Here is a 261,071-nt window from a genome sequence, read left to right as displayed (position 1 = left end):
GGGGGCAAGCTGGGCTTTCCATGCGATGGGAAAAGGTATGACTCTAAGCTACCAGAAGCTGAAAAAGATGGATACTTTCTTGGAGGAGAGTCCTGCTGGGAGCGGGGCTGCTTCTGAGGGTCTTTGGGGGAAAGAGGTAGAGTTTTAGCTTCACCAAGAAAGGCCACAGGCCTTTCTAGGGAAAGTATCTCACTGGGGGTGGGCTTTGAGAGCTTAAACTGGGCTTGTGGTTCAAGATGTGAGCCCTCGGCTCCTGGCTCCTGCCACGGTGCCTTCACTCCATGGTGTTTTGTCACAGCAATAGTGACTAGTACAACTGTCTATACGCTGAGACGTGTTGACTGTGGTCTCAATATTCAGTCCAATTTCAAACATCTCCATAGTCATGGTAACCCCAACACTTCTCAAAAATTAAGCTGTCTTCTGAGACTTGAGGCAGACTCTTTTAACTGTGACCCTCTACAAACATGATTAGACCAAAGGAGCGATTAGACCAATAGCCAAACAGGGAAAGCACTAAATTATATAGTTCTGTGTCTGGCATTCAGGGCATATGATGACATCATTTGCGCTTCAAGAGGCTGGGGTAGCCCCTCCCCAGCAGCCTGCCAGTAACACATGGGCTCCTTTTGCAGAGCCTCCAATTACTGCCTATAGGTTTTATCAGTATATGTCAACTGCTCTTGGTGTTTCCAGTGTCCTGGTGTCTCCACTGAAACTTGGGTGTCATGTTTGAAGCCTACTCAGGGGGTCCATGTTGGGAACTCATGCTCTGCTATATATTTCCTGGCCTTCGACTTTTCTCCAGATTCTCACGGCCAAGCTCTACAGCATCTGCATTCTCTGTGCTTGGAAAACTCAGAACGACAACACTAATCTTTGTCACCCACACAGGATATAGCCAGGATTCCCAAGGAGTGATGGGCAGGGGCAGTGGGTTCTGTAAACCCCAAAGCTGAGGAAACAGTTCCTGAGTGGCCCTCAGGCATTCTTTATAGATGCTCTCATTTCAAATGTGTTTCTATACCCTGTTGCCTTCAATGCTTGGCATCTTCACCTTGAGGTTTGCTCTTGCGTCAGGGCAAAGAGCTCAGTTTGCCTTTACCAGCAGTCATGCCTTTGCTTGCAGCATTCACGTGGTTCACTGTTTTACCTATATTTGACAAATCCTTCTGCTCTACTGTGGTGATCTGAAAGAAAATGGCCCCCAAAGGGAGTGGCGCTATTAAGAGGTGTGTCTCTGTGGGTTTTGAGGTCTCTTCTCAGGCTTCACATGGTGTGACAGTCAAATTCCTGTTGCCTCTGAGTCAAGATGGTAGAATGGATTAAATTAACCTATAAGAGTTATCCAATAAGAAGCTAGTGCTACTGGGCCAAGCAGTGATTTAAATAATATGGTTTCTGTGTGATTATTTCAGTGCTAAGCGGCCGGGAACAAACTAGGAGCCTGTTACTACACTAGGGAGGAGAGAACCTCAGCTGAGGAGTTCACTCCCTCAGACTGGCTTGTGGGCATGTCTATAGGCATTTCTTCATTACTGTTGCACATGAGAGGGTTCAGTCCATTGTGGACAGTGCTACCCTGGTCAGGTGATTCCAAGCTCACCATGAAATCAGCTGAATGAGTCTCAGAGAGCAGGCCAGTCAGAGTGGCTCCCCCAAAGCCTCTCCTCAGTGTCTGCTGTGAGTTCCCGTTCTGACTTCCTTTCATGATAGACTGTGTGCTGTAAAGTGAGGTAAATTTCCCTTCCCAAGTTGCCTTTGGTCCTGGTGTTTACCACAGTCATAGAAAGCTAATCAAGACAACAACGTTGACTACCATTTTGTTTTTACTGAATGCCTGTGTCCAGAAGCCCTGGCAGCAGTACATTGCCGTGTCTTCTTATGTCCTTGTATTCAGGTCTCCAGTCCAGAGCTGTGGCTTGCTGTCATTGCCCAGCACTGGAGAGAATGCCACACCACATATCTCTCACTTAGAAATAGATCAAAATTCTGAGTTCAATGTATAGAACCTACTGAGTGTGTGGAGTGTTTAGAAAATGTGGTGCAGTTTTACGTGGCTGCATCATAATCAACTTGCAACTATTTTGTTTTAAGCCTTCAGGCTTCACTTACTTTAGGGAATGGTTTGGTAATAAAACCGCCTCATTACAAAAGTGGCATTTGCTTTGATGTCTTACATTCCCCCACAAAGCGGGCTGAGGATCCCAGGGCTATAACTCTCGAGAGTTTGCTTCAGGCTTCCTTTCTTTGCGCTTCTCCTGCATGAAGGCATTGGAAGTGTTGCTTTCAGGCATGGCCTCTCCCTTGCTCCTGGCTTGAGTTCTCTTTCTGTCACTATGATGAAATACTGAGACAATATATTCATACATAAAGAGGAAAAGTTTATTTTCTTTGTTGTTCTGAAGGTTCTTTTCCAAGATTAGGCAGTCTCATACCTTCAGGTCCCTGGGGACAGCAACATGTTGTGGCAGGAGCAAGCAGTGGGTTGAACAAGTTATACCATATGCCAGGAAAGCCAAGAATGAGAGCACCGCCAGGGTTCCCAAATCCCCTTGGAAGACACAAGCTTAAGGGTCTCTCCTAAGACTCTACCTCCTGCAGATCCTGCCAGCTCTCAGGAAACAGGTCTCAAAATGTGGGCCTTTGAGGAGTATCTCCAAATCCACATAGAAGCCTCCCTTAGATGTGGCTGCATCTCAGGAGACATAGTGCCTCCACAGCATCCCACAGTCCCCCATCGGAACCCATGCCACACTTTACCGAATTAGTCTGTTGACCTGCTGGCCTTCCCGGTTCCCTCTGGATTGGTGTTTTCCTGGTCCACTCCCCAAGCCTGCCGCAGTGCCTGGCATAATCAGAGAGATGGCATCTTTACCAGAGAAGAGGCTCTGACCATCAGGCACTTCATTTAGTTTCTGGATAGAGAGGATGGGTTTTCCCTGGTCCCACAGAGACAACACAGGAGTTTCCAGCATCAGAAGCCCAGCCTGGATACAGCTGACAAATGGATGCTCTAAAGCCAGGACCCTGTGCAGTGTGGAAACATGTGACACCTGAAAGGTCCCCGCTGAGTGTGTCCCTCGACACCCCCACCCTCAATGCCAGCAACAGAGGAAGTTGTAGTTCTATGGGTTGATCCTCAAACCAACAGGTCTTTGATTTATGCACGGATTTCCTGAGAGCTCCTGGATTCTTCCATCTCCCATGAGGAGAATAAAGCAGTTTAGTAGGGTGCTTAGCTCAGTTTGGAGGGGTATGAGGGGGGGTGGAGAGATGGGATTGCTCAACACTTATTGTACCTAAGCCTCCTTTGCCACACAGCCATTCACGTCACTTCTTAAAGGGACCGTTTATTATTCATTAGTCAACAGGGAGAAACAAAAGCCTCACACAAGCCCCAGACTCGCTGGAGCCCCCAGAACTGGGAGCTAGCATTTAGGTGGAAGGCATTCCGAGGGTACCCCGAATTCTGTGCAACTCCATAGCAGCAAGAACATCACACTGAGAGAGTTGTGAATTAGCTTTCTCCTCACATCCTCCTGCCCAGGCAGGGCTTATTGTAATTATACATAATCGCAGAAGCAGATTGGAGCTGGCTGGAGAGACTCAGACACCGTCCATCTACAGACCGTGTGAGGCTCTTCTGGGCTGGCATTACAGAGTCGCTCCTACATTCAACACATCTGACTGAGAGCAACTCCACCTCACTTGGGGTGGACTCTTTCTGGATCCCCTCCAATGCCGGTTGCTCTTCAGTGTGTCCCTGGGACAAAACCTTCTTCCTTTAGTCAGCTGTGCATTCTCTGCTTGGCCAGGCTTAATTGTTAGACTTTCTTCTGTCCAGTTCAACCTGCCTGGGTCCTCAGATGTCCCCCATCTTTTCAGTTTTACACATTGCAATTCTGTGAGTCCCATCCACTTGCAGGCCTGCCCCCAGGACATGGTTGTACTATTCTACTGCCTCTAATTCTTCTTCCACAAGAGCCCCAAGTCATAGGTTAGGGTCTGTCTCCCTCCTGTACCATAATCCTGTGACTCTGAGTCAGCGGTGAGGGGGACCTATGACCTGTGAAACAGAAAGGGAGTGACCAAGTCTTCTGCTTATCCATGACCTCTTTGATTTCAGGAATGATAACGTCAGCAGGACTCATTTGAGGGGACTTACTTGTCATTGTTTGTCCATTCTTTAGTCCCATGTCACTATAAACCCGTCATTAGCATAGCAGGTGCTGTAGACGGGAGTTTGTGTCCCGTCCCCCAAATTCATTTGCTAGATGTAGTGTTATGAGGACTAATTTTAACACGGCCATAGAACCCACACAAGTGGGGTGAGTGTTTTTAGAAAGGGGCCCCAGAGAGCTCCTCGATTCCACCCACCATGTGAGGAGAGCAGAAATCCAGACCTCTAGGAGTCCAGGACCATGTTCTTAGCAGACACCGAATTTGCCAGCACCATCACCATGGACGTCCCAGACTCCAAAACCGTGAGGGACAAATGTCTGCTGGTGCCGAGCTGTGCACTCTACAGCATTGTGCGTGGGCAGACTAACAGAGCAAGGGTATGGGGAAGTGTCTGTCTGGTGGGCCAGCCTGAGCTTCCTCCCGGCGCCTTTGATCTTAGGAAAGAACACATTAGCCATGACTGGTGGCACCGCCTGGAGAGGGAGGGTCCCTCAGTGGGGGACGAAGTGAAAATGAAGACTTTGCATCCTGGGGGAGGAGCTCATTGGGGAGTGGAAAAAGGCAGAGGTGCTGTCCCCTCCACAGAGCTACTGAAAGTTGATAATGTGTCTCCTTTTTCTGCTACCCCTGATGCAGAGCTGGGGACCACAAGCACACAGGAAGAAACTGTAATTAACTGTCATCGACTGATACTTACAAAAATTATATTCTGCCAAGACTGCTGGTGCAGGCCTGTAATTCTAGCTACTCGGAAGAATGAGGCAGGAGGATCACAAGTTCAAGGTCTGCCTGGGCAATTAAAATAAAAAGTAAAGGAAGTGTTGGGACCCAGTTCAGCTGTGGTGTACTAGGATGCACAAGGCTTTTGCGTTACTGAATGCTGTGTATTCTGCTTATATATGTTCCTTTACCTGTAAGTTTACTCTTTGCAAATTCAATGTTTTCATGATGCCAGGACTCAGACTCAGAGCCGCAGTCTTGATAAGTACGCACTCTGCTGTGCCACCAATCTGTCTTCCTTCCTTCCCTCCCTCTCCTCTCTCCTCTTTCTCTCCTTCCTCTTCCTCCTTCACTGTTTCCTTTTCCTTCCTTCTCCCCTCTCTTTCTCTTTCTTTATGGTCTTTTGGGGTGGCCCCTCATGCTAGGCAAGGGCTCTACTTGCTTGCATCCATAGCCATTTCTTTTGCAACAAGCATGCGCGTATGCATGCATGCACGCACGCTGAAAACATTTTTGCTAAAGCAAAATGTCAGCTATCATACCATGGAATCTGACATTTTACTTTATCGTATGCTTCCCTGTGAACTGACATTATACAGCCACAGCTCCCGACCCAATGCAACAAAATTAAAAATTCTTTAATCACGTTTGCGAACCAATCTCCGTTCAGATTTCACTGATTGGCGCAAACATCTATTTCTTTTCTATAGCTGGGTTATTTGGATGGAGATTAGAGCGCTCCCTTGTTGCACACTGTGTAACCTGCAGCAGCGTCATGCGCCATATAATCTGCATCAGTGTCATGTACCATGTAACCTGCAGCAACGCCATGCACTGTATGACCTGCAGCAGCGTCATGCACCATGTAACCTGCAGCAGTGTCATGCGCTGTGTAACCTGCAGCACCGTCATGTGCCATGTAATCTGCAGCAGTGTCGTGCTCCGTGTGACCTGCAGCAGTGTCGTGCACCATGTGACCTGCAGCAGTGTCGTGCACTGTGTGATCTGCAGCAGTGTCGTGCACTGTGTGATCTGCAGCAGTGTCGTGCACCGTGTAACATGCAGCAGTGTGCACTGTGTGACCTGCAGCAGTGTCGTGCACCGTGTGACCTGCAGCAGTGTCGTGCACCATGTGACCTGCAGCAGTGTGCACTGTGTGACCTGCAGCAGTGTCGTGCACCATGTAACCTGCAGCACCGTCATGTGCCATGTAATCTGCAGCAGTGTAGTGCACCGTGTGACCTGCAGCAGTGTCGTGCACTGTGTGACCTGCAACAGTGTCGTGCACCATGTAACATGCAGCAGTGTGCACTGTGTGACCTGCAACAGTGTTTCTCTTTGCAGGCCACTGAGTGAGTGAGAAATAATTGAAGTTGGAAAAGAGAACGCTGGCGATGGGAATTGCTTCTCCACGTTTGTCTCGCAGTCTAATTAAATCTCATGCAGGGTTCCCATTCTATCTGCCCCCAGAAGGCCACACAGTGTGCTTCACAGGGCACAGCATTGTGGGAAAGGATGTCTCATTTCCACTCTGACAAGGATGCTGTCTAAGCCTGCCTGTCCTTAGAGGGGCTTCTGTCTCCTGGACCTGATGATGACTGGGGACTATCTGAGCTAAAAGCCCCTGCCCAGTGCCTACATCCAGTCTTTCTCAGTCTTTTACTTTCCCTGAGCCCCTCCCAGGATGAGAAGCCGGTCCCGCTGGGAGTACGTCCTTCCTACTTTCCAGGAAGTTCTATTTCCTTGCCACTTCACTCCCACCCCCTCCCCTCTAGACTATAAGGTAGAGTTCAGGGCCGAGGGGTCGTCTGGTCTGCTTGGGGTCAGGGTGGCTTCTCCAGCAGCACACACATGACGGAACGTCCCGGAGCCATGCTTCTGGCACTGCCTGTATGCCACAGTCATCCCCCGAGGCCAGAGGGCACATGGGAAGGGACATCACAGAAAGCAACTTGCTAGACGTGAGGTCTTGTGGATTATTCTGCATATGAAAGCAAAGGAGTCCAGAAGGGTCTCCCTGGCTGGACTTTCCTATGACCAATTTCTTCATGTACTCAAACATAGCCAAACAGATGTCTCCATCTTGCCACCAGTTTTGTGCCTCTTTGTCTGTCAGACGGGAGCACTCCAGGATCTTCACACGGAGCTGCAGGCCAGAGGCCTTCATCCAGGGTCTTTCCAATGCATACCAGGCTTGTTGAATGGAGTGAGATGAGTCTTGAAACTGCTGTTGAAGTTCCAGCCCAAACTATTCTGTAGTCTAAAGAAGTCTTAAGACTCTGGAGAGGAATGCTGGGGAATCCAAGACATCATGGATGCTACCATGCAGACCTGCTCCTGGGACCCACCTCCCATTCCCAGTTCCTATCTTCTCCTGACCACCTGGAGTGAAAGTGAATCACCATCTCAATCATTCAATCAACAAATGTTTCCTTTTTTTTTTTTTTTTTTTTTTTTTTTTTTTTTTGGCTTTTCGAGACAGGGTTTCTCTGTGGCTTTGGAGCCTGTGGTGGAACTAGCTCTTGTAGACCAGGCTGGCCTCAAACTCACAGGGATCCGTCTGTCTCTGCCTCCCGAGTGCTGGGATTAAAGGCGTGCGCCACCACCGCCTGGCAACAAATGTTTCTTAAGCAGAGACCACAAGTCAGGCTCCACCTTTGCCGAGGGAGCTGCAGGTGGAATGCACAGGACAAGCATCCTGGCGTCCGATGGGAGACACCGACTCAGAGTAGCAGTCATTAAAGCCAGCAATGACCTAAGCATGGTGAGGAAGTATAGAAAAGGCCAACCAAAAATGGATGGATCTAGAAAACATCATATTGAGTGAGGTAACCCAGACCCAGAAAGACTCACTCAGAAGTGGCTTTCAGACATAAAAAAAAGCAGTCTATAATTCACAATCCCAGAGGACCCTAAGAGAGACATACATGGATATAATCTACATGGGAAGAAGAAAAAGACAAGATCTCCTGAGTAAATTGGGAGCATGGGGACCATGAGAGAGGGTAGGAAGCGAGGGAGAGGAAAAGAGGGGGAGGGGGAGAAAAACATATAGCTCAGTAAAAACAATTGAAAAGAAAATGCCAGCCAAGCAGACAGGGAGGGTGATGGTGCCTCAGAAACAGGGCTTCGTGTGGGACAGGTACGGATGTGAATGATGGAGCTTCATTTGTTCAGTAACTTCATGTACCACGCATCTGTAGGTATGTTTGAGACACTGGGGAAAAAAGACGATATTCCATAAGGAGAGAACCCCACAGGGAAGGTAAGGGGCTGGGAAGACATGTCTGCTCGGGGATCTCTGTGCTTCTGGAGGGTTCACAATGTCTAGGAGTCTCCAAGTTGCCACTATAGTCCTGCCTGGGACAGAAATCAACTTCCCCCAAGCTTAGTCTTGTCTTTGTTCATGAACTAACCTATGCTAAGTCAAACGGTGTTTTCTCCGCTCCATCTGTGGAAAGCTACTGCAGGTTACTTTAGGTCTCTCTAAGCTCAGGCTGCTTGGTGATGTCTGTTTCCCCCATAGTCTGGGCTGGAACCCCAAGAGCTGTCGGAGTAGCCGAGAACACCTTCTATAGTTGCTGTCCAGCAATGGTGAAGGCCCCTTTTGTGTGCCCAGCTTGTGGTGTTTATAGTTATGTTCTTCCCACCCTCTGAGGGTGAGAAAGAGAGAGCCCCCAGCATCTCAGTGGCGTGGGTAGTGTTCTTCTAGAGAGAATGTACTAGAAAGGGTCCCCAGGAGCTAGAAAGCAACCCAGCTGCAAGGCTGCCGGAACACAGTGGGTTCCCACTTCCACCTGCATCCCTGAAACATTTACTGCTAATTAATTTCTGAAGTACACAACAATGCACTTCCTAATTACACAGGGGAGGAATGAGCAGCTATAACCGGGTCCTTATCTATTGCCCAAGTGATTCTAATAGATGCAACCAGGATGAGAGAGGGGAGGGTAGAAGAAAGGCAAGGAGAGGAGGGGAGAGGAGACAAACAGATGGAGTTGGGGAAGAAGATCCCTGACCCAGGCAACCCTTCTAAACCTAGAGTAAGGCATTTCTCTGAAGACCACAGCAGTCCTTCTGGGAGCTGCGCATCAACCTCTGGGCTCAGAAAGGAAGGGCTTCCTTGGGAACTGTGCCAGCTGTGCAAACACCAGCACAGAAATGTAAATAATAACATGCAGGCTCAATGCAAACATAATTATAGCCCGGCGTTAGGAGGAGGGAGACTCACTGGGGACCTGCATGTCTTCGCATCTGAAAGTCCCAATTTGGATGGTGGTGATTAAAGCAGGGGCTCCTAGTCTTTCTGTTTTCTCTGTTCATTGCCACCTAGAATTTTTTTCTTTTTCCTTTTAAAAAAAAATTTACACCAGTTTGGACAGCATATAACAATGAGGGGTTTTGTATCACATATGGGAATATCTGGGCTATCAAATGTTTATTAGACCCAGTGAACATGACTGTGAGCCCATGATGTACTAGGAAGTATTCCAAGCAGCAGGGTTATGATCAGAATTAAGATGGGAGCTTGATTTGGTATGTGTCACAAAGGGTGGCAGATATCAAAACGAATAGAGATGAGAGGAATGAAGAAGGAGGTAGGTAGTTGTAGGCAAGAAGCCATGAGGGCGCAGGGGCCCGCACTCTGTCTTAGGGTTGAGCCATGAGGGTGTAGTGGGCCTGAGCTCTGTCTCAGGGTTGAGCCACGAGGGCATAGGGGGCCCGAGCTCTGTCTCAGGGTTGATGCAGGGCTCCGTGGAACAGTGGAGAATATGAAGCAAGGGTTACCTCCTTAGGCTGTGAGGCCAGGGGAGCCATGGCTGTTCTACTGAACTCGGGTTTGTGGCAGAAGCTTAGGCAGGGAGGCTGTGGGTGTCATCCTGAGTGTGTGGGCTGTCTTCACCCTGACCTTTGGGAAGCAGAAACCACACTAGTTATTTGAACAGAAGAAAAGTGATGGAATACATTGAAATAGGCTAGAAAGTTCTAAGTAGAAACTGAATGGGTAAAACGAGAGCTTTAAGGTTCCACAGAGGTAGCCGCTGCCGGAAGTTCAATGAACAAGCATGAGGTTGGGAATATTATTGACTGAGTCTTCTCCTTGGTCTAGACTGGAGTGCTGCTCCTGAGTAGCCGGAAGCACAGGCACACACCACTACCCAGCCATCACGGGGGGTTATTAAAACTTAGGACCTCCCTGGAAAGGTCCCTGGAGTGAGATTTTATTTGTATTTTAACAAATAAAGCTTGCCTGAAGATCAGAGGGCAGAGTGAAGCCACTAGAGGCCAGGCAGTGGTGGCACACACCTTTAATTCCAGTATTTGGGAGTCACAGGCCTTTAATCCCAGCACTAGGGAGGTGGAGACAGGAGAGATATGACCGGGTGGAGAGAGGAATATAAAGCAGGAGGAGACAGAAGCTCAAAGCAGTCTGAGGTTTGGTGGTGAGAGATGCAGTTTGAGGACAAGATCGCCCCTTCAGTCTGAGCCTTGGTAGAGGTAAGAACTCTCTAGTGGTTGGCTGCTTTGCTTCCCTGATCTTCAGCATTTAATCTCTATATCTAATGCTGGGCCTTTATTATTAATACCAATTAGAATTCTTGCTAAAGAGCCCAGTAAGTTGAATCTCAGACTACTACGGAGCGGGGTCCTGAGGCAGGCACAGCTGTGCAGACAAAGGAGGCTGAAGCTGCAGCAAAGGATTGGGGAAGTTGCAGTGGACTGGCTGCTACTTGCCTCCCATGCAGACAGTCTCATGAGCAGCCAGGTGTTGTGTGGAGCTCCGCCGTAAGTGTAAATTCCATCTCCTTCCCCCACCCCCATTTGGGAATATGAGTTTAAGGTGTGTTACATTTATTTATATTGTTTGTTTAACTCTGTGAAGCTGTGTTACTGTGCCTATTTAAAACACCTGATGGTAATCCAGAGCTGAATGGCCAGTAGCGAGGCAGGAGAGAGAAATAGGTGGGGCTGGCAGGCAGGGAATAAATATGATGAGAAATCTGAGAGATGAGGAGATTTGGGAACAATAAAGGGAGGAGGAGGACTTCAGGGGCCAGCCCGCTAGCCACCCAGCTACACAGTCAGATGTGGAGTAAGAAGGAAAGAAGAGGTATACAGGAATCCAGAAAGATAAAAGCCCCCAGGGCAAAGACAGATGGGATGATTTAAGAAAAGCTGGCAAGAAACAAGCCCAGCTAAGACTGGGCATTAATAAATAAGAATAAGCGTCTATGTGATTTATTTGGGAGCTGGGTGGTGGGCCCCACAACGAGCCTCAAAAGCTAAAAGAGTAATACACTCCCCACATGTACACATATTACATATTATAAGAAGAGAAATAAAACACGAGTGGGGGAGGAGATAGGAGTGTATTTGTGGATGTGTAAGCGTGCACTTCACATAGAATGTCCTGGGAAGGCCACTCTGAGGCTATGGCATTTGAATAAAGACTTGGAAAACACAATGAACCTACTGTGTGGTTGTTCAGATGAATGCTTCAGGCTGAGTCAACACAAGAAACACGGATGCAGCAAATCTGAAGAACAGCAAAGAGTGGGGTGGGGGTGGGGCAAGATCATACCAGAACTTTGGATGGAAATAGGAAGTTGCTCTGGTTTGAATGACAGTGTCCTGCCAGAATTTACGTGGAAACCTAATCCCCATGGTGGCACTGATGGAGATGAGGACCTTCGGGAGAGTGATGAGGTCATCAGGCTGTGCCCTCGTGAATGAATGTGTGCGTTATAAAAAGATTGGGGGAAATCCACTTGGGGTCTTTTTTTTTAATTTTGCCTTCCTGCCTCCCATCACGAGAGGTCGCTGCAAGAGAGCCCCCACCAGACACCGAGCTTGCCTGATGCTAGGATCTTGGATTTCTTGGCCTCCACGTTAGGTTCCTATGATAAACTACTTGTTTTACTTGCTTTGCTACCGCATAAATGGACAAGGGCAGATGTCTTTGCAAGGTTCAAGCCAGAGTGACAAGGGGGTTCCACTTGCACCCTATCAGTGTTGGCTGGCTGGTGACTTTAGAAGTTAGTTGAGGAGCAGGGGCACTGCCAAGAGGCTGTGGTCACAACCCAGTTGACAGAGGGCAGAGGTGTGGATCAGATTACCCCTGTGGAGGCAGGGTCAAGCTCTGGACATGCTTACAGAAGAGAACTGGTCAAGCCTCCTGCCATAAGGATATAAAGTGATAATAGGACAGCAATGCCTTCAACTGGTGCAGCTGAAGGGATGACCTATTAGTAACTGAGAATTTTGTCTGGGAATGCAGAGGCAGGAGGATCTCTGTGAGTTTGAGGCCAGCCTTGTCTACAAGAGCTAGGTTCCAGGACAGGCTCCAAAGCTACAGAGAAACCCTGTCTCAAAAAACCAAAAAAAAAAAAAAAAAAAAATTCCGAGTTATTAAAACATAATGTATATACCTCAGATTATCACATCTGCATTCTTCAGATTAGCTCTTCTCTAATGAACTAAAATGAAGGTTTCTGGAAGTCAACCCTCTGCAGACTGAAGGAGTAGCTCCTTGGCTGTCTTATCTCAGCCACTGAATTCTTTCCACTGAACTCTGTGTGCCCTGGCATCTCCGGGCCACCCTCTCTTGAACTGCATCTGACTAATAACATTTGCCAGTCTTTTCACCAGTGGGGTCAAGTCCAGCTTCCTTGATCATTCTTCTCTTGTCCCTGATCCTGTTTGAGCTTTGAGGGACAGAATGAAGTCTCTCTGGTCCCCAGCCCTGGGATCACTCCTTTTGACGGACAGAATGGGGTCTTTCTGGGTCCCCAGCCCTGGGATTATTCCTTTTGAGGGACAGAATGGAGTCTTTCTGGTCCCCAGCCCTGGGATTACTCCTTTTGAGGGACAGAATGGAGTCTTTCTGGTCCCCAGCCCTGGGATTACTCCTTTGGCAAGCTCAGGATATTCATTCACTTTCTGCTTCCCATGCTTCATCTCCAACTGTGTCACCAGCCCAATCAGAGTAGGATTACCTGCCCCAGGGATGCACCCCGCGGACTCCCCAAAATTTGTTTACAGAGATCCAATAATCTCAACCCTTGAGACCTGTGACCCATGGTCTCTGGTTCTTTGTAGGAGAACATCACCTCATCCTGAACTCATGTCTTTCTTCCACATGCTCCTGGCACCTTCCACGCAGCCTGGGACTTGCTTATGCACTTCAAGGGTGTTGGTTATTCAGTTTGAATTTGGAATCCACAAATTCTTTTGTTTTGCCTGCAGAATCATTAGAGACCAACATGCAAATGTCTGGAATGCTACGTGCAGAGAGAGTATGGGGCTGGATCCTTGTCCAGCACACTCAGGTCTTGGGTTTGATTCCCAGCATTACAATCAAGAATATGGGACATTGAATTTGCTCAGAAGGGAAATTCATGAGGTATCAGGGGAGTCATCCTTTCTGCCAGGCTCTGTTCTCATTGAATCATGACTTTTGCAGGCCTTAGTTTCCTCATTTGTAATGTGAAGGACTTAGACTTCAATAAGGACCGGGCTTCTCTTCCAGCACTCCAAAACACTCTGTGCTTGAGGAAATCATTACTGACTATAGAAGGTGCAACTTCTGAAGTGGTACCCATGATGATGACCACTTTTGGCAGGGAGGTAGTGAGCAGTGTTGTAGAATATTATTTTAAGATGCGTTACATTTGTTTATACCATGGAACATTTGTTTTAATGATGCAAAGATGTGTTGTTTTTCTTTTATGTTGCATTTGTTTAACTCTGTGAAGCTGTGCTACTTTGCCTGTCTAAAACACTTGGTTGGTCTAATAAAAAGTTGAACAGCCAATAGCAAAGCAGGAGTTAAGATAGGTGGGGCTGGCAGGCAGAGAAGATAAATAGATGGGGAAAAAGAGAGAAAGGAGGAGGAGCAAGATAGATCAGGAGAGGAGGACACTAGGGGCCAGCCACCCAGTCACACAGCCAGCCATGGAGAAAGAGTGAAAGCAGGATTACAGAAGTAAGAAGAGGAGAAAGCCCAGAGACAAAACGTAGATGGGATAATTTAAGAAAAGCTGGCAAGAAACAAGTCACGCTAAGGCTGGACATTTATAAAAAATAATAAGCTTCTCTGTCACAATTTAGAAGCAGGATAGCGGGCTCCCCAAAGAGTAAACAGTAATAAAACAAGCAGCTACAGGGCAGGAAGCATAGAAAGTGGGGAGCATGGGAATGAGAGGATTCTGTGCTTTCCTGGGTTCCTCACTGATCCCCTTTGCCTACCTCTCTGTACTGGGTCTGTCCAAGTCTCCTCCAGCAGCTGCATTGTTCCCGGCCACCCAGACCTGAAAACACAGAAACTGTATTAAATAAAACACTGCCTGGCCTATTTATACATATTTCTAGCTAGCTCTTATATCTTAAATTAACCCATTTCTAGTAATCTGTGTATCACCATGTGGTTGTGGCCTTCCAATAAGGTTCCATCCAGTATCTGGCATCTGTCTCCTATGGAAGCTACATGGCTTCTCTCTGACTCCACCTACTTTCTCCCAGCATTTAGCTTAGTTTTTCTGCCTAGCTGTATTATTCTCTATCACAAGCCAAAGCAGCTTCTTTATTCATTAACCAATAAAAGCAACACATATACAAAAGGACTTCCTACATCAGTCAGCCTTGTTCCCCCAGCTGTGTTGCTCACTACAGGCTGGAGCTTCCCCCCAGATGTGCTTGTGCTGGTGTACTTATGTTTTCAGTAGCACCCACCAGGAGAGGGAGACTGAGCTCATCTCTACTCAGTGTTTAGAAACCCACTGGTTTGTCTACAGGACTAATGAACTTGATAATCAGCAGGAACGAAGAGTCAACCATAGCTAATTCTTTCTGGAGTGCATGGTAATTAATTTTAAATGACTTATTTAGTAAGATGTAATGATGAGGCTAATGTTATCTCCCCAGATGATGAGCCTATTAGCTGCATACACTGCCTTTGAGGTGAAACAGGGAACAGGGCAGTTATACAGGAGTCAGGGGCACCTTGGAGGGCTTTCTCTGCCCCCATCAACCCTTTGGTTCTGTCTTGAGTGGGACACTGGTGGATTGGCTTCTGCCTCTTTACTAGGATAGAATGACAGCCAGAGCCTGCTTCCCTCATCTCAGGGGACACAGGGGTATACCAGCCAGCTGTTCTCTTCTTGCTTTTTTGGGGTATGGTAGCTCCTCATCAAGGCACCAACATACTCCCCAAAAAGCCAACATTGTCCCCAGATCCTCAGCCCAAGATCTGTTGCCACTGTATCCATTTACCCACAAGCACCCACTTTGACCCTAAACACCAAATCTATATTTTATTTCCATTTGATTATAGTGACCATGACAACTGAGGGATGCTGATGGACCAGGAATTCAGGAAGAGGCTGTGGCCCTGAGAGTCTAAATATTAGGCATCAAATTTCAAATCTTTCCTGCCACTTCTTAGCAGTGCTTTGGATGAACTGGTCAACTTCTGGTCATTTACTTGCACTGACTGAAAATGGCAAGGCTAACCTCCTGTAAGCTCAAAGCTCTCTTTCCCTACTATGTGCCAAGGATGTTAGAGATATCATCATGGTTTATATCTAATGAAGAATTTTTATAGCACACGTTGTACTTGAATTTTCATTTCTGTATCTTATTACTTCTTTTTCTTTTCTAGCTCCTACTCCTCACCCACGATAAGTTGTTTTCTTTATGCACTCTCATGGGGTTCTTTAATCTATTTCTGGGATAAAATGTGGGATTAATAAGTCATACACTGTAAAGATTGACAGTTGCCAAATGTCCTGCCCCTTATGGAGGCTCCTTCCCTTTCTTGATTATAGAAACCCATGTCATCTTCCCATTGTCAGTCTGGGAGGTCCACATGGAGGGCTGAGATTCATTAGGGGAAGACTGTGAGGAGTAGGGGAATGTTAGCCAATGGCTAAAAAGGAAACAGAGGCAAAGACTGAACTGGATGGTCCAAGAAGTAGGTCACCATGGAGACAGATAGAAAGAGTAGAGCCCTGGGGTCAAAGTGGGTGGTGCTGGGTAAATGGTACAGCCTTCAGCAGATCTTGAGCCATAGAACTAAAGATGGAGGTGGCTTTTTAGGGAGCATGTGGGTACCCAAAAGAGGTCAGTGAGTCAGTTGTGACTGCATTTGTCGCTATGGCACACAGACATCTAAGAGGTTGCTCTGTACCCCAGAAGGACCAGAAAAGGCTGTCTTGCTTGGTTGAGCTAGTATTTAACACTGAAGAGCAATCTGTATCCAGTAGGTCAGCAATGGTCTCTCTCTCGACAGAGTCCTGGGACCAGCCCAATCAAGGTCAGAAAGCTCTTTTCAGTGTTGTTATCTAAACCAAAAATATTAGTATAAGCTTGACAGGAAGGTGTGGGTGACATGGCCAGGGTGACTCTTGGTCTTTTGTCCTGATACCCTTGGCCAATGAGCCTCGAGTCTTTGGGATTCAGGTTACCCTGGCAGAGGATCTACCTTCTGGAAGTCTGCACTCTGACCCAAGGGATGAAGAGCAGAGGTGTAGGAAAAGGTATAGAAAACTCCTTTTCAGCCTGAACAGAAGTCTGGCTCTGTCAAGCTTGATGAAAACGAAATACTAGTGGCAGCAGAAAGAGAACTTTCATCATCTGCAGAACGGGTGCCAGGGTGTCTGGCCTGGGCTGCTGTGAACTGGGTGGAAGAGTATATGTAAACATTCAGTCCAGGACTCAGGACTCAGAGAACACGCTCTGTAAGCTTTCGCTCATCTCAGTATTACAAGTTAGCACACACACAGAAAGCCAGGCAATGTGTTCATTCTGTAAACCCCGTGCTCTCCCTCTGCCTTCTTGACATCAGAAGGCACTTATTTCAGAACACTCTACGACAGTTTTCTCTGCCGTGGTAAACGGAGATGACTTCTGCCTGGACTTCCGCTCAGTTCTCACAACCCAGTGGGAAAAGGGTGCTAAGTTACTGAAGGATTCAACGGCTGATCGCTCTGATTGAAATGAGAATTTGAAATGTTTTGGAGTAGGTTCGATTATACTTTTCGATGTTGTGTGAGGAGGGAGGCAGTTACGTCAAAGCTATCAAGTGTGATCACCATTAAGTGCAAACAAAATTAGACGCCATCTATTTTCCACAGGAGATTTAAAAGTCAGGACTTGCCGGAGTAGCAGTCTATGAAATGGAGGTGTGCGTGCGTGTGTGTGTGTGTGTGTGTGTGTGTGTGTGTGTGTGTGTGTGTGAGCACGCACGCACGCGCGCGCACGTGTTGGGAGTAGGGGGCTGGCTTCAGACTGTCTTTACAAATGACCTCTTTTTGCTTTGTATGGTTATTTTTGTTTATTTGAAGATTCTGACTATATGACCCAGGCTGGTCATATAGAGATCCTCCTGCCTTGGTCTCTCAAGGGCTGGGAGCATAAATGTGTACTGTCTGCCTGGATGCAAATAACATCTAGCTAACCTAAACACTGCAATCTAAGGTGAAGGCAGACTCCTTCTTCGTAAATCTCTCCAGGCAATCAATGCGTGAGGGCTTAATAACCAAAGATAAGACTGAACTAATGTTCATGTCTTACCCTCTTCACTTTTTAGGATATTGAAGGCAGATGTCAATAGAATCAAAATTCCCATAAACCCCACGCAAGGGCTGTTTTAATATTTTTAAGTGGATTTTACTGCTGGTGGCTTTCAGAACTCATCGATGCATCTCTTGCTGTCTGTATGTTATGATGATGGGAAAGGCGGAGCAGGAGAAAGTCTTGGCTGACATTTAATTCTCAGCGTACTGCAGGTATCTCACTCCTAGGGCCCTTCCTTCCTGGCATGAAGATGTGTGTCTCTGCTTGTTGCAGTGGACTTTGGAGACATGCCTCTGTGCTTGTCGTGATGGACTTTGTTCTCTGCCATCCACAGTGTTTTATAGCTATGGCAGTCACTTATGTGTGGCACTTTGCAAAGCGCCCTAAGAGTACAATTGCTCTCTAGTTATTCCTCACCAGCCCACCGTAAGGTGGGTGCGTCTTCATGTTAAGCTCTCGAGGATACGGAAGCAAAATGCTGCTTGCTGAGATCCCACGGGACAAGCAGGACTCCAAGCTGCCACCTCGGGGCTTCCCACAGGCTCTGGATATCTCTACTCCTGCTTGAAGCTTCCTCTGCAGGACACACTTCCAATCCAAAGAGAAAATTTGCCAAATGGTCAAAATGTCCAGGACATTTGCCGAAGGAGAGGTAGCAGTAAGGTGGAAGGGAGCCCAGGAGGTGTGGGAAAAAGATTTCTTTCTATGGATGATGACTTCTTCCAGAAGGGTCTGTGTGAGCTATTGCTTTACTTATTTATTCATTTACTTTTGGAAGTGCTTTGGATTAAGCCTAGGGTCTCATGCATGCTGGGAATGTGCTCTACCACAGAGACCCATTGTTCTATTTAGAAACAAAGAGAAATTGAGCCGTGTCTTTGGAACCACAGTGTAGCATATTCAGGTACTTCTCAGGATAGGCGGGAGGGGGTAGGGACGATGGCCATTGTCCTCCAGGGCCAGAATGGATCAGATAGTGACCGCATCTGTAAGCGGTCACACCACGTCTTGAGCGCAGGCCCAGCGTGTGGTTGGAAAGAAGATGGAAAAATGAATGTCAGACTTGGCAGCTGGTACTGCCATCTTCCCCAAGGCTTGACCTCTCCGTGGGGACAAGGAATGGACAGCTCCAAGAAAGCAGGTTGGAGGTACAGTTGTGGGTCCTCAGAGGGCTCTACACAAACCTATACCCCACACCGTACAGACCCTAACCGATATCACTTTCTGAAGGTCGGAAAGTGGGACCCCCTGCCTATCTCTTTTCCCTGAGTTGCATTAGAGAAAGAAAACAGAGCTCACAGAATGAATGTGTCCAGCTCCCTGCTGCCTCAGGGACCCTTAAGGCAGAGTAGGGGCGGGGGGACGTGAGTGGAGCAGCTTTAGAGATTTCCTGTTGCAGAAAGTAACAACTCCCCCTCCCCCCACACACACCTCTTCTTGTCTAATGCTCGTGGTAGCTCTGTACAGTCAACACTTTGAATTCCGTTTTTACATGCAAAGAGGCTGGTGTTCTAAGTGCTTATCAACCTGCTCGAGATTATGTAGCTAATTAGGAGTGGAAAGCGGACTCATTCGCCTATCCAATGAGCCGCAGAACCTGTGTGCGTCTCTCTGAGGCTTTGGTTTCCTAGGCTTAAAGCAACTATCATTTTAATCAGCTCAGTCTGCTGCCCAATAGGGGCATTTATTTACCCCAGGGTAAGAGGGCAAAAATTCTTTCCTGATCTGCTTGTTTGATGAGGTCCCTTGATGAAGTTCCGGCTTCTTCCTGGCATCTTGGAAGAGGTTGGAAGTCCTCAGGAAGAATGCTTGTCAAAGGTCACAGGGCCCCTCAGTTAAATGAGATTCTTGACCACTGCAGGTTGGAGAGGCTGAGCTGTTTTAGTGAGCTCCTGCTGACATCTCCAGGTCCCAGGGAGTGCCCCCCTCTTTGTGTCTCTGCAGGGGAATGGGGCTCTCTGATAGCTTGCCTTCCTTTGCCTCTGAACTACTGTTCTCTCCTCTTGAAAGCCATTTCGATTTAGCTCCTCCAAAGGGGCCTGTGTGAAGCACCTGTTTTAACTTCAGAGCATTCCCCATGTCCCGGCAATGCCAACAAAGCCCTTCTATTTCCAGATCTGAGGTCAAAGCTCCTAACTCTGAGGGGTCAGCTTTGGTTGTGTCGGTAGCTCGTCTGCAGGGATCTCTGGGCTTCTCCAGTCTGAGCTAGTCAGTCTCTCCAATGGCTTGAGAACAAGAATATGTCAGGAAGGGTTCTCTAACTGGCCCGAGCATGGCTAACGTGGCTCCAACAGGTTTTGCCCTTTCCTTCCTTTCTCTCTGCCTTGCTAAAACCCATTAGACTGCATTACTAAAGCTAGACAGACCCACAAGGTCTATTTCCTCATTTGGCCACTGACTCATTCCTGAGACAAAACAGCAAGGTCCAACAACCAAAATTTATTATTTGGCTAATATATCCAATTGGTACTTGCTTCCAACTCACAGACTGCCCCTTATCTCCTTAAAACCCACTTCTGCAAAACAAACCAACCAAAACAACAACAACAAAACCACATTTGCTGCTGTTTGCTTGATTTCTTGCTTGCTGCTCTTACTGCTTGCTGCCCCTCTGGGGTAATAAACCCCTTTTGTAGTGAGAATTTGGTGTCTGGTGTGTCCTGTGCCAGCTCCGAGGGGGCTGCCTTCCTTTATATGGCAGACGCAGAAATACTTCTGGTTCAGCATCGCCAGTTACTTTCTGGATGTGAGGTAGGGAAATAAGGCCTGGTTCTCGGTCTGAGGAAGCTTCTACGACAAAGTCAGACCCTTTCCCCAGGAAACCGAGATGCCTGGGGCTGAGTCAGCACTGGCCTCTGCTGGTGCTCAGGTGCCTTATTTCTTAGCTTGTCATTTGCTGCGTCCCCACTGTGTGCAGACCACAGACCATGCTGTGTGAAGACAGACAACTGTGGTAGGAGACATACAACTGAGCCTGGAGTCTGTCCCAGGCTCCTTCAGCTCTGGTTTAATGTGTGCACGTGATAGCCTGACATGCCAGAGAACTTCCCGGCAGCTGAGTGAGCATGTGATCCAGTCTAGATTAAAGAACGGTCATGGAGAACCTTCTGTGAACCTTCAGGGAAAGATTTCCTGATGAAAAGAGGGGTGCAAAGATGTTGTATATCTTTCTGGCGCGATCAGGACAGGCCTGGGGGTTCACCATCATCTTCTGCTTCGCAGGATCCACACTCACACTGCAGAGAGCAGAGAAGAGCAGGAAGTAACCAACCCTTGGTGACTTCATCACGTGGAGTCAAGTTAAGCAAGCTGAGCACTGAGCATTTCCTGTCTGCAGACTTCTTGATGGAACAGGTGATCAAGATCTCGATTGTTCAAGGCTATTCAGTTGGAATAGTCCATACTCAGAGAAAAGCAATACACGTAGGAAACAGGATCTTCCATGGAAATCAGGATCCAATGAAGACAGGAGATGCTCCTGTCAGGCCCCTGGAGAGAATTCAACAAGCCATGCCTTACCCATAATTTACAACTCAGTCTTATTGTACAAAAGGAAGACGGTCATAGAAACAGTGTGTGGAGCAAATCTCCCGAGATTTCCCCAAAAGCTTCTGAGGTAGTCTCCTGGCATTCATAATTGGCATTCAACTAACAATTGCCTCTAACAACTTTGGAATTTCTTTCTTCTGTTTTGACAAGTGGTGAATATCAAGAAATCTCCACCATTATCTGACTGTGTAAACCAAGTATCTTTCACCAGATGAATAGTTATATCTTCATTGATTACTCTAGTAATTTCAGATTTTGGAAGTAGTAGTATTAAAAGGAGGTCTCACCTGTGGTCCTGCCTGAATATTGGGGCCTGTGATCACTTTATTATTCTCAAAGACAAAATTGGGGGTAAAACTCAGATTCTACCATCTCTTCATTATTCCAGGTGTTTGTTGTTGCCTTGGCTATTATAGATCTAATGCAATATAAACAGATACTTGGGGGTCACATCGGTTTCTTTTCTGTTGCTGTAGTGAAATACCGGGACTAAGGGTACTAATAAAAGGTGTTCTGACTTCTGGTTCTGGAGGGATGAGCGTCCATCACGGCAGGGAGACGTGGCAGTAAGCAGTAAGATTTACCAATGTCTGGAGGAATAGTTCTGGAGGAACTATTGCTCACAGACTCTTCACCCATTCAGTAATAATAATGACAATTGTAGCTGTCATTCATCCAGTGTCTATCAGAGGTTGGACACTACACAGATGAGACCTTTATAAGCAAATTCCTTATCCCTAATAAGATATTCCAAATCTTACATCAAAGTTTCAGATAATGATACCGACCTTCATTGTTAGTTTATTGTTAACTCATCCATAGTCACACAGATGGGATTTGAGTCCAGCATTGTATGGCTCCTAAACCTTTCTATGAGATGATTCTGCTGTGATGTCCCAGGCACTAATGTGGCAATCTGAGGATATGGAGCGTTGTCCTTGTCTTCAGGGGTCACATGGCTCCAATGATCACAAATGTGTGCACAGCACCTGCAGTGTGCCACTTGCTGTTCTAAGCAACATACATATGCATGCAACACATGTATGCATGCAAATATATGTGCTCATTTATATATACATATGTCCATTCATATATGTGTGTGTGTGAGTGAGTATATGTGTATGTGTTCATGTAGTAGGAACTATTACCAGTCCCATTTAAGAGTGGGAACACTGAGAGGCAAAGTGGGGTAACTTGCCCACAGTTGTGAGCCTACAAGGTGATAGGGCTGGCCCTTGAGCCCAGACAATCTGTTTCTAGAACCTATACACTCAAATATGTGCTCTTTCCACCTGTCACCTGAGTTGCCAAGGCAGAGGAGAAGAGCTTTAGAGCTACAAAGTGGTCCAGGCAGGGCTTTGGGCCCAGGCAAGACTACTGGGGAGACCAAAATAGGGGAAGGAAAAGGCCAGAAAGACCCATGGAAACAGCCAGAGAAGGCAAGCAGAGAAGGAGGGAGGGCTAGAGAATGTTTAGGTGACACTTAGCTCCCCGGGGTCCCTGACAAGAGCTATGTGAAGAGGGAAGCAGGAAAGTCCCTCTCACACCTGCCTGGTCACAGCATTGGCTTTGTACCCACTGGAACTAGAGCTATACCCATGGCACAGTTGGTTCTGCAGAAACAGAAGGCCGGTGAGCTTGTGGCAGTAGCAAGTCTGGATGTGCCATGAGGGGCCTGAGAGGCAGAGGTCAGGGTCAATGCAAGATGCCAGCAGGCAGATGTGCAGTCAGAAGGACGCTGTTGTGCAAAGCTTGGCTCTGCCCTTTCTGAATCCAAGACCACAGGGATTTTTCTCAGCTCTGTTCTCAGTAGGTGGTCTGAGAATCCTGCTCCCGTGCTGAGGCAAATCTCCCTAGTCACCCAGACTCTGACTCTTTTGGTGTGCTGTTTGTTTATGCCCAGCAAACCCAGAGTTGAGGAAAAGTCCAGCCAGAAAGAGAAGATTCTGGGACCACCTATGCCACCTCTGCTGGTCAGGTAACAGAGGGTCTCAGGTGTGTATCTCCAAACTGTTTCACGCCGGTGGACTGTGCTCACAGAATGGCATTCATTTTGGTAGTGAGCCAGCAGAGGCGTCCTTTAAGGGTAGAGATTATAAAGTCACCCAGTACACTCCAATGGCATCTGAGCCATTGGCATCTCTATGCAGGTAGAGGAGTGCTACAGCCAAATCCTTACTGCCAGTTATGCAACCATGGAAATGTGAAGTTAGCCTGACTGAGGAGAGCCGGCAGGTCAGTGAGAGCTAAGGGAGGAAATGGGACCCACATCCAGCCTCCAAGAAGGTAAAGGCAGGCTGTTGTGGAGAAAGAAAGGCTGAAGCAAGGAGATGAGGTCTAGACTAAGGTTTCTTATGGAAGGTTTTGTTTGTTTGTTTGTTTGTTTGCTTGTTTGTTTAAGCATATGGGTGTTTTTCCTGCTCCTAGGTCTATGCACCACATTCAAGCCTGGTGCCCTCCGGGGCTAAAAGAGGTCACCAAATCCCTTGAGACTGGAGTTATAGACAGTAGTGAGCTGCCATGTGGGTTATGTGAATCGAACCCAGGTCCTCTGGAGAAGAAGCTAGAGCTCTCAACTTCTGACATGGTTTTGAAGCAGAACAGTTGTGTTGGTTGGCTTTCTCTATTATGACAAATGCCTTAGATAAGCAACTTGGAGAGAGAATGGTTTATTTTGGCCCTTGAGTTTTGGAGACTTTGGTGCGACATTAACTGCTTTGGACCTGTGGAGTAGCAGTATGTTACCATGGGAACCAAGCTGGCGACCTCACTGTTGAGAACAGAGGAAGAACGAGAGACCAGAGTCCTCCACTCCCCTTCAAGTACACACTAATGACTGAAAGACCTCCCACCGAGACCTGCCTCAATACCAAGTGGGGGACCAAGCTTTAATACATGGACTTTTGGGGGAAAACTAAGATTAAAACCTATAGCAACAGGCACAGCTAGAGGAGAGTTGGGTCTTCTCTGAAGGTCTTAGCAGTTGAGGTCTTTGAGAAAATTTATGTGCCATAATAAAATGTCCCGTGTGGATCTGGGTGACTGCCAGGTCTCAAGACTGAGCTAGTCTTCAGTTGGCTGCTAGGCTGGAGGCTACAGATGCTAGTTTCCTGGAAACAGCAGAAGCCCACCCCTGCGTCAAGTCTCCAGCCTCTCCTGGCACCCAGGCATCATCGCCACACAACAGTGACTTCTCCCTGTCACCTGTGCAGGTGTCCAGGCCTCGACTGGCTAATGCTGGCTCCTCTTTCCCGTGGCTGCCTTTAGCTCCTGGAAGATGAGAGAGACCAGAGAAAGGGGGAAGCGACAGAATAGAAGCTGCTTCCTTCTCCATCTTCTCTCCTTTGGATGATAAAGATTAAGCCTATGTTAATGAATGTGAATGGCCAGGTTGAGAAGTTGAACAGAAAAATCAGACGAAACACGCATAGCATCCCTTATGGGAGTCTCATCGGTGACGTTTGGGCTGGGTAGGGTCTGGGTGCTTGGGGGCCTGTGAGTCTGCCAGCTTCAGACTGCCGTCTTTGCTGTTTCGTATCTAAAACATTTGTAATACAGTTTAAGAGACTCCTCACTGGGTCACTATCATAAATGAGAAGTTATTCCCAAAGGATCTTATCTAGAACAACAAATGGATCAAATTATTGAATTTATTAACATCTAAATTAAAAAGTCAGAAAAAGTGAGTTTTAATTAATTGACTTGCAAACAGCTCCCCCAGGGAGAAGATAACAGCCCCTTCCACAGTAGCCTGGGATCGGAGACATATTATTTTTTAAAACAATAATAATATTTTCACCACAGTTCATATCTGAGAAATTCAAAGCTGTCCTATAAATGTTAATTATTTAAAGACTTTCTGAGTCTGAAGCAGATAATTACTATTTTTCTCAGGCTTTCTAATGAGGAGGTGGCAGAGGGAGAGACGGGTGAAGGCCTTTGCCCAAGGTCATAGTGCAGGCTGTGTGAGAGGCCCCATGAGAGCTGCATTGGCAGCCGTCTGCTCTGGCTTCTCCTGCGCTTGGTGACCAGCCTCCTTCCTGCCCCTAACTTGTCAATAACTCCAAGCATGGTCCTGTCTTCATACCTGGGGGTCTGTTGTAGCATTGTGGGATCCCAGCTTGTGAACCACCATGGCATCTGGAAGCTGCCTTGGGTTCGATTCTGGGACCACAGGATAGAGAGAAGCAACTCTCATAAGTTGTCCTATGACAACCACACACATGCCATGGCACATAGCTCCCTTCCCACATATATACAGATACATGCATATATGAAAATAAATAAATATAATGTAAAGAAAACAGGTGCTAAGAGAGGTTAGGAAATGCAGCCAAGGTCACACACAGCTAGTGAATAAAAAGAGAGAGACTGAATCTGAGCTGGTGTCCACTGGACTTGGCACTTCTTCCCGGCCTCTAAGGGTGGCAGGCCCCGAGACCCAAGAAATGTCAGCTGAGTCCTCTGGGTATGGTCAGTGGCACAGGTCTCAGAAGCTCCGTGCCTTGACTGGTAGCCCAGCCTCTGTCCTCTCCACGCTAGCGACAGTGAAGCCCGGATCTTCATGAGCGCCTATGGGTCACCTTGTAATTGAGCTACTAGGAGGATAGGATTGGCTAGGAGCACCTTGGGGACCCCTTCCAATACCTGTCTTTAGAGGTACGGAGGATGTAACTTTCTGGGGCCAGCTTAGACTCTACCACAAGCCACCAGCTCCCTGCAGTGGGAGGAACTAGGCCCCTGTTCTATTTACTGGGAACTAATTAATTCTCCTCCCCTTCCAGGAGCCCTTTATCAGGGAGAGAGCTGCATTTCTCTGTGGGAAGGTGGGTGTGCCCACAGCAGGGGATGTGGCACGGGACACAATCAAGATTCCTTCTGCAAGGTGGGGCAGAAATCCACCCTATCCCTTGTCTTCAGCCCACGCACGTGGCTCTGCAGCCACCCCTGTGCCCAGCGACTTCCATGTCCTTTAGTTATGCCCATTTATCCTCTTCTACTGGGTGGAGTTGGTGCATGGCTTACCTGTTTCTCAGTCTGCTCATCTTTAAATGGGAATCCTACCAGCTCTACCTCCCAGTTAACCAGGGGTTAAGAGAGAAGGTGTGTTTATACCATTTAGGTAGCACCTGGTCCAGCCACAGCTGACATCAGTGCTGCCGTTAATCCCACTGAACCTGCTCTTCCTCAGCTATGAGCTGTGGACGAGCACACAGGTGCTCGAGGACAATCTAAATGAGGCACCTAAGGTGAATGGAGCACTTGCCTAGCAGTGAGGACTGTTTAATGCTTGTGCAAAACCCAGGGGACCAAGATGAAAGGCTCGGAGTCTGCCCTTTGCGATCTGGGCTGACTGGAGCTAGGCTGAGGCATGCATTGCATCCTAAAGGAATGGACAGATGATGATGCATCTGTAGAATTCTCTTTTCAATCCTAAAAGAGCCAACAGGGTCCTGCACCAGTCAAGATCATGATTAATTGTCCTCCCAATGTGGGGTGTGCCCTTCAGTTTCCAGCTCTTTCTCTCATCCATTGTCAACTTGACTTTTACCAGAAGGCATCAGCACTACCACACTGTCAACAAGGGAAGCCACAGCCCAGGGCAGAGTCGTTTCATTTCCTTTAGTCTCCAGTCAAGGGTAACTATGACCATGGTCATTTTGCTCACTATAAAAATGTCAGGCACCTGTCTTCCCCAGCCCCGATGCTGTGAGGCCAGACATGACGGCCACCTCTTCTGGGAAAAGGGGAGGAGAGGAGTCTAAGTCTTGTTCAGTTATTTATCCAGTAGTTCCTTGTCAGGTTTGATGTTTTCAAGCACTCTGAGGTCCCGAGGAGAAGGGAACTTGCTCTCCACCAAAAAAGAAACCATAGTAGATTTTCTTTGCAAAAGAGAGGGGACATGACCGGGCGGTGACAGTGCACGGTTTTAATACCAACACTCAGGAGGCAGAGACAGGTGGATTTCTGTGAGTTCGAGGACAGCTTGGTCTACAGAGTAAGTTCCAGGACAGGCTCCAAAGCTACACAGAGAAACCATGTCTCGAAAACCAAAAAAAAAAAAAAAAAAAAAAAAAAATGGCATGGGGACATATGAATTTCCCTATTAATTGCTGCCAAGAGGAGGTCTATCTGGGCTCACCTATTCTTTGCTCAGTTTGCCCTCTCCCTGCCGCCGAGCGTCTGTCTGTTTGCCCTCCCTGCATCCCTCAGTTTGATTTTGGATTCTCTTGTTTGGGTTTTGGACCTGTGTCCTCTAAGTGGTTGCTTTTGAACTGGTTAGTTTCTGACTATAAAACTCACTCCTGGAGAAACTAAATCAATGCCAATGAATGGGGGCAGGGAATGGGAGGAGACCCGCTGGGCTTCCATGCCCAGGTTCACCCGCCAAGAAGCCAGCTTCTCACCTGGGACATGGCCCTCCCTCTGGCCACACACCCTGGATGACTTGGCAACAGTACTACCTGCGTCCCTTGAGGGAGTAACAGTGGTGACAGCATGGGGTTGAGGGTTACTGTTCACTGAAGGCAGCATGCCCTGGTCTCTCTGGAACCTACTTGTCTGAGGAACAAAGGTGCCCATGGTTGGCCATGGCCACTATGTGTTCTTGTGCGTTTCTGCATCAGTGGTTCTGTTCACAGAGGAGGTGAAGGGCGTAGTCTTCACTGCATAGATGGCTTGGCTTTTCCCCAAGGAGGCAGCTCATTTTCTCTCAATTGGTCTTTGGTGCAGGACAATTGTCTATATTCTGTCAATTATGTTTTAAATAAACGCTGATTGGCCAGTAGTCAGGCAGGAAGTATAGGCAGGACAACCAGACAGGAAGTAGAGGCGGGGTAATGAGAACAGGAGTATTCTTGGAAGAAGGAAGCTCTTCCCGCAGTCCTGTCCAGACACGGAAGAAGCAGGATGTGGCCTGCTCCGCTGAAAGAGGTACTGAGCCATGTGGCTAACATATATAAGAATAATGGGCTAATATAAATTATAAGAGCTAATACGAAGCCTGAGCTAATGGGCCAATCAGTTTATAACTTATGGAGACTTATGTGTGATTTTCTTTGGGGCTAACTGGCTGTGGAAACTAGGCAGGACAGAAACCCCAACAAGTAGACCCTCATGTTACAGGTCTTATGACCATATCTTTGGTGATTTCTTAAGTGGATAGGTTTTGTGGGAGGAGTCTTTTCTTGCCATCTGTCTAGCTGTCAGCAGGACTCCCGAAAAGAGAGGGAAAGGGCCTTTATTTACAGCCTGGGAAAGGTCTTTGTAGCCTTCTGCTGACCCAAGTACCCACTGCTTTTCAACCTGCTCACCAAGAATTTCACCTCCCGCCTGGACACTCAGAGGAGGTTGTCCCCTCCACATGGCTTTCCCTGGAAACTCTGTCAACCTGCCCATAATACCTCCCTACTGTGTCGTCTTTGTACCCCCAGGATCTGTTGGGAATGTGTGATCCTGCTTGCAGACTACAGAAGCCAGGCAGATCCAGGCCAAGCCCGCAGGCATGTGTATAAATGGCTCTTGAGAAAAGCAGGAAACAGAGCCCTAGATTTTCCCCTTTCCATTTCCCCCCATCCCCACAGAGCCTCCTATGGGAAGTTTCATTTCCTCTGGAATGTGGGGTGTGGGGAGGGGGTGGTAGAATCCCCAGATATTATAGGCTGGTCCTTCCCATTCACTGTGTCTCCCCTCCCTGCTATTGAAGTGAGCAGACCAGAAATTGGTACCCGTTTCTGATGCTGTCTTTAGGACACTGGGGTAGGATGCTGAGAATCTTTTGACCAGGCCTATGATATCAAAGTAACCCTGTCATTGGCTTATTACTGTTTTCCTTTCTCTTCTTATTGTCTATTAACCATTTGAGAGTGTCAAGTTCTGTGACATTAATGTGCTCTCCTCACTGCCCACCCCATATCACCATATTTGTCTAGCACCTTCTCATGTCTTATCCCATGATGCACTAATTCTCCACCCCAACCACCAGCATCCTGCGTTCTGGCTTTATGAATCTATACCCAGTTATTTCTTTTTTTGGTTGTTCATTTTGTTTCATTTTTTATTTAAAAATTTACTTTTCATTTTACATATCAACCCCAGTTCCCATTCCCTCCCCTTCTCCCACCCCTATCTCCTTCCTTCCCCTCCCCATCTACTCCTTAGAGCAGGTAAGGCCTTCCTTGGGGAGTCAACAAGGTCTGGTATACCTTGAGGCAGGACCAAGGCCCTCCTGCCATCAAGTCTGGGCAAGGTATCCTACCATAGGGAATGGGCTCCAAAAAGCCATTTCATGCACCTGGGATAGGTCCTGGTGCCACTTGCAGGGAACCCCCATCCCCAACAGATCAAGCCACATAACTGTCACCCACATTTAGAGGGTCCAGTTCAGTTCCATGCAGGTTCCACAGCGGTCGGTCCATAGTCTGTGAGCTCCCACTAGCTTGGGTCAGCCGTCTCTGTGGTTTTCCCATCATGCTTTTGATCCCCCTTGTCCATATGATCTCTCCTCTCTCTCTTCAGCTAAGGGGAGCTCAGCCCAGTGTATAGCCAACTATTTCCATGGCACAAAAGTACATAGATGCAGAATGAGCCAAGCTCAGGGTACATAGTGAACCCTTGTACACCCCTTGCTGGCTACTTTTTTTGTCAACTTGATCCAAACTGGTGTCAGCTGGTAAAACAAAACCTCACTTGAGAAAATGCCTCCATCAGATTGGCCTGTGGGTAGGCCTGGGAGTGAATTTTCTCAAATAATGAAGGATGCCCACTGTGGGCGGTACCAGCCCTGCGTTGGTGGTCCTGGGTTGTATAAGGGAAGCGGGTTGAGTAAGCCCTGGTGAGCAACCCAGGAAACAGAGCTGCTCTGCAGCCTCTGCTTCAGTTCCTGCTTCAGGTTTCCGCCCTCCCTTCCCCTGATTAGGGACTATAACCTGTAAACAAAACAAACGCTCTCCTCCTCTCCGAGTTGCTAGGAGTGTTTTGCTGCAGCGACAGAGAGTAGGACAAACCCAGGCTCCCACTACCGACCTGTGCTCTGCTCACGTGCAACAGATCTGCCATGGATGTTTCTGCTGTCGGGGATGGTAGAACCAAAAGCCGAATTGAAGCCCACTGGACTCTCTGCCTGCGCTCCGGGGGGCTGAGGAATGAAACTTAAATGGGGCCATCTCAGGAGCTTTGTGAGGGAAGGGACAGGGACAGTGAGAGGTTGGGATAGTTGGCAGTTTGGGAATCCCTCCAGTCATGTTTGGTTGCTTACTCGTGTGATCAGTTTTGTTTGCAGACACATGATTTCAGGCCCAGCATTGACCATAAAGACAGGTTCCTCAGAGCCATCAGGGCAGCGGCCTCACAGCGGAGCTACCGTGGATGGGGCTTGAGTGAATTACTCAGCGCCAGGCATGGAGGGCAAATGTGTGAGCATTTTACAAGTCCATCCACAGCAGACCCAGCAAGGCACTGGCTCTTGAAGGAACGGTGATCACACGGGCTTGCTCGAACCACACACCTAACATACTCCAGGCACTGTTCTGCATGCTGAATCCTGAGTCGCAACAGTGTCTCAGGTTTGCTGGAAGCAGACACGGAGCAATCCTTCTACAAAGGGCTGACTGAGTGAACTCAACAGGAGCCTTAGCATCACTGAGAGAAGTGGGGGAGGGCAGGGCAGGAGGCTGAGCAGAGAGAGAAGTAGCATCTGGATTTTCTTTCCTCTTTACCCTTCCCACCCCGGAAGCAGGGTGGTTGACATAAGAGCTGTCTTGCTTAGATGTGAGGCTTCTGCTCCCTTCATTCCCCATCGAGGAATACTCACTTCCACAAAGCTCTGGCGGAGGGAGCTGAAGGCCACAAGTTCTTATTTTTGGCCATGTGTGCGTTCTTCTGTCTGCCTGCCTCCACCTTTCTATACTGCATATTCAAATCTCCAAATCTACGAGAATTGACTCACTAGGTACCTCTTTTGGGTCATGTGAGATTTAATTAGTGGTAGCAGTGACAGGATGACCAGGTAGGGTCAGTATCCTTCAGGCCTCCGGGCTCATGGAAACTGGAGAATGGGGCCCTTTATAGAGAGAAGCTTGGTTCTGGATTCTGGGGCTGTGCAGCGCTTTGGAAGACCATGTGTGTGCACAGACAGGTTTGGGGCTGTGCAGTGCTTTGGAAGACCATGTGTGTGCACAGACAGGTTTGGGGCTGTGCAGTGCTTTGGAAGACCATGTGTGCATGGACAGGTCTGGCTTCCACTCTCAACAGCTCTCCGTACTTAAGTAACTGTTTTTAGGTGAGCCACCAATTTTCCAGCCTTCAAGATGCCACCACCTGCCTTCTGCCAGAGGAGTGTACCCCTCAAAGGAAACCCGTGTGAGTATCTGAAAAGCACAGACTACAGAGGGAGTTAATTCCCAGATGAGGAGTCATAGGAGGGGCCCCCAGCTAACCAGCCCCAGAGCAACTTCTAAGCCAACAGATCTGTCCTCTCCATCATCTCTGTCCTCCGTTCTCTCCAAGAACCTTCTGGGCTGCTAAAGCCTCCCCTGAACCTTGCACAATTTTTCATGAAGCCACTTAACACAGCTGGTGCCAAGGCTCAAAGAAAGGCCCATTCTAGCATCTGTCTGCTAGGCCATTCAGCTGTCCCCGGCCCTGTGGAGGTGCTCTCTCCAAACCATTTTAATTTCTGTTTACAAGCCCTTAAGCCTAAGGCGAAGTAGTGCCTTAGAATCTTGTGTTAAGGTAAAACGAGCAAACAGTGGAAGGCACAGATGTGTACTGCGTAACCGACCAGGGCTCTGGTTATCTGTTGCTGCCAACAAAGCCACTCTAAGGCTCAGTGACTCAGCAGCAATGTCACTCCTGGGCAAGCACTTGCTTTGTGCCAACTTCTGTCTCCAGCATCACCAGTTTCTGACAGAGTTTGCTAAGTTCTCCTGGCTCTGGAACTGACTGCTCTTGGCTGTTTTCTGTAGCGGACCCTCCTTAGAGTATGCTGGATGTCAGCTGCATATTGAGCGCCTCGAGTTTTTCCTAGGTGGGACCTCCCAGGGGCTTACTCACATGGCTTCCTGGTATCTGGGAGACTGGCACCATCAACTCAGCTCTCTCCAGGTGACACTACTTCCTCACAGTTTGGTGGCTGGACTCTGATTGTTCCATATGGAAGCATAATTGATATGAAAACGACTGCATACAACATGTGTGTGCAATTTAATGATTTGTGTCATTACCACAATTGAGAAATATATATGTAATATATATAATGCAATACATAATATATATACATACATATATATGTATATATATGTATACCCTACAAACATTTCTGTAGCCTCCTTTCCATGTGTATTAAGAACATGAGATCATGAGATTGGTATAATGGTCTGTCCTGTCACCTGGGTATCCTGTCCCTTTAAAAGACAAGCCCCACCTACTGCCCCCCCTTCTCCAGGGGCAAGTAAATCTTCCTTGAGCCTGTGGGCTCTCTCTCTCTCTCTCTCTCTCTCTCTCTCTCTCTCTCTCTCTCTTTCTCTCTCTCCCTTCAGAAGAGGTAGCTGCTGCCTTTCTTCTCCCTCCTCCCTCTCTCCCTTCCCTTCCATAATCCACTAAATAAACTCTATACTCAAACTCTCTCTGCATCGTGTATCTGTCTCCCAACTGCCAAGGGCCTTTGCTGAGGCCACAGGGGCTCAGCCATGGCATTGGTCACCTGCTGCTACCCTGCCCCCAGCTTGGGACACCTGCAGTGGCCCACCATGGTCTCTTGCCCACCACTGCCCTGCTCAGGACACCTGCCGTTTTTTAAAACCATAACAGTTGGGGTTGTGGAATAACCTTTTTAAAAAAAAAAAGATGTGTCATTCTGATTGGTTTAATAAGAAGCTGAATGGCCAATAGTTAGGCAGGAATTTCAGGCACACAGGATGCTGGGAAGAAGTGAGGAGTGGCCAGCTAGACAGAGAGGAAGCAGCATGGGCAGTACAGGGTAAAGGTAATAAAGCCATGAGACAAAAGGTAGATTGATAAAATGGGTTAATTTAAGTTGTAAGAGCTAGCTGGTGACAAGCCTAAGCTATTGGCCAAGTTTTAGAATAAATAATAAGTCTCTGTGTCATTATTGAAGAGCACATGGTCATGATGAAAAAACTCCATCTACAGATTGGCTTTCTCAATACATTAAGCACACACAGCTTGCTCTCAAGGTGGGCTACTACCTGGCACAGAAGATCTCTGTGACTTACTCAACTTGTGTGACTATAGTCTTATTCCTAGAATCACATCTACCACACCTCCACATTACCCTGTCAGTATTTTCTCTGAGTGTATAACACAAGCTTGACAGCCAGGGACAAGTCCTGACACTTGCTGGACGTCAGCTTTAACAACCCAACGGCTCTAATCTTCATCTTTCTCCGCTGTACAAAGGGAGACTGCTTCCTAACGTGGTGCTGAGGTTAGATGAGACACACCTGTCAGCCACTCTCCTTTCTCTTCCTCCCTTCTGTGCTCCAGGCTTTCAGCCCCATAGTGGGTACCAGAGACGGTGTCTGTGGTAGCAAAGGTTGACGTCAGTGTGATAGAAACAACAGTCTGGGCATATTGATAAAGGAGTTTTTAGGTTAGGACACGATCGAGGTGGAAAGTCTAGTAGGAACATGGAAGACAGTGGTGCTCAGAGTGATTTGAACTGTGGGGGCCTGGCTCAGGGGCGGTCAGGGGGAAAGAATGTTATTATGTGACCTAGAGACTGTTCTTGTGATATTTTGGCGAAGAATGTGGCTGCATTTTGCCCTTGTTTGAAAGTTTGCCTGAGGCTAAAATAAAGAGACTTGGATTAATTCTATTGGCAGAGGAGATCTCAAAACAGCCTAGTATATAGCCTCTGTCGTGTGGTTGCTAGTGTTAACTCTAATAAAGATTTATAAAGAAAAGGAGCAAGCTGAGCAAGGAAAAATGTTTGAGGAGAAAGGGGGCACCAGGAAGTGGAATGGAGCTAAGTCCTGTGTTCAAAGAGATAAATGGATTAAGAGATGGAATAAAGGGAGCGGTGAGCTCAGTGCAAGATCCCATTCAGCAAAGCTTCCAACTTGTGAAACGAGATTAAAGAAAAGCTCAGAACCTGGTGTGTTGGCGCACATCTTTAATCCTAGCACTTCAGAGGCAGAGGCAGGTGGATCTCTGAGTTTGAAGCCAGCCCAGGCTACAGAGTAAGTTCCAGGACAGCCAAGCTTAGGCAGGGAAGGAGACCGTGGAAACCAGGGAGCTGGTGAAGATGTAATTGAAGGAGCCCCAGCAAGCAGCAGAATTTGGCAGCTTTGGTCATGCGGTTCTGGCTTTAGAGTCGAGGACAGAAGGAAGGCATTATGGAATCTTCCTCTATGACTAAACTAGTAAGGTCACACATGTGTCAGGGGTTGTCCTTGCATGGAGGCCTAGAGGGGACACTTGGTTAAGCTGTGAAGGTGAAGCCTGGATTGCTTTGGAGAACTCAAGATGTTGAAGATGCCAGAGCTATGGTACCTGCCAAGGAGAGCTGATAACAGGGGTGGAACCAGCCCAAGAGAAAGAAACGTGTTGCAGTCAACATGGCTGAACAGAGTTGGAGATCTGAGGGGCATTTTGACATCAGACACGGAGATGCAGAGTTTGGCGTTTGCCCAGCTGGTTGGTTTTCTGTCTTGTTTTGGTCCAGTATTTCTCCCTTTCCTCCATTTTGGAATGGCAGTGTATATCCTGTGCCACTGATATGCTGGAAGTATGTGATCTATTATTTTATTTTATTTCACAGGGGATTACAGTTGAGAGATTGCTTGAATCTCAGAAGAGACATTGAACTTCAGACTTTTAAATAAGTTTAAGACTGTTATAGACTACGGGGACTTTTGAAGTTGGACTGAATGCATTTTGCATTATGGTACGACAAGTCTATGGGGCCAGGGAGTGGAATGTGGTAATTTGAAAGAGAAAAATCCCCCATAGGAAGTGGCACAGTTTGGAAGTGTGGCTTTGTTGGAGTAGATGTGGCCTGGATGGAGAAAGTGTGTACTGTGAGGGGGGCAGGCTTTGAGGTGTCCTATGTTCAAGCTGTGCCCAGTGCAGGACAAAGACTCCTTCTGCTGTCTGTGGGTTGAGATGAAGAACTCTCAACTCCTTCTCCAGCACTGTGTTGACCTACATGCCACCCGCCATGATGATAATAGACTAATCCTCTGACCTGTAAGCCAGCCCCAGCTAAATGTTTTCCTTTACAAGAGTTGTTGTGGTACATGTACCACATTTTCCTAATCCATTCTTTGGTTGAGGGGCATTTAGGTTGTTTCCAGGTTCTGGCTATGGCAAAAAAAAAAAAATGCGGCTATGAACATAGTTGAGCACATGTCCTTGTGATACAATTGAGCATCCTTCGGATTTATACCCAAAAGTGGTATTACTGGGTCTTGGGGAAGGTTGTTTCCCAGTTTTCTGAGAAATTACCACTCTGACATCCAAAGGAGCTGTACCAGCTTGAACTACCACCATCAATGCAGGAGTGTTCCCCTTTACCCCACAACCTCTCCAGCATAAGTTGTCATCAGTGTTTTTGATCTTGGCCATTCTTACAGGTGTAAGATGGAATCTCAGAGTTGTTTGGATTTGCATTTCTCTGATAGCTAGAAATGGGTTAATTTAAGTTGTAAGAGCTAGCTAGGAATACACCTAAGCTACTGACCAAACAGTGTTGCAATTCATATAGTTTCTGTGTGATTATTCCAGTCTGGGCAGCCAGAAAACGAATGAGCAGTCTCGGCTTACACTCTTCCTTAACTGACTTTTGCTAGGTATTTTGTTACAAGGAGAAAAGTGATGCATACAGCCCAGCTAAGGTGTCTGTCTTGGAGTGTGAGCTCCCAGCTTACTCCAAAGCTCACTGGGCTCCCAATTTGACTTTGGCCTCTTTCCAAGCTGCTTCCTCCGCACCCCACACAATCTAGAAAGGTTAATGTCTTCCAGGGAGTCTTTTTACCTCCTACTGGAAGTTGCTCTCACTTTGCAGAACAGCTTCGGGAAAGATGCACTTCATTAACTCGTGGGTCTGGCAGGGACCTTTAGAAGCCATTTGCTGCACCACGGGACTCTCCAGCAGTGGCCAGCTCCAGATGGGCCATCAGCCTTTTATCGGGAGTCTGTGTGTGAGGAATGGACATGATGTCACTTGGGGAGGAAAGCGTGTGCCTGGCATGCATGACATTTACTGCTCAGGACAGCTTAATGCACGCTCTCTGGGTGCAATCAAAGCTCTGTAAAAGTGATAGAAACTTCTAGGCCTTTGGGTCTCTTTGCCTTCCTTGGGGGAAGCGAGGACTGAGCCTTGAGGGAAATGTCCATGACAAGACTGTATAGGAAACTCTTTTTAAAACCCAAATTTTCCCTCCACCCCTGCTGTGGTATTTCAGAGTCTCATCTGGGGGTGCATGCACAGACAGATGCCCTGGAGATTCCCAAGTATGACCTTGCCTCTGTTGGGGAGGCACAGGGCAAGGCTGAGGGACACAGGATGACAGTGTGCTACATAGCTGCAGCTGTTGGATCAGGGCCCAGAAAACAGACCCTTGGCTGCTATCATTTCTGGTGCACAACCGCTTCTCAGCATTGCTACAGTCCGAGTCCAAGTTCATACTGGTCAGTGTGTCTCCATTTCACAGGCAAGCAAGTCAAGGCAGCTAGGGTAAGCGCATAGGCATGAAGAGAAGGGTTGGGTTCTAGCCCACTCCACCAGGGTCTCAGACCATACTGATGGTATGGCCAGGGCCATGGTCACCGTCATTTCTCCACCCTGCTCTACTCGCTTCCCTGACCTACCCAGGGGTAGGTTCAAGAACACTGTGCAGCGACCCTCCTGTCACTGAGTAACTTTTATTTCTCCTCTTCACTACATCAGCTGCCCAGGGACTCAAACTAGATAGGATATTGGCAGGATAAGGCCTCTGCCTCCAGGGATTTCCTCCTATATCCCCACCCCATGTAGGAAGCACTATAGTGACCAAAACTGGAGACCCTGCTCATCTGGGCCTCAGGTAGGACATTACCCAAGCAGTCCATGAGGGCTTTGGAAAAGTGGAGATTTGAGTCAGTGGAGAGGAAGCACTGTGGGCCTGGGAGCTGCTCTCCTGTATGATGCTCCACACCTAGGGGAGCCTGGGGACAAGCAGACAAAACAGAGTCGCGGGGACAAATCCCTCTTGGTCTTCTAGCCAGACAGAGAGTGGGAAAAGATCTGCACTCAGGCAGAGGTGGCACACGCCTTTAATGCCAGCACCCAGGAGGCGGAGGCAGACAGATCTCTGGGTTTGAGGTCAGCCTGGTCTACAGCCTGGTCCAAGGCAGCCAGGGCTACACAGAGAAACCCTGTCTCTAAAAACAACAAAGAAAAAGAAAAAATAACAAAAGATCTGCATATAATCCCACCCCTTGGTGATAGTCATGGCTCCCCAGAGAAACAGAGTTAATAGAAAGACCACCGGAAAGACCAGGAATTTATATAAAGGAATTGGTTTGTAAGATCATAGCAGTTGCTAGAAAGTCTAAAGTCTGTCGAGTAGGCTGATAAGATGGGCCCCAGGAAGAAGCTGGACTGCAGAGTTTTAAGGCCGCCAATTGGCAAGGTCCCCTCTTTCTCAGGGGAGGTTAGTCTTTGCTCTAGTGAGGTCTTTCACGCATTGTATGAGATTCACTCATATTACGGGAGCATATTAGCCCATCTTACATGGCTATAATGAGATACCCAAAGTAGACTAATCTTATAAAGAAAATGTTTAATTCATAGTTCTAAAGGTGCAAAGAAAGAGGCCCTGTCTGGTGATGGTCTCTTTGCAGGCAGGGTCCTAAAAATAAGGCTTTGTCTATTAAGAGACAAGGAGAACACAGGTGTGTGTTTCTGTCTGTCGTCTGTCTGTCTGGTTGCTCTCCCTACTCTTACAAAGCCACCAATCCCAGAGACTGTACCATCAGAGCCTCCTCTAACCCTACTTCCTGCAAAGCCCTCATGTCTGTGCACCACACCCAGAGAAATGTCCCATCCCATTATGACTTACAGTGAGATAAAATGCTGATACAGTGGCCTAGGGGTACACTCAGACCTTAGCAAGAGGACAACGTGACAACAGCCAAGTGTATTTGACAGGGGACCTGGGTACAAGCCCCAGCCAAGTGTATGTGACAGTGACTGTCTGACTCTCCACACTGTGTACAACCTTCAGGTTACCTCCATCAGTGGAAACTTCCATCCCCAAGACCTTAACATATCCTCTGGTAAGCAGGCAGGGTTGGGCTGCAGGCCAAGCCCTGAGCCTGTGGGGGGGGGGGGGGTCACCCTCAACAGGGACAGACCTTTGTTCTCGTCAGAGATTCTGGGTTTTTAATCCTTTATTTTTTTCGATAGCCGAACTTGGTACAATCTCTGATCCACAGAGACTCTCTACCAAAGACAGGGAGACGTACTGTGGAAAGGGCTGGAGGCTAAATATTTTAGGCTGCGTGCTCGTGGATCTCTCCCTAGCACAGCTTTTGTCTGCCTCACAATCCCTTAAAAGTACAAAGGCGAATGGCAGTTTACTGCACACAGAGAGACAGGTGGAGGGCTGCATCGGCCTGCAGGCTGTAATTTGCCAACTGCTCATTTCAGCTAATCTTCTAGGCGCACCTGGATGCTGACATTCCGGAGCCCCTGCAAATCTGTGAGAGCGGTCCTCCTTCCATTGCCTCGGAGCCCCAGTCATGCAACAGAAACCTAAATAACAGGGATGCCAGCTGGTCAACAGGAAGAGAAGGGCCTCTTTCCTTCACACTCCAATCACCCGATGGCCCCAAAGACATTCCAGAGGCTTCTTTTTAAGGAGGCAAAATTCAGCTCTGATGCTAGCGTCCCAGTGTGAAGGCTTTATGGCACATGGCCCAGGGTGAAGAAAGATCATTGTGATAATAAGGCTTCCCACCATACCTCTGGCTGCTGGTGGCCCGTCATCACTACCTCTGATTTTGCTTCCTGCTCAGAGTTTCAGTAGAAAGCAACATCCAGAGCTGTCTCTGAGGCAGCTTGTGGCAAGGAGGAGTCACAGTGGAGCCACACCTAGCCAGAGCACTGTCCCCCTGCTTGGGTGTATATTTGGAGGAAGGGGTTGGGAGGAGATGCACAGATGTGTCACTTGGCTTGGTTTAACTAAAAGCTGAATGGCTAATAGCTAGGCAGGATTTGGGGAGCAGAGAGGACACTAGGAAGAAGAGAGATGCCAAGAGATGAAGAACAAGCACGATATGTAGGAGGTAACAAACCACGAGTCACGTGGCAGCTCACAGATGAAAAGAAATTGGTTCATTTAAGTTATAAGAGCTAGTTAGGAACAAGCCTGAGCTATAGGACAACCATTCATAATTAATAAGAAGTCTCCGAATCATTACTGGGGAGCTGAAGCTGAAGAACAATCCACTTATACCCGTGAATCAACTGAAGCATGTGATCTTGTCAGGTGAAGACCTTAAACCTGATCTCTTTTGCTGGTGCATGATGTTTTTAGCATGAGTGGGTTTTCTTTCTCCCTTGAGTCTTAAATGGTAAGTGGAAATAGGTGAGTTGCCGTAGAAGCTGGGTAACCTGAGTTTGATTCCCAGGACCCACAAGAAAAGGAGAGAACCAGCTCCCAGAAGCTGTTCTTCCGCTTGATGGTCACAGGCACACCTTGTATGCTTATCTTGGCACCTACACACACACACACACACACACACACACACACACACACGCCAATAAAAAAGAAAAGAAAAAGAATTCTCTTCTCACAACTTGGATTTTTTATTTTCGAGGTTCCTTTTCTTCTCTCAGCCTGCTCTCCCTCCCTCCCTGTTGTCTCCCTGCTCCTTGCCTTCCCACTCTCAGTCACCAGGCATCTGTCATTACAGGTTCTGTGTGCATGGTGAGACCAGATCTGGTATCTTCAGCCACATAGAAGGATCTTGATGTCGTTTGTTCATCAGCTTCTCTCTAGTGGAAGTATTATTTATGTAGCTTTAACCACCCAGAAGGGCTAAGTGATGAGGACTCAGCTGTCTCAGGGTCCTTGCATCTCAAGCATACCTCAAAAGTCCATTCATGGTGGGGGGGGGGCTACCACAGGGAACTGCCTAGAGTCAGAGGTCAGAATCCCAAGCCTGGAGCATGGTGTAGTGTGGAGGGCAAAATTAGGAATATTCCTTCTAGTCTTCTGCTATAAGGGAACATAGTAGCCAGACTCCCTGTGGTATTGTAGAATATTGTCCTCCAAGTTAACAGCCATTGCCACCTTCATCAGAGCAGCTGTGGCCACTTGCAAGAGACACTCAAGATCAAGCTGAGGGTTGATGTTCCCTCAGAAGAAGTGGGGAGCAGCATTTGATCCTCATCTGAGTGTCTAGCTACCCCCTCTACTGTCTTCCTTTCAGCTCTATGTGATTCTGCACAGGCCACCCATGATCTTGTGATCTTGGGACATAGTCTACAAAGTGCACAACTGAAGGGGGCACTCCATCTCTGTAGCTATGAGGAAGTCATCATCCATGCCACTGGGAACCATTTTGGTGATTGTTATGGAATAATCTTTTAGTACACTGTGAAGATGTGCCTTTGCCAACATACTCTCTGATTGCTTTAATAAAACAGCTGTCTAGCTGGTAGCTAGGCAGGAGTTGTAGGTGGGAGAGCAGACACAGAGTGGTGCAGGAGAATTGTCTGTATTCTATCAATCATGTTTTAAATAAATGCTGATTGGCCAGGCAGGAAGTATAGGTGGGGGGTCAACCAGACAGGAAGTAGAGGTGGGGAGATTAGAACAGGAGTATTCTGGGAAGAAGGAAGCTCTCTCCATACTCCTGCCCAGATCACTGAAGAAGCCAGATGTGATCTACCCAGCTGAGAAAGGTACCAAGCCATGTTGCTAACATAGATAAGAATAATGGGTTAATATAAGCTACAAGAGCTAATAAAAAGACTGAGCTAATGGGCCAATCAGTTTATAATTAATGCAGACTCTCTGTGATTTTCTTTGGGGCTAAATGGCTGTGGGACCTGGTGGGAGGACAGAAACCCCAACATGCTGGCCTTCATGTTACAACAGAGGATGCTGGGAACAGGGTGGAGTCAGAAGGGTCACAGGCAGATGCGTGCTAAGAAAAGGTACCAAGTCACATGGCAAAGCATAGATAAGAAACATAGGTTAATTTAAAATGTAAGAGTTAACTACTAACAAGGCTGAGTTATTGACCAAGTATTCATAATTCTTATTAAGTCTCTGTGTGGGTTATTTGGGAACTGGTGGGCAGAAAAGAAACACCTGCCTACAGGTGTTGCCACTGCTCTAGAGTTATTCATGCTCCTGTAAGTAACACCTCACCCATGTAAGCCCAACAAACTCATTGGTTCACCAAGTTACACTCTTGGTGGAATCATTACTTTGGCCTGTCACTGATGCCCTATCTGGGGTGAGTACACTTTGTTCATGTCTCCCCCAGAAAAGCTCACTCAACAACTAAGTAAATTTGGATCAGTTTTCAGAAAATAGAACCATGTATTTCTCAAGATCACAGTGGGTGTTTTATTTAAAGAAAGTTTATTGTTGCCTTTAGACTTGATTTTGAAATGTAGCTGCTGCTGCTTGGATGAACTAGAAAGAAGCCCATAAACAGCTGTGTCCTGAGGAGAGGAAGTCTGCTGAGGGGCCTCAAACTGGGGACTGCAAATCCTCCTAGGGAGTGTTGTAGATGTGCCTACAAATGCTGACAGTGCTGAAGACTTGGGAGCCTCATTAACATAAAAAGAAGTTTCTCAATCATTCGTTCCCTTTTATGACTTTTTCTCTGTGAAGCAGGACAGTTAGATCAGATCTTCCCACTGTAAAACACCCAGAGCCAACTGAAGTTTAGAATAACAGGTGCTATGAAAACCAGTGACTGAGCCTCTAGAAATTGCTGTGCATGGGGTGTTATTTTAATTTCTGAGCAAATGCAGGTTTTAACTCATCATAACAATGACTATGGAGACAGCCTCCAGATAACAACGTTATTTTCATTTTTTACTGAATGGTTCAATAATCATACTGCTTCAGTCTGCTTTTACTAATATATATATATTTTGTCCTGTGACTTTCTGAAAGAGGTTTGCTAATTCTGGGAAGTAAGCCATCTGTGCGTGATGGAGAGGAGGAGGAAAATGGCATGGTCCTTTATTCATGTATTCATCATCACGTTTACTTTTCCATTTTTCAGATCAGTAAAACCCCAAGACTAATGATAAATAACCCAACTTACCAGGATGTGGGAGCGCTTACATGAAATAAAGTTTGCGAAGTGTTCAGCAGGGAGCCTGAGAGCTACCTTGCTTTCTGGTATGAATATGGAGAGGACTGTTTCCAAAGCTCTACTGATGACCCTGGAGGTGCGACCCCTCTGAGGCTTGGCATCTCAAGATGTCACCGAGACTTGTGAGGTCTTGAGCATCTTTAGGCCTTTTTCTAACTCTTAACCCTGTCAGTTCTGATCTCCATCCCACACCACTTGGTTCCTATTTCTCTCATGGCACTCACAGCTGTAAAGTCATAGGGTTGTCAAGTCCTGAAAGCAGGAGCCAGCTGACAAAATCTTTGTTTCCTCTGCCACGGCTGAAGAAGTAGAGCAGGGATTATTCACCCCAGCTGATTCGAAAGCTTATAACATTAACTAATATTTAGTGAAGGCTTTTCCTCACGGAAAGCCTTCTGCACAGGCTTTTCTCATGCCGTTCTCACCGCACCTTCTCGTGGGACAGGTGCGTTGATTGCCCCGTGACAGCCCAGGGAAGTGAAACAATGTGCCTGAAGGTCCCCAAGCCAGAGGTGCGGGCAGGACAGCACAGCCTGGCCCTGGTCCAAGCTCTCTAGACGCCATGCTGCCAGCCAGCTGGCTCACACACCGTGGACGATGTGTCTGTCTTCACAGCTCACAGACAAGCAAGGTTCCTCCAGGAGAAGATATAAAGAGAATCTCCTAAATGTCAACGCGTCTGCGTCTTGGCTGACCTTGGGGCTATTTGCAAACATCTTGTGTGTGTTTTCACATATATGTACATCAGCATGTGGAGGCCAGAGGTTGATTTTGGGTTATCTTCTACAGTTGCCCTCCACCTTAATTTTGAGATAGAATTGGAGGTCACCAATCCAGCTAGACTGTACGGTCAGCGAGCTCCAGGAATCATTTTGTCTCTGATGCTTTTCTCCATTATAGAGTCCAGGATCTCTCGCAGGGAATGGTACCACCCACAATGGGCACAAGGAGGTCTCCTTGCCTCAGTGAACACAGTCAAGAGGCAACACTCACCATCCAGAGCTGTGCTGGGACACATGCAGCTCACAGGCCACAGGTTGTTCAACCCTCCAACCGTCCTAGTTCTGACCTCGTCACATCTGGCTATGTGACTCTGCTGTCCCTTTACAGCAGCGGGGGTTGCTCTCTGGGAAGCCTGTGATCTGCTTAAAGGTCAATACTGTGCTCCATAACAATCCCTACCTGTACCAATCAGGATGGAGTCTCCAGAAAATCATCTCCGGTCCTCTTCACCTGACGACTGTGCTGGTTATCTCCAGATCCCAGAAGGCTGCATAGGTCCAGGAGAGTTTCTCCCACCATTTATCATGTCCCCGAACGGCCCAGGACCCTCTCCCTCCTCTGCCATCTGAAAGCCTCTACACTCAGAATCCTTCAGCCTTCTAGCAACATATTCCTTCCCTAACATGCATGCTCAACACTGCCCCCTGGTCTTTGTGCTCCTTCTAGTTTCCAGTTTCTATTTCCGCCAAGTATCCGTTTAGACCTAGACCTTCCCAGAATGGATCCCTTCCCCACAAGCTACCTGGGCCATGGTTCCAGAACCCATGCAGGCTTCAGTGTGGCCTTAGGCTTTCCCTGGGCCATGGTGGTCATTGTGAGTGAGTTGGTCTCAGAGCTCAGTTTTCTCATCTGAAAAATGAATGTGAAGCTTATCTGAGCAGTTTCCTGTGAGGGTGACAAGAGGCAATGCCCAGAGGAGACTAGCAGTGGGGGCTGGCACTCTATGAACATTCAGCAAATGTCACTCCCCCTCCTGACTGTCACCTCTACTTGAAAGAGTACCCCACACGTGCCTACAGAAAGAAGGAGGAAAGGAACAGTCTGGAAACATGGATTTGGGCCAGATTAGTGAAAGCCTTGCGTGTCATAGGAATTTGGACTTTGCGCCATTACTGCGTCAGCTACAGTTAAGGTCTGAATAGTTTCCCCTTAGCAGCTGCATGTTGAACTCCTAATCCCATGGGCTCTGGATGTGGCTGGATTTGGACTTGGTGGTTATAGATGCAGTTAGATACAGATAGGATGGACCTAATCCAATATGGCTGGTGTCATGGTCTGTGTATAAAGTGTCCCACAAGGCTCATGCATTGAAGACTTGCTCTCTATGATCAGAGGTGGGTCTTTAGGGAAAGAGATTAGATCATGAGGATTCTGCCTCAATCAACTGATTGATCCATTGATAATTTCATAGTTTGAATAAATTGTCAGGAGGTGGAGGAACTAGAATTACAGAAGACGTTGTATTGCTGGAAGTCAGGTAGTCCCCAGGAGCGTGTCAGTCAAGGGCCTTTCCCCTTCTTTGTCTACATGAGATGAGAAGCCTCCTCATCCACACGGTCCCGCTGCCATGATGTTCTTCCTCATCTTAGGTCCGGTGTCATAGAGCCATCTGGCCATAGACTAAAACCACAGATACCGTGAGCCAAAGTTCACCTTCCCTCTGTAGGAATAGTTTTCTTTGGGCATTTGTTACAGTGGGAAAGTCCAACACCACCACTGACTAGACAGATAAAATCTGGAGACAGACGTGCACACACAGGGGACAACTTTGGCTTCCAGAGCAGAGACAGTCAATGCCTGCAGCTCAGGCCCCGTGATAGTTACTGTGGTCAACGTGACAGGATCTAGAATTGCCTAGGAAACAAAACTCTGGACAGGTCTGTGAGGAAGCTTCTAGATTGGGCTAATTACGATGAAAAGAGCCACCCTAAACATGAGTGGCACCGTTCTATGACTGTGTCCTGAAGAAAATGTGAGCTGAGTGAGCATCAGCATTCGTTTCTCTCTGCTTCCTCACTGTGGATGCAGTGCTACCACGTCTCACATCCGTCTCACCCACTATGATGGGCTCCTGACTCTGGATGCAATGCTATCATGTCTCACCACTACGAGGGGCTGAAAGACACAACGACACCCTGCTCCCCATTAAGCCTCTTCTTATCAGGCATTTGTCGTAACAATAAGAAAAGTAACTGATGCAGGTTCGTGGACTGTTACAGCATCACAGAACCCTGATAAGTACCACTGTGCAACCCGGTTAAAGAGATGTGTAGGACCGGGTAAGACATGCAGGCACCCACAGCCTGCAGGTTCCAGGAGGAGCTGGAGGGACACAAGGGAAGCCAGAGGCCACCAGAAGTGCTGCTGACAGATGTAGAAGTAGGTGAGTGGGTGGGATGGGAGGGTGGTCTGAGGAGAAAGCCCTATGGCTGGGCCCAGCAGGCACACAGAGCTGGGGTAGGGGCTGCCACCGAGGGAAAGTGGGTGAGAATCTCAAGCACGGACCCAGGCAGCTGTAGGCTTTACTTCTTACTGATCTGGCAAGACCCTCCCCTGAGAGGCTTTGGGGATTTGTCTTTGATGTGGGCTGAACCATGGGAGTGGAGGGGGGGGGATGACACCTGGCAGGGTGGGAGACCCTGCTGAGCAGCTGCCTGCAAAAGCAGAACAAAGATCTCTGCAGGGGCACCAAACAGGTGTGATGGGTTCCAGGGATAAGGGTTCCAGGGGGGCACAGTCATAATGAATAACTACACTTTCCTGGAGCATCTAACATCCTGGGGGCTGACAACCCTTTCCCAAAGACAGTGATGGAGAACAGCAGCTGTGTAATTAATAATCTTCATCATATTTGAAATGCAAACAAAAAGTCTCAGCTTGCTCAGGCATATCAGCTGGTGGGCTGGATCAATTAGCACCTGGTAGAGAGAAAGAGGAGGGGCTCCTGTGGCCTGGGGTCCTGTGATGAACTCCAGTCCCTGCAGTTCCAACAGGGCCTCACTGCCTTTCAGGGAAAGAGAGTCCTGCTCTTAGGAGAGAGGCTTTACATGTTGTTGAAGGTGTAGGTTCTTTCGGCATGTACTCCTTTATTTCCTCCTGGCGTGTGGTTTTTGAACCTTCGCTGCATGTCAAGGGCTATTCGAGCCTGTTTAAAGGTGAATAAGAAAGAAAGCACCTGACACCAGGAGCCTAACCCCAGAGACCCCTCGGTTCTGGGAGTGAAGACTCACCTGCTGAGGGGTGAGGATATGCAGGGCAAACTGAGGAGGAATGAGGGGTCCAGAGACAGTCAGCCGAGGACTACATTTTGTCCAGGGTATGTATGTCAGGTACCCCTGGGTATTAGTGTAGTGGGATTCAAGCCCTCCCCCACGATCCCCTGAACAGATAAACGTTTTATCTATTTGAGACAGAGTCTCATTATTTAAGTCTTGGCTCTTCGGGAACTCATTATGCAGTCCAAGTTGGTCTCTAACCTGTGGCAAAGCTCCTGCCTCTGGCCTGAGGGCTGCAACCGCAGGGTGCATCACCACAAGGCCCTGTCAATTCTCAGGTGTAAGCCCGAGGTCCACCTGAGAGGAGGCGGTGCTCCTGAGACCTGGTGAAGGTATAAGGGTCAACATGACAGCACATGACAGTCTTCATCCTGATCTCTTCTAGTCAGAAACACTCAGTGAGGGCCTGCTAGGAGCTAGCACCTCAACAGCTGTGAAAGGCAGTGTCCAGGGAGTAAAAGACCCAGGGGGCCTGCCTGCTGGGTGCCTCTTGTGTGGAGGCTGAGGCTGCTGGGAAGGGAACTGAATAGCCTAGGGCGTTCCAGGCATGGGGAGGTGTAAGGGAGCCAGCTCCAGAATCTCTGCCATTTGTCATCATCAGAGCACACTTACTGAGCAACTAATTGGGCCTGGTTCTGCACTTGGGCTTTATTTTTCTGCGCTCTTAAGAACCAAACAATGTACAAATGAGCAAAACAAACAACCACATAAGGCAACTTATTTGCGTCATTAATTTTCCTTCGTTTCTCCTAGCAGTTGCCTCCTCGTCACACCCGACCAATTGCAAATGATTCGCTCCCTCAAAAGGTCACAGAGCTGGTGTGAGCACCTGAACAACCACCTCACACCTGCCGTTCTGCCCCAACACACATTTGAACACACAGGGCACACACATAGGCTCCCACTTACACCCTGCATCTCAACACGTGCAGCGACCATAACTATACCACATTGGTACGGAAACAGACACGCAGACCACATAGTCATAGCATTTCACGCATGTGGCACATGGGCTGTTATGCATCTTGACGCCCCAACACACCACACACACACATCCTGAAAGACACATGAGGTGGTTGCTCCTGTAACAGTGAGTTGTCAGGAAAATACAGCGCCTTAGCCATGGCAGATCAGAAACAGTGTTGTGTGCCTAAGTCCTGAGGCCCCGGAGAAGACCACCACAGAGCCACACGCTTCCGAATGCAAAAGCAAGGTTTTGTTTATTAAGTACGGGCTAGCACGGGTCCTCTGACTCACAGTCGGCCACAACAGATGGAGGGAGATGGACCCGCCTGCTATAGTGAGGAGTTTATAAGGACAAAAACCACAAAGGTTATAGACTCAAAACACAGAATTACTTATCCTATATCATAATTGGCTAAAGGTTAGGTAAAGTTTAGCTGTTATTCTCTGACAGGCTGTCATTGCCTGGGGGTGGGGGGAATGTTCACCCATAGCAGCTATCCCTGGTCACACCCTCGGGACATCTGCTGACCCTTTGCTAACCACAGGGCCTGCTTGGAAATTTATCTGATTGGTCCCTTGTTACTCAACCAATAGGAGAAGTTAGGTGGTCAGCATCTTCTCAGTAGTTTTGTATGACTTGGGTTTTTCCCATTAGCTAATACTTACCCTAGAAGGGGACTAGCGATCCCCGGCTTCTCTCAGGGGTGGGAGTGAAGTTCGGAGTCCCACAGGGTTCCAGCACCAAAATGGAATCTTTTCCAGTCTCACATCCCTCCCCTCCAGGAGTTCTAGATGAAGTTTAATTCTGAACTCTAGGTTCCTCAATATGAGGGGAGTAACTTGCAAGTTCTATTTCATCCTCATCCATGAGGGGATAATAAGTAGAATACTATGCATTAGCATTAGTATGTTGAACCACAAGCTAAATAGTGGCCAGCCTTTGTCTTGCAAACTGTACCAGCCTTTGCACAGAGGATGGGGAGCTGAGGGCAACAGGCCAGCTGAGAGCCAATTACCAGGAAAGTAATCCTGTAGGGTGGCCTTGGGAGTGGGGCCCTCTCTTGTCCAGAGTCAAGCAGGCCTAGGGTTCCATGCTCACCCCTCTTCATGATAGTCTACTCCAGCAGAAGGGCTAACCTGCTTGCACTGATTCCTACTGGGCCAACGCTCTAAAGGTCTATGGGAGAATGTAGCGTGTGGCTGCTGACCCTTTGCTCCTATCTGGAACACAGCCCTGCTCTTCTGCCTCCCTCCCCTTACCCTCCTACCCCTGACAGGGGCAAGTAGAGACACTGGGAAGATACTTGGCTATGCTGATGTGGGGTTCAGGTGTGACATCGGGCTGTGCTGATGTGGGGTTCAGGTGTGACATAGGGCTATGCTGATGTGGGGTTCAGGTGTGACATCGGGCTATGCCAATGTGGGGTTCAGGTGTGACATCGGGCTGTACCGATGTGGGGTTCAGGTGTGACATCGGGCTATGCTGATGTGGGGTTCAGGTGTGACATCGGGCTGATGTGGGGTTCAGGAGTGACATCGGGCTATGCCGATGTGGGGCTCAGGTGTGACATCGGGCTATGCTGATGTGGGGTTCAGGTGTGACATCAGGGTGTAACTTTAGGAGTCACCGGCGAAGAGTTTAAAGTCATGGCTTTAGTTGAACTCACTGAATAAAGATGACCAGAAGGTGAGGGCCCCGAGATTGTTCGTGATTTAGAGGCCTGGTGGGACACGATGGTAGTGGGAAAGGATGCTCAGGCAAGCAGCCTGTGAAAGGGGATCTAAATGTGAGTGCTGGTTCGTTTCTGTCAACTTGGCACAATCCTAAGCAGATCTCAGGAGATGGAGTCACCACCGAGGAACTGTCTCCATCAGACTGGCCTGTGGGCATGTCTGTGGGGGCATTTTCTTGATTAATGGTTGATTCGGAAGGGTCCCGACCATAGTTGGCAGTCTCATCCCTCGGCAGGTGGGCCTGGGCTGCATAAGAAAGGTAGCTGGAGAGGCCATGAAAGAGTGAGCCAGCAGAATTTCTTCATGGCTTCTGCTTCAGATCTTGACTCCGGGTTTCTTCCCTGAGTTCCCTCAGGACTGTGACGCTGAAGTGTAAGCCAAATAAACTCTCTCTTCACCAAACTGCATTTGGTAATGATGTTTATCATAGCAACAGAAAACAAACCAGGGTAGCATGATTCCTGGAAGGTAGTCAGCTGTACATACGTAACAAACAGCCCACAAACTTTGGAGGGATATAACAACAAGCATTTATTTACTTAGCATTGCATGTCAGTTAAGAATCAGCTCATCTGTGATCATTGCATCAACTCATGCAGTCCTGACCCACTGCATACATCTAGCAAACCAGTTGGAGTTCCTCTTGGTGATCGGGTATATTAAGCACAATGATGTAGCACTTCTAAGCCATTGGTTACATCACAGTAGGGAACCTGTAGGCCAAAGCAAGTCACAGTGTAATCACTAAAGTCAAAAGCAAGAAAATAGACTCCTCTTTATGGTGAGAGGAGCTGAAAAGTCATGTGCCCAAGGGGGGAACACACAGGGAAATGTACAGACTCACAGCTGCAAGCATAGCATACCACAGAGGCCAGAGAAGATACTGCTTCCAGAAGGAAGGCGGGGCTGGCCATGAGAAGTACCCCAGAGGTCTCAAGGAAGAGGAACACAGGAACTTGACTGTTGGGCTGGGCTGGTGGCCAGTAGAGACATTAAAGGCAGGTTGTGTGATAAAACTTTTCCTGGGGAGACAGCACACATATCTACTCACCCCAGATAGAAAGGCCACAGCAGAAAAAGTACGGATAGCACCCAAATCCAGTTTGGTGAACCAATGAGTTTTATTGGAGTTTTTTTAAAACAAGATTATGGGTGAGGGGTTACTTACAGAAGCAGAAAAGACTCAAAGACAGCTGCACCACCAAAGCCCACACCAGCATGGCTGATAACTCACAAAGCTGGGAATCTGGAGCACACTGCACAGCCGGCATAGGCTCAGCAGCTGGAGAGTGTCCCTTCCAAGTGACTCAGTTGGTCTAAACATCTCCCTGGCGGGTCAGTCCGTTTCTGCTTCTCCCCGGCCTCTGGTCTGGTCTCAGTGTCCTTGGCCGGTTGGCTCCTTTCAGAGATTTCTTTGTAGCCCAACTTCCTTCCATCTTTGGGGGATCTCAGTTTTTACTGTTGACTCTTGCAGAGAGGGGCCTAGCAAATCTGGTCAGTTTCAGGGACTTCCTGGAGCTGTTTAAAATTGTTTAACCTTCTTGCTTATGAAGCTTCCCATAGGTTAGGAGGTTTCAATCTCAAAACTGTTACCCAGTTGGAGCAGGGAGGCCCTGGGACCTTGGAGTGGAGACTCAGGAACTAGGCTGAACAGAGGTGGGGATTTAGAAGTACAGTGAGCACAAACCAGGCTCAAGTTCACCGTGAGAGCCTGAGAGACAAGAGGCAATGCTGTTGGGGATGTAGTTCCAGGACCGAACTCCCGTCCTGCCCCCCTTTCTCCTTCTCTTTTCCTTTTCTTTTGTTATTTCACTCATCCCAGGAGTCAATACTAATAATACTAAGTCAATATTAAACTATATTTCAGTATTATGGATTAAATGGGTCTCTGAAAGCCTGGCTAGTAATTATAGCTTTGTCCTTAAGGGAAACCGTATCCCAGGTAACCAACAGCCAGCTTCAAAAAACACTTTTAATTGGAACTGTAGTGTGGTGTATTAATGTCCATTTTGTAATGTACATTGCCTGCCCCCAGAAGTCCTAGGTTAGGCTTAAGTGGTGCCCACTGCAGGGAGCCACTCTCAGTGGCTCTATTAAGAAAGAGACTATGTGATTGCCAGTTGGTTTATGGGTAAGGGGCCCATAGGAGGGAAAGAGGAAAATCCTGCTGGGCCTAGGAATGTGGGAATGTGCCTTACTCGTGGGTAGTGATGTTCGCCTTTCACTTCCTTTCTGCTCTTAGTTGTTTGGTGTTCTTTGATGTCATGCGTGCATGTATGCATGCATGTGTGCACACATGTGCGGTACATTCTGTTTACTCTCACCGTCACCCTCTTTTGTTTCTCTCTCTCTCTCTTACTCCTGTCTTCCTTTTCATGGGTGCTTTTCTCATATTCATACCGTTTTGTTTTGTCGTCCAGCGGTTTTTAACCAGAGCCATCCATGTGTCCCCGGATTTGAAGCTAAGCTTTGGGGCCCGATGGGCTCATCATGTAGTATACGACAGATAACAGTGAATGATCCTCAACTTCAAACTTTCTGCCCCATTTGTTTCCATGTACAGGTGATCCTGTGCATCCTCTGGCCCTAAGTTACTTGTCTTCAGTCTCTATATCAGTTATACTTAGATTCATTCCTCATTCTTAGAGTGTTCCCCAGCCACACAACCACCAAATGACATCCCATCTGCCCTCCAGGACCCGACTTAAATGATAGCCCCTTCTTAAAGGGCCCATAAATCCCTTGTGTGATCTGATCTTTTCCTCATCTTCCGAATGTGTGCGACTCTTTGAACCTTCCTGTGGGAAATCACATTCAGCTTTGGGTTCAAGCCATTGTGTAATTGAGTTGAGCCTATTATTTACTGAGTGAATGGATTTAATTAGGATGCCTTACTTATTCAGCAAAGGCCAAGGGAGCAAAGATTGTGCCTCATCATAGTGTCAATGGTCAGGAGGATACAAAGCTGGGAGAAACTGGGCTTTGCCTCCAAGACACTTATGATTTAGTGAAGGGGCCATTGAGTTGGTGACCAGGATACTCTCCAGGGCAATGACAGAGGCAGACCCTAGACAGCTGGGACAGCCATTGTTTGGACTCTGGGCAGTGTAACCCAAAGAACAGCTACCCCATCTAAGCCAGCAGCAGGCTCCCCTTAGCCCCTGTCTCCCTTCCCAGTGATGCTCACGTTCAGACCAATTCTTGCCGCTTCCTTCCCAGTCACAGTTTTACCTCCAGAGCATCTTCTGGCAGTGACATCACACTGCATTAGGACTTTGCCTTCAGTGCATTATTAGCATCCTAATTTAATCACAGTGCTCTAAATGACAGATGCACCGAGCCCCACAAATCACCCAGCACTCATCCATGGCCTGATGAAGATGGAGCTTGAGGAGCAGGGGAACCCACTCCCAGGCTCCCTTAGCTTGGTGGGCTGTTGGGAAGAAGGTCGGTTTCCCCAAACTTGGGGAAGGGTGGCGTGAGCTGAAGGTCAGACAAAACTAGGAAGCCATCGAAACAGATCCGGATTTCCAGATCTTCCATCCTCCTCCCACTGGCTGCCTGCCTTATTTCTCCATTCCTTTCTTCTTATTTTAGCAATTACTTCCTGAGAAAATATACCACAACACTTTAAGTATACCTGACATTTTAGAAACCCAAATCGAAGTTTGTTCATGCTGTCCTTTTATGAATGCACCATCCAGGAAGCTCTAGCCAGAGCTGTCCCTGATAGAGGCAGCCTGTGTGAGCCCCAAAACCCTCAGCACTGTTGGAATAAATAGATCTGATGAACCCAAGATGCTGTGGAGTTTCAGAGGGACTCATTGTGGGACTCATGAAAGACTGGAGCCAGGGCTTAGGAGGAAAAGGCGGCAAGAGGGCATGGCTCTGGCCAGTAAGATATGAAGGATTTTAGCTCCTCATAAAATACTTTGTAATCTTTCCCACACCACTTAGGCTACCTTGTCAATGACCAAATTTTGCCTGTAGACATTTGGCCAAGTTACTTACTTTCTTTGGGCCACAATCTCAGTGTTTGTAAAACGAGGAAATGGAGGAAGTCCTCCATTATCCCGCCTAGCAAAGTTACCTACGAGACAACTGAAGAAGATCCTTGGAAACTCAGCAGCCAGTGTGCTTCAGCACAAAGTACTGGAAACAACCTGAATGTCCAGAGACACTGGGAAACCATCGCGGTGTGTCCCAGCCACAGGGTTTATTGAAATAAAGTCTTAAAACCATGTTGGCAGCATCTGTAACTAGATGTCTGTCTGCCTGTGTATGTGTCTATCTGAGAGAAAGACAGGAGGTCACATGTGATAAAGTAAGTTACAAAGTGGTATATAAGCTAACACAGTGTGTAGCTCTGGCTTCTTTAAAGAACAGCTACATCTGTGTAGATCCAAGAGGAAAACACAGCCTGGAAAGAGAATGTTTGGGAGGTTAATTACTAAATATTCATAGTGACCATCTTTCAAAGAAGAGTTAAAGATTATTTTGATTTGATTTTAAATATGTATCAATTTTTAAAATTTCCAACAATGATCATAGTTATCTGCACAATAAAATATTATAGCTAAAAATGATAAACTTGCAAACCACTGTCCTAGTGCCATTTTAACTTGACCTTTTAAGATTAAATATATATATTTAATTTTAAATAACATTTATATTTCATATAAATATACTTCTTTATATTTTATATAGCTATATATAAATAAATAATTTACATTTATTTATTATACATTGGTCTGTGTCTGTGTGGCGGTATGTTCAGATAAGAACAGGTGCCTGCAGAGGTTGGAGGTGTTGGGTTCTCCTGGTCTTGGAGTTACAGGTGTTTGTGAGCTGTTTGACATACATACTGGGAACCAAACCTAGGTCGTTTGTGCTGGGTACTGAACTCGGGTCTTCTGAAAGAGGAGCCAGTGCTCTTAAACACTGAGCCATCTTTCTGTCCCTACTTACAGCATCATTTACAATGACCGAAGACAGAGCAATCAGAATGCCCGTCTGCAGGTGACCGGAAAAACCACGTGCCTAAGGAGGGAAGAGAATGCTAATAAGACACACTATCACCCAGGATGTGGGAGGCTTTATTCTAAAACAGATATGCCAGTCACAAAAGAGCAAATATGCTGTGAATTTACCCATGTGGGGCCAGGACACGTTATAGTCAGAACGTAGAATGGTGACCAGAGGGCTGGGGCGACAAAGGGACTGGAGTGTGGGAGTGGAGAGTGGGGGATTTACTCAGAGGGCACTGAGTCTCCATTTGGGGTGGTGGGAGGGCTCTGCAGATGCTGTTGGTGGCAGCTGGAGAGCAATGTGAATGTCTTTAATGCTGTTGACTCAAAGGGTAACCCTGGGCTGGGAGAGAAGCTCTGTGGTAGAGGTCTGCTTAGCTGGCGCAGGCCCATGTTAGATCCTCAGCACCTTCCCATGCTTCCAAAGTGGTGAAGTGGTGAATTTTACTTGGGATGTGTGTGTGTGTGTGTGTGTGTGTGTGTTTGTGTGTGTGCAAATATATACTACCATAATAAAGATAGATGATAGCAAGATAGGTGATAGATAAATAAAAGATAGATTCAGATAGATCACAAAGATGATGATGATTGGCAGATAGATGATACATAGACGATAATTAGATAGATGATAGATAGATAGATAGATGATAGATAGAGTGATAGATAGATAGATGATAGATAGATAGATGATAGATAGATAGATTATAGATAGATAGATAGATAGATAGATGATAGATAGATAGATAGATAGATAGATAGATAGATGATAGATAGATAGATAGATAGATAGATAGATGATAGATAGATAGATACATAGATAGATTAGGTAGATAGATATGATAGCTGGATGATAGCTAGATAAAATCATATCAACATATTAGATGCCTCCCAGTGACCCATCCACCCCTGTGATAGTGCCACACCCTCTCGTGTCCTAGAGTAAAGGGCATGGCTGCAGGGATCTCACTCTCCCTCCTTATTAGAGCATAGGGCCTTGTCCAGGAAGCTGAGTCTCTGGCTACCTAGTGAAGGGGTCCAGAAGCTGGGGCAGAGTGGAGAATGTTGTTTTCACCAGCTAATTAACTAAATGTGTTTCCTTTTACTGTGTCTGTGTTTTCATATTAGTTTTTGTTGCAGAGAGGATATTAACGCTAATTAGATTCACAGTTTTGGATAGATAATGGTATTACCAGTAAGTTGCTGCTTGGAAACATACTAGTTGGTGTAGGTGGAGACTGCTTGTTCGTTTCCTGGCCATCTAGACCCGAATAATCACACAGAAACTATACTAATTACAACACTGTTTGGCCAATAGCTTAGGCATATTTCTAGCTAACTCTCCCATCTTAAATCAACCCATTTATATTATTCTGCGTATCTCCATGAGGCTGTGGCCTACAGTTAAGGCTCTGGCTGGTGGCTGGCATATTTTTCCTTTGGCAGCTACATGGCATCTCCTTGACTCTGCCTACTTTCTCTCTGTATCTCTGTTTGGATTTCCCACCTGACTTTACTCTACTAAGCCATTGTCTGAGATAGCGTCTTTAATACCCAATGGTAATAAAACATATTCGTAGCGGACAGAGGGGAATCCCACATCAAGATAGCACTACTATCCTTTACCTCGAACCACATACAGTCACTGAGGCCCACAGTGTGCCGAGGATCTGAGTGTGAGCAGACTGAACTGTTGTGACCTTTGCTCTGGCCTCGGGGACACTGTTGAAGGCCTACTCAAGCCTGACTTTTGTCCTTCTCCTTCCACAGGCCATTCACCCAGCAGTCGGGATTCCTCACTTCTCTGATCCATGGGGGCTGCCCTGCAAAGCTTTCAGTGGGAGACCCTGTCTTCCAAGGCACCTGGAAAGGTGTCTTTCCTTCTCAGTACTGAGTTTTATGCTCCTACAGGTGAGCAGTTACAGCTCAGGTTCAAAGCAACCTTGAGCCTGGCCCTTTTTGTGTATTCTGACCTAGGAAAATGCAGCCCAGAGGCTAGTAAAACCCAATGAGATTCTCTAGGTAGCCTGGAGTGGAGATGTGGAGAAAATGCTGAGTGTGTTTCTGCAGCCAGTAGAGTCAAACTCTGGCCACTCGATCAGGGAATGATCATATGACTCCGGGTACCAGGAGTGAATGGAACAGCATCAGACATTAAATGATGGGGCCTCCTGGGCTACTACACATGTGATTTTACCCCAATTTCTGTAACCCTCCATTTTATAAGTTATGTTGGAGAAACTGGCTCACTGGCTTAGCTTAAGCAGGGCAACTATCCTCAGGACAATCAGCTTGGTCAGTGGGAAAATCTCAAGGGTGGACTTTGCTCCTGGGGGCTCGTTCCTGAGAGGGGGATTCTTTTGGTTAGATAGTCCCTGTGAGATGTCTGTGAGCCATCACGGAGACCGAACAGAGGAAAGCTGTGTTCCCGGGCAGTGGCAGGGGAAATGGCAATGCATGGGGACAAAGAGATGCAGGAGGAGAAGAAGGGTCGGGACTAACAAAATGACACTGTCAGGTATAAAGTTCATGAGTGGGTCTCCAACCAGGCCTTTGAGTTCCAATTCCAGCAGTCCTCTTGATGAGATCTTACTGCACACATTCATCTTTCTTCTCCTGAGAAAGTAAGGTAACTTATGACTCTGACTCACCCCTGGGGCACTGGTGACAGGTTTGCTGTTATCTATTCATGCCATTTGATAGGCCAGAGCTATCAATCACTGTGACTCCATTCTGAAGTTATTGCCTTCATGACTCCATCGAGCCCCTCCCCTCAACCTTACTAGCTCCTGGGAATAGATTGTAAAGTATCTAATCCCTCTCCAAAGACAAGAAGACCCCAAGCCCCAGCTGGGAGATGTCTGGTCTTTTCACCTCAAGACTGACCGGATACTGGGGGGATCCAAGTTTTTGACAATATGACGTGATATTGTCATCTACAAATATTTTGGGCCACTTTCATGACTTCCCTGGAAAAGGCTGGACATGACTGGGCTGCTAGACCAATATTTGCCTGAGTATCAATGTCCCCAAAGCTCAAAATACCACATTGATATCTGGTTCCCTGAACTGAAGGTTGAAGATTCATGCGGGCCAGGTTCTTCCAGGTATCTCTCACTATCTTGTTGCATTTAGACCTAGAGGACAATTTGCTCGCATTCTGTGCAAACCTAAAGGATCTGTGGTCTCTTTGAAAGAATGTTGCCCAGGAGGAATAAGAACAAATAAGAACACCATAGGATACCGTGTATATGGAGACCTGTGACAAGAGTGAGGGACGGGTCACATCTTGGAGGGACAGTCGCATGGAGGAAGGAGCAAGTGCAAGTCTTAACTTTAGAGCTTCTGACACTGCATGTCAGACAGGCTGTGGATGACTGGGGGATGGAACGGGTGGGTCTAGGGTATTTATGGGAGGGTCGTTTCCAGAGTCTATACTGAAATCAAGAATAAGAGTGAGCAGGAAGAGAATAATGGGGACATCACAGTAACCAGATGTCAACCTCTACAGAAAGACAGCGCTGCAGAGACCTTGTGCAGAATGATCCAGGATGGGTCTGGGCTGTTCTCTAGGAATCTCAGAAGAAGACATTGGCGCTAGACATGGAGACAATGTGAACGTTATACAACACATTCATCATTAGCAGGAAGACTAGGCAGCTGGCCCAATTTAGCCATGGGCCAGGGCCCTGCTGTGTCAGGGCCATTGGCTCTCCAGGACCTTGCTGAGTGTGAATTGAATACAGGATAAGAGTGAGATCCCCAGGCCTGAGAAGGAGGAAAGACTGCCAGAGGCTCAGCAGTGTCTGAGTGACTCAGTACAGTGAGGGAAACATTACCAAGAATCAGTCAGTGGTCCAGTCACTGCCATATTCCTCCTTCAAGACACCTTCCCGTCCACCTGGTAATGATGACAGATTCCTAGCAGTGGTGTTGGACAGGATGACCCACTGGCCCCCTGGATGTTCCAGAAGCAGATACCATGTCCTGCCTGGGCCAAACAAATCCTTTGTGGAGTATTTGGGATCTGAAGATTCCCACGTCTGCCTTGTATAAATTAAATACCAAAGATTCGGGACCCATGATTCCTACAAGTGTCCCCATGGTGAAGAAAAGAGAGGGGTGGGGCTGAGAAACCCGTGACCCAAGCTCCAGTGTTTCCTCTGTCTCATTCTACATTCCCAACAGCCCCAACGTTACCCCTCAGAAGACTAAATGTGTTCTTTCAGGGCAGATAAGCCTTCAATATTACCATGTTTTTTGGCCTTTAAATGATATTTTTTTGCCACACTTGCTCTTTCTCGTTGTAGACCTTCATAACGGTGATTACTAATAACCACAGAATCGATAGATACGACGCCGTCTTCAAGTCTGCTCAGCCAGCCAGAGAAATTAGCCCATTACTTTTCAATTTAGCCCCAGGTGAATTCTTACAGTAAGGGCAGAGGGCAGCTAAACTCTTTCCCAAAATATCACAAAAATGGTTTCCAGCTAGCTACTAATATTGTTCTCCTTTTGAGCTGGGTCTCCACAGTCTGAAGAGCTCCCATTGCTACTGCATTCAGAGTCCTAGGATGGCCCATTAAGCCCTGCTTACTGCATTCAATGGCTTTCCCACTCCAATGCATCTTCCACATCCCCCCAAATACCACATGGTCAAGTCTATCAACAATAACACACTCCCTAGTACCAAATGCTGTATTAGCTTCTTTTCTGTTGCTGTGATAAAATACTATAACCAACGTGGCTTACAAAAGAAAGCATTTACTAGGCCTACTGTTTCAGAGGGTTAGGGTCCATGATGACAGAGCAAAGGCATGACAGCAGAAGCAGCTGAGAGCTCACATCTCTAACTGCAAGGAAGAGGCAGAGAGCACACTGGGAATAGCTTGAGGCTTTTGAAACCTCAAAGCCCACCCCAGGGACACACCTCCTCTAACAAGGCCATACTCCTTATCCTTCCCAAACAGTTCCACTAACTAGGGACCAAGTATTCAAACATTTGAGCCCATGAAGGCCGTTCTCATTCAAGCCACCAAGCTGAAGTGGCTCTGTCAAATGGATGGCAAACAGCATCCCATTGATAGTCTCATGGCAACCGTCACTAATTGATCATAGTTTCTCTGTTTATCCTGAAAACAGCTCCAATACTACAATTTAACTACTTCTAGCAGATAGCTGGAATAAAAAATGAAGGGACTAACCTCTCATTCCTAGAGTAAGAGTAGGGAGCAAGAAGCCATGCCTTGGAAAGCTCTTATGGCTCAGACCTGGGATCTGAGGAAGTGGGGTTAATGCTGTATTCCACTGGAGACAAGGCCAGTGTTGCTAATGAACCCTTTTTCCTGCTCATGGTAGATGCCAGACAAGGATAATCCAGATAACCAGTCAGTGTAGGGGAGCAGAAAAGCTAAAATGGATTGCTCTCTTAAATGCCTAAAGACAAAGACAGGAGGAGGCTGGGTGATAAACAGGACACAAAAGTCCTAATGAAAGGCCCACTGGACATGGGGGCCATCTGACCTAAAGAGAAAGCCCCTGGCGGGTATGGGAGCTCCTAGGTAGTAAAGGCCACTAGTAATGACAAAAGTACATTAAGTCTCTCAGCCAGAAGAGATGGCCAGGGCAGAACAAGGAGAGACACCAGGAAGTTGAATGACAGGTGTCAGCAGCAGTTCACACAGGTCAGGCATGGTGCTCAGACACCAAGGGAGCCATTTTGTAAATAGCGATTTCTAAAGTCAGCATAGCAGGGCCCAGGTGGCCAGAAGGAATCAGTGCAAGGCAAACAGGAGGATTGGAGTCAGGGCTCAGGAAGATACAGCAGCCCCAGGAGAAGAGAGAAGGAGAGTGTTGTACCAGAGCTCGCTTGTTTGTTCCTGGCTGCTCAGCCCCGAAATAATTACACAGAAACCATATTATTTGTAATACTGTTTGGCCAATAACTTAAGCATATTTCTGGCTAACTCATATCTTAAATTAACTCATCTCCATTTATATGTGTATTGCCATAAGACTGTGGCTTACCGGGTGAAGTTCCGGCATCTGTCTCCTGCAGGCTTCTCACTGACTTTGCCTTCGTTTTTCCCAGTATTCAGTTTAATTTTCCCCGCCTAGCCCTGTTCTACCCTATCACAGGCCCCAAATAGCTTCTTTATTAATCAGTGGTACTCACAGCATACAGAGGGGAATCCCACATCAGGAAGGATGTGGCTCTCTTCAGTCTTGGCTTTGGCACATCAGGAACCTGGCACAAGGACAGTGGGTGGTAAGGATTGTCAAGCTGGGTAGGACTTGCGTGTGAACAACTGCCCAAAGTCTGAGATGAGCTGAGTTAAAATTTAGAACAAAGGTAAGAACCAGCAACAAGAAGGAAACTTCCCAGACACAAATGTCAGTAGCTCTCAGAGCCGATCTGGGCATGGCCGTTTCACCTGTCCTTCTTTCATTATGCAAGCTACTGTCCAGGAAAGGCCAGAAACGAAGCCTGTGTGTGCTCTGAGCTGTGAGGATTCATGTCTTCAGGTCTTTGAACTGGAATGGCAGTGAGGGGAGGGTCACTGGGGCCTGATAAAGTATTTCTCATGTTGTTAGTGTTGTTAATCTTTTTTCGGGCTCTATCTTGTGCTGAACACAGAATGTACTTCACAGATGCTGTGCTAATCCTCTATTAGAGCCCTCTGGACCTAAAGGAAGCCAGGGTTTGACTCCCTGCCCTTTAGTCTTTCTTAGCAGAAACATGGTGTTTTCCAGAAGTAACAGTGAGGTCTAGAAGCCATGCCTGTGTAATCATGTTTCCAGGGAACATGTACTGAAGTACCAGCCCCCAGAAAACTGCAAAACAAAACAAAATAAGCAAAATAAAATTTCATTCAAGTTCTGAACTAACTACAAATTAAGGCAAGTGTACTGAAATATTAGCCCAAGGCTTGGTTGAAAGGCACAGCTTAGAGGCTTGGAGTAATAGCAAATGGGCTTTAAACACCCAGGCAGAGACAGTGTTGTTGGCTGTCCAGGCTGGCTCCTGACAAAAAAAGTACTGGTACAATATCATAGATGTCCTGGTTGTCTGATACCATAGCATGGCTCTCCTGGCTGTCTGTTAACATATCATGACTGTCCTGGCTGCCTGATACCATAGCATGGCTCTCCTGTCTGTCTGATACCATATCATGAATGTGTCCTCACTGTCAAAAGGCAAAAGGAAGCATACCCATTTCTCCAACTCATTGTCAAAAATCTCACTTTTTTTGCATATTAAACAAACTGAGACGAGAGGGGCCCAGCATGAGTGTCTTATATCTCTATGTGGCAGAAACCTTCAATAACAGATAAACACTCTTTTTCCTTAGGCTCTTCAGAGGGTAGAAGTAACTGACCTCTATTGTGAAGCTAACATATGCTAAGTGTGTTTGTCAGCTTCCTGCCACTGTAACAAGGTACCCAAGGCCAGCAACTTTTAAGGAAAAAAGGTTTATTTTGGCTCACCATTTTGGAAGTTTCAACCCATGCTTTTTTGGCTCATTGTTTAGAGGCCAGTGGCAATGCAGGGCATTATGGTGTGTGTGTGTGTGTGTGTGTGTGTGTGTGTGTGTGTGCTCATACGCGCATGCGTTGGGGGATGCTGTGAAGCAAAGCTGCTTTCCTCGAGGGTGAGAAGCAAAAGGAAAGATAGAAATAGCCTTGTCTTTGATGTGATGTAGACTTTGAAAGGACTCTTTCTGGGATATATCTCAGGGGTACAGCAGTTGCCTAGCATACAAGAGGCCCAGGCTCAACCCTTAGTGTTGGCAGAGAAACAGACGACTCCAATGGTATAGTTTTCCTAGTTCCACTTTCATTTCTCCCACTTCACTGGTGAGCACAGGAAGGGTAAGGAGCTATCCTAATTTCATTTCTGTGGCTGTGATAAAACATCCTGACCAAAGCGACCAAGGTGAGAAAAGGTTGTACTTCATCTCACACTTCCAGATGTCATCACGGGGAAGTCAAGGTAGGAATTTCAAACAGCCAGTTATATCACATCCACAGTCAAGAGCAGAGAAATGAATGCCTACATGTTCACTTGCACTCAGCTTGACTTCCCAGAGTTCAGAACCCTCTGCTAGGGAATGTGACATCCAGAGAGCACACAATCTCCCCACTTGAATGAATTAAATTAAGATAGCCCTCCACAGATAATGCCCTTGGGCCAACCCAGTGCAGACAACCCTTCACTGAAACTCTTTCTGGGTGAGTCTAGGTTGGGTCAAGTTGATGAAGCTCATGATCATAGAGTCCATCCAAGGTCACATGACTTAATGGAGATAGGACTAAGACTTTATTGTAGGCTGCCTGAACCCAAGACCCCTTCAACCTCCAATAACTGCAACAGGTTTTCCTCAGTACAGTGAGGAAACAATCCTAGCTCAGAAGTAGCCAGGACATAAGTTGGAAGGTAAGAAGTGCAGATAAAAAACCACAGTCATTTAGGGAGGAAAGAGATGACCCCAGAACAGTGACCCAGGAAGTCCTTGTTACACCGGATATTTGGGTCTAAGAAAAGCCCTTGAAATGGGAGCATTTACTACCCAATAGTGGTGGGGGTGTGGAGGAGATAGGATGATTGGGAATTGGTCTTGAAAAATCAAAGTAAAAATTGTGAATCAGATTAATTTAATTTTAATTTAACACAGTTTAAGATGTATTAAAACTTTTCTCTAGTTTTTTAAAATGAATGAAAACCAAGTTTTGGGTTGCTTAGAGAGGTGTCTGCTCATTCTTAACTGTCAGATCAAACCGTAGGTTTCAGGCTGGGGAGATGGCTCAGCAGTTAAGACTGCTTACTGTTCTTACAGAGGATTCAGGTTCTTGGGGATTTGACGTCTGCTGACCTCTGCAGAGATCTGTACACACACACACACACACACACACACACACACACAATTTTTTTAAATCTCTAGAAAATGGCAGGTTTCTCTTCTTCACTTCACCTTTGTCTTTCAAGGGCTTGGCATAAAAGCTATCTTTTCTTCACGTATTTTTGGGGGTCTGTCTTAGTCAGAGTTTCCATTGTTGTGAAGAGACACCATGACCATGGCAACTCGTACAAAGAAAAACATTCGATTGGGCTGGCTGATGGTTTCAGAGGTTTAGTCCATTATCACCATGGCAGGAAGCATGGCAGCATGCAGGCAGACATGGTGCTGGAGAAGGGGCTGAGAGTTCAACATCTTGATCTGCAGGCAAAAGGAAGTAAACTGTGTGTCACACTGGGTGTAGCTTGAGCATAGGAGACCTCAACCCTCCCCCCACCACACACAATGGCACACTTCTTCCAACAAAGCCATACCTGCTAATAGTGCCACTCTTTATGGAGACCATTTTCTTCCAAACCACCACAGGGATTTTCTTAATTTTCAGGGGCCTCTCCTAGTTAGTTGGCTGGATTAATGCCCCTTTGGAGTTATCCCCTTTTTTGATCTCCTATTTTTTGGTACTGGGAGGTCAATGGTTTGGCATGAAACTGGACATCATTTTTATCAAGTTTATAAATTTTTTTATCTCTCCCAAGAACCCTCATGTAACTTTGCAGTCAACTGCTACCATGTGTACCCGTACCATGGGCACTTGGTATCATGGTCATAGTGATGGGCAAAGATTGAGCAGAGCTAGACCCAGGCCAGATAGGATCAGGTTTATCATGATCTGATTCAATGCTCCCTTAAGACAACGTTCCTTGTCAAGTGCAACAAGTATCTTTGAAGCACAGATGTTAATATGTAGTCAACGAAGAAGCCTCTTATATGGACAAGATGTCAAGAGGAGATAGTGTCAGTGCTGAGCTCTAAAGGGGGAAGGTGTCAGACAAGCAGAGTCCAGGGGCAAGATCGGCTAGCAGAGGGTATGGTGTTGGTATGAGCTGAGATTGACACATGTATTAGCAAGTAGACCCAAAGACAATGTTGGAAAGTGGTATTGGGACAGAGTTTTGGAACTAGGTCTTGCAGAATGTAAATAAATGGACATTCTTTTGTCCAACGAGGAGCAATTAATGGCCCTGGACCCCAAGTTTATAGCATGGGGCTTGACACCTGTCAAGAGTTCAGAAGTAGTTGTTAAAGAAAACTGATATTAAATTTGTATTTAGTGATAATAAATTTATATTTAATTAAAGCTAATATTAAATTTGATAGGTACTGAGTTCTAGCAGACATAAGTAGAAGAAAATCTGCATGTCAAAAATACATAAACAGATCCTCACTAATCACTAGCTTGATGGAAGCACAGTCCCGCCCCTTTTGGAAGTCTTCAGATGGGTTTTTAGTTCTGTACTGGGAAGTTTCCCCTTTCAATTGGAGTGCTGGTGTGTGTGTTGCACATACAGAAACTATTTTTTCAGCTAAGATTAAATGGCATTCAGTCACTATATATCCCAGTGTGCTGTTTGAAGCTGTCACTTTAAAGTGGGAGCCTCTGACCTCTCTGGCTGTGTAGAAGATGAGCATGGTGCACCATGCTCGCTTTCAGATCTAATTGAAACCATTTGTATTCTAAATTTGAGTCCCCAGGTGGTTCAGCCTGCAGGAGTCTTTGGGTGGGGACACATGCACTTGACAGGTAGGTTAAAGAATCGAGTACAGTGTTCTTTAAGCAACAGCTAGGTTCTTCTGGGGAGTGAGGAAGAAGAGTTCTAGAACTTTCTGGAACTGCTAAACTGAGTAGGAGAACTGACCTGGGTCTTGAACAAACCCTTTGAACTATGGAGAGAAGGCTAATGTTTAGATCGCTATGTAATTATGATGATTAAAGAGCTACAGACACTCTCTCTCTCTCTCTCTCTCTCTCTCTCTCTCTCTCTCTCTCTCTCTCTCTCTCCTTCTCTCCTCTCTCCTCTCTCTCATAAGAAATCCGATAGGAACCCAGAAAATGATAGGATTTGAATATATACCAGGAAAGCTAGCTCTAATACTAATGAACTAGGCAAGGCTAATGCTCGCTGTGACTTTTCAGGTGGGGAAGAGGGAATAAGAAACAATGAATGCTAATTAGCTTGCATTAATCAGAATTGTATTAGGCTCCTTTTGTTGCTTTTTTCTCCCTCTTTTCTTTTCAGAGCTCATAAGTGTACAGAAGCAGGTTATTCAAATTTCACCCCTGTTTTTCAAAAATTAATAAGGGCCATACATTAGTGTAACATTCTGCCCGCTTAGTAGAATATATTAGTAAAGGTTTTAATTACTGAAATTATACAGTCATAAAAAGATGATTTAATGAAAGCAATCATATCATTTGCATTCTGGGCCTGCCTGCATACAGATGTCTGAGGAGAGGAAAATTACACTGACGTGTGGCCGAATAATTACCACCATTGTAACTCTGCCTGAGGACGCAGGGCTCAAATGTCTCTACACTCCAAGGAAATACCTGTCTGTGGACAGGAAAACCAGTTTCTTTGGAGAAGAAGGATTAGCCATGACATCAGAGTCCTAAATCCCCTTTCTTTCCCCTAACCCGGAGCCTCTCTTTGCTAGAGAATCCATCATGACCCCCTCTCCAATAAGGGAAAATTAATTGCTATGCTGTTTTGTTGAAGAGGGCTTGGTGGTGCTTAAAATAATTAGGGCACAGTCTGGAAATGACAGCCTCGGGGTGACAAAACGACAGTATTCACGTGCAGCGGGGCAGGATGGCAGGAGCTTGTGGAACAGCGTGCGGAAGACGGCTATGCTAGCGGTTTGCGTAAGTCCTGAGTGTGGCCAGGTCCAGCAAGATCTGCTCAGATCCTCCCAGGCTCTCCCTATCAAATAAGGGCAGTCGTGAGTGACCCGGGGACAGCATGGACCAGGGCTGCTGAAAACCAACTAAGGAGCCATCTAGAATGATTTGTGTTGTAGTGCTGACGGGCAGTGACTTGAGGAGTTTTATTCTCTTCATATTTATACTAACCCTGATGAGTAAGTTCTTCTTTCCCCAGCAAAATTCTGAAGACTCCCAGCGATTACACTTGTCTCACAAGATGCCCCAACTTTATGAACTCTAGGGTCCCTCAGATGATGGGCAATGATGTGAAGAAGGCAGAGACCTGGGATACACATGCACCTCTGTGTCTTCTTCACTAATCCAGCCAACTGATGCTCATTGCAAACACAGCATGTCTAAGACTGTATGCTGGGCGTGCACAACGTGGTACAGTGTGACATGTCTTATTTAAAATTTCTTACTTCATTGTCATGTAAGTACCAAGGGGCACACACAATAAATTATGGAAGTCAGATGGCAACCTGAAGGTGTTTCTCTCCTTCCACCTTCATGTGGGTTCTGAGGATCAAACTCAGGTTATCGGGCTTTGGGGCAATTGCTTTCACTAGCTGAACCATCATGCTTGCCCATATAATGTGGGGCAGACTCTTGTGTTCCCTTAGGAATACATGCACAAAGTTACAGTGGTTTCATGCTATGGGAAAAAAATTGCAATACATTTAGATGAACTGAGGGAAGAATTTCTAAAACTAAGTGGCCAAAAGAACGAGGAGACATGGAAGTTAGAGTCTAGGAGGGCACATCATAGATAAAAGGCAGAGTGAAAGAGGTGCAGTGTACTAAGAAAATGGGGACCGGTCCATCTGGGGTATGTGTGGTGGACAGAGAGCAGTGCGACCAGGCTCCTCTGGGCCTTGAACGTCCTCTGAAGAATCAGCTCTTGTCAGGTGACAACAGGGACGCAGGACCTTGAATTCCTTCACCGCAAGTGTGCACCTAAGGCTGAGATTTGTGGCTGCACACTCAGGGAAGGTGAGAAGCAGATTTCTGGGTCTTTGCTATGACAGTTGTATGGAAAGGTGCAACGTGGGAGAAAAGATACTCTAAACCCCAGGCAGCTGATGAGACAGAAGAGAGATGGGGTGAAACGGAGGTCACAGAGAAGCTCCCATCTTGGCCAGGCAGAGGGAAGAAGTCAGGGAGGTGTGGGGGTGGGGGTGGGTGTCCCTGTGCAGTGTTAGGAGCGGTTTCCAGAGCCTCGCAGGAAGCTAAGAGTTTACGGTCTACAGGAAAGAGAGAGTCGTTGAGCAAGCTTATGAAGGTACGTGTGACTAGTTTTTCAAGGGCCATTATATGAAGCAAGCAATAAAAGTACCGTGGACTCTTGCTGCTAATCATGACACAGTAGGTTATATCAGACTAACATCTATTGATCCAAACAACTAGACAGGATATGAATCAGATTTGAGTTACCATGATCCTTGAGGTCGGCCCAGCTTCACAGTTCAGCAATTTTATTTTTTTTTATTAAACTTTTTTTTTTCCCTTGAGACAGGTCCCACTGTGTTCCCCAAGCTGGTCCCGAACTTGCGACCTATCTGCTTCCACCTCTGTGTGCCCAAAATCCAGCCACTCCAATCTCTTTCTAAAGAACAGAGCTCTCACAGGGTATGCTGCCTGGCTTGGCCAGGGGGAGAGATCAGGGTGCTGAATGCCCTGGACATTTGAGAGTAAGAGACCCGGGAAGAGGAGACCTGTGAAGAGGAAGCCCCTAGGGCCTGCAGCCGAATTCTTCTCAAGCCCCTGGTGACTTCCGCACTGTGAGGAACACAGGCAGAAATAATAACAGGGAGGATTGAGAGCTAAGCAGAGATTTCAGTTCTTGTGGGTGCTGGGACAACAAAGGCTGGGGTTCACAGCTGTGAGACCTTGGTACACACTGCAAGCTTCCAGCCGATGCCCTGGAAGAGCCACCTTCAGAAGGAAGGACTAGACACTAAGAATAAGGAAAAGAATTGTCGGAGGCTTAATTATGGGAAATGGACATGCATTCTAGAAGTTACAGGATCAAATTAAATTAAAAGAAATCCAGCCTAGCCAAGGTACGTCTTAGAGGAATGTAACATGAGGGGGCCTGCTTGTTGGGGTTTCTGTCCTGCCCGGTACCCCACAGCCGGCAAGCCCCAAAGAAATAACACAGAGATCTCTATAAGTTATAAAGCTGATTGGCCCATTAGCTCTAGCCTCTTACTGGTTAACTCTCACATCTTGATTAACCCATTTTTCTGATCTATGTTAGCCACGTGGCTCAGTACCTTTTTCAGTGGGGCAGATCACATCCTGCTGCTTTGGTGGTCTGGGCAAGAGTGGGAGGAATCAGCTTTCTCCTTCCCAGAATTCTCCTGTTCTCATTGTATCATTTCTACTTCCTGTCTAGGTTTCCCACCAATACTTCCTGCCTGGCCAATCAGCATTTATTTAAAACATGATTGACAGATTACAGACAATTCTCCCGCACCAGAGGAAAAAGAACAGGCCTAGAGGATTTGCTATACTAGATGCTGAGATTTCTTCCACAGTGTCCGAGAGAGCGGATAAAAGTCAGACCAGCGGTAGAGAACTGAGAATTAGAAGGCAGGACTTGCATCTGTACCCATCTATAACTATATTTATATATTGCCTGATGAAAGTCAAAATGCTATGGAGATTCTGTTGGGAGAAATGATGGGCTTTTCCATAATGATACTAGGTCAAGGGGATGGTCACACGTGATAAGTACATATAAATAAATATTTTGACCCTCCACCTCACAAAATACACAAAAGTGATTTGAGAAAGGTCATAGACATAGATATGAATGATAAACTAATACAGTCTTCTTGAGAAGGACAACAGAATATTTTCACAGTCTTGGAGTAGGAAAACATTTTTCTTTTATGAACAGAGTTTCTCTGTGTAGCCCTGGCTGTTCTGGAACTCACTCTATAGGCCAGGCTGGCCTTGAACTCACTGAGATCTGCCTGCCTCTGCCTCCCAAGTACTGGGACTAAAGGTGTGCACCACCACTGCCTGGCATAAAACACAATTTTTAAAATTAATTAATTTTTAAAATGAATTAGTTATAATAATAAGATTAAATCAAGAACTTAAATTCTTCAAAATAGGCCCTTATTAGAGAAAAAACTTTAAATCTATCTATCTATCTATCTATCTATCTATCTATCTATCTATCTATCATCTATCAAAATAAAGCCTAGGTAACCCAAGTAAACTTTTTAGAGAAGTATGGTTCTAGGGAGGTGGCTGAGTTGCTGAATGCTCTTCTAGCCAACCCTGATGACCTGAGTTTAATCTCAAGCACTCATATAAAAACTCAGGCATGGGCTTTGTTGGCCAACCAATCTAGCTAAACCAGTGAGAGACTCTGCCTCAAAAAAAAAGGTGGATGGTGGCTAAAGAAGACACTAGTGTTGATCTCTTGTCTCTGAACACATGGATTAACTCATGCATATACACAGGCAAACAAGTACACACGTGTACACCCCCCCACACACATGAACACACAGAAAAACAGTTTAAGTAGGCAAGAGTCCTGAACAGTTACTTCACTAAGAGTCTAGAAAATGTGTTTAGTGGCATTTCTTGTAGAAATGCAAATTAAAACCATCATAGATTCACTATGCCCATTGGGATGCCTGCAATTAAAAGGTTTGGCAACACTACTCTGCTGTGTGTGATGGTTGCGAAGGCTGTACTTGTGGGACTCCTATGAGAAGCCAGATACTCTACCAGCCTGCCCTTTAGGGACTTGGTGCAGACAGTTCATCCTCCACTGTGGCCAGGTGTGGTGCATTTTCACTGATACTATGAGCTGCATATTTTCCCTATGTGACATGCATACCCTTCAAAAGGTCCCTCCCAACATTATGGCTCTCTCTCATTCTCTCACTCTCTCTGTCTGTCTGTTTCTCTGCATGTCTTCTGGTCTCTCTGTCTACACCTCTGTCTTTCTCTCTCATGGTCATCACTCTGAGATGACCTTACCACCCTCTCCCCGCAGTAAATCTCTGTAATAAGATCTGTGTTGTGTTGTGATCTTTGCAGCATACCTTGGCCTAGACCTGCCCCTAAATCCTAACACTCCCAACAATGGAACCACTCCCACAGTGTCTCTGACTCATGCCTGCACTTGGGACTCTTTTCCTCCTACAGGTTTGCCTCATCCGGGGGTGATATGAGGGTTTGTGTCCAGTCTTATTGTATCTTATTAGGCCATGTTTAGTGGATATCGCTGCGAGGCCAGCTCCCCTTTTTTTCTTTGAAGGGAAACAGAGAAGGAGTTGATCTGAGGGAGAGGGAAGGTTGGCGAAGGGACTGGGAGGACTGGGAGGAGGAGAACTGTTTGCTGGGGTGTAATGTATAAGAGAAGAATAAAAGTTAAAGAAAAAAAAGAATGCCCTCCATAGGCCCATATATTTGAATGCTTAGTCATCAGAGTGTGACACTATTTGAGAAGGATTACGAGGTGTGGCTTTGTTGGAGGAAACGTTTCACTCAGAATGGGCTTTGAGGTTTCAAAAGTCCACACTAAATTCAGTGTTGCTCTCTCTGCCTACTGACCAGGATGTAGATCTTATCTACTGCTCCAGTGCCTGCCTGTACACTGCCATGCTTCCTGCTGTGATGATAATGGGCTAAACCTCTAAAACTGTAAGCAAGCCCCCAATTAGATGCTTTCTCTTATAAGAGTTGCCTTGGTCATGGTGTCTCTTCACAGCAACAGAACAGTGACTAAAACAGAAGTTGGTACCAGGAGTTGGGTATTGTATGATAGGCCTGACAATGCTGTTTATTGGATGATTATCGAAACTGTTGGATGCTTTAAGGGGAGCTTAATGAACAATCCTAACAGGAACATGAAAGACAACGCTGAGGTTGATTTGAACTGTGGGGACCCAACACAAGAAGTTTCAGAGGGGAAGAATATTAGTAAGTGGCCTAACGACCATTCCTGTGATATTTTGGCAGATAATGTAACTGCTTTTTGCCCTTATACTAAAAATTTGCTGGAGGCTAAACTTAAGCATTTGAATGAATGGCACTGGCGGAGGAGATTTCAAGACAGCCTAGTCACTTGGTTATTAGTGGTCACTTTTGTGCAGATCTGCAACGAAAAGAGGCAAGTGGGGCAAGGAGAAATACAAACTGTACAGTATGAGGAGAAAAGGAGCACCAAGAAATGCAATGGAGCCTTGTCTGGTACTGAAGGAGATAAGGGCTGAGAGTCAGGTGGAAGGAAGCTGGGCTGCAAAGACGTCTCTGAGAGGAGCCAAGCTGCCAAGGAGACTGAGACCAGACCAGCTGCCTGGAAGAAGCAGAAACAGGCTGCGCTGCCTGGAAGAGGTTTAGACTACCTGAGGCACCTGGAAGGTACACTCTCCAACTGTTGAGCTGCACGCAGGCTGTGTGGAGCGCTCCAAGTTCCCAGCTTTGTGAGCCATCACCCGTACTGGAGTGGGATTTGGTGATAAGCTGTCTTTGAGTCATTTCTGCTTCTGTACGTAAGTCTTCATCCATAAGTAACCTCCCCCCAAAAACCCCACATGGTTCACCAAATTGGACGTTGGTGGTACCCGTGCTTTCTTTTGTTGTGGCCTCTCTATCTGGGCTGAGTGAACGTGTGTGTTGTGTCTCCCCAGTGTTTTGTCACACAACAGGTCATAAAGGTTAATGACTAGTTTTGACACTTGATGTTCATAGAGCCCTCACCACAGACCTTAGAGTGTGCAATACAAGGCCTCAGAAGAATGCAATGCCCAGCACTAGATGAACTTAAAAAGTGTACAATCTTTGAAAAACACTGTCTGTCTGATTTTCCAATTAGGTAAGAGTAGTACTAGTTAATTTTCTCATCTTTATAACCAAATACTTGACACAGGCAACTTAGGGGAAGGATTTACTTTGGCTCGCAGTGTGAGGGTACATCATGGCGGGGAAGCAGTGTGTGACTTTTCTTGTGGAGACATGAGCAAATGTCTTCTCATCCCCAAATAAGGAACAAGTAATAGACCAAAGTAATGATTCCACTTGGTGAACCAATGAATTTATTGGGGTTACTTGTAGGCATATGTCCGAGGAGTCGCTCACAGGTTCACAGATGACTCAAAGGCAACCACATTACAAACTAGCCTACCACAGCCTGGGTGCCAACTCACAGAAACTGTAGCCCTGAAGCTCTCTGCACAGCTTGCAGGCAGCTTGCCAGGTTGGAGAGCCTCTTCTCTACCCCCCCCCCCCAGCCTTACTGCTTTACCAGTGTGTGTGTGTGTTGGAGGGCAGGAAGCATGGCTGGTTCTTGTTAAGTTTCAGGGACTTCCTGAGACTTAAGAGTTTGCTACACAAGTCTTAATGAGCCTACCTCCAGGATGGTTCCAATTCAGAGGATATTGCTGTATAGCAAGCTGCACTGGCAGAAGCCGTCCTTGGCTGTGGCAGCAAAAAAAAACCCGTGATGCTGCTTGCTCACATCTTGAGATACTAAGAGGCAGAGCAAAGGGAATTCCAGTTCCATCCGGATTTCTCCTTTCACCCTTTTTATTCAGTGCAGGATCCCCACCCATGGAGCAGTGCTGTCCCCATTCAGTAGTAGCCTCAGAGACACACCCTAAGGTGCTTCAAGTCATCCACTGGGCACTTCTTCATCCATCAGGCTGATAACCAAGACCAACCATCCTCACAAGTGGAAGCTTCTACAATCTAAGCCAATGATGAGTTTAATAATAAAATGTGAATATAGACATCCCCAAAGAAATGACAGAAAGCTACAGTTGAAACGGTGAAAGCTCACGGTTTAGAAACAGAGTGAAGACTTGCTTATGGGTTTGTCTAAATTCTACCCTGACTTCCTCCTGGGAGAAGCTGTGTGAGAAGACACCAGACTAGGAAGCAGAGGCACAAGCTTCTCGTAGCCTTGAATAAATTCCCTTTCCTTCTCTAGAGCCAGGTTCCTCATCTGTGTGTAGAACTTAGCTTGCATAAATTTCTCCCAACTGTTAGCCATGAAACACCAGTGTTTCACAGGACATTAACCAATGTTATCACAAGAAATATTCTATGACTAAGTGGGTTTGGGGAAAGCAACATATTGTCTGCCCTTCTGGATGTGCGCTTGGCTTGTACTAGATTAAAGCGCCATTCCCCAGCATTTTCAACACTGTTGTGCATGTAGAAAACTGCGCTGCTGTGTTTCTACAGCTCACTGGAGTCCACGGGAAAGGGGTTGGCATGTGCATATATTACCCTTCTCTTTCCATTCTATACTTGGAATTAGAAAATAAAACACGGAAGTCTTGCTTTTCAAAAATAGTTAGTGTTGAGAAGCATACTTGCATTTGCAAACCTCTTTAGATACCAGAGTTTTGTACCAAGTGACTGCACAGGAATCTTAACCATGATCTTAGTGAACAGCTTCGAAAGTAATGTTTATCTGTGTACACATGTGTTATCTGTGTACGCATGTTTATCTGTGTACATATGTGTTAGCATAAGGCAGGGTTGTATCTCGTAGATCTCAGTTAGCCAAGACTTTCTCACAGTCAGTCAAAATTTAGATTGTCTGACTTGTTGAAATTGTATTTTAAGGGTGAGGGGATTCTTTGAATCCTGCAGCAATGCCTTTCCTATTTCCTTTGGTGACTATATCATCTTCTGGTAATGCATACGATTCTGGAATGCAATCAAACTGGCCCTTGCTGTGCTCCTTTAAACAACCACAGCGCGCGTCCTCAAGCCTATGCAGCTGTTCCCGTCAGCATTTAATCATTTGTAAGATGCATGTGTTATTCTAATTACTATTACTGGCAAATCGTATTAGCTCCACTTGTCCAAAGTTAAATTTTCATTTTGAGTACTTATACTCTTTCCATACAATGTATATGTTTCCTGCAGATCCAGTACGTTTTAATTAATTTCAGTCTTATGCTCTTAAACAATGCTAAATCATTTTAAAGTTACTAGCTGGTCATTAGACTGTCTGAAGAGTGTGAACAATTTACAAAACAATCTCTATCCCTTCCTTTTCTTCGTAAGCGACTAACACAATTCATCAGAGAGGAAGGAGCCTCCACTGAGACTGAGGAAATGTCTCCATGAGATCTTTCTGTAAGGCATTTTTTTTTCAATTAATTAGTGATCAAAAGGGGAGGGCCCAGCCCACGGAGGGTGATGACATCACTGAGCTGGTGGTCCTGGGGTCTATAAGAAAATAGGCCGAGCAAGCCATGGGAAGCAAGCCTGTAAGCAGCACCTATCCATAGCCTCTGCCTGAGCTCCTGCCTCCAGGATCCTGCCCTGTTTGAGTTCTTGTCCTGACTTTCTTTAGTGGTGAATGGCAATGTGGAAGTGTAAGCTGAATAAATCCTTTCCTCCTCAACCTGCTTTATGGTCACGATGTTTCATTGCAGCAACAGAAACCCTGACCAAGACAGATGGAGTTCCATCAAAATTAACCTCTCATCTCCTATGTGCTTAGCACCTCCCCAAACCACATGCATCTGGGGTAGGGTTATCTGTAGCTAGTCAGGGGAAGTGAGTGGCTTTAGTGGCAGGTGAAGTCTGGATGACTCTTGCCCAACTCTCTCTATGAGGGAATGCTAAGAGGGCCAACCCAATGAGAGTTTCATGTTGGTAATCACAGCTGTTCTTATTAAGATCTTATGATGGTGATGTTCTTGGGATGTGTGGGGGCCAGTGCTCAGAGCAGTGGCCCCTTCTGTTTGATTGGATAATGTTGCACTAAGATATACAGAACATTATTATTGTTGTTGTTGTTGTTGTTATTGTTATTTTGGTGACTAAGATGGAAGCTTTGAGATAATTCATTATCCTGGTTTGCTTGGCATAGCTGCTTTCTTTGCTTTGTAATTGTCTTAAAGTTGATGTAACATAAAATATCATTTTAACTTTTCTGATGGTACCCACCCTTCAGCAATGTTGCGCATGTTGTGTAACTGCTACTGGAACCTTTTCAACTTCCCAAATTGGAACTTGGTGCCCATGAAACAACTTCCAGTCTCCTCTGACCTCCTGTGCCCATCACTCTACTTTCTTAGTGGTTTTGACAACTCCAGGTATCTCCTATCAGTAAAATCACATTCTTGCCTGGCTTGTTTCACTTAGCACAATGCCCTCAAGTTGCATTTATATTGGATCATGTGTCTGATTCACGCCTTCTTATAAATATTTATTTATATGTGTGTGTGCGCGGGGAAGTTCTGCTGGTCTGAGATCTGTGCTCCTCCTCGTTTGAGCTGAGCTTACCTGTGTGAAGCAGGAATCATCCGGGCTCCACTCTACACTGCCTGGAATAGGGTGGTCCAGTTCTGTCTCATTTCCATGGCAGCGTTAAAGAGGGAGAGGAAAGTAGGGAGGGGGAAGCCTCTTGAGGCCTAAACTTGCTGTTTCTGTCACATCCTACCAATCACAGGAAGTCAAAAGGGCATCTCTAATCTGATCCAGGAGAAGTGGGAGGAGCCCACTCTTAGTGGGAGGAGCCACAAGTCATTGTGATAGGGAGGAGTTAAAATTGGAGCCATTTCAGCAATCGGCCTTGCCCAGCAGTGCTTAGCACAGCTTTTTACTGGGAAACCAAGCTGCCTGACTTCAAAGCATCCCACCCTCATTTCCATAATCTCAGAGAAACACCAACTCAGTCCTCCAGGGTCCTAACAGCCTGGCCTCCAGATGTACAGGCAGGAGTGGATCCTGTCATGTGCCTGTCCCCTCCTTCACCCACACCCCCAGCACCCACTTCTGTCTCTCAATATGCATGCTGTTGGAAAAAGATTAAAATTAACATCAAGGATGGCCCTGAAAGGGAAAAGGAAGCATCAAAGGCGAGCACGTACCACAAGAGCACAGGGAAGCAGCAGGAGGAGGATGGGTGGCCGGGCCAATCTCTGACGTCTGCAGGGCCCTGTAAGAGTAGAAATGTCTACAGACGCTAACGCTCTGAATCAAGCTGAAGCAACAAGTAAATTGTGTTCTAACCCCCTGCCTGATCAACAGACCTTTCTGAGAAGCTGGCTTGAGCTGATAGTTCTTGTTCTCGTTTGAGTTCCAGGCTGTGACCTAGACCCTCAATTTGCTTCCGCTTATTTCCCCTCCTGACTTTCACACATATGACAGTGTGCTGGGAGCACATGCCTGTTCTGGTCACACTCCACACACAGCTGTCTACTTCCCAGGATTCTCAGATAGAGAAACGGGCCATGGGTGGCTGACAAATGGGCTGGGGTAATCTGAGCAAAGGGCAAGAGACATACAAGGTATGGCTGGGGCAGGTGGCAGTGGCATTGGCTTTGTGTGGACGCCTCACACTGTGCAATGAGGTATGATTGGAAGAGGGCTAGTCATAGAGGCTCGGGTCCTTACTGCTTGACTTTGGGTGGGTTCGTGAAGGCCAGTTGTCTTGACTGATAGAGTGGGAGAAGTTAGCCTTGAAGCTGCTTTTCCTCCTGCTGCCCATTTCCCCAAAGTCCTGCTCAAGACACTAATTATAGCATCAGTATAGGGTTAGAGAGGAAGAGTAAGCAGAAGCCAGGGATGATCTCTGATTAGGGGGTCTCTAGAGACACCAAGGGTCTTGATCTTCTCAGAACCACTCATGCCTTAGAATATTCTAAACTAGCCCCACCATGGTATAAGGAAGTAAATCCCTACCAGAAAACAAACAAACAAGAAACCCCAAAAGTACCATTGCTGAGTTTGCTTTCCATAATCATAACAAATACCTGAGACGGCAAAAGGGAAAGGTTGAGCTGGATTACCGTGGTGGAGGCTTCAGCGCACGTTGCTTGGCCATTTTGCTTGGCATCTGTGGTGGTCATGGTGGTCGTCATGGTCCCACGTTGCACTCACTTTCAAGGATACACATACCATGATTTGAAGACCTCCCACCCAACCCATTTCTTAAATATCCCACTACTTTTCAATAGTGCCACGCCGGGGAACAAGTCTTTGATATACAGGCGTCTTTGTGACAGCTACCCAGTCACAGCAGTCACGTTTAGCCTTGTGCCTCATGTTTGTAGCAGGGCTGTCTCACAAGCGTTTGTAGCAACTTGGTTCAGAATAACGAGGAACTGAAAATAATCTGTCTACACATAGGAAGTGTGTATATGGAACCTTTAGGAGGTGTATAGTTGCTGGAGGAAATGAGTCATGAGAAGCAGGTCTTGCTGTTTTATAGCCTGCATCTACTTCCCATCTACTCTCTGCGTCCTGACTGTGGACAGAATGTAACCAGCCGCTTCACATTCCCACAGTTGTGCCTTCTCCACCACGATGGACTGTGTGTCCTCAAACTGTGAGCTCAAGGAAAGCCTTCTTCCCCTAAATTGTTTCTTGTCAGGTGTTTGCCTCCAACAAGAAAAGTCACTAACCCAACAGACATGGCAGGCAATGGGGAGCCACGCGACAGTAAAAAGGAACGAATTGCTGATGTCCGCAACATTACAAGTAAATCTGTTATACTCAGTAAACAAAACCAGCTCTCTCCTCCCCCCCAAGAAAGGGTATTTACTGTCCGGATTCATTTATAAAAATGTTTAGAAATGCAAATCAGCCTGCAGTGGCATGAAGCCAACCAGCAGGTGCCCAGGACAAAGCGGGCATGATGGAAGGGAAAGGGGGAGACTCCTGAGGGGCGGCAAGCAGACTCATTAACTTTATCATGGTGGTAGTGTCCGCTATGTGCTTATGTAAAAGATGATCAAATAGTGCACTTCAAATAAGAACAATTTACTGCTTGCTAATCTCACACCTCAGGAGGCTGTTACAAAACACAGCAAAACAGAACCAACTATGAGTTCCATTTAACCTCCCTTTAGCAGAGATATTGACCTTTTCGGTCGAAAGAAGCAAGATGGCGCACCAGATGCTGCAGACAATTCAGGGCTTCAATTGGTAATGCTTGTTTTTTTTTTTTTTTTTTTTTTTTTTTTTTTTTGGTTTTCTCGAGACAGGGTTTCTCTGCAGCTTTTTTAGAGCCTGCCCTGGAACTATCTCTTGTAGACCAGGCTGGCCTCGAACTCACAGAGATCCGCCTGCCTCTGCCTCCCGAGTGCTGGGATTAAAGGCGTGTGCCACCACCGCCCGGCGGTAATGCTTGTTTCTTGTTAGGATGAAGGACTTCCTCTGCGTGCCTTAGGCACCACTAGTTGCCCCAAGTCCCCACGACCTTCACGTCATCTTTGCCATTGCCTCCTATAGAGTCTTCTCTGAGATGTGATGAATGTCTGTCCTCATGTGGAGGGGTGGTGTTGCATCTATATCCCAATGGATGCTTGCAGAGAAGGTGTTCCCCACTAGGGCATTCAGCCACCATGGAACTGGACCCATCGTCCTTGACATCCAATACTGAATATTCTGGAGAGCTGGGAAACTTCAGGAGCCTCACCTCTGGGCATGACTATCCTGAATCCCTTGAGATTTTTCTCCTCTATGTCAAGTCCTGTCTTTCAGCAGGTGCCATGAGGTTAACTAGACAAGGTCCAAAAGAGGGAAGAAGGATCTTAAGAGCCAATTAGCACATAATTTCCAAAGAGAGCCCATCCAGGGGAACCACAGACAGAGACGGCGGCAGCGTGAAGAGAAAATCTCTCTGGGGCTTATTGTGCTCCTGTCTGTCACTGCTGTAGCTGGAGGAAGCCTGATTTTTTTTTTCAGAAGCTGCTCCTAAAAGCCTCAACTGTGCTTTTTCTTCATAGGGAAAAAGACCTCCCATGCTGTGGGCTGAATTATAGCCCCCCTCTCAGTTCATGTGCTGACATCTTAAGCTCCATTACCCCAGAATGTGGCCTTATTTGGAAATAAGGTCATTGCAGATATAGTGAACTAAGTTACAGTGAGGATAGAGGAGTAAAGAGGGTCCTTAACCCAGTATGTCCTTACAAAAAGCGGGATGTAGACAAGGAATAGGTACAAAGAGGAGATGATGGGAAGATCTACAAGGGAAACACAGCTGCCTTCAGACCATAGGGGAAGCATGGAGGAGACCCTGCCTCAGAAGGATCTGAGGCTGTAGACTCTGGTTTTTTTATATCTAGGTTTTACAGCTGAGACATAGGATCTGTTGCCTAAGCTACCAGCTCTCCTTCTTTTGTTATAGTAACCCTAGAAAGGAACAGGGTGCCGTTTGTAGAGATACTGAGCCCTGATCCCATGAAGGGTCTTGTCAGGCTGTTGCTAAGCACCCTCCCTGTCCCCTGCCTGACCTCTTCCACTTCAAGTGGTGTGAGCATTGCAGGGTGGTGTGTAAGCCAAATAAATGCCTGAGTCTGCTGCAGTCCTTCAGCCAACCTGAGGAAGGCTGTCTTGGGGACACAGAAATGGAAGAAAGAAGGACACCAATGTTACAAAGAAGGACACTCTTGAATTACTAGGTCCTTTATGCAGTTGGGAAGCCTTCCCCAGCTCAAGCATTTCCCGTTCACCCTGTGTTTGCGGTTGAGATGGCATCAGGTGAAGCTGCTGCAGCTGTGCCTGAAAGCCTGCGTTTGCTTCCCTGGACTCACATGGTAGGAGAGAAACCAGCTCCCACAAGCTTTCCTTTGACTTCCATAGTTAAGCCTGGCAAGCAAATGCACACACACACACACACACACACACACACACACACACATGTAAGTCAGCTTCAAGTGTTTCTCATGAGTCTTCCATGGCTTTTGAGACAGGATCTTTCACTGGGACCTAAGACACACTGACGGGGCTTGGCCAACTGCCTAGTGAGCCATAAGGTCCTCCTGTCTCCATCTTCCCGGTGCTGGGGTCACAGATACATGCCACTACATCTGACTGTTTTTGTGAGGGCTGGAGATCAAACTCAAAGATTCATGCTTGTATAGCAAGTACTTTTACCAACTGAACCTTATTCCCAGCCCTGTTAATGATATTTTCACAAATGATTGGTATGAAGTAGAAAGGAATAAATAAGATAAATGTCATTAGGTATGTGTGTTGGAAACTGGGATCATGAAGGGTGGAAAGCTAATGAGCTAAGGAGAGTGGAGCTTTGTTACTGCTGGAAATAAGGTTTAAATAAAGTAGATTTCTCGAGTGTGTGACATAAATAGCCAACTGTCCTGTCAACTTTAGGATAATCACTTTCTGCTTCTTCCTCTCAATTACTTCTGATTTTGTGGGGGTTCTGTATGGGCTCAGATCAACTCATTTTCTCCCAACCCTAAATGAAACAAACTTGCTCTAGACAAAGCCAATCAGTGCAACTCACATTCCCACCCCCTCCAGCATGTGTGATGTGGCCATTCAAGGATGCTATGGGCACTTTCTCCTGGAATGTTCAGACAGCAGTGTCTCCTCTTGCTTTGAGTTATGTAGGTGTCAAAATGAAGCTTAGAACAGGCCCCGTCCTTTTCGGCTATTAATAAAGATAACCTTACACAAATACAACAGACAAAGGAGAGTAGAGGCAAGGAAAAGGACAGAGAATAGCAGGCTTTAATATCTTGTCTGTATTGAGCCATGTATGCAAGTGTTTATCTTTATTATTTAAACCAGTTTGAGTTGGCTGATTATGTCTATCTGAAAAATCTACTGAATGATGCAGAATTCAGAAAGACAATCCCTTACTTATGCAAAATCCCTGCAGTGAGGTATGGTTCTGATTCACAATCTTTCTGATTTGAGAAACTTAACTCAGTTCCCAACTGTATATTATGTAACATCCCAGGTAGAGTGCAGGGCAACAGTCTGCAATCAACTTGTTAATATTTCTACAGTGCAATATATAAATATTCATACTTGGAGGATAAACAAAAACTATAAATAGGTCAAGTTTTGCCTCTGAAGGAACTTGGCTTCAACCTTGGGGAAAATCTACTTCTCTTGTTAGAGATGCAGGGTTCCACATTGCAGTTAAATGATCATGGCCCATTCAGCATTTCTTCCTGCCTTTCTAGTTTCTTCTAGTTCAGCAGGATGATGCTGTTTAAATAAGGGAAACATTCTAGTGTGTGGTCATGTCTGGCTAGGGCTTGATTTTGGTACAGTCGCTCTTGAGATGGATTTAACTCTCCCGTGAGGGGTTCATTCATAAAAATCAATCCTGGCCAATACGAACATGTTGAACATCTAGGCCATGCATGGCAGGATCAGAAGCTGCTCAGAAATCTGAAGTAAGGGGGTTTGAAAGTTCAAGGGCTACCTGGTTTACAAAGTGAGTTCAAGGTCAGCCTGGGCAACTTAACAAGACCCTGTCTGAAAATTAAAATGAAAGGGCTGTGGATGGAGTTCAGTGGTGAAGTGTTTGCCTAAGTGCACGATGCGAAGGTTCAACACCAGTGCTATAAAGACAGAAATACATAAACAAACAAACAACAGATTGCAAGTCCTTGGTTGGATGGTTATTATAGAGATCCTATCAGCCCTGGGTCTTTCTCCCCTTGCCAGAATCTCATTCATAAAAACAAGCCAGAGTGGAGCTGGGCCTGGGACAAGAGACAATGGGAGGGGCCCTGGCTAAAAACATGGAGAAGGAGCCCCCAGGGAGAGCAAGTTGAAGGATGGGCAAGTCATGGCAGTCCTTGAATCTCAGGCTAGGGTATTACATTTTTCAGGGGATACGAACAAAATGTGGGATTTGGAGTGAGACAGGTCTCAAACTGATTTGGGTTCTGCCACTTGCAGGATGACATTAGGCATCTGTTTTCTCCATCTGAAATTATCTCTCCTCTGAGACGAAGGAGAGGATGGCTATGCAAGACTCTCAGGCTGGGCTATCAGTTTCCATGCAATTAGACTTACGATTTTTGCCTGCTTTTTCTCCAACAGCCCACTCTGTCCTGCCAACCATCCTGCCCTTAAGTGTGAGAACCCAGTTACACTCTTTGCAAAAGTTGCCATGATTATTATTAGTAAAGTCAATGGAGCAGAGGCAGTGTGGGCGAGAGCTTACTCACAGCTCAGTGAACCAGGAAACAGAGTTCAAACACAAATGGCTCTATAACCCTTAGGGTCTCTACTCCCACAACACACAGTACCCCCAGCTAGGCCCACCTGCTGAAGCTTCCACAGCTGCCCCAAAGAATATAATCAGGTCTCCATCATCAGTTGGAGACCAAGTGTTCAAACACACGAGCCCATGGGGCGCATTCCACATTCAAACCATGATCATAATAAAGGGGTAACTGAAAGGGTTTCCCCAAGTTCTTCCAGCTGTTGAAGCAAATTTTTTTTTTTTTTTTTTTTTTTTTTTTTTTTTTTTTTTGGTTTTTCGAGACAGGGTTTCTCTGCAGCTTTAGAGCCTGTCCTGGAGCTAGCTCTTGTAGACCAGGCTGGTCTTGAACTCACAAAGATCTGCCTGCCTCTGCCTCCCGAGTGCTGGGATTAAAGGAGTGCGCCACCACCGCCCGGCTGTTGAAGCAAATTTTTAAACTTGAGAACAGGATTGCAGGATTCGTACCCTGACTCTAAGTCAGATGTATGTGATGTCCGAGCCTCCATGGCTGGTGTGTAGAGTTGGGGCAGTGTTGTAAAATGAAACCTATCTGTTGGGTGTGCCCAGATTCTAGGTCATTAGTGTCAGAAAGAAATTAAAACATAAGACACCTTGTTAGTGTCTGGAGCAGAGAATTATCAGATGTGAAAATCCACCCCTGCCCCCACCCCCTGCACACACTTTTAATATCAGGAGTGATGGGATCAAAACCATTCACGGCTTCAGACCAACAGTGAGCCCAGGTTTGGCTCAATCCCATTGCATTTTTGTCCTTGACCTTCAGGACCATCCTGGAGTCACTGCTGATGGTTTGAGTAGAATGTATTGCACGAGGACCATTAACAGAATTGTCATCTGTGGCTTTCTAAGGACCGGGGCCACCAAGGCTATGTGCCCCTCTCAGATCTTCACTGCAGAGAACCAAACAGCAGTCCCTCTAGTGGCACCCCCCCCCCATTATCCATTGTCTCAGAGCCAAGCCTCCAGAGAGCATATCAGCCACCAGCAAGGTGGGGGCAGAAGCTCAGCCTCATTCCTGAAGGATGCACTGACTATTTGAAGAGCACCTTGGCTTCTTGGTCCCCTCTCACCCTCAGCGAACCCTTCTTAGGACAGTGCAGATGTCCAAGACTCTTCCTGCCCAAGCTTCACCCCCCTCCGCCCAAAAGCAACACCCCTCCAGGAGCCTGCCACTCACTCCTCTCTGCAAACAGCACCCCAGCAACCGCCTGCTGGTTCTCCCGCCCCCCCCCCCCCGTGTTCTGCTGACATTCCCCAACTGTAGATCTCGTGGGTCCTTTTAAAGGACCCAGATGAAAAGCCTGCATGACCTCCAGCCTTCCTCTTTGATCTCAAGAGCACATTTGGATAGATAAGGTTTTTCTCTCTTGGGCCGAAGTTGCTACTTGGTTTGTGCTTTTCTCTTTGTGTGCTTCTGGCTGGTTTTGTTTAGATACTATCCTGGATCACAGAGAAAAACGCAGAGTTGGCAGCCTACAGTAGCTCCCATATAAATCAGGATCTCAACCCCATTCATTGTTTCCCACAGGAAAATGAATCTTCTGCTCCTGCAGAGACACCTGGCCATGCAGAGATAATGGTGAATTACAGGCATTCAGAGGCTTTGGGTAAGGAAGACTGCGAGCTTTATGATACCTAAGACAATATGAGAATGTGAGGTGTGTATGTATGTGTGTGTGTGTGTGTGTGTATGTGGTGTGTATATATGTGTGTGGTGTGTGTATGTGTGAGTGTGTGTTGTGTGTCTGTATGTGTGTGCGTATGTGTGTGTGAGTGTGTGCATGTGTGTGTGTGGCATTTTACCACATGTGACATGACAGACTCCTACTCTTCGCCCCTAAGATAACAAAGGAGAAGAGACAATATGAGTCTTTGACCAGGCGACTTCACCCTACTTCTAAATCAACACTTGATGAGACAATTGTGGAGGGAATGGGGTGGGACTGCCATTGTAGACAGAGTCAGGGTGTGCTTAGGACTCACCAGAGTCACGCTGGGTATCCAGGGAGCCCCAGGAATCTGTCTCCACCTGCCCAGCACTGGGATTACAAGTGTGTGCCACTGTGCCTGGCTCTTTTTCTATTTATTATTATTATTATTATTATTATTATTATTATTATTATTATTATTATTATTATTATTATTATTATATGGGTTCCAGAGATTGAACTCCAGTCTCCATGCTTACAAAAATGTGCATTTTATTGACTGGTCAATCTCCCAGCCCCAGAGTCAGTCAGTATTGAATGCACATCCCTAAAATATACATAGAAAGAGGACATGGGCATCCTTATGTCTTCCGGAGACAAGCAGGCCACCCTCAGAGCTGTCTGGAGAGTTTGACTGCAGGGGTGGAGATGCAGAGAGCTAGAAGGTGCATTGGGGCCATGGATCAGCAATCTTCTGTCCTTTCCTGTCTAACCCCTCAGAGACAAGGTGGCCATGGCTGGAACCCGATGTCCTACCGTGACAGGTTCACTCACAGACCTGCAACCTCCCAGCCTGGCTTCCTCCGGCTCCTCCAACCATGCATTTCGGTTGTTCAGCAGGCTCTGTTCCTGCCCTTGCTGCTGGCTTTATACCACTACACTTTTGTGTTGTGGAGTTTCGGTCCATTTAGCCAGTGGTATTGGGTAACTGGAAGATGGGCATGATCTACTTTGGGTGTATGACCGGATAATAACTGAGGACAGGGATTGTGCCCTCTCTTGGATGTGGGAGGCTTCCTGACCTGGTCTGGAGCTTTCTCCATCTTTCCTGGTGGACGAAGAGGCAGCAGCGCCGCTTTATTCTGTATTCGCGTGTTATCTCCAGTTCATCCCTTAATTAAAAAACGTCCATGGAATCTCACGTTACTTCTGCCTCGGTTACCTCACCTGCATCCCTCAAGTCTCAGGTGCTCTCCTCTGAGCCTATGAACAGCTTTTTGAATCCTGTGGTTCTTCCTTGTCCTGGTTAAATTTGTGGACAGCTTGACAGACATAGGAAAAGGGAACCTCAGTGGAGGAATCGCCATGGGTTGACCCGTGGACATGTCTGTGGGACATTTTCTGGACTGATAATTAATGCAGGTCGGCCCAGCCCCCTGTGGATGGTACCATCCCTAGCCAGGCGGACCTGGGCTGTATGAGCTAATGGAACATAAGAAGGAAGAAAGACAAATAAACAGCAATCCTCCACGTTTCGGTTCCTGCCTCCTAGCTCCTGCCCAAGCTCCTGCCTCGGTTTCCCTCCGTGTTGGATTGTAATCTAAAAGACGCGATAAAACCTTTCTCCTCGAGTTGCTTTGGTTGTGGTTTTATCACAGCAACAGGAGAAGCACCCTACGACATCCTCTGAGGTCCCTGTCATTTGACACAGGTGGCCCCACTCTCTGCTTCTCCTCCTCCCAAGGCCCCTCAGCCCTACAATCTCCAGTCCTTCAGATTTTCTTCCTTCTCCCTTCATTTGGCCCCCAGGAGATGCTTCTGACCTCTCTTAAGTGTCGAGAATGTTCTGCCCGCTGCTTGTCTGTCAGGGACTTGAGAGTAATGAAACCGCAAACAACGTGTGTATTCTGTATTGTATGTCCTGGGACCCGCTGCATCCTGCACTCACGACACGACCAGCACACGTGCATCATCGTTTAGTAGATTTTGTTATTTACCTCACTCCATGGGCCAGCAAACTGAGGCATATGAAGATTATATACATACTTTAGCCTATTTACCCAAACTTTTCTATGTAAACGGAGGCAATGCTTTTGCTTCCCAGTCACCCAGTCCCAGATAATCACAAGGGATGCTTAATATTAATCACAAACTGCTTGGCCTTTAGTTCAGACTTTTACTCATTAGCTCTTACATTTTAATTAACTCATTTCTATTCATCTATGTATTGCCAGGTGGCCATGGCTGGCATCTTGTTTCTTCCATGGCTGGCTCGCGTCTCTCCCGACTCTGCCCTCCTTTCTCCCTGTCTTCAGTTTGGTTTTCCAGCCTACCCGTATTCTGTCTCGTCTAGGCCAAAGCAACTTTTATCATCAGCCCATGAGAGCAACATATATTCACAGCGTATTCCACAGGACTTCTGTGTTTTCGGAAGACTAGAACACATTTCCTCTTGATGCCGGTGCTTCTAAGGGACCGTGTCCAGTTACCACATAAGCACATCCTTCGTTCCGCCCCTCTCCCCACCACTACCTTATTTATATACAGTCTTCCTTCCTTCTTTCCTGCCTGCCTTCTCCTTCCTTCCCAGCCACCTTGCTCCCTATAGGCAACTCCCATTTTTCCAGCCTTCAGGAAAGGAGTTTAATTTCTCCCCATCAAGTCTTGTCATCCAAATATATTTCCTCCAGATCTCCTTCCTCCTGATGCTCTTGCTCCATGGGTCAGGGTAAAAAGAACTAATTTTAAGAGGCTGGTAGGGAGCCCTTTTGATGGAGCAAGCAGCTGTCCAAGGTGCTTAGCAGGTGTGGAGAGGGCCGAGGAGAAAGAAGTCTTGAAGATGAGACAGATCTGGCAAGAGGGGCCTCCAGTTTCTTCTTCCCTAATTCCTCTGAGAAAAAAAATAACCTAATATTTCACTGGGCCAAAACCTTGCCAGACTTTAAACACCACATGTCTTCATAACTACAAGTCCTTTTGCCCCCTGCTGACCGGCAGTTCAAGGCGTGGCTTGGGTATGAAATGTCCCCCAGTGGTTCTTGTGTAGACTACTCAGTCCCCAACTTGTGGCGTTATTTGGGGAGGTGGTGGGAGCTCTGGGAGGAGGCAGATCACTGGAGGTCCTCATTTGAAGGCTGCACATGGTATTTGTGTCTCTTCTCTTTGCTCTCTGTCCACTGTGACGTGACCAGCTTCACCCTCAGGCCAGTCCCAGGCTCAGGGCAGCCTTATTGCCTCATCATTTTTACAGAAGAGAGCAATTGTGTCATCTTGGACTCCAAGCAGCTGTTGAACTGGGTGTCACAGTGTGTGAGGTGACAGATGAGGGGGAATAATTTATTTTTTTAAGGAGTGAAGTCTAGACACTGTTTGCCAATAGCAGGACAATATCCTCCCCTCCTGCCAGGCTAATGAAGATCCCTAGCTAGTTTTGACTTGGTACAAACTGAAGTCATTTGAGTAGAGGGAGCAGCAATTGAGAAAATGCCTCTGTAAGATCAGGCTGGAGGCAAGCTGGTAGACCATTTTCTTAATTAGTGATTGATGGTGGAGGGTCGAGCCCATTGTGGTCCTGGGTACTATAAGAAAGCAGGCTGAGCAAGCCAGGGGGAACAAGCCAGTAAGCAGCATCCGCTTTATGGCCTCTGCATCAAATCCTGCTTCCAGGTTCCTGCCCTGTTTGAATTCCTGTCCTGACTTTCTTCAGTGACGAACAGTGATGTGTAAGCTAAATAAACGCCTTGCCCCCCTTGTTGCTTTTGCTCATGGTATCCCATCACAGCAATGGTCGCGCACACATTTCACCACCCACCAATAGGAAGAAATGTGTTCCACTCGCATCCTCATGAAGGTACCAGCTCCCAGCTGTGAGACCGAGGATTACAGCGCAAAGGGAGTGCATCCTCATTCACCTTCCAGACTCCACCTCTGAAGCAGAGACAGCACAGGCAACACATGGCCTCCCATGGGGCAGGATGGTGAATCTAACCCTGAATGCCAATGTGACCCCTACTTACTTGCCTCCAACTTTGATTTTTCTTCTCTCATTCCCCATAGCTACTGAAGTCCCTCTGTCTGTCTGTCAGCCTACTCTCTTTACCCCGCAGCCTCTCTCTAGTCTGACCACTGAATTTGGCTTTGTGCATTACTGACGCTGCCATGAGCATTAATCTCTGTCTAAAAGCCTGAGATCCGGGATCTCTGCTGTTGATACCCACTCGCCCTAACCCTAGGAACATTTAAGCTTCTGGCTTAACACAGCCCCTTTTCTAATTACTCAGGTCAAAAACTTCTGCTTCAAACTTTATTTTCCTGCATCCTCCCAGTCAAGAGCTGAAGTAAAACAAGGCTTCCACAGCTTGCTGGTGTGACTTGCAGGGCTCTCTGAGGGCCTCTCTAGGTCATCAGTCCCTGACCATTCATGAAGTAATAAAAGCACCTCTCAATGTCAGGGCCAGCAACATAAAAAGGGGAAGAAATTCTAAAAAAAAAAAAAGTCTGCACCACCTGCCAGGATACCTGGGGACTAGCTTTGCCCCAACCAAGTTATAGCCATCTCTGAAGCTTGCATAAAGCCTTTTACCCCTGGATAAAGCAAGGGCATTGTGCTAGGTGATCTCCAATATCCATCCCTTCCTGGTGCCAAATGTGGAGCTTAACTAGCAGATGCCACAAGCTCTTTGCTTATTTTCCTCTGCCAACCCACCTGTTGCCCCCCCCCTTTCATCTCCTTCCTTATCTCCTCTTCCGTACGGGACTAAGAGTAAAGGAAAATTCGAATCCACCGTTTCAGTTTGCAATGCTGCAATCTGCTGACCTCACCATTTATTTGCCGCCGCGGGTTAGAGAAAGGTTTGATGGGAGAGGTTTGGGTGGTTTGGTTGCCTGGTAGGAGGCACAACGGGGCCATGAGATAAATGCAGCTGAAGTCACTTTGGAAGCTGAGACTGGAGTGGCCTGCTTCTTGGCAAAGCAAGCCAGGCTTTGAAAAGCAATGTGCTAGTGTTGAAATTGGGCCTTAAGGAATGCTTAGGACTTACCCATGCCTTTGTCTTCTCTGCTCAACCAGCGAAGGAACTGTCTAGCCAGAAATTCCTGGGGCTGCTCAGCGGCATCCCTTAACTGTTATTTAAAAGGACCCGTGCAAAGCCAACTGTCCATCAAGGGATCAAATAAACAAACTGTGTGCGTGCGCACACTCACATATACACACGTGCATGCACACACACTCTCACAGTCATGCGAGCACACACACCAAGGCAATACAATTGAGTTTCTTCCAGCCTCAATGAAGGAAGAAGACTCTCCTATTTGTTGCACTAGGAGTGACTTAAGAGCAATGTGCTAAATGAACGAATTATCTCTTATTCCATGCATATGAGACACCTGAACCAAATGAGGTACAGAAAGGAAAACCATTGCAAGAGGCTCAAAAGTGGGGCATGGAAGCCAGTGCTTAACGGGTGCAGAGCTTCAGATGGGGGAAGATGGGGAAATTCTGGGGATGGATGGTGGTTGGTGGCCACAGAAATACAATAGTGTAAATACAATTAGTTCCACAGAACCAGGCACTTAACTACGGTTAAGGTGGTACCATCCTACATGCCCGTCAGCTGATGGAGGGGTAAAGAAAACATGAGCTAGAGATCCGATGGAGTCTCAATGAGCTGTGAATAATGAAACTACGTCACTTGCTGGAAAATGAGTCCATAGGAGACTGACATGCTACACAGAGTAAACCAGACTGGGAAAGACAAAAGCCACCTGTTTTCTCTCGTATTGCAGAGATTGGATGTAATATACAAATTCAAGCATATACATGTGACACAGAGGCAGAGTGGGTCTGTGGGGTCAGAGGGCACCTGCATGCGGAAGACAAGTGCAGTGCACAAAAATGTCATAGGAAACCTATATCTTGCACGCTCACCGAAATGCTCCACAGCTCACTCAGCAGATTGCATATCTGCTCTAACCCTTCCTCCCCCATCACATGTGATCAAGATGACCAGACCAATGTGAAGCGAGTTTCCAGTCCCTGCTCAGATTTTACAAGTTTCCTTCGCAGCGAAAGAAAGCCCCAGACGGAGCCAGCTGCATCAGCCAGTTCCTTGCCAGTGTGATGAATACCTGGCAGTGAGGAACAAGAATAGGAGGATTTATTCTGCTTAGAGTTTGAGGACGTCCTTCCTGCAGCGAAAGGCACGGTAGCAGCAGTGCAAGGTAGCTGCTCCCACTGAATCCACAAACAAGAAGTAGCGGCCAGGGAGGGGAACCAGGCTGTCAGAACCTCAAGTCCAGTCACAGTGACCAGCTTCCTCCAGCAGGGATCCACCTCCTATACACACACACACACACACACACACACACACAGACACGACACACACACACACACACACACACACACACACACGTGCGCGCGCGCGCAAGTTCCTTCTGGGTTTGCTTGATCCTCCTGATTGCTTCAAGGATGCTTGCTTTTTGTCACCATAGGTGTGTGTGTGTGTGTGTGTGTGTGTGTGTGTGTTCTCAGTGAGCTCAGTAGGAGTTATTTGTCCCTTGTGTCCTTTCTGATGGTGTTGAGTTTGGTAATTTAGTCGTACTGGCATTTGCCAAGTTTCTCTTTGGTAATGTTGCTTTGTAAAATAACATCACATCACTTTGGCAACAGCATTTGCTAATTAATAAGCATCCATGAGGAGATGCACCATTGTTTGACTTGACTCTATTGTGGTACTGATAGTTGTCAAACCCTGTTTTTCTTGCTAATACTTCATTCTTTTGGTGTTTATTGGCTTCCTACCATAAGCAAGAGTTTTCTTGCTTGTTTATATATTGTATTGCGTTTTAAACATTTTTGTTTGTGTGTGTGTGTGTGTGTACGTGTGAGTGTGTGTGCACCATATATGCATGTGTATGTGCAGGTATATACCCCTGAGGCCAGAGGGCATCAGGTAGCTTTGTCTGTCATTGTCTGCCCTATTTGCTTGAAACAGGCTCTCTTATTAAACCTGAAGTTAGGCTGGCAGCCAATAATCCCCAGTGACTCTCCTGTGTTCACCCCTCACAGTGCCCAGGCATGCCTGGCTTTTTTAAAATGGAATTTGAACTCAGGTCTTCATGCATACACCACAAGCATTTTTTTCTTTTTTTTTCTTCTTTTTTTTTTTTTTTTTTTTTTTTTGTTTTTCGAGATAGTGTTTCTCTGCAGCGTTTTTAGAGCCTGTCCTGGAACTAGCTCTTGTAGACCAGGCTGGCCTCGAACTCACAGAGTTCCGCCTGCCTCTGCCTCCCGAGTGTTGGGATTAAAGGCGTGCACCACCACCACCTGGCTCACCACAAGCATTTTTACACTCTGGGCCATCTCTCCAGGGCCCTTGGTGGGTTTTAAAAATAAAATTGTTGGTATCAAACTAGCCATTTTCATTACTCAACCTGAAGGGCTTCTGTCAAAGGAGAGACTTTTGCATTGATTCCTCAGTAAGGATGTCTCTGGGTTGTTCAGTAAGTGGCAATACAGAAGGGATGCCATGCATAGTGTAAGTTGTGCCAGAGTTCTGGGCAGGGTTAAGGGGAATCTTGCCAGGCTCTTAGACCACAGATGGGCCGTATAGGTCACCAGGGAAAGAATCTGTCTGGCATCAAAGACTAAGAGTCTAAGCATATGGACAGCAGGCACGTGTGACTTTTACGACTCTGTATTGAGGACCTTTGACCCTGGAAGCAGTGGCAGGCTAGGGGCAAAAAACCTGGGATTTATTTGGAAAGTACCCAGCACTCCCAACTAGACTCTCAGGAGGAGATACCACATCAGATCAAGCCCTGGACATCTGTGTTTAAGAATGAAGAGGCAAGTCAGGCAAGGAGGCACACACCTAGCACTTGAGAAACAGAAGTAGATGGATCTCTGTGAGTTTGAGGCCAGCCTGGTCTACAGAGTGAGTTTCAGGAAAGCCAGGACTATGCAAAAAAAAAAAATCCCTGTCTCAAACACACACACACACACACACACACACACACACACACACACACAGAGAGAGAGAGAGAGAGAGAGAGAGAGAGAGAGAGAGAGAGAGAGAGAGAGAGAGAGAGAGAGAGATCTGGAATGATGCCTCAGTTGTTAAGAGAACTCGTTGCTCTTGCAGACCTGAATTTAGTTCCTAGCATTCACATGGGCTCACAGTCATCCACAACTCCAATTCCAGGGAACCCGACTCTCTCTACTGATCTCTGTGGGCACCAGGAACATGTGGTTGGTATACAGGCACACATACAGGCATGATACTTGTATACAAAAGATAAAATAAATATGTAAAAAAAAGGAAAAGAGGGCTGGAGAGATGGCTCAGAGGTTAAGAGCATTGCCTGCTCTTCCAAAGGTCCTGAGTTCAATTCCCAGCAACCACATGGTGGCTCACAACCATCTGTAATGAGCTCTGGTGCCCTCTTCTGGCCTGCAGACATACACACAGACAGAATATTGTATACATAATAAATAAATTTTAAAAAAGGAAAAGAATGAAGAGGCAGCGTGTTAGGAAGAGGTAATTCGAGATGCTAATGTGTTCTCTGCCACAATCCTTCAGTGGTTTTCATCTGGCTGTGCTTGGTGAACCTATTTTCAATCATACAGTCTTTACTTCAAGTTTTCAAATATATTCAATGTTTATGGAGCAGGCCAGCAACACTCTTTCCCATGTTACTTCCTAAATGATTCTGTTGAGAGTCAAAGTTACTCTCGCAGGCAATGTCCCACAGGGCCTCTTAGCTAGGCCTGTCCACCGAGAGGCTCCTAGATCTGTCTGTTGGATACCCAGGGTGGAGGGGAACACAGTTCCCAGATCTCCTGATTTGGAAGCTGTGAGCATGGTGGCCCAAGTCCTTTTATACAGAGATTATCCGCCTGGATCAGGGAGTCACATGAAACCAAGCAGCTGTCAAGGAGCCCTGACCTGGCCAACGGGGACCTTCCTACTGAGCTGTAACATTTCAATTTCTGTAAATATTTATTGGCAGCTAGCAGCAGAACAGATGCTATGTGAGGAGAGTTTGGGAAATCCAATGTTACCTGCTTTCTAAAGGTGGGCAGCCTACTTGAAATTCAACCAGCATTTGTGGATGAGAAGCCCCAGAGAGCAAAGAGCCCAAGGGCTGGCATCACCAGGCTTGTGTCTGTACCCAAAGTCTAGTCACCTAAGGCATCTGCCTGTCCCCTCCATGTGTCGGTGTCCTCTTAAGAAGTAGAAAACAGCCATCTTGCCATGTAGGTATCTCAGGAAGATGAAAAGCAAAAGGATGTTCTCTGGAGAGAGAGAGAGAGAGAGAGAGAGAGAGAGAGAGAGAGAGAGAGAGAGAGAGATAGGAGTGAACAGTAGTCAGGTGTGGAGAGCCTCCCCAAAACAGGGCACATTCACCTGCACAACTTCCCACCAATCTGCGAACCCAGTGTCCCTCTGCCCTTACAGAGGTTGGGGGGGGGGTTGCTGGTGGTTAGTGGGGAATCAGAGGAGCAACTGCCCTTTACCCTAGTCTTCTGGCTGTAGGCTGGATGCTGCATCCTGACACAACTGGCTCTTGTGGGGTCAGGACCATTGATCCAGAAGGCAAAAGGAATACCTGGACATCTACAAGCACCTAGTAACCACGTTTTACCTTTGAACGTCCCTCTAACTTCCCCAGATGCTTTCTATCTATTATCTTCAATCCATTCTGCTCCAAAGAGGATTTGTTATTGTTGAACCCACAAAAAAATCATTTCCTTCAGGACCATTTTATGCTTGAAATCTTCAAATGTACTAAACCAAAACAAAATGAATGTCCTAGACAGTGTCTTCTTCATCCTAGGCAAGGGATAGGACAGCTTCTCTGGCCACCCATCCTTCTGTTTGGGGCTTGTGCGATGGGCCTGCAGGAACCTGGTACATTTTAAGTTCTTTTTAGTTTTACAAGTTAGAGGAATATTTCCTGTTTTCCGTATTACCTTAAATGTCCCAGAGTCACTGGGGTGAATCAGAAGCCACAGTGACAAGATGCTTAAGGCCCACCATCCATCCTTATGGTCTCTGGGACATGTGTGTGTACTTGTGCCCCCAGCTACCCTGTCTAATGAACAGAGGTGGTGGACCTGACTGGAGAAGGTCAATGGGAGTCTGGCTGTTGTGTTAAAGGTTCCCTTCCAGAACCCCAAATGTTGATCACCCACATGTCCCTCCTCCATCTTTTCCAGTCTGACTCAGGGGTGCCCATTTTAATATGGGTTATACTTAATATGTACACTATATTCCTGCTCAGAACAAGGTTATTTCTAAACACTAAGTGCAAATAATTATTCAAAAAAAAAAGGCTGCAAAAACAGCCTTGTCAGAAAACTACACAATACGGAGTCTATTTTAGATGCTTTTTACAAAAATCAGAAAATTTAGGGCTGGGAAAGCAGGTGCTGTATTCTTTTCATGTGCTAAATGTCTGTACACCCACAGGGCAGGGTGAGGGCGGAGACTGGGGTGGGGGCAGCCTGATTAGTTCTGAACAGAATAGAGTGGGTAGGGTTGCTTGAAATTGCCTTCTCGGCTCCAAGTCAGAATGCCTTAGATGTGGGCAGCTCTGGCCACTGAAGTAAGCATGAGAGGACTCTCCTCTTCAAAAGAAGAAAGAAAAAAGACTCGTGTGTGTGTGTGTGTGTGTGTGTGTGTGTGTGTATGACTTTAGTGTGTGTATGACTTTATTCTTTACCCCTAACATAACAAAGGAAAACAGATGTGCGTGGTAGCGTAGAAGAGGGCATAAGGTCTTCTGGAGCAGGAATTAGAAACAGTTGCAAGTCATCCAAACAAAGGTAGGCATTAGGAACCAAACTCAGGCCTCTGGAAAAGCATTGAGTGCTCTTAACCACTGAGTCATCTTTCCAGCCCCTCCTTTTCCCTTTTCTTTCTCTTCCTTTTCTTTCTCCTGCTTATGAGGTTTGTAGGAAGTACAATTGTGGGCAACTGAGTTAGACCTCCTGGAGTCTTAGCCCTAGCCTGTGAATGTGGTCTTGTCAAGAGTTCCAGTGCTAAATCAACACCAGTGTGAGTTGGCCTCACACCTCAGGTGTGAGGGGTCTCTCAGCAGCCTTGGAGGTGATGCCTTGGAGCAAAAAGGCTCCTGCTGAGTTCAGCTCGACTAATTTCATATGTTTTATGCTAAATCACTAGACTCTAGTGAAGGGGTCTACGAGGAACAATAACCTTGGTAAGAGCTATGACTGCTCTTTTCCAGAACTTTCTGAGACATGCAGTATCTTAGATACTTCACAACAATCCAGCAAAGTGAGTAGCACTATGCCAGTTTTCCGGTTGAGAAAACTGAGTTTTGTAAGATTCTGTTCACTATGGAAGGTCTGTAAACTGGGAAGAGGCATTGACTGACTCTAAACCCCAACTTCACTCTACATCCACCCCGGTACCCCTTCTATCATTCTATCCTTTAGCCCCATCGGAAGGTGAGATCAGGATCTCCACAATAGAGCTCAGCTGAGCAATTCTTTGTATTTCACATTCTTAGAAACAAAGAATAATCTCACTGTCAAAAGACAGAGCACACAAAGTCAAAATATCTTGGCAAGGCGATTCCTTTTGCAAAACAGTCGTGCCTAGGCCCAGATGGGTTAACAAGTATGCTTGACCAAGATGGCTTCTTTCTTTTATGCTTGACATAGGTGCTGACTTAGTGTCATCTATTGGTGGGGCTCAGCTTCACAATCTGATGTGATTGGCTGGCTGGCAGAATAAGGACAGGGTTCAGGAAGTATGAGTCCTTGCTGGGATAACTGTCTTTCCCCCCACAACGTGAATGACACAATGGGAAGAAACCCCTTTGTATAACGTCTGGACCTTTGCACTCAGTGCTGAGTTATAAGATTCTGTGTCACTGACTATGGTTGGGCCTCAGTCCCATCTTTGCTTAGAGAGTGAACTGCATGGCTCACTCACTTTATCTAGTGTACCATTTGGACACTCAACGGTTTCTAGATCTTGGCTATTAGAAACATGTTATTATGTTTATATAAAGTTTTTAAGGTTGTGGATAAAATAGATTATGGGGAAATCACATCTGTAAGTAACGAGATTTTCAGGATTTTCTTTTCCTGGGCCTCGTATTTTTTGCTTCTTTTCCATTTTCTCCCTGCTGTCATGAGTGTTCACAGTTTTATCATTAATAATAATGTTTACTGTAGGTTTTTGGCGGGGTACTTTTATCAGCATAAGGTAACCCACCTTCTTTTCCGAGCTAGTTAAGTTTTAGAAGTCATAAATAGGTATTTTGAATTTCATTGAATGTGTTTCTTCCATTGAAATAACTATATTGCTTTTGTTCTTTTAATATGCTAATGTACCAAATGATAATTACAGATTTCCTAAAGTTAAGCCTTATATTCTTGGAATAAACTCAGCTTAGAGGCACAGTGTTATCTTCTTTCATTAAGTGCAGGATTCATTTTCCTGGTATTTGTGTAGGATTATTGTCTCTGCATTCATGAATGAAGACTTCATTATGTTTTTTTCTTATTGTAATTTTGAGTTTTAGTATCAAAGGTACAGGAAGCTCAGAGAATAAGTAGCAAAGTAGTCGTCTTCGTTTGTTTTCCTTCCAAGAGTTTGCATACGATTACAAGGCAGCCTCTGGATGCTTAGATGAGCTTACCTGCAGACTCAACTGTGCACGGTGATTCTGTTTGGGAGAAAATTAAACAATTGATCCACTTTTTGAAATGGTTATGGACTATTTGCATTTTGTGAAAAAAATGAGTTGTTATCTTTAAAGGGATGCTGGATCTGGCAAGATAGCTCAGTGGTTGCTGCTAAGCTCAACAACCCGAGTTCGATTCCTGGGCCTCATAGCACAGAAGGAAAGAACTGACTCCTGGGAGTTGTCCTCTGACCTCCATACATGCAACACGCAAAACAAATAAGAAAACTGTGATAAGGACTAGAGGGATGTCTTTATTTCTTCCAAGCTTAGGCTGTTCGTGCGTGCTCTGGCGTGTAATTGTTGTGGCACGCTGCTGTCGGCTCACGCCCTCCTGGGGCTCTCCTCCTGGCCTTGTTTTCACTTCTAGTACTGTCTGTGAGTCTTTCTTGAACATTCCTGACAGAAGCATGCAGTACCTATCTGTGTGTCAAAGGCAGAATATTGGATTCGCTAATCACTTTTATTATGCTGAGTTTCCCGTCTTATTAATTCCTGTGTTTATAGTTATTGCTTTCCTACTCGTGAATTTATTCCATCATTTTTCTAATTTTTTTTCTTTTTTTGGTATTTTTTAAGACAGGGTTTCTCTGTAGCTTTGGTGCCTGTCCTTGAACTAGCTCTTGTAGACCAGGCTGGCCTTGAACTCAGAGATCCGCCTGCCTTTGCCTCCCGAGTGCTGGGATCAAAGGCGTGCGACACCACCGCCTGGTTTTTTTCTAATTTCTTAAACTGAGTGCTTATCTCACTAATGTTCAGCCCTTCCTCCCCTGTTTTAATAAATTTCTGACTCTCTCTGCTTCTCCCGTATAATCTTTCCCATTCTAAGCTGTGCATCTCAGTGTGTGGCATATTTGTTGCTGTTTGGTCCTAAAGATTTTCAAATTTCTGCTGTGATCTTTTTTCATTCGCAAGGTACTTAAAGTATTTTAAAATTTAGGCATATAGTTTTGAGTTCCAAATTAATTGTGTTATAAGTAGAGTCCTGATTTATATGATACTAGACGCTCACAGGCTAGAGCACTTCCCTCAGGACTATTCCACACAGACTAGTTTCTGTAACTAGTCCATTGCTGAATCGATGCTTGCCCAACAAACCACACCGGCTAATCACAACTTTATGTTCGGAATACTTTACCTATCATCAAATAAAGAGGACCCTTGAACGTTAAACTCCGGTGCGGAGCTTAATTTCCTCATGGATTCTATCAGTTTTTGCCTTAAAGCTTGTAAGGCCTTCAGAATTGTTTTAGTTTCTAGATGAATTTTGAATATTTGGTTCCATCCGCCTGATGTTTTTCTGTGCTGGAGTCTATTTGTCCCGGCAGTAAAGACCTGCTTCCTCTGGGTTAAGGTTTGCTTTGTGTATCTTGTACTTGCAGTGGTTCCTGGTCTGTGTGTTTAAATGTGTCCCCAGTGAATAGCACATTGTCGAATCGTAAAAATACCTAGTGTGGTGATCTCCGCCTGTTTCTGTGAGTCCTTTCCTACTTACTGTCCTGTCTATTCCTTTCTAGTACGGCTTGTTTATCCCATTTTCTTTCTTTCCTTCCTTCTTTCTTTCTTTCTTTCTTTCTTCTTTTTTGGCTATTAAAGCTTTGCATTTTTGCTATCTCTTCTATTTACTCAGAAGTTACATTGAACTTTATTTCTATGTTTCTAGTTTCCCTTAAAAGGTTACACACAAACTGATTAGACTTTAAGATCAGTGCCCAATGCTCTACTAAGCAACAATTTCTCCTACCGACTTTCACATTTCTGTCACTTTCTGTCTCGTTTTGTTCCCTTTAAATATTTTTATTTCCATAAAGTAGACCTGGAAATGAGATCTGAACGTTTTTATAGCCAATGTTGTTAATATTTATCTCATTTTCATAAATTGTGGAACTTTCTCGCCACCCCCACCACCATTTTTCTTTGCCCTTTTAGAACTGCTGTCTGTGTTTCCCTGATAATGTTTTTATTTCACTCTCCCGCATGGGGCTGCTTTTGCTGGGTGGACAAGCATCGAATGACTATTATTTTCCCTTGGCTTTGAAAGAGTAACGCTTTGCTGTCTCCTTGGCTCTGATTTTCTGCTGAGAAAGTTGCTTCCAGAGCAAATGTTTTCTTGGTAAGTGATGTATTTTCTTCTTTAACACTTTTACCCTCTTTTACCCATTTGTCGTGTTCAATGAGTTATTTCCTTCCTTTCATCCTCTTTCTTCCTTTCTTCCCCTCCCTCCCTTCTCTTCCTCCTTCCTTTTCTTTCTCCTCCCCCCTTACCATCCTCCCTCCCTCTCCCTCTTCCTCTTTAGAGTCTAAAGTAGCTCAGCCTCAAACTCACCATGCAGCGAAATTGACCTCAACCTTTAGCCCCTCTTGCGCCCACCTCCCAAGCGCTGGGATCACAGGTGTGGAGCACCACAAGGGCTAATGGGGCCCCACGTGTTGAGGCCAGAGCTTTGGGCACGATAGGCAAGCTCTCGACCAGCGGAGGTGCACTCCCCAGCCCGTCTAGATTTTGATTTACTTTTATTGTAGCGTTTGGAGACTGTTGTACTTAACTTGCCACTGCATACACATACATCTTTCCAAATTCCTGAAAATGATCTTAAAAGTCCGCCCTCTCCCCCATTTCCTCTGTTCCTCCCTCCCGGCCTCTGTATTGGATCTCGAAATACCTCTCTTTATCATCCCTATATATGACCTGTTCTTCTCATTTTATATCTTGTTTCTCAGGTTTATGGTCAGAGAAATTCTTCACCTTCTTCAGGTCTATCTTCATGTTTACTAACTCTCTCTTTGCTTATGTCTAATATGCTATTTACGCTGCCTACCACATACATCTAATAGCAAAAACTGTATTTTCTTGCATTTCTCCATGTTTTTAAAATCTTTTTCATATGTTTCCATTTTTTCTTTTTATGTTGGATTTTCTCTATTCTGATTTGATAATTCTAATATTTCAAACTAGGATGAGTCCTCATCCATTTTGTCTCTATCACTCACAAGCCTCACAGAGTGGTGAGGTCATATTTGACTCAATCTGTTGAAAACCTGAGAGCTTATCCTGGACCTGCCCGTCTCCAGAATGTTCCACTGTCTGTGTCTGCCAGCGCCCAGGGATTCTGAGGGCCTGGACTTTAGCATTGCTCCCTAGGGCCTAGGAATTTCAGTGCCAGCTTCCTATTTTTGCTATTTGTTACCTGGAATTATTCTCAGAGAATTCTGCTCTTGTGCTTCCAGACTCGGGTGGTCCCTGGGAAGCTTCCCTTTGGTTTGTATGCCAGCAGTGTATGTAGTGAGTGAATCAGCTGTTCTAAAAGGAGATACATTGTCTTCTGCACCGTCAGAAGCAGGAGTCTGGGCATGTTTTCACATTAGTAAAGGGGGAAGGAGTGTGGGAGTTCAAGAAAAAAGAGAAACACTTACCTCGTCTAAGTTGGATCTAAACTGATGCTAGGGATTGTTTGAGGCCAGCACTTTCTGTGTTATCACTGTCCTGTGGCTAGCTCATGTGCCAGAAGCTTGTCTAGGATCTTTCGTTCCATTTAACACCCTTAAATACTCTTCCCAACACTACAGCATTCTGATAAGGGTTCCAGAAGGCCCAGTGTTACGACTGGGACAATTGCAGCATATACCTGAAGTGCTAATGGCCCACATTTACAAAAATCTAAGTCTTCTCTGCACTCTTCCATATTGGAGGCATGGAAAATCTTCGTTTGGGATACAAATGATACACACAATAAGCCTAAAGCGTTTGGTGGCCATTACCCCTGCTATAAGGAGACCGTCTGCATTAAGGTCTGGTTAATATTTGATTCTGAGCTGAGCTGTTTATGACGTGACGGTGAAGGGTGAGTCACTGGCTCCATACACATCCACACTGCGGCAGTAGGACGGTGACACCACCGGGACCTAAGTCTGCCATCCAGTTGTCACCAACAAGGCAGTGACAGACTTGGGAGTTTTAGGAATCAGCATCACCCACCCAATACAGATGATGATTGCATCAGTGGGATGAATAAGATTCAGAAGTTCTTGGAGTGGGTCCTCCGATTTTTGGAGAATTAATTCACCTCTACTTAACCTCAAAAACATCAACCCATCAGTGCATCTGACCCACCAGCTCCTTTGAGTCTGAACATCTGTCAGATCAAAGTGAAACAATAACTCTTTTTGAAACACAGGGAGATTATCTGGAAATAGAACTATTCTGTTTTAAGAGCTATTAAAAAAGAAATTGGTCTGGGTTTAACCAGACATAAAATTGGAAAATACCCAGAGCTCTGTGAATTTTTTTAAGACAAAAATTCACTGGCAAAGGTTTGATGTCTCAAAAATAATTCTAAAAGCCTGTTACTGAAAGACTTGATTATGCAAGATACACAAAAGGAGGTGAGTCCTGGCTCAGATCATTTCAGGGATGGACCAGTGTTGTACACTATAATCTCTCCGAGCAAAACAGACACCATCTTCAGGTCAGCCTTGACTACTTTCAAACGTGAATGATGACTCCCTCCTAGAAGGAGGAGGCAGGAGGGTTTCTGGACCTCACTTGATTATCCTGCCACACTCCCCACTCCGCATTTGTATGCCATTTTATCCTAAGGAAGGGGGTAGAGTATACAGGGCAGAGGAAAACTAAGGGAGGAGAATTTCATTTCTGCAGCCTTGGGGAAGCCACTGTCCATGTTAGGTGAAGATTTGCCAGTGTAGCTGCTGTTACAGTCGCCTATGCCCCTGTTAGTAACCCCTTGCTGTGCTGTAATCCCAATAAACTCATTGCTTTCCCAGGGTGACGTTTGGTGGGATTAAACACTAGTTTGTCATTGATGCCTTATGCAGCGAGGGTAGGTGTTGTTTATATCCCCACCTCTTCCCAGGGCAAGAATTTTAAGAAATAATGAAACCCAGCATCCTCCCCACCATGAAGAACTGCAGCAGGGGCAAAATGTCTGTGAGAACGCCAGCAGAGCCAGGCTCAATATTGAACTGATTCAACGCAGTCGGAAGTGAAACACTGGAAAACTGAAAGTCAAATCACTTCTTTAAAATTGAAACTGTCACTTTAAGTTCAGCTACGATCATTTCAGTCTTTAAAGTTCTGGTGTAAGTGGCACGAGTGTTCTAATATGTGGGAAGTGTTAGGCTGTTATTCATCTTTCCCAAATTCTGCCGTGCTTACATCTCTGCCTCTGTCTCTCTCTCTCTCTCTCTCTCTCTCTCTCTCTCTCTCTCTCTCTCTCTCTCTCTCTCTCACACACACACACACACACACACACACACACACTGAACTTTTGCCTTACACATGCTAGACAAGTTCTTTACCACTGGTCCACAAATCTGATTTTAACTGTTAAAATTTGAGCAGCATCAGACTCAAGGGACTATTTCAAAATAAAAACTAACATGAAGTTCCCGTCATCCTCCACATTCCTTTCATGCATTCAACTGTTTAAACATCCCAGCCCTAAAAATTGCATACTTAGGTCCTCTGTTTGTGTAAAGAAACTGATACATGGAAGGAAGGAAGGAAAGAAGGAAGGAAGGAAGGAAGGAAGGAAGGAAAGAAGGAAGGAAGGAAGGAAAGAAGGAAAGTCTCCTTTGGGCTCACAGATTGAGAAAGTGCACCTCATCATGGCACCAAGGCAGGTGGCAGGAGCATGAGGTGTCTGCAGACAAGAAGCAGAGAGAGACGACTGTAGTTCTCTTGCTTCTCCCTAGTTCCGGGCACAAGCCCACACTGCTGCCTACATCCGAGTAAGACAATTAACCTCTGTGAAAACGTCCTCATGCCGCCTGAATGATTCTAAATGAAGTCAAATTAGCAATGGAGACTAACCCTCTCAGGTGGGTTGTGAACCTTGCCCAAGGTCACTCACTGGGTTCAGGGTTAGAGCCTGACTTTGACCACGGACAGTCTGGTTTCAAAGCCTGCATCCTAACCACTAAATTACTAAGAAGCTGATCAAGATGCAAAAAATGGACGCAAGGTTCAAAAGAACTGAGTCCAGATCCTATCTCTACTACTTAAAAGCAATAACAAAAAAATTCTGTTCAACCTCATGGCTATGCTGCTGCCCCTTATCTGTGAAAGACCGTAATGCTTATACCATAGAGAAACAATAAGATTAGAGATAAATGCCTGGGATGTGCCAAGCCTTTGATAAGACTTGGTTATTAGAGGGTAGGATACACTAACCCCGTTCATTTAGATCTGATATAAACTTATATGCAAATGTTTAAGTCTTAAAAACAAGGTTACTGCATTTTAATTGAGATTTTTTTCTCAACATAACTCATTTAAGCCAATTAAATTTTGCAGTCAGCTTTCTAAATGACCAAGTTGTTGCTTGCATGTCTTGTTTTTGCTTTTTTAAAATGTGTTTGGTTAACAAAAAGATTCCTTATGTTGAGATCAATTGCATTTATTGAACAAGTTTTTGGGCACTAGTCAGCCTGACTGATTATGGACTCTGTTATTGGGGACTTTACTTGGTGACAATTATTTTCACCAAGATCACTTTCCTGGGTCACATTCCACTGATCTAAATATTATAAAGAAGCTTGGGTTCCATTATTACATTTTAGTCACAAGCAAAGGTTATTGCTTGAGGTCTTAGCAAGGCTTGGCTTTTTTTCTATGTTGATAACATTATTCCAAGTCTTGTTCTCATTTGCAATTCAAGGTCTTCCCCTACAACATGCAAAGCACAGAAATTTCAGTTTTATTATATTCCTATAATTTTTATTTGGAGATCACTTCAGTTTCATAGATTTAAAAAATTATGCATACACGTGCTCACCTGTATACATACATGCTGTGTGTGCAAACATGTATTCATGAGCATGTAGGTGCCCATGGGGCCCAGAAGAGGGAGTCAAAGACCCTGGAGATGGAGTCACACGAGGTAGTGAGCACCCAGTGTGGTGCTGGGAACTAAACTTGGATCCTCCAGAAGAACAGGGATCACTCTTCTCTGCTGAGCCTTCTCTCCAGGTCTTCATCCATGTCTTAAGGAACACACCAACAAGCTCTTGATCATGTTTGCAGCTTCCCCATGTGAACTTCTTGTTAATCATGGTACAAATCACACTTAGAACACTGGCAGTGATACAGCCAAGATTCAGAGCACCTCTGCTTCCTGAAACATCCCTCCCTCGTGTCTCAATTTCTTGCTCCCTGCATGTCTCCCTGTCTCGATCCCATCTACAGATCCTGGGATCTCATAATCGTGTCCCCATTTCTGCAATCCTGTCACTTCAGTCATTCAGTGGCACCACATACTGTGTCCCCTATAGACTGCCTTTTTCATCTCAGTATTGCTCTTAGAGACTCAACCATTTTGGTGTGTGTAGCAATGGTTGGGCACTTTGAATTGATGAATTCTGGCAAGCCCATTTTGGTCCTTCCATGGTCTGTTTAACTTGTCAGCCACTGCAAAAGAGCTAGGTTGACCTGTTTGGGGTTATTGCAATCGAAACTTTTGCAAACACTCCTCTAAAGGCTTTCAGATGCACAGGGATCTTAATTTCTTTCTGACAGCTGTTCCTAGGTGCAGCTGCTGGAGAGCATGGTGTGGTGGTTACACCCTTGGTTTTTAAAGAAAATGCCATTTTGTCTTCAGAGTGATTAACTCATTTTACATTCCTGCCAGCAATGTGTGAGTGGCCGGTGCCTCTGCTTCTCTGCCAGCATTTGAAGCTGCCACTATGTCTTATTTTAGTTATGCTGCTTAACAACTTAGATTATCTTACTGTGACTTTTAAAAGTATATTTTTAAAAATTCTTTCAGAGTTTTGTATATGATGTGTTTAATCGTATTCACACTTACTCTTCCCCCTAGATCCACTCCACCTCCAACTTACCCTAATTTCATGTCTTTTTGTGATTGATTAACCCATTTACTACAATTTGTGCTGCCCATATGTTCCTAGATATGGGGCCATCCACTGGATCATGGTCAGTGTATCAGGAGCCACATCCTTAAAGAAAACTGACTCTCCACAAGAAGCCATCAGCTTTCCATTGCTACCCAAGAAGAGGTCAGGGCTCCATAAACCCTTTCCAATTCCATACTATGGTTCTGACTGGCTTGATCTTGTGCAAATCTTAAACCGGCAACCACAACTGCTGTGAGTTCATGTAAACGGAGACTGCTTGTTTGCTTCCCAGCTGCCCAGACCTGAATAATTACACAGAAACTGTATTAATTACAACACTGCTTGGTCTATTAGCTCAGGCTTTTTATTAAGTAACTCTTACATGATGGAGGACTCTCATTAGTTAATAAAGAAACTGCCTTGGCCCATTTGATAGGCCAGCCCTTAGGTGGGTGGAGTAGACAGAACAGAATGCTGGGAAGAAGGGAGTGAGGCAGATGCCTCGGGCAATCGCCCTGCCTCTCCTCTCTGGCTCAAACTCGATGGAGCCAGCCGCCAGGTCAGACATGCTGAATCTTTCCTGGTAAGACACCACTCATGGTGTTACACAGATTATTAGATATGGGTTAGTCAAGATGTGAGTAAGAGGCTGAAACTAATGGGCAGGCAGTGTTTAAATGGATACAGTTTGTGTGTTGTTATTTTGGGGCATAAGCTAGCCAGGAGGCCGGGAGCCAGGCGGGAATGCAGCCTGTTCGCCTTCTCACTACACTTACATTTTATATTAACCCATTTCTATTAATCTATGTATCATCACGAGGCTGTGGCTTACCGGTAAGATTCCATAGGTGTGTTTCTCCTTCAGCAGCTACATGGTGTCTCTTTGATTCCATCTACTCTCTCTCTCTCTCTATATATATATATATATATATATATAATATATATATATATATTTATATATATATATATATATATGGTTCAGATTTCACACCAGGCTTTGCTCTGCTAAGCCATTGGCCAAACAGCTTCTTTATTAACCAATGATAATAAAAGATATTCACAGCAAACAGAGGGAAATCCCACATCAAGAATATAACTGTCCTGTCACTTCCAGAAGACCCTGCTTTGCTCTGGTCTTTCCAACCTCTGACTCTTACAATCTTTCTGACCCCCTCTTACACTATGGTCCATGAGTCTTGGGAAGGGGAATGAGATAGATGCGACATTTGTAGCTGAGCCCTCTACTGGCAGCTCTTCTCTCTATTTTGACCAGTCATAAGTTTCTACGCTAGTTACCATCTACCCTGCTCCACAAAGTTTAATTTCTCTGATGAAGTTTAATGACTGGACTAATCTGTGAATAAAGTGATATGAATTTAGAGGGTAGTCTGATGCTACATCCATTAGCAAAATAATAGTAGCAGATTCACCCCTGGCATCTGTGAGCTCCCCAGCCATGTGCTTGTGGCTAGATTTCTAGTACCTTTGTGTTTCTTCCTGTGGATCTGGCCTTAATTCTGATTAGAAAGCAATTGGTTACTCTATCCCCATAGCATTGCGGCCACTAGTGCACCCATGAACATATCTTTCCACGCCAGTCATTATTGCAGTTCACAGGGCACGTGGCCAGGTAAAACTGTTGATCACCACCTCTAGCAACCTACATCTTCCAGTATTTTGAAAGGTGGGGGTAGATAGGACATTCCTAATCAGTATCAACTTACTAATTTTAGAACTATCTTGTCTATACCTACAAACGCTTTTGTTGGGATTTTGACAAGAATTTCAGCAAATCTGTATATTACCATGGAAAGACCTGACATCTGGTGATGGTTAGCTTTAATTGTGAAACTGATATTATCTAGAATCAGCTTAGAAGGCAGTCTCAAGGAGAGATCGTCTAGATCCGATGGCTCATTAAAGAGTCTATGAGGGATTATGTTGATAAAGTAATTGAGTCAGGAAGACTGTGCACAGCACCCTTCCTTAGACAAGGAATCATGAAGTGTGTAAGAGTGGAGAAAACGAGTTGAGCTTAGTTCTCTGCTCTTGATTGGGGTTATAATATATTATACCCAGCCGCCTCTTCAAGCTTCTGCTGCCTTGCTGGACCGCAGCCTGGAACTGTGAGCTACAGCAAACCCTTAGTCCCCTAAGTTGATTTTATCAGAGTATTTTATCACAGGAAAGCAAGCAAGGCATAGCTATATTGAGCCCTTTCTTAAGGTCTCACCATGTACTTGCGTCTATGATTTATTTCATGAGTGCTTCATGATATTCAGGCAAACAAGTTTTATACAAGTTTTGTTATTGTCACCGCTCTGGTTGTCAGCGTGGACCTGGAAGAGTGAAGCCTAAACATGAGGCAGACTAAAGTCTCGCACCATAGCCAACTTTATTTGGAGCGTCAGCCAATTTATATTCTGAGAGTTAAATGAAATCACATGAGCAAATTTCACATGACTACACTGTATACCAAGTCAAGGACCTGCGTGCTTAGAAACATTTTTTGAATAATACAGTAAGATAGAGGGTAATCTGAAATAAAGCCTCTTCTATCTGTTATACCTGGAAGGCTCACAAGAGCACATTCTAAGAACAAATCCATGTTTAGAAGGAACAGAGGTCACAAGGCTTTTGTTTTCTTGGTGTTTTCTCACAAGCTCTCAGAACACCTTCACACTACTCCGTTCTTGGACTATAGTTCTACAGTTACATTTACTTCTGGGCATTTCTCATTTTTAGGTGATTGTAAGCAACATTGTATTGTAAATTTCAGCAATGTGCATTTTATTGGTTCATGTAGAACTACTGTTAATCTTTATCCTAGCATTGTGACTTACTAGTACTTGAGCATTTATGTAGACTTTCATAAGCCATCCTATTTCTGTCAAACTGAGGGGTAGACTTGTTTCTTCTTCCTTTCTATTTATATGCCTTTAATTTTCATTTTCACCTTTCAGTACTATGCTGCATAAGAGTAGTTAAAAGGACACCTTTGCCTTGAGTCTGGTTTGGGGTAAGCATTAAGGCATTCATTTAGCATAATGCTAGCTACAGAAAGAATAGTTTTGTTTATCTATCTCTCTATCTCTATCTATCTATCTATCTATCTATCATCTATCTATCTATCTATCTATCTATCTATCTATCTATCTATCATCTATCTATCTATCTATCTATCTATCTATCTATCTATCTATCTATCTATCCATCATCTATCTATCATCTATCTATCTATCATCTATCTATCTATCTATCTATCTATCTATCTATCTATCTATCTATCTAATCTATCTTTGTAGACTTTCCTTATGAAGTTGAATAAGTTCCCTTCTATTAATATTTACATTTATTTGGAAAATATTCATGAATGGGCATTAACTTTTGCTAAGTGCTCTTTCTCCATCATGCAATAAATGTTCACATGACTTTTCTTCTTTAGCTTGTGGGTGAAGTGGTTTGGACACACAGTGACAGGTCTTAGATGATTGAGACAACTGGAGTTTTTGTAATATCCCTTCCTTCATTGTAGTTTGTATTGCTTTTTAAATGCTGTTGAAAGTAATTTGCCAACATTGTAAACAATTTTCATGTATATATTCATGAAGAACATTGGCCTATCTCTTGTTTATTTCATTCAGTCTCCGAGTTTGGTATTAGGAGAACATCAACTTCTTGAAATGAAATGGAAAGTATTCATTGCTCACTTATCTTCTGGAATGTGCTCATGTGCTTATTTCTGTATCTTCTATTCCATTGGTCTACCTGTCTGGTTTTGTGCCAGTAACAGTTTTTGTTAGTACAACTCTTTAGTAAAATTTGAGATCAGATGTGATGATAGTCAGCATTAATTTTCTCTAGTTACTTTTGGTTTTCCTTATGAACTCTGGGTTGGTTTTGTTTGAGTTCTTTAAAGAATGTCTTAGGGATTTGTATGTAGATTGCAGTGAATCTGTCGATTACTTTCAGAAACTGCATTTCTCATCTTTCCACCTTCTAGAATCTTCTTTCTTCAGTGTTATCATTGTAGAGCTTTTCATGTTCTTACTTATATTTATTCCCATATTATAATATAATGTTATAAATATCATAAAATATTTATATTTTTTGAGATTGTTGTGAATCAGTATTTTTTCTTGATTTCTTTTTCAGTAAATTCATTATTTATATATAGGAAAGCTGCTGATTTTTATGATTTTGGTTGTGAGCCTAGCCTCTAATGGTTGAGCCATCTCTCCAGTCCTGAGTTTTATATCCTGCTACTTCATTACATGTGCTTGGCAGATCTAAGAGTTCCCTGGTAGAATTTTTGGGGTTTTTATAGGATTGTATCATCTGAAAAAGGGAAACTTTACTTCACCCTTCCCTATTTGTGCCCATTTTATGACTCTTGCCTTGCTCTAGCTGAGTCTTAATTCAGTACACACTTCGCACCTCTGCTCTTGCTAGTCTGGTGGATTCAGCAGTGACTCTCTCCACGTCAAACTTCTGTTAGAAGACAACCGCTTTTGGTAGGTCACATATTCCTAGAAATTTATTCTATCTTTTGAAATTTTTATGCACATAGCTTAACAAAATACCGCTAGTGATGTGTTTTTTTAGTGGTATCTGTTGTGATGTCTCTCTTAAATTTTATTTTATTTCAAGGTTACTTTAGACAAGGGTTTGCTAATTTTGCTATTAACAAGTAAGTCCTTTGCTCTTGGTTCTTTTTTATTATTATTTTGGTTTCCATATCATTAATTTCTACCCTAATCTGTATCATTTCTTTCTTCTAATGACTTTGGGTTCCGCTTGATCTCGTTTATCTAAAACCTTTAGGTATATATCATTATCTATTTAAGATCTCTTTGGCTTTTAAGGTAATTAAAGTTAAACTTTCCTCTTAGACCTCCCTTTTCCCAGGCAGAAGTTCTGCCAAGTTGTGCCGTTGTTTTGTTCCAGGCATGTGGAAATGTCCTCAGTGCTCCCCTGATTATTGAAAAACACATTGCTCACGCTGTGTGTTTACATGGTGTCTATGCGTCCCTGTGGCTATTGATTGCCATCTTTATTCCATTACGATGTGAAAAGACTAAGAAATCATTTTAGCTTTCGTATCTAATATCTCTTGTTTTATAACCTAAAGTATAATTTTAGAGTTAGTTTCCTGGGCTGCTGGGAACATTGAATGAAAAATGTTTTGTGGGTGTCTCTTGTCCATTTGATCTGTGGTGCGCTTTCTGAGGTGTCTTTTAGTGTAGATGTCCTATCTGGTGATGAGAAAGGGGTATTGGAATTACCTACAATTTTAAGTCTGGATATTTTTGAACCTTGATGTGCAATGTGTTTTTTATGAAATCAATATTCTAGTATTTGGCTCACACATCTTTATAATTGTTGTATCTTTCTGATGGATGGTTTCCATTAGTCCACTCCATTAAATGCTAAGTATGGCTATTTTGGCTTGTTCCTGGCTCCTATTACTTGGTGCATTGATTTCCAGTCTTCCACTCACAGTCTGGATATACCTTTGTGTGTGTGTGTGTCTTTTGCCAGTGAGGTATGTTTCTTGTAGACAGCAAGAACTTGGATCTTAGGGATTTCTTGTGGGTGTGTATAGGGTGCATGTGTGTATACATGTTTGCATGTGCACATATGTGAAGGTCAGAGGTTCATGCCACGTACTCCTTTGATTACTCGTCACTTCTGTACGTGAGTCAGGGTGTCTCACTGAACCTGGAGCTCACTGACTCAGCTGTGCTGCCTGGACGGCAAGCCCCTGAGATCCTCCTGTCTTTTTCTCCCTGGTTTTGCATAACTTCTTCACTAACTTTGAAATATTTGTGGCTACTGTTTCCTTGAGTGCTGGCTCTTCTATCACTCTTGAGTCCTGCAAGTGTGGGAGTCTCTGTTTTTTTTTTTTTAAAACAAAATTTCTCTCTTATTCCCAGAGTTGCTCGTTTTTGTTTTTCTGGCTCAGCCGCAGCTTCTTCTTCTCTCTGTTCCTTTCATTCTGCTGACGAAGCCATCCCATTTATCGTTTGATCTCTGTGACATTTGTTCTCTTCTTCCACCTTGTGGGCTCTAGGGATCAAGCTCGGGTCTCCTGGCTTGCATAGAAAGAGCCTTCTCATATGTAGCCATCTTAGGGTGTTTGGTTTGTATAGCTCACCTTCAACTCCCATTTTTTCCTCACTTGGTTCTTCTCGATACTTTTTATGCCTTTGATGAGATTTTCTTGACTGTTTTAAGTGTGCTCTGAAGCTTTTTTGTTGCTGCTGCTGCTGTTGTAGCGGTTTACAAATGGGTTTTAGATAACTCCAACATTTCTTTTGGCATATATAGATTCTTTCTCAATCAGTTTGAAATAGTCTTGACTCTGTAGAATGATTTTCAATTAAAAACCTAGACAATTTGTTCAGTTAAAAGACTCATCGGGTCTTATTTAAAGTGCCCTTTGCATCTGACTTTCTCTTTCTCTAATATCATCCCATTGCCTCATACTGAGGAGCAGGAATAAAAATCTACCTCCCTTAGCTATTGCCCACTGAAGGGGGTAGAGCTACTTCTCCTTATTGCTGGGAGGGTACGGGAGCCTTGGGCTTCTTCTACACTCAACGGATACTGCAGTAGGCCAGGGGGTCCACCTTGCTCCCCATATAGCAAAGTGGATGGGATGCAAGGTCTTGTTTCTGCAGGATGCTCATGAAAGTTTCTACTCTCTGCCAGACTTCCTGTGATACCACTTAGCAGGAAGTTGAGACATGTGGAGTGGTTAGGAGCCTAGGCTGCGATGCAGTTTCTGCCGGCATTGCTAGGACGGGGGAAGGCGTCTCATCACAACCTGGCAAGGGCAGAGCACCATGTCCCTGCTCAGTCTTTGCCCGCATGGGCAAAGGCGAAGCCATAGGTTTTCCTGTGGAGTTTAGTTGGAGCCATGTAGTTCTAGGGCTGTGGTTCCGAGACACCAGGCTGTGTGGGACCTGCTGTCCATATTTGAGTATTTCTCCAACGCGCAGGTCTGGAACATATGAGGCAAAAGGAAAACTCAAGGAACTCAAGGACTATGTGGGGTTTATTTTGGCTCCTGAAGTCTGGGGCCAGTTTGCATCTGTAGAGTTCTCTCATGCTTGTCTCATACAGAGCACTTAGGCGTTTTAGTTGTACTTGAAAGATGGGGAAGTCTCCTTCACTCCATTTTGGCCAATGATTTCCACAAAGGTTAGACAAAGAAATGAGTCTGTATTTCTTGGAGCAAAGAAGAATGTGGGAGAGGAATGGGATCTGGATTTGGAGTGAAAACATCCCGCTTGCCGTCTTCTATCTGGTTGTATTGACTACAACCTTAAGCAACACCATAAAGACGTATAAGGCCCGGGCCCCGGCTGCAGGTAACATGTAGTCTCATTAGGAATCCAAGATTAAATTGCAAAATGGAAACTCCCTGCAGAGCATGGCTACTGCACTCAGGAAGAACAAATTGGGATGCTGTGGGAGGAGGTAGCTGGTGGGAAGGCATTAAGCTCAAAGGGGTGGAGGTGACAACGGCACATGTCAATATGAATAATAAGAGCTACAGTATTGAGTTACAGAATATTAGATTCTGAGTTACTTTGCAAACACCATGCATGGGTGATTTCATCGAATTATCCCTTCCAGCAATGCCTGGGAAGCACGAGTTACTCCCAGTTTTACAGGCAAAGGGACTGAGACTGACAGGAAAACCCAGATTCATGTCAAGGCTTGTCTGAACATCATCACAGAATACCCAGAGTACCTGTTGCCATGGCTAGAGCATGGGACTAGCTTGGACACGAAGAGAGTCACATTGGAAGCTGAGCCCCAATCTGTGAGTGCTTGCATTTTTGAGCAGCGGTCTCTGTGAACGTGTGTAGGTGGAGAAATGAGGTGTTATAGCAGGCCCACGTAAGGGCAGCAGGTAGAGGGGACAGAGGAAGAAAATGAGATAGGGACAAGGGTCTGATTTCCATTGTATAAACAGAGCGGATGTCACACTGACCTCTGTACAAAATTACTGGTCTGGTTATGTTTGATGCTTTTTCACAGTTACAAATAAGACAAAATTCCTCTAATGATACAGTCTATCTTCCCCCTCCTCACTTCAGACAGATCCTGCAATAGGGCTGGTGAGATGGTGCGGTTGGTAAAGGTGCTTGCTCCTCAAAGATGCAAGCCTGACAACCTGAGCCAAATCCCTGGAATCCACATGACGTTGTCCTCTGACCTCCACATGGGCTCTCTGGCATGTGTACCCTTCCCCACGTGCACATAATAACAACAAAAAATGACTTTAAAGTCTTACATCAAGTTTTTTTTTAAAGAAAACATTTGGTTTGATAGAAGCTGGGAGATAGGACGGGTTAATGTTTATTGCTGCTGGCTCCTTCTCTTTAAAAAGTCATATTACTGAGTCATCTTTAGTCACTCATTTGGAGCCTAGTTAATTAGGCACAATGTGGGTAGACAGAATGATCTCACGTGCCTTCTTCAAAAGAGACGAGAGATAGAGGGGAAGAGAAAAACGCCAGTAAAGTTTGGATACATAAAGCTAGATGGTAGCACCCCCCACAGCTTCTGGCCCCCTACCCCACCATCCCAGCCCAAGTCCAAGGAAGGCCAAATGTATTCTTGTGGTTTATTTCTTTTCTTTTTGAGACAAGGCCTCACTGTGTAGCCCAGGCTGATACTGTAACTCACTGTGTCACAGTCCAGGCTGGCCTATAGTGCTGGTGGCATAGCTGATGTGCACTGGCTGGGTTTCACTGAGCTCTTAAACATCAGGACTGTGGTGGGGAAACATAGTTCTAGTGGATTAGGAACACTATTGCCATGAGTAGGGATGTCCAAAGAACTCCTCAGTCTGGGAGGAACTATGAAGCCACTTGCAAAAAAAAAATCATCACAGAAATTCAATTCCATGGAATGAGCTGAGACAAGAAAAAGAATGTGGGGGTTGTGGTTTGTTACTAACACTAGGTTAGGTTAAATGAGTTTCTATACTGCAGGCTTTTAAGTTTAAAAGTGTGCCAAGAACTCATCAGAAAGGACTAGAATATACAAGATTCCCAAGTCTAGTTGCTTGGAAAGTTTGCTAGCCCACTTTTGCTTTACACCCCGGAGACTCCTCAGGCCTCACGCTCCACATTTCACCTTTCTCAAGTTGCAGATTAGGACAAGACTTACCAAGTTATACCATAAAGCTCTATTCCCAATTGTCTATCATCTATAAATTAGTACTTTGAGACAGGGTTTCTCTGTGTAGCCCTGGCCGTCCTGTGGCTCACTCTGTAGACCAGGCTGGCTTCGAACTCAGAGATCCGCCTGCCTCTGCCTTCCCAGTCCTGGGGTTGAGGGCGTGCACCTCCACTGCCCATCCAATTGTACTTTCTTTTCTGACTCCTCTAACTCCCATTCCATGAGTGCTTCTAGATTCCTTTAAAGGCAAATGAATGTTTTCTGTTTCACCTCAAAACTTAAAAGCCAAGAAGTTTTCATACCTGCCCCCCCTTTTTTCCTCAACCCCATCAACACCATCCAAGTGAATCAATGAACTAATTCATGGGAGGAACTTGCAGCTATTTTATATATTTTTTAAAAATCAATGTTCGGTTAAAATCAGATTATAAAGCCGAATCACATGATGACGTGTTTGTGTGGCTGCCAGGTTGTGTGCCTTCTTCCTCCTGGGTTCTCAGTAGATTCCACTCTGCTGGCGCATGGGCAGCTGGGCCTCTGTTGCCAGGTAGTCAAAGCAGCGGTCTGTCTTGGAGGCTGGGGGAACCTTCTGGAACTCCTGGAAGATGGGATCTTTCCCTCGGGTCATCTGTTCCGCTCTTTGTTCCATCTTCTTGATGGCTTCCTTGATACCCTCAATGTGACACTTCTCCTCCTTCTCTGCTTTCAGCTTCAAGACGTGATGGTTCCTCTCACGCAGGATGTTCAGCTCCTGCAGGTGCTGCGCCCTGTCCCTGGTGGTCTTGTGCGCGTGACCCTTGGCCTGCCTGATCTTCTGCTCAGCCAGCTCTGCCAGTACCCGCTTGCTCACTTGGTGCCACTCCTCTGCCTCCTCTGCTTGCCGCCTCACTCGCTGGAATTGCTCTGCCTCCACCTGGGCCTTCCCCCGCTGCTCTCGATGTCTCTCCTTAGCCAGACTTTCTTGGATGTCCTGGGAGCCCTGAAAACTCTGCTCCAGCGACAGCTTCCTGAGCAGCTCCTCCGCCTTGGCCTGGCAGTCCATGAGAACTTTACGGGCCTGGAAGTTGACTATGGAGCTCAGGTGGCTGTCCGGGACCTTCCTGTGGCTCTCTGCCAGATGCTGCTGCCTCTTGTGACAAGCTGCCTCCAGCCTCTTCTGCAGCTGCAGCCTGTTCAGGTCCCGCAGACTCCGCAGCACCCTCTCCTGCTCCCGCAGACGTTGCTCTTGACACTCTTTGAGGTGCTCAGCCTGTGCATGCGCCCTGTCGAGCTTGTCCAGGCCTTGGTCGTTCTCCGGTGGGTCGTCAGGCGGCACTCTCCATCCACTCTCGCTCTCCGACTGGATCGCGCTCTTCCCTAGGCGATCCCGCCGGGGAACCGGCTGCTCCCGGCTCTGGCGAAGCTGCTCATGGCCCTTCCGTGGCTTGTGCTGTTCCTTCTGTCCTTGCCACTGCTCCTGGCTCTGTTGCAGCAGCAGCCTGCGCTCTCTTTCCAGGGTCAGGTGAACTTTCTGGTCTGAGCGCTTCAGCTCTTCCCAGGCCACTGCTGCTTGGTGCTGCAGTTCTCGCATCCTCTGGGCCTTCTTGAGCCGGCTCAGCACCAGGGCCAAGATCTTCTGGTCCCTGGAGGATATCACCGCTTCGTCCAGCTTGCTCTTGAGGACCTGAGCATGCTGGCTACTCTCCTCTTTGCAGGAGTCGGAGGCCTGGGAATGCTGATTGGCTAAGGATTCGGTCCTGTCGCCACTAACACTCTTCTGAGTGCACTCACTGGTGGATTGCTTCTGGAACTCTAAGGAGTGCGCAGAGGACTTGTCAGTAAGAACCGAGGAAGGGGACCAGAGACTTACATGTCTGCATATGGGCACTGCCCACCGGTCTCTATTGTGTGTCTTTTCTAAAAGCAAAGTCTCGACACTCTGGGGGCTGAAAGCTCTCCCGGGATACGGTGGGGACGAATCTCCTGGGGCTGCAGGATAGCGAGGGTTTGGCTGATCCGGCTGCTGCTGCCGCTGCCAGGCTTTGCTAGTCTTGGTTGGTGCCTCCCCACAGGCTTCTTCCGAGCGCCTGCTTCCGGACTTGTGTTTTCTGGCGCGGTCCGAGGGTCTCCGGGCCACGCGTGTCAGGCTGTGGCTTTCTTGTGGCGAGGAGATATACCCACGCCGGCGGGGCCGCCCTGTGGGCGAACATTTCTGGTGCACCCAGGGCACCCGGGTCTCGGACTCGGTACCAGGAGTCAGGGCCCAGGGACTCAGGGTCGGCTCAGGCCAGCCCAGCGGTGCTGCAATTTCCAGCTCTCCACCGGCCGAGGGCTCCCCAAGCTCCCCATAGGTCCATGGGGAGAAGAGGTGGAAGCCGGCCATGCTCTCTTCCTGGCGGGCCCAGAGTCTACAGGAAGGTCGGAGGACCTCCAGGGGGCCACTGAAAACACTCACCCCACTCTCAGATCCTGGGATACACATGGCCTGTGACGCTCCCGCCACTTCATAATGCCTCCTTGCGCCATCAGGTCTTTGAAGGTCTCAGTTGCACGGAGTGCTTTGATAAGAGAGGACAGAGTGGGCGAATAGATGCCTCGGAAGAGCTGGTTCAAAGTCTAGAAAATCAAGGGTGGAAATCGAATGTGATGCCACCAGTGTTTCAGCTCCCTGAATTGGTGGCCAAGGGCGCCACACTAAAAACAGAATACAGTGGGAGGGCCAAAGTGTAGTGATATTTTATTTGTGTTTTAATAATTAAAGCTTGCCTGAAGATCAGAATGTAAAATTAAGCCACTAGAGGCCAGAGAGAGTGGCATATACCCTTTAATCCCAGGACTCAGGAGGACAGACAGATCTCTGTGAGTTCAAGGCTACCCTAGGCTACACAAGATCTACTCAGAAACAGATCCAGGTGGTGGTGGCTCAGACTTTAATTCCAGTGTTTGGGAGTCACACACCTTTAATCCCAGCACTAGGGAGGTGGAGACAGGACCCATATGGCTGGGTGGAGAGAGGAATACAAAGGGGAAGAAACAGGAACTGGAGTGTGGAGTCTGAGGATTCATGCAGACAGGATCTTGCCCTTTTGGTCTGAAGATTTGGTAGAGGTAAAAGGTCTCTCTAGTGGTGGCTGCTTTGCTTTTCTGGTCTTCATCTTGAACCCCAATATCTGTCTCTGGGTTTGTCTTATTTGTGCTACACCAAGTGCAGTGTAGTGGACCTAGGATGGTGCTGGTCCCTGGAGTCATGCCCCTTTATTCTTACATTTGCTTTGTTGTACGTGTTTTATGTTTTATTGTGTGTATGAACAAGTATGAGCCATGGCAGGTGTGTGGGCAGCAGAAGACAACTTGCAAGCGTCTGTTCTTTATACCCTGTGAATTCCAGGAATCAAATGCAAGCTTGGAGAAAGTCCCTTTACCTTACCGGCCAAGCATCGTGTTTACCTCCCTATTCCCAATCGGTGCACCAAGGTGTGGAAAAGAAACAGCCGAGGAAGAACACTGGTCAGGTCTGGACCTTAACAAGCCCAGGGGATGCTTCTGTGCTAACCTTTGTAAACTTTAAAATGAGACTCGTCTGATTTTCATCTAACGTGACAGTTACAGATTTGATCAAAACATGAATTTTATCCGCACTGTTCTGAAATAGCCCCCAAAGATTTCATTTATTTGCCATTTGTCTTCTCTTTTTTCTACCTTTGTGGGACTCCCCCCACCCCGTGTCCCTTGCTGAGAGGCAAATGAGTCTGAGTCTTCCACATTCAACCCGAGTGTTGTTGGACAAGTTGCTCCCATGACCTTCTTTCTGACGCCGAGCCATTGTGAAGGCAGTGTGAAAGAAAATGTATGGAGAGCCTGGGACCACAATGCCTTTAATAATGATGCCCTACTAAGCGCCAATTAAAAGTTTCAACACTTAATGTGTTAGTTTGCAAAAATGTCTGCAGATCTCTAGCTGAAGAGTCACTGGATTAAAGTAATTTTAACGAATTTTGGTAAAGTGTAGAAAGCGGTGACTCTCAGGTTCTGTCACACCAAATTCTGGGATTTGGTCATTTTCCTCATCTGGGGTTGCTATGGTCTGTATGTATGCACCCCAAACTGCATGCTTTGAAATCTAATCACCACGATGGTGGCATTAAGAGGTAGGGGTCTTTGACAGATGGTTTAGTTGTAAGGGTGGATCCCTCATAAGTGGGATTGGTGCCTTTGTTCCAGAAGTTCACTCCAACATAATGAGAATTGGTCCCAAGATGCTGGGAGATGTAAGAAGGTAGTAGACACACGCAGGCCAGCTCTGAGTGTCATCTGTTAGGGACTCATTGGAAGGCGTGTGGTCCTAGGCAGCAATATGAGTGGTGAGTCACCCTTGATTTGGGACAGGAGACTTAGATAGTGGTCAGGACCAAAGTGACTTCACTCAAGTTACAATGTACCTGCTTTATCTTAAGGCCATATCAAGTGTGCCAGGAAAGTTCCTCGTGCTCATGGTACCAAGATCTGGCTTGTAAAGCTCTTTCTATTGCTTATTTATAAAAACATATCCCACCTGAGGCTCCCAGGCCATATGCTATAAATATGACCCAAAATAAAATTGCTAACTTACTTAAAACTTGATTAGCATGTATGTGTGTGTGCACGTGTGTGTGTGCACGTGTGTGTGTGCATGCGCGCGCGTGTGTGTGTGTGTGTGTGTGTGTGTGTGTGTGTGTGCGCGCGCGCGCGCGTGCTCATTACCCAATTCTCAAGGACGGACTTTGTAGATGACAACATTGTGCCACAGTGTCAAACAGTTTTGCATGCTTCAAAGCTTGAAGACGATGTGAGGCAGCCAGCCAAGGTTCCCCAGAAGCAATCATGGTGACTATCGCTCATAATGACTGTGGCAACTTTCGCACTGAGTCCATATGGCCCTTATAAAAGGAGAGCCGAGGAGATGGCTCAGCGAGTGAAGATGTTTGCTGCCAAGCCTTACGTTCTGAGTTTGATCCCTGGTGGCCCACATGGTGGAAGAACCACGTCACTCCCACAAGTAGTACTCTGACCTCCGTATGTGCACTGCAGCACACCCAAGTGCACAAACAAAAAAGTACACACAAATAAGTGTATTAACAAATACAAAGTGGAGTACTAAAATCATCTAAGGTCATTGTGTGTGTTCATAGATCGAGTGTGTCACAATGTGTACATGGAGGTCAGAGCACACTCACCCATGGAGAAGCAAAGGCCAGCAAGATGTCTTGCCTTTTCCTCAGACTATCTGGGTCATCGTTAGGAGAGCTCAACCACATCCTCTCTGAGGGAAGGTCTTCCTTTCATAGTTAATCCTTAATGACTAGCAAATGCTACATAGACCCAGGAGCCATGTCTGGCACAAACTGGTAAAACACAAGATCAGCTTTTTGAGGGGCCTGGTTGTCACGGACCAGCCTTTCCAGAGTAGGGGTGTGGGGATTTAGAAATATTAGTAAAGAATATGAAGATGTGAACATAATAAAATGGAAAAATACAGAATAGTAATGGGAGGGAATTCCAGTGAAGCTCGCCTGCATTTAATTTCCAATTGCTTAAAATACCCCTGACCCCCAAAGATAGAAGTAAGACAAAAACTGCATCAACATGATACAAAGAAATGAACAGGCAGTTGAAGGCCATGAGCCACTTCCATAGTTAGATGTTCTGTTGCTAAAACAAAACAAGTCACGCTCACACCCTAGACCAAAACATTCCGCAGGCAAACCACTCCTTGGGTGGAATCCAATGTTATCTTCTTAAAGGAACTAGAACCTTAGTTGGATCATCAGACTTTTATTTGACGTAGAAACATAACTACTTCTCTATTCCTGAAATACAAGGCTATTAGCCACACCTGTTGACAATAATCTTGAGAGCAGAACTCTCTGATATAAATCTAGGTGGGACCTTTGTTTGAGGTAGAAACACAATAACCTTGAAGGAATAGAGGTGAGTTCCAACTCTCTGACCTTTAGTCGACGTGGAAATGGGCTCACATTTTTGGGCCTCCACACCTGGCGAGATGGCTCTGGATCTTAGTGCACCCCACACCTATGTATCTTCGTCTCCATGTGACTCCTCGGAGGGACCTAGCTTACACGTCATGGCAGCACTCCCAGGAGCACACGAGAGAGATGTGTTGTGAATGCCAAGCTGCCAAGTAGGCCCTCAATGCTGAGAATCAGTTTCTTTTTTATTTGGCAATGAAATCCTCAATGGATTGGACTGTGTGTCTCAGAATGTGGCCTTCTGCCAGAGGAAGACCCAGACCTTCTTTCTTAATTTGTTGGAGGGTTGGAAAATAAGCTCTCACCCCACAAGTTAATACATGGGATAGAAGTGCGCTCTGTGTGCTTATGGTTCCTGTGGAAACTCCCCCACCACCACCTCTCTCTCTCTCTCTCTCTCTCTCTCTCTCTCTCTCTCTCTCTCTCTCTCTCTCATTGTCTCTCTCCCCTCTCCTTTCTCTCCCATTTGTCTCTTCTCCCCCCACCTCTCTCTCTGTCTTCATAGCTCTTAATGCTTAAGGGTAAAAATTAGATAATCATGTGTAGTATGGGCACTTGAACACAGATTGTTCAAACCAGGTTGTTCAAATGCACATGTGCTTAAGTATAAAAGATATACTGGGGGCTGGAGAGATGACTCAGCAGTTAAGGGCACTTGCTTCTCTTGCAGAGGACCCGAGTTTTGTTCCTAGTAGCCATGGTGGGCAACTCACAACTACCCCCAGCTCTGGAGGATCCAACATCCTTCTGGACTCCACTGGCACACACTTGATATACACAATAAACAGAAATAAATCTTGTAAAAGGAAATACAAACAAATACAAAATACACACATTAAATGATGAAAATGTAACACAAAGACTAGCACAATCTACCAATGCTTTTTATTTTACACTGGTTACATTTAAAATGATGGTGCTTCAAGCCCATCAGACAAAATGCAGTATATTATCAAAATTAATTTCATGCTTCTTATACTTGTTCTGATATGAACTCGGAGATTTAAATTTACATATATGTAGATGTGATATACATTATGATATGCTTATTTTGTGTGAAAGATTTTTAAAGTTTATTTTAACTGACACACAAAAATTACAAATTCATGGGATGCTGTGTAATATTTTGATATATTCATGCCTCATGGGATATTTAGATCAGGATAAACAAATATGTCTTCTCAAACATTCATCATCCCTTTATTGTGGAACTTGTGAAATCCCTTGTCTCCCTTTCTGACATGTACAGTACACAATTATTATCTATAGTCACCTACTGTTCATAGCTCTGGAGAGCCATGCTGCCATGTGACTGCTACTTAGCACCCACGGATCAACCTCTTCCTACCCAGATACATTTCTGTTGGACAGAGCTGCCCTAAGTACTGAAAACTTCCCAGAGCTCAGGCTGTGAATAAAAGTTTTCAGCACACAGGTGATTTTGTTTTATATAAATTTATTGCTTTGAGATCTCCTTGTTTTCTTTGTGGCATGTGTGTGTGTCCACGTGCACACGCGCGCGCACAGACACGCACACACATGCACATGACACATATGTGAAGGTAAGAGAACAAAATTGGGTATCATTCCTCAGGCACCCTCTACCTTTCATCTGAGATAGGGTCTCTCCCTGGGCTGAAATTTGTCCAGCTAGGCTGATCTAACTGGCCGTTGAGCCTCGATGAACCCACTTGCCTCAAGCTCTCTTCTCTCCATTACTGGGATAACAAGTGCACACACTGCCAAGCCTGGCTTTTTATGGATGCTCTGGGGATTTAAACTGAGGTCCTCACATCTCCAAGGCAAATACTTACCAACTGAGCCATCTCTCCAGCCCCCGAAGTCACCTTTTCTAAGAGGATAAAATGTAAGTCAGAGGACTTTGTTTTGTTTGTTGTTAATCCCTGGGTGGTAGAACAAATTATAATTTTCAAAATCCAGTTTCATGAAATACTTTTTATGTCACAGGATTTAGGGTCTTTTATGCCCCATTTCCACTGTTACGTTGCTGCACAGGGAAACATACGGTCCCAAGTAACAATACCTAAATTCACAGACCTGGGCAACTCTCTACATGTGCCTGCAGTGCACAGTGGCACCAAAGGCATCAGGAACACAGAACAATAATATATTAATCATAAAAACCCATACAAATACTCAAGGAGATAAATGAAAAACAACTTAGAATGTATTTATGCTAATAGAGCGCTAAGCATGAACATTCTAACCTGTAAACAACTTCTTCCTTAAAAAAAAGGAAGAGGAAGAAAGAAAGAAAATCGTAGGTTAAGAACCTGGAACTAGGCAAGTTAAGTTACCATGGAAACAATCACAGTGCAAATATTCCATGTGGATGAGAGGTTATGTGTGTAAAAATGATGGCAGACAGACACCAGCATGTGCTTGACCATGCCTCTGAGGGTTTTATATGTAAACCTGACCACGGACAATGCCGAGCAGGGCCTGTTGTTTTCAGAGGCACTGACTGGGGATGCTGGAGTTCATGAAGCTGGTAGTGGGCAGAGCATCCAGAACTGGAGTTTGGGTTCTCACACCCAACTTAGCACTCCCACCCAGCCTTCCACTGTCAGATCGTCCAGGTTAGTGTGACTCACAGAGAAATGTGTGTGCGTGAGTAAGAGCAGGGTTTTAAATACTGTAGTTTTGCTGCAGCCTAAAGAGTTTAATACTTTTCACACTTGTAACTTGAACCCAATTACTAGTCGGAGATGGTAATTAGCAAATTCTCCTAAAGTAAGGGAGAGTTCTAAAGTATGTTCAGAGTCAAATGTGAGCTAAAGTCCATGGGAGTGGGAGGCTGGGGGGTTATCAGGTCACTCAGCAGTGACACTGAAACCAAACTATGTGTGTGCTTTAGGACAAAGTTTACCCTTAATGGTTCACCCAATATGGTGACCCTTCTCAATATAAGCATAGACAATATGTTCAATAAATGTTCCTTTTTAAAGATTCATTTATTAATTATATGTACAGTATTCTTCTTGCATGTATCCCTGCAGACCAAAAGAGGGCACCAGATCTCATCATAGATGGTTGTGAGCCATCATACGGTTGCTGGAAATTGAACTCAGGACCTCTGGAAGAGCAGGCAGTGCTCTTAACCTCTGAGCCATCTCTCCAGCCCAAATGTTCTTATTTCTAAAGAATGTTTTGTTTGAAACTTTTATAAATTCTGAGCCTTTTATAGTTTTTTTTGTCCTGTTTGCCAAAGTTGAGCCTAGTGTCTTTAACTTCAAAGAGGATTTGTTTTCTCAGAAAGGTTCAAGTGAGGAAAGAAGCTGTCTGAGTTGGGATTTTATTGTTGTGAAGAGACACCAGGACCACAGCAATTCTTATAAAGTACAACATTTAATTTACAGTCCATTGTCATCAGGATGGGCAGCTTGGCAGTGTGCAGGCAGACTTGGTGCTGGAGCTGAGAGGCCTACATCTTGCAGACAACAGGAAGTGGTCTGACTGTCACACTGAGGGAAGCTTGAGCAAAAGAGACCTCAAATCCCACCCCCACAGTGACACACTTCCTCCAATAAGGCCACACCTCCTAGTAGTGCCATTCCCTTTGGGGGCCCTTTTCTTTCAAAACCACCACAATAAGATTGCAGTGGAAGTATGGCATCTGGTGATTCTCTGTGACTGTGGACCGAGTGTGTACTATAGTGTACAGGCCATTGCCTATCCTTGGCTGGCATCGTCAGCGGGGCAGGAAGCCCTCAGCCCACTAAAATTCCAGCCTCTTCTCCTGAGCAGGCTTGTTATATTGTGGAATAGTCTTCAGAAGGCAGGACACAGTGCTCTTTTCCGCTCAAAGCCACCTACATGCAGGGCTGGAGAACTCCGACAATTGTGGGTGGCTCTCAGTGCACTCAGAAACCTCTTCTGTCCACAGGAGCTGTAGAAAGCCCTGTTGTCCAGTTGCCACAGTCACACAGCTGGAGAAAGCCATTAACTGCCTTCTACTCTGTGCAGAGTGGTGCCCCCTTCCTCCCCTCCTTGCCAAGTGAAGACCTCACTTCGTGGTACACTTTCATGGCTCCTTTGGAGAACTGGAGCTTCTCTCTGTGGTCTGTGGCCATGGTACATCCACACCTGGAGGTTCGATGACCACCTGATTAACCAAGTCCTGCTGCAACAAATTCCACGTGAGAATACTTCATTTCCCATTGTCTCTACCACCCAGTCACATATCCCCAGGTTCCACCACCTCCCCGTAGTGTCACAGGGTGGTGACCAAGCCGTTAGCACATGTTCCTTTGGGAGACACTTATCCAAGCAAAGGCTCACGTCTGGGCCCCTGCCTTCTTCATTTAGGACCCAGGGTGGAAACTGTCCCATGGCATGCCAAAACCATTCCTCTGATTCTGCCTCCGACTTGTTCCTGAGCCACCGTCCTATTCTGTAGTCACCATGTTGACTTCCTCCTCTCACCGCCTGCTGGACTTCTGCATTCCAGAGCTCTTCTGTCCAGCAGAGCCTTCTGCTGTGAGGAGAATACTGTGTGTCTACACTGTCCCTTAGAGAAGCCACCAGTCACTGGTGGCTACAACATGTGAGGTGCAGCTAGCAGGACTGAGGACATGGATTTTTAACTTTCCATAATTACAGTCACATTGGCATCTGTGGATAATGGCCCCCATCTGAACAGTAGAACTTAAAAGTGTGAGCTCTGAGAACTATTACTCTAGCTATGGCAACACGAATTAAAGCTTCGCCATCTCCTGGCTGTACAAACCCCAGGCAAGATTTAGACTCTTTAGGTGGCCAACTGTTTTCATCTAAAATTTCAACACTAATTCTAGTGGGAATAAGGTGTTTATGAATGAGAGGATTCATGGAATTACATTTGGACTGTAGCCCAAGTACTTAGTGTGAGCATGTGGCTCTCGTCCTCCCAACCTCCACCTTCACTCCTTTTTTTTTTTTTTTTTTTTTTTTTTTGGTTTTTCAAGACAGGGTTTCCCTGTAGTTTCTAGAGCCTGTCCTGGAACTAGCTCTTGTAGACCAGGCTGGCCTCGAACTCAGAGATCTGCCTGCCTCTGCCTCCCGAGTACTGGGATTAAAGGCGTGCGCCACCACCGCCCGGCACCTTCACTCCTTTTTGACCCACGCCTATGACCTTTTAAAATTTCCAGCCAAGATGCTTTAATGGCCAGCCACATCAGTTTAGTTAGTTTTGACTATCGCGTTTAAATATGAAATATGAAATATATTAGGCTAGAATAAGAACTATGTACTTCCTGTGTGGTAGAGATAGATGTTGATTCATTAAATGTTTTAATTCTTTATATAAGAGCACTGTGTACCAGGTGATGAAGTAAAATACAAAATTCTTAATGTAGGCTATGTATTTTTTTAAAAAGTCATATGTAACTGGATGTTTCCCTCCCCATCTACCAGTTCCTGAATAACCACTGTGAGGCTTATGTTAATTTATAAAAGTTAGGCTGATGGCTCAGGCTTATTACTAACTTCTAAATTAACCCATTGCTATTATTTTGTATTTTACTATGAGGCTCATGGCTTGTTACCCCACATCTTGTTTCTCCAGGGGCTGCTGGCGTCTTCCTCAGATCCACCTTCTTTCTCCCTGTATTCAGTTTGGCTTTCCCGCCTAGCTATATCCTGCCCTGCCATAGGTCAAAGTAGCTTTATTCATTAACCAATAGAAGCAACATGTATATATTCACAGCATACAGAAGGGCATCCCACATCTGTCACGTTTCTTTCCAATTGTGACTGCAGAGTTTAGCTCAAGACTCATACAGGAGTCGAAATCTAATGGCTTCTTTCCACCCTGACTAGATTTCTTGACAGGACTTCCTGTTGTCTTTTGAGTAAATTCAAACCCACCGCCCTAAAAACACATACTCTCTAGGTGCAATGAACTCTCCATAATTTCCCAAGTAGACCTCGTAGTGATCTATGACTTATCCTCTGTGATCCTCATAGAATTAAAATTCTCCCTTGAGAGTGAAGATTCATGGTATAAAGTTCACGGCAGGATTTTGGTGCAGTAGGATGTACAATGGTAAGGAAGGCTCCGCGCCTGTATCCTTCCATCCCGGGCCCATGTGAAGAGGAGAAGGCAGAGTTAAGGTGCACTGTCATGGCCCTCCTGGGCATCTAGCTGTTTTGTTACCCTCTGATAATGGAGATGAAGGAAGACATGCAGCTCCCTTAGGACTTGACTGTGCCTCTGGGTAGACATCTATTCATTCGGTCAGATCCTATAAGCATGTATTAACAATGTCTTATGCCCGGTGGTGAATACCAAGACTAAGAGGTCATCCTGCTCTTTGTCATCTTGCATATTGTCTGGTACGTGTCAGCACTATCTAATAAAAGAATAAGTTCCCGGAAAACTTCACTAATAAGAAAAATCATTTTTTGGGTTGGAGGGGTGGGGGCTGGGGATAAACTCTTACCCACTTCCTGCCACTTGAGTGCAAACTCTAGATTAATAAGGATCTTTTCATTTGATCGGTTTTGTATTTTTTCACATTGAGAGAAGGGCCTGGATATATGATATACGACTTATATTAATGCCTGCCTATTCATTGAATTATGCTGCGTGTGTGAACAAACAATTCTATGTATGAAAAATGTGGCCCGGGTTTGTAACTGTGAGATTCCAAAAGGCTGGGTTGATGCCTATGTTTCTATGCACTTGCTTATGGCTAAGCGTCTCCTAGAGGGACTTGCGTGTGGCTGAGCATCTCCTAGAGGGACTTGCCTGTGGCTGAGCATCTCCTAGATGGACTTGCATGTAAGCATCTCCTAGAGGGACTTGCGTGTGGCTGAGCATCTCCTAGATGGACTTGCCTGTGGCTGAGCATCTCCTAGAGGGACTTGTCTGTGGCTGAACATCTCCTAGATGGACTTGCCTGTGGCTGAGCATCTTCTTGGTGGGCTTGCCTGTGGCTGAGCATTTTCTAGGCAGAGGCTCCACAGTGGAGGTTTCTCTCCTCCTCACCCTTTCCCCGGCATCACTTCAAATTAGCCTTCTTAAAGAAAATGTTCATGCCATGCTGACAATGATTTAAAGGGAAGAGTCTACAAAAAACAAGGGGAAAAAGTCAGGGTGATGAAAAACAAAACAAAGGAAAGGTCAGGAAAGCAACATTTTGATGTAATTAGCTACCACCAGGAGTGCATGTGAAAGCACTGACTCACCTTTACCTGGTAGCCAACTGAAGTGGAAAGCTTAACCAGAGGTGGTGACCATGTTAAAACATCTCATTAGCAATCCTTGTTTGATTTACTCCAAGGACCAAACATTGCTATATAGAGGCCAAAGTTTAATGTTATTAAAAATATTTGCTTAATTCCAAATTCAATAAAAAGCCGAAGGTTTAGAAATTATTTCTGTCTCACTTCTCCCCCAACCATGGTGATTAAATTTAACTAACTGAGTTGATGCTCTAAGCATCAGATACTTATGCCAGGCCCTGAAGTGCACGCATCTTTGCACACTGAAATTGCTACTCCGTTTTGTTGTTGTTGTTTGCTTGTTTATTTGTCTTGCGATGCCTGTCCATTAAGAACCCCACTGGATGCAGAATTAGTTGCTGAGAAAAGAGTCAAAAGCAGGAGAACATCACAGCCCATGTGAAAGGGTATGTGAATGTGTGTGAGCGGGGGCACCCCTGTAAGTACAGAGTTATTTAAACCTGCTAAGTGCCCTTTCGTGCACACACAGTCCTTGCCCCAGACTACATTTGCCAGTTTCCTTTTGCCTATCTGCAAGACCATGTGACTAACTGGCCACCATGACATCATCCTGGCTAATTGGAATATGGGCAGAATGGATGTGGCTTTCAGGCCTGGCCTTCATACACCTTGTTCCTCTTTCTCATGGACTGATGTGAAAAAAAGTGTGTATAATGAATAAATTAATATATGTGTAAGTTATTTAATTATACACTATTTATGTGTAAACCAGGTTTGAGCCTCCGGTGAAAGGCTGGTAGCATCCTTCCTTCCTTTGTTCCTTTCTTTTTCTTCTTTACAATGAGGACTTGACTGAGACCCTACTCCCCCCGCCACGTTACTTGTTATGCTCTCACACGGAGTCAGTGTAGACCTTCCCTAATCACCCCAGTGCAAGATACCAGTCAAGGATAATCCCCATGCTTTTAGCCATTCAAAATGATTCATATTAACCAGTCCCCGGGAGGCCTGTGGAGTGCAGCTAACTACAACCATGTGGCCTTGCAGCTCTACCGGCTGTGACTCTGTCCCAGGTGCAATCACTAATGGGGTCCTACCTGGAAGCAAGTTCATGTTTGGAGCAATTAAGTAACAAAGAATTCTGTCTCTCATCTACGAAGGAATACTATTTCACCATCTTTAAATCTTATAAAACAAGCAAGGTATGGAAGGCATAGACACGTGAATATGAGTTTGAGGCCAGCCTGGTCTCCATAGTGAGTTCTAGGACAACCAGAACACTCTATAGGGAGTCCCAGTCTCAAAAATCAAAAAACAAAACAAAAAACAAACAAACAACTACCAACCAATCAAACAAGCAAAAGCAAAACCCAAAACCAACCAAAAAAAAATGCAAACAAATAAACAACCTTATAAGACAGCTGTAAAGCAAAGACAAGAGACTCTTGGAACCATGTGTTGAAGTCGGTGGAGTTGCCTTCTGCCTGGGTTCTTGAATGGTTGTTGTCCACCCAGGCTGCTCATATCCAGTACCCATCCCTGCCCCACTATCATGACCCTACACTTTTCACGAGATAGGAAGAAATTTTAACTATGTGGGGATCAGTTGGTTTATCATCAGTTAGGGAAGTTTAAGCTAGCCAAACTATGACAGACAACAAGCAACCATTTGTGAGGGATGCAATGTGAATTTAGGATATGCTTGGAGGTGGGAGAGCTGCGAGCCAATCGTCAACAAAAGGCAAACTAGTTCAGCAGGCAGACATATTTCTTTTCTTTCAAATAAAAGCTGTCAAGAAAGAACTCCTTGGACTGATCTCCGTTGCCCCTTTTCTAGTACCACGCTAGCCAGCGTTGGCACATGGTAGTCTCAACGTTAATTCTATGTCATTTAGTTCTAAGTTCAGTCCTACCTTGTCTCTTATTATGTGTATTTTTCTTCTCTCCAGTTTTGAGGTGTGTATTTGTGCATGCGTGTGTGTGTGTGTGTGTGTGTGTGTGTGTGTGTGTGTGTGTATACATTCATACATCTATCTACAGGCTAAAAACCTCCACCACTGAGGCAAAGCCACAACCCTTCCAACCCAATCTGTGAGCAAGCAAGCAAGTTCAGAAAATAAAAGCAAGAACTGGTGCCCCCTTCAGCTATTGGGTAAATATCTTAGGTGAACACACTAGTGTCATTTGGAATGGGCATGACTAGTGAAGAGTAAGATCCCCTCCTCCAGTGTTGGCAGGGTGAGGAGTAACTAGGGTGGTCTTCTTTTGGTGTAGGAAGACACACTAACATGAAAATGGCTTTGCAGAAGAAGTCTGATTGCACTCACAGACCCCTTGCACGCACACCTACAGACATGTGATGGTGGGGGGAGGAAGGGGATAGGCGGAGAGCACTAGAGTTGATTGGACGTAGATGGAGTCGGGTGGCGAAGTGGGGACCATGACCAAGAACCTTTGCTGGGGTTTCCATTGGAAGGACCCGAAAGCAGGGTGAACGGATAAAGACTGACCAGGGTGCATAATTTTAGCTCACGGATGTAGGGCTATTCCTCATTGTCTAGCACCTGGCCCTAGGTAGAATACTGATCCTGAGTGTGAGGACTCCCAGAGGAGGGGGTGAATGGAAAGGCTCTGGCTTACTGTCTCTAGACACTGGCTAATTCTGGGGAGGATAACCCATCTAGAGTAGCAAGGCCCCCAGACAGACACCAAAGAATCAGATGGCAGAAAACAAGACATGGTTAATCCATACGGGGTTTGCATTCTTAGTGGCCGAATGTGGCTGTTGATTTTCCCTGCATCTGCATCAAACATTTGATACATTCACACATGTATCTGTGGCCCACAGGGAGTGAGGTAGGCATCAGGTGTTTCTTAGTTGGCATTCTCCAATTTATCAGTGATCGTGAGCAACTTTCCCTGTGTCTGTGAGCCAAGGAGTGGAGAGCTCTCTAGAGTGTGTCCATGCCTTCCTAGTCTTGCTTCTTTGTCTTCAGACCAAAGTTAAGCTTGCCTGCGAGGCTTTCCAGGCTCTTCCTGGCTTGGCCTTAGGTGTGTCTCAGACACTGTGCCTTTTGGCATTTCCTTACTTCAATTGTAAACTCTGTCTTTGGTCTCTATCCCTCGCCTTACCCTCCTAGTCACTGCCAGGGCTGTTCCATCTCCCTGGAAACTTGTCGAACCATTTGATCCCCTTCATTCTCCTCAAACCCACACAGACATACAGACGTCTGTACCCTCATATTGAGATCGCCTCCAAGATCCAGTTCTGGGTCATTTGTACTTCCCAATCTTTGCTATTGCTGCTGTCAAAGTTGATCTATTTTTTAAACTTCCCCACAGACTATAAACTTGTTGAATATTTCATGTTTTTGTTTTTGTAGTCTCTGTACCTAGCATGACGACTGAAATATACCGGGTGCCCACTCACCGAGTATACTTTGTAGGGATTGAGGAGGTGAGGACACCATGTGCCTACATGAGCTGCTTTATCTACCTCCGCAGCCCCGGAAACTTGCCTGCTCACACACCGGGCTGTCCCTCGAGGGCTGATGGTCTGGATGAACCGCAAGCTTTGAAGAATGTTAGATCGTCAAGGAAACACAGTATTCAGTGCGATCCCGGCCTCATGCTCTGCATGTTCTGGGATCAGGAAGTTGACTGGATGCTTCCTAGATATTCATAATTCAAGAAACCCAGGGAGGAGAGAAAAGATCATTACTTGGAAATCAGTCTTTAGTTTTCAAACAGTGTTTTCCTCAAGGCCCACATGTGGGAAACTTGATACACAGGTGCACAGCGTGTGAAACAGAGGCTGATAGGGGTTGTTTGGGTCAGGAGGGCTCCGTCTTTATGGATGGACTTGTGGGAGTGAGCTGCTTACCAAGGAATGGGTAAAGGAAAGGACGAAGGTCAGTTGTCAGTCTTTCTGTGCTGTTAGTCTTTCTGTTTCCTCCCTCTCTCTTTCTCTCTCTGTCTCTCTCAAAAGTGTATTTCTTTCTGGCCACATGGTATCTTCTGCCATGCTATAATGTAGCGAGAAGGCCCTTCCCAGAGGTAATTCTCTTTTTTGAACTACTTAGCCTCCAGTACTTAAGAATTACCTGGCTGTGGCATTTAGTTACAGCAGCAGAAACTAGGGGATGGAGTTTCCCTGAACTTCACGACTTCTTCTGTGTCTGTCTCATATTCCAAGAAGTCTTTGGAGTACGTCAGGAGGCTTTTGCTTTTTTCTGAAATTTGGTAGTGAGCTTCTGTAGGAGTGGGAAAGACAGAGGAGGTAAGTTTTCCTTCACTTCGTAGGAAGTGAGTCATGCCACCTCCTGCATTCCATCTTTCCTTATTTTCTTTTCTGGAGAAAGTACATATCCAACCATATTCGAGATGGCTTATGTTTTAGAGTCCAGTGCCTCAGAATACGACTGTTATTTGGAGAAAGGTCTTTAAATGGTAATTAAGTTTAAATGAGGCCATTAGGATTGTCCTAGATGCCACAGAGGGATGCACACAGGGACGCATAGAAGACTCTCACCTACACCCTGACCAACACTTTCACTCTGGATTTCCAGCACCCGGAACTGGGAAAAGTTGAATTCCTGTTGTGTAAGCCACCAAGACCATGGTATTTTATGGCAACTATGGAAAAAATAGCACATGAGATAATATAGGAAGCTGAGAAAATGCTGTGCTGTAGCCACCCCCGAAAGCTTCCCCTGTGTGAATCAGAATGGCAGGAGCACCCAGTCCTGTCTTACACCACAAGAGCCCAGAGTGATCACATGCCTCTTTTTCCAAACTCTCAGAGCTGGAGGTAAGTGGGCATGGACCAGAAGCTAGAGAAGAGCCTGTGAATTATTACTCAAGGTGAGTGATTACATGTAACCCACAGAAGGAAAAGGCAAAGGAGCATGAGGCTACCTCCAATTGGATGAAGTGCAGTCTCTCATTTTGTTAAATTTATATTCATAAATGCTTTCCCTGCGTGTATGTGTGTGCACCACATGCATGTCTGATGCCCGTGGAGATCAGAAGGGAGCAAAGACATCGGATCCCCTGGAACTGGAGTACAGATGGTTGTGAGCCACCACGTGGGTGCTGGGAATCGAACCCACCTCATCTGCAAGAATAACAAGCGGTCTTAATCACTGAGTCATCTCTCTAGCCCTTGAAAGGCTGTCACTTAGCTGCATGGGCCCAGAAAGGAGAGGCAGAAGCATGGGCAAAGTTCCAGGAAGGGTAGATGTCGGTTCTGTCATATTTTTGTCAACTTGATATGAACCCAGACATACCTGAGAAGAGGGACTCTCAACTGAGTAATTGCCTCCATGTGGCCATGTCTGTAGGGACGTTTTCTTCAATGCTGATTGATGCAGGAGGGCCCAGCCTACTGTCTGTGTTCGGGGGTGGGTGGGTATCAGTCCTGGGCTGGCGGCCTGAGCTGTAATAAGTGAGCCAGCTGAGCAAGCCATGGGAGGTAAAGTTGGTAAGCAAGCAGCCTTCCTCCAGGGTCTCCACTTCTGCTTCCTGCCCTGAACTTCCTCAGTGATGGACTGTGACTTGTAAGCCAAGTAAACCTTTCACCTCCACGTTGCATTTGGTCTCCAGTGTTTTATCACAGCAATAGAAACTAAAGGAGAGCGATCCCACATAGGGAAAGCTTTTCTGAGTGCTCTGGGCAAATACAACAGGCTTCCTTAAGTACTGGGTGAGGTGCATGACCTTGTTCACAAATAATTTAATTTTTATGGTACTGGGGGTGGAGCTCTGAGCCTCACACAAGAGCTACTGCTGAGTTGAAGCCCTGGCTGCACACCACTATGTTAGAAAGGAGAGTGAAGCATAGATCCCATGTTTAGGCCCGATAAACTTTGATGTTCTTGTTGGCCCCGGTATTCTCTATAAACCTACTGTTGCCACTACGGGCAAGAGTTCAGAAATGGTTGTTGCACGGTCAAACAACAGTTTTGAGCCCTGTGGATTTGACAGCTATTTAAAAAGGGTAGACATTTTACTGAGAATAAACTGCAATAAATATTCAATTTGCAGCGAGCAATCTCAGGACCTTGGAAACGTGGAAAAATACCCAAGGAATGCTTTGGGGCTTCATAGTACATGCAATAGTAGAATGAATTTGTAATAGCCAAAAATGTTAAACTTACTCTGTGCAAAGCTGACATCTCAATTTTACAAATCAAAAAAAAAAAAGCATTGAACTCGATTTATCTACTAAAAGCTAATTTCTCCTACAAGAATTTGTTAAAATTACTCGCAGTAAGAGCCGGCACAGTAAAAGCTGTAATTTCCCAACTACCTTCAGTATGTGAGATTTTGGGAAAGTCGATAGAAGGACGGGATGATTTGGTGGCTGTATCAGAAACATGGTTTTTCATATCCACAAATTGCTACAGAATAATGGAGTGCCAGTTGTTCGAAAATACTGCCTGCCGGCACCACCTCATTAGAGCACACCCCTTAATCACCAAGGCTGGAGCCTGGGCCTTCGGAGTCCAGCCCGCAGAGGGAGGCCTAGCTTGCTGGCGAACAGCAAAGGCAGGGATGGGTTGAGAGAGCAGAGCTCACAGCAGGCTGTACTTAGGGAACCAGAAAGGGACAGCTGACCAAGGGAACTCTGTTTCCTGGGACCTCTGATCCTTTTGGGTTCTTAACGCTCAGGCCATAAGCCTCCCCTTCTGGTGATACCCAGCTTTCTGCGTTGGCACCTATCGCCTCACCGTGGCTCGTCACTTGCCTCCCTGGGAGAGAACCTCTCAAGAGAAAGCTCAGAGGGATGTGTGCATCTCCCAGGCAGCCAAGAGGGAAGGGGAACAGAGACCCAGTCTCCACGAGTTGCCTTCTCTACTCTAGGAGACGCGCAGAGCCTGCGAAGGAGCTTCGGCCCAGGAACTTGAGATTTTAGCATGGAACGTGCTCACTCCGCCCCATTCAAGTTAACCCTGCGGTCGGTGATGGTCCTGGGTGGGAATCCCTTTGCCTAAGGCCACCTTCGCCATCTCAGTCTATGGTGGTGCGCACAGGGCACCAGAGGCTATTGGTGAAGGATCGGGGTGCAGACCTGGACGTGTGCGCGCGTGCGTGTGCCTGTGTATGTGCGCGCGCACGTGCATGTCACCCCCACCCCCGCCGCGTGCCCGTGCCGCTGCCTGGCGACTCGTGCCCGACAGGTGCAGGCGCGCCGGCTTCCCATTGGCCGTGGCGTCTTCCTCCGCCCTCGCTATCCCCCTTACCCCCACTACTGGCGCTGGCTGGGATCCGCCGAGGCGCATGCAGGCCTGCGCGCCCGAGCCCTCCCCGCGCGGGTTCCCGCTTCATCCCTCCCTCCCCCTCTCCGCGCCGCCGCCGCGCGATCCCGAGCTCAGGTACCGAGCACGCGGGCTCCTCCCCGGGGGCGCGCAGCCCGGCCGCCTTGGCCCTAGTCACCCCCGCCCCGCGGGCGCTCGGGGGGGAGCCCGGGGAGGGAGCGCGCGGCTGGACGGGCGGGGGCGGTGCAGCCCGGCAGCCGCCGAGGCTTCCGTCTTGTTCTTTCGCTAGCTCGCGCAGCGTCGGCAGCAGAGGTCGCGCACAGATGCGGGTTAGACTGGCGGGGGGAGGAGGCGGAGGAGGGAAGGAAGCTGCATGCATGAGACCCACAGGTAAGAGCCGGAGCCCGGAAGGGGCTTGCCTGCCCGGGGAGGCGCGCGCAGGCCGGCCTGGGCGAGTTGGCTCCGGGCTCAGCACCCCTAAAGGAGGAATTTTTAAAATAAAAATCACAGCTCAGATCTCATAGGGGACTGGGGCAATAGGACGCTCCCAATCCCTGGAAAAGCAGAGAAGTAGCCGGGGGCAGCAGGGTGCACATTGTGAGATTCCTGAGAGTAAAATGTACAGGCCCCGGGAAAAGTGTTTTCTCAGCCGCTTGACGCTAGAAGGCTTTAGACTTTCCTGTCATGATCACAACCGCTGAATCCTGGAGACCAGCGCAGAGCCAGTGTGCACTAACCCCTGTCCTCTCTCCCCTCCTCCATCCCTCCCGCACGCGCAGTATCCCATGGTGGCTGCTACTCTCTGGACCCTGCATGGGGGGTGGAAGGGAGGATCTCGGCGTGGGAAAGGGGCGGGAGCTGCGCAGGGGCTACCCGGGATGGAGCCCGCAAAACCCAGGCGCCGGGTACCCAGGGTGGAGGAGGGAAAGCGTGGCCCCAGAGCCCGGGCAACCCCGGGGTATTGTCGTGTTCTGCTCCTGGTTGCAGACTCTTGCAAGCTGGATGCCCTCTGTGGATGAAAGATGTATCATGGAATGAACCCGAGCAATGGAGATGGATTTCTAGAGCAGCAGCTGCAGCAACAGCAGCCTCAGTCCCCCCAGAGACTCTTGGCTGTGATCCTGTGGTTTCAACTGGCGCTGTGCTTTGGCCCAGCACAGCTCACGGGTGGTGAGTAACGCCGCTGTGATGGGAGAGCCTTGGATGGCCCAGCAGGGAGGGGAGCCTGCGCTGGCAGGACAGCACTGCGCCTCCTGTATACATGCAGACTTTAGGGGTGCTTGAGAAACAGAATCCTTGTGTTCCAGTCTTCTGCAAAACCCCTGGAGTTCACAGAAAATTCTGTGGAACCCGGTGCAGGTTCACACACCCACCAGCAGCCCAGTTGCGCTTTTCTGAAGGAAGGACAAAAAGTCTGGTCTATTATTCCCATTTTGGCTAAGAAAGAAAAAAAGAGGGATAGAATAAGAAAGAAAGAGAAAAGAGGCGGTGTATTTGTGGACCTTTTACCTTTGATCTTTGCCCTCTGCAGACCAGTCAGGTTTTGACTTCTGGATTTGGGCAACACTAGCCTAGCCACCTTTAAGAATGTCAAGGGTCTGAAATCATGGTCAGGCTGGTTGAAGGACAGGTTTATTTGAAAGTTAACTTTCTGTTTCTTGGAGATGGTGTGTTGAGGCCCGTCAGTGGCTGCTGGGGGTGGGGAAGGGTTGTAGAGTTTCAGGGATGTTTCTGTAAGATCATTTAGCGGGTTACAGGGGAACCAAGTCAAAAAGCGAAAGTTAACTGAAATAAATTGATAGCCCCAGTCTCTGTAGGCGGCTCCTCAGTAATGTGCTTGATTCCAAGGGAGAGGGCTGTGTTTTGGTTGTGGTAGAGGAAGACAGATGGAGTTCCTGTCTGAATTCCCCTGCTCAAGCATCTTCCTTTCTCCCTTGTGCACCACTGTCCCTCACTCCTGTCGGTTCCAAATATTCCTTGAGAGCTTGCTGCTGTGGGCACGTGAAGGACAGGTTTGTGAAATCCTGTGGATGTCTGGGTAGACTGTCATCAGATGAGAAAGGAGCATTGCTGGGCAGAAATGAACCATTTGCTTGTGGGAAAACGTTGCTGTCTCGCAGACTTGGGAGGTGAAGGTGGGGACTAAGAGATGAGTGGAGAGGGAGCAACACTGGGGAGGAGAGTGACCGCCCAGGCCTTCACCCAGAGCAGACTGCAGTCCAGGCATTCCCCGTGGGCAGCTGTCAGATGCCTGGGGTGTGAAGGTGTGAGTCTGGGTTAGGGAGAAAACTCTTACTTTGGCTCTGGATGGAGTGGGCAGGCGCGTGGTTGTCTTGACTTCATTTCTCTCAAGGAGTCACTTCTTGTGCCATTGTTTAGCTTTCACTAGACACGCCTCTGAGGCAGGCGTCCTCCTCACGGAGGGCAAGGTCAAGTGTGAGTCCAGACCGTGTCCTTGTGGCCCGCCAGGGCTTTCCCCTCTCTGGATACTACTAGCCCTGCCTCATAGGCATATTGGAATCAGAGGCAGACCGCCGCTGAGCAGGCCCTAGGGCCTTTCCTCTTTCTGGCCCTTCAGTTCTAGCTCCTGTCCTTCCGGCCAGGTCCTCATGATTTTCCATCGTCCTGGCTCGTGCCTCCCATGTAGGTGACAGATGAGCTAATCAGAGCCCATCTACATGTGTCTCCGCTGTTGGGTGAGGTCTGAGCATGGGGTGGACTTAAAGGCTATGCTCTTGGCTTCACCCATTGCTGTTCCCAGGGCTTTCCCAGCTTGGTTTAGCAGCGCTGTTTGGACTCCCCAGCTACCTTTGTAGTTTACAGTGGTGTCTTTCGCACTCCCTTCCCAGAGTCTTGGAAACAGTGGGAATAAGGGTTCCCCATCACCTTTCAGCGTCAGAGCCCTTTCTTGTAGGGATCATCTGTTGCAGAATGGCTGTAACTCTTATTTATTTATTTGTTTGGTGATGCTGGTTTGTGGAGGAATACTTATTACCATTTTAGGACACCTGCATGAATCCACAGTCTGGGCAGGGAAGGACGGCGAGGGACATCCTGAACATGGATGAAATGGGTTTACTTTCTCAGAAAAGAAATCTATGTAGTATCCAGGTTGATAATGAAGGCAAATTTACCATTACTCCGAACCTCTGCTCTTAAAACATCCATGTGTATGCAAATCTATCCTGTTAAAAGATAGATCCTGATTCCACCGGCTCTGGGAGGTCCCTGAGAGTCTGTGTTTCTATGTTCTTTCATTTATTATTGTTGTTTGTGTGCATACACATCTGCCACATTGGTGCTGGTTTCCTAGGAGGCCAGAAGAGAGCGCTGGATTTCCTGGAGCTTGATGTACAGGCAGTCATGAGGGGCACCACGTGGATGCTGGGATCTGAACTTGGGTCCTCTAGAAGAGAGGCAGGTGCTCTTAACTTTGGAGCTATCTCTTCAGCCCCAAGGGTCTATATTCAATATACTCCTAGCTCCCAGGGGAAGTCTTTGTTTCCGGTTAAAGATCACAGTTTGATTAGCAATGCTTTAGACTAAGGTGTTCCTTAAAATCAGTTGCTTCTAACTCCAGACTTCCTGACCTCCTTCTCAATTACCAGATGCCAATGACCTGCTGAGGAACAGAAGTCTCAGCCAGTGTCTCATCTGTGGGTGAAACACAGCTGAAATCAGCCTCACGGAGCGCTTTCCCTCCCTTAACCCACAAAAGGCGCATATTTAATAGGCACTCTTCTGAAATGTGGATTTTCATTTTTGATTGCTTTCAGAGAAAAAGGAACACCACAATAGCCAGATATAATAGTCTGAGCTGGGGGGTGGGGGGAAGCATGTGCCCAGTATAAGTTTTACAGAAAAAGGCCTGAACTAGAAAGGGAGAAATTGAGAAAATGACCAGACAAAAGAGGAGAGAGAAAAGAACTCCATCAAAACCGAAAGGCTTTGTCCTGGGAAGCCTGAGATCCAATTCAACTCTTTGAGCCCTAGGAGAGCTTTTTATAAGCCTGGCTTAGCTTGTGGTGACTTTGGGTGGCTCTCTTGGAGCTGTCTTTTGTCAGCTGGGTGAAAGGGTCCTCATTTGGAGCCTCTGAAAATGATTATCTTGAGTGGACCCCTGACAGGCTTATGGGGGGGGGGGGTGGCAAATACAGGACCCTGCTGTGCCCAGTAATCCTACTGGACTATGGTTTCGGTTGCCTTTCTTCTTCTGCCTCAGTCTACTTTCCCAGAAGCCTCGTGGGTCTGGAGGAATGACGTAAGTGGTCCACCCAGAGGTACTGGAAGAGGACCTAGACTTTGCTTTACAAACTACTCCTCCAAGATCAATTCTATTATTGGGATCTCACAGTGGGTGCTGCGCTTACTAGCTTTGAGGATTTTGATGTGGGGTGTTCTCAGATTCCTTATGTATACGGTAAAGAGGATTTTACAAATCTTAGGGAATTGGTATCAGGGATGGAAATGCCACAGACTCTCAGTAATTGTGGAAGGTCATGGAGAAGTAATGGCAAGGCTAAGGCAGTGCTATAGTTTGGGGCATCTTTGATCTATTTATTCATGAAGCGTGAAGTACCTGGACCCCACCTCAAACCAAGGCCTGTTGCTCATGTTGTTCTTTTAAACGAATAGAACCTTCCCCTTTTATCCCAGTGAACACTTTTTTTTTATCATCATTGTATGCTTCTCAAGTCAGTAAATTCTTCACTCTCCTGGGCTCCCTCTGCTCTAAGAAGCAGTGCTTTATCATATCACTGTAAGCCCACTGAGGGCAGCGATCTTGACTGATACATTTTTATGTTTTAGGCACCAGCGCAGCATCTGATTCATGGCCCAATGCTCAGTCAGTGTTGGTTGAAAGCAGGAAAAATAGACACCTCACTTCCTGTGTCTCCATTTAGAAAACAATCACTGTGGGCGGACGAGTTATGAAAAGTTGAGGCCATGTCCAGTTGGAGGTGGTCTCGGGAAGGCTGGAGGAGAGAGAGGAAGGGCTTCAGAGACAGGGAGTCACTTAACCAGGTACAGAGATGTGGAGATGGTCACATGATTGGACTCACCAGAGAGCAGAGACTAGTCTGACAAATGCAGATGCTATGACCACAGTGAACCATGTAGAAGGACAGATAACATGGAGTCTTTTCTTTTCTTTCTTTTTTTTTGGTTTTTTGAGACAGGGTTTCTCTGTAGCTTTGGAACCTGTCCTGGAACTAGCTCTTGTAGACCAGGCTGGCCTCGAACTCACAGAGATCCTCCTGCCTCTGCCTCCCAAGTGCTGGGAATAAAGGCATGTGCCACCATCGCCCAGCTTTGGAGTCTTTTCTTAAGGGTCTTGGGAGCATCAGGCATGTCTCACATCAGGACCCAGGGGATAGTGTTTGGAGCAGGAGTGTAATGTCAGGCAGGCTATACTTCCCACTTCCCTGCTAGCACCCCCGAGGTACCATTCTGTCTGAATTTAGTCTCGTGAGGGTGAGGTCTCATCTGGGTCATGAGGCATACCTGTGTGCCAGCAGATAGGAACAACTAGTTTGTAGATGTGGTTATCTTGGAGTTTTATTGAAAAAATTTTTATGTGTGTTTGAGCAGAAGCTTTTCCTGCAATGCTATCTCTAAAATCCATGGTTTCAAACTGAACCTAGTCAACAAAGTCCCAACTCCCAAACCTCCGGCACATATCTCCTCAACAAAGCCTGTAGTGATTTAAGCAGCATGGAAACGCAGCTTATTGACAGGTGAAATCCTAAAGCTTTGGGGATGCAGAAGGATTTCCTGTAGCAAGTAGCAAATCTCACATCTCACAAGCCAGAAGAGAAGAGGCAAGTCAAAGAGACCCAGTGTGTCTTTAATTCCCTAGCATAATGGTGGGATAGATGAAGATTCTGATTAGAAATGAGGGAAAGTGGCTGTGCTATTCTGTTCTTGGTGTCTGAAAAAAAGCTCCAGTGTTTCCGTAAGGCCTTCAGATGATAACAAAGGCTCTGTATTCTTTCCAGGATGAGCAGAGTTCAAGTTCAGCTTCTGCCCTTATGTGGCTGCGTGGATTTCAGTTGCCAGTTAGCATCGTGGCCTGACAATATTAAGATCTTTATTAATGTAGTCAGCCCTTGTCTGCAGTTTTGTTTCCGTGATTTCAGTGGCCAGTTATCATCACGGCCTGGAAATATTAAGTGGAAAAGTCGAGAATAAGCGATAACAAAGGGAGTGCCATTTTGAGAAGCACGAGGAAGTCTTTCACCAACCTGCCCAGTTCCTTCTGCATGGAATATAAATTAATCCCCTTGTCGAGTATATAATACAGTAGGATATTTAAAATAATATCCAGAAGATGTGTATTATAACAGCATATTGTTATAAATGTTCGGTTTTATTGTTTGGTATCGTTAATTCCTTACTATGCCTAACATAAATTTAACTTTATTAAAGGTATATAGGTCTAGGATAAAATGAAGTATAGTATGCGGGGATTGCTACTGTCTGTGATTTCCAATGGGAATCTTGGAATGTACACTCACAATAAAGGAAACTTTTAGGGATTGCTGGGTTCCAAGCTCTTAGCTGCCTTCCACATCTCTCTGTTCCATCATTCGGCTTGATTGCATGCCCTGGAAATACACATATAAGGGGATACAGTTTTTGCTCCCAGGGAAATATACAAATAAAACTTCTCAGAAGTTTAAATGCAAATGACTTGCACAAAAATTTCCTAATATAGATTTTTAGTTCATTTTAAAATCTAGTGTTATTGATTGATACTGATGAGAAAAGTGGTTTTTCAGATTGCTTCTTTTTATCCTTTTCTGATTTTGGAAGCTCATTCAGTGTTTGATAATTGAAATAACCACACAGGGTAATGGTATGTCTAAATAGGTCACCAGGATCATTGCTTCTGAAAACTGAAGGAAAGAAAAGACCAAATGAGAAAGCTTTTTAGCTTATTTACAAACACAGTCTCCTTTTGCGAAGACACACAGCAACATCCATGGCAGATACAAAAGACGTATCGTATCGTGCATCTGATGAATCTCTTACCTACTAATTGCTCCATTTTCACAGGAGCTCGCTGTTCAACCATCACTAACCATGGTAGATTGAGAAAAGATGGGGTGAATTGTTAAATTGTCTGAAATCTGAGCGATTGATAAACATTTCTAAATTGTCAGTAATCCTAGTTGTAGACACCTAGAACATGCTTTGTGTTTGTCAACACCCACTCCCACACATATGTAACCTCATTTAACTCCTCATGGGGAACTGCATGGTGTACACCATTGTATGTGTCAACACCCACTCCCATACATGTGTAACCTCTTTTAATAACTCCTCATGGGGAACTGCATGGTGTACACCATTGTATTTGTCAACACCCACTCCCATACATATGTAATCTCATTTAATAACTCTTCATGGGGAATTGTATGGTGTGCACCACAATTTGTTCTTATTTAATAGGAGAGGAACCCAAGGGATGAGAAGACTAGGCCACTTGTCATTTTCGGTATGTTTTTCCTTTTAGTATGCCAGGACATGACAATTCCAATCTCTCGTACATCCAGCCCACCCCTATTTTTATGATAGTTGACCCAAAAGTGTCCATTTAAACTGAAATTATCAAATAGTTTGAAAGTTGGCCTTCCTCGCCATGGTATGAGGGAACTCTAGTATTGTGACCAGAAGAGGCCATAAAACATACTGGTGAACCACAAGAAAATTCCATAATCAGGGATGAAGTAGAGGCCAGGGTGTCTGAACCTTGGACTCTGAGGAAATGATAGTAAGAGACCAGAAACCCAAGAACCTGTCCACCCAGGTCAGAATGGGACATTCCCCGACTTTACTTGCACTGAGCAAAGAGATGCCTGGTCGCTGGACCAGTGACATGCATGCTCACCAGCCCTTTCTAGGGGTTGCGACAGCTTTCCTTGCAGCTTCCATGCGCTTTGGACAAGTGTTAATGATCACACAGCTAGCATGTGCTTAGAGTGTTAAAAGCAATGCAAGCGGGTTTCGTATGTGTCACTACCTGTAATTGCTGAGTGCACCAAGGGGAGGGTTTTTTTCCTATCTCTCCCATCTTTAAGAGGCCTCAGTGAGGTTGCTCTCCTGGAGTCTCCTAATGGTCAGAGAAAGCCAGATGAGGAAGCAAGACGCAGAGGCACACACCTGTAATCTGAACACTAAGGAGAGAGACAGTGGCAGCTAGGACTTTTGAGCCCAAGGGAACAACAATTCTCCCTTGAAGTGTTACATTGGAGGAAGAGTAACATGTGTTGGTTCATAAGATCTGAGAATTACTTGTGTTTGCTCTCCTGCCCAAGAAGACATGTTGGATAGATGAACTTGAGGCTGAATTTTGGGAGGAATTTGGCCCAGTTCCCCCTCATCTTTACGAAAAACATGTCTGAACTGCTCTAAGAGAAGTTACCCACCCAAGAAGGAAAAACAAAGAGAAATAATTAAGTGAGTCGCTCACAAACTGGAATTGAAAGTGCATTTTGAAATAGCTTCTTAATTGGGAGTATTGTAATTGCTTTATTAATCTTAAACAAGGTAAATTGGGAACATCAGAGAAGTCAAATGAAAACAAATTCTTGACATTATTTAGAAGCATCATTAAACCTGGGAACACAGCAGTGAATGAACCTCCACTTCCTCCACCGTGGAGATGCCAGACACTTGCGCCGCCTTCACAGGCTAGGCCCTCTCGTGACCCTGTCTGTGTGTTTGAATGTGCCCCGAGTCTCCAGGAATAGACTTGGGTACAAAGAAGAGGGAAGAGTTGCCGAGCAGAGTAAGCTAGATCAGTGGTCACTTAATAATTGTCCTAGGAAATCGAGGTTTCCGATGTTGAAGAAGGATGAAGCTCTTTGGAAAAGAAAGCCGTGAAGCCGTACTTGACCTTCCCTCGTTTCTGTCTGAAACGGTGGCCTTTTGTCTCCTAGAATCACCACTGCAGCAGAAGAGCTGGACAAGGAAGGTCACTCACACACCATATTCTTATTTTTTCTGACAGTAACAAAATACAGAACAACTTCACTTCTTCGGTCTGTTGCCGTTATAAAGGAGATATGTGGTTGGGTTGAGTGAGCCAGTAAAGAGATTCTTTTAAGAAAGACATAAAATGTGTTCTCAGAGTGGATTTAACGTTGTGCATTCCCACAGCCTTGGTACTGATCTAGTTAGCTGCCAAATTCAAGTTTTCCATGAGGAATGTAGAAGGAGTTTCTGGACTTTAAGCTACCACGAGACAGATAACAGGATCTACTAGTTTTATGGAAATCTGATAGGCTTAATCTTGTGAAAGATTTTCAGTCATCCTTCTTGAGGGCTTCTATTAACTAACATGGACTCTTAATAGCTTAATCTAACCCAAAGATACATTTCAAGGTAAGAGTTAGGGGCCGGGGAGATGGCTCAGTTGGTTAAGTGCTTGCTGGACAGACACGTGATATGCATTCAGCTCCCCAGGACTCTCATGAGAAGCCAGGCTGGGCTGCAGATAATCCCGGTGCTGTGGAGGTAGAGACAGGAGATCCCTGGAGCTTGCGGGTCGGTGTAGCCATCAGTGAGCATGGCAGGATCTGTTCCATTTTGTTTTAGAAATGGATTTTTTTTTAGCAGTGTCGAAGATAGAGATGTAGAGAAACCTTTGCTCATTAAATATTTATCATGCATGTCTCCAAGACTAGGTGGCAGACACAGGTGGAGACAAAGCCCTGCCCTCTGCACATGTATATTCTCTGGAGGACAGTTAGGAAATGGCTGTATTGACTCAGGAGGGACATGCTGAGGACTTTAACTCCAGAGAACTAGCAGAGGAAAAGCTGCAGAGGCAGCGTCCCCGGAGGCAGACAGCAGGGTGTGAGGTTGGCAGAAGGGGGAGACCCCTTGGCAGAGCCTGGCTGCACTCCATTGGGGGGGGCACTGATGAGGGGTGGCATCAAGGAGGGCATGTCCTGCCACCATCACTCAGGCACGCAGAAAGGGACACCTCCAGAGCTGCCCACTGACACACAGAGGCCCCGCTGATCCCTTACTCTCTCAACGTCCTCCCGGTGATGAGGAGGTTCCACTACCCTCGGCACGTGCATTTGGTCACCATCTGGCCATCTGACAGTTGAAAACTCAGTTTGATGCTCAGGAGAGACATTAAGGCTGGAGATGATGTGTATCATCTACTTCAAGAGGGTCGTGGGAGGGGCTGGGCTTTCCCAGGAAGGGAGTGTGGGAGGAGAGGCTGGGGATGTAATGTTGAGAGGAGAAGCCAGCTTGGAGGCTGAGGAGTTGTGCAGCTCATCAATATTGATACCAATAAGAATTTAAAAGCAAAACCAAATTCGGGTTATTGAATACTCCCTCCTGCCTGGGAGCTTTTATGTTATTTTTATGTTGTTGTTGGGATACTTTTATGCTATTATTAGGATAATGCTTTAGTGATCCAAATTCTGGGTGCCTGTGCCAACCAGGCAGAACCAGGAGGGAGAAAGACACATTTTGTATATATAATGTCCTCTGTAGGTTTCATGATGTCTTAGTCTGGGTTACTATTGCTGAGATGAAACCCCATGACCAAAAGCAACTTGGAGAGGAAAGGGTTTATTTCACTCACAGTTCCATGTAACAGTTTGTCATTAAAAACAGTGAAGGCAGGAACTTGGAGGCAGGAGCTGATGCAGAAGCGATGGAGAGGAGCTACTTACTGGCTTGCTCCTCATGGCTTGCTCAGCCTGCTTTCTTATAGAACCAGAGCACAGGGATGGCACCCACAATGGCTGGGCCCTCCCCCATCAGTTACTAATTAAGATAATGACCCACAGCTGGAACTTATGGAGGTATTTTCTCAGTTGAGGTTCTCTCCTTCCAGGTAACTAACTCTAGCTGGTGTCAAGTTGAAAGAAAACTAACCAGCAGGCATGTGTTTGAACCCTTGGATCCTTGTAGTGAGGGGCTATGGGCTGCTTTCCTGCAGCCCTGCTCCTGATCGCCGGGCTAGCTTGTGCCCCGAAATAACAACACACAAATTGTATTCATTTAAATACTGCCTGGTCCATTATTTTCTGCCTCTTACTCACATCTTGATTAACCCATATCTAATAATCTATGTAGCACCACGAAGTAGTGCCTTACCGGGAAGTTTCTAGCTTACGTCCATCTTGGGCTGGAGCTTCATTGCGTCTGTCTCCCTGAGGAGAGGCACGGTGGTCTGACTAACTTAGGAGAGGCGTGGCATCTGACTGAGCCATCTACCTCACTTCCTTCTTCCTGTTCTGTCTACTCCACCCACCTAAGGGCTGGCCAAGGCAGTTTCTTTATTAATTAACCAATGAAATCATCAGATAGATAGAAGACACACCTACATCAGATCCTATCTTGGGGCTGCTGTTTTATGAGGTTATGGAGCCTTTGGGAAGTAGAATCTAGCTGGAGGAAGTGAGTTGCTGGAGAGCGGGGACTGGAGGATTATAGTGAGCACCCCCCCACACACACTTCCTTTCTCAACTATTCTGCTCATTTCCCAGATATGTGAGGAGTAGGCAACCCCAGCCAGATACCCCATCCTACTGCCCCCTCCCCCACCATGGAGTTGCTTGCTGCCAAGGCTTCCCCACCATGGCAGACTCTACTCCCTAAACTTCGAGTCAAAATAATCCCTTCCTCCTTCAAGTCACTTCTTAGGAGGCTTTGGTTACAACTTAGAAGTAACACAGGGGCTGGAGATGCATGTGGAGATGTTTGAGCTCAAATGAAGAACACGGGGCAGTTTCCAGTTTGGTGGGAGGGGAAGGCTAAGAGGGTAAGGGCTCAGCAGGGCCTCCATGTGTCTGAGCATCTTTGGATGCTTCCCTTCCCATGTACCTTACCTAAGTGCAGTGTTGGTGGTAGGGCACCCCATCCTTGCAGTCACCTCTTCCTCAGGGTGCTGAGGCTTTTCTGTGTGCTCTGTGCTGTGGATGACAGCCCTTCCTGTGCATCTCCTTGGTACCCCTGTCCTTGAGTTCTCCAGGGACCCACCCAACTGTCTGCTACTCTGCAGAGATGGGTTGTTAGAGAGTGAGCCCTCTGTTACCCCACACCCTGTCAGCATCCTGCTGCTTCTGAAGCAAGTCACATAGCCCTCCTATGCTTGTTTCTTTCTCTGCAAACCAAGACCACTGGTGAGTTCCTAAGCATCTGGCAGGGTTGTGGGACAGAAAGAAGGTGCAGCATCGTAGGACAGGGAGGTACAGGGTTGGGGGACAGGAGAAGGTGCAGCATCCTGGGACAGGAAGAAGGTACAGGGTTGGGGACAGGAGAAGGTGCAGGGTTGGGAATAGGAGAAGGTGCAGGGTTGGGGGACAGGAAAAGGTGCAAGGTTGGGGGACAGGAAAAGGTGCAGGGTTGGGGACAGGAAGAAGGTGCAGGGATGGGGCAGGAATAAGGTGCAAGGTTGGGGGACAGGAATAAGGTGCAGGGATGGGGGACAGGAAAAGGTGCAGGGTTGGGGACAGGAAGAAGGTGCAGGGTTGGGGGACAGGAATAAGGTGCAGGGATGGGGGACAGGAAAAGGTGCAGGGTTGGGGACAGGAAGAAGGTGCAGGGTTGGGGGACAGGAAAAGGTGCAGGGTTGGGGACAGGAAGAAGGTGCAGGGTTGGGGACAGGAGATGGTGCGCAGGAGAAGCACCAGAAGGCTTTCGATGAACATGAAACAGTGATGACCGCCTGGACTTCTGGGAGGAATACCTTTCCGCCGCTGCATCTGCAGCCACTTTTCCCTTTTGTCTGCATAAGTAGGAAAGGCCAGCAGGGATGCTCTGCATAATATAAAAGCCACCTCCCCGTGAATCCTGACGCCAGTGGAAGCTCATTTTATGTGGACACGAGGTGAGGCAGCTGGAGGAGCTGTTTTGCCACAAAATGGGATGTGCCAGTCTGTGCTGGGTCCCCACTGCTGGCGCGTTCAGAGAATAGTCACGCCTCGAGATGGTGAAGGTCCTTGTACTGCTGAAAGGAATTTCTCAATAGCTGTTGGCCCAAGCCCAACCCGCTCTCTTTGTGTGCTGACAGAAGCCCCAGGAAGAGAGAAATGAAACCTGCGAGGCAGGCAAGCAAGGCATTACAGGTGCTGCAGAGGTTCACGAGGGAGGAACTTAACTCTGTGTGTCTCCTGCTCTGCCTCCCTGCTAGCCAGCATGGTCTTTCTCGTGTGGAAGCATGTGGTTGCCAGAGGGCTCAGCCTCCGCATACTTAGCTGGGATGCTGGGATGAACTGGGAGCTTGCCTTTGGATCTAACACAAGCCGGTCTGACTGCTTGGTAGTGCAACATGATGTTATTGGTAAAGTTCAGACTTTGCCAGAACCAGGTGGCTTGTAGTGCAAAGAAAAACTGTAAACATATCTCATAATGGTAAGTCTGTGATTTTGTGTTGGGCTCCATTAATAGCCCCCCTCAGCTGAGTGCAGTCTGTGGGCCACAGGTCGGACACACCAGAGGGATGCTGTGCTTGTGTTTGTTCAACAATGCCTCCTCTCACCTCCAGATGCTCGCTGTCTCTAAGCGTTGGGATCCTTGCTTGTAGTTTGGCAAGTAGGAAGGATGTTGCCATCAGACATCTGTAGGCTGGTGATGGATCATGGGATTCCTTAGTTCCCCAGGAGTGATGGGAAAGCCTCTGTATTTTGATCTCAAAATACAGGAAGGCCAAGGGCACCTTGCTGTAGCTTCTGCCCTGCCCCTCAGACTTTGACCTTGACAGAACTCCTAGAATACCCTCATCTGATTGAGAAAGCGTTCTTTCAAATACCACCTGATCCTTAGGCTTTGAATTGATAGTAGAGGGTCTTGTGTGGCTTTATGTGGGAGCAAGCATTTATCTATCCCCTTGAGAGTGGCTTTGCTGGAAATCTGCTGCTGGCTCCTGCTGTCATTTACATGGAAATGAGTACCCAGCGCTCATGCCCTCACTGTGCTCCTGCTGAAGGGAGACCTTGATATTCAGGAGTTCCAGAAACTTCTCGTCTCTGCGGCAGCTGCCTCTGCACCTTGGCTGTAGCCACACTCAAGGGCAGGTTGCTCTGAGCCTGTGGTTGCTGCCGCTGTTAAAATTGGCTTTTCTCAGGTCCCTCCACGCAGTGTGGGCACCGGGGACTCTAATCAAAGGCTGAGCCGGTTACTGGCTTCTGCCTTCGTCCTGCTCTGTGGTGCGCCATCCTCTCACCTCCTACATGCCTGGGCCTTCTAATGCTTGGCATTTTCTCTGGTGCCCGCTGTGTTGATGTTGCTAAACTGGGTCACGTTCTCGGTGATACAGCATGAGCTAACTTCCGTGGAAATGAACAAGATCGTACCACACACATTTCTGTTGTTCCTTGACTTTACATTGAAATGATCATTCCCAGTACTGTTTGTGGGTCAGACTAAATAAGCTTTCTTAAAGTAAGAGAGCCACAGCAGTGATCCCAACAATGAGGTTAAAGCAAAGTCCTAGTCCCCCTTGGGCAGTGTGGTGGTTTGAATGAAAGTAGCCTCCGTAGACTCTTATGTTTGAATGCTTTCTTCCCAATTGGTGGAACTGTTTGAGAAGGATTAGGGGGTGTGGCTTGTTGGAGAAGGTCTGTGTGTGGCAGGGGACTTTGTGGTTCTTTTTCAAGACTGGCGCCATTTTGAGTTAGCCTTCTCTGCCTCAAGATGTGATCTCTTAGCTACTGCTCAAGCGCCACGCCTACTGCCATGTTCCCTGTCATAACGGTCATGAACTCTAACCCTCTGATGCTGTAAACCCCAATAAACTCTTTCTTCTATAAGTTGCTTTGGTCATGGTGTCTCATCACAGCCGTAGAAAAGTAACTAAGACAGCTTGGAACAGTCTCTAAGAACTAAGAGCCCCGGGGGCAGACATTCTCTCACCCTAAGGTGAAATCCCAGCCCAACTGTGCAGTTGCTTCACAGGGCAATTGACTTGTCTCTGCCCTAGCTTCTTCATCTATACCATGGAATGGGAGCACCCAGCCACAGCACAGTGCTATTAATGAAGGTTAAATGACTTAATATAGACAGCACCCAGATGAGTACCTGTGACATGGTAGTTGAACTAATGTTTTCATTGTCTTCCTTGTTAAGCTCTTTAGAGGTAGATCTATATTGGGTTTGTCTTCATTTCCCTGGACTGTACATTCCCCGTGCATCCTACTGACCAGTGCTCGCAGGACTGAGGGACTGAGAGAGCAAACTCTGCTGTCAGGCTCTACAGAAGGATTGCATGTTCCTGGAGGGCAGGCACTTGACATTGCTCTGGTTTTATAGCCTCACCAGAGGGTGAAAGGACTCTGGAAAGCTTGCTGCTGTATGAATAAAGCAGAAAGAATGAAACAGAAAGAAGCACTTAATATCATTTGGGTGTGTATGGGTGTGTGGATGGTGTATGTCAGGGAGCGTGTGCGCCACGGAACACATGCAGAAGTAGAAGATACCTATTTGTGGAGTTGGTTCTCGTTTTCTATTTTATGTGGATTTGAGGATTGAACTCAGGTCACCATCTTGTACAGCCAGAACCTTTATCTGCAGAACCACCCTAGTGACCCCTTTTATTATTTATAAAGTCTCTCTCTTCCCAGTCTCGCTTCCAGTATCTAAGTCAGGCAGCAGCAACAGCTACTGGGATGGGTAGAAAGGATGATAAGAGGGTTCATGCTTGACTGGTCTGGAGTCTTGCTACCCTCTTTGGAGTGACAGCCCCATGGGCCATTGAGTTCTTGTTTACATCGATGAGGGGGCAGGCCTGGGTTGTGTCCACAAGGGTGGGAAAGTGAGAGGTTCTTTTCAGTTTCTAATCTTCATCTATTCCTCCATTTCCTCAATAAGAATCTATCGAGTGTTTACTATGTGTAAGGACTACAGTAGGTACTGAGACTAGAAATATGAATAAGATAAACATTGGTCTTCAGGGGGCTCATTTCTATGTGGGATACTAAGTCAGTGCAGGTGGCTTTGTCAAGCTACCACAGTCTGGTTAGCTTAAACAACAGACATTTATTGTCTTGCCATTTTGGAGACTGGAAGTCCATGTATAAGGTGTTGTCAGGCTGGATGCTAGTGAGGGTTCCCTTCCCGGCTTCCTTGGCTTCTCCCTGATGTGTGTGCAGGGCTGTGTGGGAGGGCAGGAGAGAAACGGCACTCGGTGCCCCATCTGTCAAGAACCCAGTCCTTTCAGGTTTGGGCCCTACTTTTATGGTTTCATTTAACCGTAATTGTCTCATAAGGGTTCTGTGTCCAAATATGGCCGGAAGCGAGGGCTGAGATACTCTGAATCAGACAATGTGTTTCACTTCCGAGCAGACTCCCAAGGTAGGAAGATATTAAGTCTGATAGAAAGTTGTTATGAGGGCTTAGAGCTCTCATTCCAACAGCAGGGAACCTGGGATAGCTTCTGGGAGGTGGATGGTGCCGACTTTGTTCTGACAGAGGTGCAGTAGTTACGTGGAGAAGGAGAATCCGTGTGAACAAAGGTGTGTTCACCCGAAGCTGTGTGTGTTTGTCTGGGGTGGTGTGCAGAAGCTACATGACATTCATTGACCTATTCATGCGTATCCCTGAATCATTCATCAACATTGCCTGATAGCAGCTCTGCATGCAGACACTGCCTGTGGGGTCCAGAGGAGGTGTGGAGGCTCAGATTGGCAGTTTCCTAAATTATAGGGCCACAGCGTTTGCTTTAACCCAATCAACCTACTGCTAGACACTCACGTTATTTGATTACAGCTGCTGGCCACTGAAAGTCGATTGCAAGTGGCTCCCCAGGCCATGAAGGGGGCCCAACCCTGGTTTAGGTCAGGTAAATATTGAATTATTATGAGAACTTAGCCTGAGGAGAAACGATGGGTTAATAGCTAGAGTAATAGGAGACCACCTTCGATTGGATTTTTAAGTCATTTTGAATTTATCTTCTGTGGGGCATTTTCTTGTCTCTAGTCAAAACACTCCCTTTGATTTTTTCTTCTGCTGCTTCCCCTTTTCTTCTTCCTCCTCCTCTTTCTCTCCCTCCCCTGCCCCTGTGATACCTACAACTTAAGAGAAAAGGGGACATCCGAATGATTTTTGTGACAGGTGGCATTGTGGTGCACTGTGAGGTAGCTGTGCGAGACTCATGGCCTTTTGTCAGCAAAGGGTCTCATGAAGACTGTTAGAGGGGACGGTGGCTGAGTCCAGTGCGGTCTCTCTTCTGCCTGCCACTCTCAGCTAGCATGTCTCACAGCCTCGCCACAGACCTGTCTCTGCAGGTTCTAAACCAGCCCAAAGGCCACTCATGACCAGGCGTGCACATCGGTGTGCATTCTTCTCTGAATAGGGTCGGTTTATAGCTTTCAACAGACCCTCCTGTGGGTTCATTAACGGAAAGGGAGCTTTAAAAATCTATAGCTTAGAATAAACCGTTTGGAGTGAAATTGTGGCCAAGCCACAGAGAGAGATTGTGCAGAGAAGGGAACAGTTTTTAAGGCACTGGGAAGCATTTTCTCCCTGTGATGGCCTTTCTCTGAAGGTTTTGTGCTTAATTGCCTTTAGTAAACATAGGGTCTGGGGTGTCCTGGGAGAAGAGGGTCCAGCCAGAAGGCAAAGGGTGTTGGCTGAGAAACCCATCATCAGAGAGAGCTGCTCTTTCGGCTTCATCATGACCCACCCTGGCAGTGGTAACTACTGCAGTTCAGAAACCTCCTCTGCCATTAAGCAGTGTCTCTATAAACGTTACTGGAGTAGGTAGTCTAGAACAGGCGGGGCCGGCTAGTCTGTTGTGTGCAAGGCACTGGTGGAGGCAGGGTGGGGGAGTCGGAGATGGATGATGGGCAGGTTTCAGAATCCCGAATTGATAGAAAACAGTGAGTGGAAAATATCCATCTTCGTATTTTTTTTCTTTGAAAATGTGGACAGTATGAGAAATATTCCAATAAACAGGCAAAAGCGACACTTTTGTCTCCACTATCTCTGTAATTCAGCATGCTGTGATGACATATTGAAGCATTACAGGTTTATAACTATGATTATGCTGCCGTTTCCAACGCTATAAACCGATGGTTTCGTTGAATATGAAGAAAGCTGGATTTGCTTTTTTTTTTTCCTCCCTGGGTAATGAATATTAGAAACCTAACGAGTGTCTCTACCATGTAGGTCTGTGGTCTTGCCAAGCCAGGGTTTTTGGGTTTGAAGTATTAAAGCATTGTGCCTCCATAGTCCCATAATGCTGGTGAGGTATGAGCCTCGAGAGCAGGGCGGGTGCGGCGTCATAGCTGCTGAGAGAGTGGCAGAGCTGCCGCTGGGACCCTCATGCTCTCCCTCAAGTGGGGGCTCTTCAGTGCATCGTTCCTTTTCCTTCAGACATCTGAGGAACAACACAGGAGCTTCCTACCAGGACCCGGAGCATGAGCTCTGTCATGCTGGACAAGCTTGTCTACAGGGCCCCGTGCCCTGGTAATGCATTACACATGTGTGGGAGCTGCTAAGCACTGCCTTCCGTTTCCCTCAAATACACAGGCCCCTCTGGCCTTGGAAGGTGTCTCCTATTTTGAGGGGACACATGGGCCTCGTTCTTTGCTGAGTAATGTCAGTACACCTTTGCCCTTCAAGGCTGGCTGGTGTGGCAGGCCCTTTCTGGCATTGCCAAGAGCACCACTGGCGGCTAGTGGCTCTGTCTCCAGCCACACACTGGGTGATGTTAGTGATTCTGAGCCAGGATTGACGACCAGATGGGCCTAGAAAGCACCTCAAATATGTGAGGGGAAAGAAGTGATGATTAGCAGGGATGCCAGGAACTAGGGGCAAAGGAAAGCCCAAACCCACCTGCCCAGTTGGTTAGCCCTCGGAGGGTTTACAGCAAGCCAGGGCAAGCTGCTTGCTGAGTGGATGGTGAGGGATTTCAGGGCTCTTGCATACCCTTGGAGACAGCCATCATGCCTCTTCCTAGATGGCTGGCTTTCTTCCTGGCTAGTTATTTTCTGCAGTGTGCGTGTGTGGAGGTGGGGGGTTGAGTCCATGATGTCCAGAGGCCATTGCCTAGAGAAACTGGCTGTCTGTGCATAAGTCCGGTTTTGAAAACCTGATTCTAAGCCATTCTTAGTGGACTCCAGAGGCCTTTAAGGACAAAATTCCTTAAATATTGTGATTTAAGGAATTTCCACCTGTTGGCTCCAGACCTTGTGGAGTTCACGTAGGCTAGGGTACAGGGGCCCAACAGGAGGGCTGTGATGGGTAGCACAGCCCCCATTGTATGGTTTCACTGAGCCAGGCTCAGGGACACTCAGGGGCAGGTGTAATGAGGAAGGCTTCATGCTAGGTCCTTCACGCTGATGAGCAGAAGATTTTTCCAGCGCTCTCTTGTGAGACATCAAAGTCAACCCAGAAGCAAAATGAGACTGCAGAAGTTAATGATTTACACGAGAGTGCTAACTCACCCCTGAAGATGCATTTTAAAAAAGTGGGCAAATGACTCTTGTCTTGCTTAAGACCTTATAATGAAAAAGTGGGAGTCTGGAAACTTTATAATCGATCCTCTACTTCCACGAGTTCCACACCTGTGGATTCAGTCAGTCGGAGATTGAGAATATTTGGGGAACAGTGTATCTCAACTGAGCATGCATATATTTTTTTTCTTGCCACTGTCTCCCAAACCACACAATGTGACAGCTATTTGCATAGCATTTGAGCTGCATTAGGCATGTCTAGTAATTTAAAGTCTACAGCGATGATTTAAAGTATACAGGAGAATATATGTAGCCAGAGTGCAAATGCTGTGCCGGTTTTCATAAGTAACTTGAACATCCACACATTTTGCTGTCTAGGTGGGGAGCAGTCCCAGAACCCATCTCCCATGGAGTCTGGCATGGATACTAGCATATGTTAGCAGAAATAACCACCTCTGTCCAATACAGGTTGTCTTCATATGTGTTAAGCATGCTTCTGCCAGACAAGACATCACAGAAATATGGAATACAGGTTCACATTGGAATAAATGAGAATTTACTGTGTGAAGCTAGTATGCCAGATTCCATGTCTCTCAGACAGGCCAGCTGGGGTTGGGATATTCAGGCAGGACGCAATCCTATCACACTGAATGTGAACTCAAGATACTGGATGCGGTGTCCAAGTGTTGTGCAGCTCAGAAGTGGGAGAGGTGGGCTCTAACTTGCTCGAAGAGGGAAAGGTTTGTGACAGAGGTGACATCGAGGTTAGGCCATGAGATATTTATAGAATTTAACAGCCAGAGATATAAACTGATAGCTTTAGAGCAAACACTAGGAGCAGAAAACTGCTGGGCCAGACATGGGTCATGTTCACCAGCAGGGAAGGACTCTCTCTGACCCTGCTGTGGACAAGATCTCCAAAGGGTGTGCACATGATAGGCTTAGTGGCTAGCCTGTGAGTGGAGGGTTGTTGGGAGTGGAGCCTACTGGGAGGAAGTTAGGTCGCTGATGTGCCCTCAGTGAGGGAGACCCATGCTCTCTCCTGTCTCGTTTTCTGACTTCCGTGAGGTGAGCAACTTTGCTTTTCCACATACTTCCCAGCTTGATGTGTGGACTCACCACAGGCCCCAAGCAAGAGAGCCAGCAGAGCATGGCCCAAACTTCTGAAGCCGTGAGCCGAAGTCCCTTCCTTTGTCTTTACGTTGATGACTTCAGCTGTTTGGTTACAGTAATGGGAGAGAAACAGTCTTGAGCCGTGAGTCTGTTTAGGGACATGCTGGAAACATAATATTAGCACATGATGGAAATGCTGGCAGCCGTTGAATTTATTTGCTCCGTTCCAGGTGCTTTATGTATTAGCTCCTTTAAAATCACCAGAACTTGAGAATCAGCTTTCATTCCCATCACCAGATGGGGAAACAGGGATGTCTTTTCTTGGAATCAGCTGGTGCGGGTGTTTGGGGCCCAGTTCAGGACCTCTCCCTAGAGTGTGTGGATGCTCACTATTTGCCTTACCACCTCCAGGGGCTCCCAGCCTTGGAAGCCTCAGTGTCAGCCCGGGCGGCTCCTTTTCCTCCATGCACCTCCTTTTCCTCCATGCACCTCATTTTCCTTAGTGCGCTTTCAACCCAGCCCAAAGGTAGTTAAGCCTAAATCCCAAGAAAAAGGAAACCATAGGTAGGATTTCTCTTTTAAAACATTTAATTTATTTTGTTACTGTTGTATGCCTATGAGTGTTTTGTCTGTGTGTGTGTCTGTGCAGTGTCCACTGAAGCCACAGGAGGGAGTTGGATGTCACAGCTCCTAGAACCAGAGTTACAGATGGTTGTGAGCTGCCGTGTGGTGTGGGTGCTGAGATTTGAACCCGGGTCCTCTGAAAGAGCATCCAGTGCTCTTAACCTCTGAGCCATCTCTCCAGCTCCATAAATAGGAATTCTTATTCCCCAGTCTCTACAAACTGTTTCCCTCTTACAAACTCCTCTAGAGCTGGTTGGTGAAGCGCTGAGGCTTTGGAACAAGGGGCGCATTAGAACCCGTGCTGTGGGACTGTGCTTCTCAGTGGGGGTGGGTTTATGCCTCCGTGAGGCATTCTGAGTGTGGAGTAGCGTGAGGGAGGTGAAGTGGGAGCAAGCACATGTTGGTGTTTGGAGAGTAGAAACCAGAGATTCTCCTAACCAAGTAGCTTCACTGACAAAGAATTAGCCAACCCGGAATGTCCAGAGGAGAAAGTGAGCAGTCCTACCTTGGCGGCCAATCTGGTTGTTGCCATGGGGAGGGCAGACTGGAGCAGAGTCTTGGAGACAGCTGTGATGGAGGAGGTCTTGCAGGGGAGAAGGGGGAGGTCTTTCCAGGGAAGCCCTGAGGGCGCTGAGGTAAATATATATTAAGAAGAATTATAAGAAGAGGATAGAGATGAAGGCTAGTTCAGCAGCCACAGCCCGAGGGAGGTGTCTTGTATAGGATGGTCAGAAGTGGGGTCATTAACTGTAATTAAGAAGTGAAGCTGGGAGCTTATATTAGATGGTGAGTTGGTTCTAAAGCATTTTGTTTTGATTTGGAGGTTGAAGTTCCCTCCAGCACTTTCCAATGATGGATGGAAAGAGTAAAGTTGGGTCCTATGTGAGGGTTTTAGTAGTCATCTCAAACGAAACTCTCACGGATACCCCTAAGGTGCTGTGGGAGAGTCGAGGCCCTGGGTTCGAGTCCCAACTCCTCCAAGTCAGCATGTGAACTTAGTGTGTCATTGACTTCTCTGCCTCAACCTCATTACAGGAAACCAAGGGATGTTTGGAGCTTGGTGAAGGGCCAGGCTGTAGACAAGAGAGCCATGGAGGAATGGCCCCTGGTAGCGCTTTGCAGAGGAGGGGCTGCATGGATGAGTGGAACAGCCCATGCTAGAGCTCCTTGGTGACTTTGGGGACAGCAATTTCATTGTTTTATGAGTGCTGCTCCAGTATGAGTTAGTCTGCTTGGCATTACCCCAGTATCCAATTATATTATTTTACAGAGTTGTGTCTGTGTAGATCTAATGACCAATTACCCACATTAACTTTATGTTTTCCTTAGGTCAGAGGGATACCTTGTAGAGGAGAGGGAGAAAGGATGAGTGAGATACGGGTGGGGAAGACAGTCGACAGGGGCTTAACTGTTCTTTCCCACATAGTCCATTTTGCTTTAAACTTCCAAACCCCTAGCATTGGGTGTTAGAAAGAGTGCCAGACGTTCTGAACTTGGGAATTGTCCAGACTGATTCAAGGAAGTAGTTTTCTGGCCTCTGTTCATGTAGCCTCCTGAATGGTAGAACGACCACGTTAGCCTTAGGGAAAACACACCAACCAGCCTTTGATGTTCCAAAATGGTCCATATTGGTTAAAGTTAGTCCATGGGGTCTGGAAAAGGGGGAACATGGGTGGGAATCTTCATGGAGTTGGAGTTCAACTTTCAGAGGAGTGGGCTGAACCTGCCCAGCCCATGCTAAACTTTGTTCTTGGCAGCCTTTCAAGGGCAGCCCTCCTTGGAGATGAGCAGTTTGCGAGCAACTGAGTATGTGCAGACCTGTTCCCTTAGAGACAATTAAGCAGGCTGGTTTGATTCTCGTGAAAGGAGGTCCCCAGAAAAGCGCATCACTCGCCCCGCTATGCTCGCCCTGCCAAACAGTGGATTGTGAACACTCTCCATGCTTGCCTTCCATTGCCTGAGAACCTCCCTTGAGAAAAGGGGTCACATTCCTAGCCTCCTGTGGCAGTTTTCTCCTACCTCCCTAGGTCTTGGTCATCTCACACGGTGTTTATGCCCCGTTCCTAAGACACAACTGTCTCTTTGAAGTAGCGCAAGAACGATCTTTGCTGTTGAGGCTTTAGCCAGCTCATGGTCTTCCTCCATTTTCCTGGGCCACCAAGCTGCCCACGTAGATTCTCTGAGAGGACGGTTCTAATGTTGAGCAACTGTGAGAAAAACCATGACTCACTTTCCATCCTGGTTGCCTTGAGGAGTCTAAGTCGTCCATTTGATTTTCTGAAGGTGGGGGACGTGGGCCTTGGAGGTGGTTAGGCGGGTTTGTGTGGAGTGGGCTGTGTGTCCTTTCTCATGGTGAGACTCAAACCTGGGGAGGGAGGAGGGTCAGCGAGAGTCCTTGGAAGGAAACCCGCCGAGGTTCCCACGACAGCTGTGCTTGGACTTGACAGTGAGAAGAGGACATTTAACTGCACATCCTCCACCCCCGAGTCCGTGTGTGTATTTATTGTTGGGATGTTGTAGAACATATTTGATAAAAACAAAATTAAGAAAACAAATTCCACCCCAATTCTGCTAAAATGCAATTAATATCTTTTATTACATATTTTCTCCCCAAAGTTGTACATCCGTATTATGCTATAACTCGTCTTTGCTACTTAGCAATATACCATGTTTTTGTCGCTGTGGAAGAATGTACCTATTATAACACCACTCACACTTAGAGAAAATATTTGTGTTTACAGTACTCTAATTTATTTAGCCGCTGTACTGTATGTGGCTAGCAAAGCCAGAGGTAGTTTATCCAGTAAGGGAGACAAACAGCTTGCTAAACAGAAATAAATGTGTACTGAGAAACTCACAGTGCCCAGGAGGAAGACTACTCAGTGTTGAACATGTTTGTCAGAGAGGAGAGGGCTCTGCATTTCAAGAGCATTCAGGGGCTTTCTTGGGGACATTAGCTTTACATGGGGTTAATGGATTTCAACTAGGGGAGATCAAGGAGAGGTCATTCTTGGTGGGTAGAGAAGCCTGCGCAAAGATCCTATATTCAGAGACAGACTAGAATGTTCATGAACCTGAAGGGAGGCTGGTGCAGCTGGAGCACAGGGTGTGGGTGTGTGTGTGTGTGTGTGTGTGTGTGTGTGTGTGTGTGTGTGTATTCATGTGTGGGTGTATGTTTACAGTGACCAGAAGAGGGCATTCAGAGATAGAGTAGCAGGCATTCATGGTCTCTCCGGCTTGTTCTGTGGGTGCTGGGATCTGAGCTCTGGTCCTCCTGATTGCTCACCAAGCACTCTGAACTGCTGAACCATTGCTCTTGCCCCTTTGTCAGCTTTTCTAATGAGACCATTTCTCATGACCTACAAAAACCTGATTTCAGGCATCCTCTCCTCGAGGTGTGATGTTCCTTGTTACCTGTCCTTAGTCCTGCTTCTGAAAGTTCTGCCAGCATTATTCCTGTGTAGTCCCTGCCAGTTGGTGGCATGCCTTGGAAGTTTGCTGCCAATCCAAGGTTAATTAAATATCCTCCTGTGGTTTTACCATTTGTTACATTTAAAGGTGCCGTCAGTCTGGGAGCGCATGTGTGTACTGGGAGGAGTGAGGACATGGTTTATTGTTATCTAAATGATTGGCTAGTTGTAGAAACAGTGTTTATGGAATAGTCTATCCTTTCCTGCTGTTTTGAAATAGCACATTCACAATGCACTGACACTGTGTAGATATTTGGGAAGGTTCCGAACCTTCTATTATTTGCCATTGATTTGATGTCTCTTCTTTGGCCAGCACCTTCCTATTTTACTCCTGTACCCTTTAAAATCTGATAGAACAAATCCCCACTCATTACTCTTATTTTTTTTTTCCAAAATGTCCTCAGTCCCAGGAAATTATTCTTCTGGATAAATTTTAGAATCATTTAGTTAATTTCGCAGATTAATTTGGGGACAAGTGACATCTGTTCGATACAAGTATCCTCAGAAAAATGGCAAAGCTCTCCATTATCTTAAATCTCCTCTCGGGTTATTGAGTAGAAAGGACGTTTTTAAGGGAAGCAGCAGCCTTGAAGACATTGCAGTTTCACCTAGAACAATACCACGACCCAGAGAACGTGACCAAAGCGAACACCAGGCTGATATCAGGACACAGAGGTCCCTCTGCAGGGGGTCTTGTTCTCCCTGAGGCTCTAGTCCACTGGACAGACCTCAGCCACCACTCTGAAGAGATGTGGAAGGTAAGGAGATTGACATACAAAGCTCATTAGTGCTAGGTGTCCTCCTCCGCACTCGGCACAGGTCTCCTTCACTCCCCACAGGATCAGCAAATGAGTTCTTGTGGGCTGGTTTTTAAATCTGACTCCAAGACCCTGGGAGGCAATAAAAAGAGGGTGGTGACGATGGGGCAGGGGACAGATGATATGTGTGCACTGGCAGGTAGCTGAAAAATGCTCGGCGATGTTGCCCTTATTGAATTGAGAGCGCCACCTGCAGGCAAAACTGCAGGCGTAGTTCTTTGGTGCCCTTGACAAGGGGGAGAGAGGTGTCCATCTCTGTTCTTGTTTTAAAGTCAGTCTGGACTTGTGTACAGTTCAGTGCCCTGTCTGTAAAGCAGGGCCTCCAGGCTTGTTTGTATCTTCTGTTCTGCATGGGGAGTTCAGTGGGAATTGACTCCCCGCGACTTCCCACCCAGCTGGGAGGCACATCTGGAAGGGGGACGAGAGGGGCGGTGGGATGCTCCAGGTTCTGCCTGCAGCAGCTGCCTTACTTCTCCTATAGCCTGGGCTGGCAAGATCAGCCCAGCTTTGCTATTTTTAAACTGTCCGCTATGCTCTGGTGGAGGCTGCCTGCACCTCAGTGCTGAATCATGATCCAGCCTGCTAATTACAGCAGTGCCTGTGGCCTGCCAAGTACCCAGACAGGCATCTGGTTCTGCATTTTTTGGGTTCCTGCAGTAGGACAGACAGGATGACAGACACTCCCAGAGGCAAGGGTTCCAGGCAGGCCCAGTCAGTACTTCTGTGGTGCTCCTTACCTTCGGGCTTCATAAAGAAATTTATAGCTGCCACACTAAGCAGTACCAGGTTGTTACAGTTTGCATATTAGAATGAGGGGCTTTCGGACTTCGTGTATCAGACATACATATTTCAGCCATCAAAGTTGCTCTCATTCCCTCTCCTAGACTAGATCAGGTAGCATCTACAATCAAACCGTACTAAAAAGAGTATGTGTAACACACACAGGCTGATGTATGAGGTTGACTGTGTGTTTTCTTAGGAGCCAGTTTTGCCGGGGCCATTATAATATTTCTGGAACAATAAGGAATGAAGATTTGTTTCTCCAGGGTGCTGGAGTCTGCTGTTCTTTCTCCCTGGGTGCCTGTTAATGCATTCTCTCTGTAATGCCCCTACCTGTGAGGTCATGGGACTGAGAAGGGCCACATAGCCCTCCTGTAAGGACTTAACATCCATACTTTGTCTTCTTTATGGAATGTCTTAGACCCAGGTTTCAGTGGTTGCAACAGGCTTGGTATCATGACCTGTGGATAGAGGCTACCTCCACACTTGCAGGCATCTAAAGGGCTGAGTGTCCACAGCCCTTCCTTACCTTTGGCAATGGTGTGGCTCTCGTGAGACATTTTCCCATCGGCTTTTAAAATGCAAGATGGCTGGTTTTCAACAGCTATGAGCTGCTGTGTGGGTGCTCACCTGGGCCTCCCCCTCAAGCAGAGCCCTCACCTCATCAGGCGTTACTAGGATCGGTCCCTGTGACCCACCAGAGGGTCAGAGAAGCCAGCACTAGATTTCTGTCTGTCCTGGGAGACAGGGCACAGGGCTGAGCAATGCGGAGGGAAGAAGTGACAGCCAGGCTGTGACTCCCTGGTCCCCAGGCAAAGGGCTGCTTGCTTCTTCACAACATCAGTTCCTTTCTTAGGGTGTAGACCAACCCACAGGCCTGCAGCACAAGCCAGATGCTCTTCCAGGATCTGGCTGTGTACAGTCAACTTCAGAGAAGGCAATTTGAGCAAGGTGATGATGGTTCTCTTTTCTGCAATCTCTTATAGGGAGAATAAAGAAAGACAGCTTCAAGGGCAGCTGCCAGGGGGTGGGGGCTGATGGAATGAATGTCTTAGTTCTGTTGACTGAACAGATTGCCATCTGCCTCCCTCAGGACTGCTGCAAGTGTCCTCATGATAGTGAGGACACTTATAATGGGCAGGCCTTAGGGCTGGCCCATTTTTGGAAAGCAGTGGGTACCAGGCTTCTGCATCTTGCAGGGTCTCTGATAAACCATCCACGAAACTTGACTAATTAGTGTTGCCTGACTCCCCTGCCATCTCAGGAGGCTTTGTGCAGACTCTGTGGTTGAGTCACCATAGACTCCAGGGGCAGGCTATGGACTGCAGGAGTTACAGATTTCACAGCTGTGAAATCCTAGTGGGTAGCGGGTGTGGGGGTCTGTTCCTAGAACCCCAGCTGTGGGAGGGACCACGCCATGGAAAGACCACAGCACTCCCAGGGCATGGCAGGCTGGAGGGGAGGTGGTTGGTTGGGATAACAATGCCTTCTATCCCACCCCATCACTGCCCAGCTCATCCCTAGCCACTGTCCTCACTGACTGCCCCCGTTGATCTTGGTTCTCTCCCCTTACCCCCTCCCCAGGTTAGGAATTCCTGGAGATACAGTGCACATTTAGTTTCTCCCCTTGTCTCCGACTTAACTGCTCAGCCCACAGCAATCTGGTTCCACCCCCACCACGCCACTGAAATTATCCTGGTAAATGTCACCTCCGAAGACGTGTGAACAGCAGATCTGGGTGAGCTAGCGGACTCGGGCTTAGCAGGGCTTGACATCAGCACTCTCTCTGCCATGATGGTAGGGTATTGTTCTCTTCGCCCCTTCTTCCTCAGGCCATCCCTCCCCTCTCCTCGGAGACCTACGTTCTCCTCTATCTCAGACCACTCAGTAGATGAACTGTGTGACCTCTGCCCTAGAGTTTGATGCTTTCTCCTTCATATTTCTTTCTGACCCCGACTAGGAATTTTAGCTGTGTATGAACATGTTCCCTGTATTGCCCCTCCACGCAAATCATAGCTGGTCTAGATAGAATTACACCCCACCTTCCAATTGCCTCTCTCTGTATTTCCCCCATCTTAGTGATGTTCTGTTGTCTTCCTCCTCCTCAGTGACATTCTCTTGTCTGCATACAAGTCTGTCCTGACAGCTCTCCATCAGTGTCATGGCCATTGCCTCCCTCTGCCTGCATTTCTACTGACCTCATCCAGGCTGTCAATCCAGTTGCTCCTGGGCCACTGAACACACCTCTTAGTAGGGTTTTTGTCTGCTGCTAGCACCTATCTGACCCATTCTCCTTTCTGAAAAATGAACCGTTGATATTGTTTGTGTATGCCACCTGCCTCAACTCACTGAAACTTAATCCCCGATGTAACCGCGTTGAAAGCTGGAACTTAATATGAGATTATTAAGTCATGAGGCTTCTACCTTTGTTAGTGCTATTATCTTGGGAGTGGGTTAGTTGTGAATAGAGGTCAGCCCCCTCTTTCCTGCTCTCTTTTCCTTCTTTCTGCCCCAGGGTGGTGCAGCAAGGATGCTCTCACCAGCTTTGCCTCCTAACTTTGAACTTTGCAGCCATCAGAAGTGTACGAGACAAGCCTTTACTCTTGTATAAATTCCCCCAGTCTGTAGTAGTCTGTTAAGATCAACACAAAGTGGACTGAGCCATCAGTGGCCACAGTACATGTCTGCTTGTGTCCTCTACTGCCCGGGTTCTGCTTGGAAGGAGACTCCGGAGCGCACAGCCCACACAGCCCTCTGCAACATCTGCCTTGTCTCTCCCCAGCCTGAGTTTTGCTGTTTCTCCTGCTGCTCCCCCTCACACAGCTGTTTGTACAGCCAGTGGACCTGATTTCAGAGCCCCTGATATCCCTCTGAGCATCGCGGCTCACAGTCTCACACCTCAGGATGCCCCCCCCCTTCATTGTTTTCAGAACAGTCTTACCAGAGATCGAATGACTTTAGGAAGCTGTAATCCATTCCTCCATTTCTGCCGGAAGGTATGTGTACACACAAACATCCCTGTTTGGCACCAACATGTATTTCCAATCATATCTGAATTTTTACCTTTGCCTGCATGGGACTATCTGCCCTGGATAAGTGTACTATTTTCCTCTCACCTTTTTAAAGAAATGAAAAATAGTTTAAGCATTCCCTGAGAGTGCAGAGACCTCAAGTGGAGCAGAGCCAATCTACCCGAGAGAGAGGCTGGGCCCGGAGGCTGGGTGGCCTCAGCACACGGCCTCTCAAGGGCTTTCTTAAGGGGCTTGGTGTGCTCTGGCCTCATTTTCTTACTCCAGGCCACTCCTGTTTATTCTAAAACCAACACCTTTTCCCACTGAGAGCAAAAGTCACCCTGAGCGATGACTCTTCCAACTGACCAGGTAGCAGGTAGCTATGCAAGTGAGGCTGGCAAGAAGCTAGATGAATTTATACGCTGCTCACAACTGCAGGCACGTGGCTCTGGCACTCCGGCTGCGGTGGCCTAATTGCTGTCTTCTGAGCAGATGGCTCACTCCCGTGCTAAGGCTGCCTGAGAGATTCTGCTATTAACACCCGGGTTGCAGCAAGAGCTTCCATTACCTTCCCCCATGCCCCCATCTCCAGGAGTTCAGTACTTGGATCCTTATATTCTCCCTCACACCTCAAGCTAAATTTAGACGTTGGAGGTTTCATCCACTCAACAGTCTGTGGGTAGGCTGTGTGAAGTGTCATTCATTCATTCATTCATTCATTCACGCATGGGGATGCTGAGAGAGCCGTGGTGACAGTGGGGTGTAGCCCCTGTCCTCCTCCAAGATGGGAGAGCACACTGGGGACAACACCAAGTGAAGAGTACTTTAGAGAAAGTGAGATGGCCAGGCGGTGGTGGCACACGCCTTTAATCCCAGTACTCGGGCTACAGAGGCAGGCGGATTTCTGTGAGTTCAAGGCTAGCCTGGTCTAGAGAGCGAGTTCCAGGACAGGTTCCAAAGCGAGAAACCTTGTCCTGAAAATAAAAAGAAAAAAAGAGAGAGAGAGAGAGAGAGAGAGAGAGAGAGAGAGAGAGAAAGTGAGATGACTTCCCTCTTCCCTCTGGAGAAGAGGTTGGCAAGATGGCAAGGACTGAGAGGGACAGAGGGAGCCCCTGGAAGGCTGCTACCAGTGCCCTTTGCTGCCGCCATGGTGGCCAGTCGTTTCCAGGCTGCAAACTCCGTAAAGGGTTCTCCTAGCTGTGCGAGTTGTGCTAGGGTCCCAAGCTATGGGCGTGATAACCTTTGAACCCCTCTCATGTGTCGTAGGCATTTGGTGAGACAGAACTGGCGTTTGATTTGGAGGCAGAGCCTCTTGGTTCCAAGTGCAGACAGAACATTCGCTGGGTGGAATTTGACAAGCCCTGTAGAAACAGGCAGACGGAAGCTCTCCATGGCCATCAGCAGGAAGCTGTTGTGTGAGAAAAGCAGATACGTTCCCATCTGTGGTCCCGTTTGCTAAAAGCTTACCGGTAAATAAGACAGAAACAAGAATTTGGCACAGAACTGTGACCTCTGCATGGAGCTTAATATAGGAAGGGCAGCTTCTTGTGCTGTTTCTTCCAGGCCTGGCTCCCAGCAGCTCCTCAGAGGCGTCCTTTTCCACGCTCACACTGCCCATGTAGCTGCCTCCACATATCTAGCTCTGTTGCTTTATATTGGCCTTTATAATATATTATACATCATGATGGTTTCCTCCCTCAGTACCCATTCCTCCTTTCAAAGAAGGCTTTTCCTGGTTTTTGTTTAAGTCAGTAGCTGTTTACAGTGACTTGTAAGTGCCTAAGGCGGGGAGTGTAAAGATGGCATTTCTTTTTCGTTTTCTCACGTATAACCTTCCATTTTTCAGGGGTTAACCATAACTGTTGTTCTACAGTGACTTTGGTGCCTCCATAACTCTTTTCTAGATCTATACACTCCACATCTGTATTTACATATCTGATTGTTTCTGGCGATTGCACACACGTGCGAGGCATGCAGTCTTAACCACTGACTTAACATCTCAGTCCCTAAATTTTTTGATACCATTTGTTTCATATAAACAGTAATGTTTCAACTCCTTTATGACCCCTAGAGTTGCCCTCCCTGGCCCTTTCTGGTCACAGTTCTTGATTCCCATTGGCTCATCTCTGGGCTTGTTTCCCTTGATACTCAACTACTCTCCTGTGTTGCTTTCTCTGTTTCTGAATCTCCATCTGCCCATTTCTTGGGCTGCACCCAGATTTTAATTGAGAACATTTTTTTTCAGCCCTGTGAGTATAGAGGTAACTATTCTGAGACTTGACTGTCTAAATATGGCTTCCCCTTCTACCTTCGCATTTACCTGGCAGCTTGGTAAAGTTTAAGTTAAAATTAATTTCCCTCGGAATTTTGAAGGGATCTCGCTAGAATCTTCTAAGTTCTGGGATCTCTGTTAGGTATAATGTCACTTTGATTCCTGTAATTATGTGTGGTCTGCCTCTCTGCACTGCCTAGAATCTTTCGATCTGCGTCTCTGACTTGTCCCACAGTTGTCACCATGGAGGTCTCTTCATTTATCGTGGCCTTGGCAGCTTGAAAATTGAGGCCCTTGATTTTATGAAATTTTTTTCAGTATTGTTTCTTTGATTTGATTTTTTTTCCCTCTCTCTCTTTGGTTTTTTGAGACAGGGTTTCTCAGTTTAGCCTTGGCTTTCCTGGAACTTGCTCTGTAGACCAGGCTGGATTCAAACTCACAGAGATCCTCCTGCCTCTGCCTTCCAAGTATTGGGATTAAAGATGTGCTCCACCACCACCCGACACTTCTTTTTCTTCTTTTTGTATTTCCATTCAGTAAGGTGGTAAAACTCTTAAGTTGTTATTTAAATCCTTTCTCTCCGTTTTATTTGTCTGTATGTCTTTGTTGTTCTCTGAGCAGAAAGTTTTCTAAAGTTTCCTCCAGACTTTTGTAGACCTTTTCCAGCTTCCACACACAACACTTTCTGTCTCTTTTTAAAATGACATCAATGGGCACATCTCTCTGAAATGCCTCATATGCCGCACTTTCTTTTCCCTTTCATTAAAAATAGATTATTTTCTCATATAATATATCCTGATTATGTTTTCCCCTTCCTGGTCTCCTTACAGCTCCTCCCCACCTCTCTGGATGAATCTGGATGAATCTGGATCCATTCTCTTTCTGTTTGTCATTAAAGAAGAACTGGCATCTAAGAGATAACAAGAAAACACAATAAAATAGAATAATATAAAACAAACCCCATCACATTGAAATTGGACAAGGAAAGCCAAGGGAGGGAAAAGATCCCTAAGAGAAAGCACAAGAATCAAAGACCCACTCATCCACACATTTGGGAGTCCCATAAAAAGACTAAACTGAAAACTATAATACACTATGTATTCAGAGGCCCTGGTAGACCCATGTAGGTCCCATGCCTGCTGCTTCTGTCTGTCCTTACTCTCTTTGCTCCCATTGTTTATGTATTTATTTGTGTGAGTGGCCATAGGTATGTGGGCACATGTGTGTAAGCATGCATACACATGTACACACTTATGTGTGGCTATCAGAGGTTGATGTTGGGGACATCTCCCTCAGCCACACTGACATTTTATTTATGGAGGCAGGGCCTCTCGCCAGTTCTGCTGGGCTAACTGATCAGCTTGTCCAGGCATCTCTGGGACCACAGACAGTGCAGCCATTTGGCTCTGAGGTGGGTGCTGGGGATACAGACTTCTCATGCTTCAGCTGTCTGCGCTTTATCCACCGAGCCATCCCCACAGCCCCCCACTTTGGATTTCAAACTGGGAACTTCCTTGGCTATAGGCAAGACTAAGACAAGAATGCGCTCTAGTTCGTGAATTGGGCTTGTTCATTCTTGGGCATCGCTGACATGGACTGAGCTGGAGTTTAGACACATTCCTGAGGGTAGGTGATGTCAGCATAACCCCTGACTCACTGCATCTAGAGAGATTTTCTCTGAAGTTTTTTGTGTTTTCCAGGTCTAGGGCTCCTAAGCAGATAACCTGTCCTCCCTGCTGTGATGGGGAGCCGAGGTCAACAGGAGGCACAGTGGGCAGACTAGTTCCTCCTTACACATTCCAGCCCATCCTCTGTTTCCAGCCCCATCTCTATCTCTCCACCCTGTAGAACCTGGTACCTTCCACACTCCTCAGTTCTGGGGCCTCTGTGATATTCGGGTTCTTACACCTTTCTGATTCTGCTGGGTCCTTTATCACATTTCTTCAGAGTTTCTTCTTATTTCTGGAGTGTTGAGGAGGGAGAGATGATCAGATGTTCGATTTATCACATTCAACAGAAGTGCTAATTTCTCTTTAATGTGTTTGGAATGCTTTTCTAAAATTGATAGGATCACAGGCACTCATCTGTGAGGCTCTTCTGCCTGAGCTGATTGGGTCCTGATGCTCCCCTTTGAAGGAGGCGCTCCTTACCCCCAGTTTATGGTGTGTGTGTGTGTGTGTATGTGTGTGTTTGTGTGTGCACATGTGCACGTGTATGAGTGTAGGCTGTGTGTGAGAGTGTGTATGCACATGTGTGTACATGTGCAAACAGACAGAGAGGGACTGAGTGACTGGAATGGATGGTGTTGCAGCACCCAGGATAAAGGTGCAGCTGCTCTAAACTTCAGGCCCTATCTCAAGCCCTGCCTGTCAGGGTTGAGCCTTGCGTATGTGCCAACTAGCGTGTTTACTGGAACATTTGAGATTATGGTCAGGATGGGAGGGATGACCTGGGACAAAGAAGGGAAAGCTGGGCTATGGAAGGAGATGCCATTTGGCTGAGGTCACTCCTACCCAGGCCAGCAACGTGGATGAGACGGCTGTGGTAGGTACTTGGCAGTCTTCATTCCGTGTGCCAGCAGCTCATGGTCACGGATGGACCTTGGACTGGAAACATGTCAGAATGTTTCATGGCCTCTATGAGGCTCCCCTAAAATGGTCCCATCCAGCCTAGCACCTGTGTAGGTAGAAGGGTGTATAGCATTCAGAGCAGGAGATGAGCTCAAGGCAGGAGATAGGCTCAGGGCAGAAGATGGGCTCAGGGCAGGAGATGGGCTCAAGAGGACATTTTACTCTGAGATTCTAGTTTCCCGTTTCAACCCTGAAGGGAAGGTTGTCCGTGGAAGCGCCTGTCTTCCGTGACCGGTTTCTATTACTGAGAATGGCGGACTAACTCACTGCAGAGTTCTCAGTCATGTTTCAGTGACCAGACTGTATGTTTCTAAAAGTCTGGGATCCAAATTACAACATTAAAGCTAACTAATGACCTTGAGTTGAAGTGGTCAAAGCTAAGGAGCTTTAGCTGTGTCCAGGCAGTGAACTAGCAAGGCTGGTGTTAGGTAATGCCCACGTCTGGAAATGGTTGCAGACACCAGCAGCAATAAATAGCCGACTTTTGCAGGGGCGCTCACTGGAGTAATTTAATCACAGAGATGCTTGTTGGAATTTAGATACCATGTCTGAATATAGAGATGTAATATTTTCTGCAGATATGTATGCATACAAGCACATGTAAAACAGCTTGTTTTGAGATAGCCTCACCATGCTTCCTAATAGCACCCTGCAAATGTTTTATGAACCACATCTTATGTATTTTATGTCCTTATAGAGCCTTCTACACAAAGCACCTCGATGGCTGTTTCATTTACCAATTGGCATTTCCCCAAGAGGACTAGAATGCAGGAGCTACAGAATAGGAGGGCTTGTAACCAGTGCCACTCAGGAGACTCTGCTCGACAGCCATGTTTCAGTTCCATGAAGAGCACAGGCGGAAGGTCGGGGGATGGGGGTTGAAAAACGGAAATGTCAAAACGGCCCTTTAAGACTAATAAAGGGCAGGCTTGCATTCTCGCCCCTTAGCAGGTGTGTCTCTGAGTAATGTTTCAACAAACCGGGGCGTTTTGTTGCTGCCCTTCAGTGCATAGAGGGATGAGGTGTTGGGGGTAAGACAGAAGGAATCTCACCACTTCTATAGCATCTCTGGGTTGGTTCTAGCAAGCTGAGGCACAAAGCCCTGGGACTCCTTAGCGTGAATCCTCCTGTGGGAGCAGAAGGCTTTATCAGCTAGACTTTCCAGCCTGCTTAGAGAGGAACATGGTGTGTGTAGGGCGAGGCCTCATTCAGTACCTAACTTCAATTAATTAATTCATTGGGAGAATTACGGTTTGACTCTCAGGCCCCGAGGACCATGTTTGCCGTGTGGGGAGGGTAGACTCGGGAGGGGTTGGACGTGATGGAAGGGTGCTGAGCAGATAGTGTGGCGTGAGTGGGTTCCCCAGCCAGGCGTATAGTCGCTCTTCAGAGCCGTTCAGCATGCTCGGCTCCAGTCACACGTGAACACAGGTTCATCTAAGTTTTTGCTGGAAGTGTTGGAGTTTTGTTGGCACACGGGGTCCTCCAGCTGGCTTTGGAGTGGAAAGAATAAAGAGAAAAGAGAATGCTTGCCTTGGGGAGCTCTGTGGCATAGGGAACTGATCATGTGGTGCAGACCTGTCTCTATGATGCTGGAAGGGGGAGCATGTGACCTCCAGAGGGCCACCATGTTAGATCTGAAGTCATCTCGTCTTGCCCCTTCCAATTGGTGGCCTTGGTCACCATTGGCAACACTGCCATCACCAGGGTCAGCAGTGCAAATCTGATGTGGAGGTATAAGCAAACGAGCAAGGTGACCTTGGGGTGGACCTTCAGAGTGGACCAGTGCAGAGAAATGTCCTCCGTGGAAGGTGGTCATCTGGTGGGACAGATGCTGTGTCTCTGGCCGAGTCATGGAGGTAGGAGGTGGGGAAAGAAGCAGGCATTGGCATGCAGGATGCAGGAGTCTGGTGGAACCAGGCAACCCTGTGTGGGACCAACAATCACTACTCCCCACTGGGCAGCTCTTCTCCTTCATTCTTTGGCAATCCTTCCATCTTTTCTACATGACAGAGAGGTACTTCTGTGATGTGGGGGCCTCGATGGTTCATGGGGCTAGCCCACCACAGGACTCCCTGTTTTTACATGAAGCCCAACAGCGAACCATGGTGAGTGGTACCATGAGACTAAGTGCGGCAATCAATCGTGGCTACAATCTGTTTACTCAAATCTGTCTCCACTGTACTTGAACTCCGTGGCTCCTGTTGCCTGGGGTGCTAACTGTACATTAGCAGCATGAGGCGGGAGACGTGCGGTTTTATTTCTATTAACGCCAGGAGAGCGAGGAAGTTAAAAGCAGTAACTAGGACAAACGATGCTCTTGTTGGCAGGTGCTCCTTCCGCCGTCCACTAACCTGTTTTCTTTTTCTTCGCGTGGCCTTTATTTCCTCACCTGTTGTTCTCTGAACCTCCTCGGTTAAGAATTAAAGTTTGGTGAGAAGAGGCAATGAGGGGCAAAGCAGAGATGAAAGGCTCTTCTGTGGGAGTCGGGAGGTGCAGGGCGCAGGTGGGAGAAGGGAGGCCCGGGGAGTTTCCCAGCAGAAAACTTGTTTCTTAAATACGAGGTGAGAGCAGTGATAGGTGGACTGTGGTTCAATCAGAAATCTAACCCTTCAGGTTGTGGCCCCTTTATAGCTGTCCCTGCTGCTGTGTGCCCGTGAGCTTTTACGGTAGGGGTGGCTGCAGAGAACTTGTGAGACCTCGCACTGAGAACGTGAGTGTGATAATGAGGACCCATGTGAGCGGTTGTCCCAGAGAAATGAGCGGAGCTTGTGGTAGCACAACGAAGGAAGAGTGCCCCTTCTCTGCTTCCTCCCAGCCCCGTCCAGCCAGCCTTCTACCTGTCTAGCCATCTCTCCAGGCATGTGTGCCTCCATCAAGGGACTTGGCTTTAGGGCTCCACCCGTGTGAAAGGCCAGAAAGGAAGGACTTTAGGGATGCAAGTCTAAGCAGAAGTGGACCCCTTCCCAGAGTCTAAAGTAAAAGATGACCACAGGACCTGGTGGCTGCTGCTGCTGCTGCTGCTAATGGTGATGATGATGATGATGATGATTATGATGATGATGATGATGATAATAATAATAAATGAAGTACCAGGGAAAGTTACAACTTAAGGCAGAGGATGTTGAACCTAGAGTGTAGGCCTGTGGGGAAAGACAGGGAAATATCTGGCAGAGATAGTTTTTTTTTTTTTTTTTTTTTTTGTTATTGGGTCATAGGGTTTGAAGTCAGAGCAAACATCTTAAAGTTATATCCTTGCACACTATTGATCCAGAATAGGATTGTATAGGTAAATGATGATAACCATTGATAATCTAAAAGTTTTCCCTACAGGTGTGTTTCTGTCTTCTCTCCAAGTCTAAATACAGAATTGGTTTAAATAAAACACCTTTTCTGAGCCAGACATGGTGTACACACCTGTAATCCCAGCATTTGGGAGACTTAAGCTGGAGGGTTATGAGTTCGAGGCCAGCCTGAGCTATGCCAAGGGCTGAAGATATAATTCAATGGCAGAGGATTTGTCTGACTGTACAAGGCCCTGGATCTGAGCCCTAACACCACTCAATAAACAAACGCACATAAAATCCTTTTCTCACTCTTCTTTATATTTACTGATAAGGCTGTGAAATTGAGGTGTTTGCCCTAAAGACTGGATATGAAGGAAGGTGCTAGAAAGGGAGCTGAGTCCTGGCAAAGGATAATAACCACAGGGCAGCTCAGGATTGGTAGTCAAGGTGGAACATGGTGCCTGGTGGTTGCTGTCTTGGCGCTAAGCTATCCAACGCCAGATGGATTGGCCAACACCAGGTCAAAATGACTTTGTGGGCCAGCAGTCTGTGTGCTGTCTCTAAAGTCAGGGCTTTCCACTGAGGAGTCAGCTCTGCCCTTGGCCGGCTGACACTCTGAGGATCCTGAGGAGCTAGCCAGCCAATGGCTGGGGAAAGGACACAGCCCCAGGAACAGCTGCCAGTACCTGGGCTGCTGTCAGCTGAGTCTGCTTGTGGCATTGAGCCCTGAAGATCTCCCTGAGGTCAGGATCTGGGGACCTAGTGAGTCTTGGGAGAAGATCAGTGGACACAGAGGCAGCAGCTTTCATTGGTTTTCTGTCACCTAGAGAAGTTCAAGGGGTCCTTGGGTGCCACAGACAGTACTGTCCCTGCAGGGAGATTTAGTTTAGTTAACCCTGGTGGTGCAGATCTGCAACCTCAACTCGACTGCTCAGAAGACCGAGAAGGAGAGCTAGCAAGTTCTAGTCCTAACTGGGATACAGAATGAGTTCAAGGCCAGCCTGGGCACCTTTAGCAAGATCCTTTCTCAAAATAACAAGTAAAACCAGCTAGTGGTATAGTTTAGTGAAAGAGCACTTGCGTGAGGATCTAGGTTCAATTTCTGGTATCTCCAAAAAAATTAAAAATAAGATATATATTTCATCAAACTAGTGCTTTTCAACTGTTGAGGACATTAACAAAGGAGATCTTACATATAAATACAACATCTTACTAGATCTTTGGACAGAAATTTTGTATAGCAGGCTCACGTAGATGGCACCCCACCCAAGAGAACCAGGCTGGCAAAAGCTCTGCTCTAATGCTTTACTGGATATGGATATGCTTGTTTCCAAATGCACGAGGCTGTCTGTGGCCTGACAGTGGGCTCACGGTGTCTGTCATCCCCTGGTTGAGTTATGGGAGCCATGATTCGGGTAGCACAGTACAGAAACCCCAGAGTAGAAGCTGGGGCCATTCTCTGCATGCTCCTCCAACCTCATGGTCCCAAGTGGTGAGGTCACCAAGTCATGTTGGAAGGCTGTGAAAGGAAAGTCACTTTCTCTTGTTCTCTGTGTGGGGTGGGTATGAAGTCATAGCGTCGGGTGTCTAGGAAGTGCGCCTTGATGAAGTCTCTGTGGTTTAGTTGTCTTGCCCTAGAACTTTGTAGGTTAGCCATAACTTCCCAGTAATCACTCTTGTCCTTTCTTAGAGTATGTCTCCTCTTGTCTGTCTGTCCTTTCTTTTGGACATTCTTATTAGAGCATGTCTCCTGTCTGTCTGTCTGTCTGTCTGTCTGTCTGTCTGTCTGTCTGTCTCCCTTCCTCCCTCCCGCCCTCCCTCCCACCCTTATGTCTCTGTGTCTCTGTCTCTCTCTGTCTCTGTTTCCCTCTCTTCAGCAGTGCTGGGGATAGAAGCCAAATTCTTGTACATGCTAGTCAAGTATTCTACCCCTGAGCTACATCCCTGTCCCAAGTCATGGTTTTCTAATTTATTCCCTCTCATGACAAAATTCAATTAAATGATGATGCTATTTGGGAATTCATTTGTTTTGAATTAATTTGTTCATTTACACAAGTAAAGACCTTGGCATATGAGAGGGCTTTCTTGCCTTTGGGAGAAGACCAAAAAGGGATGCTAAAGCCAGGCCACATAATGGACCCTTTGGGTTTGGCTGGCCGTAGAAATCGTTCATAACTTGGATGCCTGGGTTCCTTTTACTCTTGGCTAGTTGAAGGCTGAAGAATGGCTGGCTTGTGCCAACTGCATTGTGGAGAATATGTTATAGAGACACACAAGAAGAGTGTCACACTGGAGCTCAGGGCACTCGTCCTGGACTGTGGGGTAGCATGTGAGGAAGTGCTGGGGTCACACTTGCTGACTTTCCCATGGGGGCCCTCAGACGCTGGTGGCATCTGATGCTGCAGAGGGGTCCCCTAGCTGGACGTCCTGGAGGTTCATGTGAGGTGGATTCTGTAACAAGAGAGGTCTGTACTTGGGCAGGCCTGCAGGGGAGAAAGACAAAACACAGCTGCGTGTTATTGATCCTGCAGCTTTAGAGAAGTGGCAGCTTCCTCAGAAGTCAATTCTTCATTAGCTGAGCTTTAGCGTATCCTAAAGATCCATTGTGAAAATAACCATTTTGGATGAGAGTCCTTCAAAAAGAAAAATGCATTCCTCTCTCCTCCCTCCCTTTCTTCTGGGCTGTTTGTTTTGTTGTTTGAGATGGGATCTCACTGTGTAGCCTAATATAACCCTAACTCCTGGGCCTCCTGCTTCAGCCTCCCATGTACTACCACACCCAGCTCCTGCTCTCTTGTGTGTGCACCCACGCATGCATGTGTGCATGCACACCTGTATAGAGGGTACATACCTCTATGCATATATGTGCAGAGGCCAGAGCTTAGCATCAAACATCTTCTCTGTCACTCTCCCTTTTACCTTATTAAAGACAGGATCTCTCACGGATCCTGGAGCAGGCACTTTGACTAGATGAACTAGTCGGTGGACCTCAGGGATCTTTCTGTCTCTGTCCCCCCAAGGCCAGAGTTACAGGGATGCAGGATCACCTATGGCTTTTGTAGGGTGACTACAATGCAAACCCTGGCCCTCATGTCTTCACAGTGAGCACTTCACCTGCTGACCCACCTCCCCAGCCCCAGCCCTAGCCCCAGCTCCCGCTTCCTTAAGGAAAGTCTTTCTGGATTGGGTCTCCATTATGAACAGTCACTGTTATGACCTATGACAGCCCAGCAGCCTGGCATGCACATCAGCTCACCCTGGAACCTCCTGCCTTTTACAGTCATTGTGACTTTGATCCCATCTTCCTTATCATCTGTTAGGTGTCTCTTGTTTTCTGTGCACCCAAGCTCTTTACCTTCGTATGTATCTGGTGCATGCACATCGCGAGCCAGACGTGGGGCACGGAAGGGTGGAAGGATGCACTGCACTCAGATTTGCCAGAGGTGTTCTTTGCTGCCCATAGATCTTCATGCGATGCTTAAGCCGCACGCTCACAGATGATAAAAGACCCCCACATGTATTTCCCTTAGGTTCAGTTAACTGCTGCGCCTACAGTTAAGCTCAGCCTTTCTAGTAAATATTTGGGAAATTAATAACTTATTCAGACTTTAATTTCTGCTTCTTTTTACTCGGTTATTGTGTGCGTGTGACCGAACACACTTTAGGAAGCCAGAGCACAATTCCTTGGGACTTGCTTCTCACCTTCTCCCTTGCTTTAGGCAGGGTCTCTTTTGCTTCAGCTATTGCTGGGCATACATAATTCCTCAAGCATCCAGTGGCCTCTTCCCTCTCTACCTCAGGTCTCTTCAAAGGGAGGCTGGGGTTACAGACACATGCCACCACATCAAGCTTTCTGTGTGGCTCCTGGAGACAACTCAGGTTGTCAGGCTTATACCCCTAGCCTAGTATTCTCCCCCACTGAGCCATCTTTCAGATTCTCTCCTCCCTCCCCTTCTAGTTCCCCTCTCCCCTTCTTCCCTTCTTGCTCCTCCCCTGCTGTCACCCCCTTCTTTCCTGCCTCCTCTGTTCTCCCACATCCCATTATCCTTTCCTCTCTTTCATTTTCCCCACCTCATTCTGAGGATCAGTCCTTAGGGAGCAGGGAGCAGGTACATGGTGCCGCCCTCAGCCATCTCCCAAAGGTGAGGGTGGCAGGGTTGCTCCCTCCTCTGCCTCTAAGGGACCTTTCTCTGTCATCACCTCCTACTCCTTCTGTGGCCTCCCTTGTGCAATGCTTCTCCTCCCGGAGGAAGGGCCCAGCTGTAATTACGTGAAGGCTGCAGGGAACATGATTAGTAGGGAATGAAAGATGCATCTGTTTAATATTTTCAAAATATCATTCCAGTTACATAAACATAAATAAAACATGGAATCGGCCTATGAAAAACTTCCTCTTGTCAAGGAGATGGATTCGTGGCCTGCGCGTTCTGAAAGACTGTGAACATTCCGCTCCCCGGCGCCTTGCTTTTCCTGCACAAGCTTGCATACGCACGCACACCCTCAAGCCATCTATGCTTCTAGTCTCTCACTTGACGGCAATGTGGCCTCTACCCTGTGTCTCAGGTACTTGTATATGAAATTTTAGCTTCTAGGATAGAAGAGCCTTATCAGGTATGTAGGATGGGGCATAGCTTTCTAAATTCTTTAATAATAACAATACCAAAGTGCTTAGTCCCTCCTGACCCTGAAGTTACAGGGATGAATTACCTGAGAATGAGATCTTAGACTGCATTCTAGAGGAACGTCCCCAATGGAACCTCAAAGGTCTGTGAGGTGAGCTGAGACAAGAAGTTACCTTCTTATGCTCATGAACCTAACAAAAATCATGATTTTCTTTCCTTAGGGTATTTACTGAAGCCACCGACCAGTACCTGTGGCCTTGTCACCTGCTTTCACGTGTCCCGCAGTTGTCCAAATATCATTTCATTAATGAGGACTTTAAAATTAGGGGAATTCTAGATGCAACCGTAGGGTTTTGGTTTTTTTTTTTTGATGTGTAAATAAAGATACACATATATCCCACACCACAGATCTGTTTGATGTTTTGATAACTGCTTTCCAGCATGACGAGTCTCTGTTATGGTACGGATTACAAAACCTTGTTTCGCATGAGGGTTCACGTACAACCAGAGGGACCCATTGCCCAAAAGGTTTAGAATGTCTTGTCTTGTTGGATTAAAGGGCCCATGCTTGAATAATCCCATTAATGTGAGATCCAGGCCTCGGGCCTTGCAGTAGGAGCAGGGGGTTAGGGAAGCACCGAGCCACACAAGCACCTGCTGTCCAGGAAGCTCAACCCAGTCTCCACAGAAGAGGTCTAGGGCCAAATGTGGAGGCAAAGCAGAAGGAACGCTCAGGCCTGGTACCTGGGTGTGGCAGAGCTTTCTCCCAGCTATGTATGACAGTGTTTTCTTCACAGGGTGGGCAAGACTGTGGGGGAGGGGCAGTGATCTGATCAGAGGGGAGAGGGCTATTTCTGAAATGCATTTGTGAATGCTTGGCTCCTTTGGCTCAGAAAGTAGGGACACAGCCGCTCAGGGTGCGGTCCACAGGATCGTGTCACGTGATGTCACGTGACAGTCATCCCTTTGAAAACCTGACAGAAATAAGTTTAGGAAAATCTTAAAACCGGAATTCAGAATCCTGCTACACACAGAAGGCCCTCTGTGTTTTCCATGTTTCAGAAGACTAGGGATCTGTGAGTGTCACTGATGCTGGAGTTAAGTCCAGGACTTAAGGCCGTTATCTGTGGAGGTGACACACTACCCGGTACAGCTGTTCCTAAGCATGGGGTATGAGACAGCCCCACAAGATGCAGGAGAGTGTGTTCCTCTCAAGCTGCTACAGGGAGCAAGCAACCAGGGTTATCAGCTTCTTCTTTTGTCTGTTAGGACACCCTGTGTGTGTATGTGGTGCTATACACACACACACACACACACACACACACACACACGGTGGAGAGTGTGTATGTGCATATGCGTCTCTGTGTGTGTGTGTGTGTGTGTGTGTGTGTGTGAATGTACAAAGCTGGAGGTCAGAAGGTTGAAGACCTTGGGTGTTGTTCCTCGGGCACAGTTCCCCCACCTTTTGTTTTTGAGACAAGAGCACTCCTTGGCCTGAAACTCTCCAAGTAGCCAGACTGAGGGGTCCGTGAGCCCGGGACACCAGCTTCTCCCTGTCTCCCCAGGTACTGGAATACATGCACATGCCACTGCTCCTGGATTTTTTTTTTTAATGTGAGATCTGGGGGTTGAGCTCAGGTCATGGTCCTTACAAGGCAAACACTTTCCTAACTGAGCTATCTCCTCAATCCATATGTTTATGTAGACATGTCCAGCCAGATGTCCAGGGCGACCCAGGAAGCAAGGGACATGAGCATTACTGTATAAGAGCAGTTCCTACACCCCTGTTGGACTCTGGGAACAGACCAGTTGGGCTCACAGGCACTGGACTGCTTAAAGACCATCTTGTTTCCACCTCCCCCGCTCTGATAATGACGTTACAGACAGGACAGGGCAGGTACCACGTGGCATATGCTGACTCTTTTAGGTATGTGCTACTGCATTTAGTGAAAGAAATGGAGTTCCTAGAATAAATCATAAAAGGAAAATCTCTTGGCTGAAGAGGGACAAAGGAAAGCAGGCTGGATGCTCAGGAGACATCCGTGGAGAGGTGGTCACATTAGTGCCATTGGGTTCTGCTCTTCTGTCTTCACCTGGCTTTGCTGAAGAAAAACAGGCTGAAGAGGAAAGTGACTTCTTTGGCCAGAGCCTCCTTGCTTAGAAGTAGCATAGCTAAGAAAACATCATATTGAGTGAGGTAACCCAGACCCAGAAAGACAGTTATCTCATGTACTCACTCATAAGTGGTTTCTAAACATAAATCAAAGAAACATCCTACAAATCACAATCCCAGAGAACCTAGACAACAATGAGGACCCTAAGAGAGACTTATATAGATATAAATCTACATGGGAAGTAGAAAAAGACAAGATCTCCTGAGTAAATTGGGAGCATGAGGACCTTGGGAGAATGTTAAAGGGGAGGGGAGAGGCAGGAAGGGGAGCAGAGAAAAATGTAGAGCTCAATAAAAAAATTAAAAAATTATGTAATATGTATAAAAAAAAGAAAAGTAGCATAGCTAGATTCAGCCCAGACCTAGCTGCCTTTGGGTCCTTGCCTTCCCCACTGTCCACCCTTCCAGCAACACATCAGCAGTGGAAAAATCCAGAGAATTCCGGGTGTGTGGCATCTTGGCTTTCTTTGCAGATTGGCAAAGCCAGTATCAAACTCCTTGGCCCACTGACAAACAAAAAATGATGAGTTCAAATTAAGTAAGAAGAAACACCCTAGGAAAGAAGGTGGTTGAAAAAGCAGCTGTCACTCTTCCTAGCACTCTTGGACTTTGGTCACTGCCCATGCTTGCTGCTGGGTGCATTGCCAGTGTGCTCTGGGTGGGTGCACAAGAACCCATAGAGTGTGTGTGGAGGGGCTGCTGCCCCATCCTGGCAGGGTGTCGGGGTACATGGCTGACTGTGCACTCTGATCTCACACGAGGAAGGCCAGGTAGACAGAGATCTGGGTGACACCAGAACCTTTCCGCGGCCTCAGCCATGCTGATCGGGAGCACTTAGCCTCCTGGCCTTGTGAGAAACATTGAGTTTAGAATATCAACAATAACAACGTGCTTCTGCTTCTGGGAATAGAGATGGGATAGGAGCTATTGGGGCCACTTCTCAGGGTTTGTTAGGAATCTTCCTCATTCTTCCCTCCCTTCTTCAACCAGCTAGCAAACATTCTCTTTGAGATGGAGACATGTGGGCTGGGAGGTGGAGGTGGTCAGAAGGGTCAGCGTTCTGATCCTGGCCCTGTAACCTTCAGTGACTTCCTGGAGCCTTGTGCCACTGTTGAAAACTGAGGGTGTGGAGTCCCAGCCAAGCCTTGGTTTTGTCCTCCCCTGAGTCTGACGTTGACTTGGTAGAAATGGCGTAGACCTAGTGGAAGTCGGTTTGAATGGAGGGTGAGGAGCCTCTGGGACAGACACACCTTCAAGAAGAGGGCAGTTGCTGACTGGTCAGTGGCAGCCACCAGGGCATGCAAGGAGTCCCAGGACTGTATCTTAGCCCTGTATCTCTCCTAGCCCTTCACACTGGGTGGTGTGATGGTTCATATTATCAACTCGACAGGTTCTAGAGCAGCGGTTCTCCACCCTCCTAATGCTGCAGCCCTTTAATACAATTCCTCATGTGTGGTGGCCCCAACCATAAAATTATTTGTTGCTACTTCATAACTGTAATATTGCTACTGTTACGAATCATAGTATAAATATCTGATACGAGGGATATCTGATAAGCAACCCTCGAAGAGGTTGAGACCCACAAGTTGACAACCATCTGCTCTAGACTCACCCAGGGGATGAGCCTCTGGGAACGTCTGTGGGTAATTTTCTGGCCTGTGTTAATTGAGATGTGGCTTGGGGTCTGGGGCATCATGGAAAGGAGGACAGGAGCTGACTGAACCTAGCATTTCTCTCAGTTGTTCCTGACTTGGTAGACAACTTACTTTCCTGCCATGGTGGACTGTGAGCGCCTTGGACAGTGAGCTGAAATAAACCCTTGCTTTATAAATTTGGCTGTGGCAGGTACTCTGCCACTGCAATGGTAAAACTAATGTAGGTGGAAACCCTATAAGACATGTTCAAGGAAGTAGCTAGAATGGTGTGAAGGAGCCATGTCCTCCCCCTCCCCTCTCCCAAGAAGCACCTGGATAAATGCAGAGGAAAATCTCTGACCTCTCCTGCCTGCTTCTTGGTGCTGGGACACTTGCAAGACAGTTCAGGTTTCTCTCTTTGCTCTATGCTGCCACTCTTCCAGTGAGCTCTGCTGTATCTGCCCATGCTCAACTCCCTGCCCGCCTCCATGCCCTTCCAGCCAGCCTTTGGTCACAGGACTCTTTCCCCAGGTTGTAGGGGAATTCATCCCTTCTAGTCCCCATCTTTTCTTGATAGAGAATTATCCCTGATTGTTCTGAGACCGTTGGAAAACCCGCCATTACACATGCAGGCTTTCCAGCTAGACCATGTGAGTCTAGCATCCCTTCCTATGCAGTTAGGACTTCTAATTCAGGGGTGGGTCACTTTAAATTGATACCTAGTTCATGAAACTCAGAATCTCTTCCTAAGGCTCAGCCACCCTCATAATCAGAACTATTCTCTCAAGTCCTTTCGCTGATGTTTTTAGCACACCAAAAAATGTGTGAAATGAATTTTTACCTGAAATCGCATAAAAGAAAATATGACTTGGTCTCAGAGCCCCACCCCCTCATCTCCCACACGAAGGGAGGAGAAAACGTGAACTTCCCTGTGTTCTGGTAGAGAAAGTTCTCAGATGGTAGAGAGCTTGCCAGATACTCTGCTCGGAAAGATCTCTGGAATGTTTGTAAACCAGCTGCCTTTGAGATCTGTCACATACATCATTTACCATCTTCCTGTCCCCTGGGTCTGGGGACCACAGCAGCATCAATACGTACTTAAAGCAAGGGGTAGATCCACCCATCTCCCAGCTCTGTCAAAATCAGAGTTTTCACCCAGAGTATTTAGGACTTAAACTGTTTTGTTCAATTCCTGTTGCCCAGTGTTCTCCATTTTGCCAGTCAGGGGACTGGGTTTAGAGAAATACTAAAAAGCTTCAGGAGCCAGCCTGATGTGGCAAAACTAAGTGATGGCAAAGCCAGAACCCATGCCTGGGTTCTGATCCAAATCCTGATCTGGATCACTGGTCCCATCTGTCACTGTCTTCCTTCACCGTTGATTCCCCAGGGCTTACCGTGCGGTTGTGACACCAGCATTCATGCCGATTCAGTGGGCCAAGGCTCCCACTCGAGACCCCAGCTGGAAAGCTTTGGGGTTCCAGGCCACCGGTACTTCTGGTACTTCACTATCCTCAGGCTTGTGGCAGCCCTCCTACCCAGAGCCAGCACCTCAGCTCACCCCTCCCCCTGCCCCCAGCTTCTTTATAAGGCAGCCAGCAAGAAGCCCAGTTAGCACTTGGCCTCCCACTCCTCCCCCAACTCTTCTTACTCTGAAAGGAAGTAGGTTCACTTTGGGAAGTTGCTCTGGTGTGTCACCAGGCCACATGGCCATGTTCCTAAGGTGAAAATGATGTGGAAATAATAATTGTCTTTTTTCTCTTTTGGGTTTTCTTCCCTTTTCTTGGCTGTCCCTTCACTGGCTCACAGGTAACACTAAATAGACACAAAGGAAATGGAGCGCTTTTCTTTGAAGCTCTGAACAAGGGAGCCCAGCCTCGTGGTTATATCTTTGAGTTCAGACAGTCACCTTGCCCTTGGACCTCAGTTTACCAATGCATTTCATTTTCAGTGGTATTTGAATGGCCTTTCTGAATTTCCTAAGCCCATACGGGTCCTTGTCAAGCCGCCAACCCCACGGAGCAGTAATCCCAAGTCTCTGGTTTTCGTAGATTAGATTAACAAGTCTCTGGAAGCTTCTATAATTAGCTGAAGTTGATGTGTCTCTGGGGTGGGGACCAAGGGTGGGGGGATGGGACCAGTCTAGCAACTGAGATTGGAAGCTAGGTGCTCTCTTGCCAGCACCAGCCAGCCAAACCCTATCCCCCAGTGAGCCCTAGTGAGTGATTCCACCCAGCCCTGTTCTCTGCGCCCTGCAAATGGAGGCCTGGGATGCATTCAGTTCGCAGTCTATCCTATTTGCCAGCTAATGAGACAAATTGTGGGCCCCATAAAAAATTAAATAGCAGCTGCTTTATTTTCTTCCTATGGAACTTTGAAATTGCAGCGATCTCATTTGCACGGCTGCTCAAGGTGTGGGTGCAGGAGTTGGCAGGGCCCAGGGGGTCCTTCACTTTAACCAGAGTCCTGTGCTGTTTTTTTTTTTTGTTTTTTTTTTTTTTTCCAGATTGGCTGGGTTAAAATATTTTGAGCAACCATTCATGAACTGAACCATTAGCTGTGCAAATAGAGCACATGATTGCTGATCACGCTGTTGGCTGCTAATTAATAATTCTGTACAGGTGGAGGTGCCGGGACTAATATCCGAGATGAAAATTAGGAAATGAATGGCGTTCCGAGCAAGTTAGCATAGGGCTGAACGCTAGGGCGTGACGCTCTGCAGCCTTTCAGCAAGAGGACAGCACAGGCAGAAACCCATTGCAAGTCCTGTGTTTACCTATGTCCTCCCTTCCTGCACATCATCCGTTTTGTTATCTCGGTCTGTCAGGCTTAGGAAATCCTTCTTTCTTTCTTTCTTTCTTTCTTTCTTTCTTTCTTTCTTTCTTTCTTTCTTTCTTTCTACACTATTTTACAAGAAGAAAAAATAACCAAAAAATGTTGGGATATTTCTGAGAAAACAGGAATCTATTTGCATTTCTCCCTTGCGCCCATCTTAATTTATTCTGGTGTCTGACTATGCACACACATTCTCGACCTCCATCACAGCTGACACACAGCATTTCAACCTTGAATCTGGACCAAAACCCGCAAGTAAAAAGAACTGATGGTTCAGTGCCCTTTAGTGGCTCTTAGTTATTATTTATTTATTTTTTTACTTGGAGCAAAGCTGCTTTCCCAGCAACAGAAGCTACCCAAAAGAACCTCTGACGTCATTTGTAGCATCATCTCCCTTTCTCGGAAATCCAGGTGGTCTTTCAGCGAAGCCCATAGCAAAAGATGTTTGTTTGGGAGAACTAGAGGTATTTCATCTTCCCATTTCTGATGTATCTCCATTCTCTGCAAACTCCACAGACGACATATTTATAACACAGTGCTTAGGAAATTAAGTGGCTTCAGATAGCACGCAGTGGTTCATTATCAATCCCCACCAGACTGCTCTTTCCTCTCTTCCATCTGTGCGGCTCCTCTCTGAGTTCCCTGGTCTCTACCCAGCTCTATTTATTCTCAGCCTGCAGACGACCCTTGTGGGGAGGAGGGCTGTAAAGCACCCCAGCTGCATTCCGAATCTCACAGCCTTTCTCCCATAGCTTCAGAGTCCTGTGTGGCTCAGAGACAGTGCTGCTCGGAGGTAGGGGGTGATTTAGGGGAGACACTAAAGGGACATTATGTTATTTGCTGGTGCCTCTGTAGAATTTAGTACCCTCCAGAGTGGCGCTGGGCCTCTGCTGTACCTCTGGAGGACTGGCTACTTTGTCATGTTTGGGGTCCTGAGGACTGTGTGTGCCTTTTGATTCCCACCTCCAATTTAACGGTCTTGTGCTGTGGAGTTCACTGAAAAATAGCATTTGCCCCTTGATTATAATTGTTCATTGTAGACGGTGTGAATAACTCAGGACTGTATAAAGAATAGAAAAATTGCCCGTCTGCATTCACTTCATTTTTCATGTATGTTGCATATTTTTCCATATTAAAAAAATAAACCCTAGGTCAGCAAGGATGGGTAAAGACTTACTACCACGCCCAGACATGAGTTCAATCCCCAGAACCCACATGGTGGAAGGAAAGAGCTGACTTCTCCAAGTTGTCCTCTGACCTCCACTTGTGTGCCATGGGGTGTGTGTGTATATATATGTGTGTGCGTGCACACGTGTGCACATGCACATACGCACACACACACTCTCAAGCGTGCAAAATTCAATAAACATAAAATATTTATATAAAATAGACAAATGTAAAATTAAGAAATCCTGCTATGTATTGTTTGAGGTAGTTAACACAAATACAGGAAATCGCCCTGAAGCCATTAACATTTAGTGCTCAGAAGCTCTTCAAATACATATGAATGGTTTTAGAATGTTGCATCCCATGAATGGCTCATTAGCTACTACATTAGCTCAGTGCCGCTTATACGGGTGCTCCTGGGGCAATCCTGTCAGACTGCCATGTGTGGGAACTGAGACGGGAGGAAATTTCATACAAAGATTTCCAGTTTTAAAAACAGTAGCAGGAAGTCCACTCCAGACCACAGCTCAATCTTGCATCACATCTGTGTAGGAAGAACAGCGTCAGCTCCTGAGACCACTTACAGTCAGTGCTCACTGGCCTGTGTGGTTAAAAACACTGCTCAGATGCTGCTATGAACATAGATGAACAAATGCCTTTGACGTATGATTGAGCATCTTTTGGGTATATGCCTAAGAGTGGTATTGCTGGATCCTGAGGTAGGTTGATTTTCCCAGTTTTCTGAGACACTGGCATACTGATTTCCAAAGTGGTTGTAGAAGTTTGCATTCCCACCAGCAATGGATGAGTGTTCCCCTTGTTCTACATCCTCTCCAGCATAAGCTATCATTGGTGCTTTTTATGTTAGCCATTCTGACAGGTGTAAGATGGTATCTCAGAGTTGTTTTGATTTGCATTTCCCTGATAGCTAAGGATGTTGAACATTTCCTTAAGTATCTTTTGGCCATTTGAGATTCTTTGTTGAGAATTCTCTGTTTAGTTCTGTAACCCATTTTTTAATTGGGTTGTTTAGAATTTTAATGTCTAATTTCTTGAGTTCTTTATATATTTTGGAGATAAGTCCTTTATCTGATGTGGTGTTAGTAAAGATCTTTCCCCATTCAGTAGGCTGCCTTTTTGTCTTATTGACTGTGTCCTTTGCTTTACAGAAGCTTTTCAGTTTCAGAAGGTCTCATTTATTTATTGTTGCTCTCAGTGTCTGTGCTACTGGGGTTGTATTTAGGAAGTGGTCTCCTGTGCCCATGTATTGAAGACTACTTCCCACTTTCTCTTCTATCAGGTTGCTTGTGGTTGGATTTATATTGAGGTCTTTAGTCCATCTGGACTTGAGTTTTGTGCATGGTGATAGAAATGGATCTATTTTCATTCTTCTACATGTTGAAAAAAGAGGTCCAGATCATGATGGGGACACCCACTGAAACAGTCTGCCTGAGCTAATGGGAGCTCATTAACTCCAACTGGACTTAAAAGGAACAAACATAGAACCAAACTAGTCCCTCTGAATGTGATTGACAGTTGCATGGCTGGGGAAGACTGGGGGGCCACTGGCAGTGGTACCAGGATTTATCCCTACTGTATGTACTACCTTTTTGGGATCCTATTCTCTTTGGATGTATACCTTGCTCACCCTAGATATAGTAAGGAGGGCCTTGGGCTGTCCACAAAGCAATGTGCCTTACCCTTTCTGAGGATTTGATGGGGGCGGGGTGGGAGAGGGAAGAGTAGGGTTTTCTGTGGAAGGAGTGGGAACCTAGATTGGTATTTTTTTAAAAATCTAATAAATTTTAAAAAAGTAAACAAACAAAACACTGCTCAGAGCTGTCTAGTCTAAAGAATGGGTTAGCCTTGTAGGTCATGGGACTCAGGGAAAGGTAAAATGGGCAATACTAGAGAATGACCTGCAGCCAGTCACCTGTGTGTCAGAAGTGAGGCCTACTTGTTAGACTGATGTGTGCCCCAGAGCCGTCCCAGGAGCCAGAGCCAGTGTCAGCTCTCATGTAGTTGGTGTGGCACTCCCTAAGCCATGGGGGTCACATGCAGGAAACCAGTTACTCAAGTTTTGTAAAAGACAAAGTAAGGCCAGTTAGCTCTGCACACAATGCAACAAAACCTGTCTCCAAGGACTAGTCCCTAACTGAAGACCTCCTGTACTAGAGAATGCCTTCAATCCTGACCCCAAGCATTCTAGAATCTACATTTGTTTCTCCTTATTAACAGCAAACATCCATATCAAAAGGAAGAGACCCTGAGAAACTTGTTGCTACTGTATTTCTCTGAATCACACACAGTCCACACATAGCTGGGCTATGCTCTTCTGGGGAGTCTCGAGCAACCCTTGTGTTACTCCTTCCTATAGCTCCTCCCCCAGGTCTGGACATGCTTCAAGGACAGTCTGTGGCCCCTGAATTGACCCCACACAATCCCTATGGTTCTAATTTCCCCAGCTCCCACTCTACTGGCCACTTTCTGCTTTCCCAGACCCAACTTGCTTCTACTGACAGAATCCACTAGCATCTGTCAGACAGCCTGCTCAGCACATGGTACAAAGGGAGTGAGGAAGGGGGCAGATATAAAGGGGTGGTGCTGCCATTTTCACAGTGATTGGGGATGGCCTGTTTGTGGCATCTCTCTTTATATTGGTTTTTACCTTGAGCCACTGTTGACTGGTTGCAAGAAGGTGTTTTGTTTTTCATTGTTTTGTGATGTGGGAGAGTCTTCTGTTTGTGTTGATTTCATTCGTTAATAAAGAAACTGCCTTGGCCCATTTAATAGGCCAGCCCTTAGGTGGGTGGAGTAGACAGAACAGGAAGAAGGAAGTGAGGTAGATGGCTCAGACAATTGCCCTGCCTCTCCTCTCTGAGCCAGCCACCAAGTCATACATGCTGAATCTTTCCCAGGTCATACATGCTGTAACACTCGTGGTGTTACACAGATTATTAGATATGGGTTAGTCAAGATGTGAGTAAGAGGCTGAAACTAATGGGTCCGGCAGTGTTTAAATGAATACAGATTATGTGTTGTTATTTCGGGTTTTAAGCTAGCTATGCGGGAGTCAGGCAGGATGAAAAGCAGGCCTGCCCACAGCTCCACACTACAGTTTTGTTTTTAACATTTTTGCTCTGTGATGCTTTGGCATAATTTGTCACAAGAGGAAGACACACAATTCCTTTTATGCATCAGAAGAATAATATTCTCAGGGTTTTTTATGCCAAAAAAGAGCCACATTCTCAACAAGTCTTTCAGAATGAATCCTTCTGGATGTCTTTACTCGGACGTCCCTATATTTCCCCCTTATTTCCATGTTGCTCTTTCAGTTTCATGACTGCCACCTTCCTGGCAGTAGCTGAGGCTGTGGTGGCTTCAGGTTGGGGCATGCGGAGTATTGACTTGTCTCGGGGATGCTTGTTCTGCTGTCTGGAGTGTGAAGAGCTGCAGATGTAGGGTCTGTCCCTGTGTCGTAGTTCTTCCTTCCTTAGAGCTGTGTGAGCTTACAGGGTCATCTCTTTGTCTTGTCTTGTCTGTTTGTTTGTTTTGTCTTGCTTAATAAGGAAAGTTCTTCAGATGGATTCTAAGGTGACTTCCTACACAATTTCTGTTTATATACTTGCCTATTGTGTAGTTTTCATAATATTTTTCATAAAGACTTCAATAGCCTAAAAGGGAGATGGGTGATAAAACCTGTTACTTAGAGCACATTATTTAAATAAATTACTGCTCCATGTTCCAAAAGAGCTGCTGCCATGCCTCCCAGCAGCTGTTTTAGGAGCAGCGTCCTAATGATTGCCGCTCTGACCCAGAACTACCGAATTGAACAGCACGGTAGTGATGGCTAGTTCTCTGTCAGTTTTGGTGATAAATTTGCTTGGTGGGGGGGGAATTTCCTCTGACTTACCATCCTGAAAATAAAGTGAAGTAGAGATAGCTCAGCAGTTAAGAGTGCGTGATGCTCTCCTAGTGGACTTGGGTTCAATTCCCAGCACCAACATGGCAGCTCACAACTGTCTGTAACTCCACTTTCAGGGGATCCAAGACTGACACCCTCTTCTGACCTCCTCAGACACCGGGCATGCACACGGTCCACAGATACATATGCAGGCAGAATACCCGTGCACATAAAAAGAAAAGTAAAAATCAGGAAACTCTTTGGCATCTTCTCAGGCTCGGGCATCTTCTCACACTCAGGCATCACATGCTGAGGTTCACAGTCGGTGTGACCTGGTGCTGAGAGAGGACGGTTGTCTCACACGTGCTGCGCTAGACGCTTGCTTTTCCATCTTTATTTCACAAGTACTGCAGTTTGGATGTTGGCTGTCTCTCAAGGCACGTGTGTTCAATGCCCAGCTCCTCGGGCTTCTGGGGTGATGCGCTGTAATCCAGACTTTAGGACCTGGTAGGATGCAGCTGGGTGGCACTGTGTCCTTGAAGGGGATATTGAGCCCCTGGTCACCACACCCCATTTTATTTCTCATTGCCGCGAGATGAGCCCCTTTTCTATTGCCACCCCCCCCCCACACACACACACATGCACATACATACTGTAAAGTGCTGTGCCAAAGCATCCAGGCCTAGTAACTTCTGAGAGTTTGAAGGAACACAAACCTTTCCTGTTTATAATCTATCTCCGGGATTTTATCATAGAATGGGCAAGCTTACTAATGCATAACTTGTCCTCCCTCCAACACACACACACACACACACACACACACACTCGCATACATACATACTCACAATATAATACACATATACATACTCACACACATACACACACTCACATACAGTCATACATACAATATAAGCACACACGTGCACACACACACACTAGCATACATGCATACTCACAATACATATACACATAAACACACATACACACATACATACTCACAATACATACACATGCACACACACACACTCGCATACATACATAAAATACATCACATATACATACCCACACACATACACAACACTCACATACATACATACATACAATCATATACGCACACACCCATTCACATACATACATACTACCACACATACACACACTCACACATACACACATACTCACATACATACCTACTCACAATACATACACATACATAGACACTCACTCCCCTCCCTCCCCCCCACACACACAGTCCCAGGGGCACTTGAGAGTGTAGAGAGATTAAATCTCACACTGGCTTAGACGACACTTTGTGAATAAACTGTAGAGGTGGGTGTAGTGCGGTTCTGCTAAAAACGAAGGCTTTAAAGTTGCTGCTGTTAACAGTTGGGTTTTCCACAGTGACTGCGAGAGCTAATGGTATCAGACTGTTGGAGTGATCTCCAGGGGATGCTGTGGGATGAAACAAGACTGTGTGTAAAATGCTCTGTAAACTGTGAGGCTGGGTTCATGTGGGAAGCGTGTTTTAGTATTGTCTGTGAAAGCTGTTGCATACAAAAAAGGAGAATTTTAATTTTGCAAACAACAGAAAACAGCCATAGGCATCCAGAGATTACATTCTAGCTTTTCTTTCTTTTTTGTTTTTTACTTCTTATGAATTATGTTCTGTGCTATGTCAGTCTAAGCCAGTGGTTCTCAACCTTCCTAATTCTGCAAACCTTTAATATAGTTCTTCATGTTGTGGCGACCCACCCCAAGCCCAAAATTATTTTTGTTGCTACGTCATAATTGTAATTTTGCTACTGTTATGATCATAATGTAAATATCTGTGTTTTCTGATAGTCTTAGGTGAACCCCTGTGAAAGGGTTGTTTGACTCCTCCCCCAAGGGGTCACGACCCAGGGGTTGTCTGACCCGCTTGTCTGATCACTTCTATTCTGGAGATTGTTACATTTTCCTATCTGGAAGAGATTAGAAGGCTGTGTGCCTCTGATAGTGCTTAGTTAGCACACAGGAGGTGCGATATGATCCCCAGGACCTCATAAATCGGGCTTAGTAGTACATACCTATCATCCTAGCACTTGGGAGACAGAGACTAGAGGTTCAGAAGTTCAAGGTCATCCCATGCTGCATAGGAGGTTTAAAGCTGTATGAGACCTTGTCTCAAAGGAGGAGGAAGAGATGATGAGAAACAGAATGAACGCAAGAAACCATTTTCAATAAAATATTATAGCTAAGAATTATCAAGTCACACATACAAGGTCAAGAGCTAGCTAGACAGGCAAGCTGTATTTTTCTAAGTAAGCTTTTATTTAGGAAATAAAAAAGATACGTCTTTAACCATAGCAACCCATTCTCTAAAACTCTATCGTGTGTTATTCGGATGTCTGCACAACTGATTCCATGATTTCTATGAACTACAAAATGTCCCTGCCATCTCCCCCAGACAGAACTCCTCACTGTCCTGGCGGCTGGTACTCAGTGCTCGCTTTGGATGCAGGTGGATGCTGCTGTTTCGTGCTGGGATCGCACGGTCTGGGATGACTCTGTTGCATCGCTGGCTGAGCTCTCACGGAGCGCTATCAGGAGACTGCAGGGAAAATCGCATTATGAGTTAGCTTTGTGATCAGTTTTATTGGAACCGAAACAGAGTGAAAAGACTTAGGAATAATTGGGTAATCAAAGCGAATTAAATCAAGAGGGGCAAAATATCAGTTCTGGCATCAAACGGGGACGGCTCTGACACCCACATCTGTGGTCTTTATCCATTTTAATCAAGTCTAAATTATGCCATTAAGACTTATTTTTGCGATGTTTACACTTGCTCAGACGTAGCAGACTTTCTATTCATCTCCGGGTATTTCTTGAAACATTAAAACCTCCCCACTGTTTCTGGGGAAATGCTACCTAACTTGATTAGCATCCAGATAGTCAGCACACGTGCTCACTTGTGGGGCATTGCGTGTAGTGTCTGAGAAATGCAATCCAGATGTTGAGCTTTCAACCCATGAAGATGCATCTTCCGTCCCAATACTCATTGTTACCTTCAGAAAACCAGGTTTAAGTGTCGTCTGCTTAACGAGAGTCTACTAAGACAAATAACCATAGCATGCTCTCAGGGTGGAAGAGATCTTACCGTTGTAACTAGCCAGGGTTTCTCCTGTTCCCTTGCAATGCTTCCCAAGGGGTACTGCTTTTTCAGAAAAAAAAAGAAGAAGAAATCTTGTTTAGACCAACAAATGTCAGCAAACCTCCACTATACAAGCGTCCTCTTTAAGTATGTAATTGAAGGCACACTGAATTGTGGAATGACCGAACCAGGTTCACAGGCAGGAAAATGAGTGAAGGAACCTCCCGTCTCCTTTGTTGAAGCTTGAGTTTCTTTGTCACTAAAATGTAGTCACTGTGTTATCTCCCATTGGAAACTCTGTCCCCAGCCCCCCTGTCCTTCCGCTCCAAGTTCTTGCTGGTTGCATCCTCGCTTCTTGGTGCTTGTGTACTCGTTTGGTTTGGGATTCTGTCTGCCTCATTCGTGTCTTGTGCCCAAATCAGGAGTTGTTTTGGAGGCTGACTGTTTACCCTAGGGGGACCACTGGCCATCTTCCATGGGACCTGGTTACTGTTTGCAAAAAACACCACGGCCCTCTGTACACTGAACACTGCTGGCCGAGCATTGCTCCCAAGCTGTGCTCTGAAAAAACCCAGAGTTCAGTTCACAGGAGGTCTGTGTTCGCCTTGAAATTTTCCATAGCCTAATACTTTGGCCAACAGAAGGACTCGATTTATAAACTTCTGTTGTTCAAATGCAAGTCATGTTCACCAGGGTCAGTTAAGAAAAAGGGTGGACAAAAGACAAAGAAACAAACAAAAAGAAACTGCCAGGTGGTGGTGGCGCACACCTTTAATCCCAGCACTCGGGGAGGCAGAGGCAGGCAGATCTCTGTGAGTTCGAGTCTAGCCTGGTCTACAAGAGCTAGTTCCAGGACAGGCTCCATAGTTACACAGAGAAACCCTATCTTGAAGAACAAAACAAACAACCGAAAAAGCAAAAAACAAGAGAAAGGGTAGGCTTGAGTATCTTGAGGTGGTTGTAGGAAGAGAGGCACCATCTCCTCTGTAGGAAGCCCTGTGTTCTTTAGGAATTTCCTGAGTATTAGCAAGAACATGGCAGCTTGCATTGTGACCCTGTCATCTGCCACTCAGTGCTTTATAGGTATTTACATCTCACTAAAAGTTTGCAATGGTGGGAAGTAGAGACTTTGCTTACAATACATCCTTTGTATAGAAAGAAACCAAAGGCACAGAGAGGTTAAGAAACTTACCCAGGATTACACAGCTAGAAAACCAGCAGAGCTAGGGTTCAAAGCATGTATTCTCACCCTACAACTTTCCCCGTATGGACCAGCTGCTACATTCAGGTAGACATCTGTCATTATCCCGCTGTAGATGTGACATTGAAAACTCTGCTTTCTTTAACCTTTCTCGCTGCGCTCTCTGAAAGCAATATAGACGGCATCGCAGGAAAGCATGCTTGCTCGGGTGCAGTGAAAAGCCACCCAGAAGCCATCTTCACTCCCAGGTGGGAGGAACTCTGTCCTCTCCTGTCCGTTTTACTTTTTTTCTGAAGAGTGCTGGTTGTAGCCCAGCCTGTTTAATGAAGGTCTCTGATCTCTTTCAGGGAAACTGAGACAGGAGGATCACATATTCAAGACCTGCCTGGGCTGCCAAGTAGTTTAAGGTCAACCTGGGTCACTCAGTGGAATCTTGTGTCAAATAACAAGTAAAAATGAGCCTGGGGGTGCATCTCAGTGCTAGACCTCCTTGCCCAGTAAGGATCACCAGCATTGTATACATAGACTCTACCACTGCCCCCGCACCCCCACAAAAGAAGAAAAATTAAACAAAACAGAAACAGGAGAAAAAGAGAGAGGAAGAGAAACCACACCCAAACTCCTGTTTCCTGTAGTTGGTTGAATGACTACCCCTAAGTACCCACCTCTCCTCTACCCTCTACCCGGCACTGCTTATCGACAGAATAAATACAAACAGAACGTAACTTTTCCTTCCTTATGTCTCTTTTTAAAGAATGGCTTTCTCCCTTCTTCCTTTTTCTTTTTAAAAACAAATCTGAAATTTTGCCAGATGTGGAAATTGTCCCAGAACACAAGAGGTCAACAAGCGTTTAATAATCTTATCATGGAAATGTGTCCCAAGACTCTTTATAAAGCAAGTCACATCTTCCCAGTGATTTTCCTTGTCATGCTAAGCACGTGGGGTCTCCTGCCCTGCCTGTCAGGAGCTGCTCCTGGGGACTCCTCCTCTTCTTGGTGAGGTCTCCCCAGGTCTCTGTAATAGACTGACTTGGGGTCGCAACTCCTTAATGGAATGGATTCAGATTCAGGCATACCTGATGCTAGGGAAGACAGTCCCCCAGATATTTGCATCTGGTCTGGGGTCAGGACAGACTTTCTGGTCATGGAGAGCTTCTCTGGAGTCTGACTCAGGGGTACCCTCCAACCCTGTGTGTGTGAACTCATTCAAGTGCAGCCACAAGCTGTAATGGGCTGGTGGGGAGGGCAGGGCAGGGCAGGAATAGCTGTGCTGTATCATCCATTGCAGGGTGGATAGAAATGGGGCATGCCACGTGCTCACTCCTCTCTTAGCGGCCTGCCACCCTGTCCAGGAGCGTTTGGATTTTTAAGCACTGGCATGAGAGACTCGGCCTCATGTGCTTTGTGGCTGTAGCTAAATGTAATCTCCTCAAAGCTGCCTCTCTCATTTCTTTCATTGTGAATCCTGTGGTGTAGACACATACCAGCTCAAGTGGTTTCTGGACATTGATCTTATCCTGGATAAGACAGGGTGTCAATACCTGTGTTCATTCAGAAAAATAAGTTCGAGTTGTTCTGAGAGTGTGGGAGTTTTTGAGGCAGGGGAAGCCGAGGGTGTGGTGTGAGGGGCTGAGGGTTGTGGTGTGAGGGGAGGGGTGTGCGCAACCCTAGTGCACAGGTCATAGGACAGCATGCTTTCATTTTAGCGCATAAATAAACTTGCAGAACTTTGAACACCAAAAGGCCTTTCAAAGATTTTTCTACACGGGGCACAGGATGCCCATCCTGGTGTAATTTTCTCTCGAAGCACAGAGATAGTTTATTGTTGAGATTGATTATAAGCAGCTTTGTCCATGTGTTGCTACCGATTAAAAGGCGTTTGGTACTGGGGGAAAGGCAAGCGTTCACCTATGGGAAGATGGGGAGGGAAGAGCTTGGGTACTCAGAGGACACCTGCAAAAAGCTCTCTGATTCTTGACAGTAAGATGCAGTTCAGTCAAAAGGACTTCCTCCGTCTCATGCAGCCATCATCCAGGACTAGTTCCTTCTCTCCCCAGGGATATCTTCATCATCAAAAGTAGACTAGGAACCCCTGCTACAGCTGGGAGATGTTTGGTGACTCACTTTCTGGATTCTTAGATGTCTTAGGTGACAAGCCAACTTCCCTGCCTACTCCCACGGAGATGCTGTGATGAAGGGTCAGCTTTGGGGAAACCATGGGGATTGTGCGGTACCCGGTCATGATAGTCCAGTATTGCTCTTTGCCCAGTGCTGTTTTAATATGCAGGATCCGCGGACGTTTAAGAGTTGAGATTGTCACAAAGATTTGAGTCATTTGTAAACAAAAATTTGATGAGGAAAAGCCAAGCATAGATGGCACTCTTAGGGTCAGGAGGACTAGACTGGATAAAGTCAGAAGCCTTGGGTTTGATCCGTCTAAGCCAGTAGGGTGACTACACCAATCCCTTCGCCTCAGAGTCAGGTCAGTGACCTTGCAGGTGACTTGAAGGTTAATTGAATCTTGAGTAAATGCTCTGGGTGGGACTAATTTTGCTCTTAATTTTACTTAATACCTGCAAAAATATCTGTTTAAACGTTTGCATGGATGGCTCCTTCTCACTTGCCCAGCCCCCTCTCACTAAAGAAATGCATACAAAATCAATTTTTGTGTCTATATCCTGTTTCTTCCCCTATAGACCCATAGAGCAGTTTACAGAGAAATGGGAACCTAGCCCTGGCTCTAAATTGATTTGGCTACATTTGATACACTCTTCCTTCCTAGAATATGACTTTTCATCTGTAATAGCCCAAAAGATTGCTTTTCACACCTCTTTCGTTTTATGATCCTTTTCAAAGGCTTCTTATGTTGTTCACAGTAGAACTGGCGGCCAGGTTTCTGCAGTCTCAGAAGTAACCAAGCCAGAAGTGTCAAGACCTCATCAGGAGACGGAGGGCCTGATGCATTTCTTTGTATGGAAAGATAAGGGCGCTCTCAATCTCTGTAGCACAGGTGGATTTGGGTTCAGAGAAAAGAAAAATAAGGAGTCCTGACTTCTACTGGGACCAGAGTCTAAAATTACAACTGTGTCTTTGACTTGATCTGGGTTCACAAGTGGAAACACAACACCAGAGATGATAATGATGATACCCAAGAAGGAGGAGATGTAGACTCAGAGCAACCAGTCCTGTAGCCATCAGAGGGGACTGCAGGCTAGGGTGGGGTCCTCAGGCTAGGGATGTTCAGCTGGGTTGTCCAGACCCCAGGGATAAGGCATTAGCCCTATTCAGTGAGTCAACTATATGTGTAAACTCAAGGGTCTTGAGAGAAGTGACTTCTGGAAGCAGAGTAGTTGGCTTCTCTGTTATGCACAAGTCGGAAGAGCCTAAGCACGTTGAACACTTGTATGAGTCTGGGTTCTGCAGAAAAACAACCAATAGAAAGCATTAATCTGTATACAAACCACCCCTCCATCTGCCCACCCAACAGTCCATCCATCCATTCATCCACCCACCCATCCATCATCTGTGTCTCCTAGAGACCCAGGAGAATCAGTGGCTCAGGTCTAGTCAAAAAGTGCAAAAGTTTGAGGCCCAGGAGAGCCAGGGGTGAAAGTCCTGAGCTAAGTCCTGATCCAAAAGCCCAGGACCAGTGTTCCAGCTCGAAGACTAGCAGCTATGGAGGACAAACACTTTCCTGTTCCTCTCTTTGCTCTGTCCAGGCCTGTAACACAGAAAGAGGCCACCTCACACTGAGAGGGTAAGCCATTCTGCTTGGTCTCCAGAGTCTCAGGTTGATCCCACCTAGAAGAATGACATAGCAGTCCCCTGTACACAGGGACTAGTATCTGGGTACCTATATCCATTCCTAGTCAGGGTCTCGCCTAAGTGTGTCTTGCATTCATACGTTGTACTCTAGATTGACTATATGTAGGAAGAGCCAGGGGAGGTTGCTAAGGACTGTTTGAAATGGAGCACTCCCCCTCCTCCTCCAGCTCCTCCAGGAGTAAACATGTCAGAAACCATTCTGGGAGCTCACTCTTCCCTCCAGGCTGTGACCACTTAGTTCCAGAGCATTAGCAGAATTTGACGGATGGGAAGGAAGTATGTTGGGGTTTTAAGAAAGCAGATTCTTGAGAGATGATTTGAGTGGGCCTGGACACAGGTTATTTTCCCACACCTCCTAATACCTACATCAGCCCACTCTTTAATGGGTCTGTTATCAGACGGGGGCTGATCATCATCATTATGGAAGGACACTAAGAGAGGGCTCTGCCGAAAAAAATGATCTGGGCTGGGAATTGATCCACCAAGGGATAATTTGAAACAAAGACTCTGAGATCTAGCAGGCCCTAGGAAATTACTATCTTGCTCAATGGGATTAGTTGTCCAAATGAAGAATATTTTCTTCTTGCACTAGCCTGCCTTCTGATGGCTCTTTTCACTGCTCTTCTGTTGCTGGCTGGATCCCTGGCCAGCAACACTGCAGATCTTCAGCCCTGCGCCAGCCAGGCTTAGGAACTCGACCGTGTTAGCTGTGGTTCAGTGGAAGCAGGGAGCTGCCGGGGCTTGCCGCTTTACAGAGAAGGAATAAGAACAAATCTGACTCATGAGGAACAGCCCTCTCCTGCCCATTGTAATTTTCATGAAGTGCTCATCATTTTTTTATTAGCCCAGTGACTTTCCTGATAGATTAGGTCGTTCTGTCTGATGGGTCTTCAGCCCCTCCCTTGACTGGTCTCACCTTCTTCTGTGAAGGAGAACAGCCTTGTGGCCAAAGTCAGGGTGTGGCCAGCTGGAGGAACTCCAAAGTCAGCAATGCTGATGTTTGGTAGCAGGGGTGACAGATTAAAAACCACGTATTAGGGGAGCACAGACACCCCAGGCAAGGCACAGCATGGACCTGCCCTGTCCCTGTATTGAAGAAGAAACCTAAGACGTTGGAATTGTAGAAAAACTAAGCAGTTTAGAAAAACACCCAGGAAACTGGCTGTGGTGGTACACTTGAACCTTTAATCCCACCACTCGGGAGGCAGAGGCAGAAAAATTTCTATGAGATTGTGGTCCAGCTTGGTCTGCATAGTGAGTTCTAAGCCAGCTAGAGCTACACAGCAAGACCTGTTTCCCAAAGAGGGGGGAAGAAAAGAAGATTAGGGTTCATAGTCTACAGGAAAGAGAGAGAGTGTGATGCAGGATAGGATTTCATAGCTTTGTCTGTGATATGCATCAGCTTCTGGCCACGGGTGGTACTGCTTGGTAGCAGAATAGTTGGCCACAAAGTTCTATCCACCCATTCATATATGCACACACCACCCTTTACCCATCCACCCATTCATCCATCTGTCCAATCTATCATCCACTTATATATTATCCATCTATACACCTATCTATCAATCCATCCATCCATAGATCTACTCACCTCTCCATCTATCCACCTAGCCACCCACTCACCCATCCATCCATCCATTCACACATCTACTTATCCATCCATCTTTTGACCTATCCACCCACCTTATTCACGTATCCACCCATCTATCTATCTATCTATCTATCTATCTATCTATCTATCTATCTATCTATCTATCTATCTATCCATCCATCCATCCATCCATCCACCCATTGATCCATCCATCCATCCATCCATCCACACATCTACCCTACCCATCCGTCTGCTGACCTATTATCCATCCAACTTATTCATTCATGTATCCATTGTTCCATTTGCCCCCCCCCATCTAACCATCCATCTGTACAACCACTCAGCCGATCATCTTTCACTAACATGCTTGTGGTGGAAATGGTCACCATGTACAACACACAATGTCGGATGCAGAGGAAATGAGGAAGGTTGAGTCTCTTGAGTCTCCCGCATAGGCTTTCATAGACTAGATGAGGACACAGTAATAGACTAGCAGTTCTGGTCACAGTAAGGAAAACCTTGAGGAGTGAAACCGGGCTACCCCTAACGGGAAGAGAGACCTCCTGTGTATGTTCTAAGGAGGCTTGCATTATGGAAAATGTCCCTTCCCTCATTCAAGGGTGTAACAGTACCTCCTTTCTATTTCAGTGGAAGATAAATATCCTTTGCCCCCTGGGTTTAGGTTTCTTCCCCTGCCCATAGCTGGGTAGCAGCAGCTTACTGGAGTGTCCCCTCACTTACCTCAGCTACAGCTTTCTATTCTCCACTGTGTTTCTTTGTTGTGTGAAGATTCTTAGATCTCTGTCGTTTAAAAAAATTTAGTAAGGGCAGCCTCTTACTGCATATCTCAGGCTGACCGGGAAACTCCCTGTGTAACTCAGGCTGGCCTCACGCTCACAGCAATCCCTGCTTAGCCCCTAGAGTGCTGGGATTACAGACTCGAGCTACTGTGGCTGGCTTTATCTTAACATTTTAATCCAGCAATGATTAAAAACTCTGCCTTATCCCTCTTACAAGGGCAGCTACTGCCCCATGTTCTATTCACACTGGACCTCCCCAGAGAGAAGCCCATGCTGACTGCCACTTTTCCCTCTTTAAACATCAGCAGACGAGTTTCATCCTGTCCCTTATGATGTCCTGGTAGTGGTCTCCGTGTCATCTGTCTTTAGCATGGAGGTTCTTGACCTGTACCCTTGATGCTCATCTCTGTTTCTGGCTAGTATGTCCACTCTCCTAAGGACTCAGCTGAAGGCCTTCCAGAGGCTTCCCCACCCTTATGCCCTTCTGTGGCTCCCACTAACACACATGTAACCCATTCTGACTCTGTCAGAATGATTTTTTTCAAAGGACCCACCGTGGAGTGAACTTCCTTCCAGACAGAAGGAAGTCGTGACTTTCTTTACATCGGAAGCACCCCGAGGACCTGCAGTACTTTCCCTAAACATTCAAACTTGAAGCAATCATGTGGCAACTTTCCCAGTAGCCCTCCCCTGGCCAGTACTATTGATTGGTGCTACCTGGATAGTATCTTGTTGCTTTGGTGTGATATCACACTTGGTCATACTTGAGGAGCAGAAGCGTGGATGCTGTCCCCACCACTGCCCTTTCCTTCTTAGCTGCCCCCCTCCCTCCACCGTAATCATCTCTGCACAGAGGGAGCTCTGACAGTGAGTTTTGGATGCCACTGACACCATTGCTCCTCTCGTGCTGAGAGCTTTTAGCACAGTGACCCTGCAGGCCAGTGGGGAGGGAGTATGAGTCTCACAAAAGCTCAATGGGCGTGAGGGATGTCACCAACAGCTGAGGACCTTTAGAAATACAGGGTACTAAAGAGGAGTGGCTTCCTCAGGAGTCCAGCCTCCAGTATGCAGCTGAAAGCAGGGGGGCCCAAGGTTGTGCCCTGCCCTCTGAATCTGAGAAGTCAAACCAGCGGGCTGTATGGGAATTGAAGATGGACACCACCAACCCCATTTCCGTGGAGTTGTGCATGCTAGTTCCTGATACCTGTTCAGTGAGGATTTGTGGGTTGGCTTTCCTTACTTTATAGGAAAATACAAAACAGTAGATGTCTGTCCAGAGGTTGGCCATTTCCATGCCTCCCCTTGAGGGCACATTTGAAACATTATGCTGGCAGGAGCTGCACCTTCCTCGTTCTTGGCCTCTCATAAGCGTGGAAAGCAAACCAACACATGTAGGCTCTTAGTTTCGTTCATACGATTGGAGTGGCCCAAGGTGCAGGAATACAGTTCCTAGAGAAGTATTCAAGGCCCTTTCTCTCTCTCTGTGTCAATGTAGGGCTCGATGACCTCAGCGTGTGTGCTGATCCAGGCGTTCCAGAGAAATGGCTTCCGGAACCCCCAGTGGAGGCGTTTTCTTCGAAAGTTCTGTAACCCGGTTTCACTGCCAAGACGGATTCAAACTGAAGGGCTCTACCAAAAGACTGTGTATGAATATTTTAATGGGACCCTAGGCTGGGTCCCGAGCGACAGGACCCGTCTGCATACAAGAAGGTAAAGCGCCTGCCCTTCTGTGGGAGCCAGGGATGTGCCTCTCAGGGATGAGGGCTCTGGGTACACTGGAGGCATGGGTCCCAGGGCCGGTCTATTCTACGGGATGAGTTCATATTATCCTCTTTCTCTGTCACTTGCCATCCAATTTGTCACCATTCTGGCTGGTGCGAGAGGCATGCTTGGGTCACGTGGGCACTTTGTGATCAGCCTGCCAGTTCAGCACTCATTCCCATGTTTCTCAATGACAAGGGTTAGTGAGCATTTTCGTACAGATGTTGGTGATACAGAGGGTGGGATACGACTCAGAGTCAAATCAACTGCTACATTTAAGACCAGCATTTGGCGTGACACGTTCTTAGGGCGCTATGACCAGGAGAGTGGGTTGACACAGCGGACAGCCCTTGCTAGCAGTGACCCTGGGGCCTATTGCTGATGCTGGCGTCTGGCAGCTAGCCTAAATCCGCTGGCTGCCACACTCTTGTGCTTTTTTGGTTTATTTTGGTTTGGTTTGTTTCATTTTACTTGTTTTACTTTGCTGCCACAGACAGTGTTTAGAGTTATGCAAAATGAATTGTGTAATTAATTGGAGTGCCAAGAGATTGATTATGAGTCTCACAAGACTGGTGCCGCTGACGTTGGAATAGGCATGGATCAGAAATTAACGCAAGCCTCTAACCTCCAGGAGGCGCGGGCCTGCTCTGCCGCTGCTCTGCTAATGTGTGAGCCCATTAGGAGCTGGCTTCCCTTTCTCTTCGTTATTGAAGTTGTTTTGGGGAGGAAGTTTTTAGGATGTAAAGGATCACTGTGATTTAATAATGTGTACTTCCTTAAAGAAACTTTAAAATGATTATGTGTGTGCACTCGTGCATGTGTGTCTGTGGATGAGGATGTGCGTGTGAGGGCAGCTGTCTGTGGAGCCCAGAGGTGTTGGAGCCCCCAGAGCTGGAGATGCAGGTCACCATGCACAACATGAGTGTGGGGAACTGAACTCCGGTCCTCTGCATGAGCAGTCTGTGATCTTACCCACTGATCCATCTCTCTAGCCCTGCTTTATGAAACTTCTAAACTGATTTAATCTGACAAGCACCTTTCATTATGCTTTTTTATATGGAAATTGCAAAGGATGAGCAAGAACTGTCTCTTGCCCCTTAAAGGACTCGCTAATAAATTCACCATTCCCTCTTGCATGGACCCCATGTGAGAGCTGTGTTCTCTGAAAAATACCACAGAGCTAGAAGTTTATTTGGCTATGTCTGTTATACTCTGCCGAAGCCTGTGGCCTGAGATGCCTCATACCCAGGACCGTGAGATGGCAAAGTGAAGGAGAACCAAGGGCCCAAGTAATGGCCCAGAAATGAGGGCCTTCTCTGTTTCATCTTCTTGGGGCAAAACAGAAGCCGTTTGACCTCTTTAAAATGAGCTTTCTCTTTAGCACTGTGTGCTGGGGGTAAAGCCAGGTCTTCAGCCATCTCCTTGGTTGGGGGCTTCCTGTGTGCCAAGACAAGAAGGAGAGGGCACAGCAGGAAGTGCTGGCACGGTGCCCGGACTCAGTAGTCCCACCCTGCCACCTAAAACAAGACCTTGACTCTCTAAATGGTGGTACAGATCTGCCTTCTGGTCATGGAATTGAGTGGTAAGCCATGTTTGGGAAGGCTTGGAAGGACAGCCCACCAGCTTAGGCAGAGTGGTATGTTTGCTCTTAGGGGTGGCACCCCTGATCTTTGGGAGGCTTGCATGCAGAGGTGGCCATTGTGCCTTGGTGGTGGAAATGTTATTGTTAATGCCTTTGGTGTTCTTTATTTACTTTTTGGTCTCGGGGATTGAACTAGAGTCTCAGGCATGCTGGGTTAGCTCTCTCCCGGCCCCTTTATTCTGCACTACTCATAGGGAAGGTGGTGGGTAGGGTCTACACCAGGGAGATTTTTTTTTCCTGCTTTGTAAATAACCATAGCTGAGTGCTTCACATTTATGCTGGGTGGTTAGTAAGAGCTGTTGAATTAATTTGCTGCCCTTGCTGGAAGGCTGAGAAGTTTTGTAATGGAGATAATGAGGATTTATGTCAGCTTCACTCTTTGGCAGGCACAGCTACCCTGTGAGATGAAATTTATGTCTTATTTTCTCGTTGGGTGACTGAGACTCAGGGAAGGCTCACTCACTTGCTCAAGGTCACACAGCGTCTGAGGAAGTACAAGAACTAAAGGTACTGCTGACATCATGGGGACCATTAGGGATTGTGTCAGTGCTGCTGAAACCAGCAAGACAGAAGTGGTGGAGAAGAACGGCCTTTCGGAGTCCCTTATCCTGCTTGCCAGCTCTGTCTGAGAAGCAGACATTGTTTGTTTGTTTATTTGTTTGTTTATTTGACAGGGTCTCCTGTATCCCAGGCTGGCCTGGAATTGCTACATAGCCAACGATAACCTTGAACTTCTGATCTTCCTGCCTCTATCCCAGAAGTGCTGGAAGCACAAACGTGTGCCAGCAAGTCTGAGCTGAGAAGCAGATTTCTTAACCATTAAGTCCCCTTGACTCCGGGTGCCCACCATCTGCACGGTGCTCTGCAGAAGTGTTGGTGCCATGCGCTGTACAACAAACTGAGCCTAAGTCCTCTTGGGCGTTCCCTCGGATCCCCCACCTCTTTATTCTCCGCCCTCAGGCGCACCAGCTCTTTCCTCACATTCCAGTCTGAACTGCTTGTCTCAGGGAAGCTCATTGTCAGCGTGTGGGGGGCGGGGAGTCTACATAGCGGACATTATGGGGAGTGGACTTTATGGGGAGTGGATTCTTCTCAGCACCGGAATCTCCCTCCCACTTAGAAAGCATGAATATTTTCTCTGAGCCATCATGCAAGGGCCACTCTAGCCTTCAGGACCTGGAGCCTGGGTGAAAGCACCTGGTCGCATGGAAATGCTGAAATTGGCCAAAGACCGAGAGTACACTTTGTTGGCACAACCATTGCAGACCTGTGAGATCAGGATGCCAGCCACCAGCTGGGCCTCTGCTTTGGTAAAACCACCAGAGAGGTTTAACTGGGAACACTTTCCTGGGGGTAACACCCTTCCTGTGAAGAAGGGGTGAAATAAGATTAGCCTTGTGCGAATTGGATTTACAGACACAGGCTGCACACAAATGTCAAGCCCCTGAGCCACACAGACAACTAGAATAGGCTCTGGCTGACTCTCATGTTGGTATGCATGCTTAGGCTGATGCAGGAAGACTGAAAGTTCCAGACTAACCTGATCTGTGTGGTGAGACCCATTCAAAGAAAGAAAAGAAGGAGGGAGGGAGGAGGAGGGAGGGGGAGGAGGGAGGAAGGAAAGGGAGGGAGGGGAGGGGAAGGAGGAAATGAAGAAGGAAGGAAGAAAGGAAGGAAGGAAAGAGGGTAATTTAAAACTAAAATATCCCAGGAAGTAAAATAAAGCCACTTTGGTTCCTATCCAATGCCGTGGACAAACGGACAGGGGACAGGAGGAGACTCAGCCCCCAGTCTTGCCGAGTCTGTCAATCATCAGTGTTACTGGAAATGTTTTTCTCGATTAAGCATCTTTTGCTACTGGACTACAGGACGCACTTTGCCCTTATGCCATTGGTTACTCCAGCTAGACAGAAGTTTCTGCTCTTGTGTTTTAAGGAGAGAACTAAAGAATCAATTGCAGCCAGTTAGTTCCTGCATTGGCAAGCCTCCCTTAGACCGTGAGCCAGCACTGCACAGTACGAAGTCCCTCGGGAGTCTCGTTACTAGGAAGGGCGTTTATGAAGCTTTTTAAAGTCAGATCTCTGTAGCAGAAACAGCACCGTCTGGTTGGTTTCGGGGTGTCCTCAGGACATGTTTGGGTGTAGTCAACACAGGTGATAGGGCACACGCCTTTCTTTTTCTCCTTAAACGTCCCCTGTCTAGAGTAGCTGCTTTGAGAAGTAGAGACCTGAGAAAATTAAAATTTTATGAAATTAGTATTCGAGTTCTTTCCTCAGGCAAGTTCTCCTCAGTAAGGAAGCGGGGAGGCGGAGGGGGGAGGGGATAGACTTTCCCCTTTTCTCCCTTGAGCGGTTTGGAGAACAGCCCCTTGGCCTCCTAGGTCATCACATTCATGTCAGTTTTTGACAAATACATATTAAGGAAAAAAGCATGCTTGTGACCCTGGCGTTCCCAGCTCTAGCAGACAGCTTGTTCAAGTTGTGTCTTCCCTAGCAAGTGCCCAGATGGTTTCTGAGGACCAGTGGCCCTCCTCTTCATCCCAGCACGGTGCTATGAAAGGTCCTTCTTACATTGTCCCTCTGCAGAGCGCCCTTTGTTTCAGGTCTCCTGACTGAGAAGGAAGGGATTCCTCTCCTGTAGGACAGTCCAGTTCTCAGCTGACCACACAGGAACTGGAACCCCAAACCTACCGCCTACCCAGAAACCCATTGCCCCCAGCATCATCACAGCCTCCTGTCCCAAAACCCCAAGCACAGCCTTCAGCGCTGGTTCAAATGCAAGGGCCACTGTCTGGAGGGAAATGCGTGACTTTGGGAAATTTTAAAAATTATTTTATGTGTATTATCCCTTAAAAATAATTTTTAAGAGTATTTTGTGTTTGGGAACTGCCTGTGTGTCTGTGCATCGTGTGTGCGCAGCGCCCTCTGAGGCGGGAAGAAAGTGTCAGACCTCCTGGAACTTGAGTTATAAATGAGTGATTGTGAGCCACTGTGTGGCCGCTGGGGAACCAGCCTGGGTCCTTTGCAAGAGCAGTTGGTGCTCTTAACTGTGCTGTGTTTTTTCTCAGGCTCCTCATTCCTGTTTCGGTGCCTTCAAAGGCAGGAGCCCACAGTCTGGAAGATGCCACACAGCAGGTGGCATGCAGTCACACCCTGCAGGTGTATTGAGATGCTGCTGCTGCGGGTTCCTTATCTGCATCTCTGAGTAGGCAGCTCTCATCCCTGGGGTGTGAAAGGAAGACAGAGGGTTCCTCCTGCTCTTGTTAGACAGGGGCAGGTCTTCTGCAGCCACCTGTCTCTGAGGCTCCCCACGGGCCTTCCACAGGTGGCCTAGGTATTCCAGTGACTAGTCACACCTAGCTCTTAGAGGAATGCCCTGGATTCCTTGACTAATGCTTAGGTGGCTCCAGTCAACTGTAGTCTTTCACACAGAGCGTGCCTTCCCTCCGTGCCTCGGCTCACCTCAGCACACGCTGTCTCATAGATTTTCCACAGTTAACGGTGTGCGTTCAGTTGATTCTGGGTTATCTGTAGGGTGCTGAAAGAGGCTGCCAATTCCAGATCCCGCGCTTTGGGAACATTGACAAAGATGAACAATGACAGCCAGACATCAGTCCCAGAGTCCACCTCCACCCCCAGCCACTAGACACACACAGCGGTGTCCCCCACATCTTCCTGTTCTCTGCCCATCTCTGGCTCGTGGGCTTGTTCTGGTGCCATACCTTCATTCTCCTTTGCCCCAGGGAGAATGCACTGTTTTTAGGAGGCATATCCCATGTAGACTGGGTACTGTGTTAGAGCATAGTGTGTTCGTCAGTGGCCAGGTGCTGCCCTGGAGCAACCGGGTGCTGAATACATAGTATCTTCTTCAATGGGTGCTGGATGCAGGGTGCGTTCATCAGTAATTGGGTTGCTATGCTGGATGCACTTTGTGTTCGAGTACAGTAGCCCAGCGTGACGCCTCTGGCCATTTGTTTTCCGGATGAGAATGCAGAGGCTCAGAGGAGCAGGATTCTCCTTGGAACCCTGGACAATGGCAGGGATGGGATCAACTCTGTGCTTTCCAGGACTCACTCAGCCTACCTGGCTAGGGCTCCTTTCTTCCCTCTGGAGGTAGGGAATGAAGGACCATTAATGGCCACACCCCTTAGGAAAGCCTCATCTTGTCAGTATCCTTGGTAAGGACCTTTCCTACAGGGCACTGACTTTAAAAGTGTGACCAAGGATCCCTGCTGCAGAACCTGTTGTAAATACCTAGTCCTACATCCCTTGCCAAAGTGTAGGAGCAGGGTTCAAGGAATCTGTATTTCTTAGGAAAAGAAAAACCGAAACCGCCCAGGTGATTTTCTCCTTTAGGAGCCCCAAGAACCCCTTACTCAGGGATGGAGTGGCCTACAGCTTTGTGTGAGGGAAGAGAGCTTATTATCTGCAGTGTTTAGCAGAGGTCCTTGGAGACCGTTCTAGAGCTCAGAGTGTCAGTTTGTCAGAGGCTTGTGCGAGCATAAGTGAGTTATATATATACACTGTGCTCAGCGAGCAAGCTGGGAGTGGATGGGCCATCGTCCCATTGACTTTCGGTCCTGTGCTTTCTGGAGCTGTGAATCACCTGGCAAGCTTCAAAAACAAAACAAAAACCAGAAACAGAGCTGGGGATCATTCCAGGGAACTCCAGTTCTCATAACTCCTGTACCCCCGTAGTTTCATTCGCTTGATGTTTCCCTTTGGAGGAGGTGCTCCCCCACAGCACAGGGGCATTTCTCAAAGCTGCCCAGGCAGGTCCAGGGTGCACCCAGGAATCCCTTTGTACTTCCTGACTCCCTGTCTCTGTTACCCGGTTGCCTAATCATAGCCCAAAGGTTGATTAGAATGTAGAAGAATTGTTCCCAGGATGACCCCGGCTTGCTATGACTACATGTTTAACCCTTCTTTGTCTAACTTCCTTGCAGTATGCCAAAAAAAAAAAAAAAAAATCATCATGAAGGACTTTTTAAAGTACTTACTAAATATTTTGGCTCCCATAGGCCTGACCAGGATTGCTATAAAAGATGAATAATTGACATTTAGAAGATTATTCCAGCTTCCTGGGGGAAGGGCGCAATGTGAGTTAAGTATTATTATTACATTATAAATTTTTAATTAAAGATCCACCTTGACTCACAAGCTAGAGCTGGCAGTAGAGTTGGCAGCCAGCCCCTTTATTCATCGAAAGTGTGGGGTGCAGGCATTTTTCAAAAGCAGGGGAGTCTTACTCCTTTTTATGGCCTACTCATATATTAAGTTGAGCTGTCTTCCAGCTCCAGGAGCTTCACCAACAGATGGAAGCCCTAAAAATGTTTTATTTAGCGTCTTTTCTTCTCAGGTGTGCTTTCTATCACCTAGAATTCCTTCCATGTGCTCTAGCCGTGAGTTATTGAAAGAGGACAGCTTCTGACCCCAAGACGCGAGTATTCCCACGTCTTCCACTAAGACACACTCATGGTTACATCTTCTAAGGTAGGAGAGTGCAGAAAGGATACCCCCTGCCTGTCCCCAAGGCCACTTTTGCTGATGTTGACAGAAGTCATTCATTGCCCCTGCGCTCTCCCCTGTCATTTCCATGTGAATCTGACTTTTGTTCTTCAAGAATTTCTTATCTTAAATGTAGTACAATGACTTTGAAAGGGAAAAAGAAGAAATTCTAGAAGAAATAAGATCAGGTCAGACTGGGGCTGAGCCAGTAAGGAGGAGTGGCAGAATGACCACTTACCCCTTGGCAAGACAGCCAGATAGCCCACAGGCAAGGGTTTTTGGTAGCCTTATCATCAAGCCCAGCAAGTGCAGAGGGGAAGTCGCCACCAGGGCAGCATTGCTCCTTGCCAGCTGTGCCCACATTCTTGTTTTCTTCATCTGTAAACAATTCATCCCACCCTGACTGTACAAGGACCCTCACACAAGTGGGGCGGTGGGGTGGCTTTAAATCACAGAATTGCCAGGTAAATGGAGAGTCACAGCATCAGCGTGTTCTGATCCCTGTCAGGTCACGTGGAAAGGTCACAGGATGACTGATGGTGACCTTGAACACCTAGTTGACGATGGAGATTCCCCCAGAAAGCAGAAAACAAATAATTTTCATAAGCTCACACCTGCAACAACCCAGAGTTAGATTGACTATTTGTAAAAAATGTAGGGGTTAGCCCCCAGGGATTCCTTTCAACTAACGCAGCTGCTGGGGTCATTAAATTCCCGGCTAGCATCTTTGTTTTGACTGATGTTGTCTGTCTCCCTGTCCCATGCACTGGCGTTGGGTCTCTTCCAAATGGTTCTTTCTTAGCCTCTGATTGCCCCCGAGGTACGAAACGTGGACGCTTCCAGGCACCATGCCCCAAGCATCTTTCAGGGTGGAATATAAACTGATTGGACATGTGAGTGATTCTCCCGCTGGGCCTCAGGTACCCCTTGAGAGGCTTGTCCTGGGTCTTCTGTCTGTGAGTAAAGATGCTGTCAGTCATCCATCTGTGAGAACTGCCTTTGAACCCCATTATTTGATGGAGGAGGGTCATTTGCCTATGTGTTACTTTCATTGGTTAATAAAGAAAACTGCCTTGGCCCTTTAATAGGACAGAAAATTAGGTAGGTGGAGTAGACAGAACAGAATTGTGGAAAAAAAGAAAACAGAATCAGGCAGACGCCTCAGGCAGACGTCATAACTCTCCTCTCCGAGTGGACGCAGGCTAAGATCCTTCCCGATAAGCCACCACCTTGTGGTTGCTACACAAATTACTAAATATGGGTTTAAAGCAAGATATAAAAAATAGCAAAAAGAGGCTAAAACTAATGGGCCAAACAATGTTTAAATAAATACAATTTGTGTGTTGTTATTTCGGGTGTAAAGCTAGCCGTGCGGGAGCTGGGTGGCCGGGATGCAGCCTGCCGCTCCTTTTACAATTATTAGCTGGGAGAAGTAACTCAGAAGGCAAATGACCCAGTCAGCATGTATAAGGTCGTGAGATTGGTGTACTCGGTACCACCAAAGAAGAGCACCTGCCTAGCATAAAATTGTTTTTGGTTTAGTTTGGTTTTTCAAGACAGGGTTTTCCAGAAGCTATGGAGCCAGTCCTGGAACTCACTTTGTAGACCCATGTTGGCTTCGAAACTCACAGAGATCCACCTGCCTGTACCTCCCGAGTGCGAGTGCTGGGATTAAGGATGTGTGCCACCACCGCCAGGTCTGAAATTGTTTTTAATGCTTCTTCTGAGCCTGTTCTGCATCACCCAGTGCTTCCCATCTCTTCCTTTTTTACATATGAGGCTACTTTCCAGAAAGTGGCAACTGATCTCAAAATTTCTTTGAAGATAAGATAACTAATCTTTTTTTTTTTTTCAATTAGGAGAAACAGAAAGGGTGGGGAGATGATTCCATGGACAAAATGCCCTGCTGAGCAGGCATGAGGACCTGAGTTCGGGTCCCTAGCACCCATGTAAAAAGCCAGGCATGATGGCTTGTGCTTGTAATCCCAGCACTGGGGAGGGCAGAGACAAAGGATTTGAGGGCTTGCTGTCCCAGCCATCTCTCTGTATCAGTATCGATTAATTTCCAGGTTCTGTGGGAGACTCGGTCTCAAAATAATAATAATAATAATAATGAATTTTAATAATAAATAATAATAGATAATAGTGAGCAATAGAAGGGAACACTCGAAGTTAATCTCTATCCTTGCATTCATATGTATGCATACTCAGCATATATACGTGCATTTGCACACATAAACATGTACACATACATCCACATATATGAAGCCAAAAACGTCACAGTTTGCCTTTATGTTGAACCTGCACCAGTTTCTCTAATTTACATCAAGAGGTCAGCTTACCGTCTGAAAATTGTCTGGCAAATAAAGTTTTATGCTTTGAGAAATTTCAGAGCTTCATCCCCACACAGAGAATCCTTTGTCTCTAGACAGCCCATTAAATGGCTCCACCTCCAGACCCCAGCAAGCTCTGGGTGAGGTAGGGAAACAGGGCAGCTTCGTCAGTGATTTCTTACGCACTCATTTTGCTGTCCTTATGACTTCATTTAAATTTACAAAATTTGGTGAGCGTAGGAAAGGTTCGTGAAACAAAACAGTGAAGAAATAATCAGGGTGGTAACACCAACATCGCCATCATCCAGGGAGGAAATAGGCACTGCTGGTGTTTCCAGTCTCCTCCCTCCCTCTGAGAGGTGCAATCACCTTCTCATGATTGAGAAGTCAACCCCAAAGCACACACTATTCCCAAACATGTTATTTTCAGGTTGAATATCCTTTTGCCTAGTTTTGGAGTTTATGTACAGGCATTACATACAAAGTAGCATTGCTTTATGATCTGACTAATTTTATATTATGAAAATCCACACGTAATATGGCCCCACCGCTACAGCTGCATCATCTCCATTGTCTCTTGGTGCTCTAACGTAGACATGCCATCATTTGAAGATCATTTTGGTGGACTTTTTAGTTTTTTTAGACTTTTCCAATGTCTTCTGTTATAAATAGCACTGCAGGGAGGCATATCAGAAACATCCCTATTGACAAATGATAATCTTCTGTTCCTACTGGCTCTGTACCAGAGAGTAGAGCTGATGAGGTGATGTGCATATATCCTGTGTTAATAGATGTTGCTAATGACCTCAAGGGTTGTACCCAGTTTATACTTCTACAAACAGAATATGCCCTTAGTGTTAGCAATATTTTAACTGTCTGGCAGGCATGCAGTGCCCCCTCTAACTTTGTACTGGGATGCTTGTTTGGGAGTTTGTTCTGTGATTTTGGTTGGTGGTTGGCTGGCTTGTGTTGAGACGATGTAATCGAGTGCAGGACCCCTCCTGCCTCAGCCTCCCCACGCCCCACTTTTGGAGGGTATGTCCGCCACTCCCTGAGTCTCCCACCTTTCATGTTTCACTTCCCTGGTGAATAATAGAGTGAGAACCTTCTTGTGTTTATGGCCAGCTCATGATTCTCTCCTGTGAAGTGTCTGCTTAATTCGCTTAACCATTTATTGATCAGTTGTCTTTTCCGTATTGATTCTTAGGAGATTTATCGACACTGAATCCGAGTCCTTTGTGGCTGTGTAGGTGCTACAAAGCTTGCTCGTGGTCTTAAGGCTTTACTCTCTTATTGTCAGTGTGATGCACAGAATATTTTACGTGAATGCAGTCAAATTTATCAGTCTTTTTCTTTATGCTAAAGTTCTGTGGAGGTTTTCTTTGTCATGTTAAAAAATGTTTTCACAGGCTGGAGAGAAGGCTCTTCCAGTAAGACCCAAGTTTTGAGTCCACCATCCATGTTAGGTGTCTCACAACTACCGTAACTCCAGTCCAGGGAGAATCTGATGTCCCTCTTCTAGCTTCCACACACACAGACACACACACACACACACACACACACACAAACACACACACACAGGCATTGTCTTCTGTAATCTCAGAACCTTGCTGTCCTGCCCTCATATTTAGCCCCCTAACTCTCCTTCTTGGGCTTGGTTTATATATAATACATGTAACATTGTTCATTGGAATGAATGTCCCTCCTGATTCCCATGGCCCCCTATGTCCGGAGATGGAAGACCTAGCTCCATCTCTGTTCTATTGGTCTGTCTGTCCTGCGCTGGATGTTCTTCTGTTTTCATGACTGCAGCCCTGTAATTGCTCTTAACTGCCTGTAACACAAGCCTTACCCCCTTTCTCTGTTCTGTCAAGACTGCCTTGGCTCTTCTTGGCCTTCCATGTTTCCATATAAATCATAGAATGAGCACAGCAACTGTCAAAACAAGTTTGAATTCTTGAATGTTACTTTGTTGGGTTTTTGTGATTTGACACAGTCTAGAGTCACCTGGGTCTTGGTGAGGAACTGTCCAGATAGGTGTCCATGGGTGATTTTATTAGCTGGGCCTGTGGGCATGTCCATGGGTGATCTTTGATGATGTTAATTGATTACAGAAGACCCGGTCCAGTGTGGGTGGCAGCATCCCCTAGGCTTGGATCCTGGGTTGTGTTAAGAGCGGACAAGGGAACTGAACAGTAAGCATGCTGCATTCATCCTCTCTGCTCTTGACTGTGAGTGTGACTAGCTGCTTTCAAGTCTGTGACCTCTGTGACCTCCCTGCTCTGACCATAAACTGTGCCCATGATGAAAATAAATCTTTTCCCCCAAACTTTCTGTCAGGGTATTTTTGTCATAGCAACTAGAAAAGAAAAATAGTTTAAATCATAGTTAAAATTCTGAGGAAAATAAGACCTATGCAATATTAGTTCTCCCTACTTACTAAGGTCTTTAACAATTGTTCTCAATAATGTTTTCTATATGGAGGTCTTGTCTTTTATTTATTTGAATTTAGAATTCAGATTTTTATCTGAACTTTGATAAAAGTTTAAGTTATTAAATAATCTGTTAGAAATTCAGACATATTTGACTCATTTATTTTACTGTTTATATTTGTAAATTCTTGAAAGTTTTTTGTAAGTTCTTGAGTGTGTGAGAGTTTGCCTGCATGCATGTGTACAAGCCATGTGCATGCTAGGTGCCTTGGAGATCAGAAGACACTCTGTGGAAGACTGAAGAGGGTTTTGGAATCCCTGGACGGGAGTTACAGATGGTTGTGTGTCACCATGTGGGTTACTGGGAACTGAACCTGGGTCCTCTGCAAGGAGCAACAAGTGTTCCTAACTGCTGAGCTGTCATCTCTCCAGCTTCTATCTTTGCGAATTCTTATGGGGCTTACACAATCATCGTCATGTCATGTTTGAATACTAAAGCTCTTCTTTCTTCCTAGCTAATTCTTTCCAGTTTCCTCTTACTGGGTTCCTGCTTCAGTCAGGAAAACCCAGTGCTGCATCCAACGTATTGTTCGGGGTTAAGCCTTCCAGTCGGGGGCCCCAATCTCACATCGATGGCCTCTAGATTTACAGTACACACTTTTCTAATAATGTCCCTTGTTGAATTGCAGCATTTTGTTTAATTCCTAGCTATTAAGAGTTTTTCTTTTTAATATGAGTAGATGTGAAATTTAACCAAATGCTTTTTCACGTCTAGTAAGGTAGTAATTCTCTCCTTTATTCTGTTAAATGATCAGGTCCACATTGGTTGATCATTAAGTGTTAAGTCGGCTACTTGTGATGTGTTTGAATTGTGTTGGCTGATGTTGCTGACCTTGAGTTCTGCACCATGTTGCCTGAGGTGGGGTTGTTCTGAGTGTTTCTCCCGTCTGTGCATTCTTTCCACTGGTGTCATAATCAAGGGAGGCTGCCCCATAAACATGCTGCTGTCCTGCAGAAGAGCCCCTCCTTACTCCGGGTGGTGAGTAAGATTGCTGCCTGATCTCCCACAGACATGCAGTAGAATTCAAGAAGTAACCTGGGTCTGGAGGATGCTTGTGGGAAGCCTTTCTGATTTAAACTGAATTTTCTTTATGTTTTATATAAGCGTAGCTTGGTGATTTGGGTAAATGATAATATTTCTTGCCTTACATGAAGAATTTGACTTCATCTAAATTCTCAGATGTTTAGATTTCATGTTTTTATCTGACTTTTTAACTTTTAATGTAGGCTATGCCATGCTATATCTTTTTAATCCTACATGTTTGGGTGCACTACATAGTTCTTGATAAATCCTATCAGTGATTGTTGATTGTGACTTTGAAGGACCAATACTTGATCTTGTTGGTCCTTCTTAGCTTTTGTTTCTTTTATTGTTAATGATCTCCCTATCATTTACTCTTTATTATTTATATCTTTGTACTTTATTCAGGCTTAATCATCTATCCATTTTCTGACCATTTAAGAATTCTTAATTTTAGTTCTAAAGGATAACCCTAAATTTGTATATATCTAATAACATACCTCAATATTTACAAAGCAAAATTCAATAGAACTTTTAAGTACAAACCCATAGCTACAATAAAAACATAACATGGAAATATGAACAGCCAGTCAGCAAATTTTGCTTAATCAACTCTAAGGTGTGTGTTCTTGACTTTTTTTAAGTATTTAATTTTTCTGTGTATACTTAGATGTTTTTGTTTCTTGAGTCTCATTGTGTAGCCTTGACTGGCCTCAAACCCATAGAGTTCCAAACCAATCTGCCTCTGCCTCCTGAGTGCTGGGATTACTGGCAGGTATGAGCAACGATGCTGGACCTTCGTGTGTGTTTAGGCTTAAAGAGAAATGTATGCCCATAGATTTATTTGCATATTATATACATTACTGTTGGCAGAAGCCATCTGTTCCCAGCTGCCCAGATCACAAATAATTACACAGAAACTATATTATTTAAGTCACTGTTTGGCCGGTCATCTAAGCATATTGTTAGCTAGCTCTTATATCTTTAGTTAAACCCATTTTATTATTTTATATTTTTACCATGAGGCTCATGGCTTACCAGCCAAGGTTCTGGCTGGCAGCTCACGTCTTTCCTCCTCTGGTGGCTCCATGGCTTCTCCCCTGACTCTACCTACTCTCTCCTCCTCTATCTGCTTAGAACTCCCGCCTTGCCCTATTTGCTAAGCCACTGGCCAAAACAGCTTATTCATTAATCAATAAAAGCAAAACATACACAGAAGGACTTCCACACCATTTCCCCTTTTCTGTTTAAATAAAAAGGAAGGTTTTAACTTTAACATAGTAAAATTACGTATAACAGACAGGTATTAAGTAAGAATTACTTAAAGTTACAGCATCTGGTATTTACATTATTTTATCATAACTAAGGAAAAACTATAATTATAAACTATCTATTTTTTAACTTTAGCAAAGACTCCAGAAGGATATAATATTACCTAAGTAAACAGGAAGTACATTGTGAGCAGCTTTCAAAACTGCTATTGTTTATTATTTAGGATGATATTACTAAGTTTCCAACATAGGAGTTTTGTAACAATTCATTTCTATCTTATTTTCATTGTGGCCCAAATACATGTTCAGTAATTTCAGTCACTTGCTGTTTGTTGAGTCTGAATTTCCAGTGTGGTCAGTCTTTGTGAATGTCGCGTATATACTCCAGTATATGTAATGTGTAACAGTCTAGCCCTGCAGAGTGGACGGCTAATATCTACTATCTAAGTTATAAATATAAAATACAAAGATAAGTACCTTAAGCTCAGCTCAGTGTCATAGGGCCATCCTGTGCTAAGTAGCAACCCTGTCTCAAAAAAAGAAAAGAAAGTCTTTAAAAGGGGGGTACTTTTAAGTAGCAAATCACAAAGAAGTGTTCTTACCATCATTTTTGACACCCCCCCCTTCCGGTCTGTCTGTCTGTGTCCGTGTGTTTTTCTTAGTGGTTTCAGGAAGGCAACTAGTAATTCCACAGTAGAATTCAATGTAGAGCCACAGCTGTCAAGTGTATTCCAATGCTACATCAGGTTTCATCATCAAAGTCAACATCTTTAAAGAAGAAGAACCAGCCAGAAACCATCTCTGCTTATGAAGCGAAGCCATGCACAGGGTGGTACCTCTTTTCTTGTCAGCACCCCCCTCTTTTCTGTTGGCAAAACCCCCTCTTTCCATCGGCTTCCCTTCTGGACAACAATAGCCGTCACCTCTCCCTCTCCCTGGCTCCATGTTGTTTGTCTGTAATTTTGCCCGGACTGATCCAATTCAACTCCTGCAGCCTACCCCTGAGTGAACCAGTAGTCAGGGCAGTCTCTCTGGGTTGTATTGAATGAAACAGCGATGCTAATGATGGATGCCAGTAGGATCATGAATTAAAATACCATCTAATGGTGCAAAGTTTCAGTGTCCTACAGCCTCCCACTATCTGACTTTATCTGCAGATCTGGGGATCTCCACGGCCCGTTTCAGATTCAGCAGTAATCAGTCAGACTCACATAACTTAGAAAATCTGTGAACCCTGTGGATAAGTGTATGACAGTGGGGACACACAGGTTAAAATCTCACAAGAGAAGAGGTACGTAGGGCAGGATCTAGGAGTCACGGCCACCAGCCCCAGTGGAGCTGTGCCCACAGTGCCTGTCTGTCAGAGCAGCAGTGTATGATGGTGTATCCATAACCAGGAAGACTCACTCATGTGTTAGTGTCCAGAGTTTTTATTGGGGTTCTTTCATATAGACAGTGTTGATTACTGTTGGCTGATATTGGGTCTCCAGTCCCACCAGGAAACTGAACTGATATTTGGTGTCCCAATCACACAGACTACATAGCATGCCTGACTCTACTAGGTGAGAAAGGGTCCTTATCTCAGGCAGGACACTCCAGGACCTGAGGACAAAACCATACCTTTGGCCAAGGTTCATCCTTCACTACACAAGTGACAAACCTTTTGAGAATATAATTCAGACTCTTCTACAAGCTTAGGGTCTAATAGTGTCCCATCCCACTAAAATAAAACCCCACTCCCTGTCCTAATCTATCAGGCCCTGTGTGGTTGGCCCCCCCCCCCCCCCCGCCCCCGCCCCGCCCCGGCTCCATTGGCTGCTATCTTCCAAACACACAGGTCTTCCCTAGTGTGTTTTAGGACCCCAAGCTCCTTTCTGGCCTTTGTGCTAACCTAACCATTCTGCCTGAAATCTCCCACATCCACGTGTAATTGGATCTGTGCTGTCATTCAGGTCTCAGCTTAATAAATGTCATTTCCTCAGAGGCCCCTTGCCTGTCTGCTCGAATTAAATGAGTCCCCGAGTCACTCCCTGTCTTATCACCACATTATGAGCTCACCGCAGTCGCGAGATTCGCCTGTTATTCTCTAGCTCATTTGTCTCTTAATTTTGCGGTTAGAAGCGTCCCTCATGCAAATGCTGGAAGAGTAGAAATGAGGACGTCTCTGTCCCCCACACCTAGGACACACCGGACCTGGGTGTGGGCTCAGCAGTCTGCCGAATGAATGAATGAAGAAGAGGGTGAATAAGTAAGCTTACTGTTGCCAGTTCGTGGGAATGTAAGTCAGATTCTTTACGGCAAGACATTTAGAGCCTTTAACATAATGACGTGGCTTGTAAGGCTCTTATGTATCTACACATCATATATTCATGGTCCTGGGAATGGTTTTGCATTTTTACATATAACCAACATCTTAAAATTTTTTTGACTCTTCCTGCACCTGTCCCCGCCCCCTGGGACTGTACTCTGCTGACTAGTCTAATAAATTAGTCTGTACTTCAGTGTAACTGTGCAACACTGCCTCAGGATCTCTCCTTTTGGACTTGTTCATGACACTGAGTCTGTTTTTAATAGGTTCAGTGTACAGCAGTGGCCGTGGTGGGCTGGTGAAATAGGGCTTTCAGAATGGAAACCTTTGATACCCCCTCTGGCTACATCCTGAAGTGCCCGTTTATGGCTCGCCAACCTGAGTTCTAACTGTTGCCGGATTCTGTGTGACAGAATCAAATATTGACAGATGGCTTCTAGTCTTTGCTTATGATACGTTTGCAGTGGCTTTGTCTTTTTTTTTTTCTGAATGGATGAATCTGTGGCCTAGGAAGTTGTGTTACAAACAGTCCCTGGCTTAACAATGGTTCAGCTTAATGATGCTTCGACTTTCCCATGATGTGGGAGCGATGCCCACTCAGTCGAAAGCTCCCTTCACATTTTGAATTTTGTGTTTTCATGAGTTAGTGATGCATAGCGCAGGATTCCATTCTGATGCTGGTCGAGGGCAGCAAACTGCAGCTTCTACTCAACCGCAAGACAGGGAGGGAAAGTGAACTACACTGCACTGCACTGGGCCGCTGATCTGGGAGGTTCAGTAGGTTATATCGTGTGCGTGCATTGCTGAGGGGAGGGATGCACACACATGTGCGTGCACAGGAGTGTGGAAGCTAGGGGACAACCTTGGACGTCATCCTCCAGGAGTGACAACCACCTTGTTTTTTGAGATAGGGTCTCTCATTGGCTTTGAGCTCACCCATTAGGCTAGATGATGATGATGATGATGATGATGATGATGATGATGATGATGATGATATTAGTTCTAGGACTTGAACTCAGGTCTTCAGGCTTGCAAGCGTTTCTGCTGATTGAGCCCTCTCCCCATCCCCATTTTCAGCTTTTAATGTTTTCCATTTACAGTGAACTTTTCTGTGTCTAGCTCCTATGTAACCCCAGGAGCATCCATATTCCTCTGTAAAACTTCAGCAGCATTAGTGAAGATTAGACATATATTTGCAAATACTCAAGGTTCTGATTCCTTTCCTAGCAATGAGGTCGGTGGTTATTTACCGTCACCAAAGCTCCTCGGGGCAGATACTTATTCCAGGCCCCATCTTACCCTTCCTTTTGGGAGAGTGGATGCCACCTAGTGTGCATGAACAGTCAGAGAGGGGGTGGGTGACCTTTCCTTCTGTTCAAGTTGAAGTTTTATTAGAGCTGACCTGGACCAGCTTTCCCCTTGGTCCTCGAGCATATCTCAGCCTGTTTTCTCTGCTTTAGTAGGGCTTTAGTAGCCTTACTGCTGGGTGACTCTCCCATGTAGTGGAGTGGTGTTGTGTCACCCATACAGGCTCTTTTTTTGACCAGAGTATATCACCCCCCCCCACACACACACACATACACACTGCAGCACACCTAACCTGGGTGAAACATCCCACATTAATCTTAACACAGGCTGGAAAGTCAATCTTGTGAGCCAGGCCTGGGAAGCTTCTCTCTCTGACCAGCCTTTATCAACCTGTCTGTGATATCCAGGTGGCCACTCTGTCCATTGACTTTACTGCCCACACTGGCTACCTCCCAACTATGCTAGTTAATTTTTAAAGACATGTAAAGCCCATCATGGGAGGGTTGTTTAGACATATACATTACCACTGCAAGAACTGTTTACACCAAGATTTTACAGACAGATGCCTTGATAAATGTGTTTTTACTTGCTGTGCATAATTTCTGCTTAGTGCCATTGAGAAAAACATAGTTCACATTTTCCATTAAGAGGAAGGCAGCGCTGGGGTGCAGAGATTTGTCAGTTACCTTGTGACTATTCTAGGCTTGATTTGGAAGAAATTAGGCTATTTAAACTCAGAAAACTATCGGTGAAGCTTGAATAGTTAGAGCATTCTTTTCCACAGACGGATACAAAGTGGATGAGAGTCGAATAGAAACCAGTAGACAGCTCTTTAGCCTTGACTGTAGCGGGGAAGCCCTGGTGTGCTCAAATCCAGCTGACTGGGCTCAGAGGGCCTTGCGTTCCCAGAATTCTTGGTGGAACTTTAGGCAGCGCCCCTTCCCTGCAGCGAGTGCAAATGAGTCTGGGAATGGGGAAACCTTGGGGAAGACCTGTGCCAATGTGACAAAGATCTTGCTCTCAAGTTAGTGGTGGCAAAGATAAAGATACACGTGGACTTACAGATGATCTACAGTGAATGTCCTCTGCTCTTCTCTCTTAGGGAGGCCGCTTGTCTGAGTCTCCTTCATTGTTCATGCCCTGCTTTCTGGAGTCTGCTGTGCCCTGCCCTGAGCTGCTTCTAGAGAAGCTAGCACCAACCCCATCATGCCCTTGATGGACCCTTTGTAGAATAACCAAAGCCAGCAGCTGCCAGCCATGTGAAATATTACCTTTCTACCTGTATCAGGGCTCCCAGGGCTCAGTGCCTCAGAGCTGACAATTCCAAGCTGAAGCATCCTGATGAACAGGACTCTTCTTGTTAATGCTGTTCCAGCCACATTGTGCATTCTGTAGACTCTAGGGAGCAGCTCGGAAGCCAAAGATCCTTTAGCACATTGAAGAATTTCTGGAGAAAGGTTCTGACTGGAAAAACACTACCCTTAGATTTTGGCCTTGTTTTCAAAAAAATTAAGAATTCAGAAATTTGAAATATAGCCCATCCCCAGGTCATAAACCTTTGTGCATTGATGTTGCCGGTAAAACCTTGAGATAGAACATCTACCCAGAAGTCACTGTGTCCAGCTTTCCATCCCCAACACTAAAATATTATACACAAAATCAGAAGCATTTAACAGAGATGTACTCAAGAGGGATGGGGAAAAACACACAGTAATTAATGTGACTTGAACCAGAGAGGACTGTTGTGAGCTGCTCAGGGGTAGGACGAGCAGAGTCCCAACGTGGCAGTGAGGAGCACTGCAGTTTGTTTCTACGGTGAATTGTGGAAGTAGCTCGTCTTTGCACTCTTCGATCTGCTTTTGTCATTTTGTTGCCTGTCCTCGCTGCCCCTTTAACTCTCCCCTATTTCCCCTTTTCCTTGTCCTTTTCTCTTGGTCTCAGTCACTCCGTGTGAGCACAGAGTATGCCCGACTGTCCTGAACCCTAGGAGGTTGGCAAGAGTATATGTTGGCCTAGCATTCTTTGAAGAGCACAAAGTGTAGACAGGAAGTGTTAGTAGCAAAGGCAGGGACAGTTCAGTCTCTGTGCTGTTCTGCACATGGTGTGTGCTCATCGAGGCCCTGCACCATGCCTGGGTGGCTGCAGCAACCAGCCTGACAGGCTGCACCATGTTAAAGCCTGTCGCAAACACAGCCAGCTCTTCGTTCATTTCCAGAATTATTCAGATCAACTGTCTGGTAGTGTCTTAGGTAGGGTTCTGCTTGCTGTAAGGAACACCATGACCACAGCAACTTTATAAAGAAAAAACATTTAATTTGGGTGGCTTACAGTTTCAGAGGTTTAGTCCATTATCATCGTGGCGGGGAAATACGGCAGCATGCAGGCAGACATGGGGCTGGAGAAGGAACTGAGAGTTCTACATCTTGATCCATGGGCAACAGGAAGTGAACTGAGTTAACACTGGGCATAGCTTAAAGCATAGGAGACCTCAAAGCCCACCCCCACAGTGGTGAACTTCTTTCTAAAGGTGCCACTCCCTATGAGCTTATGGGGGCCAATTACATTCGAACTACCACAGATAGAAAGGGGTGGAGTCGGCAGATAAAGTTCTTTTGGTAAGGAGGTCCCTGCACACTGGGTCCCTCTTCCTGTTAGTTCTGACACAGGCTGTGAACTTGTCATTATCAGCTGAGTCTGGTGACAGATGAAGTACCATGTGTCTGTTTGTTGTATAGTTTGAGACCAGGGCTGAAATTGAGATCTTCATTGCAAAGCAGTTAACATTTTAAATTTGCAAAACAAAGTAACATTCATCTTTTATTGCAGACTGCCAGCCTCCCCCAAATTGAAGATGCTGAGATTCATAACAAGACATATAGACATGGAGATAAGTTGATTATCACCTGTCATGAGGGATTCAAGATCCGGTACCCTGACCTATACAACATGGTTTCATTATGTCGTGATGATGGAACATGGGATAACCTGCCCATCTGTCAAGGTAGGAGATGGGAGCCACTGCTGTCAACGGTGCTTGTCGTGACTTCATTGAAGAAGGTGTACGTACATGATCCTCTAACACAGCCACAGAGGTTATGGCAGAAAGATACAAAATCGCCCCACCTAGGTCCCGGTCTGTCTTTTGGTGACTTCTCATAGAGTCTCACTGTTCCTTATGGTCACTCAGCACCGTATACTCTGATTCTAGATGGGGAGAGACCTTATTCTTTAGTATATTGGGTATCACTCTTTTTCCACAGAAAACTATAAAATAGTTTAAGAATAAGGAGAACTGGGCTCATGAAGGGACTCAGCAGGGAGAGGCTTGCACTTATATGCCTGACAACCTGAGTTTGGTCTCTGATTGCACTAATAAAGGTAGGAGAGAACTGACCATCATAGGCATTCCGGCTTGCACAAGTGTGCCCAAGAGCATGCGCACATGCATGTACATGCCCACACAGACACATACATGCATACACACACAAACAACAACAATAGTAATAATAATAAATTAAAAATAATTTGGAGGCTTTGTAGCTAGGCTGTGAACGCATGGATGAATTATTGTTGTCTGCTCAATGGAAACTGCAGGGTGCACTCAGTAGTGAGGACATAGCAAACCCATCTTACAGAGACTCTTTTCTCTTCAATATTGTCCCTTCTTATAATGCATGAAAAACAGAGAAATAGTCACATTCAGATGCGTCCAAACCACCCAGTGAATATTTACCCTTCCGCATTTTTCATATTTGCCCCAGCCACCGTGTACAGAGGAACCTGTTTTTGAAAATAAGCCCTTCAGTTCACATTAATTCTGATTTTATTTTTTGACATGTGACTTGGTCTAAAGAACCAAAAAAACAAACAATGCATAATAATTCATAGTTTGAGAGAGAAGGAGGGCCATTCAGATTTGCTCCAAGAGCCCCGGCATGTTCAAGTTGAGAAGAATGTCAGCTTGGTGCTGGGGAATCACAACTGGCAGGCCCTGATATTGCGTTGTGTGCCCCATCCTCAGAAATAGATTGTTTTCCTACACGAGAGCTTAACAGTTGCAACCCTATGACAGAAAGAAGGGTTCAGACTTGGGAGGACAGAGGAGGAGCCCAGCCGCCACGCTCTGTCCTGTGGCCTGTGTCCCTAGCCTGCCCTAAAAGAGACATGGATTCATTTATCTGTCCAGAGACTGCCTACCAAACAAGCAACTGGCGCCTGGGCTGGGCGCCTCATGCAAATAAAGATCATTAGCCACAGATTCATTCCAGACACTAATCCTTTCCAGGGCTGGAGGCGCAGGAAGACAGTCACCTCAGACTGCAGCCACTCCCTGCAGTCCTGTTTTCTCCACATCCTTTCTCTGCCCCCCTCATTCTTTCCAGTTCCCACTTGATTGCTGAAATACACTGTGTTCCTTAAGAATTCTTTCCCCTGTGGCCTTTCGGGGTGTTATTTTAGAGAGTTTAGATATGTACCTCACTGTTGCTCTGTCTGACCAACCTGGATCCCTCTCCCTTTCTCAAATTCTCCTCAAGACATGACTTCTCTAGGTCAGTAACAAGAGCACTGACTGTTACTTTTTGTTTTTATTTTTATTTTACAGTATTACTGGGATTTGAACCCAAGGTTTCACCCATGCTGTTCAGCGCCATGCTTCTGAGCTATGCCCCATTTCCGTTTTTTTGCTCCTAATTTTGAAAGGTCTCACTAAATTGCCCAGGCTAGCCCTGAACTCACTCCATAACGCAGACAGGCCTTGAACTTACGTTGCTCTTGCCTCAGTCCCCCAAGCAGCTGGAATGATAGGCCTACATCACTGGCCTACACCTGGTTACTCTTAAGAGATATGCTACTTCAGATGCCACAGGCCCCAGCCCTGCTGTCGCTCCTCAGAACTCTCCGTCCTGTGCGTGATTGCTGCTGGGGACGGCCCCGCCAGCAGCCGCCCTGCCAGCTTTCCTCTGGCCCCGCCCAGCTGGCACAGCACAGAAAGAAGGATTTCTGAGTTGCCGCAGACAGCCTGGCACCTCTCCGAGCCCCCTGGTGAATTGTAATTGGCTCTTAAGAGTGACATTTCATTCTAGAACTTTTATTTGCACCTATAGATCCAGGGGCTAAAGCTCCAGTAGGCATCTCTCTATTATCTAGAAGTGCAAATGGAAATCCCATTGAACTATTGAGTTGAAGCCTGATCCCACTGTTATATTTAGGATGGGCTGTCTCCAACCAAGAGCGAATGTATCTTTCCCTCTCAGTGCTGATTAGCTGCACAAATTATAGCTCCTGCCATCTCCTCAGGAGGAGTGGAGTACAGGCTGCTCAGAGGCCATTTTTTTTTAATGGATACTTAAGGTTTTGGAGAGTGTGTGCATGCCCTGCTCACTGTGGGGCAGAATCAGTTATGATTTGGGAAAGCCCAGCATCTCCCCACAAGCAGCTTAGAACTGGAGCCCCATTGTGGCAAGGAGTACTGGGCCCTCCTGGTACCGTGTCAGCCAGCTGAACTGTGTAAGCATCCCATGCCTTCCTTTTGTCCCTGTTAATGGATTTATCTGCTGTTTCTCAATTACTGATTCCGTTTCTTCCTGATTTCCACTCTTCTTTCCAACTCTTCCCACTTTACTTTTGCTGTAAACATTACCAGTTGTTAGCTTCGGAAGATTAAAAACCACCTAAGGGAGGGAACATGAGAGGTGGCTCAGTTGGTAAAGTACCTGCGAGCATAAAAATCTGAGTTGGGATCTCCAGGACAACAGAAGCTGGGCTTGGCATGGTGACAAGCATCTAGAGCCCAGTGCTGGGGTACAGAGACAGGGCAAGCTCTTGGTCAGCCAGCCTAGCCAAGACAGTGATCCCCTGATGCAGTGAGAGATTCTGTCTAAAAAAGAGAGAGAGAAAGAAATAGAAGACACCTAACATCAGTCTTCAACCTCCACACATGTAATATTCTCTCTCTCTCTCTCTCTCTCTCTCTCTCTCTCTCTCTCTCTCTCTCACACACACACACACACACTAAGGTAGCAGGGATTGAGGAAACCATGAGATGAAGTGAAAAGATGCTGAGTTCTGCTGCTTCTGCTGCTTCGCTTCGAGGAGTGAGGGGAGGGTCTAGAAACATCCTGACTGATTCTGGGTCAAGGCCTTCTCAGCTTGTGGGCCTGGGTAGCCTGAGGCATAGCAGTGAGGTCGGTACCACACAATCAAAACTGAGTGACTGTTTGTCCCTAAGTCCTGCACCTCTGGTGCCTCCTTTGTCTTTCCTCACTCTGGTCAGCAGGTGCTACAGCAGCTTGCTGAGAGAGTCCCTCAAAACAAGTGTCTAGTCAGGCAGTGGTGGCACACGCCTTTAATCCCAGCACTCAGAAGGCAGAGACAGGCGGATCTCTGTGAGTTTGAGGTCAGCCTGGTCAGCAGGGCAAGTTCCAGGACAGGTTCCAAAGTTACAGAGAAACCCTTTCTCGAAAAAACAAAATCAGAAAAACCCGTGTCTAAGATAGCCAGCTCTAGAGGAGGACTTGGCCATCTGCTGCTTTGCACAGACTCCAAACCCTGTGCTCAACAGCTAGGCAGAAAAATGGGTGTTTTCATTATCCATTGTTTGCTTCACACACATGCCTTCCCCCTGGAAGAATATCACCCTGTGATGTCATTATGCCCTCCAGTGTCATGACTCGGCTCACTACAGTTCTATGACATCAGGAACAGCACACTCAGGATTCTGTCCCAATAGGAATGGCATAGTCTTCAAGACCGAAAGGTCACCAGTGATTTAGACCCAGGGTCCGGTTTCCCATTTGTTCTCTGATAGCACACAACTTGTTCTCTTTGGTGCACAGAGCCATTATACAGCTGTGCTTCTCAGAGGGGCCCTCCCACCTGGCCATTAGCATTGCATATCCTTGGACTCCACCAAGACCTGCTGAGACTTATGAGCTGGAGTCTGTGTCTGTCAAGCCCTCTGGGGAAATTTCCAGCTTGAAAACCAGCACACTTTAAGACTCTTAACCTATTTTACTTAAAACCAGACATCCAGAAATCTAGTAGTACCAGCTCAAGCAGGATTCTGTCCCGTGATGGAATATAACCTGCCCAAGTCACAGACTACTAGCCATTGTAATGTCTGTTGCCTCCTCGGGTGCCTCAGTGGCCCTCATCCCTGAGGTCACCTTAAACGACATGGGGAGCTTCATAAACACATAGTGACCCCCAGGCTCTCGTCCTGGGCATGGGGCTTGGGCACCGCTGCTTTGCAAAAGCCCCTCAGGTGATGCTGGGGTTCCATTCGGTACAGCCTCACCTGGCTAGGGATGTGCTAATCCATATGCTACTCGTCCCCTTCTTCCCCTCTAACCCTTTATCAGACCCTTGTGGTACCGTTTCAAATATCCCAGGAAACATCTGTCTACACATAACCCAAGTCTGCAATGCTCTTTTTTTTGCCAGTGGACAATCCCAAAGAGTTCCTCAGTGCCATTTGCTGTACAGGTGTGCAAAGGCAGCCTAGTGAAACCTTCTTGTTTTTCCTTGATGTTTGACAGGCTGCCTGAGACCTCTAGCCTCTTCCAATGGCTACGTGAACATCTCGGAGTTCCAGACCTCCTTCCCCGTGGGAACTGTGATAGCCTATCGCTGCTTCCCTGGATTTAAACTCGAGGGTTCTGAGTACATTGAATGCTTACACAACCTTATCTGGTCATCCAGCCCACCCCGGTGCCTTGCTCTGGAAGGTAACACATATAAGTCTTTCGGAAGTGGGTGTGGAGATGGGAGGCGTCTCATTGTGGCCAGGAGTGACTTTTGCTTGCCTGGGTCCAGACCATCCACCTGTCACGGAGCTATACCCACATTAGACTTGCCCCCCTCCCCTCCCCGCCCACCACCATTCTTAGTAAGGGGAAGAAGGCAAATATCAGAAGCTGAAATAATCAGATGTCAGACTGCGAGATATCGCAAAGTTAAATGAGATGCCTTCAAAAATTAATTTTCTCTGCACCAAATGATAGCAGATGGCGTTGTGGCACCACCCGCCCCCGTCTCTCCCCTCGTTTACTGTTGTGCCAATGTTTCTCTCCTTTCCCATGCATTATAGCTAAGCCATAAATATTTGGCTGTAAGACACTCTTGGAAGTCTGTAAGCAGGAGTCCGCTCTCCCCTGTCTTTATGACATCTGTTTGGTTATGGGGGTACTGCTAAAGACCACTGTCTGTGTTAGTTAGAGGGTGTGGCTTCCATTTCCAGTATCAGAGCAGTGTCCTGGGGTTCCTCACACCCTCTGCCGCTGACCTTCAACATCCTCCTTCAGCCCTGGTTTGTCTTAGGTCTCGAAGTCTCACCTGATGGGCTTCTTAACCTCTGAATTGATGGGGTGGGGGAGGAGTCTCTGTGAGAACATGGCAGGGGAGAAAGCTTTCATTCCAAAGCCTGTCCAAACCTGTCCAAAACTTAACTTCCCCCAAACAATAGCATGTCAGAGCAGACCAGCACCCCCAAGTTTACGGCAGCATAGCTACCGGATTCCCTGCTGCAACCTCAGGAGGAGTGGGCTTGGGAGTGTACTGGGGGAAGAGGAGGTTGGCAGGAGGGGAGGGGAGCAATGAGAGAAGACTTTTATTTCCAAACGGAAGACAGACATGGAGGGGGCTGGCCAGAGCAGAGCCTCCTTAGAGAGGAGCTAAGAAAAGGTGGGAGGGAGGGATGGCCACTCAGTGCCATTCATTCTACTAGGGTCCCCACACATTTCTATCTCCCACATAGCCCACATTTCCTAGGGACAGAGGCCAGGGTAGAGGTATTAACAGTGAGACACCCTAGTATATTTGAATTGCTTATAACAGTAAGTTTTCAGTGGGAGCATTCAGTAGGAACTTAGAATGTGTGTGTGTGTGTGTGTGTGTGTGTGTGTGTGTGTGTGTTCTTAATCTGAAATTCAATTGATTGTTGTACCTCTACTTGCTGAAGCTGGCCAGCCTAGTCTCCAGAGACAAGGTCACCCATGTAGTCACCTCTCCATTGTCTACCTGTGGTCCACGGTGAATGTGAGCTGTCACGAAAGGGCCCGCCTTCCTAGTTCCTGGAGGATTTTCCCTGTTCACATAACCAGAAATCAAGGGTAGTTTGAAGATATCACTGTTATGATTTTATCAATTTGAAATGCCTGTTTTAGGATCTTTTCAAATCTGCCTTAACTGCATCTCAAGTAGTCAGATTCTGTAAGCTTCATTTGGGGACTCTGAGAGCAGCCTTTTATGGAGCCTGGAGAATAAGATATGGATAGACATAAAACAAAATCTGACTTCAAGAGGCGAGGATCTAAGGTTATAATAAACAGGGAGCTACGAGCAGTCCGTGACGGAAAACGGGCCCCATTGCTGAGCACATGCACTGTGTCTGTTGCCAGTCTCAGCTCTGGCCACGGAAGGATCTGGAAACCCTGCTGATGATTGCCTGCCTATGCCAAAAAGGCCACTCAGCGCCCACCTCCCCCCACCATTTAAATGACTTTGGCATCTTTGTTTTTATTGCCCATCTCTTCAGAATATCCAAGGAAGTAGTTTATGAGCCCTTTCAAAGCAACAGAGGTCAAAAGTATAAAGGCTACAAATCTAAACTCACAGGCCGAGTAAGTTAAGGGTTACTTGATCCTCAGGACCACATAGAAACTGAAGCAAGCCGTGATTGGACACAGTAGTGAGCACCTGTAAGCCAGATACTCGGCAGGCGGTGACAGGAGGATTCGTTAGACAGAACAACAAAACAAAATCTTATCTATTAAAAAAAAAAAGTAAAAATGAAAGCACTGGGTTGAAATAAAATACAAAGATTCGTGAGAAAGTCATCCAGGGAGTGACATATTTTTCATTCTTCCTTTCATTTTAAAACATTGGTGCATGGCTGATATACCATCGCAAGGTAAACAGCATAGATCAGCATTCTTTGGGAATCTGCCCCTTCACATGTCACCTGCCTTTCCCCTTCTTCCTGTCTTACGAAGCACACATTTCATGTAATTTGATTTTCCTTTATGGTATAGTAAAAACGGTCTATGCTACGGACTTTTGAATCCATCAGTGTCCTGACCGCAACAGTGAGTGGATGCAGACAAGCAGAGCTGTAAAAATCCTTCCCCAACCTCCTTACCTCGTACTTATCCCCAACCTCCCACCATCGGTTGGCCTGTCACTCATGCATGTCACTTTAGCTGTCCCCAAACTCAACCTGGCCAGTTGCTTGCTCAGCACTCATAGTACCCTGGGTTCACTCCCCAATACCACGTAAGGCAGGTATGGTGGCACACACCTGTATCCCAGCGCTCAGAAGGTTGAAATAAGAGATTCAGGAGTTCAAGACCATCCTTAGCTATATGGTGAGTCAAGGCCAACCTTGGATACATGCATCTCAAAAATAATAAAATAGGAGTGGAGAATTGGCTCAGTGATTAAGATCACACACTACTCTTGAAGAGGACCCGAGTTTGGGTCCCACACTAATGTCAAGTGGTTCACACCCACCTGTGACCCCAGCTCCAGGGGAATCTTTTGCTTCTGGCCTCCACCTACCTGCTCTCAAATGCACACACGCACACACACATGCAATTTAAAATAATAAAAATCATAAAAGAATAGATTAGAATAGAAAGTGGTACTTATCATAATTCATGGAACTATAAGGCTTTTAAATTTTAAGACAATTTTCTTCTCTTTTATTTTGAGACAGGGTTTCTCTGTGTAATAGCCAGATATAGTATTTTTAAGGAAGTACCTGGCACCTAGTGTCAGGGTCTCCCACAACTCTCAGATTTAGGTATAAAATCACCCTAAGAAGACTATGGCCATGAATAAAATGCCCAGACCGTATGCTCATGCGCTGTGACTCTCTCTTTGGCTGTCTGCGTGCTCTCCTCTGTGTTTGGAAATACCTCACGATAGCAATGGCTGCTTCACTTCGAGAGCTCTGCGTCAGACTCTCGCCATCGTGTCCTCTGGTCCTTCTGTCGTCTTTTCTGCTCTCAGCCCCATCTTTCTGATGAGCAAATGCAGGCTGGAACTCGAGCCTGGGGCTCTGCCACTTGAAACCATCCGTCTTGTCTAATTACTTTGTACAGACCGCCTTGCAGTCTGACTGAAAGGTGATTTGATAGCTTTACAGTCATTTTTTTTTTTTTTGAATTCCCCAAGAATGCTCCCTTTATTGTGTTCAGGGGCAGATTATATAGAGATAGCCACGCCCCAGCCAAATACAGTCATTTTTGAAGTAAAAAAAAAAAATTAAAATAATTGCTGCATAGGAAGGACTTTGTCTTTCTCGTCCAGTTGTCCCCTGGAGATAGGCTGGAAGGAGGCGCCTATGGGTGCTGTTGGTGTACACTGCTACCTCCCGGCGGTGCCAGCATTCTTGGCTACAGTGGAGCCCTGTTTCAGGGAGCTCGGCAGAGATCGTTGGTCCCTTTCAGACTGAGACAGTGACACCTTGGTGGGTAGCAGGACTTATGCAGACTCTGGGGCGTGACTCCTACCACGTGGCACTGCTTCTCCCTGGAGTCCTGAAGAGCCGGCCTTTGAGAGACAAGTGTGAGTGACCCCATCGTCAAGGTCAGGCTTCACGAGGAGTTGATCGTTAGAAAGAAAGGTCATGGCAGTGCGATCAGGAGTTCTGAGAACGACTCCAAGGGTTGTGCATTTGAAGCCCTGCACTGTTCTGACTGACAGTGGTCACGTTCTGGAAGTCACCAGTGTCCCTGTGTTTGTATCATGTGATTTGGCCTCTGAGATGCCTTAAATCACTGCTGTATTGATCTGTTTAGGCAAGGAAGGTATACGCCATGGGTCCTTATATGTTGGCATCTTTTGTAGGTCTATGAGTTTGTCTTCTTTCCCTTCTCAGGCCCTTTCATCTCCATGGCTGTCACCTCTGTCTCTTTCCCATACACACTTACGTGCTGAATCCAAATCTTATTTTTACAAAACTTCTTTGTCAGTGAGCACGAGCATTCTCTCACTTCCAAGTGCTGAGAACCCTGACCCAGGCTCTGGGGAACTGCAAGAAAGGAAAGGATATAATTCAGTTATTTGCAGGGTTGACCGTCTGTTCGAACAGGAAGAACAAGGCAGATCTCACCATCTAGAGACCCGTATCATTGCCACGGTCTACGCGTCCCCATGCAGCTATTTTACCATAGGGCACGTCAGAGATTCTGCTCCTGGGACGAGTGGGAGGGTGGGGGACAGTGGGAGATATCACAGTTGCAAAGTGAAATCTTTACCCAGCCATGCATGGCTCTCTATTTTCCCAGAGTCTGAGCAGGAAGCTCCACAGAGCTCACCAGGCTGTGTGAATGCCTTAGCATGTGGAGGGTGCTGGCCCAAGGGCTTGAAGAATGGGATGTGGGAGGAGAGTGAGGGGCATTAGACAAGCAAGTGAACTGTCCGGGTAGTAGTTCAAAAGAAGCTGGTGGGCACAGCATTTAGGTAAAGAAGATTAAAATCTTTCTAGAGTCTGTCTGACACTGGGCCTGTGTGGCGTGCCCGCTGTGTATGGTGGAGTTCTAGCCGTGTGTAGAGTGCAGAAAAACCGTCTTTTTCTCCAGGAGGATGAACCCCTAAGAAAGTGTTGGTGTCTGGAACATTCTCTTACATTCAGGCTTTGGCATGACCTAGAAGTGGTGCGTGTACCATGCTTATCTAGTTGCAGAAATTCCTGGCAACCATTTTTCCAAATGGTGGATGAGGGAGAGCAGATCCTATGGCAAATGACAAGATCCAGAGAACGGATGGCTGAAGTATGCTCTCGGAATTCAGAATCTGTGGCTTACAGCTCCTACATACATTAAAAACCTCCATCCATATTCCTTCTCCCCCACCTCTCTTCCTTGGAGGGAAGGACGGGTTTGTTTGGGGCTTACACCTTGAGGGGACATGATGCATGGAAAGGCACAATGGCAGGAAGCAAGGTGGTTAGTCACCTTGTGTCCACATGTATGAAGCAGAGAAGATACAGGGAGTGAGGCTGGGCTATGAAGTCACGAGGCCCGCTCCTACCGCCTAAGGTTCCACGACCGTCCAGCCTTGTGGTTGGACTCCAGTGTTCTGACACACAAGCCTCCACAGAATGTTTTCCAGTCAAACCACAGTTTTCTGCCACTGGTCCCCCTCAGGCCATGCCTCTCTCCTCCTGCAAGAGGCACTCAGTCCAGCCTCTGAAGTCCCCAGATAGTCTTTAACTGTCCTGACAATGTTGAGTCCCTCTTGAGACTCCAGGAACTCTCTTCACTCGGCTCATTTTCAGAGGGTGTTATCATCTGTCCCAGAGGGGAAGGCGTGATGGCAGATGGGTGAAGGCAGAAGCTGGTCACATCACAGTGGCACTCAGTCCCTAACTGCTAAGTTAGAGGACCCGAACCTCCATTTGGAAGTCCTTCTTTTAGTAGATCTCTAGAAATAAAGTATGGGGCCATGATTCCCTCCAGAAAAGACCACACATTCAGTGGGATTAGGCTTTGAAAAGAAAGACATTCCAGCCAGCGCTGTCTGCTGTTTTAATTAAGTGCCTGTGAGATTCATGTATTCATTCTGTAAACGTTTTAATGCTTAGCTGCTGTGGAGTCTGCAAGACCCAGGGACAAGTTAGTGACTTAAGATCTGGGGTTCCTGTAGCTCTTCTTGCTACTGGTGAGACCCCTTCTGCCTGCAGGGGGAGGTGGGCTCAGAATACCCTGCCTGTCAGTTATCTAGGGTGCCTGCTGCCTGCTCTGAGGCCAGGCAGAAGGGCTTCCAGAGTGAGGCCTTCCTGGTTCTGAGAGAGTTGCTGCTGGATGGTGTGTTTGTCCATTGGATTATCCCCAAAAGGAGCAGATTGCTCTAGCATGGTGGTTCTCAATCTTCCTAATGCTGAGACGCCTTAACACAGTTCCTCGTGTTGCGGTGACCCCCCAACCATAAAATTATTTTCATTGCTACTTCATAACTAACTTTGCTACTGTTATGAATCATAATGTAAACATCTATGTTTTCCGATGGTCTTTTGGGCGGGGTCACGACCCACAGGTTGAGAACGGCTACTCTAGACACTTTGACAGTTTGAACGGTAGCTGCCCCAGGTGCTCAAGGCTGCCTTGGCCTCATGCCTGGCATTTGTACTGGGAGCAAAGCTGACTGGCCCTCTGTATCATGAGCCCAGAGTGACCCCCCATGCCTATTCATGGCCCAGCTCACAGGGTGAGAAGGAGTTGTGATCAATGATGGCTCAGTCACCGAGAAGCTGCCGTGTGGTCTCCTCAGAACCCGCTGGGGCCCAGGGGCCCTTCGGGTCAGCATTCTTTCATAAGAAAAAGAAGAAAAGCAAGAACCCTGTTTGGCCAAATGTGAAATAGCTTGAAAAGGTTCCAATTTGAGATCAAAGCTCAAAGCCAGCTTGGATGTGGGGGACTCATTTTGTAGTGTACTTTGTTCCCAAGTCAAAACACATTCAGGAGCTAGAGGCGACCAGCCAGAGAGATGCCTGTGGTGATTTCTCACTGTGGGATTCCCACCTTCTCCTGGAAGCACCTAAGGACTTCAAAGGAGAGGCCACAGGAATCTGAGCATCTTTGAATGAGAAGCCTCGTTTGCCTGGAGCAGAGAGCTCCTGGGAGACAGGCCGCCCCACCCCACACACCCAGGGCCCCACTCTCACCCCCAGGAGGTAGATGGAAACTGAGAGCTCTCTGGGGAAGCAGTTTTGTCCCAGGAAGGTGACTACCAATCATGGCCCATGATAAAATCTGTTGTCACCAGCTCCCTTCTTCAGCCAGAATCTTTTGGCTCCTATGTGTCAGCTTCTTGCCGCCTCTCAAGGGCAAGCAAGGAAGACCCAGAATCTCTCGCTTTCCTTCCTGGTGTCCAAATAAGGGAGGCCTGGGTAAGGTGTGTAGCTTAGTTCTCTGTAGAGTGCCCTACCTAGGACTTTGAGAACAAAGGGGATGACAGAAGAGTCTCCTCAGGGACACTGTGGGTCTGACTTTACCCTCCCCATCCGTCCCACCTCCCCCTGCCCTACAGAGCCAGGTATTGAATCCAGGGCCTCGGGCATGCCAGGTAGGTGCCCCACTACTGAGCTACATTCATAGCACCTGGTTTTTAAAGACAGAATCTCTCCAGGTAGCCCAAGTTAGCATTACACTTGCTGTCTTCTTGCTTCAACCTCTGGAGCACTGACATAGCAGGAGAATGACAGACCACAGAGAACAAAGCCATAGACATCGTCACTACCTCTACCCTGCTGCCCTCGAACACCTTCTCTGTGGGGATGAATGGGAGCTGGCTTGGCTATGGCCTGGAAGTGCTGTACCCATTGCAGTCCCCACACCCACTCCCAGGCTCTCACACTGCCAAGTCGCTGTCCCTGGGGGAGAGCCTATGACTCTCCACACCTCTCCCTTCTGGACCGGCATTCTTGAGCAGGAAACAGTACCCTGAACCCCACGATCCTTGGGGCAGCTCCTTGCTAGAAGTTAGCTCCTCTCCCTCTTTCCATCCCTGGTCACAGTGAGTGTCCTCTCACCCCCACACTGCCTTCAGATCTCTTGACACTTTGAGGTGCTTCCTGCAGGCCGCACAGTGGCTCCTTTATTCTTGATCACATCCCGGTCACAGTTAGAAACAGGTGTGATGGCAGCTGCGGAGGGCTCCCCGCCTTTCCACAGCCTCCTATTGGATCTTGGCTAAATTCACTGTAAGTTACTCTGTCTGGACTTGAAGTAGAACAAGAAGAAAGGCCTAAGAAAAGTCACTTTCCAGAACGTATGTCTCCTGAAACCCAGGCCTTAGGACCCAGAGGCCCCTTGCTGACTGTCTTTACCAGGGCACAGTTTACCCAGGGAGGGTGCCTCACTTGGGCTGCCTCTGAGAGGGGTGTGGGTTGTCTTTGATTTGGGGGCATTCATGTCTCCTTGGGGAGGCCAAACAACTGAGAGACACACAGTCTGTCAGCCTTGCCCACCAGGAGCAGCTGTCCGTCCTGTCTGTTTGTGGAGGGTCATCTGAGAAACAGGTGCGCCTTTTGTCATCTGTCTTCAGCCTTGAGGGAATTCCAAGTAATAAAAGTCCTTTTACAGAAAGGAAGCAGATTGGGTGACTCCCCTTGACTTTGGGTGCCACCTACAAAGAAGAAGTGACCCTGCCCCAAGATGGCGCTCTTTCCCCAAACTTCCCATTGTCTTTCTAGAGGGGCTGGCCCCAGCCATTGAATGACCTGTTCAGCCGCCCAAAGGCACCTTCATCATCCACCTCTGTTCACTCTAGGGTAGAGTTTTAGTATGCAAACATGTTTGCAGGTGTTTGTGGGGGCGGGGAGTGTAGTGGCACATGAGTGTCCCCAAGATGCCCTGCATACCCGCATACAGGGGTGGGCACTATGGGAGTTCCTTTCCTTTCTTCCCCTGCCTCTCCTTTCCAGATAAAGCTCCTGTACTAACCGGAGTTGTATTGAATGCTTGGGACTCTGCTTTATTAGAATTCAAGTCTTGCTCCCCTCAGCTGTAGTGATAATAGCAGTGACCAAACGGTCACCCAGCCCCTCCCCCACAGCTTCCCACCCTCTGAGTAGACCAGCTGGCCGGGGCACAGTCTCCATTAGCCTCTTCTGGCCCTTGAGGCTCCCCGCAGATTCACCCGCCGTCCCGGTAGCAGCTGGATGCAATATGAAATTGAATCAGCAGAAAGTGAAAAGAGCAGTGGGTGCCTTTTCTGCCTCCTCTTTCCCTGATGCAGCAGTGGGACATCTATCCACGGGCAGTGGAAGGAGGCCTCTGGCTGTATCTGCCCACCTGGAGTGACCCCTTCCCCACCTCTTTACACTCAACAGTAGGAGCAGGCGGTTTGGGATGACTGTCCTCTGGGCTCTGAGGCCCAGAGAGCTGCTTAGCAAAAGAGTGCCCCCTGCAGCCTTGTCCCAGGCTGTCCCTCTTCCAGGCAGCTCTATTTGGACAGCATTTTTTTGGAAGAAGAGTCTGGTTGGGTTTCTTTATGCTTTGGTTTGTGTATTTGTTTGCTTTATCTTTTGTAGAGCTCTGGTTGCTCTAGAAGTTGATTTGTAGCTGAAGCTGGCCCCAAAACTTGCAGCAATCCTCCTGCCTCTGCCTCTGAAGTGCTAAGATTACAACTTTGTGCCACCACACTTAGCCATAAAAATCCGGGAAATGTGCCCTGAGTTCTGCCTTCTCTAGAGTAAAGGAATGATTTGCTGGGATCCTGAACATCCTGGGGCCTCTTCTTCTCTGATTTTCAGCTTTTAGCTGTGCAAGTGATGGTTAATTTATCACCTCAGTCAGGAGCCTGGATTACACCAGTCAAGGTTGGATGGGGTTTGGGGATCTTATTCTCAAAAACAAAAGAATTTTCATTTGCTTTGAAGACACACGTGCACTTCCTGGGCCTGGGAGAGAGGGCTTGCTCCGCGTCAGGGATGAGCTCTTGAAGTCTTGTCTGAAATGCTCAGGGGTCAGTTGTGAGCACAGATGCAGTGCCCTGGCCTGGACACATGTGCCACTTTGTGCCCTCGCAGTGAAATGCCTGGCACTGGCACTGTCTGCCTGACAGCCTCCTTGCCTGTGACCCTCAAGAGGTATTGTATTAGCAGGAAATGCAAAATAGCAAGCAATCCTGTTAATTTATTGTTCATAAGCAATAGTAAATTATCCTAATGCTTTTTCCATGCACTGCTCAACATGACAGCCGAGTGATTATGAGAAAATGGCTGCTTGCACGCTACACCAGCATTCTACACAATTGCTGCACCTAATATTTTCTTTCTTTCTGTGATGAGTTATTGCCAGTGATGTCCCCTTTCCTCAGTCATAGATGCTTGTTCTCCAGAGAAACTTTGCCATAATGTTGAGAATTATCTCCTCCTCTCCCACAAGTCCCTCCTCCCTTCCACCAACACCTCTTCCCCTTCCCCGTCCTCCTTTTGCTCCTCTTTTTCCTTCTCCTCCCCTTCTCTTTTTCTGCCTGTATTGAGTAAGAAACACTGACCTTTTTCTTTCAAACATACACATTGTGGGGCTGGAGAGATGGTTCCGTGGTTGACTCCTCTCCAAGGGCCTAGGTTTCATTCTCAGTGGCTCATAACCCTCTGTAACTTTATTTCCAGCAGATCTGATGTCCTCCTCTGGCCTCCTTGGGCGCTGGATGCTCATGGTGCACAGACATACATGTAGGCAAATGCCTGTGTACATTGAAACCCCACCCACATACACAAAAAAAGAAACAAACAAGAAGACTTAGTTCCTGTTTTTCAAGTAGACCCAAGGTTTCAGGCTTTGTTGCTGTTGGTTTCTAGGCTCGATGCCTGTTACTATTACAACACATGGATGGACCCAAGCTCCCCTTCCTCCTCTTCCCGTGGACCCACCATTCATTCACTAGACTTAGCCCCTTGCCAGGGCCTGCCTTGCCTCCTTTCTTTCCTTTTGTCTTGTTAGAACTGTGACCATCAAACTCCATCTCTCCTGGACTTTGACAATGAAATGATTTTCCTTTTAAACTTCATTTAGGGGAGAAATTTCGTCTGAGGTCCAAGGAACAGGACAGGTGATTCTTCTGTAAGCAGAGACAGCCATCCTCTGCTACCAAGAAACTGCCCTTGGCTCCCATTTTTGTGGGTCTAGAAGCCCTCTTTTTAAAGAAACAAAACAAAACAAAAACAACAGCAAGAAAAAACAACAAACATTTTTTAGGTCTTATGTGGATCCATGCCCCAGACAGTGGGGGCCGTTTTGTAAACAGAGACCACTCATATGTTTCCTGCCCACTCAGACCCAAATAATCACACAGAAACTATGCTAATTACCATGCTGTTTCACCAATAGTTTAGGTGTATTTCTAGCTAGCTCTTACATATTACATTAACTCATTTCTCTTATTTTATATTTTACCATGAGGCTCATGGTTGGTTACCTCTTGCTTCTTGGGCAGCTACATGGTATCTGCCTCCTTTGGCAGCTACACGACGTCTCTTTGACTCTGCCTACTCTCTGTGTATATCTTTCTGTTCTGATTTTTCCTCCCGACTATACTCTGCCCTGCCATAGGCTGAAGTAGCTTCCTTCTTAACCATTGGTAACAAAACATATTCACAGCATGCAGAGGGGACTCCTACATCATTCTTCCACAGAGAGGATGCCGAAGGAAGATGACCCCTACCAGACCAGAATCTGCCTCTCCACAGCCCATCCCTCCACTCTCACCTGGCAGGCCACTTGTCCTGGGGCTCCTGTTTAGGGCAGATGCAGGAAATGCTCCTGTCACCCTGTTCCTGGCCATCACTGAAATACCTTCCCGCTATGGCCCTGCAGTCCTTCCCATCACAGCCGCTCTGCAGATGAGCAAGCCTTTGCTTTCCCTGAAGATGCAGAGAGAATCATCGGCTATGACCAGTGCTTTGAGCCCTTCCCAAGAGGGGCGACTTCATTATGCTGGATATAGATGACCACTACAAGTGGAAAATCCTCTGTGTTTGTCCTCAAACCCTAGGATCTCCTCCAACCCTGCTCCAGGCAGGATTTATTTCCTCCTTTCCTCCCTAGGATGTTGGGTGACTTGTATTTCATAGTAATAAAACCTCTTGCAATCAGGTACAACACAGAAAGTAATAAATCCCCTCCATCACCATCACTCTGGGGCCGTGCCAGCCTGGCAGAGTGCTTTGGGGTCATTCCTCCTGGCTATTTTCTTTTCCTTCTCTTAATAGCTCCCACTCCTTCCCCACAGCCCTTCATGAACCATTGCAGCAGCCTCCTTCTGCTTCTTCCAGGGCTACTAGACATATGGGTGGGAGACAGTAGAATGGTCCACCAGACCCTGTACACCTTGCATTTGAGGCAGTGCCTTTTGTTAGCCTAGAGGTCACAGAGAAGTCAAGGCTAGGCAGTGCACCCTAAACATCTACCTATCTTCGCCTTCCCAGCTCTGTGAGCTCTCTGTATCAACTTGTGCAGCAAATGCTTCACTGGCAGGCCTGTCTCTCCTGGCAGCCTTTGTTTGTTTGTAGATAGTGCCTGGTATAGTTTGAATATGGAATGTTCCCTGTAGGCAGGCCCTGTGTTTGAATGCTTGGTTCCCAGATGGCAACCCTGACTTGGAAGGTTGTTGAACTCTCTGGATAGGGGGCTCAGCTGTCAGATGTAGAGCTTTGTACAGCTGAGGGGGCTATAGGTTGGGTGCGCTTCCTGCATAAGCTCCTTGCTTCCTAATTGCTGGGGCCATGCAGCCAGCTGCCTGCCACTGCCACGGCCATAGCTGCAAACCATTCCCGTCAAACCTTTGGTGTCTTGCAGGGTGGCAGGGTGGGGGGCTCTAGCCCCTAAATCAGTGGTTCTTCGCTTTTCATAGGGATCACCTAAGGCGACCAGAAAACACAGATATTTACATTATGATTCATAACAGTAGCAAAATTGCAGTTATGAAGTAGCAATGAAAATAACGTTATGGTTAGGGTGAGTGGGTGGTCACCACACCATGAGGAACTGTGTTAAAGGGCCACAGCATAGGGAGGTGGCCACCCACTGCATAAACCATTAACTAAAGTAAGTTCTTCCCCTCTCTCGCTGTTTCTGTCAGAGCAACAAGAAAGCGCACTAGCACAGGGCCTCACTATACAGCCCAGGCTGATCTTTAACCTCATATCTTTCTGTCTCAGCCACCTAAATGTTATGGTTACTGGCAGCCCTACCCACCCAGCTTTCAGTTTCTCCTTCTTTATGGGATGACTCTAAATGACATGGAAGAGTTGGAGAAGACACTGTCTTGCCTGTGGCTCACATCCCCCTCACCCCCACCCCACCCCCGGAAACAGGTCTGAAGAGAAGTCTAGGCCTTTGGGCACATTCCAGCTGCTTTATTCCTTGGTGGTTAAGAACTCAGTCCAGGGCTGGGGAGATGGCTCAGTGGGTAAAAGTTTGCTGTGCAAGCATGAGGACCTGCATTCAGTATCTACATACACTCAAGATGCTGTGGGGGCTGGAGTAGATCTGTCATCCCAGTACTGGGGTGGAGACTGGAGGTAAACTGGCCATTCCTAAAGGACTCATTGAAAGCGCACCCCGAGTCCAGCGAGAGACCCTGTCTTTACAAGATGGAGAATGATAGAGGTATAACATGCTCTTCTCTGCAAACTCCTTGTCAGAATTTAGTGCACTAAACACTCGTGCAGCCCACATAGTAGGTGGCTCCCACATAGCAGGTGCTTACTGCATGTGACTTTTGCAATCACCACTGCAGTTTTCTCTTATTTCTCCTAATGTGGCTAAAAACATCAGCTGCCTCTTTTTCCTTGAGCAGCTGCTTTTGGGCCAGATACTCTATGCTTGCTCTTCTACAGAACTGCTTCTTATCCTATAAAATCCCCGCAACAAGGGCATCGCTATCCTTGTCTTCCGATGATGGGAACCAGAGCTCAGGAAGGAAGTGGAAATAAAGTGCCTGAAATGCACGTAAAACAGCAAGGAAAAAATCCCCAAGGTCTAGTGGTTACTTGGGATCTGAGCCAAGACCTGAGCCCGTGGCCACTGACGTGGTACCCACAGCAAAGCTGCCTGGAGTCGCATCACAGGATGATGATTTGTCCTGTCTTCTCGGTTTCTCTTCTCTCCCACTCTCTTCTTTTCTATTCCTCAGTGCTTCTCAAGATTTGTCCATATGTCACAAATCTATAGTGCTTTCCCACGGACTAGCATGTGCTTTTTCTTGAGGAATACTGGTACACTTGGTTCTAACATGAATCTTAGAAGCACAGTCCGTGGTCTGAGATGTAGCTGTTTTCTGGGTATACCTTACAACCACATCCAGAAGCATGTGTGCACACATGTATACGCTCTCACAGGACCAAGGACTGTCTCTTGTTATCAGTGACTGTTTCCTCATCTGCTAAGACTTTCTATAAGATCAGAACAAGAAAGCACCGATTTTTAAGGACAGAAAAGAAATGATGGCATGAAAACTCAAATCTCAACTTGAGAGGCTGAGGCGAGAGGATCAAGAGTTGAGGACCATGTGGGTCCCTGGAGAAGGTGGGACCAGAAGGTGGAGTCTCCTGGTAGGAAGTGACCTTTGACCTTGATAGCTGACCAATGCTAAAGGATTAGAAAGGCATCTGATTGTTTTCTTGACCTCACTTGTTGCCTGCTGAGCCTGCTTCAGGGAGGGGGTTCCTTTCTATTGGGCTGTACTTGTTCCAAGTCAGGCTTGCCGCTTCAGGGTTCATTAGAAAGATGGGTGGACTCACAAGAAAGCAAGCACAGTGACCCTGTGGGTGTCCAGAAGAACCACACTGGAGAGGACTAATCTCTAGTGCTTGATAGTGGTAAGAGGAAGGCTTAGCACGTCGGCATGTCTGCATTCAGCCGTGTTAAGAGCAGCACAGGCAGGACAGCGAGACGCCCTAGCAGGCAGAGGTGCTTGCTGCCAAGCCTGACAACCTGCGTTTAATTCCTGGAACTCACATAGTTATTCGTTCTAGGAAAGGACTGACTCTCACAGGTTGGTCTCTGACCTCCACACGCAAATAAGCAAACGTTAAAAACATGTTCTTTTTTATTTAAAAAACTAAGCAAACACCACATTTTCACTATACTGAGTTGACCTAGATTACCGTGGTTGCAAAGCCAGGGTCCCCCGCGGGGAAGTTGGGCTGCTGTTCCTCCCATCTCTGACATGATACTTGAATAGCTGCGGTCACATCAGGGTTGCACCCTCAGCCTGCTGTCCAGTTCCCTTGGCCTGGAAGGAAGGTTCTGGGTTGGACTGAAAATGGTCCCTTTTGTCTGTCAGAAGAACTCTGCCTGACTCAAACACGCTGATGTCCCTCCCGCCTAGGGCCTGACGCTTGTGGTAGCTTTTCAGATTGGGAGCCTAAGAGACTCAGCCAGATCCCTTTTCAGCCCTGAGTGTAGAAGCCTGAACCAAACCTATGTCCACTCTGTGGGCTGCTGTGCACAGCTGCGGTGTTCAAATGCTGCTGCTAATTGCACTGTGCTGGTGGACTGTATTTCAGCCGTCGGTGCGTTCACACTTAGGAAGGGCTGTTAGTATCGATTTTAAAGGTGGTAGATTTAATTTGGTTATACAGTTGTAATCCTTAATTGTGTTCCCTTCAAGTACAGCACTGTTTCTGTTTTCTTTCTTGTTTTAAATTTAAGAAATTGCACTTGATGCGAAATAACATTAAGAAACACTGTAACTGTTGGGGTCCCTGTCTGCAACCTTGTAACACCAAGCCATTAAAATGCTCACTGTTTTGTGCTTTTAAGCAAAAATTTTTATTATAATTAAGGGAAATCCAGAGAGGAGAGACGAGGAGAGGAGGGGAGGGGAGGGGAGGGGAGGGGAGGAGAAGGGAGGGGAGGGGAGGGGAGGAGAGAGTTGGGGGAAGCCTGGGCTACACAGTGGGAGTCTGTCTCAAAAACAAACAAATTTGAGATTCAGAAAATCCACACTGATTTATCTGTGTGCCACCTTGGTCTGGCCTGTGAAGGAAGAGTGTGAGAATTACCAGGATATCCTGGCAACCTTGAACCTCAACATGGTCACTGGTGACTCAGGCTTTTGTGGGCTGCTGAGCGAGACAGAAAGGACAAACAACAACGCTCACTTGTGTGGGAGCTTTCTGGTTTACCTTGTGGAGCACACGCCTACCTTTCGTCTTGAGCCCCCGATTTCTCTCTTAAAGAAATAAAGAAGCCTTGATTGCCATCGGGAATTCCAACTGTAGCAGGTTACGTGTTGTAAAGGGTAACCAGACTTCAGAACACTCTTGACACAGATATATTTTCACCTGGCCATGGCTAAGACTGCTCTTGATTTAACTGAGCGCTCCTGCCATTTCAGGGAATAGTTGTGTCTTTGGAGCCTAGAAACACATGTCAGCTTTTGGTTTCAGCCCATCTTTCCCTGCTGCAGAGACTGCCAGTAGGCCTCTGGTTCCCACCAGCTGCCTCTCCTGTGCAGTCCTCCATGGCTCCTGCATGGCCATGACACCGGACACGCAGCACATTGCTACTGTGAAGCCTCAGGCTTGTTTTTACACCAAAGCCGTATTTCTTCAGTAGCCCCCCACTGCAGTAACTCTGAGCTAGAGAGCAGGTCACAGCCCCTCCCTGGGGGCTCTTGGGTAATATTGATCTTGAACTGCATCTGTCAACGTATCTCAGAGCAGGTGAACATCATATTCCACCCAGCCTGGAAACAAACTGAGCCTAGCCGCGTGATCATTTGCTTCCTTGGGTGGGCACATTTATTGGCCTTCCGTGTTGTTACAACAAAAGTGGAAAATGTAATGCGCTGTATAATGTTTATTGATTTTCCCTGAGCTGAAAGCAAAGTTTCAGATGCCGCCTTGGAAACAGCTATGACTTTGGCATGCAGGGGTCCATATAGCTTCCTGGATTCATTATCTAAGCTTGGGTCGGACTGGGGACAGCTGCCACAATGGCAGTTTTGACTTCTCGAGGCCTGCAGCTCTTTTGAGGAGCAGCGGCTGATTGATTCTGTACATTATCTGCCTGAAACCATAGCCCCTTGCAGAACTTTACAAATGATAGCATAGGCTGCCTGGAGGTAATGTCAACACAGAGTCGTGGATCTCTTCCCGCCATGCCTTGCTCTGCGAGGCCAGATGATGGCATGAAGTACCGCTTCTTGGCTTCTCACCCCTAGGCTTATCTTCAAAGTGTCCTTATCTTCAACTTTGTTGTGAGCAACTCACCCGGGCATTTCTCTAACACAAAGCTTCTAATTCAGTGGGTGGGGAATGGCTTAGCACAGTCTGTACTTCCAGTGTGTTCCTAGCTAGCTCACCCAGTGCTGGTGATCCGTGGACTCCAGTTCCAACAGTAAGAGTTTGGTGACCAGATAAGATACCATGGCGGTATAGTTCACACACCAACTCTGCTGTGTGTATGTCCCGAGCCTGAATCCAGCATGAGTGTGCTAAACTTGCATCCAGTATGAGTGTGCCTAACCTGCATCCGGTATGTGGTGAGCCTGCATCCGTCATGAGTGTGGTGAGCCTGCATCTGGCATGAGTGTGGTGAGCCTGCGTCTGGCGTGAACGTGTCTGGCGTGAACGTGCCTAACCTGCATCCAGCATGAGTTTGCTGAGCCTGCATTCCAGTATGAGTGTGCCGAGCCTACATCTGGCATGAATGTGCCTAACCTGCACCTGGCATGAATGTGCCCAGCCTACATCCGGTGTGAATGTGTCGAGCCTGCATCTGGAATGAGTGCTGAGCCTGCATCTGGAATGAGTGTGCCGAGCCTGCATCTGGCATCAGTTTGTGTAATCTGCATCCAGCATGAGTGTGCTTAGCCTTCATCAAGCAGTTGGTGAGAGGAAGGAGTTGGTTTTCTCAGCTGTCTATCACAACTGCACAGAGCAGGCATTTTAGCTTGGATTGCCCATTAGAGTTACCCAGTGGGCTCTTAAGAGTTGATGAAGTCCACAACCTAGCCTTGACCAATTAGGCAGAGTTTCTCTAGTGATTCTAGTGTGCATTTGGGGCTGAGGAACCACTGGCTTAAAATAGTAAGACACTGTCCAAGGAGCTGGAGAGATAGCTCAGCTGTTAAGAACACTGGCTACTCTTTCAAAGGACCCTGGTTCAGTTCCCAGCACCCACATGGCAGCTCAGCTCAGAACTGTCTGTAACTCCAGTTGCATGGGGACTGGACACCACCACACAGACAGAGATGCAGACAAACGCTAGTGTCCACAAAATAAAAATAAATCTTTGGAAAATGACACTGTTGAAATACAGTGTCTTTACTATGGCAGTGAGGGTGCAGGCGGGCTGTGATAACTGAACACGCCAGGAGTGCCCACTGTGCTGCGTCACTGAGCGGACTCATGCCCATTCCTTACTCCTTATGCCAAATGTAAGGTAAACTGGCTGTGTGAAGGTCCCAAAGGGCGGGAACAAAACAGAAGTTCCTGTTCGTGATGCAGTGCGGTGTGAGTGTCGGTCAGTTAGACCCACGGGCTCTGCTGTCTTCAGATCCCCTTAGGAAATTATTTCCATTCTAGCTAATATGGAAGAGAGACTTACGGGTCTAGCCTGAACTCATGGTACCAGTTGCTGTGTATTACAGCTAGTTGACTCTTGGGTCTAGCCTGGACTCGTGTGTTACATCTAGTCACAGTCCATTGACTAGAACCTGGACAGACAGGGCCCCGGGCAGTGCAGGCTGGAAGCATACTCAGAAGGAAACGAGCAATGTGGCTTGTGGTGAGCAGCAAGCAACCTCTGCCACTCACCATGTGGGGTAGAAGTGGATGCATGATCTAAGGGGTCAGCCCTTTCCTACAGGAAAACATCTGTGCCCTGTGTGCACCTTTGGAAGACATGAGGATGAAATGATCCGTGAAAGCAGTTGGGCTCACGAGTTGGAAGGATGTTAAAACACTGGAGAACATAGGTTATAGTGTTCTGCACTTACACCCTCCTGTTTGTGTGGATATTCATGAGGAGTCCAGGCTGTGTGTAAGGGTTATTTTCCTCTTTTACATGGATTGAAATATATAAATGGACTAAGGACTTGATAAATAATCCTTAATTCTCAGATGCTAACCAATGGCCTCCTAGTTTACTCAGAAAATAGGTATCCATGGAGTCCACTCATCTCTCTACCACCCTGGCCTTGGAGCTACTCAGACTGTGCCCACATCCGTCTCCTCCTCCAAAATGAGCCACCCCACTCGTGTGTGATCCATCCCCTCTCATCTTCCTCATGGCTGCCCTTCTTGGGTCCCTCGGCGTGTATCACCGGTCTTGTCCACCGTTCTGAACCACTCCCACTGCCATCCAACAACCATGAACAAGGTCCAGAACTCTGGTGGGGTCCTCTTTGGCCCTGCAGCCACCCCATTTGCTGCCTCCCCTCAGCAGACTTCTTCTCCCACCCATTCACTGCACCGTCACCAAAAGGATTTGGTTCTACCGCCACGTCTCAAGGTCACAGTGATTTCCATGTAGCCAAACCTATGGTCACACTTCTCTTCTTGTGGTTCTCAATTCACTAGGGAGCACTCCCTCTTCCTCATAGCACTCCCTCTCAGCATCTGTGAAACCACTGAGCATGCTCTACTTGGCTCGTTGTTCTCTCTGGTGTCTTCGAATTTGGACTTAGAACCCTTTCTCTACTTTTTCCCATGGTCAGAAATACTGTCACAAGAGTCTAGGATAGAGAAGTATAAGGCAAGCGAATGGCACCACTGAGTGCTGGCCATGTGCACACTTTAGTAAGACCAGACTACCCAGGCTGGCTGGGCTCAGAGGCCAACCTGGACCTTGTAGGTCATTCTTACCTTATTGGGTTCTAGTTTGTTCTGTATTTCCCTGTTCCACTAGTTTCTAATTAGGACAAGGTGAGAGGAAAGGTTCAATTAGTCTAAGACTACTTAGCCACACCTCAAACTGTCTTACTCATATTTTTACCCTTCTGAACACACACCTAATTTCGACCTACAGATGTTTTAAAGATAAACAGTAAAGTCAGCTGAAGAGACAGGTGGGGCACGGCGCTAAGGACTGGCACCACCCTTGGGCATGGCTCTGGTGAGTGAGCTGCTCAATGGTGGTGGGCAGGACCACCTAGTGAGTCTTCTCCAGGAAAGCCTTGCAGCACCTGAGGCTTTGCTGGTACACCACTTCGAAGTCAGAGTCATTGCCATAATAGGGATCTTCAATAATGAGTTGTTTCTGTGGATCATAGCTCCCAAGTAGCTCACTTTTAGCTTTGCAGTTTTTAACTTGATTACTTTTTCTATTCAAATCTCTTAGATTGCTTTCATCCATACATAGTATATAATCGAATGTGGCAAAGTCTTCTCTTGTAATCTGCCGTGCAGTGTGATTCATGGGGATGCCATGTTTTCTCATGCAGTTCTGCCCACGATAGTCGGGGGTGTTCCCCACGTCATAGGTGGATGTAGCCGCACTGCCTATCCTCCAATTACCTGACACATTCTCATCAGTTACCAGTTTCCTGAAAACTGCTTCTGCAATGGGTGACCGGCAAATGTTACCGAGACACACGAACAACACCGACTTGGACCCAACCTCTGCCATCTTCCTGTGCAGACCCTGGCACCCAGAGCGAGGGCTTTGGTTTTTATGGTCTTGTCCTGTATCCAGTTTTCTCTGCTCTGCTTTGTGCTTGCCACTGAGGATATGAGCGCTCAGCTCCCGGCTCCAGCTGCCATGCCTCCCCCACCAAGATGGACCCTGATCCCTTTAGAACCATAAGCCCAGATAAACCTTTCCTTCCGTGAGTCACCTCATCCGTGGTGTTTATCACAGCAGTGGACAAGTGACTAATGCCGATGCCTTTGGGATGAGACCAGCATTCATCTCCACAGTGAGAGAATCATGTGTTTTACTGATTGTTTCCCAATGTGTTGCAAATCGATTTTCCTATTCATCTTGTTGTGGACTCTTAGCAGTAAGCTGCTGGCCAGGTTCTGATCTGAGACCCCACAGGAACAGAGCTGTTCTGGATTTCAGCCTAAAGGCCATCTCCCTCAACAGCTGGTTTAAGCAGATCCTTGGTGCCCCTAGTACTGCTAGACTAGTTCCACTGCCTCCTAGTGGTCCCAGGAGAGAACTCGTGATCGGGTGTAATTGAAATCAGTTGCTGATTCTCTTATGAGCAATTCCTTCCATTTCTGGCAGGAAACCCATGGTTCCTTTAGGCAAGGAAGGAGAACAGAGCAGCTACTGACTACACCATCAAGAAACATCACACAACCTCCGGGGAGGCTTGATGGATCTTCTTCTCCTACTCCTCCTCTTCTTCCTCCTTCTTTACCACCTCCTCTTTCTCTTCCTCCTTCTCCTTCTTCATTCACGAGATCAAACTTTGGGCCTTCCACATGCTAGGCAAGAACATCCCCATTTAATTGCATCCCCAGACCTCCAGAAGAGTACAGGCCTAAATTCCCAGTAGTGGAGTCTAATCTGCAGTGTCAGGGCGGGCCTGAACTCTAGTGGATTGACCTGCATTATGAAGGAGCAGAGACCTCAATGATGTTCCCGTATGACCTACCCTCTCCTGATAGAGACTGCTTCACCCACAACTTCTCTCTCTCCATGGCCCTTTTCTCCTTTCCCTCACTCCTTACCCCCTTGAAGCGGAGAGGCAGTGGAGGTGGAGGAATCCCATACAGTCAGCACAGTTCCTTCCTGTCCCCAAACTCTTCCAGAAGCTTCACTTTTAACAAGGCTGGGGGCACGGGGGAGGGGCTCTCAGTCCTAACTGTGATAACAAGCCACTGGGATAAACCCATTGCTAACAAGCTCCTTGCTCAGAGAAAGCCTAGTGAGTGTCTATCATTTTTCTTGCTTGTTAGATAGGAAACTGAGAAGGGGAAAGAGGCAGAGGGGATAGGGCCGAACTCATTCCGTGTTGCCAGAATGATCCTAACACCGAAACCAGACGAGCATGCTGTGTGAAATCCACAACAAAATATTAGCAAATTGAACCCAGCAATGCATAGGAAAGCATTCGCTATAGTAAGTGGGCTTTCCCCCTAGTTAGGATGACTTATCAGGACTAAGTGGAGAAGCAGGTGTATAGACATGCAGAACGCACAAAGGGCCCAGGGAGGCTGTGGCTGTTTTTGCCATACTCTGTCTAAATGTCCAAAGATGGGAGAGAGTCAGAGGTTTCACCGTGGGGACAGATCTTGGCAGCAGGGGAAGGAACTGCCTGGGAACTTCCCAAGAGGCAGGACAGGGAGAGAAGTGGACTTTACTTGGGAAACTGAGGACAGATACAGACCTCCAGCTCCAGCTCCAGTCGCTGGTAGCCAGCATAGAGCAGACTGTGGGTCTCTGGCCCCCATCTCTCATCTCCTGTTCTCTGCCCCACCTAGCCCATGTCTGTCCAGTTCTATGAGTGACTGATAGGAAGCTACCCTGCAACCAATTAGCAGTTAGGAATTTCCGATTGGTTCTGCAAGGAGACGTATTTCACTGTCCGTAAATAAGAAGTGAAGGGCAGCACCTAAGAGACAGAAATTCAGATCCTTTCCTGACTAAGCCTCAGCGGAACCCCGCTTGGATTCTTCCTGTAAAGGCCTGATATGCAGGCCGCGGTCCTCCAAAAAGTTACCAAAAAGTTACCAAAAAGTAGTTGTGAACTGCTGTGGGATCTTCTCTGAAGTTGAAAAAATGCTTTACAAACTAAAGTTGCAGCTCTTTCCAAGCCGGCACTCGGTAAGGGCGAGCCATGTTCAGCTCGAGTGCCAAGATCGTCAAGCCCAATGGCGAGAAGCCGGACGAGTTCGAGTCCGGCATCTCTCAGGCGCTGCTCGAGCTGGAGATGAACTCAGATCTCAAGGCGCAGCTGCGGGAGCTGAACATCACCGCGGCCAAGGAAACTGAAGTTGGTGGTGGCCGGAAAGCCATCATAATTTTTGTACCAATTCCTCAGCTGAAATCCTTTCAAAAAAATCCAAGTCCAGCTGGTTCGTGAATTGGAGAAAAAGTTCAGCGGGAAACACATAGTCTTCATTGCTCAGAGGAGGATTCTGCCCAAACCAACTCGGAAAAGCCGTACGAAAAATATGCAGAAGCGCCCCAGAAGCCGCACGCTCACAGCAGTGCACGACGCCATCCTTGAGGACTTGGTCTTCCCGAGTGAGATTGTGGGCAAGAGGATCCGTGTGAAACTGGACGGCAGCCGGCTCATAAAGGTTCATTTAGACAAAGCACAGCAGAACAACGTGGAGCACAAGGTGGAAACTTTTTCTGGTGTGTATAAGAAGCTCACGGGCAAGGATGTTAATTTTGAATTCCCAGAGTTTCAGTTGTAAAGAAAATGGCTGAATAAAGTGTCATTCGTAGTGGAAAAAAAAACAAAACTAAAGTTGCAGAGGATTCTTCGTTCCTGCCACCCACAGCTTTTGCTGAGAGCAGGTAGCCAAGGGGATCTGAGTCCAGCTGAGGTGAAGCTGTGGCGCACCAACTCGTGGTGTTTCTAGGAAACTGCAGATGCTCAACACAGCACTGGGAGCAGGTTGTTTACCCTGTGCCTGAGGCCGCTATGTGGTCAACGGTATCTGTCAGTCTGTCTGCCTCCTGGGGATGCTGAGGAGAAGAGGCCAATCGCACTGACCCACTATTACAGGCTGGCTGTGAACTGAGGCCTTCACAGCATCCCTAAGAGCAGCCCCCGGACTGCTGGCTTCATGAGGACACTCAAATGAGAAGGGACTTGCTCATGGCCATTGGCTGCTGAGTAGTTCTGCTGGAGCTCAGTTCTGGGCCTACATGTGTAGCAAACTTCTGCTCCCTCTCACTCGCCTGTTGCTTCTCTTAGCATGTCTCTTTATCTTTAAAAGAGCTAGTAAGACCTACATTGCCACACTGTTTACAGGGTTAGAGATAGGTGCCCAACAGGGGCACACCTTGGGACATCTCCATCAGGGGGCCATCTTGTTATCCAGCTCGAGGAGCATGCACCAACAGGAAGTACCCCCATATACTCTCTGAAAGTTTTGGTGAGTTTGAGGTGTGGTGTGTGGTGCTAGGGGGTTCTACACTAGCCAGAGTATTTGGCTGCATCGAGGAAGGCTCCAACAGTTGGCTCACTCTTGGGTTTGTCTGACCTGTCTTAAAGCCTGTTTTTTGTGATTTCTGAGGTGCGATCTGAAAGTCAGGCTTTGGTAGACTGCAGTCTGATTGTTTCCTGAGGAGTGTTTAAGTGGCATGCTCTTTAGTTCTGAGCCCTTCAGAAGACACAAGAGCTCTTTGTGGCATGCCATGCACAAACAGCAGGCTCCGCTAAAACGGTCTGCCCAGCGTCAGAAATGAGCCACATCCCCCCTTGCAGCCCAGGTGGGATCTCAAGGTGGGAGACTGAAAACAACTTTCTCCCCCTAACATCATACGACGTGGGTCAGAAAACCCATAAACATCGTCAGGACAGAATAAGCTTCCACTTGATGGGGTTGTTAAAGACCAGGACTTACAAAGGGTGAAGGGACTCATTCAAGGTAGCTTGGTGTGCAGACAGAGGAAGAAAGCATAGGACTTGCTCCCACTGCCCTGATGGCAACTGTGTGTGAGGGGCCAAGGCTAGGACCGCCAAGAGAAGTAGAAGAGTCCTTCATGTTTGCCATTGGTCCAATCCCAGCAGGACATGAGGGGGTCAGGTGGGGCCATGGCTCTCCAGTTTGAACAGTTCCAGATAACTGCTTGGGTAACAGAAGGAGACTTGGCAGCACTGTGCCACTGGGTAAAGATTTTGTCCATAAATACCTTAATTTTATTTACTATGTTGTCTGGCACATAACAGCATGTATTATTAATAGAGTAGCTTAATACTATCTATTAAATAGGCATGCTCTTCCTATCATATGATGAGCCTCTCATTTACGAGGTGCTTTACAACACCACGTGACCCCATCCGTGCTCAGAATATCCTGGCAGACTTCCACTGACCTTCCATGAAAACGCAGGCCCAAACTACAGTCTGGTATTTCGGGTGCAAGCATATCCCGAAGTAGTTGCCATTGGCTGTGCCTGTATTGTGTCTGAAGGGCTCCTCCCAGGAGCCTGTTGGTTCTGAAACTTTTATTCTCCCCAACTGCCCAAGTTTGTCCACTACCTCCTATGGTGAGTCACGGAGATTTCATCTGCCACCCGAGGCCTTGCGAGCGCTACAACCATGGGACCGTGGTAGAGTTCTATTGTGATCCCGGCTACAGCCTCACCAGTGACTACAAGTACATCACCTGCCAGTATGGAGAGTGGTTCCCTTCCTACCAAGTCTACTGCATCAAATCAGGTGAGACTGGAGGCCACACCCTTGGAGGAGGCTGGTCCTCTGAAGGCAGCCTCCAAGCTGGGGCCAGGCTGTGTCCTGAATGGCATCCTATCTTATCATGAGCCTCAGGACCCAGGCTGTAGAAATGATCTATTATAGATATAGGTGGCTGTGTTGGACTCTGCCAAGGGATTCTAAGCCTTTTGCAGAAGGTCAGTAATATTTATGAGCTGAATCATAGAGCTGGAGCCCAGGGAGGAATTCACCTTCTGCAGTTTCTCATAGCCTTGGTGCTACCCACCAGCAAGGATGCAGGCCCATGGGTGTAACCAGAATTATGAGCATGGCTCAGGGATCTGAGCAGTGGATGAACCTACCCTTCTCTTCCATTGAGGGACACATCCAGTAGGAATAATGTCATTGTGGGTAAGAACTGATGTCACATGGGTGGAGACTGTCTACAAGCTCCACTGCCTCCTGGTAAATGATGTGTGTTAGCTGGCCAGCTTTTCCACGGGTCCCAGCACACCCAGGCAGTGGCCCCATAGAGGAGACCTGGTACTAGCACGCACCCTTCACCTGCTCCTCCCACTTCTGCCCACTCCCCCCAGATCATAGCCATGGCTGCTGCCCGAAGCAGCAGTGTTGGTTGGATGATACTCTTCTGGATACAGATGTGATGCTGGGTATCTGGAGGCATGAATTGATACTATGAGCCAACAAGAGGAGAGGCACTGAATCTAAGAGAATGGCCACTGAGTGCAATAATGGGTTGCAGTATGCTGGGAGCATCGCTCCACAGAGGGTAGAGTAATGGCCAAGGAATAGACATGGACCCTCAGTCTGCACTGCCCTTGCTACACGCCGTTCTTTACCCCACAGCATCGTTTTGACCCATGTCTGAGCAGGTTCTTCTGGGCAGGACACCTTTCTCTCTCTTCCCAAGAAGCAGTTGCATTGTTATTGTTTTGGCCTGTCCTAGGTTCTCCTGCCCGGGCTGCAACATGAGCATGCATGTCTGCAGTCTCACTAGTATCTACAAATACACCACCTGCCAATACGTCTTCAACCTGGCAGGTCCCGTGCTAGAGAAAGGTTTTTGTGTTGTGTGGGTCCTAACATGGTTTACAAGCTGCACTGGATATATGGTGTGTCTGTTTAGTCCCAGAGGCATATCATGTGTACCTCATGTACCAGATGACCACACCCCAAAGGAATGCAGTACCTCACCCCTGGCTTTGTTATCTCTTACGGCAGAGCAAACGTGGCCCAGCACCCACGAGACCCTCCTGACCACGTGGAAGATCGTAGCATTCACGGCCACCAGCGTGCTGCTGGTGTTACTGCTCGTCATCCTGGCGAGAATGTTCCAGACCAAGTTCAAGGCCCACTTCCCCACCAGGTCAGTGGAGCAGAGAGAGCACAGATAAATATAAAGCTTAAAAGGTTTGAGTAGACTGTCAGGGAGAAAGCACTGTGGTGAACACAGCCTCATCCCTGCCTCCATGGGCAGACCATTCTGAAGCAGGCACTCTGGGGGACTGGAGGAGAGAACCAAGCCAGGCATACAAACTGTTTGTGCTCCATCAGGAGCTCCACCCCATCACGGTCCACCTATATTCAAGGATGGGATGTGGCAGAGGTCAATGAATAGGGCAGGAAGCTTCAGAAAGGAGAGCAGGCCTATGAGTGGAAAATCAGAAGGGTCTGGAGGGGGATCTGGGGCTTCAGATGGTGACTCTCTATCCTCCTTGGTTGCACCAGAGGGCTCAGGTTGGTGTCCCAATGTATTTGTCCTCCTCACGCCAGAACTGTCCTTACAGATGAGCCTTGTCAACTCATGGCTTCATTACCCCTAAGTTAGTCAGCCTCATCCTTGAGTTGCTGTCACCATGGTTCCTAATCACCAGAACAAGAAACTTGAGGTTTATGTGTGCCAGTATTTGGGCGAGAAGGAGGCTCCAAGAATCAACTCTGTTCCCTCCAGACAGCCCTGTAAATCTCTCACCTCCCAGGAGTGTGAAGCGGGAGAGGAGCATCAGCTTCCCCTCACCTCGCATGCCCTGACAGCTTCATGTCACTCAGTGGTTCTCCTGAACCTGGCAACAGACACACTGTAGGGCACACCCAGCAGGCTCCTCACTCTCCCCAGCTATGTGTGCTGGGTGTGGGGGTCACTTACGTCCTCCCCAGGCCCAGAAGTGTATCCCAGTGGATGCCTCCCTGGTGGCATCGCCAGGCTTTTGCTGAGGTCTCGGGACTTTCCTTTCTTTACCTCGATCCTTTTATCTGCTCTCCAGGTCTTCAGTATTAATCCTTATTAATCAAGGGGCCATGCTCTATCTGTAAGCAATTACAGTTTCTCAAGAAGGCCAAAGGATCACAGGAAAAGCTGGACTACACCATTGTGATTTCTTTTTTTTTTTTTTTTTTTTTTTGGTTTTTCGAGACAGGGTTTCTCTGCAGCTTTAGAGCCTGTCCTGGAACTAGCTCTTGTAGACCAGTCTGGTCTCGAACTCACAGAGATCCGCCTGCCTCTGCCCTCGAGTGCTGGGATTAAAGGCGTGCGCCACCACCGCCTGGCTTGTGATTTCTATTTATATATATTTCATATTTATATATATATGCTTGGAGGAGTTTTCTAAGATATGGACTACTAGGGTCTTTTTGAAATCTTCTCAAGACTCACCTGATGCTCTTACACTGTCCTCAAGTTCTTCAGGCAAAAGTTGTTGTCATCTGTCCAAATGGAACACAAGGTGCACAAGGGCATGCCAAAGACAGACGACTGTGTTCTCCAGGTCCCAGGTGTCTAATATAAATATATATGAAAGCCACACAGCATGGTTGGAGCTGTGTAGAGGGGACGGTGGCCCGAGCATGGGCTGTTGGGGTAAGAAATGAGCAGAGGTATCTGGCTGCTTGGATCTGACAACAGGAAAGCAAGGAGCAGGGAAGAAGTCCTGAGTGAGCTAAGACAGCAAATGGGAGACCAAGGAATGACCAGAGAGGAGTGAGCACAGCTTGTTCTGGGTGCTCTAGCCACACCAGGCTGGAAACACACTTCTTCCGTCCCCTTCCTTCCTTTCTTCCTTCCTTCCTTCCTTCCTTCCTTCCTTCCTTCCTTCCTTCCTTTCTTCCTTCTTCCCTCCCTCCCTCCCTCCTTCCCTCCCTCCCTCTGTCCTCCCTCCCTCCCTCCCTCCTTCCTTTTTCCCTCCCTCCCTTCCTCCTCCCTCCCGTCCTCCTTCCTTCCTTCCTTCCTTCCTTCTTTCTTTTCTTCCTTCTTTCCTCCCTCCCACCCTACTCCCTCCCTCCCTCCCTCCCTCCTTCCTTCCTTCCTCCCTCTCTCCCTTCCTCACTCCCTCCCTTTCTTTCTCCCTCCCTCCTTCCTTCCTTCCTTCCTTCCTTCCTTCCTTCCTCCCTCTCTCCCTCCCTCCCTCCCTTTCTCCCTCCTTCCTTCCTTCCTTTCTCTCTTCCTCTCTTGCTACCTCCCTCACTCTCTCCCTCCCTCCTTTCTTCCTTTCACCTTCTAGGGAGTGCAGGTCTAGGTGATCTCTTGCCGTCTCTGAATAGCCTTTAAGGACTGGAGCAAGTGGGCGAATGCCATAACCCCTAAGCTTTTGCAAGATGTTTCATAAAGGCATAGGCTTGAGACTGCCCCTCTCATGTTAATGATCAGCACAGGCTAATCCAGCCCCTCCCCCACAAAAGCCATGTCCAGACACTTCATGTGCCTTCCCAGAAGCACTCAGGGTTCTGGGTATCATCACACCCAAATGAATCACCTCCACTTCCTACTGTGTGGTCCTCTGGCCTCCTCTTCCATCTTCAGTTCCCAGCAGAGGGAATAATCAGGCAAGCTCTAAGCTATTGTACTTACTGCTCTGGGCTCTTCCAGAGCGAGGAGCAGAGCCTGCCGGTCATATGGGTGTAAATGTTGATGATGTACATCTCCTAGGGTCAGGTGTGAGGCCAGACCAGGCATTGTGCATGTGCTTCACGAGGAAGGGAGTCCCTGCAGGGATGGTGGGCCGGCTTTCCCGCACAGCAACTGCACCGCTTCTATCTGGACCACCGTGCAGCATTGAGTCTGAGGTGACCATGTACTTGGGTAATTGGAATGGTACAGTCAGAGGGGTAATTAACAGCCTGCCTTTTAAATTTTCTATTGTGTTTTGTCTCTCTAAAGTTGAGTGGTATGGTTTCATTTGTTTGTTTTGTTTTTACAAAGAAGAGGCCTTGTAAACACAGACAGGCTGTACCCTCTGGGCACTTAGTGTCACCCTCCCTTAGGATGGAGAGTGCTCTAAGGAAAACCTCCTGCAGAACCAGGCCATGATGCATAGCTCATCTGCCAGGAAGGACTGAGAGAAGGGGCTGTTTCTCCACACTGCCTCCTTCCCGGAGTGATGTGGACCCTGACATTCCCACTGTTTCCTCCACACAGGGGTCCTCCCAGGAGCTCCAGCAGCGACCCTGACTTCGTGGTAGTGGACGGTGTGCCTGTCATGCTTCCGACCTATGATGAGGCTGTGAACGGAGGCTCGAGTGCCTTAGGCCCCGGGTACATGGCCTCTGTGGGCCAGGGCTGTCCTCTACCTGTGGACGACCAGAGCCCTCCAGCATACCCGGGCTCCGGGGACACGGACACGGGTCCTGGGGAGTCAGAAACCTGTGAGAGCACCTCGGGTTCTTCTGAACTGCTCCAGAGTTTATATTCAGCCCCCATGTGCCAAGGGGCCAGCCACCCTGCCCCAGATACCCCTGACACGATTTCGAGCACAGCAGGGGAGGTGGCATCCACCAGCCCAGGCATCGACATCGCAGATGGTAAGCTCCAGCTAGCTCCCCAGCACAGGGTCAGGGCCAAGGGTCTGCTTCTTCCCCAGCTGCCATTGCTTCTCACTCTCTCTACTTGTAGGTCCATCAACAGGTCAGTGGTAGCAAATAGTGGTCAGTATTGTGCAAGTAATAAAATCCCTGGAATAGAAATTTCATGAAGCCCCAAAGGGTACCCAGCCATGGCGTTAAAAGGCTGGCGGGTAGACAACACTTCAATTTCGATACCCTCCTATTATACAGGGATTTTATCTTGTCCATTAATTGAATAGGACTTCCGAAGGTGCTGCTCGGGAAGAGCATCACACACAGGCAGAGGAACAATCTAGACATGTTCACCAGGCCCCAGCACATCTTCCAAAACTGAGTTACAGGAGGCTGGTTCTTCCATGCTGCCGTGCACACTGGGTCCTACCATCCTGCTTTGGAAGGCCAGTGCAGCGAGACATGCTGCCCTGGACTCACCTGGGGGGCACCACATCCCCACCTGACCCCAACCAATACTGTGTGCATAGAAGTCACTTTACCCAACATGACGCGAAAGATGCATCCGTCACGGGGTAGATTGTAGCCCGTGAAAATGGTGATAAGTATGGAAGTAATCAGGTCCCCGCTTCCTGGGGGAAGGAAGCCAGTGCAACCCTGCAAAATCACATTGATTCTAGAGTGTGGCCACAGTAAACAGAAGCAGGGCAGAAACACGCCTGCTGGCCCCCAGAGCCCCTTCCTGTGCTCCTCCCTTCTCTTCTTCACTTGAAATGGTAGCATCTTGGCTTGAGTGACTGAGAGCTGTGGTGAAAGCCTAACATTATCCTTTTTATGAGCTGAATATAAAAATCATAAGCTGTTCTCTAGCAAATAGATGGTGTACAGGGCAGGGAGAGAGGATGCTGTTTTATTTGACCTCTAATGGATGCGTAGATCTGAACGCTTTCCTTTCTTCCTTGATTTCTGGGATGGGAGTAGTTTTAATGAGGCTCGTAATTCCAAATCGTGCGCTAAGCAAATAACCATCCCTTCCTTTCCAGAGATCCCTCTCATGGAAGAAGATGCCTAGCCGGGCCAAGTCGTGGTCATTCCACTGTTCCCTTTGGGGGAAAGAGCCTTGACCCTTGGAGTGAGGCCACAGGCAGACAGAGCCTGGGGGAGACCCGGGCGTTTTCTAATCTATCTGCGTGGGGACAGTGATCACACCACACGTCTCCAACAGGACTGCAGGTCTAATAACCAGCAGTGACAGTGCTTTTCAATGAGACCCACAGGTTTGTCACAGCAGGGAACCAAGGACTCTCTGCATCCCCCCCCATGACAGCATTGAGCGTCTCTTGCTCCAGAGCGTGATACAGTGCCGCACACATCCCAACGAATTACATATCTTGTTGGCTTGTGTTAACAGCACTCCCCGCCCCTCTGACAGCATGTCACATTGTGTCAATCCGCTTCTAAAATCTGCTTTGAACTGTCTAGGGACTCTAGATCTGGACAGTTCTGCCACTGTAGAAAGCCCATGTTAATCGGCCAGCCCAGGAGCAGATCCTTCTCCTGTCCCTTGTTAGTAAGGGACAGACTCTCAAGGCAAGACTCTCATGTACACCTACATCAGGACCACTGTCAAAGCAGGATGGGCGGTTCGAATGAGAAACGAAAGAAAGAAGAAGCCAACTCTGCTTTCTGGAGATTACCTCACGCAGAGTGCCCCTCCCCCCACACCCATGCCCTGTGCTGTCCTCTGGTGACCAGCATCCGTATCCCTATCCGTCCGTGGTCTGGCAGTGGATCCATGGCGTGGGATAAACCTGTGGCTTTCCTTGGTGAGAACACATCTTGTGGTGGACCAGGAAACTTGGTCAGGATTGGTTTGGGTATTTCAGAGAGACACCACTCACAGCCTTCCTCTGTGGGTCATTGTTTTCACATTGTCCCTGATCCTAAAACTTAACCGTGCTTTTATTTTCCCAAACGGAAAGTGTCTGTAAAACACATTCTGCATCCGAAGAAAGTGTAAGTCAGATGTTTTGCGCCCCCTGACCCCCCCCCGCCCAGCTCTCTGTTTTGTCCTGCAAAGTCTGAAGGCTGGCCTCCCAGCCCCAAGTCACCCGGCTATCTTGCTTTCAGGGGGCCTTTGGCCCTGTCTGCCTGCCATCCTGCATTCCTCCTGTGAGGGTCTCATGACGCCCACTGGGTGTTGTGCCTAAGAAATGGATTGGTTTTTAGAGAATCCCCAGTGCAGAAGCGTCTCTTCTGCAAATACATGTTGGTCTGTGGTGTTGATTCCATTCCTCCTCTGGGTTTTAGACAAATATAACCACAACTCTCATCCATAAAAATCACTGTGCTGGCAAGCAGCAGCGAGGGCTGGAAGCTTGAGCGAGTCCTGTTTTCTCTCGACACAGACTGATTAAAAATTAAAAAGAAAATGACAGTTTGAAGCGTGACTTTAATAGTAGAATGGAGTGGGGAGGGTGGGAAGTGTGTGATAGTGATCGTGGGTGACAGAAATAAAACATAGGCTTAAGAACACACCGCTGAAGGAGACCCCACACGGAAAGGGTGGCCTTCACACTACCTGATGCACAGCCACCGTTGCCCAGCGTCCCCAGTGGCGACAATGGTGCTGAGCCCTTGGTTACAACTGTGGGCAGTTGCAGATCTCTCTAGTGACAGCCTCATGCTGTCCCTGGTACAGCCCAGTCCCACACCATCAATTCCGTTTATTCAAAGGAATTGATGTGTGGTAAGGTGGTGCTACCTTCACAGTGGACGCCCTGGGGAACCAGGCCCACTGTGAGCAGCCTCTACCTGGGAGCCAGACCTTGACTCTTTCATTCCCACCTGTCCTTGCCTCCTCACGTGGGTTGTGTCTGAAAGACCTCCTGGCAAGAGTCTGTTCTCCCATGAGGCAGGCAGGGAGAGGCACAAAGAGCTGTCTGAGGCCATCCCTGCCTCTTTCTGAAGATGCTCCAGCAGCAGGACAGCCATCTGACTTGTGAACCAAAGACCAAGGTCCCATGGAGACAGCAGCAGACAGCAAGGCGTCTGTCAGCTTTGTTGGCGCACAGGCTGGCGGGAAGGCCACTGCCACTGAACTGCAGCATCACACAATGCCCAGTCAAGTCGCCCGGACCCTGCCTGCCATCACTCAACGCTGTGTACACATCAGTTACTTCCACCACAGACATCATTTGCCATTTATTTCCCCACCCTAGTTGCTCATGACAGAAAGAACCTCTGTGAGATTTCAAGGATGGTGTGGCCCTGACATAATTCTTTTGAATGTCCCGAAGTCCCTGTGGTGTGAGCGAGCAGGCCACCTTTCTTAGACTTCCTCGGTATGGAAACGAACCTGCCTGTGGGAGAGGGGGCCAGGCCAGTGCTGCACTCTCCAGTGCTGGCACTCTCCTTGGGCCTGCACCTCGGTGCTCCATCTGAGTTGCTGCACAGCAGGCCAGTTCTGACTGACTGGTTCCCCATCATGAGCACAGCGCAAGTCGCAGGCGTCTTCACACTTCATTGCTGCCTATCTTCTCCTAATTGCAAGGTTGTGATTCGCCTGTGTGGACGCTTCAGGCCCTTTCCCACCTAATTACACCCGGCCTAGCAGCTGGCACAAGGAGAAGGCTGCCTTCTGTTACTACAGAAATGGTCCCTGGCCATCAGCAAGTCCAAGATTATCAAATGCAAAGACTCCAGGTCCACAGCCCATTAGGTGCAGTGGCTTCTCCTATTCCATCCTCCCTCTGCATGACAGGTGTTCAAATCCCCTCCTACTCAGCCTCAGGCTCTAGCTGCGACCTCCAGGGCGTCATGGGAGAGTGTGGGCTTCATAGCCTCCCTCCTCTGTTACTACCTGGCTGCGATCTTGGATCAGTTACTAGCCTCACTGGGCCTTTGTTTCTTCATGCGGAAATTTAGAACAGACTCCCCCTGCTTTCATTGCTGGGCAGTGGGCAACAACTGATGTTAAGTCAGGCAAACAGACACAGAGGGCATTTGAGGCTGACAGCCGCAGGTCCCGTGTGAGGAGGGGAGTGGCTGTCATGTACGTGACTCCCACATGCATACCTTTGACCAGCCTTGGTCCCTTTGCCCTCCAATGTGTTTGTAGGTGAGGCTCATTAGGGGCTATCCAAAGCAGAGAGACTGAGATAAGCCTCGTCCATTCCTGGAATTGTACTCCCAGGAGCGCAGCCCCAGCTCCTATGTACTAAGCTTTTGTATAAATGGAAGTTTCAGTGTGGGGGCCATCAGGCCTTTGTGCTTGCTGCACAGCCCGTCTCTGCTCACAGAAGGCTGAAGAAGCTCAGAACTCCTCCACCCCCACAGAGTCTGTGAGGACTAACTCATCTCCACAGACAGCCCCGTAGGTTACCACTAACCTGCTTCCTTAATTTTATTGTCTATTTTGAATTTAAAGCATAAAAGTTAATGCCATACATTTCCAGTGTGACAGAGGGGAAAGTCCACAGGTAAACATATCTGGTCTAGCAAGCAAAGCAGAGCCCCAGGGGGTGTTGGCCATTTGTAAGGACAAAGACTGAGCATGGTGGCCCTGAAATCATAAAACTTAATGTAGAGTGTGTGTGTCACTGTGCACGTGGTTAACTGTTATAGTGGGCAGTGTGCCGCCCCACACTAGGCGAGAAACCAGTCTCTGAGTGCCTGCCGTTTGTCACTCTGAGTGATCAGAGAGTAGACTGGTAGCTGAAAGCAAGCCAGACACATACCGAGAACTTTGTGCATGGAATCTGAGAGTCTGGTAGCCCCAGGAGGCCTGGCTCATGGTCCTCTGAGGCCAATGGAGAAAGAAATCTAGCAGCTGGAGTTTGGGAAGGGCCATGCAATGGAGCCCAAAGGAACAGTCTGACATCTGACCTTAAACTCACTCTGTAGTCCTGGCAGGCTTTGAACTTGGAAAGCCACCTGCCTCAGTCTCTAGATTCACTGGGTTTATAGGCCTGTACTCCCAGGCCTAACTGTTTAAGAGACTTTTTTTTTAAAAGAACAGTTTTATATGTATTTTTAAAAATTGCTAAAAGAGTAGTTCACCTTAGCCCTGAATTCCCCTACTACTACCCTGCATTAGTGGGATGTAATTGTTAGCTGATCATATCATATTCAGTACAGTGCTGACCAAACTCTGTAGCTTACGTTGGTGTTGGCTCTTTGTGTTCTGCCTTCTACAGATTTTCACACACGTGTAATGGCATGTGTCCACTGGGATCATAACACAATCATTTCCCTGTCACAAGCCTCTCTGCTCAGCCTTTTGTTCCCTCCCCTACCACCCCTACCTCCATCAGCAGCCACTTATTATAGTTGGATTTTTATTTGGGCCACCAGCTCCCAAATAATGACATGGAGACTTCTTATTCATTATGAAAGCCCAGCTTAGCTTAGTCTTGTGCCACCAGCTCTGAGAATTTAAATTAGCCTGTTTCTTTTCATCTCTGTTCTGTCATATGACTGGTTACCTTGCCTCTCTGTACTGTTCATGTTGCTTCCTCCATGTCTGGATGGTGACTCTACCTTCTTCCCAATAAGAACTCTGCCCTGAAGTCCCGCCTACACCTCCTTCCTTGCTATTGGCCGTTCAGTTTTCTATTACACCAATCACAGCAATGCATCTTCACATGGTGTACAAATG

The 261,071-nt window shown here is 46.8% G+C and overlaps 3 protein-coding genes and 1 pseudogene across 3 annotated transcripts; 2 read left to right on the top strand and 2 right to left on the bottom strand.

The window, feature by feature from the left end:
* Positions 1 to 113,882: 113,882 nt before the first annotated feature.
* Positions 113,883 to 115,748, bottom strand: Ccdc185 (coiled-coil domain containing 185). The gene has a single exon (XM_038348483.1). The coding sequence runs from the start codon at positions 115,746 to 115,748 to the stop codon at positions 113,883 to 113,885; it is 1,866 nt and encodes a 621-aa protein (XP_038204411.1).
* An 18,383-nt stretch (positions 115,749 to 134,131) lies between these two features.
* Susd4 (sushi domain containing 4) lies at positions 134,132 to 257,692 on the top strand. The gene is given in 14 exon segments (XM_042054000.1): positions 134,132 to 134,228; positions 134,826 to 135,008; positions 199,645 to 199,691; positions 199,694 to 199,796; positions 199,799 to 199,859; positions 200,765 to 200,834; positions 202,719 to 202,930; positions 204,620 to 204,710; positions 220,619 to 220,793; positions 225,331 to 225,519; positions 250,418 to 250,609; positions 251,846 to 251,990; positions 255,036 to 255,418; positions 256,456 to 257,692. Coding segments are annotated over 13 exon segments (1,845 nt in total). The 5' UTR covers positions 134,132 to 134,228; positions 134,826 to 134,860; the 3' UTR covers positions 256,485 to 257,692.
* On the bottom strand, positions 245,349 to 245,908 carry LOC119828001 (low molecular weight phosphotyrosine protein phosphatase-like). Its single transcript, XM_038350006.1, has one exon. It carries the CDS (start codon positions 245,884 to 245,886, stop codon positions 245,410 to 245,412), a length of 477 nt encoding a protein of 158 aa, XP_038205934.1. The 5' UTR covers positions 245,887 to 245,908; the 3' UTR covers positions 245,349 to 245,409.
* On the top strand, positions 248,033 to 248,663 carry LOC119828000 (annotated as a pseudogene).
* Positions 257,693 to 261,071: the final 3,379 nt, after the last annotated feature.

The sequence above is a fragment of the Arvicola amphibius genome, chromosome 12 (genome assembly GCF_903992535.2).
Source record: "Arvicola amphibius chromosome 12, mArvAmp1.2, whole genome shotgun sequence".
Lineage (NCBI taxonomy): Eukaryota > Metazoa > Chordata > Mammalia > Rodentia > Cricetidae > Arvicola > Arvicola amphibius.
Note: the sequence above shows the minus strand (reverse complement) of the source record. Positions and strands in the feature narration are given on the sequence as shown.

Excerpts from the sequence above, each read along its gene's own strand:
- Ccdc185 (XM_038348483.1), bottom strand. The coding sequence starts at position 115,748 with ATGGCCGGCTTCCACCTCTTCTCCCCATGGACCTATGGGGAGCTTGGG.
- LOC119828001 (XM_038350006.1), bottom strand. The coding sequence starts at position 245,886 with ATGGCAGAGGTTGGGTCCAAGTCGGTGTTGTTCGTGTGTCTCGGTAAC.